At 36.2% G+C, this 236,861-nt stretch overlaps 4 protein-coding genes across 9 annotated transcripts; 1 reads left to right on the plus strand and 3 right to left on the minus strand.

The window, feature by feature from the left end:
• Positions 1–54,652: 54,652 nt before the first annotated feature.
• Positions 54,653–72,121, minus strand: LOC129268434 (uncharacterized). Of its 2 annotated transcripts, none has more exons than XM_054905985.2 (6): positions 71,945–72,121; positions 66,137–68,313; positions 64,838–64,888; positions 63,357–63,404; positions 62,275–62,327; positions 54,653–58,038 (listed from the first exon to the last, which is right to left on the minus strand). In XM_054905985.2, exons 1-6 carry the CDS (start codon positions 71,955–71,957, stop codon positions 56,916–56,918), a joined length of 3,465 nt encoding a protein of 1,154 aa, XP_054761960.2. In that variant the 5' UTR covers positions 71,958–72,121; the 3' UTR covers positions 54,653–56,915. The 2 variants fall into 2 exon arrangements, with proteins under 2 accessions (XP_054761960.2, XP_063960549.1); XM_064104479.1 differs by having other exon boundaries at positions 71,955–72,085.
• A 39,746-nt stretch (positions 72,122–111,867) lies between these two features.
• LOC129267997 (mucin-4-like) lies at positions 111,868–191,552 on the plus strand. Of its 3 annotated transcripts, XM_064104480.1 has the most exons (49): positions 111,868–111,967; positions 118,842–118,962; positions 121,428–121,532; positions 125,275–125,448; positions 126,844–127,014; positions 127,429–127,602; positions 128,607–128,780; positions 129,147–129,320; positions 129,694–129,867; positions 130,239–130,418; positions 132,475–132,648; positions 135,637–135,813; positions 136,860–136,964; positions 138,192–138,365; positions 139,656–139,757; positions 140,360–140,533; positions 142,023–142,772; positions 144,301–144,432; positions 147,299–147,432; positions 149,607–149,783; positions 151,066–151,251; positions 152,507–152,731; positions 153,872–154,121; positions 155,301–155,513; positions 156,981–157,097; positions 157,500–157,705; positions 158,502–158,586; positions 160,371–160,586; positions 163,035–163,148; positions 163,407–163,655; positions 164,713–164,904; positions 165,725–165,909; positions 166,442–166,628; positions 168,095–168,220; positions 170,814–170,909; positions 171,349–171,477; positions 173,780–173,908; positions 174,738–174,850; positions 175,737–175,956; positions 177,010–177,135; positions 177,965–178,078; positions 179,239–179,325; positions 180,024–180,157; positions 182,109–182,322; positions 182,705–182,818; positions 185,099–185,246; positions 185,993–186,107; positions 187,041–187,096; positions 187,923–191,552. In XM_064104480.1, the coding sequence occupies exons 2-48, from the start codon at positions 118,890–118,892 to the stop codon at positions 187,092–187,094; spliced, it is 7,842 nt and encodes a 2,613-aa protein (XP_063960550.1). In that variant the 5' UTR covers positions 111,868–111,967; positions 118,842–118,889; the 3' UTR covers positions 187,095–187,096; positions 187,923–191,552. The 3 variants fall into 3 exon arrangements, with proteins under 3 accessions (XP_063960550.1, XP_063960551.1, XP_063960552.1); XM_064104481.1 differs by lacking the exon at positions 132,475–132,648 and having other exon boundaries at positions 111,873–111,967; XM_064104482.1 differs by lacking the exons at positions 139,656–139,757; positions 140,360–140,533 and having other exon boundaries at positions 111,873–111,967.
• A 2,512-nt stretch (positions 191,553–194,064) lies between these two features.
• LOC129268433 (ethanolamine kinase 1-like) lies at positions 194,065–211,764 on the minus strand. Of its 2 annotated transcripts, XM_064104483.1 has the most exons (9): positions 211,633–211,764; positions 208,951–209,090; positions 206,080–206,339; positions 204,956–205,096; positions 204,059–204,201; positions 202,565–202,648; positions 200,023–200,183; positions 198,084–198,157; positions 194,065–197,424 (listed from the first exon to the last, which is right to left on the minus strand). In XM_064104483.1, exons 2-9 carry the CDS (start codon positions 209,074–209,076, stop codon positions 197,352–197,354), a joined length of 1,062 nt encoding a protein of 353 aa, XP_063960553.1. In that variant the 5' UTR covers positions 209,077–209,090; positions 211,633–211,764; the 3' UTR covers positions 194,065–197,351. The 2 variants fall into 2 exon arrangements, 1 of the variants encoding a protein (XP_063960553.1); XR_010294622.1 differs by lacking the exon at positions 194,065–197,424 and having other exon boundaries at positions 198,084–198,572; positions 198,798–200,183.
• Positions 211,765–217,142: 5,378 nt separating this feature from the next.
• Positions 217,143–232,615, minus strand: LOC129267994 (O-methyltransferase MdmC-like). 2 transcript variants are annotated; one of them, XR_010294623.1, is made up of 8 exons: positions 232,133–232,615; positions 226,870–227,033; positions 226,104–226,209; positions 224,293–224,502; positions 222,938–223,038; positions 222,064–222,234; positions 219,286–219,835; positions 217,144–219,023 (listed from the first exon to the last, which is right to left on the minus strand). XR_010294623.1 is itself a non-coding variant. In XM_064104484.1 (7 exons), exons 1-7 carry the CDS (start codon positions 232,191–232,193, stop codon positions 219,782–219,784), a joined length of 867 nt encoding a protein of 288 aa, XP_063960554.1. In that variant the 5' UTR covers positions 232,194–232,615; the 3' UTR covers positions 217,143–219,781. The 2 variants fall into 2 exon arrangements, 1 of the variants encoding a protein (XP_063960554.1); XM_064104484.1 differs by having other exon boundaries at positions 217,143–219,835.
• Between the last annotated feature and the right edge of the window lie 4,246 nt (positions 232,616–236,861).

The following is a 236,861-nucleotide window of genomic DNA, read 5'->3' on the forward strand; positions in this document are numbered from 1 at the left end:
TGCCCGTGAACAAGGCATATAATCGGTAATGTTCTTTTATCCTGCATTTTGATACACGCATTCTTGTTAGCTACGTTTGCACTTAATAAGATTAAGAATGATAAGATTTTGACCATCCTATAGACGTCCTTACCGCAGGTTGGGCCGTAGAATTCTGATGTGCAGGTACATTCAAATCCGGTAAGTGTCTCCATACAGATCGCTCCATTTAGGCAGGGGTAGGATAAACAGGCTAAATTAACACACATAAGTTAAACAGAGAAAAAAGACGCAAAGGTCTATTAAAAATGAGATTGCAATATCTATTCTAATATGCTGAATTGTCAGGTAACATTGGTTAGTTTATAAAATTTTAAATCACTTATCCAAATTCTTGTCTATGTCATGATGGTACCTAGTATTACTCTATTCTTTCCAAACATGCCAAAAGAACGAAATTTTACTTGTCTTAACTGCAAGTAATATGCTTATAACATTTTCGAGCATAGGATGTTCTATATGTTTAAATGTTTAAATACAATGTTAAAGAGTTTTTTTTAAGCACAAAAATGATTTAAGTAATCTATCAGAGATTCCAGCTGAAGTAGGTATCCATTACTGTTCAAGCATATTTTCAATAAGTTATTTCAATGTAAATTAAATCCTCCCGAACTCCACGCAAATATGTTATGTAAAAAGATTACAAAAATAGTCTAAATTCATTAAGCACGATCTTACAATACCAGGTATTTCGCAGATATATCTTTCATCAACATTTTCCAATCCAGGAACTGTTTTCATCCACTTTGCGTCATAAGTTTTCATCAATTTGGGCACCATTTTGACGATTTCTCCATTTGAGAGTGTCACATCTCCACATGAGAAAGAGCCGAGACTACAAGGTGATGACACGCATTCAACGGTCCCTCCTTGTCTACCCAATAAGCCTTTGAAGTAGCGAGTTGAGTGACGACAAATAAGAGAAAGGGGGAGATAGAGAGAGAGAGAGAAAGTTGGGGAGGCAGGGGGAGAGAGAGAGAAAAAAAAAGAAGAAGAAATGGGAAATGAAAATTGATAAATGTGTTATTCAACTACAAAGTGTTTTCAGATAAATGGAAAGGTGAACATTTGTCCAATGTTTAATAAAGGGCATGTTAGTTTGTTATGCAGTTGTCGACCAGTTGTGATTTGGCCGGTTGTAAGTTAAAGATTGTTCACAAACAATATATTTGTTTTTAACCACACTTGATATCTGCAAGTCACAGTTCGGCTTTGTTATCACATATATCAAGTTAATGGTCGTGCGTGTAAACTGCTCCTTGATAATCCAGCTAGACTTGCCGCCCTTTCACACGGTAAAAAAATCGTAATTTGGATGATTCCGGTGAAAAATAAGGCAAATGACGACTTTTAGCACGTGTGAAACCAAACTAGAATCACGAACGATAATAACAATCACGAAGTCATATTCTACTCCGGAGGTGAATTCCAGTTAAGTTTCAAGAATTTTGCGTGTGAAAGGCTTGACCTCTAAAAGATCTGTTGGGGGCGGAGCTTACGTGACCTTTCAAGCACTTTCGTAGATAATACAATTGTCATGCACTTATGGTAGTTTGTATTTGCGATGCAGTGCTTTGATTGACAAGTCACCAAGGACACATACCGCCTTCGCTCGGGAATTCGAATTCAAATCACAGTTTTCGAGTGAGCGTGTGAAAGGTTCGAAGATTCTAAAGACGAATTGCAATAATCATCATGCCCATTACAATGATGATTCAAGATTTACTCGTGAAAAGGGGCCCTTAGTGCCCTTGTTACGCTTGATTGACATTGATGAAGTAGTAGATGCCATTTGATTTGACACTGTCGACTCTCAAGGTCATCAAATTACGACGTATTGGATGTATTTTGATATTCAACACTTTGTAATCATGAACAGAATGCGAATCTTGCTGAACAAAATAAACAAAACTCTGAACGCTAGCAGAATAATTTATACGAATTGTCTTAAACTGAACGGAATATTTTAAGCGCCGTGATTGTTCCAGTCATTTCAACAAAGCCTATTTGTGATTGAGCTAATCACTAAACCATGCCAATGAAGGACATGTGTAATAATGGGCGGAAATCCCAGGGAGGACAGGGGGACGCGTCCACCTATCCAAAATAGTAGGGGGACACAATATCAAATGTCCCCCTTCTATTTACTATTTTTGGTATTTTATGATGGAAAGAAATACATCATTTAACATTTGAAATAAAACATGTATCTTGGACGAGATGACCTAACTTTTTGGGTGATCATCTTTCTTTCTTGTTTTTGCTTGTCAAATTTATTTTGGTCGAAATGACCTTATATTACATTTGGGGTGATAATTTTTTTTGGTCAAGTTTTTCAGCCTCTGGTCCTCCCTTCCTTCCTGTGTGTAATAAACAGGGAAGTTTGTTTAATCCCATTTTAGTTTCATTGGTCTTTCTTTTTGCCATTTTGTGACTTTGGATTCTAAAATCAATTGATGTGAGGGCTATTGCCTTTCTGTGATTGAACAATATCTAAGTTATTAACATGCGCCTAGCAAAGATTTTTGATTGTTTGATTGTTCTTATTACTGCATTCAAAATAATACATGATTATACAATATACAAAAAATAATCTATATTAATATCAACATCATACATAAAAAATCCAAAATAATGATGTAAGCATAAACTTCACTTTTAAAAAAAATTTGAAAAGAATTATAAATGCAGGAGACCGCCACCGTGAACAATTAAGCTTTAAATTGATGGCGGCCTCATAAAAAGATTTGTGACTGAGATTGATATTCACTAATCAAGTGGGTGCAATGCAGGTGCGGTTGCGGTGCATGCTGTAGATATCAGTAGAGTTTAAAAAATATATATGTTCAGCGGCGAAAGTGGATATGTGTTGTTATCTTAGTTTGGAGAATGGGATAAATAAGATTGAATGATATTTCTTTAAAGAGTGGATTTTAAGGAGTATAAGGTGGAACATGATTTAATATTGTCTGAAAGATTATTCCAATGAATGTCTGGACTATGATGACGAATTGACTAAGATGTAATAATTAGTCTGGGTTTTGAGATGAAAATTTCCAGATGTACAAGTTGGGTAGTTATGGACAGAGCTTGTGAACATAAACATGTCATTAAAAGGAGGAGGGAGTATTATTGATATTATTTAATATAATGATAGCTACTTGAATAGTATGCAAATCTTTTTTTTATAAATAAAGGATCGGTCTGGGCCAAGTATGCGATCCCTGTACAAATGCGAATAACTCTTATTGAAGCTAGCCTGAGTAAAGAATATCATTTATTTTGACTGAGTGGGATTTTTGCAGTGCCAATGTAAAACTGGTCATTTTCTTTTTGAACCCGGTTTATATGAACCCCAAAATAACCCCAGTATTATTCTATGGTTTATAATATGCATGAAATAATTACGTGGAAAGCGTATGGGGGATTGGCTTCACTCATGCTTACAAGAACTATGTATTATTATAACATTAACGGCTCACGTTCATGGCGGTCTCCTGCTCTTGCGTTCATAATTAATTAATGTTTGTTTGGGGGGTTTTTTGTTATAAAACTGAAGTCTGTGCTCACATCGTTAATTTATTTTCATAATGTATTTTGACTATATTTTTGTATTCTATACTGCTTATATAAACCAATTTGACATTGTGTATTGTATTATTTCAATCGCAGTAATATAAGCAAACAAACAATAACTGTTACATTTGATTAATTAAAAAAAATCAGTGTAGTACTTGGAATGGACTTCTAACTTCACAGATATTATCTTTTTGCTTTTCACTTAGTGCTTAAATAGAGAGCTCGGTATTAAAGAGCACATCTCGTGGGCTAGTGGTTAGGAATCCCGTCTTTCAGTCAGAGGGACATGGGTTCAAATCCCAGTCATGGCGTGATTTCCTTCAGCAGGAAATTTACCCACTTTGTGCTGCCCTAAAGTACCGACGTGATGTGAACGGGTACCCGGTAAGAAGAAATTCCTAGCATGCACCAAGCGCCTTTAGCAACTGCAGCTATAACTGGGATAAATAATAAACTCCTCAAAATTAATTTGGAAATCTGGCTTTGATCGACAATCCCTCTTCTATTTTAGGGAATATTAATGTGTGATTGACACCAATGAATAGATCATTTAATTTTCTTTAAAATGATACTCTATACATGATATGATTATGGTTCATATGGAGATACAGTGCCTTGAATTGCGGGGCAAGGTCAAAATTCAAAGGTTGCAAAATGACACAATATTGAAAGCCACTGTTCTTTCTTTCTTTGGTGATGAGTGAGTTTCTCAGCGGTTTCCTTTGTTTTCATGCACCTTAACATCATCATTAACATGGAATCAAACACACCTCTGCACAATCAAACACAAAACAAACAAACAAACATGCATGGGTATTTCAAACCACGACTCAAACCATGTTATCTCACAGAACCATCAATACAGAAACCACAAGAAAACATCAAACGTAAAGAAGCAGGGGCTCGATTTGAATGGATTTTCATCTCTTTTTACACAGACAAAAAATCATGTTCTTCATTGACCCTTCATGACTATTTCTGCTCATTTTGCAGCTTTTCAATTTGGACCTCATCCGACACTTTTGAATCCTGCTCTTTTCATGATGGCATTATCATAACAAGCATGGTATCATTTTAAATATAATCAAATGATCTTTTGAATAATATCAAATATGCATAGTGTCAAATTGGGAGTTGGGGGGAAATTAATGGCCAAACTCAGATTTCCAAACTTTTTTGAGGGGGTTATATAGTGTGCCATTGAAAAGGCAAGTAGATAATCGGCGCCTCGTAAATTCTTTATATTATCATCGTATATATTAGGCCTAATCGGGTACCTGTAATTATACATGTTAGCTGTTTTAGATATAAAACAAAGTAAACATTCATATGTTAAACCACGGACCTACTACACATGGTTAAACTGTCTAAAGGTTATACAATGACTTAGTGGATAACAAGTTTATAAGCCAAATGTGGAACAATATTGGTCACTTTATTTCAAAGAAAATTTGATTTGGAACAATATCTGGAATGAAAAAATAATTTCATTGAAGAATTTCGTTTGGCTTAATTCAATTTTAATTTTTTGAATAAACTTTTGATGTCAAATAAATATCTGTCTCGGTTCAAATTGGCAGAATCTCCCCTCTGTTTTAGGTGAAAAACTATTGATAATTATTATCACGTATCTTATGGTTGTCATTATTCTCGACTCTTTTGGGTAAAAGTCAATATATTTTGTGTTGACATTAAGCTGAATATTAAAATTGTTGATTTAAAGGAGAATGAAACCCTTGAAACCAGCTGAATCCATATCAAAGAGAAAAATCAAAGAAACATATTGTTGGAAATTTTAGGAAGATTGAATGAATAATAAGAAAGTTATGAGCATTTGAATATTGAGATCACTAATGCCATGTAGATCCTCCCATTGGCAATGCGACCAAGATCTGTGATGTCACACACATACAACTCCCTCATTACTTTAGTACTTATTTCACTTATATTCTCACTTTTATAGAGTCTATCACATGGTGAGGTGTTCTCTTTATGAGAGGACAAGTACAGAGGTTTCACAACATTATATCATTGATGAATCATTTTGTCATATGATTAGAATGAGCAAAAAGAGATGTTTTGGGGTATATTTTCAGTGTCCAAAAGGGGAGAGTTGTTCATCTGTGACATCATAGATCTTGGTCGCATTGCCAAAAGGAGGATCTCCATAGCATTAGTGATCTCGACATTCAAATGCTCATAACTCTTCTATTGCTAGTCCTATTTTACTCAAACTTTTGTTGATCTTATTCTTTGATTTTTCTGCTTTCACAAAAGCTAACTTGCTCCAAGAGTTTCATTCTCCTTTAAGTTATAAAGATATTGTGGCTGGTAGAAATGGACACATTATATTTAAAAGAACATTGAAAAGTTGAATTAGGCATTATGTTTGCTTACTGTTAATATTTTCCTTTCTTATATCTATAAAATGTCGTAATTTTTATGTCAAAATTTGTGTATATCATGCTGTTCTTTGGTTCAATGTATAACGATGTGAATGACATAAAAATAAAAATATTTTTACAAATGTCTCTTACTTCTGGCCAAAGCTGCAATTGGCTCCAAAACTTCCCTTAAATTTCATCTCTGATAGAAAATTGTATTTTTCAAACATTTGAATGAGTCAAATTTCGTATTCTTTGTTATAGTGCTTGCTTATTCAACTGCATTCATAATGTACAGATTATGAATGTGAAGGAAATAAATTGTCAAGAATTATTAATATATATTTCACTTTTGTGTGAACACATTAGTGTAAATAATATATATATATATATATAGCATCTTGGTTTTCCACGTATTTGGTGATTGAGCTTTTGTGGTATGAATCTGGTGCGGAATTTGGTGCTGGTTTCACCAATGTAAGTGACCCCCAGGCATTTGGTACACATTATGCAATACAGGACATTCTGTGCGTCACATGTGTGGTTATAGGGGGTGGACATTAAGGGACTGAGAATTTTTTACACCAAATTCCGCACCAGATTCAATAACCACAAAAGCTCCATCACCAAAAACAAAAAGGACTTTCCTGTGGCCGACCACTTCAACCTCCCCAATCACTCTGTGAAAGATCTTCGGCGGAGGATACAGATCGGCAGAGGAACGGAAATGGGCTAAGCTGAGACATATCGTTAATAGCCGCACGTTTGAAAGCGGCCTCAACAAAGATCTGTCTTGGCTCAACGCGCATTCACATTCTATAGATATTCATATCTTTCTCCTCTTTGCCTTAATTTCCGTAATTCAGCTATCATGTTTATTAGATCTCTCTGTGCACTGTGCAGCGTGCGCGATCTCAGCTTGGCACTCTTTTTATTGTTACGAAACTTAAATCATACTCTTTTATTATTACCTAACTTACGTCATTTATGATCTTTTACCCAAAGCGCGCAATATACATTCATAACAGCATTTTGCGCACCTAGCAGCAGTTACCCTAGTCCCGCTGAGATCGCACACGCTTTAATAAAACAACTGTCATTTAAACTTATTTATTCATATATATATATATATTTATTCATTTATTAATTTTTTGTCTCGCCTGCGAAGCAGAGACGGCTGCGGCGGCGTCAACACCAAATCTTAACCGAAGGATCAGTTTTTGAAATGACAGTATAACTTAGAAAATATATGGACATAGTTCATGAAACTTGGACATAAGGTTAATCAAGTATTACTAAACATCCTGCTCGAGTTTCACGTCAAATGACCAAGGTCAAAGGTCATTTAGGGTCAATGAACTTTTGCTAAATTGGGGGTATGTGTTGATTTACCATCATAACTTTAAAAGTTTATGGATCTTATTCATGAAACTTGGACATAAGGTTGATCAAGTATTACTTAACATCCTGCTTGAGTTTCAGGTCACATGACCAAGGTCAAAGGTCATTTAAGGTCAATGTACTTTGGCCATGTTGGGGGTATTTGTTGAATTACAATCATAACTCTGTAAGTATATTCATTTTGGTCTACTTCATAAATCATGGACATAAGAGTCATCGAGTATCACTGCAGCATCTCATGCGAGTTTCAGGTCACATGACGAAAGTCAATGGTCATTTAAGGTTATTGAACTTTGGCCATTTTAGAAGTAATTATTAGATTGCTGTCATAACTTTCAAAGTCTATAGATATAGTGTATAAACTGTGGATATAGGGGTAACAAGTATCACTGACAAGTTTTAGGTCACATGATCAAGGTCAAATATCAATGAATGTAGTATTGTACATATATGAATGGTGTTTTTTGTGAATAACTATTTTATAGTAGTTTTCAAAGTCAGCACTGCTGCTATATTGAATCTCGTGATGCAGGTGAGACCGCCAGAGGCATTCCACTTGTTTAATTAATTAAGTTATGTATTGCTTGTCATTTTTGTGACCAAAATCGCATTTATTTGGATTTTTTCTTTTGGAGGAGGGGTTATCAAAACACCTGTCCTTTTAAAACGGTTCCCAAACCACTGCCTAGTGTATACCACAGTAACACAGTCAAACATACAAACATACACACTAACTGATCCTTATCCTCACACACATGAAGACAATCATAACATGTCTGATTCTAAAATGCATTATACATCGATCATGAATGAAAACTGGCTTACAGCTAACCCATCATTATTCTCTGTGAAAAAAGAGCTCTTTTCAATTCAATTCAATTCATTCATTTCCCTCTGTCAATCTTTTCATATTTACAACGATAGTCGGCAATTTAGATGTATACAACATAGATCATTTTAATCAATTTATAGCAGCACGAGATCGAAAGGGAACTTAGGGAAGGAGACTGACTAAATAGCAGAGCATGTAGGGTGAAGGCCATCTTTTTAAGAAAATATAAATTATGGTAAAAAATACAATTGAAAATAGATGGTCAATTCAATTCATTCATTTCCCTCTTTCAATCTTTTCATATTTACAACGATAGTCGGCAATTTAGATGTATACAACATAGATCATTTTAATCAATTTATAGCAGCACGAGATCGAAAGGGAACTTAGGGAAGGAGACTGACTAAATAGCAGAGCATGTAGGGTGAAGGCCATCTTTTTAAGAAAATATAAATTATGGTAAAAAATACAATTGAAAACAGATGGACCAAAAAAAAATAAATGCAAAAAAAAACATAGCCCTACGTCCATCCAAAGCTTTATATATACAATAATATTGACTGAATCGATTAGGCCTATAATAATATGTGTAAAAATGCAATACGATTGAAATATCACGATTCAAATATTGGCCCTAAAACATTAGATTGTTTTGATTGATTCCTTACATTAACATCCGACACAAAGAATGACTTGTTGATGTGTTTCCTACTAATTTTAAAGGGGGTGTGGATTAGTGAGTCCACTGTGCAAACAGTGGACTCATGAATAAAATGGCATAATTAACCTTGACAACGCGGCCCCTGTCGTCAATTTGGCGCAATGTACGTGGCAGAAGCGCGCATCAGCATTGGACACTATACAGTGCGTATCCAAAAAATAAGTTTACACTTTGAAAAAGCCCTGGGAATTAAAAAGTATACAACATGTGGGTTATTTTTTCACATATAATCTGGGGTTTGGGTCTCGTCTATCTAATGAAAGTAAAAGTTTTGACAGAATGTTACACTTGAGTGAGCACTGTCTATTTTTGTAAAGCTCGCATAAATTTGTTTGCGAAGAAATGCTCATTTTCACGCTGTGTAAAGGGGAAAGGGCGAAATCAAACTTACCCTTCGAAACATCTCTCCTCCATTTCCCTTGCACTTTTAGTCAATTGAAATAAGACGGATACATTCAAGCATTTTGTAACAATTTTGCCACCCAAATTTAAATTTCAACACTTAGTAAGCACAACCTTTACCCTTTTTTGTGCCATCTGGATCTGAGGACATAACTGAATCTGAACAAAAGTTTTTATCATTTAAAGTAGGTTTACATTTCATTTATCATTTAATACTTGTTTCTCCACACTTTTCCCAAGCTTGACAATGATTAACAAAATGAAAATGAAGCCTAAGCCATTTCATGTAAATCACAGCTCAGTGTAAAGCAAATATCGCCACGATGGCATCGGTGTGTGGGGGAGTAGGGTGGGGCTCAATGCACTCTTCGAAGTGTTTTTGGCAAGGAAACAACTAATAAAAGGTAAAAGATATCATCAAATCAATTTTACTAGCTAAATTCCACGTGTTCATGATGAAGGTCTACTTTTATTCGCATAACTATTTCAAAGTTCTGCGCAAATCATTTTTCACTAACTTTTCAAATGTAAGTAGTGCTCACTCAAGCGTAAATATTTTTCGACAGTTATATCGTCATTTGCTTAAATGGATCCGTACCAATGTTAAAATGTGGAAAAATCTTCAGGATATTACAAATATATAATTTTACAGGATTTTTTCTAAGTGTAAACTTTTTTTTTGATACGCACTGTATATATCAGGCTTTGAGAAAGTATAGCGGGAATTATTCATCCAAGGTTGGACTGGCAATCACTATGATTTTCTTCGAGGGGCGAAGCCCCGAGGAAAAATAGTTATTGCCAGTCCAACCGAGGAGTAATAATTCCAACTATGCTTTCGAAAGAAACACATGATATATTTGTTTTATACCCCTCTTTGAATTGTAGACCTCGTCCTTGCTGATGTGTACATAATCTAGACCAATTCTATCGTCGCCGGACCTAGTCCTACAATGTAGACCTGACGAGCTAATGCTAACCAGTTCCTAGGTGTAGGCTGCGCGCGGCATCCACCCGACTGCAGTTAATGATATGTCCGCTGCGCTGCGCCACAGCTGCAGTTGCACTCAAATTATAAACGTGCAGGCTAACTTATTCGGATCCCGACTGACCTTGTTAGGTATTATTTGAATAATCCTGTATGAAAGGCAGTCATGGAAATAGATTTTCTGCATGAAGGTCTAGACCCGATTTTTTATTTATTTTTTATTTATTGTTGCAGATATCGGGTGAGGGAACATGCGCAGTTCGACGTTGAGGGAACATATCGAGCATGAGCATGCGCAGTTCTCCCCATGAAAGTAAATCGACAAAATATACGTAGCTAGAAGAAAACTATACACAGCTACTTGCAGCGATGTGCTTTCCTATTGAAATTATACTTTGTCATATGATCGCGAATTGACCAATCGTTTATCTTGAATACTCATGAATATTCATAAGAGGGATATATTTTTTTTTATATATATACGCGGTAATCTACACATGAAATCTGCATAAACCATGGGTTCAACCGATGGTTTTCAAAACCACCTTTGTGAATTCGGGCCGGTAAGTCTATTGAAAATGCCCGTCGAATCACAGCCTACAGGGCTTTGTCTAAAATTGTTAAATCGGGACAGCACTGATGGGGCCAAGACTGGGAGCTGACGAAAACATTGCAATTATGTCGTTTGCTTAGATTCCAGAGGAGCGTTTCACGAAAGGACTTGTCAGACATTTATCCGACAAGTACTATTTTATCCGACAAGTACTATGGTAACAGTATCTCTCAGCCGATCAAAATCAAGAAAAGTTGTCAGAGCTGACAACTTGTCGGACGAAAATGTTGATGAAACGCTCCCCTGGGGAGCGTTTTCTGGATTCTGATTGGCTGAGAGGTACTGTTACTATGGTAATTGTCGGATAAAACAGGACTTGTCGGATAAATTCCTTCATGAAACGCTCCTCAGAACTATGACACTCCTGTTTTGATTCACCGATTTTTAACAAATGCCGCTTTTTCATGAAGTGGTTTTGACAAATTTTCTCAACGTTCCAGAAAGCGTCTATGTAGTGTTACGAACAATCCCTATTTTTAAGAGGTGAAGTCCACCCCAGAAAAATGTTGAATTGAATGAAATTAATGGAGAAAAATCAAAATAGCACAATGTTGAAAATTTAATCAAAATTGGAAGTAAAATGAGGAAGTTATGACATTTTAAAGTTTCGCTTATTTTTTCACAAAACAGTGATATGCACAACTCATTGGCATGCAAATGAGACAGTCGATGATGTCCCTCACTCACTATTTATTTTTTGTTCATTGTTTGAATTACACAATAATATTTTTTTTACAGATTTGACCAAAAAAAAACTTGACTGAACCGAGTATTAAACAAATGGTGATTCCATGTACTCAGGAAGGAATTTCTCGTTGTTACACTTGATAGTGAGGGGGAAATACAAAAAGAAATAGTGAATGGATGACGTCATCAGTCTCCTCATTTGCATACCAACCAGGATGTGCATATAACTGTTTTATGTCATAACTTTCTTATTTTACATCCGAATTTGATGAAATTTTCAGTGTTGTGCTTGTTGGATTTTTTTCTTTTTTATTCAAATCAATTCTTTGTTGGAGTGGAATTTTCCTTTAAAAATAAACCCACTAACCAGACACACTAATCCCATACCAATGTATCGTGATAAAGATTAATGAGTAGAGTGAGCGGCCGTGAGCTAATAGAAAAGCTCCATGCATAATCGATGGGCATTATTGTTAGTCATGTATCTCGCTTCACCCGTTAAGTACAGGACGCAGCAATTTCTTGATCAATCAGTATGTTAAAGGGAGACTGAAGATATTTATAACTCTATAAAGTAAAATGTACAAAGCAAAATGCTGAAAATTTGATCAAAGCGGATAACAAATAACAATAATGGAGTTATTGGATTTTAAAGATTTGCATTAATATTCCGATCAAACAAATCTAGGCATGTCTTTATGAATATTCATTATGGGCTGATGATGTCATATCCGCACTTGTTCTTTTGTATGTTGTTATATGAAATTAGGTTTATTCAAAAATTTTCTACCAAGACCTAAAACAATTTGACTGACAACTGATTAAGTGCATTAGTTATTTATTGCTGCACCTTATTTCATCAAAATGGCAAAAACATCAGTTACAATCTTATGAAAAAATGAAACAATTATGATTTCATGAAACAAGATAAGAAAAGGGAAGTGGGGATGTGACATTATCAGCCCATCTAATGAATATTCATGAAGACGTGCATATATCTGTTTTCACAGGATATTGCTATTACAGTTTTAAACTTTTTTATTTGTTATTCGATTTTGATATTTTTTCAAGTTTTGCAATTTGCTCTGTGGATTTTACTTTATTTATTTAGATATAAACATTCTAGGCCTGGAGTATCCCTTTAAAGTATAATCTGTTATTGTCTACACGTGACATAGGCGAGGTTAAAAGGACCTGTTACATTCACTTTTTTTAATCAACCAAAATTACAAATAAGAATGAACGAATCGATAGTCGTTGTTTTGGTACTCATGTTTCGTTTTCATTTACATTTTGTTTTTCCTCTCCTCCACTTGAATACTCTCCTTCCTCCCCTTTTTCTCTTCTCGTCGTCTTCTCCTTTACCTTCTTCTTTTCCTTCTTCTTATTCTTCTTCTTCTAATTCTTCTTCTTCTTCTTCTTCTTCTTCTCATTCTTCGTCTTCTTGTCTCCTTTTCTTTCCCTTCTTCTTCTGACCATGGAGAAAAACACAATCAGATGGTCATTTTTTTTAATATAGGCTTGTACACGTTTATTGAAAATACGAGCTCCGGCCCGGCTCCTACCCTACCATGCAGGTCCCTGAAACGGGGAAAGGCACATACCCCAGCCTTTGGCCCCCCCCCCCCAATTTTTTTTATTTGAATATATTAGGGTAATTCAATTGCAAAAAATTAATTACCCTCAAGGACACACTGGATACAACGGATGAAATTGTTCATACGGGCACATAGGCAAAGCTTAGTACGAGATGATAATTGTGACAACCAAAAGACGATGAGCCTCATGTAAAGAATGATACAAAATAATTGTAGATCCACTGGAGTTAACCAAGAAACGACAATTTTAATAAATTCAACAATGACAACAGTGGGAGTTATGGCTGTAAAGAGGGCAGGGTTACGCTTCAGTGACCATGCTAACCATTATTTTTCCCCATTTGGGGGGGGGGGGCTGACCAACGGAAAACGTATTCGATATTAGATAACTATTACTTTAAACAAAGGGATCCAGACCTGAAAAATATCAGAGAGTAAGAGAGTGTTGGGCTACCCTTGGTTCTTGATCATAGTGATAGCTCAGCTGTGACTAATTACAACTTAATTAACCTTCCAAAGGTTTGATGGGGATTTGCAAGGGCATTATGATGTCATTTTTAATTTAAAAAATAATTCACAAAATCTTTTTAAATTATTCATCCAATTTGCACTTCATTCTTGCGTTGATGACATTACATCTTAATTATCCTGATTAGTTATAAATGATTGACTACAAATAGAAACGGAAAAAGTCAATCATTATGACGCCGGTAAGTGCAGTTTTGATAACTTTTAACGCCTAATAAAAAAATATAATAAAAGTAATCAGGAGCAGGGGAAGGCTCATTGATAAAACCCAATAATTATGACGATCCTCGCTATTTTTCTCCTTTCCGACGAAAATACTTCTACTACTACTACTACTACTACTACTACTACTACTACTACTACTACTACTACTACCACTACTACTACTACTACTACTACCACTACTACTACTACTACTACTACTACTACTACTACTACTACTACTACTACTACCACTACTACTACTACTACTACTACCACTACTACTACTACTACTACTACTACTACTACTACTACTACAACTACTATACTACTACTACTACTACTACTACTACTACTACTACTACTACTACTACTACTACCACTACTACTACTACTACTACTACTAATATAGTGCTACACCCTTTTATTTTACTTGATCGATAGACAGATAGATTTATTTTCCGTCAAATATAATTGAAACATAAATCTTTAGCAAAACATGATACTCAGTAAGAAATTCTGAGACTAATTTTTCTTTAAAAAAGTACTACTACTACCACCACCACTACTGGTAATACTACTAGTATTAATACTGCTGCCATGGGCGCAAATCTCTCCTTGAAGGTAGGGGGAACACATTTGAGTTTTCCGTTTTTATGTTCTACAGAATTACTAACTCAAACACACACACACACACATATATATATATATATATATATATATATATATATATATATATATATATATATATATATATGTATATATATATAATGAGATGAGGCGAGGCCAACTCAACAGATGACGCAGGACACCATTATTTGCTTTAGCTTTCGTCTTTTAATTGAGACTTCGTCAGAAGCGTCTGAAAAATATAAAGAGATACAACATCCAAGTTTGTTTTGCCCATCAATGAATTATCACCAAGTTGAATATATTCCAGAATGACAAATTAATGAATGAACAGATAAATAAATTAATGAATAATAAATAATTCATTCAATTAAAATAATAATGATATAAATGAAGAAGACATACCTGTAATTACAGACTATTGTGATAGTTAAGTATGACCGTAGCAATTAAAAGACGAAAGCTAAAGCAAATAATGGTGTCCTGCGTCATCTGTTGGGTTGGCTTCGCCTCATCTCATTATGTTTAATATTCACAACTCAACAGCGATTGGTAGAAGTAAACGTATCATCACACTATATATATATATATATATATATATATATATATATATATATATATATTGTGAAAAAATTGGATGAGGAGAACAATGGTAGGCGTAGCTTAAATCAAGGTTCCCCAGAGCTATCTGCCCTTTTGGAAAAATTGGTTATGCCAAAATGTATCTGCCGGGAATCGAACCCGGTCCCCCAGCTTTGAACGCCGGTGCCCGGCTGGGGGCCCGGGTTCGATTCCCGGCAGAGACATTTTTTCGGCATTACAAATTTTTCCCCCAAAGTCGGGCAGATAGCTCTTGATTTAAGCTACGCCTACCATTGTTCTCTTCATCCATTTGTTTCACAAATATTTAAATAAAAGAGTTGCCAAAGCTGTTGTACATGTATAATTTCACACATTTATATATATATATATATAAATATATATATATATATATATATATATATATATATATATATATATATATATATATATATATATATATATATATATATATATATGTGCTCGCGAAGCGCGAGCACAAATATGTTGATATTTCAAAAATTGTGACCTGGAAATTGAATATTTTGAACATTTTTTGTAATCATAAACTAGTGTCGAAAATTTGTCTATCTGACGGTCAATCGGATCGGGGTCGCCCTAGCCACTAACCCGTCTCTGTGGTCTAGTGGTTAAGGCACCGGCGTTCAAAGCTGGGGGCCCGGGTTCGATTCCCGGCAGAGACATTTTTTCGGCATTACCAATTTTTCCAAAGGGTAGATAGCTCTGGGGAACCTTGATTTAAGCTACGCCTACCATTGTTCTCTTCATCCATTTCTTTACAATATATATATATATATATATATATACATATTTTGAAGAGGGGAGGTATTCCTAACTAAAGATGAAAGGCCACAATAAATAATGCGAGCGCGAAGCGCGAGCACAAATATGTTGATATTTCAAAAATTGTGACCTGGAAATTGAATATTTTGAACATTTTTTGTAATCATAAACTAGATTCGAACCTACCTAAACCATTAATGCGAGCGCAAAGCGCGAGCTGAAAGTATTTTTATTTTCCAACCTAAAAACTAGACATTCGTAACACTTTTTCAGATCATGAACAGAATAGGAATTCAACTAAATAATAGATGTAAGCTGAATGTTTTTCAACCTAAAACTTTGAACTGGACATTCTAAGCACTTAATAATGAACGGAATAGGAATTTAAAACATTGAATGCGAGCGCGAAGCGCGAGCTATAAGCTTTTATTTCCAACCTAAAAACTGGAGATTCATAGCACCTTAAAAAGGATATGAACAGAATAGGAATCTAATCAGTTAATGCGAGCGCGAGCTGAAAGTTTTTGATTTTCCAACCTAATTAGACATTCTTAGTAGAGTTTAAAAAAAATTATGAACAGGATAGGAATCTAAACAATTAATGCGAGCGCTAAGCAAGAGGTGAAAGTTTTTGATTTTCCAACCTTAATACTGGACATTCTTAGTACTTAAAAATAAATTATGAACAGGATAGGAATCTAAACAATTAATGCAGGCGTGAAGCGCGAGATGACAGTTTGTATTTTTTTACCTAAAAGCTGGACAATCGTAACACTTTTTCAAATCATAGAGCTCCATGTTCAAATCATGAACAGGATAGGAATTTTACTGAACAATATTAGATTCGAGCGCAAAATGTGTGCTGATGATATGTCATTTCCGGCCTAAAAATTGGTATTATTAACATATTTTGAAATCATGGACAGAGTAGCTATCTAACTAATTTTAATTAATGTGAGCGCGAAGCGTATCCTGATTTTTTTTCCCGACCAAAAAAGTCATCTTCTTTTCACCTTATAGCAATAAACAGGATAGTATCTGACTAAACCAAATTACTGATGCGAACGCGAAGCACGAAATGATTTTTTTAATATTCAGATCTGAAAACTGGATCTTTCAAGCACTTTTGAAATAAGGAACAAGCAGTTTATATCAATAAGCAATGCGAGCACAAAGCGAGAGCTAATTTTTTTAACATTTAAACCTACAAATTATGAAAAAAGATGGATGTCTTCCTTTATAAATGATTTGATTTTATATGTTTTTATCTAAAAAGTGAAAAAAAAAATTAAGCATTTTTTTAAATAAAGAGAAAGAGAAAATATTATTATATTCCAAGTAAATTTGGAATAAAGGGAAAATGAATTGGTTTAACAAAGGTATGTTTACGGGGTATGGAACATTCTTGTCTACCATCTATGCACTAAATTTACTTATAAGTATCCATAGGCGATTTTCTTTTTTCGTCATTTTTATTAGTTATGAAATTGACAATGGCCATCGATGTCACCAATGTCATCACTCTTTGGCGGCATATAGGGCTACTAGGCTAGATGCGAGTTCGAGAATAGTCGGGCCGGTATGCCTTTTCTTTTCCTATCCAAGTTCTTAACAAAAATTATCTGTTTATATATATTTTTAAATTCGAGGATACATTAGTATAATTTCGATTTTAATCATGATTTTTTTTTGCATAATAAAAGACCACAAATAGTAGGGGGGCATTTGATATTATGTCCCCCCAGCAAAGTTAAATCGTTCTTTTCTTCAAAGATCGATGCCTGTGATTAACAAAAAGAAAACATAATAAGCAATATATGACATCCACAAACTATATACTCACCTGACAAAACAGAGATGACGAAGAAGAGTCCGTTTGGGTTTCTTTGCATGGCCATGGTCCAAATGCAAAATTCTGCCTTCGAAAAAAAAAATGTTCTCTCCTAAGAGCGGATATCTATATGAGATGTGATCAGCGGTCTGGCTTTCACCAAGAAGCCATGGAGATCCATTCTGCGCATGATCAGAATAAGGTCACCAGAACTCTAATATGGCATGGTGGTTTAATATTATTTAATGAGATAAGCAACAACTCTGATGTCTTGATTATTCATGTATTCCTTTCAAATGTGTTTTCATTAGATCCACTGGTAAGCAATCATGCTTTCGGTAACAACTGGTACATAACAGTCGGCCAAGTACATAAGTAATAGCAAATCACAAATGCAACAGATCAACAAATACAAGGTCAGTACCATGGACCTACTACTAGGTCCATGATTGTACAAACTTGCCCATGAGGTAACTCCGAACTGGTATACGTAGCTCCAAGATTTATACGAACACTTTACCCCACTTTACCCATTAACTCGCTTTACTGACGGACCTCTATCTATCTATCTATCCATTTGACATATAACTGTTATCACTCATTTCAATTTCATACCGTTCAGCTCTTTGCTTTTTTTTAACCTATCTAAGCCGGGGCATTTTGGGAGATCATCTTCCCCTTGAGATCTCGGCCGTCGATGGCGCGATCGCGCCAAAAAAATTGGCACGTAGGTTGCCTGGGACATAATCTACAAAATTCTGTATTAATTCATCTCATGCAACTCGTTATTAATTGATTATTCTAATTTATGCGTAATTCGTATGCAAAATCATTCTTTTTCCTCTAATTCCCTAAATAAAGCTCCAAATGTTCTAATTTTTGGTGTAGAAACTCTGTGTGGTGCTCTTAGCAAATGAACGTGAAAAAAATGCGAAAGCAGATCAAGTTCTTATGTATTATATTGTTTTTGCAATTTATTATATATTTCTTTGTTTTTTTTAACCTTTTGTTTTTCATAGTTTTTTTTTATGAACTTTGTCGGGGACTCTTTTGAGATCATAAACAGCAGTAAATAAATCCATTTACTCCAGAAAAAACTAGAAATAATCATTCATTTATGATTTTTGGTTGAAAACACAATTTGTATTTATTTTGTTCACCAACTCACGTTTTTGAGCATTTTTTGGTACATGCACTTACAAAATATTGCGTAATTTTGGAACCGCGTATCCGGGCGTCGCAAATTTGGTCTCAAAAGATGCGCAATACTTGAAAGTAAAAGGTCAGCTATAGCGGTGTGGTCAGAAAAATATCGCGTAGCGAAAATATTTAGCGAATCGTTGAGGCCCCCCGTGCCCCCCCCCCCCCCCCCCCCGCCCTAGATAGGGTTAAGAGCAGGTTAAGTGTCACGTTTGTGCACGTAAATAGGCGCCGCGCTGCGCCGCTTTTAGCCGGCGGATGGAGTCGAGGTTATTTTTTTTTGTAATGTCATATGTATGGCCCTGGAAAGCGGGGGTGCTGAAGCTGCGCACCACAAATATTTTTTTTTCGGGGGGGGGGGGGCCCGGGGGGGGGGCACTCGACCAAAAAAGTGGTAGGGGTGTGCCGCGGGCGAGGCAAAAAATGGGGGCCTTGGAGCGGGCTTATTGTAAAAAGGAGGGTCCTCGGAACGGGCTTCGGAACTACAAATGTTTGTGAAACGGGGGTCCTCGGAACGGATCTCCGTATCTCTGTGAGTGCGTATGCATCCCTATGGAACGGGCAATCGTGCATGACGCAGCTATAGCGCGGCCTCCGCCGGGTGCGCTCGCGCTAAGGCGATGGTCGAAAAGCGCTCTACGGCCGCTTTTCACCAAAATTGTAGCAAATCAACGCGACCGGAACGGCGTAACGAAAAATATGCGAAGCTTTGGAGCGGATTTCTTTCTTCTTTTTTCTCGATAAGAAGGAAATGCTATGCCTTGTAGCGGCTTTCTTTGTTCTTTTTCTCAATAAGACAAAAATGCTATGCATTGGAACGGAAATTTGAGTGTAAAAATGGGGGTCCCCTCCGCGGCACATACCCACTATGCATTATATACTGAGTGCCCCCCCCCCCGGGGGGGGAGGGGGAATGCGTGTATTTTCCGCCATAGGCAGCAACCCATGGAAATTTAATCAAGCTTTAGGTTTGTAATCTTTATTTCTTTTCCTGGAACACATTCACTTTTATTTTGTAGCACCCCCCCCCCCCCCCCGCCTTGTCAAATTTTTCGTGGTCAAAGTGGCCTTCATTCTGTAGTATAAACCTTTAAAATCGTTGTCAAGGTTAAGTGTATGAATCTTACTAATTTAGAGCTTTTCTTAAAGACTGGACATTACGTCTAGGCGAAGCGCATACGTACATGCAAATTACTTGTAAAACTTTTGTTAGGCAAATGAACTACGCCCTAAAACCCGATCCGACGGCGTCGTGTACTGTAGGCCTATTAATTTTGGTCATTACGTTTTATTGGTTTGGATGGAGCTGACATGATTTGTCTCGATTTGTTTTTGCCTTGGGGCAATATAAACTTCATCATTTTGCTATAGTTCTAGCAGACACATAATATGGATTTGTTTTATCGACGAGCTAATCATATTTTATGCTGCTATGTCAGGAAGGAGTTTTAGATGATTTCTATGATGTATTTCTTAACCCACATACGTGGTAAGTCAAAATTACTTCCTACTAGGATATTTCAATAATCTTTAAAACTAAGACGGAAATTTGCACGAAATAAGGTTTTAAGTTAATTGCAGAATATGTGAAAGTTATTTAATGGATTGTTGACATTACGTCCGTTTAATGGGTTTGTTTACATACTATGCCTGAACATGGTTGTGTGTTTATCTATAAGGGATTGGCATAAATAATTTGTAATGTATTTGTAAGATTGAACGTATTTTGAAAGATTACTTTATGGATAATTTTGAAATGAATTTCCATCAATCAAACATGGACACTTATTGACAACTAGTTATGCAAAACTAATTAATGAATCAATTGCGTGATTAGATCAATGTATTAGAAGTGTGGTTCCATGTTTACTATTTATTGTAGGGTTTTTAGTATCGAGGTTCTAAAGGCAGAGCAGTATCAACAGTGAGTACTGAGGGTGCTTACGGGAACTCCGGACGGGACAGAAGTCTCGGGAATCGCCCTCCAGTGTGACGTCATAGCGATGAGTCATCGATGTTCGGATTCGCCATTGATCGCGATAAACTCGTCAGTTCTCTTCAATGGGCCCCAACGAAATGATAACAGCTAAGGACTTTATATTATTCGAAGTGAAATTTCATTATGAATTTATTCTTTGATGCTACGCCATATTATTCACAGAAGTGAACGTATTGAATTTAATTATGATTAAAGATATTTCATTTGATTTGTAATTCCAATCCATTTTCTTTTTCGTGATTTGTTGTGTAAACAGTACATAGGCAATTATCTTTTCTCTAGAGTATTTTTGTCCTTTGCTTTTGCACTGGGCCTGTGACAATCGTGATCTCTGGGCATCTATTTCACGAAACTTGGACATAGACGAGTAATCAAGTACCACTGTATCCGGCATGATCGAGTTGCACGTCACATGATCAAGCTGCAAAATTATGATATTCACACCTTAAAAACAGACATTTTACAGAGCACTTAAAAAAAATAATTGTTAATTCAAACAAAATAATGGAAGCTCGATGTCCAAGCTGAAATATGTTTTGTATATTGACTTCAAAACTTGATATTTTATGCTACATATCAGTCAATTGAGCAAGATATGTATCCCATCGAACAGGCAATGCGAGCGCGAAGCGTAAGCAAAAAATTGATAAAGTGACATGAAATATTTAACAAATATATTTTCCAAGCCATCCGCTGACCTTATTTTATTCACTCGTCTTCCTCCTCTTATTTTTTCCTCCTTTCTTTCCCCTTCTTTTTCTTTTTTTTTGCTTTCTTTCCCCCTTTTACTAATTGTTTTGACATGATGTGATGATCTCCTTGAAGAAACTGCCAGCTTATATATATAAATTTCCACTATTCTGGAAGATTCTACTATTGTCTACAAAAAGAACATTATCCTTCTTTCTAGAATAGTCCACTTCTAGAAGACTCTTGAATGACCTCAGTCAAATTAACAATGTAAGCAACATAGCTAATCCTATTTTTCTTTTCACTGCCACTGGGAATCTATTGTCAAGCAATCTCTATTCAGAAATAACAAAGATTACTCAGCCTATTAAAGAACATGCCTAACAAAGCTTTACTGAGACATTCTTGAATATTTCTAATCATTCTATGCTATGAATTTCCTTAAAGAGAAAATAACTAAACTTATATAAAACACCAGCACATTGATCCAAGCAGAACAACCAAAACTAGGGAAAGGGGCAAAACGTTGGGAATTTCCAGAAACCATGCGATCCAAATCCAATCCATAAACCGACGATATTGATCTCCGGGACACTTTGGTGGTTGCATTCTACGACGTAATCATTATTTCCATCACGTGATAAGGTGACGCGGCCATTCACAAAGGAGATATGGAAATGATCGTACGTTGATATCCCTGACAGAGACCAGTTAGGGTTATAGAGGGTAGAATGAGTGCCGCCACTACAATTGACCCGGCCAGCAGTATTGCCAAAGGCTCCCAATGCTGTGAAATTAATTGATAATAATGATTATGATAATCAAACTATGACGGCATACATACCAAGGGTAGCCACTAGCGTTTAAAAGCTGTTCTCCCTGGGGACCATGCTTTTATTAAAGTATATATAGTGTAGTCATAATATTGTACGGTAATTCTCTCATTACAAATGATAGTGACAATAACTGTCACAATCATCTTTATCCTTATCATCGATATCTTCATTACTGATAGGCCTATTATGCACTGGTGTGTTTCATTAAAAATACACCCATTCTGCATTATAGTAATCAAGTTAACGAGTTTGAATCTGTGGTTGCCATTCTTTTTAGCAATCTGCTTATACGTCGACAATCCTTCACCTGCATTTTATTTTATTGTTTATTATTTTTTATTTGATAAGGGATAGCCCATTCAACAATAATTGATCTCCCATGGGGCCCCTATACACAAGATTGCAATGACAAATAATATTAACATGTTAAATAAAAACATTCAAAATATCATGTGCAAACGATTGCGAAGACAGCAATAATAAATATTGCAAAATTAGAACGATTATTTCAACGGTATTAAAACATTCAAATACATATTAAATTGAACATAGTAGAAAGTGCCAGCGTTAAATTGCGAATGTTGTCATGGTTTGGCAGTAGATAATTTTTGTTTGGAATGGTATTCGTTTTTAGTAAATTTTATCCATGATTCATGCAAAAAAAAATCAACATACGCTTTTATGTTATGAAAAAAGTATTATAATAATATAAATACAGAAGAAAATATCAAATCATATTATATCATCATCATCATCACCATCTATACAATCATCATCTTCACCATCGCCACCACTGACGTAGAATCAAGCAGCTGGAGAGATCAATAATAACTTTGGGTCATTCCCAAACTTTTTACATGATATCCCAAATTATTACACCCATAATCATCAATATAATTATCATCATTATCAGCGGCCAGCAGCAACACTACCACTACCACCACGTACCGCCTCCATTACCATAATATCATTTTCAAGTTAACATTATCCATTATTATTATCATCATCTAGAATATATATACGTCAGTAATGGCGATTCTATAGCTGATGATGGTGATAGTGATGATGACAATGGTGGTGGTGATGATGATGATGATAATGATGGCAATGATGGTGGTGATGATGACGACGACGACGTCGGCTATGTAGATTGTAAGACTTACGGGGTATGATCGATAGATTATGCCTGGAGTCACAAAACCTATGCCCATAACCATCACAGAAATATCAGCACCACCACCATCATCATTTTAATCAGCAATATCATCATCATCATCATCATCGCTATCTTCCTCACCAATATCGTCATCAGCATCACTACCATGATGGGTATTGATGCAGAGGTTCGACGTTCTAGCTGCACGTCGCTCGAATGGTGACGCTGAATAAAGTTCGTAAATAATCATTATCTGATTGATACACGTCTATAAAAGCTCAATCACACACGCACACACCCCGGGGGGAGGGGGGAGGGCAGTCAAATGTATTACTGTACACATGCGTGACAAAAAACCGCGTTTAAAGGGGTTTTTTAAAGTTTTGGACGAGGGCCTCGTGTGCACTCGTTAAGGGTATCCAACACACCGATTTTCAAAGAAAGAGTGGATTTGAAAGACTGGTCAATGGTCTATCGCGGGATCAAACGTATTTTGGGTATGTTTTTTTTTCCAAAGCTTTTTTTTAAAGACTAGCCAACAGTGTTTAGGATATGTTTTTCCCCAAGCTTTTTCCCGGGGTCATATTCCGGTGACAACTTGTTTAGGGACCAAAATGTGTAAATAACGCCCGCGAAAACTTGTTTAGGGGGTAATTTTGCACTCTGAGAAAAAAAAAATCGTTTAGGGGGTGTTTGGAAATAATTGGTCACACATACATACAGCAATACACTTGACTGCCCCCCCCCCCCGGGGCACACACATCAATATAGGGCCCGCGATTTCGCCCTATCTGACGAAATCGCATAATTCTAACTTGCCTATTTCACAAGTAAATGGCTCGCCAATACTCCTGAACATACGAATGAACGACTCGCCGCCTGATGATCTGATTTCAAATTCAAATGACGTCATACCTTGGGTGATAATCAAGTCGTGGAAGGAGAAATTTTTTGTTTCCCCGCCATCAGGAGTGTAAATTATTGGGCAAGCTGGCGGAGAGAATAATAAAAGATAAAAACGGCAACATACAAGGTATTAATTCACAGTTAGTCCTAAAAATGAATGTTTGGATGGGGGAATGAAGGACACTGTTTGTGATAATTTAGAATATATAAGATTGGGAGGAGGCGGGGGGGGGGGGCTTAAGCTCTGCTCGTCGCCTGTTTTCAACAAATATTTCAAAAAGCATTGAAATAGTCAACGGATTCTGATTTTATGTATGTGCAACCCCCCTTCCTAACATCGAAGTTCCATAACAATACACAAAAATGATGATGATAAAAGAAATTATATTATTATTATTATTGATGATAATAATGATAAATGATAATAGGCCTAATAATGATAATAATAATAGCAATTATAGTGATAATTTATAGTGATATTTTGGATGTACCATCAATATGTCTGCGTGATTTCATTACATCCGAGTAAATTATTTGTTTGTTTCTTTATTTTGTTTTGTTCCTGATGTTAGTCTATTATGTTACTATATGCTTGTAGAAAACATATTTCTTCTTGTTATGCTGCAAAGACGAAATAAGCAATCTTGTATCTTATATTTGGTATCTTTTCGCCGCCAGTTGGTGTTAATTCAAAGCGAAAAAGTGGTTCATAACAGAGAACAGGACTAAGATTGGATATGGTGATTAGGGGAAGAGTAGATGAGTTGAAGATTCACGGCAAGAAAAGAATAGATGAGAACAGATATCCATTCAAGTTGCTTGTTCCCTAAATCACAAGACCTAATCATTACAATCGTCATCACTACCATTAATATTTATCATCATTAATATTATTATCACTATTATTGTCATTATCATTATATTTGTTACTATTATCAGCATTATAATTATTATTATTTTATCATCATTGTAATTATCATCATCCTTTAAAATCTTAATCATCCTCATTATTATTAATAGTAAGGACTTTCGTGCTGCGACGCAAAACTGATTCAAGAACACAGTAAATGTATTAAAAATACCCGTCAAGTGACAATGAACCAATGGGAGGCCTTTGTCGAAAATTGGCGAACAGGGGAGCTTTTTCGTCCAATGAAAATTCCGGAGGTGACGAAAAATTTCAAATATGTCGTTTGTCCAGAGTCCAGGGCTCCGGAACACAAAGATTAGCTATCAATCGCTAAATGAACTGACCAATCAGTATCAATGTTACACGCGCATTTGGCGCAAAATACTGACTAGGAACCAATCAGAAGTATTCTTTTTTATTTGCAATTGCATTTTAATTAACCCATTTTCGACAAAGACCACTTGGTCGCTCTTTGTTACGAAGGCCATTCGACAATAGATTTTCTATATTCTTAGATCCATTCTGGATCGAAGTGCGAAAACTCCGTATTATCGTGAATCAAGAAATAACACAGGTGCCGTGGCCAAGTTGTCTAAGGCGCCTGACTTTACATGGAAAGTCCGGGGTTCGATCCCCGTCCGCGGCACCTATGCCCGTGAACAAGGCATTTAATAGGTCATGCTCTTTTATCCTGCATTCTAATAAATTAAAATGATACACGCATTCTTGGTAGCTACGTTTGCACTTGTTTAAAAAGGTAATAATGGAATAATTGATCGATTGATTGAATTTATTCTTCTTCATTTCAAACAAATTTACAAAGTAAGTAAGAACAAATCAGAATATGAATAACAGAAATGAAGAATAAGAATTGTACCATCCTATAGACGTCCTTACCGCAGGTTGGGCCGTAGAATTCGGATGTGCAGTTACATTCAAATCCGGTAAGTGTCTCCATACATATCGCTCCATTGAGGCAGGGGTAGGACGAACAGGCTAGATTTTACACACGTAAGTTAATGCAAAGAAAAAACACGAAGGTATATTATAAATGAGATTACAAATTATGATTGTAGTGCTGAATTGTCAAGGAACATTGGTTTGCTTATAAAACTTTAAATCAATCATCCGTATTCATGTCTATATCCTGATTGGGAACCTAGCATTAATTTATTTTTTTCCAAAAGAACGAAATTTAACTTGTCTTACCTGCAAGTAATATGCTTAAACCACTTTCCAGCATAGCATGTTCTATTTTCAAATACAATGTTAAATTATCTTTTTAAATCACAAGAAATGATTTAAGTAATCTATCAGAAATTCCAACTCAATTAATAGGTATCTATTAATGTCCAAGCATATTTTCAAAAATGTTGTTTCAATGTAAATTAAATCCTCCCGAACTCCACGCAAATATGTTATTTAAAAAGATTACAAAAATAGTCTAAATTCATTAAGCATGATGTTATATTACCAGGTATTTCGCAGATATACATTTCATCAACATTTTCCAATCCAGGAACTGTTTTCATCCACTTGGCGTAATCAGTTTTCATCAATTTGGGCACCATTCTTACGATTTCTCCATTTGAGAGTATCACATTTCCACACGAGAAAGAGCCGAGACCACAAGATGAGGACACGCATTCAACGGTCCCTCCTTGTCTTCCCAATAAGCCTTTAAAGTAGCGAGTTGAGTGACGACAAATGAGAGAAAGAGGGAGATAGAGATAGAGGAGGGAGGGGAGAGAAAGAAAAAAAGAAGAAGAAGAAATGGAAAAATGAAAATTGATGAATATGTTTTTCAACTACAGAGTGTATCCAGATAAATGGAAAGGTGAACATTTGTCCAATGTTTAATAAAAGGCAAATTAGTTTGATGTGCAGTTGTCGACCCGTTGTAACTTGGCTTGTTGTAAGTAAACTGAGATAAAAGGTTGTTCACAAACAATATATTCGTTTTTAACCACAGTTGATATCTGCAAGTCATAGTTCGGTTTCGCTATCACATAGATCAAGTCAGTGGTCGTGCATGTAAGCTGCTCCTTGATAATCCAGCTAGACTTGCCGCCTTTTCACACGGTAAAAAAAAATCGTAATTTGAATGATGATTCCGGTGAATAATAAGGCCAATGACGACTTTTAGCACGTGTGAAACCATACTAGAATCACAAACGCTAATCACAATCATGAAGTCATATTCTACTCCGGAGGTGAATTCCAGTTAAATTTCATTTAAATTTCGGTACGAATTGTGCGTGTGAAAGGCTTGACCTCCAAAACATCTTTTTGGGGCTGAGCTTACGTGACCTTTCAAGCACTTTCGTAGATAATACAATTGTCATGCACTCATCGTAGTTTGTATTTGGGATGCAGTTCTTTGATTGACAAGTCACCAAGGACACATACCGCCTTCGCTCGGGAATTCGAATTCAAAATCACAGTTTTCGAGTGAGCGTGTGAAAGGTTCGAAGATTCTAAATACAAATTGCAACCATCATTACAATGATGATTCAAGATTCACTCGTGAAAAAGTGGCCCTTCGTGCCCTTGTTACGCTTGATTGAAATTGAGGAAATAGTAGAAGCCATTTGATTTGACCTTGTCGATTCTTAAGGTAATCAAATTACGACGTATTGGATGCTCAGATCAAATGGTTACATGATTTAATTCTTATCTGAAAATATTTGGTTAAGGCATACTGTCCCCAAAAGGGAATATTTTAAGGATTGTTTGTGGAAAATTATGAATAGTGATACCTAGCTAATGAAATATTGCGAGCTGGTAAATTTTGATATTCAACACTTTGTAATCATGAACAGGATGCGAATCTTGCTTAGCAAAACAGGACATTTTGTGCGTCACATGTGTGGTTACGGGGGTGGACAGTAAGGGACTGAGAAATTTGTACTGTGCCGTCGGTGGTTATGTGAGTGCATACTTGGCATCGTGGCTTGCCACATCTTTTGTTGCCTTTTGCAAAACCTGAGAAGGCTACTATAGTAAGCAGCGAACTGCCCAAGCATTCGCCCCCATGGGCGAAGGCTTGGGCAGTTCGCTGCTTACTAGTAGCCTTCTCAGGTTTGGGGGCTGGCGTTGTGAGTGAAGGGGAGGATCGCCCATAGCGGTTGAATGTCCTGTATTGCATAATGTGTACCTAATGCCCGCGGGTCGCTTACATTGGTGAAACCAGCACCAAATTCCGCACCAGATTCAATGACCACAAAAGCTCCATCCTCAAAAACAAAAAGGACTTTCCTGTGGCCGACCACTTCAACCTCCCCAATCACTCTGTCAAAGATATAAAAGTCTGCATCTTCGGCGGAGGATACAGATCGGCAGAGGAACGGAAATGGGCTAAGCTGTGACATATCGTCAAAAGCCGCACGTTTGAAAGCGGCCTCAACAAAAATCTGTCTTGGCTCAACGCATTCACATTCTATAGATAATCATATCTTTCTCCTCTTTGCCTTAATTTCCGTAATTCAGCTATCATGTTTATTATGATCTCTCTGTGCACTGTGCAGCGTGCGCGATCTCAGCTTGGCACTCTTTTTATTACGAAATCTTTTTATTGTTACGAAACTTAAATCATACTTTTTTATTACGTAACTTCCGTCATTAATGGTCTATTACCCAAAAGCGCGCACTATACATTCATAACAGCATTTTGCGCACCTAGCAGCAGTTACCCTAGTCCCGCTGAGATCACGCACGCTTTAATAAAAACAACTGTCATTTAAACTTGTCACAATTCACGAATCTTCCCCGAAGAAGATAGATGACTACCGAAAATTTGGAAAGTAAATAAAAGAACTTGTCGGCATTGCGAAATTGCATTACTCGTGAATTTGTTTCGCATTTCTGATATATATATATATATATATATATATATATATATATATATATATATATATATATATATATATAGCGCCATTGAAAAGGCAACTAGATAATGGGCGCCTCATAAATGCTCGGATACCTTCAATTCAAATACTCTTATCGCAATTGAATTAGAGTCCCAGGGCATCCCTTAAGATTTTAATTAATTCCAACGTGTCTGATCCATTATTGTTTGAATGAATTCATTTTCATTAGGTTATTGAATAATGTGTATATACTGCACAATGGCTACGCTATATGGTTTTGGCCTGAACATACTGGAAAGTTCATCTTGTAATAAAGGCTGCTGTGTAAAGTTGAAAATGTTGAGGTAGTTTTTTTCAGTGTGACGAAATCATAATTGGAAATTTTTACTATCTTATATTACAAAGTTAATGACGCACCTTACATTAATTACTAAAATAGGCCTAAATCAACTCAAGTCTCAATTTTTTTCATACAAGATATTCATTCATTTATTCATTTTTTGTCTCACGTGCGAAGCAGAGTGAGACTATAGGCGGCGGCGGCGTCAACACCAAATCTTAACCGAAGGTTAAGTTTTTGAAATGACAGTATAACTTAGAAAGTATAATGACCTAGTTCATGAAACTCTGCCATAAAGTTAATAAAGTATTACTGAACATCCTGCTTAAAGTTGAATTAAGAAGGGGGTGAGTTTCCATAAATATAGGTTCTACATACAATATATAGTATATATAAGTTGTTCAAACAGATAGCATGTCACAAAAATCCTCTGCCTTCTCGATATTTTGCTTTGAAAGTCTATGAAATTAGCCACCTGTCAGAGCCCGAGAGACGAGTGTACAGAAAAGTCACTCGGAGTGTGACGTCACCGGGGGGAATTTAGTATAAGAGGTGCCTGAATGTCATACAGAAATGCTATGCAGAGAGAGAAAGATATTTTACAATTTTTTTTCAAAGCAACTCAAATCAAACAAATAGGACTGATATGTACAAATCTTTACTTTCCCTGTATAAAAAACAGTATGAATAACCACCATGAACTCTTCAATCATGATGTAAGATAGCAAACAGTGAGTTATTGAATGATATTTTAACTATTTCTCATTTATTTTATCACGATGTTCAATCAAGTGAGTAGCTGGAAAGTAATTCCGGCGGCTAGCTCAGCGCGCGCTGAACGCATAATACTCAGATAATACTAGTACACACAACACCCGGGCATTGTTATGGTCTGGTATGTCGACTTAGTTCATGGCCGTGCAGCGATCCCCTGGCGTTTTTTCTTCTTTTCTTTTGTCTTTGACTCCACTTTTATATCCTCTGGATCATTTCCACTCATAGCTCATTCCACAGAACAATCTTGAACCAAACGTATAGTATTCTTTCTCGGCCTTCTGAGTTGTTTTCTAGATTTAATTACGCTAGGGGTCACCGTCACACATACAAACACAATTCGCAAGTGAGTTGAAGACAGAAAGATATATAGTAATTAGTATACATCTCTATGGTTGAAGACAACAAGAACGGTACGGTAGCTCGACAGCTAGCTGCGCCGGAGCGGGCGGCCGGTCGGCACAAAGCAATTCCGCAACCAACTGTGTTTTTTTGCAAGAGCCGCGTCACACGCGGATAAATATGTCATAATAACACGTCTGCTACGTTATCGACTGGTGAGAAGATCTCGATCAAATTTCATATTATTCATCTTGAAATTATTCCTTTAGGGTCTATGGTATCATTCTGAGGGAATTCACATATTTGGAATAATAGTACGGCCACAAATATTTTAATCATTTCCTCTTTGCAAGTTCTATGGCTCGCAGATACAACTTCAACTGCAGTTATTCCATATGAAGGAGTACGTGCATAGTACACAAAACGGCACTGCCTTGTTTACTACACCGGGACCGAATACCCCCCGGTGACGTCACACTCAAAGAACACCCGTCTCGGTAGGCTTGCAGGAGCGAACTCAGGGAAAATGGGTAGGGATAAATCGTTCAAATTCACTATTTTGAAAAAAGAAAATGGGGGGTCGAATCACCTATTAGTGTTTGGGGGGGTTGTAAGGTTGCTATTAATGTAAATATCTCAATATTTGGAATCGTCTTCTTAATTCAACTTTAAGTTTCAGGTCACATGACCAAGGTCAAAGGTCAAAGGTCATTTAGGGTCAATGAACTTAGACCATGTTGGGGGAATCAACATCAAAATCTTAACCTAAGGTTAAGTTTTTGATATGTCATCATAACTTAGAAAATATATAGACGTAGTTCATGAAACTTGGACATAAGGTTGATCAAGTATTACTGAACATCCTGCTCGAGTTTCACGTCACGTGTCAAAGGTCATTTAGGGTCAATGAACTTTGGCCAAGTTGGGGGTATTTGTTGAATTACCGCAATAGCTTTGAAAGTTTATTGGTCTAGTTCATAAAAATTGGACATAAGAGTAATCAAGTATCACTGATCATTCTGTGTGAATTTCAGGTCACATGACCAACGTCAAAGGTCAATGAACTTTGGCCATAATAGGGGATATGTTGTATTACCATCATAACTTCGGAAGTTTATGGATCTGATTCATGAAACTTGGCCATAAGAGTAATCACGTATTATCGAACATCCCGTCCAAGTTTCAGGTCACATGATCAAGATCATAGGTCATTTAAGGTCAATGAAATTTGGCCATGTTGGGGGTATTTGTTGAATTACCATCATATCCGTTTAAGTGTATTGGTCAAGTTAATAAAACGTGGACATAAGAGTAACCAAGTATCACTGAACATCTTGTGTGAGTTTCAGTTCACATGACCAAGGTCAAAGGTCAATGCACTTTGGCCATGTTGGGGGTATTTGTTGAATTACCATCATAACTCTGTAAGTATATTGGTCTACTTCATAAATCATGGACATAAGAGTCATCAAGTATCACTGAACATCTCATGCGAGTTTCAGGTCACATGACGAAAGTCAAAGGTCATTTAAGGTTATTGAACTTTGGCCATTTTAGAGGTAATTATTAGATTGCTGTTATAACTTTCAAAGACTAGATATAGTGTATAAAATGTGGATATAGGGGTAACAAGTATCACTGACAAGTTCTAGGTCACATGATCAAGGTCAAATATCAATGAATGTAGTATTGTATCATTATATTAATGGTGTTTTGTGTGAATAATTATTTTATAGTAGTTTTCAAAGTCAGCACTGCTGCTATATTGAATTTCGTGATGCAGGTGAGACCGCCAGAGGCATTCCACTTGTTTAATTAATTAATTTATTTATTGCCTGGCATTTATTTGGATTTTTTATTTTGGAGGAGGGGGTATAAAAACACCTGTCCTTTTAAAACGGTTCCCAAACCACTGCCTAGTGTATACCACAGTGACACAGTCAAACATACAAACATACACACTAACTGATCCTTATCCTCACACATATGCAGATAATCATGACATGTCTGATTCTAAAATGCATTATACATCGATCATGATTGAAAACTGGCTTACAGCTAACCCATCATTATTCTTTGTGAAAAAAGAACTCTTTTCAATTCAATTCAATTCATTCATTTCCCTCTTTCAATCTTTTTATATTTACAACGATAGTCGGCAATTTAGATGTATACAACATAGATCATTTTAATCAATTTATAGCAGCACGAGATCGAAAGGGAACTTAGGAAAGGAGACTGACTAAATAGCAGAGCATGTAGGGTGAAGGCCATCTTTTTAAGAAAATATAAATTATGGAAAAAAATACAATTGAAAATAGATGGACGAAAAAGAAATAAATGCAAAAAAAAAAAACCCAGAGCCCTACGTCCATCCAAAGCTTTATACACACAATAAAATTGACTGAATCGATTAGGCCTATAATAATATGTGTAAAAATGCAATACGAATTGTAAGGGGTATATCGAATATCACGATTCAAATATTGGCCCTAAAACATTAGATTTTTTTGATTGATTCCTTATATTAACATCCGACACAAAGAATGACTTGTTGATGTGTTTCCTCCTAATTTTAAAGGGGATGTGGATTAGTGAGTCCACTCTGCAAACAGTAGACTCATGAATAAAATGGCGTAATTAACTTTGACAACACAGCCCCTGGCGTCAATTTGGCGCACTGTACGTGGCAGAAGCGCGCATCAACATTGGACATTATATATATCAGGCTTTGAGAAAGTATAGTGGGAATTATTTGTCCAAGGTTGGACTGGCAATCACTATGATTTTCTCCGAGGGGCGAAGCCCCGAGGAAAAATAGTTATTACCAGTCTAACCGAGGGGTAATAATTCCAACTATGCTTTCGAAAGAAACGCATGATATGTTTGTTTTATACCCCTCTTTGACTTGTAGACCTCGTCCTTGCTGATGTGTACATAATCTAGACCAATTATATCGTTGCCGGACCTAGTCCTACAATGTAGGCCTGACGAGCTAATGCTAACCAGTTCCTAGGTAGGCCTATAGGCTGCGCGCGGTATCCACCCCACTGCAGTTAATGAGAGGTCCACTGCGCTGCGCCGCAGCTGCAGTTGCACTCAAATTATGTTATACCGAGGTTGATTTACCTGACTGCTAAGAAAGCACGAATGCCTGTGAGCAAGCAACCAGGGGACCAACGGCTTAAGGTCCTCTCCGAGGGACCTGGTAATGAGGATAAATGCCTTACCAAAGGGCACTAGCGCACCACTTGGGAATCGAACCCGGGTCACCGGAATCCGAAACCCCCGCTCTACCGACTGAGCTATCGCGCCCTTGCAGGCTAACCTAATCGGATCCTGACTGACCTTGTTAGGTATTATTTGAATAATCCTGTATGAAATGCAGTCATGGAAATAAATTTTCTGCAAGATGATCTAGACCTGATTTTTTTGTTTTTTGTTTATTTTATTTATTGTTGCAGATATCGGGTGAGGGAACATGCGCAGTTCGACGTTAAGGGAACATATCGAGCATGAGCATGCGCAGTTCTCCCCATGAAAGTATATCGAAAAAAATATACGGAGCTAGAAGAAAACTATATACAGCTACTTGCAGCGATGTGCTTTCCTATTGAAATTATACTTTGTCACATGATCGCGAATTGACCAATCGTTTATCTTGAATACTCATGAATATTCATAAGAGGGAAATATATTGTTTTATATATACACGCGGTAAATTAAGCGTAATCTACACATGAAATCTGCATAAACCATGGGTTCAACCGATGGTTTTCAAAACCACCTTTGTGAATTCGGGCCGGTAAGTCTATTGAAAATGCCCGTCGAATCACAGCCTACAGGGCTTTGTCGAAAATTGTCAAATCGGGACAGCACTGATGATGGGGCCAAGACTGGGAGCTGACGAAGACATTGCAATTATGTCGTTTGCTTAGATTCCAGAGGAGCGATTCATGAAAGGACTTGTCAGACATTTATCCGACAAGTACTATTTTATCCGACAAGAACTATTTTATCCGACAAGTACTATTTTATCCGACAGTTACTATAGTAACAGTGCTTCTCAACCAATCAGAATCCAGGAAAGTTGTCAGATCTGACAACTTGTCGACGAAAATATTGATGAAACGCCCCCAGAGGAGCGTTTCATGAAAGGACTTGTCAGACATTTATCCGACAAGTACTATGGTAACAGTATCTCTCAGCCGATCAAAATCAAGAAAAGTTGTCAGAGCTGACAACTTGTCGGACGAAAATGTTGATGAAAAGCTCCCGTGGGGAGCGTTTCCTGGATTCTGATTGGCTGAGAGGTGCTGTTACTATGGTAATTGTCGGATAAAACAAGACTTGTCAGATAAATTCATTTCATGAAACGCTCCTCAGGACTATGACACTCCTGTTTTTATTCACCGATTTTTAGCAAATGCCGCTTTTTCACGAAGTGGTTTTGACAAAATTTTCTCAACGTTCCAGAAAGCGTCTATGTAGTGTCGCAAACAATCCCTATTTTTAAGAGGTGAAGTCCACCCCAGAAAAATGTTGAATTGAATAAAATTAATGGAGAAAAATCAAAATAGCATAACGTTGAAAATTTATTCAAAATTGGATGTAAAATGAGGAAGTTATGACATTTTAAAGTTCGCTTATTTTTCACAAAACAGTAATATGCACAACTCAGTGGCATGCAAATGAGACAGTCGATGATGTCACTCACTCACTATTTTTTTTTTCTATTAATATTTTTTTACAGATTTGACCCAAAAAAAATTGACTGAACTGAGTATTAAACAATATGGTGATTTTATGTACTCAGGAAGGAATTTATCGTTGTTACACTTGACAGTGAGGGGAAAATACAAAAAGAAATAGTGAGTGGATGACGTCATCAGTCTCCTCATTTGCATACCAACCAGGATGTGCATATAACTGTTTCATGTCATAACTTTCTTATTTTACATCCGAATTTGATGAAATTTTCAGTGTTGTGCTTGTTGGATTTTTATCTTTTTTATTCAAATCAATTCTTAGTTGGAGTGGAATTGTCCTTTAAAAATAAACCCATTAACCAGATACACATTAATCCCATACCAACGTATCGTGATAAAGATTAATGAGTATAGTGAGCGGCCGTGAACTAATAGAAAAGCTCCATGCATAATCGATGGGCATTATTGTTAGTCATGTATCTCGCTTCAACCGTTAAGTACAGGACTCAGCAATTTCTTGATCAATCAGTCTGTTAAAGGGAGGCTGAATATTTTTATAACTCAATTAATAAAATAAAATTTACAAAGCAAAATGCTGAAAATTTGATCAAAGTGGATAACAAATAACAATAATGGAGTTATTGAATTTTAAAGATTTGCATTAATATCCCGATCAAACAAATCTAGGCATGTCTTTATGAATATTCATTATGGGCTGATGATGTCATATCCGCACTTGTTCATTTGTATGTTGTTATATGAAATTAGGTTTATTCAAAAAATTTCTACCAAGAACTAAAACAATTTGACTGACAACTGATTAATTGCATTAGTTATTTATTGCTGCAACTTATTTCATCAAAATGGCAAAAACATCATTTACAATCTTATGAAAAAATTTAACAATTATGATTTCATGAAACAACATAAGAAAAGGGAAGTGGGGATGTGACATTATCAGCCCATCTAATGAATATTCATGAAGACGTGCATATATCTGTTTTCACAAGATATTACTAAGTTTTAAACTTTTTTATTTGTTATCTGATTTTGATATTTTTTTGCAATTTGCTCTGTGGATTTTACTTTATTTATTTAGATATAAATATTCTAAGCCTGGAGTATCCCTTTAAAGTATAATCTGTTATTTTCTACACGTGACATAGGCGAGGTTAAAAGGACCTGTTACATTCATTTTTTTAATAAAAAAAAAAAACAAATAAAAATGAACGAATTGATAGTCGTTGTTATGGTACTCATGTTTCGTTTTCATTTACATTTTGTTTTTCCTCTCCTCCACTTGAATACTCTCCTTCCTCCCCTTTTTCTCTTCTCCTCGTCTTCTCCTTTTCCTTCTTCTTTTTTCTTCTTCTTATTCTTCTTCTTCTAATTCTTCTAATTCTTCTTTCTTCTTCTTCTTCTTCTTCGTCTTCTTGTCTCCTTTTTCTTTCTCTTCTTCTTCTGACCATGGAGAAAAACACAATCAGATGGTCATTTTTTTTTAAATATATTTTTGTACACGTTTATTGAAAATACGAGCTCCGGCCCGGCTCCTACCCCACCCTGCAGGTCCCTGACTGGGGAGAGGCACATACCCCATCCTTTGACCCCCCCCCCCCCCATTTTTTTAATTTGAATATATTAGGGTAATTCAATTGCACAAAATTAATTACCCTCAAGGACACACTGGATACAACGGATGAAATTGTTCATACGGGCACATAGGCAAAGCTTAGTACGATATGATAATAATTATGACAACTATCCTAAGCGGGCATCGACCAAAAGACGATGAGCCACATGTCAAGACTGATACGAAATAATTGTAGATCCACTGGAGTTAACCAAGAAACGACAATTTTAATCAATTCAATAATGACAACAGTGTGAGTTATGGCTATAAAGAGGGCAGGGTTACGCTTCAGTGACCATGCTAACCATTATTTTTCCCCATGGGGGGGGGGGGGGGGCTGACCAACGGAAAACGTATTCGATATTAGATAAATTTAAACAAAGGGATCCAGACCTGAAGAATATCAGGGAGTAAGAGAGTGTTGGGCTACCCTTGGTTCTTGATCATAGTGATAGCTCAGCTGTGACTAATTACAACTTAATTAACCTTCCATAGGTTTGATGGGGATTGGCAAGGGCATTACGATGTCATTTTTAATTTTAAAAATAATTCACAAAATCTTTTTTAATTATTCATCCAAGTTGCACTTCATTCTTGCGTTGATGACATTACATCTCAATTATCCTGATTAGTTGTAAGTGATTGACTACAAATAGAAACGGAAAAGTCAACCATTATGACGCTGGTAAGTGCAGTTTTGATAACTTTTAACGCCTAATAAAAAAAATGTAATAAAAGTAACCAGGGGAAGGGGAAGGCTCATTGAAGATACTAATAATTATGACGATCCTCGCTATTTTTCTCCTTTCCGACGAAACTACTTCTTCTACTACTAGTAGTAGAAGAAGTACTACTACTACTACTACTACTACTACTACTACTACTACTACTACTACTACTACTACTACTACTACTACTACTACTACTACTACTATACTACTACTACTACTACTACCACTACTACTACTACTACTACTACTACTACTACTACTACTACTACTATACCACTACTACTACTACTACTACTACTACTACTACTAATACTACTACTACTACTACTACTACTACTACTACTACTACTACTACTACTACTACTACTACTACTATACACAACAAAAAAAGTAAGTCCCCCCTTAAACAAACATCAATAATTTCCGAACCAATGCGAGTTTTTAATATATTTTTACATGAGCGTGCAGATAATTTTATAAGCTACCCTCTGAGTAAATATTATGGACGTAGTTTACGTCATGCTTCAGTGAGCACCGTCATAAGGCAAAAATGTCACTTTTCAAAAGTCACAAGCCAAATATCATGATTTTGATTCCATTTTATTGGAACTAATTCCACATTTTCATCATGAAAAATAGTCAGAAGGCTTGTAAAAGGTACTTTCTAAAAGACGATACGATTTTTTTGGATAAATTTCACGGTTGAATAAACACAAGTCCAAATTTGCAATAATTGGATTTTTTAAACATTTCTATCAATAAAAATGACAGAATATGATGACAGTTATTTTGGGGAAGAGTATCTTCAACAATATTCATCGCTTCACGGGTCAATGAACATTTATTGAAAACAAAAAATACGATTTTCAAATATCATAGGCATGTATTGTTTCAGTTTGGTAACTGAAAATGATCTTTTCTCAACTTTTTCCGTTATGTTCATGACCAATTAACATGCTTCAATGATTCAAAGGCGTTTAACTAAACATTCACGCTTGAATGAACATGTGGAATGTGATTAGATCTTTTTTACGTTTTTCGAAAAAATGCAATTTGTAACTATGGATATCTGTCACAAACCTCCTTGCATAGTTCATTTGATTTGATTTTATGAAAATCCCGATGTTTAATGCATCAGTGAGCACACAATATTCGAAAATTATGCAAATGAGAAGAAAGTTCAAGGCCTTGGCCCCACATTGTGCCGTATCAAATGGTCATTTTGGCGTGCGCGCCTTTTGGATAGTGTTACTCTGAAGCCATGTGCGAAGTTTCATGAAATAACTGTTGGCAGAAGTAACAAAAAACGTCCATGAAACAAACCCTCATTTCACATTTGTTAAAATTTTGACCTCCTCTCTCATAGACTTGTGTACATTATGAGTGCATATGTTTAAAAATAAATAACCCCTTATTCAATATGGTGGAACTTTTTTTCAAGGCTGTCTTTAGCAATGTCGTTTGGCAGTAATGTTTATCAACCTATGGGCAGAATTCTGTGCAAAAATGAAATCGATTTGTTTATTTATGGATGAGTGAGCACGCATCAAAGTGGGAAAATTTGTATTTTCAATGTCACAGACTCATTTAAAATGGTAATAAAGTGAATATTAGGGGCAAATTCGGTTTCAAATGTGACTTTAATTGCTTTTGTTTTAATCATCCATCATTTCTATCAACACACACTTTCCGAACTTTAAACATTTTCATGGTTGAGCGAGCACATTCGAAAACTTAGGAATGAATACTCTTTATACTTCATAAATGTATTCTTTTCCTAACAATTTCTCAGGATCAGTTGAATGTATGGACAAATCAGTGGTGGATCCAGAATTTTAAAATGGGGGAGGGGCCTATAATCGGGGGAGCCACCAACATTTCAAATTTGAACATGATCTAACAAGTTGTAGAGGATACTACCATAAACCCCTATGATGATACGTCACAATACATGGGCCGTGGAACAGTTTTCAAAGGGGGGGGGGGGGGGGGAACTGAGTCAAAAGTGGGGGGGGGGGCTGACCATGTAAAAAATCACAATCGTATGGTTATTTTTACATTTTTGTACATGCTTTTAGAAAAAAAGTGGGGATGAAGCCCCCCCCCCCCCCGTTTCGCGGCCCCTGCGATACATTGTGCTCACTCAACCATGAACATACGATATCAAAATTTGGTCTGAAGTGGTTAAATGATGGATAGCAAAACAGCATAACACCATAAAATTCACCTAAAAACAACTTTTGCCCAACTTTGTATTTGCACAATCTGAAAAACGACTCTTGTGACTTTCGAAAATGGTCATTTTTAATTCAATCTTTAATTACTCATGCATGACTCAACCGATCAATCTCATTTTCCCCCAGAAGTTGCTTAATGAATGTAGAAAACCACCTATGAAATATCATATCTCAAAATAACTCGGTTCACAAGTTACAACAATTTGATTTAGGGGGGACTTACTTTTTTGTTGTGTATAGTACTAGTACTACTATACTACTACTACAGTGCGTCCCCCAAAAAACTGTACACTTTTGAAATGGCTGCCAAATTGAAAAAAATATATAGAAAGCAAATAAAGTCAACTTTCGAATGACACCAAAAAGTTGGAAAACTTTTCATGCTTGAGCGAGCACTGCCCACTGAAACAAAGGGTATGAAAATTAGGCTGGGCTGGAATTAGCCTTCCAATTTCTTTCAGGTTTTTTTGTTTGGAACTTTGGTTTTGTGATGAATTAATGATCAATTATGATCAGTTTGTTGTTTGATGCGTTTAATTTAATTTAATTGAATGCGTTATTAAATTGAAATTTAATGCATGAGTGATCATGAATTGCAATTTTTATTGCAGGATTTTGACTTTATCATGTGGATCTCAGCAATGTGTTCATGAGAGTCAGGAGAATAGGGGGTAAGATAGCTTTGAACTCCGGTGCCCGGCTGGGGGCCCGGGTTCGATTCCCGGCAGAGACATTTTTCGGCATTACCAATTTTTCCAAAAGGGCAGATAGCTCTGGGGAACCTTGATTTAAGCTACGCCTACCATTGTTCTCTTCATCCATTTCTTCCACAATATATATATATATATATATATATATATATATATATATATATATATATATATATATATATGTATGTATGTGTGTGTGTGTGTGTGTGTGTGTGTGTTTGAACATAAAAACGGAAAACTCAACGCCTACCATTGTTCTCTTCATCCATTCTTTTCACAAAATATTTAAATAAAAGAGTTGCCAAAGCTGTTGTACATGTATAATTTCACACACATATATATATATATATATATATATATATATATATATATATATACTTATTTTGAAGAGGGGATGTATTCCTAACTAAAGATGAAAGGCCTCAATAAATAATGCGAGCGCGAAGCGCGAGCACAAATATGTCGATATTTCATAAATTGTGACCTGGAAATTGAATATTTTGAACATTTTTTGTGATCATGAACTTGATTCGAACCTACCTAGACCATTAATGCGAGCGCGAAGCGCGAGCTGAAAGTTTTTTATTTTCCAACGTAAAAACTAGACATTCGTATTAAAACACTTTTTAAAAAATGAACAGGATAGGAATTACCTAAAAACTGGACATTCGTGACACTTTTTCATATCATGAACAGAATAGGAATTCAAATAAATAATAGATGCAAGCTGAAAGTTTTTTGATTTTCCAACCTAAAACTTTGGACCGGACATTCTTAGCACTTAATAATGAACGGAATAGGAATCTAAACAATGAATGCGAGCGCGAAGCGCGAGCTGAAAGTTTTTTATTTCCAACCTAAATACTGGACATTCATAGCACATTAAAAATGATATGAACAGGAAAGGAATCTAATCAGTCAATGCGAGCGAGAACTGAAAGTTTTTGATTTTCCAACCTAACTATTAGACATTCTTAGTAGAGTTAAAAATAAATTATGAACAGGATAGGAATCTAAACAATTAATGTGAGCGCAAAGCAAGAGGTGAAAGTTTTTTATTTTCCAACCTAAATACTGGACATTCTTAGTACTTTAAAAAAATATGAACAGGATAGGAATCTAAACAATTAATGCGGGCGTGAAATGCGAGATGAAAGTTTGTATTTTCTTACCTAAAAACTTGACAATCGTAACACTTTTTCAAATCATGAAAAGGATAGGAATTTTACTAAACAATATTAGATTCGAGCGCAAAATATGTGCTGAAGATATATCATTTCCGGCCTTAAAAAATTGGTATTATTAGCATATTTTAAAATCAAGGACAGGGTAGCTATCTTACTAAATTTTAATTAATGTGAGCGCGAAGCGTATCCTGATTTTTTTTATTTTACGACCAAAAAATTCATCTTCTTTTCACCTTATAGCAATAAACAGGATAGTATCTGACTCAACTAAATTACTGATGCGAGTGCGAAGCGCGAAATGATTTTTTTTTATATTCAGATCTAAAAAATTGATCTTTCAAGCACTTTTGAAATAAGGAACAAGCAGTTTATCTCAATAATCAATGCGAGCGCAAAGCGCGAGCTAATTTTTTTTTAACATTTAAACCTACAAATTATGAAAAAAAGATGGATGTCTTTCTAAATAAATGATTTGATTTGATATATTTTGATCTAAAAAGTGATAAAAAACTAAGCATTTTTTTTTAATAAAGAGATGGCTGTGTATTAATGCAAAGCGCGAGCGATTTTTTTATTTTTATACTATGACCTGAAAGTTTTATTTTTTCCAATTATTCCCCTCCCCTTCCATCATTTAATTGTATTCCTTGTCTTATCTTTCTAGATAAATGATTTGATTTTATATATTTTTATCTAAAAAGTGAAAAAAAAATTAGCATTTTTTAAAATAAAGAGATGGCTGTGTATTAATGCAAAGTGCGAGCGATTTTTTTATTTTTATACTATGACCTGAAAGTTTTCTATTTTCCAATTATTCCCCTCCCCTTCCATCATTTAATTTTATTCCTTGTCCTATCTTTCTTCTTATTTTTCTCCTCATCTTCCTATTTTGCTACGCCAATAGGGTGCGGGCCGCCGCTTCGCCCCCTTGATCTACCTATGATGACCCCTCCCACGGTAGGATTTTTGTGTAAAAATGGAATATAAAATTCTCGTTAATAAAGTATTTAAAAACAAATTTTGGAGGATTAAACTTAGTTAAAACTCACTGCGAAGGATTATTCATAACTCATGAAAACTATTCTTTTTTATATACTGAGTACGCGAACAATGAAAATGTTATATTCCAAGTAAATTTTGAATAAAGGGAAAATGAATTGGTTTAACAAAGGTATTTTATGGGGTATGGAACATTCTCGTCTACCATCTATGCACTGAATTTACTTATAAGTATCCAGAGTCGATTTTCTTTTTTTCGTCATTTTTATTAGTTATGAAATTGACAATGGCCATCGATGTCATCAATGTCATCACTCTTTGGCTGGCATATAGGGCTACTGGGCTAGATGCGAGTTCGAGAATAGTCGGGCCGCTATGCCTTTTCTTTTCCTATCCAAGCTCTTAACAATAACTATCTGTTTGTATATATTTTGAAATTCGAGGATACATTTGTATAATTTCGATTTTTAATCATGTATTTTTTTGCATAATAAAATACCACAAATAATAGGGGGACATTTGATATGTACATCAGATATTGGTCGGTTCGCGTCATTATGCGTTTTTTTTTTTATAGAGAGAGGTAAACATCGTCGGTATGGGGAGGAAGATAGAAAGTGAGACCAAATATATACTAGAAGAGAGAAATAGATAAATCGAGAGAGAGAGACAGAGAGAAGAGAAAAAATATATAATAGATAGATAGAGAAAAGAGAGAAATATAGAAAGAGGGGGAGATCGAGATAAAGAGAGAGAGGTAGATAGAAAGTGATGGAGAGAGAGAATATACATTATAGAGAGTGTGTCAGCAAAGTTAAATCGTTCTTTTCTTCAAAGATCGATGCTTGTGATTAGCAAAAAGAAAACATAATATGCAATATATGACATCCACAAACTATATACTCACATGACAAAACAGAGATGACGAAGAAGAGTCCGTTTGGGTTTCTTTGCAAGGCCATGGTCCAAATGCAAAATTATGCCTTCGAAAAAAAATAATTGTTCTCTCCTAAGAGTGGATATCTATTTGAGATGTGATCAGCGGTCTGGCTTTCACCAAGAAGCCATGGAGTTCCATTCTGCGCATGATCAGAATAAGGTCACCAGAACTCTTATGTGGCATGGTGGTTTAATATTATATAATGAGATAAGCAACAACTCTGATGTCTTGATTATTCATGTATTCCTTTCAAATGTGTTTTCATTACACAGTACACACGCGTGACCAAGAAATTTCCAAACACCCCCTAAACGAGTTTTTCTCTGTGTGCAAAATAACCCCCTAAACAAGTTTTTCGCGGGCTTTATTTACACATTTTGGCCCCTAAACAAGATGTCGCCAAAATATGACCTCGGGGGGAAAAGGTTGGGACAAAAACATACCCTAAACACGTTTGGCTAGTCTTTAAAAAAAATCTTTGGGGAAAAAAACATACCCTAATTACGTTTCACCCCGCGATTGACCATTGACCAGTCTGTCAAAACCACCCTTTTTCTTGAAAATCGTAGCTTCAAGACTTATACGAACACTTTACCCCACTTTACCCATTAACTCGCTTTACTGACGGACCTCTATCTATCTATCCATTGAAATTGAAATGAGTGATAACAGTTATAGGTACGTATAACTGTTAGCACTCATTTCAATTTCATACCGTTCAGCTCTTTGCTTTTTTTTAAACCTATCTAAGCCGGGGCATTTTGGGAGATCATCTTCCCCTTGAGATCTCGGCCGTCGATGGCGCGATCGCGCCAAAAAAATTGGCACGTAGGTTGCCTGGAACATAATCTACAAAATTCTGGATTAATTTATTTCATGCAACTCGTTATTAATTGATTATGCTAATTTATGCGTAATTCGTATGCAAAATCATTCTTTTTCCTCTAATTCCCTAAATAAAGCTCCAAATGTTCTACTTTTTGGTGTAGAAACTCTGTGTGGTGCTCTTAGCAAATGAACGTGAAAAAGAATGCGAAAGTAGATCAATTAAGTTCTTATGTATTATATTGCTTTTGCAATTTATTATATATTTCTTTGGTTTTTTTGTTACCTTTTGTTTTTCATAGTTTTTTCGATGAACTTTGTTGGGGACTCTTTTGAGATCATAAACAGCAGTAAAATAAATCAATTTACACCAGAAAAACTAAAAATAATCATTCATTTATGATTTTTGGTTGAAAACGCAATTTGCATAGATTTTGTTCACCAAATCACGTTTTTGAGCATTTTTTGGTCTAACATATGCACTTACAAAATATTGCGTAATTTCGGATCCGCGTATCCGGGCGTCGCAAATTTGGTCTCAAAAGATGCTCAATACTTGAAAGTAAAAGGTCAGCTATAGCGGTGTGGTCAGAAAAATATCGCGTAGCGAAAATATTGAGCGAATCGTTGAGGCCCCCCGAGCCCTCCCCCCCCCCCCCCGGCCTAGATAGGGTTAAGAGCAGGTTAAGTGTCAGGTTTGTGCGCGTAAATAGGCGCCGCGCTGCGCCGCTTTTAGCAGGCGGATGGAGTCGAGGTTAATTTTTTTTAAATGTCATTATGTATGGCCCTGGGAAGCGGGGGTGCTGAAGCTGCGCACCACAAAGATTTTTTTTCGGGGGGGGGATTAATGCGTGTATTTTCCGCCATAGGCAGCAACCCATGGAAATTTAATCAAGCTTTAGGTTTGTGATCTTTATTTTTTTTCCTGGAACATTATTTTGTAGCCCCCCCCCCCCCCGCCTTGGCTTATTAAATTTTTCGTGGCCAAAGTGGCCTCCATTTTGTAGTATAAACCTTTCAAATCGTGATCCCTGGGCACAGATTTATATCCATCTATTTCACGAAACTTGGACATAGACGAGTAATCAAGTACCACTAGCTATATCCGGCATGATCGAGTTGCACGTCACATGATCAACCAGGACCAAAATCCAATTGAAACCAGTTGGATTTCCAACTGGTTTCAATTGGTTTCAACTGGTTTCAATTGGTTTTAACTGGAATATAACAATTTCCAGTTGAAACCAGTTGGGCAACTGGAAATCCTAACTGGAACCCGTTTGGGCAACTGGAAATCCTAACTGGAACCAGTTGGGTAACTGGAAATGACTTCCAACTGGAAATGATTTCTATCTGGAACCAGTTGGGTAACTGGAAATCCTATCTGGAACCAGTTGGGTAACTGGAAATCCTAACTGGAACCAGTTGGGTAACTGGAAATGACTTCCAACTGGAAATGATTTCTAACTGGAACCAGTTGGGAAATCCTAACTGGAACCAGTTGGGTAACTGGAAATCCTAACTGGAACCAGTTGGGTAACTGGAAATGACTTCCAATTGGTTTCCAATTGGAAATTTTCCAGTTACCCAACTGGATCCAATTGAAACCAGTTAATTTGCATATTACCTGCCAGTGTGCACAGATTAATGTTTTATGTGATTCATCATCATTTAAAATGTATCTATTTAATTATTTTCTATTTCAAGTACCATACTTGTTTCAGATAAGTGTTTAGAATGCTTAGCAGTGAAAACCATGTTATAAATGTTATAGATTATAATTAAAACAGATTATAAGATAATTAGTACACCACTAACTGTTACCAAATTACATCAAATACAAATACATATATTTGAAGATCTTTCATGTAAATATTTATACATTATGAAAATCTATTTTATCAATGCACTTTACAATGGTACTATAGACATATAGCGCTGCTTCTTTGTTGGCATGAGCAATACTTAGTGCAAAATCTAATTAATTTGTAACTAATTAAATCATTCCAACTGGAAGTTCCAATTGGATCCAGTTGGAAACCAATTAGTTTCAACTGGTTCCAGTTGAAACCAGTTGCCTCCAATTGGTTCCAACTGGAACCAATTGAAACCAGTTACCTCCAATTGGATTCAACTGGTTTTAATAGGGAAATTGGAACAACTGGAACCAATTGAAACCAGTTGCCAACTGGTTGCTTAATTGGTTTCAACTGGAACCAATTGAAACCAATTGCCAACTGGTTCCAGTTGCCCAATTGGTTTTAACTGGAACCAGTTGGCAACTGGTTTCAATTGGTTCCAGTTGTTCCAATTTCCCTATTGAAACCAGTTGGCCAACTGGTTTCAATTGGTTTTGCTCTAATTGGTTTCAACTGGATTTTGGTCCTGGGATGCAAGCTCAAGGGTCAATTCAGGGTTAATGAAATTTTGCTATTTTGTGGTATCAGTACCAAAAACTTTAACCAAGGTTAAGATTGTGGATTTTCAAGATAATTTTTAATGTCCCTATTCCATCAAGCTTCCAAACAGTGGTTATCAAGTATCTGCAAATAAATCGAAGTAATTTCTGGTGACAAGACGAAGGTCAAAGTTCTGGGGTCAATAAATTGGTATCGACTTTAAGAACATTCCCACCCCCGAGAAACAGTTGATTTGAATAATAATCCAATAACACTGCAAATGTCATGAAAATTTGATTACTAAAAGAAGAAAGTTATGACATTTTAAAGTTTCGCTTCAATTCACCAAACGGGTGAACATCCTGATCGGTATGCTAATGCAGGGGCTGATGACATCGACCACTTACTATTAAATTTGTATTTCATTACATGACTTGTGAAATATTTTGATATTTTTCCTCATTAACATGTAAAAAAACCTTTAATTTCTCCCCTAAACATGTGAAATTACTATTGTTTAACATGTTGTGGCTCAGTCAAGTTAGTCTTTATTGCCATATCGGTAAAAATTGAAATATTGTATAATTGAAACAATAAAAAATAAATAGTGATTGAGGGACATCATCGACTCTCTCATTTGCATATTACCAAGTTGTGCATGTATAAATGTTATGTGAAAACTCAGCGAAACTTTAAAATGTCATAAGTTTCTTATTTTACATCTGATTTTGATGAAGTTTACTGCGTTACACTCGTTTGATTTTTCTTTGATTCACATTTTACAGGTTTAGGCTTGACCTATAAAAAAAAAATCAACCAAGGTTATGGTTTCAAATTTTTTCGGGATTATTCCATTACGAGGCCGCAAAACCTCTATAAAGCCTGTACATGTGACTTGGGCCTGGACCCGGGACCAAGGCCGGCAAACTATGTGGCCTCGACTTACATCCCTGAACAATTTCTGACACATGCGACAAATTATTCTTGCACATATTTACCCCAAGAATTCCAGATGAAATGGTTAAATCTGAGGAAGTAGTTTGAACTAGATGTAGAAGATTAATTTGCAATGGAACGATCGACCCCCACCCCCGACCGTAAGCAGATTGGTATATATATATATACCACCTTTAAATTTCGTTTGGCGGGGGTACATTAAAAAGGTTAGCATAAAAATAACAAACATCTCTTGGATTCAATACAAATATATAAATCAAATAAATAAATAAATCAAATCAAATATTTTCTTTAAGTGAAAATTATTCTTTATTCATTTTTTTATCATACCATACAGTATTCAATCATAACATTGCTTCTACATGCATTTCATGAAGGTGTGCGTATACCAACATATTTTTTTTTTCTACTACCAAAAAAAAAAAAAGAGAGAAAAAAAAAAAAAAACCTCCCCACAGGAGTTGAATTGAAGAGCCTACTGCATATACTATTGCTGGTGACAAGAAAATACATTTTGCATAATAAATATTTACTCATTCTAAAATGAATAGAAACTAAAGCGCAGAATTGCTTGGCAATCTCATATAAAGAGGCATGCACTTATCTACAGTGGATTTCTACTCACGATGACATACTGTATATCATCAATACAGAATTACAGTTCTTTCTATATCATATATGCACCATGCAATACAACAATGCTAATAACAATCGTCATACAATTCATTTTGTCAATTGTAATGTATACATAAAGTTGATGATTCACTCATCATTCTGAGCTGCGGTTGTATTTATTTACAACAATCCTATTTTAATATCTATGGATTGCAAGTCATGCATGTGAATATAGAATAGCGACCTATGCAGACCTGCCAACCTCTGGGAATGAAAAACTGTATTCTGTGATACAAAAAACTGCATTTTCCCCCCAAAAAGTGTATTTCATAATAAAATGCTTGGCGCACTCGCCCATCACGGCGCTCAAGCTGCATGCAAGCTAAAATGCGCACTGCTCTTGCAGATGAAAAAAAAACATTGAAACTTGTGTATATCTCACCCTGGTTTTTACAAAATGATTGAAAAAAAAACAAGTTACCTGAAATTACATTGATCTAGTAACCATATTTGTGTACGTTTTATGAAATAGAGACATATAGAGATGATTTTTTTTTTTTTACTTTTTTTTCTTTTCACAAAAAACGTACTGCCGTATTTTGGTTGCAAAAACGTACTAAATACGGCTAAAACGTACTGGCTGGCAGGTCTGCCTATGTAAAGTTATTGAATTAATGTAATGTTTACGATACACCAGGGAGTACGCCCTATTTTTACAGTGAATATACCCTTAACATAGAAGAGGATGCTAAATGTGAAAAACCATGAGCTATTATTATTACTTCAAAGTTTAATTCAACATGTATATACCTGTGTGAAATGATATGTACTACATGAGAATAATCAATCCCATTTTGGGGATGAATCGGAAAACTTATGATGCAAATTCATGCGGCATGTTGCCATGGTTCTGACATACTATTGTCTTTCACCATATTTTTAGTGTACATTGGTATTTCACTAAAATCTGAGTCTGCATTAAATGTTTTAACATTGAAATATTTGTGATCATTTGTATGTAATTTTGTACAATGAGGTTTTTGAAAGTTAAAATCCCGATGCGTGATGAGTCTGCATTAAATGTTTTAACATTGAAATATTTGTGATCATTTGTATGTAATTTTGTACAATGAGGTTTTTGAAAGTTAAAATCCCGATGCGTGATGAAAATAGGGGGGGGGGGGGTGAGCAGGTCAGAGAGAGAGAGAGAGAGAAAAAAGAAGAATTGCATTAAAAAGATGTAGGATAATCAGGATAGATATAAAGATAGATAGATAAGATCAAAGTTCAGATAGATAGAATGACATAATGATAGATAAAACCACAGGTTTGTAAATATATAAAGAGAGAGGGATATAGATAGATAGAAAGAGAGAATAGAAAGAGAGACAAATAGAGATAGATAGATAAATAGATAGATATAAAAGGATAAAAGATATATAGAAAGAAAGATACGTAGATGAAAAGATTGATAGTTGGATGAAGAAAAGGGGCTTCCATCTTATATCCTCCTTCCTGAGAGATAAAGAGAAAGAAAAAAAGAACAAAGTGAAACCGAAAAATCAAGAGAAGGAAAGCATAGAGGAGTCATAAAACTATTTTCATATGGCAAGACAAAAAAATTGTTATTCAAAACTCTCAAAATACTTGTCACATACATGTATAGTATATACAAGTCATGCACATCCTAATAGCTCAAAGACCATAATTTTGCTTCCAACATTTTCGCATTTACTACTTCCCTTAAGAGTTCTTACAGACTCTTTCCATTGTTTGTTTGCCAACGGACCACAAACGATATCACATCTGGGTCTTACAGATTCATTGTACAAGTCAAGAAAATACCAGGGGCATGATTCAAATCCAATTAGTTGAAAATCTTTCCTTTTTGCAAAAGAGCCCCCAAAAATATTACTTGGGCTCAACACAGCATTGTAGTTTGGAAATCTTTAAAAATAAATTCAACAATGGCATCAAATGTATGTACATGTACAATTACTACTCAAGCAAAACAAAACAGATTATACCATGACATATCATAGACACCGTGTTTACACAGTGAATCGGCTTGAGGTTCGACACGCGAGCCGTGCTCAACACAGCAATTATATGCTGTGTAAATGCGATCAGTGGGATCTGCGAGCCGTGTCAAACACAGCTTTTTTGATCGGCCAAAATTATAGGTTTTAACCCGCGAGCCGTGCCGAACTCGCCTTTTTTGTATCAGTATAAACGCGATCACATTGCCGTGACAAAGCTCGGCATGAGTTGCGTGACGAGCCCCCGAGCCGAGTCACTGTGTAACACAGTAATATTGTACAGGGTCCTGTTTCATAAAGACTTGTTATAATAACAAATGCACAATTTCTATAACAAGTTTACTATGAACAAATCAAATTGAATGAGTAGCTTTTAATCTATTATTGCAAATTTGTCATTATAACAAGTTTAGTGAGACAAGCCCCAGATCATTGCATTTGAGGTTCATGATTTTTAAACGTTTGAGACTTAGCCTGCATTTATGCGGGCTAGAGTATCATGGAAAACATGTGTTATAGCACAATCATTCAGTCTATAACAGGCTAAATGTATTGACAACCCCCTAGCGAGCCTGAATATATTGCCGATAAGTGTTACAATACAATCGCTACCTACAAAATGAATAAGCCTAGCTAGAGCACTTTACAAAGCATTAGAGTAACCCAAAGTCACTTTCCTAAATATATTACTTCAAAGTACAAATTGTATAATACAGATATTGATAAATAGACAACTATGATCTATAGGTTTTCTGTTATCTAGCACCGTTTAGACAAGATATAGCAAATTTTTCTCCCTACACACCAAATACATTGATAGACAAAAGTAAAACTGCAACATATAATAAATAAAGGATGAAAATAGATTCAAGCAAATGAACAACTTATTCTTGAAATGCGAGCTGTTTTGATGGTTTCAATTAAAATTCCAAGATGAGCTGCGTTAAAAGGGAATCTATAAGTGGTAATAGAATGATTTGTGTTAAAGGAGAAAAAAAAATTGTTAAAGCATGGCAGAAATCAGACAAGGAATAAGAAACTTATTAACGATAACGTAAAATCAATTTTAGAATAGCTCATAAACACTGATTTGCACTTAAACATGTTCTTAGAGAGGCCTTAACTGGGTCACAGCCAGAGAAGAATTTTAGAAAGTGTTTTAGTAACGTTGGGCTCACATAACAAGAGGGTAGGCAACAAATAATCAAATTTATGATCTTATCATAGATAAATTTAAACATAATCAAGCAGAAAAATGTGCCTTTTTACTTTTTTCGAGGAGTTTTCAGAAAGTGCATCACATTTCAGAGCAAACGGCAAAATGTCTCATTTTTTTATAATTTTTTCTTGGGGGGGGGTTCACAATTTAAAACAATCTTTGAGGGAGACTCAAACCTAATATTCCCTTTTTCAACATTATTTTCAAGAATTTGGGGGGTCACAATTGAACACATAATCCTAAGGGAGACTCAAACCTCATTTCATTATTATTTTTGGTCACCTGTGCAAGGATTTAAAAATAAGTATCTTTTCATGTTTACAAGACTACCTAATATCATCACAAAAAAAACTCTCCAAAAGATCTCCAAAACATGAGCAGCCTATCGCTTTCCAAGTTACATTGTCCTACTCTTTGATATGTATAGTTCAGCAATGAAATGTTAACATCAATACAGACTTTCGAATCTGCACAGGTTGTATTTTCTTTAAAAAGAATACCAGTTACTGGCACTCAGACCTTTATAAAAAATCCTTTTCCTTTTGGTCACCTTGGGTAGAATATCCCCAAATACATTCGCCATGTAACTAGTAATTGTTATACACTCACAGTTGTTAATAATCAATTATAATTTTGCTACCATGTAAATTTGTGGATTGAATTGCACTCATGAGTAACTAGAAGTGGGATGGAAATTCAGTCGCTGTGGTCATGATTTAGGCGAGTCACATTGGAAATGAATTCTACTTGCAACATAATGCACTTTTTGTCAGAACTCGTGATATTCTAGTTGGTCAACTTTCTTGCAACACTGGCCAGGCCAATCAGCCACCTTGTCACAGTCTTCTGCTACAGAGCCAATTAAAGGACAAGTCCACCCCAACAAACAGTTGATTTGAAAAAAAGAAGAAAAATCCAACGAGCAAAACACTGAAAATTTCATCAATATCGGATGTAAAATACGAAAGTTATGACATTTTAAAGTTTCGCTTAATTTCACAAAACAGTTATTATGCACATCCTGGTCGGTATGCAAATTGGCAGACTGATGACGTCACCCACTCACTATTTCTTTTGCATTTTATTATATGAAATATTCTAATTTTCTCCTCCTTGTCAAGTGAAACAAAGTTTTATTTCTCCCTGAACATGTGGAATTACCATTATTTTAACAGTTTATGGTTAAGTTAAGTTGGTCCTTATTGTCAAATTTGTAAAAATTGAAATATTGTATTATTCAAACAATAAAAAAACAAAAGAAATAGTGAGTGATGGACATCATCGACTCTCTCATTTGCATATCGCTGAGTTGTGCATTTAACTGTTTTGTGAAAAATAAGCGAAACTTTAAAATGCCATAAATTTCTTAATTTACATCCGATTTCGATGAAATTTGCAGCATTATGATTGTTTGATTTTTCTCTATCGATTCAAATCAACAATTTTCTGGGGTGGACTTTACCTTTAAAAATACACTCTAGGTTGGCATAAATATGAAAAAAAAGCACTGAGCTCAAAGCTCACTTTCAAGATACCTGAAAACACACTGTAGCAGAAATTTAAAATTACTACAACAGCACACAAAGGGATATGCAATACACTTTTACAGATAATTGCAATTTTGGAAGACCCTTATCGCTAAAATCAACATTTTTAGTATGTAAAATTGCATCAATCAAGTGTGCTTTGCCGCAGTTTTTAAAAAACACTTTAAAATCTTAATGTCATATATTCCTTCTAAGATATTCTAGCATCTGATTTCCTTAGCCATTACCCCCCCCCCTCCCCAGGAAAAAAAAATCAATCGATAAAAAAATGATAAAAAAAACTGACATACTGTCAAAATTTAAAACTGTATAGTGAAATAAAAAGATAAGGTACACAAGTTTTGACATTGCTTTTTCCAGGTTGATTTCAAGTTTCACAGAGATTGCAGTGTTCATACAAATACAGTATCTGATGCCTGAATGAACCCAAATCATCATCATCATGTGGAAGAGCCGTGGTGTAGTGGTTCTGACTCTCGCCTTGTAAACAGGGGTCGTGTGTTCGAATCCCACCGCGGTCTAGCGTCCTTTGGCAAGGCGTTAATCCACACTTTGCCACTCTCGACCCAGGTGCTAAATGGGTACCCGGTAGGATGCGAAAGATATTGTATGTTTGATTTTGCCAGCGCCATAATGAGGCTGCGATGAATGCAAGGAATGCTCCCCAGGGAGTGGAAATTGTGCACTTTTCGTGCGGGATTGAAATGAATCCAATGACCGGGGTAATAATATGGTGTAACGCGCTTTGAGCCATTCTGGGAAAAGCGCTTTATAAAAATTGGCTATTATTATTATTATTATTATCATCATCAAATCACCGTCACCCTCACCTTTATCATCTTCATCTTCATATTAAAAATATTGCATGAATTGATGATTCGTATTTAAAATTATATGCCCATTCTGCTTTATAAACGTATTAATTAATTTAATTAGATTTAGTTTGGGATTGTCATTTTTCTTCAAGCAATCTGCTTATGATGACAATCCTTCTCCTGCAAATTGTGAATATCATATAATAATTTGGTAGTTAATCATTTTTGTCTGGAATTATTTTTATTTTTTTAGTACACTTTATTTATGATTCATGCCAAAAATGTTAACATATTATGTTTATTATGTTATGGAAAATGTATTATACGAATGTTCCATGGATGCAGAAGGAAACAATAAATCAAATCAAATCAAAATTTCAAATCATGTTTACTCCTTGTACTTAAATGTTCCACTGATTTTCTTCTAAATTCAATCAAATACTTGTGTGGGTTATACTTCATTAATTTTGACAAATTACACAATTGTAAAGCTTAGGATTTGCTTTTTCAATCTTAATAAAAATCCCAGAATTAATTTTGGGCAAATTATTGTTGGTTTGGGAGTGGCAGGTAGTGGGCACAAAGAGAATTTAAAAAAATTATGTGAAAATAAAGAACACTGATGATTTTTTTTTTTTTTTGATTTACCTATACTAGTATGTATGTTCAATGAGTGTTCTCACGACAGCCCGGCACAGTAGATTATTACACAGAATCAGTTGATTAAAAAAACTAATCAACTAAATTCATACACAGTTTCAAGCATTAAAATTGAATAGACATTTTCTTCTTACAAGACCCATGCTACAAATACAAGTGAAAATTGAAATACTTTCATGAAAAGAAATCACGACAAGAAAAGATTTGTAAAAAAGCAAACAATGATACGATATCATAGTACACTATTACATTGATGATTATTGCATATGAACATCGATTCAATTTTCAAGTTTCTTCATCAACATATTTTTTTGGCAAGGAAAAAAAGAGTATTTAAGTGAGAAAGAGAATTTAAATGGCCAAAAGGTTAAACAGATAAGACCATTACATAAAATCTAACTTTCTGGTACTTTCTATATATTTCTAAAAAACAGAAATGTTTTAATAATGCTGCCCATTGCTTTGCTCATAGTAAAAATTCTACTACTGCTTTGGTTTATACTACTACATTATAGCTGTTTAATACTACTACTCCTCCTACTTCAACTATTACTACTACTACTACTACTACTACTACTACTACTACTACTACTACTACTATTGCATCTGGAAGTATTACATTTTTTTCTTCTTTACTTTAAATATGATCCCAAATTTTAGTGACGTTATCGACGCTGTTCTACAAGGCTTGAAGCATATTCTGATTTTACTATTTCTAGTATTACTGCAAACTTTAAATAAAATATTTTACTTTGTGGAACTTTCATATTTAATGCAAAATGTGATTTTTTGCAAAATCGTATCGCAGTTGGATCGTTTCATGTGTGCCAGCTTTACACTTTTTGTCCGGCAACAAAGTACAATCCCGTCCTCAAAAAAAAAAAAAAATCCAACCATTTTGCCTACAAAGGTATGCTAAACAGGGCTACTGTTGTCAATGTTTTACTTGCAAAAATTAAGTGGTCCAATAAGAAAATAAATGGCAAGTTAATTGGGCAGCAAAAAAAAATCTCCATACTTTCACAATAAAAAGATGTTCATTAATTGCCAGATAGACAGAACTTCCACATCAGAACAAGCTCACATTAAGCCCCTACGTTTCTCACAACTAGACCACATCTATACTCTCTGTGTGGAATTCTTATTGTACTAGTGGCTTAGTTGATCCCAGGGTTAAGGGACCACACTTTTATGGAGTATCATTTGCACCTCATCCATCGAAAGTGAATTATTTGAATCATATGGTCAATAATTGTTCAAACTATAATTTCTTATGATATCAGAAGTTAGGGACTAAACAGGATATAAAGACTAAGGACTGACCGAGTGATTATGAAAGGAGAATAAAATGTGAGAATACAATAAATATGAATGCATTATTTGGTATATTATGTTCTTATGAATATATAGATGGACATAAAGGAAAGCTGGCATTCTATGCAAGTTTGAACCAAAATTTTGCTGAGTCTGGGGTTTAACTTGGATTTTATTATGAGAAATGACCCTACGGATAAAAACCCCCATAGCTTTTAGTGTCCTCATAACCTTTTAAGTATGGAACTACTTGATATTGACATCAACTGTACACGTACCACACAATGCACTAGATGCGAGGTGGCTCGGCTCATCATGACTGAACACTTCAACAAATGTACTTGGGCTTAGTCACGTCATATCTGAATGAGACTTACCAAGCTTTACATTAACAAGTTTTTAAGTTGATCAGATTAATGTGGTCTCAAATGATTCGGGTTAGGTAATGATACATGTAGGTACAGCAAGAGTTACGCTCTCAACACCAATGTCAACACCAACACTGACACTAACACCATACTTCAAATCAACCAGTGTGTTTTAGACAATGGGTTTGATGTCTTCCATAGGGTGTGGCCTGGTGTCAGGGTGCATCGCACTCAAAGAGTTGAGGGGGGTAAAGTGCGGCAGGTGCATGGGGGCATGGTCATTGTTACCCTCACTCACCTGGCTGTGGTTAATAGGGGTGAAATGATTGATGGTGTTCAACGGATTGATGGGATTAATAGGGTGGAGGGGATTTATAGGGTTAGGAGTGGGATTAGGATTGGGGTTGGGATTAGGCGGAGGGGCAGGTGGATCCCACTTTGGGCCGTTCCCACCACCAGTATTGCCAAAATAGTCCAGGCATGCGTTCATGATGGCCATTTTCTCCATCTTCTCATCCGGCTCCTCCTTCTTGCCGTTCTCCTTCCACCAATCAATGCCATGAGTGTTCTTCTTGTGAGTCTTGAGACTGACATTGTGGGTGAAGGACGCGCTACAAAGGTCACACCGGAACGGCTTGTCGCCGGAATGCTGTCTCATGTGAGCTTTCATGTTGGACTTTTGCCCAAACCGACGCTTGCACACCGGGCAGGAGTGCGGCTTCGTGTGGACCAGTTTATGCTTCTCAAGATCCTTGGTGGTCTTGAATGCCTTACCACAAACATCGCAGACACACGCCCTCTCCGAGAGGTGGCGCTTAGAGTGTTGATTCAGTCCCGTCTGGAAGAAGAAGTCGGCTCCACAATCCTTGCAGACGAACTCCTTCTTCCCCGCAGCGACGACCTTGTGGCGTTTCTCATGCGCTACCAGACTCTCTTTGTTGCGGAGCACGTGTCCGCATATGCTGCAGAGGTGCTCCTCGGCTTCGGAATGAACTCTACGGATGTGTGCTTTCAGGTCCATGAACAGCTGCTTGCAGAATTGGCATTGGTCGAAGCGCACCATCCGCTTCTCCCGATCTGGCGACAGGGCCAGCTGCATCTGGATGGTTCCTTGGTCGTTTTGCTCCAAGACTTCCTTGGGGATGTGCGTCTGCATGTGCTTGTTAAGCCGGAAGCCACACTTGAACTCCTTACCACAGAATGGGCATCCAAAGTCCTTTCCTCCATGCCCAACGTTGCTTGATTTCTTCTCCTCAGAATCCTTCTCGCTCGTGATCTTCTCAGGGGCAGGAATGCTATATTGACACAAGAGACATGAAAAACAGCTCTTGAAAATAAAAATTTAGTACAAAATGCAATTACAGTGAGTACTTAAGGCCAATGCACTCGACTGGACCACGATCTGATTTTGGAACAAATCGCATTTTGCTCACTTTCTGAAAATATGAATGATAAGTATTCTTTTTATTTGAAGCTCAAATTAACTGAAAGAACACAAATATAACAATTTTGGATCATTGCAAGCCTTTATTTTGGAGAAAAGGTCAATTTCAAATCATAGCCAATCGTACGATCGCCATGACGTCATTACGACTAATATCAAATGCGCTTTCATTCTAATATTATGGGAAGCTTAGTCACAGATTTGATATAGGTATTCATACGATGATTTCAAACATTGCACAGTAAGATAGTCTCAATATTAGCATCAAATTCTATTATGTTTTTCAAAATCCGGTCTCAGACCAATCCTGGGGTGTGCGGTGGCCTTTATTAATTTTCTACTTAACCCTTTGAACCCGATAGCCCAGAATACGGGCCTACCAGTGAACGCCCATACCCGATAGGACTGGCCTGAAGCCATGTTGTACAAAGCCAAATTGTACAAAGTTGCCAATAATTTGCTTAACAGGAAACAAAAATCTCCTTTACCAGAACATCTCACTCATGGTGATCAGGCTGAGCTTGCAAATTGCTTCGATCAGTATTTTGTAGATAAGATTCTAACGATCCGGCAGTGCCTTCTAACTCCTGCCTTACACTCAAATGACACTGTTAGCGAAATTAAGTCAGAATTGAGGGAATTTCAACCTGTCACTATCAGTGAGATGGAAGTATTTATTAAAAATTCTCCAAACAAATCATGTGAACTTGACCCAATCCCAACAGATTTGGTTAAGAAATGTTCCACAGTTCTGTTACCTGTCATTACTAGAATAGTAAATACAAGTCTTAGTTCGGGAGTCGTACCACAGGTCTGTAAAAAAGCTGTCATCTATCCGACGCTGAAAAAGTCAGGCTTAGATCAAGAGTGTTTGAAAAATTACCGCCCGATATCAAACCTGTCTTTTTTAGGTAAACTACTGGAAAGAGTTGTTTTCTCACGTCTAACATCATATTTACAAGATAATGAGTTACTTGACCCACATCAATCCGCATACAAGCCTGGTCATAGTGTAGAAACACTACTAGTTAACTTAACAGATACTATTTATAGAGAAATGGATAATGGCAACATTACGGCACTCATTATGCTAGATATGAGTTCAGCATTTGACACAGTAGATCACACTATCCTGATTGAAAGGCTTAACTCATTAGGTATCAAGGGGACTGCCCTTGCTTGGTTCATATCCTATCTATCAGAACGATCTCAATATGTTAGAATCGGTAGTTCTATCTCAGGTTTAACTACTCTGAAGTTTGGGGTACCCCAGGGCTCTGTAGGAGGTCCACTGCTCTATTCTCTCTATATGCAACCAATCAGCAAGATATTTCTTAAACATGGCATAAAATACCATTGTTATGCCGATGACATACAACTCTATTTGTCTTTTCAACCTTCAATGTCGTCACTGAACTCTGCTATCACAAAACTTGAAGCATGTCTACAAGACCTTAAGACATGGCTTGTATCTAATTGCCTGAAACTGAATGATGATAAATCAGAATTCTTAATACTTGGATCGAAGTTTATGCTTAGTAAAATTGACTTTCAGTCATGTCGTGTCCATCTTGGTAGCTCTTGTATCACTCCGTCTAAAACAGCCCGTAATCTTGGGGTTATATTTGATCAGGAAATGACTTTTCGCAACCATATCACTCAAGTCCAACAAAATGTCAGATATCAACTACGTAATTTGAGTTTCATCAGAAAGTCACTGTCTAAACCTGCAGCCGAGATACTTATCCATGCTTTAACTTCCTCCCGTTTAGATTTTTCAAACTCATTGTTCTGTAACCTCCCACAAAAAGATTTGACAAAACTTCAACGTCTACAAAACTCTGCTGCCCGTCTCCTAACCTACACTAAAAAGTATGACTCCATCTCGCCAATCCTCCAGTCCTTACATTGGCTGCCTGTTGGTAAAAGAATCACCTTCAAAATTCTTTTACTAATACATCATTCAATTTATTCTCTCTTCCCCACATATCTCAACAGCTCTATCTCAAAATATCAGCCTTCACGTAGTCTTCGCTCATCATCTGATTCTCTATTGCTCCAGACACCCAGAACAAAACACAAATGGGGGGACCATGCATTCTCTGTTATAGGACCAAAGCTATGGAATCAACTGCCTATCCAATTACGCCAAATTTCATCAACAGAAGCATTCAAGTCCCGATTGAAAACCTATTTAATCTCCCATTAGCAGTTTAATATTGTGTTTATTCAGGAGAATTCAAATTCAATTCAAATTCTATTCTTTTTTGTTTTCTATTGTTGTGTTTTGTGTTTTTTTTCCTTGAAGCGCCATGAGCACCGAAAGGTGGACCTGTGCGCTATATAAGTAGCCACCATTATTATTATTATTATGTGACTTAAAAAACATGGGTTCTATACATGTATGTCAAGTGATCTTTTTAAAATGACGTTATCTTTCTAGTACGTGTAGGGATATTTGGTCAATAATGTCAGTCAAGATTGGTATTGATTTCGGAAAGTTTTAGCATAAAAAATGGCCAAAATATGCCACTCTACTGGCTGTGGTAGCTCGTGTGGCATATGCGGTTAATACACGGTGTAATACGCGGCGAGTCACGTGCTGACAATGGGGAAGCTATTGATAAATCTGACTTTAGTCAAAACAGTGATTTTGAGCCCAGAACAGACACTAAAGTTGATATTTCTGTCCGTAGACTAGGTCTACGAGAAGCTAAACAACTTCAGCCAGGCCGGTCCGGGTACTAGCTGGGGGAAGATGCCGTTGGGTCTCGAATTATGGGAGTTTGTGAATGTGGTCGACCCGATACGTGCAAATAATTCAGGGTATGGGTCACGGCCGCCCCTAAAATTTAGGGTTCAAAGGGTTAAATTACACGTTGACCTTAACCCTAAATCTCCCGGGGTATTTTGATTCTTGTCATTCCCGGGGGGGGGGGGGGGGCCATTATGGCCCCCCCTTAAGATCTCGGCCGCGGATCGTGCTAGCGACGCAAAAATTTGCACGCTGGTAGTGTGCGATGTAATCTACAAGGCTGTATGGTGAAATTTTCCAAAATAATGAGATTTTATTTTATATGAATTAATTATGCTAATTTATGCATAAATTAGGGTTAAAGCCAATGCAAAGCTTCGACATAGGGTCAATAATATGAATTATAACCAAGTATCATCAAATATTCCAAACTTACAAGTGTGTAGAGTCCATTGAGTCTTTTGCAGTCCTTGGTTTTTGGGGGTGAAAATTCTAAATATCATTTTTCAGGTATCAGTACTCTCTGTTGGTAATGAGTTAATTTTTTTCTTCATGATGTACCTCGAGGAATAATCTTACAAACTTGGTGACTGGATATACATCCAAAGATTTATCCTGAATTTCTTAGATTCTCCCGTAGATTGAAAAAAATAATAATAAATAAATAAATCACGATATTAATTTGATTGGGTATCTGATCAAAATAAATTTTCATGGAAAATCACAAAATTACAAGACACAAGGTTTTAAAACACAATCTCCCAATAGATGATTAATTCTTTCATAGACGAACTGCAAAATCATATTTTTGTGTATGTGTATTCTAACTCTAATACACACTTGAACTCATACTCGGTCTCGATCTCTACTCAATAACTAGGCATGTCTGCTTGGCTTGGAGTTACATTCACAACTGACTTTATTCTCTATACTAAACTACAATATATAATTCACTGTACATTGTTACATAATATTCGGAGGAAGGCAAAGTGATAAGGAAAGTATAAACAGATGGAGTTGAACAAGGGGTTGTTCATGGTGGGGGTAATACAGCATGGTCAATATTTACACAACTGGTCCGGGGGAGGAAACATGATGATAGTGAGCTTGTGAACGGAGATGGAAACAGTAGTTGAGATAATGAGGCATGAATTAATAGCATGATAGAACGACAGAATGAAAGGATGGTTTGATGAAGAATGAAATGTGTTGTATGAACACAATACATATATAAATTCAAGGATAATTCTATCAGAATTTTTATATTGAAAATTGCAGAACAATTATTTTTTATCTGAATTAAAATTTTTGCGAGGTATACAAAATACTTGCCTGATGAGTTTAACATTCCTGGGTAATGCAGACTTGCTTCTAACCCTCTTAACCTATCAAAGTAAAAAGACAATTATTTCAGGGATTAACTTCTCACATTTCAATATTACTTTTAATCAGTGAGGAATCACCTGAAACATAGACCTGTACTGTAATATGTAAAAAGAGAGAAGAAAATATGCTATGTAAACCACACCATTTTCTTTATCTGTTATCAAAATTACAATGCAAATTGCGATTCAATTAACAGGAAAATATTCCCTGTACCGGTATTTTAAGGTTGCATATACTGGTGCAGCACTGGGTTGAGATATTTTATCATAAACGGTTGGGGAGTGAGTGTGCAATATGCTGAAAACTTAAGCCCTGAAAAATTGCACCTGAAATTCATTATCTAGTGCTTTTAAAAAGTGAAAAATAAAGTTATTATTACTTATCCCAGAACGGCTCAAAGCGCTTTACAGCATATTATTACCCCGGTCATTGGAATCATTTCAATCACGCACAAAAAGCGCACAATTTCCACTCCCAGGGGAGCATTCATCGCAGCCTCATAATGGCGCTGGCAATTGTGTTACAATTACTCTCTATGGGAGAAGAATCAAATGATGGTTTCTCAGTCACAGATAACTTGGAATCGTATATAGAAATATGATTTCTTTTTTCTTCCTGAAGTTTTTTTTTTTTTTTTTCCACAAGAACAATATTAAATACAATGCACTACAAAGTTCTGGATTTTAATTTTTGAATAAGCCCTTTGTAATGCTAGCCTGCATGTATGTCTTTAATTTTGGAATATAAAGGTGTTGATAAACTTTCTCATTATTACTCACATTTTCCATACAAAACCTAGATGTTACACAATCTAAAAATGATGTACCGGTAATGCAAGTTTTTTTTCATGATTTTAAAAATACTTATTCACTATCACCCTTATACAGAGATAAATCAACATCATCATCTTATCATTATTTCTCCCCAATATAAATGTAGACAATATAAATGTTTAATAAATGTGATTTTTTTCTTTGATCATACTTTCGTTCGGGAGGGGTGGAGTAAGTAACAAAGTAAAAACATACCTTTTTAACTGGCTCTTTTTCTGAAGGCTCTTTCCTTGGTCTTCCTCTCTGCGTAGAAAAATGAAATGGTTATTCACAGGGATTATTCATGATTTATCAAAATTAATGGTCTAACTATGGGAAGCCTGCTGTGACGACTTGAGCAGGGCTGTACAACAACTGAGTTTTTCTAAATATATTACCAAAAGCTGAAGAAAAAAAAAACAAAGATATAACATACCTCTATCATAACATACAGTACCCTAACAACGAAGTTTACACAAATTGTGCAGCATTCAACCCAGGTGGGTGCTTCATAAAGCTGTTCGTAATTTTTAAGAGTGACTTTAAAGGAGAATGAAACCAGCTGAATCCATATCAATTAGAAAAATCAAAGAAACATATTGTTGAAAGTTTGAGGAAGATTGAATGAATAATAAGAAAGTTATGAGCATTTGAATATTGAGATCACTAATGCCATGCAGATCCTCCCATTGGCAATGCGACCAAGATCTGTGATGTCACACACGTACAACTCCCTTATTACTTTAGTACTAATTTCACTTATATTCTCTTATAGTCTTTCACAAGGTGAGGTGTTCTCTTTATGAGAGGACAAGTACAGAGGTTTCACAACATTATATCATTGATGAATCGTTTGTCTTATGATTAGAATGAGCAAAAAGAGATGTTTTGGGGTATAATTTCAGTGTCCAAAAGGGGAGAGTTGTTCATCTGTGACATCATAGATCTTGGTCGCATTGCCAATGGGAGGATCTCCATAGCATTAGTGATCTCGACATTCAAATGCTCATACTGTAACTCTTCTATTGCTATTCCTATTTTACTCAAACTTTTGTTGATCTTATTCTTTGATTTTTTTGCTTTCACAAAAGCTAACTTGCTCCAAGAGTTTCATTCTCCTTTAAGAATGGCTGGTGATCCTTTCTTGTGGTAAATGATATTCACCATTAAAAGTCCATTGGTGATTTATTTAGCACGTAAGAATGGCTCACCAGTCATTCTTAAAGTCGCTCCGAAGTTACGAAAAGCTTTATGAAACACCCACCTGGTGAGGTAAATGGGTAATTTCTCAAAAAGTTGTGAGCATCGGAATTGGTAGACTAGCTTGGCCGCCAATAGCCGGGGTAATATAGGAGCACCTTGAGCACCTAACAAGGTGGATATGTACGCTATACAAATCCTATATTATTTATCTATTTATCAATGGCTGATAAAGATACATGATATGCTAACATACACTTATCATTCCCAATTAATAAATGTTCACATAGTCATACCACTGTTTTCAACTAATAGTCATACCATTGTTTTCAGCAAAGGCTAATAGAATGGAGACGAGGAGTAAAATATTGGTTAGGAATAATTTAAGACCCTGTCCCAGTGACTGGATTGGAGTAAAGGGAAAGTCTATGTTGAAATAGCATTTCAAGACAGATTTCTTGTCTGGGGGGGGGAGGGGGGGAGGGGAGTAAACATACCTTCTTTGGTGGACCAGAGTCTTCTGATTTGACTCTCTTCTGTCTCCCTCGCTGCAGGGGGGAAAATTGTAGATAAAAAAATTCATTAAAGCAGAAAATACAGGTTACTTTGCGTTTAGAAGTCAAATCTCTTGGGACCAAAGAAATCGGTTTGACTTGAGAAACTCAACTAGGAAATACATGTTTGCCGTTGAGGTGCCGTGGCCGAGTGGTCTAAGGCGCCTGGCTATACATGGAAAGTCCGGGGTTCGATCCCCGGCCGCGGCACCTATGCCCGTGAGCAAGGCATTTAATCTACAATGCTCTCTTATCCTGCTTTCAAATAAATGGAAATGCTATATGCATTATTGGAAACTAGATGCGCACTTATTTAAAAAAAAAAAAAACTAGGAAATACATGTTTGCCGTGATCTGGGAGTGTTTTTAACAGATTTAAGTGTGACTTTCAACTTCAGCTGTGTGGGGTACATAAAGCATCATCACACTGGCAGATCATGAGCATGAGATGCAATCAAGAGTGTATTTGTAATCAAATTACCATCAAATAATGTGTTTAATTTGTTTGGATGATAACAAAGAATTAATAAATAACCTACCTTCGGTCTAAATAGAGAAAGACTTTGCATTATACCGTGTGAGAAAAAAAATAACTTGACACCTCAAAAATCCCCAATTTAAGGAAAACTATGTCATGAGCACATAATTATTATATATGGCCAGAAAAAGTATCTTCTCCAAAATAAATTGATACTATATTTATGTGGCATGTTTTCACGCTTGGATAATCAGTAGGTATTCTTTGCGGTGATGGAACTTTGAATTTGTGCCAAAATAAGGCATGTATGCAATTAATAAATCCAGATGTCAGAAATGTCATAATGCTACAAGGGTTGCATTAAAATCCATTACAAAACCCTTTTTCAATAATTAGCATTAGAAAAGTAATGAACTCTATGAAGTATCAATTCTCAAGTTAATATCATTGAAAAGGGGTTTGCAAGTATGTTTTACATTAACACATTTAGGATTATGACATCATTGGCATCTGGATTCATTCATTTCAGCCATGCCTTACTTAGGCACAAATAAAAATTTACATCACAGTAAAAAATGCCTCCTGATTATCCAAGAATGAAGACATACCACACAATTACGGAATCAAATTATTTGGGAAAAGATACTATTTCAGGCCATATATAATTGTGGTCATGACATATTTTTCTCTTATATTGGGGATTTTGTTAGGTGTCAAAGTTTTTTTAAATGTAAATGTTATGCCACTTCATTTTGATAACCTACCTTATTAACCTTTCTAGGAAGTTCCCCTTCTGTCATGATCTTCCTGGGGCGCCCTCTCTTGTTGACCGTCATGATCTGTCCATCCATAACGACCATGTCCTCCATCACAACTTTCTGGAAGACCTTACCCCTCCTTTTGGAGGTGGGATGAGCACAGGGGACGGCAGTTGGAAAACTTTCTTTGGTGATTGGTACAGCGACTGCTTTTCTCCTGCCACGCTTCTTTGGCGGTTGTTTCCTCTTCACAAGACGGATAGTCAGATTACCCTTTTTGGCACTCTGCCTTGTAACGCGGGTACTTCTGCTCTGCTTGGGACCTATCCAACGCCACATTGGCATTCTAACAGACTTGATATCATGATTATCTGGGTGCGAGGATGCATCACTGTCAAGGCTATCATGCTGAGGGGTGCTTGGCAAGTTTTGTTGATGATTTGCAGGCTGTTTGGAGTTTAGTTCATCATCAGCACTCTCTTCTGCATCTTCCTCTCTGTCATGCTTCTCATCAGAGGAAACATCCGAATTCTGGTGGTTTTGGGAATCTGCAGAGATTGCTTCTTCCTTGAGGTCTTGGCGCACTGCAGCCATCAGCTTTGCTTTCATGCTTCTGATGGGGGCTGGCAAAGGGTACGCTGGTGATGGGATAGGGGATTCTGCTTCATCTTGGGAGCTTCCGGAAGATGGGTTCTTTTCGTGGTCATGAGCAACAGAAGATTCATCACTCTCACTCCCACTATCCTGGGAGTAGGAATCCTGAGGGAGCTTGACGTGCCGTTCAGGATGCAGGACTTTGGAAGTCTCGTCCACTTCACAAGGTGAAACTTGGGTTGGAATACTTTGGTGCTTCTGTTTGTTTCCGTCTGCATCCTCTGCCTCTGAGTCAGAATCTGACTGTTCCGAACTGCTACTTTCTTCTGAACCACTCATGTCTCGCATCTTTTCCCTATCCCTTCTCTCCATTTCCATCACCATTTCTGCCACTGTGTCTCTGACTCCCAGCGATCCCACACTGGGTAATGGAAGATTATTACTCACTGTACCTACAGTTTCTGGATTCCTTGGAACGCTTCTCTCGTTAACAATCGCTTCGCTTGTAAACGTGTGATTAGGTTGGATGAAGTTCATGTTTGGAGTACTGTCAGGGCTATGCTCCGCGGTGTGTGGCAAGGTTGGCCTATCTATAAAATGTTCCCTACTTGGTTCTGTCACATGCGATTCTACCTTCAGGTGACTCGTATCAATGGCATCCAGTGGTACCTCATGCCTAATATCCTCAGATTCACCGGATTCTACATTCTCTGCTGGGCCTCGCCACCCATCATGGCTCATGCCCATCATCATTCCTACCCTAGGATGTCCAAAGTCAACATGATTTCTGGAGTGAACGGTCTCTCGAGGGCTAGGATCAACCATTCCTCCCCGTCCTAGATAGAATTCCTGCATTCTGGAGTCTCCTATTCCCCGGGCAGCCATATCCATCATCATACCTCGTTGCTGCTGGAAGAGTTCTTCAAACCTTCCCTTCTCAAGTGCTGGTGGAGCCATACCAAACATCATAGCCTGGTTTTGTCTCATCATCTCTGTTTGATAGGGAAAACGCTCCTCAGTGCTCACCCTCGGAGGGGGAGCACCAAACAACATCCTACCTCCTGTCTGCAAAAAATCTGGATGATATCGACCTTGTCCCATTTGACTGGCCATCATCATCAAGTTACTGCTTCGCTGCTGAAGCATGTTCCCCTGGTGCATCTCGGCCATCATCTGCGCAACCGCTAGCTGCTTGTTGCTCTCTTCATACCCTGGCTCCTCTTCCCTACTCCATCTCATAGGCTCTACGGGCTGGTGGACATTCACCACTTCCCGCTGTTCGTACGGCCGGTGGATCACATTGCGAGGGTCTTCCCGCTGCGGCACTTCTTCACCTGGTCTGTACCCAAGCGGAATGCCCTGCGAATGCATGTTGACGCCGAATCCCCCGTAGCTCCTGCGAAGGAGGTTCTCATCCCCATGGTAAGGCTGGGTTTCATGAGCGAGTTGTCTTGGACCTCCATCCCTGTGCTCCATGCTGTCCTGGAGTCCACCCTCTACATGCAGCTCCTGCTCCTCGTCCTGCTGCTGTTGGTCATCAGCAAGACCCACTCCTATGAAATGCGGCAACTGTCTGGCATGTACCTGCCCTGAAAGATAAAAAATGAAAACAAAATACATAGAGTTAACAATATATTGATGGTGAGTGTCAAAGAAAAATGAACAGTGATGTATGCTTCAGAATCATTAACCATTTGAAGTTGAATTATTTAAAATATTTGTTCCATAAGCAACTATTTTTTAGACAACTCCAGAGATATATGGAAAAAGATTGTTTGTATTTCCATTAACTGCCACAGGCATACAGATTGGGGGGCTTGAGGGCATTGACCCCCAAAAGTATCATGACTAAGAGATAAAGGAGAAAAAGGAATAGGATTCAAGAATAAGGGATAATTTTCTCAATATTACTCGATTTGCTCTTTAGAAATAGACCCTCTATGCCTGTTCTGTTTTTTTTTTTTGGGGGGGGGGGGGGGTCATTACGCCTCTTATCTGCAATCCTGTTTGGTGCAAGTCACCATATTTATAAACAACCTCACAACTAACTCAAAGGGGTGAGACACAATTTTTTGTTCGCTCAATTTGCTCACTCGAAGCTCTTTAGAAATAGACCCTCTATGCCTGTTTTTTTTTTTGGGGGGGGGGGGGTCATTACGACCCTCTTGTCTACAATTCTGTTTGGTGCAAGTCAGCATAGTTGTAAACAACCTCATCCCTCACTTAAAGGGGTAAGACACAATTTTATTTTTTTTTACCTTTTTCATTTATTTCCTTTTTTGATAATACATCAGTCGGTGGATTGCACTTCATCATCAGAATAATTATTTTTTCGTTTTGAAAACCCACCTGTCCATTGAAAGAGCTTGAGATGGGAATACTCCGCACCCTGCCCCAAGTTGTCCTTCTAAATGCAGTCTATAATTTTATCATCATCATATCATTGACATGTCATTGATTCATGTCTTGAGATAGGCTAAGGCTTGGCCTTGGCTCCGTGATGACAAGACAAAGACAAATAATGATAGAAATATCATCACAAAGTCAGAGTCCTCTGCATGTATGTCACAACACCAACACTAACTCAGGGAGCTCAGGAGTCCACCATGCATTTAGACATAGACACGGGACTAGGGTAGATTGTGGTCTCAATAACTTGGAAAGAAAATTATGAAAACAGAAATTATGCACTTTCCATGATTATATGGATAAGGTCTATCGTGTGGCTGTATCCTGACATCGAGGCACAGACTGGAACCACAAAAAAACGAAAAGTTCTGTCGCGATACCTCTCCTAATTCTTTCAAAATTCATAACAAAATGGCCTAGATCGAGACTGGGGTAGGAGAGAACTTTTCGTTTTTTTGAGGTTCCAGTCTGTGCCACGATGTCAGGATTCTACCACTCGATAGACCTTCATCCATATAATCGTGGTAAGTGCATAATTTCTGTTTTCACAATTTTCTTTCCAAGTTATTGAGACCACAATCTACCCTAGTCCCGTCACCCGTGTCTATGTGTAAATGCACGGTGGACTCCTGGGCTCGGGCCGGAGCTCCCTGGGTTACACCAACACCAGATTTTAACACCGTCCGTAGGCATAACCTTTGATCTACTTGAATCATCCAACTGAACATCCACCTCCGATTCATTTTGGGTTTGGCTGCATTTTCATTTTTCACATCAGCAAGAGACAGATTAAAGCTAAATGACAGTCGTGAGAAAGTCTGTAAAACCAAGGTTAAGTATTACTATATCATCGTGGATCTAGATCTGGTACAGTTACATAAACTGAACTTTGTGAAATCATAATATCTAAGCTAAAAAATGATCACACTGAAGATCGCCAACACAGATAGGCACACGTGGGACAGTGTATTTTTATTGCTGGAATAAAGACCCGACGGAAGTGACAGAATCCGCGCTTATTTTGCTTATTTCTCAGCAATTACACAATTTCTTCCAGAATCCTTTGGCACATATGTTTTATTCATACAAACAGACACTTGGGTGGTCATTATATTAAATTATGTAAAGTCATTTTGAGATCGTCCCCACAACTTGAATTTATCTTTAATAGTACCGTACTAGTACAATGGGGTGTCCAAATTTTGCTGATTTTTCAAAAATATTCATCAGGCTGTAATTTGTTCACAAAATATTCACAATTTATACAAAACCAATTCAATTCAATAAATAGTTACCACATTGACGGCAAGATCCTTAACTATAAAATCATTGACGAAAATGTGAAGTAGGTCAAGGGGTTTCAGCGGTGTCGCGATCTCATATTCATAATTCTATTCCGATTGACGAATGTGCTCTGTGCTGGAAAACTGTTATGAAAAAGTGTGACCTAACTTCGCGGAGCAAAGTTTTTGTGGAGATTTAAACAAAAACTCAAGCTCAAAAGGTGAGATATTTATATCAGATTGACTACAAAATGCTAAAGAATCAGTCAGTACCACATTTAACTCACATTTTTTTGTGATATTTGCTTGCAAAATGCCCGGGGGGGCCACTTCCATTCACGAGTGGATACATGTACCATGCGCGACCTTGGTGTCTCGAAAAGCACCCTAAACACGTAATTTCCATATTCTGAAAATGCACCCCTTAACAAGTATTGGCGTGTGAAACCCTACCCTTAACAAGTATTGGAAACAAAACGATACTCTTGGCAAATGTTCCCTAAAATGAACCCCTAAACAAGTACAGGAATGTTTGATTGTTACGGGTCCTTCGGTCGTCGGTTTTACCTTATTGGTTTAGTACGACCCCACCTTCTACACCTCGCGCAAATCGGACTCTAAACACGAAGTGTTGGGGCAAAAAGGACATCCTTTATAAAACATTTTAATTTTGTTTTATCATCCCCGCGAATTCTACCCTAAACACGTAATTTTCATAGCGAAATAGATACCCTTTTTTCATTATTTTTGTGTTTTTGACACCCTTATCACGTTACGTACGTAACGTGCCCTGTCGTGAAAAAGACATCCTTTTTACGTGTTTTTTTGGTCGCGCATGGTATCCACTCGTCAATGTAAGTGGCCCCCCCGGGGCAAAATGCTGATATTGTGATGCTTGTTGAGAATATCAGATTTCTTCAGAACGGGCACTAGCGGTGTCGGTGACAAATTTGCTGATCTTTTCACAGTTTCACAATCACGTTTCATTTTGTCTAGATCCTATATCTTCATGAATACTGAACTCATCCTAAAGAAACTTACACCAAAGAGTAATTTTAGGTCGCTTTTCTCATTGATGTCAGATTTATTAAGGATATTGCCTTATTGGCTAGTTTTTTAGATAATGACCATCCGCAAAGTATGGACACACAAAAAGTTTCGACTCACTGCCGGCTGCCATACCTACTGTAGCACTGCATGAAAGAAAGATAAAATAAACCTTGATCTACTACTACTGCACCAATACCATTTCATTGAGTAGATTAACATTACGGGCCATTTGGACACGAGATCGTGACCGTACTGCAAAGTCTAACGTGACCGTACTGAAAAATCTAACACTCCCTTTAAAGTCTCGTTCACAATTTCGCACATGATACACACGGCTACGGGTGGGACTGTGGTATTCAAGGAATGTCCGTTCATGAATCGCACATCAGCTGCGCGTTTTTACCAGTTTCCGAAGGTCACACAACAAAAACATCCACACAAAAAAACCTCAATGAAAATAGAATACAGTTATTCTCACCTTTCCTCACCATTTGGTTAGCCCATTTGTCGTACAGAATTATATTTTAAGGTTGTAATTGATCTATTATTAGCATGATTGTTTCAGGTTACGAAAAATGGGCAGGGTACTCGATCCATTTTGTTGACCAAAAACAAAATCGTAATGAACGGAGGTGGCGCACTTCTACTGAATCAATCAACTTTGATTGACACCGTTGTCCATCGCCAGAATGAACAATGTTTTATTTTTTCAAGAATTGCATTAGAATCTTGAATCTTGTTTAAGCATAAGAAGTAGATGTCCTTGACCTTGACAGGTCAGTTGTGTGACTAAACAAATTGTGATTTCATTTGGTTTTAAGCAGTGGTAAGCCAGAGAGGAGAGGTGTGTGCCCCTAAAATTATTTTTACAGCCCTAAAGAGCTGAACCTAACTAGTATTGAAGGAAAAAAAAGGTAAAAAAATAGGACACGCCCAAGGAGGAAATAAAATTAAAGATTAGATAATTCAATAAATGCTTGAATCAAACTTGGATTGTCTTATTTTTGTTTGTTTATTCATTCTTTGTGTAGATACCAATCATGCTCACTAAGAAATTTTTTAACCCTAAATAAAATGCACACTTGTACCATTCTTTAGGGGGTGTAGTCTTGCGCCGTAAGTGGAAAAGGGTGCAAAAATCTACCTTTTTAAATCATTAACTGCATCTTGAAATGCTCGTTTGCACCCTAAGAGGTGCAATTTTCAACCTTTTAAGGGAATACTTGACATTAATAAAAAGGTTCAAATCAAACCCGTAATACACGGTTCATTTCTGCACCTTATAGGGTGTATAATATAGCTAAATTGCATTCTTAAAGGTGCATAAAATGAGCAAAATTGCATCCCTTGAGGTGCTGCAGCTGCTATTGTACCAACCCATTGGCGGCGGAAGCCAACAAATTTAGAGGAGGATCACCCAAATGTTTTGACCAGCAAAAAAAAAGAAGAAAAAAGAAAGGTTATCAGCTATAAATTTAGGGGGGGGATCGTCCCCCACCTCAAATTTAGGGGGGATAGGTCCCCCCCCCCCCCCCCCGTCCACCCCGCTTCCGCTGCCTATGTACCAACCCCGAGGGTTCAATTTCTAACCCTTATTTCTTAGTGTGTGAGGATATGCAGCCGCAGATCTAGACTTTTTTTTCTGAAAAGGGAGCTCATGATCCAAATCCCCCATAACTGTCACACAAAAGAAAATTAAGCGCGTTTGATCATGGCACAACAATTCAGGGCATTTGATCTCCATAAAAAACAATTGTCAAGCGAACAAAAAAAAATAGAAATTGAAAAAAGTCAAAGTGAGACGTTTTTTTACGGGATGTGTAGTCCCTCCCCGCCGCCCGCCCGCCCCCCTCTGCGCCAGATATGCCTACCGCCCTAAATCATACAAAGTATTTTTTAAAAGAAGGATGGATGTTTGCCCATTTTGCAGGTTATTCAAATTCAAAGTCCACCCAAAGTGAAGGTTAATTTATTAGAATGGAAAGAGATAATCAAACCAACTTAATCGGATCATTAAATGAAAATTATAAAGTTAAATAACAAAGTTTTGACATATGATGATAATTCACTTATCATGGAAAATCACATCAGTTATGTTTGTACTAAGGTATCAAGGAGTGTTGGTGTCATTTATAAGTCATGTTTCTCTCTACCTCAGCAGACCGTATAACTCTTTACAATGCTATTATTATGCCACACTTAAATTATTGTAATGTTGCATGGGGAAATACATATAGGAATCATGTAAACCAACTGCTAATTCTTCAAAAGAAAGTTATGCTTCTATGGGATTCTAAACCTATCATGTACCGTATTCTCATTTTTTGTTAAACTATGTAATATGTCTCTTGTTTTTATTGGTTTAGATAAACTTGAACTTGAACTTAATTTTTGACTTCACCAAACAATGATCCTGTTCGGTATCAAAATATTTCTCATTTTGTGTATGAAATAACATTTGTAATTCTCTCCTCTATATGAAACATTTTTTTACCACTGAATACACTGTCCTTGTTATAAATTATTATAATGTAATTCGATGAAGGGTTTCATATTGGCAAATCTGAAAAAAATTATATCTTACAATAAAAGAAATGGTGAGTGAGGGTTTATCATCGACGCTCTTAAAGGGATGGTCCAGGCTGGAGATAATAATATCATCTGAATAAATAGCGTAAAATTCACAAAGCAAAATGCTGAAAATTTGATCAAAATCGGATAACAAATTACAAACTTATTGAATTTTAAAGATTTGCATTTTTCCGGTGAAACAGTTCTAGGCATGACTTTATTAATATTCATTAGGTGGGCTGAGGAGGCAGTTTATAATCACTCGCGTCGCGTGCGGGTTCGTAATCACTCGCGTTTTGAATTTTTGGCGATTTTTTTTTATTTCGGTGCGATTTTTTTTTTAACGGTGTCTTAAATGGGACAGACATGCAGGGAAAATAAAATGAAATTGAAATTCGAGTTTCGTTTAAAGCCGGCAATTAAGTGCCTCAAAATAAAATGTACTCGACTACTGTTTTAACATAACAAACAAGCAAATCAGCCATGTGGCTCAACTAACTTAGAATAGATCCGGACTTCTACTGTGTCTTATACGAGGACTCCGAGTCGGAACTTGCCATATCTGCCACATCGATATTACATCGTATCATTCCCATATGCGGACATGCCTGCATGCAATGGCCCCAAGGCGGCCGGGCCCGGCCGCGGTCGGACACGACGTCCCACGACGTGCATCGGTAGCATGGAGCAAGCTAACGTGAGTCGAGCTGAGTTAGATCCCATGTTATATATGAGGCGCCGATTAGCTTGCTCCATGCTACCGATGCACGTCGTGTCCGACCGCGGCCGGGTCCGGCCGCCTTGGGGCCATTGCGTGCAGGCATGTCCGCATATGGGAATGATACGATGTAATATCGATGTGGCAGATATGGCAAGTTCCGACTCGGAGTCCTCGTATAAGACACAGTAGAAGTCCGGATCTATTCTAAGTTAGTTGAGCCACATGGCTGATTTGCTTGTTTGTTATGTTAAAACAGTAGTCGAGTACATCTTATTTAAGGCACTTGCCGGCTTAAAACGAAACTCGAATTTCAATTTCATTTTATTTTCCCAGCGTGTTTGTCCCATTGAAGAAACCGTTAGAAAAAAAAATCGCACCGAAATGAAAAAAAAATCGCCAAAAATAAAAAACGCGTGTGATTACCAACGCGACGCGAGTGATTACGAACGCGAGTGAATATAATAAGCCGCTGAGGATGTCATATCCCCACTTCTGTTGTTTTTTATTATATGAAATTAGGTTTATTAAAAACAATGTACCAAGAACTAAAACATTTCTTTGTTGCAGTCACTGAAGTGGCAATCAGTAGATCAGCGTATAACATATCAGTCTTGTGTTCTTGTATATAAAATAATGAATGATTTAGTTCCAAATTATTTAAAACCTTTAGTATGTAAACGGCCCGTGAAATACAGGACACGGTTTTCTTTACGATGCCCCCTGCAGCTTCCCAAAGCTAGAAACATAAAAGAAAATCTTTCGCATATGTCGGACCCAAATTATTTAATGCACTTCCTTCAAATTTACAAGTTTGTACCTCCTTGTTAGTTTTTAAAAAAATATGCAAAGCCTTTCATATATACGAATTGATAAAGAGCGAAATAATATTCCATTGATTTACAATACTATGTATGTTTAAATTGTCACTTCCCACTCTATATTTTGGTGTTAATTGTTTCTGATGTTAGATATTTTGTATTTTGTATTTTTGATGTTGTTTGTTGTTGTTGTTGTTGTTCATAGTTATCTTGACATGTATTTTAAACTGCAGGGCGCCTTTGTAAAGCAGTTTTAAGAACTGAACAGGCCTACCCTGCAGTATAAAATAAATAAAACAAAATAAATAAATAAATATAAATAAATTTGGATTGACAACTGAATAAGTGCGTTTATATTCATTGCCGCAACTTATTTCATCCTAAAGGAGACACATTCACACATGTGTGAAAAAAAATGAAACATTTATGATTTCATGTAATAACGTAAGAAAAAGGAAAGTGGGGGTGTGACATCATCAACTGACCTAATGAACATGCTTTATGATGTGCATATAACTGTTTTCACAAAAAATATTGATAAACTTAAAAATTCAATAACTTTGTTATTTGTTATCCAATTTTGATGGAATTTTCAGCATTTTGCTCTGTAAATTTTACTCTATTTATTTAAATATATATATTTTCAGCCCGGACCATCCCTTTAAAATATTTACGGTTGCGATGTGAACAAAAATATTCACTTGCGCATACTGTTTTGTGAAAAAAGCGAGCTATCAAATATTCTAACTTTCTTATTTTACTTTCAGTTTTGATAACATTTTCTGAGTATGTTTGTTTGATTTTCCTCTTTTGGCTCAAATCAAGTTTATGTTGGGGGGGGGGGGGGGAGCTTTCCCTTGGAAATTAAACTGAAATCCTATTTAGGCCTATTTCACAAAATTGTGCATATGTGATCTGAAGGGAACATACCCCCAAATAATGTCAATTCATCTGCTTAATTGATGGTGATGATGAATAAGAATATGATGAGACGATGATGTGATGATCATGATCATGATGCTGCTGCTGCTGATGATGATGATAATGATGATGATGGTGATGATGATGATGATGGTGATGATGATGATGTTGACTAGGCTTATAAACCTAATCATGGTGGTAATGAGGATGATGATAGTGGAGATGATAATGATGATGATGATGACGATGATGATGATGGTGATCATGATGACGGCGACGACGATGATGATGATGATATACGGCATCGATATTGCGCCATGTTTCTATTAAAACATTCAAAGACACAGACTCATCCAAATTGCATCTGCTGAAATGAAAATAATAATGTTCAAAATATGATGTTGACCTTTTACAAATTTAGCTAGAAAATATGCAATTTATTTAGATTTGGGCCTCTGTTGGATATCTAGGGGCCGCAACGTTTAATTTTTAAAAATCCCTATTGCTCCGTCAAAATCCGTGAAAATTTTAGCATAAGCCCAATGTTTCAGACTTTGGCTTAGAAAGTGTACCACAGAAAGCGAAAGCATTTATAGTGGGGCCAGAATAAGCATGACCAGTAGCATAATGAACAAAAAATAATTGAGGGGGGCAGACATGCATAGTTTATGAGGCAAAATTCTTACATTGAGTTGTGAGCGAGCGAGCAATGATTTTGACCGTTTTATATTACAAAAAATCGAATTTGGAAGAGATTTCGCTTAATATCCAGTGAGATATATCACATTTCACCTTTTTTTTTTTTTTTTGGGGGGGGGGCATGGCCCCAAACCCCCATCTGTACGACAAAGGCGCATACTGAATAGGGGTCATTTGACGTCGCATGAGCTTTCCTTGTTATTTTAGCTCAAGTCCAACTTCTGAAGGGGACCGGCGAGTATAAATCTGGAGAGATTGAAGAGCGCCATCATATTATGTAGGCCCATGGGCGTTGTGGCGTGCGCCTGTAATCCAAGCTATGTGGGGGAAGTTACAAATTGATGCAGAGGTTCGAGGTTCGAGCCCTGGTCACGTCTTTCGGATGGTGACATTAAAGGTCGGTCCCAGACGTAAATAATTATATCTGATTGATACACGTCTGACAAAACTCAAATGCACACGCACTCCAGGGGGGACGAGGGGCCCGCCCCCCCCCCCCTTTGGCGGAGCAAAAAAAATATTTAAAAAAGGGGGAAAAATAAAAAAAGGGGAAAGAAAGGAGGACAAAGAAAAGGAAAAATAAGAGGAGGAAGACGAATGAATAAAATAAGGTCAGGGGAAGACTTTTGAAAATGTTTTTTATTAATATTTTATGTCACTATATTAAATTGGCGCTCGCGCTCGTATTGCCTGTTCGATGAAATACATATCTTGCTCAATTGGCTGATATGTAGCTTAAAATATAAAGTTTTGAAGTCAATATACAAAACATATTTCAACTCGGACATCGAGCTTTCATTATTTTGTTTGGTTTACCAATTGATTTTTTAAGTGCTCTGTAAAATGTATGTTTTAAGGTGTGAATATAAACATTTTGCACCTTGCGCTCGCATTATTTGATTTGCCAAATATGCCTACCTATTGTCTTTGTGTATTCCATAAGATTCTCATCCATTTCAGGTGACTGATTGTAAAAAAATGAAGGCATCTGAGCTAGCGCTGTGCGCTCGCATTTAATTTGGTAAGTTATGTATACCTATATAACAAACCAATTAAAATCCCGCATTTATCACAGTTTATAAAAAAAAAAATCGCTCGTGATTTGCGCCCGCATTTTTGTTAAAAATATATCAACACATGAATCCTATTCATGATTACAAAAGTGCATAAAATATACAGTTTTCAGGCCTCAATGTCAACAATTTTCATGCACTCATTATGCTTATTAGATTAATGAATATGATAATAAAATTTTTAGGAATTCCTAATAACTAAATTGTCCCTTTTTCAGAAAGGAATATCGACAAGTATCGCTTATATATCGCTTAGGAAGAGGAATAGAAAGACAGTCATCATTTTCATATGATGAAAAAATGTCCTTAGGCCTAGAATGTCCCGATCCTAGGTCAAAATGATAAAATATCAGCTCGCGCTTCGCGCTCGCATCATTTGTTGAGTGCTATCCACCTCACAATCTCCATACACAGTGCTTTAAATAGTGCTTAAATCGACCCTTTTCATATCGGAATATCAAATATTTTCAGCTCCCACTACGCGCTCGCATTATTGGTTTTCATGATAAAAAAAGAAATGTATTCAGATTCTGTCTAACTCTTAAACATGCACATGCCTTTTTATTGAAATAGACAGCTTGATCTTTATTCAAAATGTGCTAGAACTATCCAGTTTTAGATCGGAATATGAGTAGAAAGTAATTTGACGAAATGATACACTAGTCTTGTCTCTGAATTTATCAAAGAATATTACACGTGTTTAATGTTCATGAACCGGCCGCAGAACAGTTTTGAAGGTGTTTGTGTGTGTAGGGGGGTGGGGGCTGAACATGGTTCCGCAATCCCTGTCAATGCTCTTTAATTCATACCTCAATCATTAAAAAATAACAAAAGAATAACATAGTACTGTTTCCTTTTTTCTATTTCTTTATTTTAATAAACAGAAGAGGGTCAAGAACAGTTCCTTGAAGAACTCCAGTATCACCATTCACACAATCAGATACAACAATGGATTTTCATTACATAAGTATACAGTAGTTTGGAAACTAAATTATTAGTACTTGTGAGTCATTGGAGAGCTGGAGCATTTCATAAACATTTTACGTCCGATGATTGGTTGAAAAGCACAGCTCCTATGATAACTGTCGGATAAAAAATACTTTGTCGGATTAAAAAACCGACAATTCCTTTCATGAAACGCTCTCCTAAAAAAGTTCGCGTCTTTGGCGCTCTACCAATTACTCTTGTCTTCATGGTCTTAGTTCGTTTTGGTTTTATGATATAAATCAAAGACTATATAATAATTTACTAAATACAATTATGATATAGAATTTTTGCGAATTTACCTTTTTTATTGGATGTTGAATAATTTCTTACGTCATTTTTTGTAAATGGTTTTGCGATTCGGCTTTCGGCCGCTACAGACAGTGGCGGACCGTGACCCAGAGGAGACAATAATTGGAGGGACACTGTATTGTTTGTGAACAATGCTGTGCCCCTCCAATGCTTTGTCTCTCCGGGTCACGGTCCGCCACTGGCTATAGATACCCTTGTTGATGAATTGTTTTCAATAAATAAATAAATATATGAATAAATAAATAAATAAACAGTTTCTGATGGCATTTTCCTTTAAAATTAACAAATAAACCAACAATTTCTGATGGCATTGTCAATTGAAATAAATAAATAGATAAATAAATGAGTATGAATAAATAAATAAATAGATGAATAAATAAATACATAAATAAATGAATAGATAAATAAATAAATAAATAAATGAATAAATAAATAAATAAATAAATAAATGAATAAATAAATAAATAAATAAATAAATAAATAGAAAAATAAATAAACCGTTTCTGACGGCAGTGTCTTTTACTCTGGACTTTCTATCGTTTACAGCATTGTTTCCATCTCGCGAATAGAGACTTAAATTCTTCTAACCGCCACCAGTACACAAGGGTGTTCAATACCATTGTAAGGTGATACGTCAGTTGCCCAACAACCCTAAAACAGTCAGATCCTCCATGCATGTAAATAAGAAACGCTGCAAGGTACATCGATTTGGGAACCAGCGTCGAAAGGTAAACGAGCACGATTGTGTGAAAAACCTTCTTATTTTCGCGCCTTCTCTCCTCCGAGATGGTCAGGATTGACTGATCGCTAGATATGGCTAGGTAGATGAGGGCGTAGCAGAGTCCCGTGAGGAGGAGGAAGCCGTATTCGGCACCAGCGAGTATCAGGAGCTGGTTGGTGGCTGAGGGGTTGATGAATGGGCAGATGATGACGGCTGGAAGGAACCAGAAGAGGATGCAGGCGACGACGATGCGGGGCGTGGTGATGAGATGACGGGTCCCGAAAGGGTCGAGCCTGATGGCGATGAAGGGGATGAGGGCAGCCAACAGGATGGATAGGGTTGATGTAAAGTCGAGGGGTGTTATTAGCATCGCCAGGAGTGTGAAGAACCAGTGGCCACTCTAAAAATACATGAAATAGGAAACATTATGTGTTGACGACAATATAAAACTTGGTTATACGTCTAGCAGTAGGTATTGATGGATCATCAGCATCATCATCACTATTATCATCACCATCGGCATCATCATCGTTATGATCATCATCATCATCATCATCTTCACCAACATCATCACCATCATAATCATGATCACCACCACCACCAACATCATCATCTTCATCATCATCCTTACCTTTACCATCATCGCCATCGCTACCACCACTACCACCACCATCATCATCTTCATCATCATTATCATCATCATCATCATTACCACCACCGCATACATTCGTAATTCCGAAGCTTCGTTATTCCGAAGGTTCGGTTATTCCGAAGGTTTGTATTTCCGAAGGTTCGTAATTCCGAAGGTTCGTAATTCCGAAGGTTCGTTAATCCGAAAACGAAATAAGGTTCGTAATTCCGAAGGTTTGTTAATCCGAAAACGAAATGAGGTTCGTAATTCCGGAGGTTCGTTAGTCCGAAAACGAAATGATTAACGAACCTTATTTCGTTTTCGGAGTAACGAACCTTCGGAACAACGAACCTTATTTCGTTTTCGGATTATCGAACCTTCGGAATAACGCCACAAATGTTCGGATTAACGGACCCTTTTACGTTTTCGGATTAACGAACATCGAGGTATAGGCAATTTACGTGTTTCGGAATTACGAACCTTCGGAATAAAGAACCTTCGGAATTACGAACCTTTGTAATTACGAAGTGTAACCCATCATCACCACCATCATCATCATCATCATCGCCCTCATCATCACCACTATCATCATCATCATCATCACCTTCACTATCATCGCCATCGTTACCACTACCACCACCATCATCATCGTCATTATCATCGTCGTCGTCGTCACAATCGTCATTATCCTTGCCAGAATTAACATAGAGGTGATTTTTGCATTGATCGTAATCCTTATCATCATCATAATAATCCTCCTCCTCCTCCTAGGCTCCTACTCATCATTATTATCATCATCACCATCACATTACCTGATCACTGGCTGCAAAAACGTATAAGTGGATAGCAACGAGGACTAAATCGCAGAGAATGATATTTATAGGCATGATAGTCTGCTGTTTTCTCAGTTCTTTGTTGAATATGATAAAAATGACGGTAAGCACTGGAGGGACACCGGCTATGGAAACTTGGATCAGAATGAGAAGATCGAAAACATCCGAGCTACAAGCCGATTGCGGGTTGTCCGTTCCTGAAATATTCCTACTCCTTTCCATCATTAGCCACTTATGAAAAATTAATCACGTAACTAATCTTTGGCAAACAAGTCAGTTAATAAAATGATATAGACTCTTCATTGGCTTTCAAACAGAGAATTATTGGTCCGAATCCCAGCCATGGCATGTTCCTCTGCAATACATTTATCCACATTGGGGTGCACCCAACCCAAGTGAGGTGAACTTGATGGTATTATGATGTATGTGTTCTGAAGGTTTTGTGTATGAATCCTCTGCCGGGTGGTCGCCAAGGTCTTTTTACCTACTAACTGACCATAGCAAATATCAACACAATCACGCACACACAATCCCCCTCACACGAACACCTTCCCTAACACAAATTAAAACACTCTCAAACCCAAATGCTTACTCCAACACGATTACTTAATTACTCAAACAAGCTTAAACCTGGAGACCTATAAACTAACCGTATTTCAATTAAATCGGTCTCAAGCATTTTGTCACATCAATTCGTCGATATCTGGTAATGGGCGAGCTCTCCATTAGAGATTCCAAATATTTACCTTAATAAAAGGCCAGAGTCACATTAGATACTATAATGTAATAATAATAATATAGAGTATTTCTAAAGCGCGAAATCCACATTGACTATGTGCTCAAGGCGCTGAAAATATACTTGGTATATTATTACCCCGGCTGTAGCTGAGCGGCCATATATAGGCGCTAAAGCATTCAAGGAATAAATCCTACCGGGTACCCATTCACCTCACCTGGGTCGAGTGCAGCACGATGTGGATAAATTTCTTGCCGAAGGAAATTACGCCATGGCTGGGATTCGAACCCACGACCCTCTGTTTCAAAGTCCGAAGACTAATACACTGGGCCACAACGCTCCACATAATGTAACATCTTGAGGATGGGTTGTGGGGGCGCAGGGGGGACAGTGTACCCCTTGAACCATTTTTGTTTGCTTGCCATTATTTTATAGATGGTTAGTTTCATTAGTTTCATTTGTTTCTGGAAATGACGTTGATATTTTACCCTTTTTTTTAGTTGTCGGTGTCTTCCCCTCCTGGTGCGATTGCCAGGTACGCGACTTATTTTGATCATGCAATATTGTGGTAATGGTATAACCAATGTATAAATGAAAACATAGTTGCGAATGTGGTAATAATAATAATAATATAGGTATATTTACCCAGGGTAGCCACTTCAGTTTCGAAAACTGTTCTACCAGCGGGCCCTGCTAGTATTATTACCCCAGCTTTAGCTGAGCTGCCTAGGCGCTCAAGCATTCAAGGAATTTCTTCCTACCGGGTACCCATTTACCTCACCTGGGTTGAGTGCAGCACAATGTGGATGAGTTTCTTGCTGAAGGAAATTACGCCATGGCTGGGATTAGAACCCACGATGGTAGATGTGAAATTTGAAATGATTTTTTTTTCAATCAATCAATCAATCAATAAATCCACCAGTCAATCATTCATTCATACAATCTATCAATCAGTCAGTCAATCTATCTATCAATCAATTGATCATTCAATCAATGTAAAAAAATATATATAAAATTATTTTATTTCACCAATAGGCGCATTATGTATGTTACTAAATAATTAAATGTCCATCGATACACTCTAAACTTCAATCCTTTAAAATATATCCAGGTCGACTGTGAAAAGTGACCAGTCGAATATTAGATTGATAGTTTATGGTTTTGTTTATGGTTTTATTAGAATATCCACATATCGCATCTAATATTAAGGCTGAATTGCATTGGATTTACAAAATTAGCAATACAACGATAACATGATATAGCAATCAAACATGTACTATTTACAAATAAAAAGACAAACACATTGGGTAACCTAGCAGATTAAAGAACAAGTCCACCCCAACAAAAAGGTGATTTATTTAAATAAAAAGAGAAAAATCCAACAAGCATAACACTGAAAATTTCATCAAAATCGGATGTAAAATAATTTTAAAGTTTCGCTTAATTTCACAAAACAGTTATATGCACATCCTAGTCGGTATGCAAATGAGGAGACCGATGACGTCATCCACTCACTGTTTCTTTTGTATTTTATTATATGAAGTATGAAATATTCTAATTTTCTTCTCATTGTCAAGGGAAACAACGATTAACTCCTACGTTAACATATGGAATTAGCATTGTTTAATAATATATGGTTTAGTCAAGTTGGTCCTTATTGTCAAATATGTAAAAAATGAAATATTGTATAATTCAAACAATAAAAAACAAAAGAAATAGTGAGTGATGGACATCATCGACTGACCCACTTACATGTCACTGAGTTGTGCATATCACTGTTTTGTGAAAAATAAGCGAAACTTCAAAACGCCATAACTATTTTATTTTACATCCGATTTTGATGAAATTTTCAGCGTTATGTTTCTTTGATTTATCTCTATTTATTCAAATCAACATTTTTTGGGGGTGGAAAGGAGATTCGACAGAGTAGGGGATGAGGTAGATAAGGGAGGGTGGGGAAGATAAGAATGACAGAATAGAGGGGAAGGAGAGAAGTAATACACAGCAGATATAATTCTGATTTAAACCAAGGGGAAACTGAAGAGCGAGAAACATAGGTCGTTTAATTAAGAAAGGTGTACAAAAGATAAACATGTTATAATGATATGTAAATCAATAGTGCCATCAATCTAGTTTAAAACGTTGTGGTAAATTTTGATGAACATGTAGCGGTGAGACATTTGAATTTGAAACTATTGAGATTTAAAACTTAATCCTTAAGATTGAGAATAAAATTTTTAAAAAATGGCTGAGCACTATTTACATCTCATCTGCATTTATTTAAATCCTTGAATTTTAGGGTGTATCCACCGAACATTATCACCTTCGAATATAAGTCAAGTGAAGATCATAATTTATACAAAATTTCACCATTTATTTTCATATTTGTATCAATTGATACCTTTTGAAATCTGAATGACCAGGTTTCTAGCATTAAACCCCCAACGCAATAATATGGCAACCGATGAAATCCAGCGACGTAAGAAAAGTATATAAAAGAACGTGTAAAAGAATATATATTACATGAGTTCAACGTTTAGTGATAAATCTTATACTCTGATAATTATAATGTTGATGAATTTTGCAAACATTGAATTATCATTAACAAGAATTCTTATTATAAAGATGACATTTAAACTTTAAGTTAATTAAAAGAAGGGGAATTTATTGAGACTCGATCTGTTCGGGGGGGGGGGGTGTCCAATTGTGGAATAGTTTACCAACACATCTTCAGTGCTGTAGGTCAGTGGAATCGTTGTTGAGAAGTAATAATTGGAGAGCTGTAAAGTACAAAGAGCGGTTTTGATTTATTATTAAGTATCAGTTTATTTCTATTTTGATTCTTCTCTTTTTCTTCTTATTCTTCTTATTGTTATTATTATCATTAGTAGTAGTACCATTATTAGTAGTAATATTATCATTATTATCATTTTTATTATCACTATCGTTATCATTGTTATTATTATTATTATTATTATTATTACTGTTGTTGTTGTTGCTGGTGTTTTCATCATCTTGTTATGTACTGGAGATCACGTTATTGTCGCTCGTAATATCGTGCGTATAGTCACGAACCTCGTATGTCGTAATGCAACATCAGTTTTTAGACAACGCATTCGATTCTTGCACGGACATAACCGTATTAATTGTGCAAATACAGCAAAGTAAAACCGCTAAGTAAAAAGTATTTTCATGTTAATTGCCTCTTTAAAAAATGACAGAGATCCGTCCAGCGGTTTTCAAATATTTACCTAGATGAAAGCAAATATATTAACCTCTAACTGAAAATGAAAGAATGTCTCAGAACACATTCCCCCCCCCCAAAAAAAAAAAAAAACATTTCAAGGATTTCATGATATGCAAATAAAAATCGTTTGCTTTGCTGATGTTTAAATAGCAATTTAAAGGGACTGGGCAGAGTGCACTTTGTTGGAAGATGCAAAGGCCAAAAACAAAATATGACAAGACAAATTGAACTAGAAGCCGAAAAACCTAGTTAAAGTGAACTTTTATCAGATGGAGTATGCGAATTTATGGAAAAATCTAACACATTTCTAATCGAGATCTGTGACTGTATGAGGTCATTGTATTTAGTATGGAAGCTTAAAAGTGCAACTCAGATTTTCATATAATCATCTCGTCATGTCTACATCTCTTAGGGAAAAGGATGAGATGACGAAATATTGGATCTCGTCATGTCTACATCCTGTGGGAGAGATGATGAGATGACGAGATCATGGATCTCGTCATGTCTGCATCCTGTGGGAGAGATGATGGGATGACAAGATTTCGGATCTCGTCATGTCTACATCTTTTAGAAAAGATGATAAGATGGCTAGATCTTGGATCTCGTCATGTCTACATCTTTTAGAAGAGATGATAAGATGGCCAGATCTTGGATCTCGTCGTGTGTACATCCCGTGGGAGAAAATATGATCAGATGGCAATATCTCGGATCTCGTCATGTCTACATCTTTTAGAAGAGATGATATGATGACGAGATCTTGGATCTCGTCGTGTGTACATCCCGTGGGAGAAATGACGAGATGACAAGATCTCGGATCTCGTCATGTCTACATCTTTTAGAAGATATGATATGATGACGAGATGTCGGATCTTGTCATGTCTACATCCCGTGGGAGAGATGATCAGATGACTAGATCTTAGATCTCGTCATGTCTATATCCTGTGGATAAGATGATAAGATGGCTAGATTTTGGATCTCGTCATGTCTACATCTTTTAGAAGAGATGATAAGATGGCCAGATCTTGGATCTCGTCGTGTGTACATCCCGTGGGAGAAAATATGATCAGATGGCAATATCTCGGATCTCGTCATGTCTGCATCTTTTAGAAGAGATGATAAGATGGCTAGATCTTGGATCTCGTCGTGTGTACATCCCGTGGGAGAAATGACGAGATGACAAGATCTCGGATCTCGTCATGTCTACATCTTTTAGAAGATATGATATGATGACGAGATGTCGGATCTTGTCATGTCTACATCCCGTGGGAGAGATGATCAGATGACTAGATCTTAGATCTCGTCATGTCTATATCCTGTGGATAAGATGATAAGATGGCTAGATTTTGGATCTCGTCATGTCTACATCTTTTAGAAGAGATGATAAGATGGCCAGATCTTGGATCTCGTCGTGTGTACATCCCGTGGGAGAAAATATGATCAGATGGCAATATCTCGGATCTCGTCATGTCTGCATCTTTTAGAAGAGATGATAAGATGGCTAGATCTTGGATCTCGTCGTGTGTACATCCCGTGGGAGAAATGACGAGATGACAAGATCTCGGATCTCGTCATGTCTACATCTTTTAGAAGATATGATATGATGACGAGATGTCGGATCTTGTCATGTCTACATCCCGTGGGAGAGATGATCAGATGACTAGATCTTAGATCTCGTCATGTCTACATCCTGTGAATGAGATGATCAGATGGTAAGATATTGGATCTCGTCATGTCTACATCTCGTGGGAGAGATGATGAGATGACAAGATCTCAGATCTCGTCATGTCTACATCTCCGGATACATTAATATAGAGATCATCCACATGGAATTAATATTTTGCACGAATGAATAATGTTAGTTTTATCATAATTGTAATTATTATCATTATTATTATCATTCCTCTAAACAGGATCAAGTCCGTATTTTTTCTTGAATAACTTTGCTCTATCAAAAAGCACCAAGTAATTTCAAGTGCAACTAAGAACTTTACACTACTAATGTCCGAGAGTCTTTCTTATTCAATCTGGTTGTACCCAAGAGAGCTGCCTTCTGAATGTCGTACATCCGAAGATGAGGAGAGATCTTGATCTTATTATTATTATTCATTATTATTATTATTATCATCATCATTATTATTATTATCATCATTATCATCATCATCATCGTTATAATTAGTATTACACCTGTATCATTATTTTTATAATGATCCTCTAAAAAGGCCATTGAGCAACAAATATGATGAGCATGGATGATGTAATTAGCTCTGACTTAATTTATCTCAGCCAGAAATGGTTCCTATAAAGAAGATTTATTGCATGTTGTGTATAAACCTCAATTATGGAGTGGTTAACTAACGAAATAGCGAGATTATTCTAGTTCAAGTGCGCGTTTCATGAAACTTGCCGGTTCTAAGAATTGAAGCGAAATCCTCGTTCTTTTAAAGGAGAATGAAACCCTTGAAACCAGCTGAATCCATATCAAAGAGAAAAATCAAAGAAACGTATTGTTGAAAGTTTGAGGAAGATTGAATGAATAATAAGAAAGTTATGAGCATTTAAATATTGAGATCACTAATGCCATGTAGATCCTCCCATTGGCAATGCGACCAAGATCTGTGATGTCACACACGTACAACTCCCTCATTACTTTAGTACATATTTCACTTATATTCTCACTTTTATATAGTCTATCACAAGGTGATGTGTTCTCTTTATGAGAGGACAAGTACAGAGGTTTCACAACATTATATAATTGATGAATCGTTTGTCATATGATTAGAATGAGCAAAAAGAGATGTTTTGGAGTATATTTTCAGCGTCCAAAAGGGGAGAGTTGTTCATCAGTGACATCATAGATCTTGGTCGCATTGCCAATGGGAGGATCTCCATAGCATTAGTGATCTCGACATTCAAATGCTCATAACTCTTCTATTGCTAGTCCTATTTTACTCAAACTTTTGTTGATCTTATTCTTTGATTTTTCTGCTTTCACAAAAGCTAACTTGCTCCAAGAGTTTCATTCTCCTTTAAGTTTTATTGAAAAAGGGGTGGGGAATTAAAGGAATGGGAACTTGTCAGTACTAACACGCTTCGTGAAAACGTATCCGAGTACTAATAATGTGTAATACCTGGTTGGCACTGTCATAATTCGCGCCACGAATTAAAGCGTCTAAATCGTGGAGTAGTCGTGGTGATTGTGTTGGATCTTATTGGATCTTGAGGTCAGTCTTGGCAATCCTTTTGAATATTTTTTTGAAGGCTCTACATTTGTTGCTATCAGCTAGGAAATGATAAATCGCATGTCAGTGTGAACGCGGTATTATGCATTTCCTAGAGATAGTAGGCTAGTTTGTCTATAAAACAACCTGATTATATTTGTTTATCTTGTTGCTGCTGTATTCTGCTTACCTTTCCTTTATAATTGCAATGCGCAGTTGAGTATATCCAAATAAGAATTGCGCAATTCACAATTATCACTATTATACTTGTTGCTATTTGAAAATGACAACATCCTTGTATGCGAACATTGCTTGTATTCGTGGGGGGTCTGTTATTGTCAAAATTCCATTTATCACATCAATAATTCGCCGTTTATCACTTTATAACCTACTTACCAGCACCCCAGATCCGCCATTAAACATTATGCTTTCAATACTACGAAGATGACTAGACTAAACACATGGACAATAGAACTGAAACTACCGAACGGCACGTTCCATCTGTCGTCTACGGATGAGTTCGAAAAGAAAATAGAAAGCCAAGAGGCATTAATATCCTTAGGGGGTATCATTTCAGGCATCATCTTCCCTTTGCAAACTTTTTGCATTGCTCACCATTCATGCCATTCGAAACTACGCAGTAAAAACTTTGTTTATTTTATTTTATATACAACGCCATTTACTACATGAACATTGCAGTAGTTGTTTAAGCAGTTTAAATAAATGTTTGAAATCTTAAACAACAAAGTTCAATGTTAAATAGTTGATTCTCAATGAATTAGGCATGGTTGTTCAAATTGTTAAACAAGTACTGTAAAGCCCAGCGCACACTATGCGAATTTCAAAGAAATTGTAATAACATTTGATATGAGCATTCCATCGAATAAAATCTTAGCAATCAGAGTTCATAGAAGTGGTAAAACTACTGAAACCGAAGTTCAGTCTAGTTCGAGCCTCGGCTGTAGGAATAAAAGCTATTAAATTCAAATAAAAATCGCAATGACGTCATTATCGGCTACGACACGAAGCCGATTTGGACTTTACTCCGACCACAGGGCTTGCCGCAGAGCATAATTATGATTTTGATATTCCTAACATTATGCCGAACTTCAAATGAAATAAATTTACTTCTTGGAACGTTAACATTTAATGCAAAATGCGTTTTATTAAAAAAAATCGCGTCGCATCGGATCGCATAGTGTGCGGCGGTGTTTAGGTTCATATAGGCCAAGTAAATAGCGTTGTATAAATTTTTAAACAACGTTTTTACTTTGTAACTGCGCCATAAACACTAAAGCAATAACACCGAGTTGCCTCCTTGATCAGTAATAACTTTATTTTTGTTTTTGTTTGTCATTTTTCTCCTTCAAAAAAGAGCCACCCCCTATAGCTCATGGACCAGCCCTTGAGTCATTCTTAACAATTTCCTCTTTTATATCTACACTATTACAAACTGGGGTGATAAAATTAACACCAGTTTAATTGGTGTCCTACAGAGAACCACATTCTGAGCTGTGAATTTTACACCTTAGAAATGAAACATAACACCATGAAAGAATGTAGAACTCATTAAACGACCGAATGTGTTGTACCATAGGTGTTAAACTATCATTTGTTTGTTTGTTTTTTATTTCCGTCATAAAAATACATAACAATAAATGTAAAGAGATACAAGGAGCTTACATACACATACATAATGAAATAAATTCTAAACAATGATTTAAAAAAAGAAAAAAAAATGATTGAAACATGTAAAGGAAGTTAAAAGATTTAAAAAAAGATCAAACTTAAGACAAAAGATGGTTGGATAACCCATATCCGGCTGCATCAATTATATGTGCAGCTGGTCTTCCATGGAGACCAAATAAAAGAGAGAGAGAGAGTCACAGGGAGAGGAACATGAGTGCAGAAAAGAAAAAAACAAAAAAAAGGAAAGGAAGTAAGAAAGAAAGAAAAGAAAAGGTAGAAACAAAAGAAAGAAAATAGGAAAGGAGAAAAAAAAATCACTATCAGTTTGCTTACTCCCACCCAACTACTCCCTCCCCCAGAAAAAAAATGATAACACCAGAGAAAAATGACCGGTATACTCTTTCGTGTACACTACACCACAACCGCGTAGCCAGGATTTCATTTTGGAGGGGGCGGTAATCGCACGCGAAGCGTGCCAACACTTACAGAGCGCGCGAAGCGCGCTCCCTAGGGGGTGGGTGCAGGGAGGGGGAGTTGCCCCCTCCCGCGCGAAGCGCGAAGCTTTTGGTGTTTCATAAATTAAAATGAAAAGGAGCCGTCTCTCTTGTCTCTAGTACCTATATCACCTCCAATTCAGTTGACAATGTTGTGATTTTGAACCTTTTTTTCATGAACATTGTTTTCAAAAGTGATTGTGAGCGAACGCATAAAAAGGGAATACAATGGAGGAAATTAAAATAATAACCCCGCGCAAAGCGCGGAAGCTAAAGCGTTTTTTCAATTTTTTTTCTGCCATGAAAAGGGTCCCGATAAAACGGTATTTTCAAAGATATATTGAATACTTCCCTTGGAAAGATCAGATTTGATTACAAACAATTTAGCGACAGTGCATAACTCGCAAAACAGAGGAGAAGAAGTGTATATGCCGGGAGGAAGATATTCCTCCCCGCGCAGAGCAATGAAACTCTGAAGTTTCAAAGGGCGGACGTTTCATCAAATGCAGATATCTCTAATACCCCATCGGGTTTAATTCGATTGATTGTCTAAGATTATTGAACTTCATTACAAGAAAAATAGTGCGCAAAAAGTTGAAACTTCTGTGATTCATTGAAATTATATAAAAAAAGGATGCCTAATTTCTTTGACTTATCCTGAAGCGCTTCATTTTGAATTATAAAGAACCCTAAGTGTCATTCAAAATTTCAAACTGAGTGCGCAAAACAGGACAGGAGATGAATGTGCAGGGAAATGACATGAAGTTTAATAGAATTTGATCTAATACGACACGAATTTTATACCTTCCTCTTTTTAAATTAGGAACCTGTTTGCCCCAAAATTATGGTTGTTTAGTAATGAGCTGAAAAGCAGGAGAAGTTGACTTTATGGAGGTGACGGCAGAAATTGATATAAAGATTTTACCCGCCCAGGGCCGACCCGTCCAGAAGTTGCGCAATCAATTAAAAAAAAAGATAACTTCATATACTTCGGCCTAACCTTACTCTAATTATATGTCCTAATGTATACATTTGAACTTTAACTGGCAAGAAACACATATAGCTGAGGTGGAAAAACAGGGTTAGAGAAAGGGTGGGGGAAACAATGGAGAACTTCAATATTATCATTTAACCGCGCGCCGCGCGGAAGCAAAATTCATATATAAATTTAGAGCAAGAGAAAAGGAGTTTCTCTTTTGAGAAAAAAAAAAAAACACACACACACACACAAAGCTACCTTTCTTCCCTTTCCTCCCTTCCCTTTTCCTTTTCTCCCCTCTTTTTTCCCTTCTTTTTTTTTCTTTTTGGGGACGTTTTGGGGGGGGGGCGACCGCCCCCACCGCCCCCCCTGGCTACGCGCCTGCTACACCAATCAGTACAGTAATTGCTGTGTATCTGTTTTCTTCTTTTTCCATCCTTGTGTAGCTTTCGCTACTGGATAGAACACAGTGTCCCACGGTGTGTTCACAGTGTGGAACACAATCACATTCACACTGTTAAATCGGAGCATTCCAACAGTGTGAATCACATGTAATTCACATAGTCGACCGTGTGAACACGCTGTGAACAGTCACACTGTCGAGGTGTCCAGAATAAAAATATATTTACACTGTTGAATCTGAGCATTTTATCAGTGTGAATAATATTTTCACATAGTCAACTTTGTGAACACAGTGTGATCACACCGTGTGACACTGTGCTTTCCAGCAGGGCTTGCGTGGAAGACACAGACTTTCATCGGATTCCAATTTCCATGCTATAATAATAATAATAATAACTAGCATTTAGTACGCTCTCCATAGTTAAAGGGGAATCCAGCCTTGGCCATAAAATGTTGTGTTGGGAAGGAGAAAAATAAATTAAACATAATGGTGAAAGTTTGAAAGAAATCGGACAAGCAATAAGAAAGTTATAGCTGCTTTAAAATTGAGATCACTAATAGTATGTAGATTTCAAATTGGCAACTGGGTAAGTAAATTATGACAAGGGGCAAGGACAACTTTTCCATAGGCCATGTACTTTATTATCAGGGATTTGTGGTTTTCTCCTAAGTACCCATTCCCCTGGGGTAGCAATCTAAATATAACCCAGGTAGTATATTGTTTTATGTCCTCATGAAAGAAAAATATAATTTGAAATAAAACTTTTGGGAAAAATGACATTTTAGCCATAATATGTATTGGAGTACATAGAAGAGTAGTCCTTGCCTTACATCACTATGACATCCCATATGCGGCCAATTTGAAGTCTCCATGGGTATAGTGATTACCAATATTTACAACTTTTAAAAGTTCATAACTTTCTTGTTATTTGTCCAATATTGTTCAAACTTTCACCTATCAACTTGTCTGATTTTTCTCTTTCTTATTAAAATAAGTTTTTGTTTGGGTTGGATTCCCCTTTAACTATATCACAGCGTTTACAAACGATTTAAAACAAAATTACATAATAATTACAATACAAATACACGCAAAAGAAATTAATCAGAAAAGAGGTATGTTTTTAGAAGTTTCTTAAATTGATCTGAAGAGCTATAGGGCTTAAATTTCACCAACTGATACATAAATGTATAAATGCATGATGAGGAAGTGCAAAAACCTGCAATAGATTGGAAGTTAGATAAAGATTTTAAGTAGAGAAAGATTACAAAATCCTTGAATATTTCAGATCTTGTACGACTCGAGATTTTACTCAAAATAAGATTGAATAGATAAAGAAAAATCAGACAAACAAAACAAATTAAAATGTCATCGAATTCGGACACGGAATAACAAAGTTATGAAATTTAAGGTTTGGCATTGTTTCGGTGAAACAGTCCCTATGCATGTCTTCATGAATATGCAATGAGCAAGCTGATGATGTCATACCCTCACTTATTCGTTGGTATTTTATTGTATGATATCAAATTATATTTATTAACATTCTGTTCACCAAGAATGAAAAAAGAATGGATTGACAACTGGTTTAATGTAAAAGATGATAATTGCTCCAACTCATTTTGAGTCAATTGAGACTTATCCTACACACACGTACATGTACATGTATATGAAAATATGTCATAATCATGATTTCATGTAATAAAGATAACATAACAAGAAAGAAAATGAAGACATGGCATCATCAGCCAACGTAATGAATATTCATGACGGCGTGCATATAACTTTTTTTCACAAAATATTGCTAAATTTTATAATTCAATAAGGTTATTTGATTTTGATGAAATTTTCGGCATTCTGCATTCTCCTCGTGAAATGTGTTTCTCTAGCAGGTAAAAATCCTAGTATGAAATCAATATATTGCAGAGTACCCCAAGGATCACTATTTGGTCCTCTACTTTTTATTCTTTGCATTAATGATTTTGGACATTCTCCAAATATTTTGTCATTTATTTTGTCATTTTATTCTGTGTCATCGTGATCCACATACATGATCTTTTGAACACAGAACTTCAATCAGTTCAGTCTTGGATAAGAGCTTCAAGTTATCACCTTCATATGTTAAGAAAACTGTTTTATGATTTCTAGCAATTCTATTGAAAATTTACATTGTCAAGTATATAATAGTATATGGATAATGTCATTTGATTACATATTGAGTCTCCAAAATGTCTTGGAATCTATATCGATCACGATTTGTCTTAGAAGTGTCATATTAATTATTTATGTACGTTGATTTCTAGAGATATCGGCATTCTAATACAAACTAAAATTCTCTTATTTCCTGATTATATTCTGGTAAACTTACCTATGAATCTCATTTCATCACGATTAAATTATGGTATATTGGCTTGGGGCAGTACAACAAGACTTTATTAGACATGTTATTTAAATTGCAAAAGTGAGATTTGGGGTTGATTAACCCACAAAAATCCATTATTTCTATAAAAATATAAACTCCTGAAAACCCATGGTCTATACGAATTTCACTTGGGTATATTTATGTTTCAACTCTTTGAAAACGATCTACCGGGAATATTTTTCATCCTTTTTTTTTCAAAGCAACAACATCATCCATTCTTATCCTACCCGCCAAACGGACTCATACCACCTTCCACGTACTCGTACACTGTTAAAAAACCCCGTGATTTTACAGAAAAAAAAGAAGATTTTGCAGAAAGCAATAACATAATCATTCTGTAAATTCATAAAACAGGAATTTTTCTGCAATTTAACAGAACAGGTCTGTTTAAAAAGGGGAAAATTTTGTTTTTTAAAGAAAATTTGTAAGATTACATACACCAAATACCAATTTTCTGTAAGATTACGCAATCTGGTAAGATTACAGGTGTTCTCGAGACTCTGCTGCAGGAACTTCTTTTATTTTAAGGATAAATTTTCTAACAGTGTACGTTATTTGTTCAAAGAACAATTGTATTTAAAGGACCCACTAAGGTTTGGGAATCATCTTCCAAACAAAATAATTAGCTTTTTATCCTTAAACACGTTTAAATCTAAATTAAAATCCTTTCTTTTGTCCAGCTATGGACTCATATAAGACGCACTGAGGGAACAAATATAAATTATTTATTTGCCTTTTTTAATGGTACGTTACTTCGTTGGTTTTTTAATTCATTATCTCTCTTTTCTTGAACAATTTCCCCCTCTCTCATTCTTATTAATTTTCTCCACGTTCCCTCTCACTCTATACTTCGCAATTTCTATTCACTTATTGCCCTTCCAATTTAGTCTTATTTGTGTGGATGGTTGGGAATGTGTGTGTGTCCCATCAACGGATATCCACCTAACCAACCCCAGAATGTTGCTCACTCACAAGACAACACGCCACCATGGTTCAGCTATTTGGAATGCCTTGCCACATAATATCAAAAATAGTCTGCGTCTCTTATCTCTTAAAAGCTTCATTGAAAAAAAGTTTCTTATTTCTAAGTAGGCCTATACATAAATGTAATGTATCACCTGCACTCACCCACTTGCACTCACTCGCACGTATTTTCCTTTCTTTTAGCCATAATTACTTTATCTTATCTTTCCCCACCAAGTTTCTAAATTGTAATACTTTTTATTATACATTTATTTTCATTACGGTTCCCACGTAGCCCTCCCTCTTGGCTGCTATTGTTTCAAGCAGTTTCCTGCTTATTATAGCTGGCCCCTGCATTTTTACCCAATTTACTATTTTATATGCTTTATTTATAATACAGTTTTTCAGTCTTATACATTATTTATCGTTTCGATTGTCACACAAAAATTTATTAATTTCTAATATTGTTATTGAATGAATTTGTTAATTTTTTATTGATTTATAAATAAGATGCAGCAAACCCCTCCTTGATTGCTTATTTCAAAATTTTTTAAAGGAACATGCAGACTTTATATTTTTTGTTTTTTATGCAGGTTCTTCCATGTTTCACACCCATTTATTGTTATAATCTACTGTCATTCTTTATCATAGTGAATTGCTTTGCCCCACAATCTGTTGATAAAATTAAAACAAATGACACCATAATCTCAAATAAAGATTTTTCGAATCATTTTAATGATTACTTTGTCAATATTGGTATGAATTTAATAAACAGTGTGCAATATTACTACTACTACTACTAATAATAATAATAATAAGAGTCGTAATTTATTTGTTAATGGTGAATCAGCATATTTTACTCCTATATCATGAAAATAAATTATTGATATTGTCCGATGTTTAAAGAATGGTACCAGTGCTACCTATGACGGTGTTAATATTACTGTTGTATAAAAAATTATACATTTGATTTGTGAACCTCTTTGCTCTTTTTTAAATTCGTGTTTGACAGCAGGTATCTTTCCTGACCAGATGAAAATAGCCAAGGTGATTCCTGTTTTTAAAAATGGCGAGCCACCCAATGTGTAATTTTTCGGCCTATTTCTATTCTTCCTATTTTTTCCAAAATTTTTGAAAAGTGTTTATATAAGCGATTACATTTCTTCTTAACTTCGTGCAATATTTTGTAATTGCCAACATGGTTTTCGAATGGGAGACTCCACATCGTCTGCTCTTCTTAATTTTATTCATTTAGATTCTCATGCAATTGATGCTAAGCAATTTACTATTTGTTTATTCCTTGATTTAGGTAAATAATTCGATACACTAGATCACACAATTTTGTTTCATAAGCTATAGGCTTATGGTATTCGCGGAATTTTGTTACAATTATTTAAAGATTATTTATCAAATCGTAAACAATTTGTTTATATTCAAAATCAACAATCGTCATATTTGCCAATTCGATGTGGAGTGCCCAGGGTTCAATCATTGGCCCTTTACTTTCTCTAATTTATATTAATGACATTACAAGTTCATCTGATTTGCTCCAATTTATATTGTTTGCTGATGACACCAGCGTGTTTATGTCTCATCATAATCTCTGTACATTAATTGACTTCTTCAATTCTGAATAAAATAAATTGAGTGATTGGTTAATTAAGAATAAGTTAATTTTGAACATTGCTAAAACCCAATATATTTTATTCACTAAACGTCAATTTGAAGACAACTTTGTAATTTTAGTGGTCACCAAATAATACTAAAAAATGTCTAGGTGTTCATATCGATGAATCCTTAACATGGCATGAACATGCTGGTGTCATATGTAATCGTGTTGCCAAGTCTGCGGGTGTTATTTACCGTTTGAGACACTTTCCAAGATACATTTTGATTATGTTATATTATGCTTTGATTTACTCCCATATAAATTATTGTAATATTGCTTGGTCAAATAGTCGTGATTATTTTATTACTAAATTATTTGTTTTGCAAAAAAAAGCTGTACGAATTTTATCTAATACACCAAATAATGCCCACTCCTTGCCAATATTTTCAATGTTGAACGTGGTAAACATATATGACATCAATAATTTGAATGTTGCCATATTTATGTTTATGTTGTCTAAAGGCCTTTTACCTACCGCTCTAATAGCATCTAAATTTGTCCTTAATTGTAATGTACATAATTATAATACACGCAATTCTGTTGAATACCATCCTCCTAAAGTCAGAACTAATTTTTCAAAGAATACTGTATTTTATAGAGGTCCTCATCTTTGGAGTACTATTCCAAACCATCTTAAGAATCAACTTTCTGTTACTAGCTTTAAATGTTCCTTTCGATTATTTTTATTAAGCTTGTACTCAGTAACTTAATGTTATACATGTATGTTCACCACGACTTTAACTTTATCGGTTTTGTCCCCCCCCCCTTCTTACTATGAAGTATTTATTTTGGGGTCAACGCTCAATAAGGCAAATTGCTCTTTTTTATGACCCCGCATTCGAAATTAATTGTTTTTTCTCTTATGTTAAGTTATTATCTTTAATGCTATTTTCTATAACCATGTATTTATATGTTAATTTTTTACTGCTATGTATTGACTTGTATATGTGTTTTCATGAAGAATGAAATAAAATCAATTCAATTCACTATATGCGGTATTATTAGAGTCAAATGTATTGTGTTGATATTTTGTTAGTCAATTAGTGAAATATGAAAATAAATTCAAATCAAATCAATAAGAATAAAACACATAGGTTAGGACATCAATATTTCCCGCACTTTGATGAGTTTTTTTTTCAATCTATATAAGACTTAAAACGACAAAGGGAAATTACAAGTAATTCAAATGTGAATGAACTTTTCTTTAGAATGATGAATGTTACATCATCTCTTAATAAAATTTTGAAGAAAAAAATCTAAAATATTTCCTTCTTGCAACATTTTCATTTTAATATGCATCATTGTGCTCGTTCCAAGATTTTTGAGGTTCACATAGACGTCTTGGATGCCATACAATTAATTTCATAAGGAACCCTTTAATATTTCTGATAATTATGATCCCATTGTTTTTCCATTCTCATCCACTCTAAAAACACTGAATAATATTTTACCCAATATTGGGTAGAAAGGGAACCTGCATGTTTGCTGAGTATTTTGTTTACCCCATATTGAGCAAAATGCATGTTAAAGGGTATATTTCAGCGCAACATTGCGTAAAATTTACAAAATATTTAGTATCTTTTTACCCAACCAGCATGCGTGTTTTAGAATGTCTCAAGTCTAACCAATGAGTAAATTAGCTTTCATTGAGCAAATCTCGAATGTTTAATCCTCTTTTCAACGCTTTGATATATAAACTTTCTTTTTCAATTTTCTTTTCTTCCGAAGTTTCATTTTGTTATTGATAAAAGACCCTCTTTCTCTTTCTATTATTTGCACATTTGAAACGACGCTCTTAAGGAGTATGACATTAATATTTGAAGGATTTATGTCAATAAAACAAAATAATGAAAGCTCGATGTTCGACCTGAAGTTTATTTTGTATATTAACTTTAAAACCGAATATTTTAAGCTTGCTTTCAGGCTATTGAGCAAGATCTGTATCTCCTCGAGCAGGCAAAATTGTATATAGCGACGTGAAAGATTTTTTTTTTATATATAGTTTTCCAAGTCTAGCCCTCATCTTTTTTCACTCGGTTTCCTCCTCTTTTTTCCCCTTTTCTTTTCTCCTCTCCTTTCCCTTCTTTTTCCTTGTTTCCTTCTCCCTCCTTCTTTTTTACCCTGTAACACCTGGACCCGCCTATGCTCAGCAATATTCATTGGAGACAGTTTTATCTCCCATGCTATGAGCAAACAATAGATGGGCTGATGATATTATGCACCAACTTTTAATTTTTAAATCTTATTAAGTGAAATAATTTAATGTTTTCATACAAGTTTTATGATTATGTCTACCTTGCTCTAAAATCAGTTATCTCACACATCAGGAATCAATCATTTCTTCTTTTTTCATTCTTGGAAGACGTCTTTCGTAAATTGTTAATCCAAATCCTATAATTTGATGTGGGAATAGTTTGTTATTAAAGATCAAGTCCACCCTAACAAATGTTGATTTTAATCAATATAGAAAATCCTATAAGTGTAACGCTGAAAATTTCATCAAAATCGGAAGTAAAATAAGAAAGTTATGACATTTTAAAGTTTCGCTTATTTTTCCACAAAGTAGTTATACGAACATGTCACTGACATGCAAATTAGAGAGTCGATGTCCCTCACTCACTATTTCTTTTGTCTTTTATTGTTTGAATATACAATACTTAAATTTCTACAAATTTAGGGACCAACTTGACAAAACCATAAAATGTTTTAAAGATGGTAATTTCACATGTTCAGAGGGGAATAAGACTTTCTTTTACATGACAATGAGGGGAAAATTTGAATATGTTTCATAAATAAAATACAAAAGGAATAGTGAGTGGATGAAATCATCAGTCCCTCATTTGCATACAGACTAGGATGTGCATGCTACTGTTTAGTGAAATTAAGCGAAACTTGAAAATGTCATAACTTTCTTAATGTACATCCAATTTTGATGAATTTTTCAGTGTTGTGCTTGTTGGATTTTTCTTCATTTATGCATTAAATTTTTATTGGGGTGGACTTGTCCTTCAACTTTTATTATTTAATTAAATGACAACGGACCTTAAAACAGTGAAAACACCCTAATGGAAAGAACACAGTGTACCAATGTGCAATCACCTCCACACTCTAAAAAATATTGGGTAAAAATGCTCCATGAGGGTAATTATATGTCCAATCAACATTGGCATTTCTTTTAGGCATTTTTATTTATCCAATGTGATGAAAGGTTTGCCCATTCTAAAGTAATTGCTGCTTATTTTTTTTACCTTACAGGACAATATGCTTACCGCATAGGATAAAATTCGTCCCCAAATTGGTTGGACACATAATTACCCTCGTGCTGGTTAAAGAGGTAGCCACAGTGTGAAATTCCTTTTACACTGACCTCCCTCTGTTTTTTTTATATTCTTCTTCTTTCTCTCGTTATTTTAGGAAATATTTTTTATCTTTCTTCTTCTTTTCTTGTAACATATTGATATTAAAACAAGTTGACAATTACTTATAATTTTATTAATAGGGAAACTATAAATTACAAGCTCTGCTTTTTGATATTTTGCCCTTCATATCCTCATCTTATTAATAAATCTGTCTCCAATCTGAACGTTCAATTGCATAACATTTGTCTTATTTATTATGAATAATGGTGATGTATTGTATTATTTTATTATTAATGATCTACTGTCTGTTGTATTTGATATTTTGTGAGATATGAAAATAAACCAAACTGAAACTGAAATTGATAATTTGAGCATTCTAACAGTGTGAATAATATGTTCACACAGCCCACTGTGTAAACACACTGTGATCACACTTTGTAACACTGTGTTCTTTCCTACAGGACAGCGTCAACCGTCGTATTTCTTTTGAATTTAATATATAGAAACCCGCCGACCCTGAACTGGGAATTGCACTGACAAAACCCGATTTAAAAGTTCAAATAGTTTTTTAGCACGACACTTTTGTGTCAGCAAAGTTAAATGGATTACCCAAGGCAACTATCACAATAGAGATGACCCCCTGCGATGAAGTATACAACAAACTGAATATACAACAAACTTGCCCTAATTTGTTTGGAATGACTTGGCAAGATATATTTCTCGGCCCCCGTCTTTTAATATGCCTTGCCTATTTTCATTATCATTTTTTTTTTGCATCTTGTACCTATTTTCAGTCATTCAAATGTTGTGAATTTGTAGTTGTGTTGATTCATTTAGCGAAACATACACAAAAAAGTTAGGATTGATCCGTTTGACCTAAACAATATTTGGAATTCCCCAATGTCATGATTTTTTTTCTTTAAGAATTTTGTACGGTTTCCTATGTAGACAAAATAATAGATGCACGCTGAATTTTTAGGAAATGTATGATTGTACATGAATGTATGATAATGCATCATATCTTTTACCAGCAAAACGCTGTCCCGCCGATTTCCTACGGGAGTTACTACCATAAACAGAACAGAACAGATATCTAGAAAATATTACATAAAACTTGCATTTTAGATGTTGGCGTTGCTGGAATTCCGTAATTGCGGTTGGTCGAATCAATCGTAACTGATATAAAATTTAAAATTAAGCAACAAGACACATGGCTTGTGTTTCTTAAGACTAATTGTAAATCATGAGAGCCTGGACGCAAACATGGTGACCAATTCTTGCGGGATAACCCAATCAATCTATTCTTAAAACCTACTTATTTTCAAAATAATGTTTATAATGTTCAATATAGTTTGTTGATGTTAACTCAGTTTTTATGAATTATTTAACTTTTATGTATTGATGTAATTTGGTCTTATTTGTATGACATATTTTAGGTTTTAAGTTTATGTTTTAATGGATAATTTAAAATACGTTTAATGTATAATTCAGTATTTATATTTGTACTGCGCATAGGGAGTCTTTTACTATTATGCGCTAAATAAATTTTCAAATATTATTGCTAAGAATAATTATAAAATTTTATTCCCGTGAGGTGACGTTGATAGCCGTCAATTGAGATCATAGTTGATAACAAATATCTGGACATTTATAAAAAAAATTTACTAAATCTATGGGAAATGTTATCCCATTATGAAAAAAATGAAAAATGTTGGTGTGTCAATTAGCAACGATCACCATGCGCGCCCCAAACCTTGACCCCCCGAACGAAGATTGTGAAAGGAGAACGAAACAATAATTGTTGAGGAACAGAAAAAAAACGAAGAAAGTAACTTATTGAATAACTTTCATTTATCTATTATTCATTAATATTATTGTATATCAAGACAGTCATACAGACAGTCACAATGTATGAAAATCAAACTCATTTACGATTAATCTAAAAAACTGAAATTTGGGATTGCTTTGAATCACTCACTATTCATTGTAAGGAGGGGTCCTGAGACCTGACAAATGTTACGTCATCGTTTCGCCTTCATAGAGGAAGAAAACATTAATAATGATAATATTTCATGTTTTGATATTTAATTCATTTCATTTTCAACAAAATCTAAAACGAGTAAATACAATCATAACAATGTCATAAACAATATCCCAAGTCATTAAATTGGCCAAAACAGAGGTGTTATCAGAAAATTACGCACAAAATATATGTAAAGGGTTATCGTTTATATCCTTGTGGAAATGGAGGATCTCGCTAGAAAGCAACCCTTGTTAATTGTGGGATCCGCAAAGTATGACATTTAAAAAAAGTTGTAAACATTATTTTAATATTAATCTTTATATTTAACATATGTAATTTTTTAAACATGAAATAACAAGAGGGAATATGACTTCATCAGCTTCCTCATTGCATATTCGTGAACACATGCATCGAACTATTTTAACGAATGATGCAATATCATAACTTTTGTATTCCTTATTAAGTTGCCCGATTTTCAAGAAATTGTCAGTGTTGTGTTTGTCTTATTTTACTTTATATATTTAGATAATATTATCTTTAACCTGAAGTACCCCTTTAAGATAGGAATATGTGTAGATGCAATAAAAAAGCCATGACCACACATGGAGTAATATCCTTTTCAATGATACAATTCTGTTCATCCAAGTCCTGGTTCAGTAGTGATCAAATTGTTACCATGATACAAAGAAACGCAATGCGGTTTATACAACAAACGACCCCCTGCTCGGCCCTCCGATAAACACGTCATTGGTTCCATGCGCTTGGTGTTGCTATGGTAACAGTATTTTACATGAACCCAAATTCAAAACACGAGTATTGTTACCAAGAGGCCAGGTGAGAGCAGTTGTATGAATATGGTTAAGAGCGCTCCTCGAGCTTGAAGGTTCAATAGTTGCGGATCCGATAGATCGGCATCCAACAGCTAGACCGATCGACATGCATTAAGGTGTCTTTAGTCACACCAACAAAAACGATACCAGATCGATCGAAGATAACGTGTTATATTGAAGAGCGTACAATCGATCGCTTTTTTGTGGGTTCAGTAGTGTGACTCGGTATGAATGATGCTTTTTGGTCTCATTTGAATAGCGCAATAATGAGTAACACATATTACTTTTTTCCCCGATATCAAAGCGAATTAAAACATCAATACTGCCATGAAGCATATCAATATTCCCGTTAATATACCCTCTTTAATGTCGAATGCTGACATTGTATATTATTTGCTGCTATCCATGACAAAACAGACAGATATCAACGCATATCCAAATCTTTGACCAACAGCTTTCAAATCTGGAAATAAATTAGTACTATTTAGAAGACCACCCGTACTATCCGGTTAACGTTGGCAATTACCTCCTACTATCAGAGCATATTCATATATCCCCTTTGATTGAGTAAAAATATGGAAATAGTTGTTTTTAATGGATAATTCCACGGAGGAAGTCAAATTTCCCACGGGAGACGAATTGGCAAAGAGAACATTACAATTCATCAACAACAGTACACGGGAAATACAAAAAAGGTTGTCTAACCCTAACCCAATGGTGCACGGGAACTCCAATTTCTAACTATGTCGAAAGTGTTTATCTACGATCGTTTTATAGTCAACCCGCGGCCGTTTAAAACGTGATTTTACAACTTTTTTTAGAGTTCAACATTTCCTTTGTTGTTAATTTCATCAGAAATGAAATGATCAAGTTAATTACGCGTTCAAATTCTCCTTAACCTATCAAATTAACCTATGTGAGGATATGTGTCAATATGTTTGAGAAATCGTGATTGTGAATATTGCTAGTTTTTGCCTTGGCAGCTGCAGTTATATATAAATATACACTCTGAAAAGATTGAGTAAAAAATTACCCACTATTTTGTGAAAAGGGGGCATACATGATTGTTGTGTAAAAAAGATGTTGTCACGCTTAGGCAAAGTGCGTGTTTGGTAAATTTCGACGCAATAATGGGTAAAATTTACACAATATTCCGTATTATAGAAGAAACGTGCATAAATGTTTCCTTTACATGTTAATGGGTAAACTGTTTTTTTTTACGAGTGAAGAACATGCAGGAATAAAATTCAGTTCTTCGTTCAACCACAAACAGAATAACAATTTTTCATTTTTATTTTATTTGTTTAGTGGGGAGAGCCCCAAACTAGGCCCCCTCACCCGTGGTTACCACGGTAACATAACATAACAACAAAATCTTTTATTGTGGTATAATTCCTTGCGGCTATTGATGAAACTATACTGATTTTAGTGAATAGGGAAGAATTTCACTCAAGTATGAAACGCAATCTGAGAGCAAGGCCCCCTTTTGTAAATGAATGAATGAATGAATAAATGCCTATGATATTATGATTGAACGTATGTTGCCATGGGTGACGTTCGGTGTTCATGGCTGGGGGTAACTGGCACAAATATTGTTCTCCGTGAGGGATTTTTTTTTTTTTTTTTTTTTTTTTAGTTTATGACCGAGGGGGAAGGGGAAGTCGGTGGCTTTACGAGACAGTCAAAGTTTTTAGGAAGCCAGCCATGACGCAAAGTGCAAATTTAATTCTTAATAAAGAAAGAAAATGCGATCGAGCGAGGCTAGAGAGTAAACTTTTTGACCTTTTTATACAAAATCAGGTTTTGTGATAGATTTTTACATATTTTGAAATATATATCATAATCCCACATTTTTCTTCTCCATTTTTTTCTTTTTTTCCTTTCTTGGTCGTGTTGCTCTTTGGGGCCTATGGCCAAAAGCCCCAGGTCTGTATGCCAGTGGGGGGATTCTTTAAGACTTAAGTATAGTTCTAGATGTTATTTCTACAAACCCAGATAGATAGATAGACTATATCAATAACGCGAGCGAGAAGCGAGAGCTGACATTTTTGAAAAATTGACCAGATTATTAGCAATTTTTCATGGTGTTTTTCTTTTTATACATCTTTTTTTAGTTTCATTTCTCAATTCCTGTCTTTCATCCATTTATTTTTGGACCATGAACAAAAATTAAGTGATATTCAAAGCAATGGTAAAAACGGGTAACATCCCATGCGGTTGGTTGGGGGAGGGGTTCAATGATTAAAATAGAGATGTCAATACTGCTCTCCTTCAAATAAAGTACACATAACCACTATTTGTGTTTGGCAGGGAGGGATGACAGGTGCATTGTGGACAGCAAAAAGACTAACCAAAAATTACCTGAAAGTACTAAAAAGTCACTCAAAAATCGAAATTATAGGCAACCTTCTCCCAATGCTTATCAAGTCTTTCTTATTTGCATTCGCTGAGCAACTAACTCTTCTGGGGGACTGTTCCACGCACCTATCACTCGGTTAGCAACGAAAAACTTACGCAAATCAATGCGTGAAGATCTTATTCTCAGGCTTTAAGGAATGACACGTGCAAATTGGGTTAGACCCACTTTTGACCGTTCCGGGAAAATACACTAATACACTGCAACATGTGAATTAAAAACCGAGCCCTAACAAAATCTGCCGGTCTTTATAATTCAGAAATAATTTCCCCAGACTTTACCTTCGTAAATAGAACCCCTTTTACTGACCATATCGATCTAAATGAATCATTTTAAAACAAAGCAGAGTGAAAAGAAACATTTTAGTTATGTGGAATTCAACTACTTGTAACTGACACGGGATGAACGAACTCCTTCAAATCTGACTTTGTTTACAAAAAGGGAAAGATCCACAAAGTTTTTAAAAGATTCAGTTTTGCGTTCACGTGGTAGGGTTTCGTATCATTTTAGTTATGTGCAACCCAAATACTTGTGACAAGGGACGCACTAACTCCTTCAAATCTGACTTTGTTTGCAAAAGGGGCAAGATCCACAAAGTTTTTAAAAGATTCAGTTTTGCATTCACGTGCTGGTGAGGGTTTCTTATCAGGGCAAATTAGTTTGCATGGCTGTATTGGGAAAAATAAAACGTGATTCTGTCGGAATTGATTAATCTTGATCTAAACTCTCTGCAAGCAAACTCTTCATTTTTTTTCCAAGTTACGTATCGTTATGAATCTATTGTAAATAATTATGTTCAATTTTTATACGTATATTCATTATTGTAAATATGTTCATTTTTATACGCATGCATTTTCATAATTGCAAATATGTTCGTTTTTACTCTCAAATCCATTGAAAATGTGTTCTTGTTGAGACTATAAACTCGACATCGGGGTCGATAGAGTTTAATAAAATATTATCTTATCTACATGTGCGAAGCCCAAATTTTGAGGATGCCAGATATGTCTTGAGACAATTCTTGTACAGAAAAAAATTGCTGGCAAGCGAGCAAAACAAAAAAAGTAAAGAAGAATTAAAGAAGAAGGATTGAACCTTTTCATACAAAATACGCGCAGCGCACTTTACAGATGCTCTGTTAAAGCCAGTGTAATAATGTTGCATTTGTGATTGATTGATTGATTGATTGATTGATTGATTGATTGATTGATTGATTGATTGATTGATTGATTGATTAATAACGAATTTATTTAATCTCAAAATTTCAACAAATATACAAAGTAAAGCAAATTATAATATAACGTAATGAAATGAAATAAAACCTTCTGAAAGAAAAAGCTTGTTAATGAAGGTCTCCTTCATTAAATAAGACATATTGATGCAAGATACAAAGTTCAAAATATATATAATATAAAAATCATCATATCTTTCTTGTAGGTGTAGAGCGCCTATAGAGACTTCTGATAGAGTAGGCATAAGTATTAATAGCTATGTAAGCAAGCATTATTATTATAAACAATTGATATATTTTGACGTGATATACACATTTTTTTTAGTCCTCTTCTCCCTTTTTTTCTTGGTTGTGAAAATATGGGGGGGGGGTCCATGGCTTCCAAGCGCCCCAATCTGTTTACCAACACTCTATGTACTGAAGGCCTCTAATGATGTGCATTAGATTGACTTTACTGAGCCTTAAACATTACCCCCTTCATGCCCTTTTCAGCAAAAGTTATGAATGACCAAACCTATGTAAAATTTATGTAAAAACAAAGATATGGCAATTATTTTAAGGTAAAACAATACCTCGCAGGTTGACCAATGAATTACAGCTTTTTTTAAAATTCTCATTCGTAGAAAATAAACTGGCCAAAATACGGTAGACATGATAGAGCCAGATAATCGGCAAGCACAGATTGTTTACATAATTACGCCTATTCAATTTTTATTGGTGGAATTAAGCTTCTTTTAATGAATAATAAGGAAGAATAATATAAAAATAAGAATAATTAAGAATAAATATAATGAAAATAATAAATATAATGATAATAATGATAATAACAAAATTAATGCTAATGATAATAATGACAATAATAATAATTTTTCCGTTTTTGTGTAGCAAAAAATCTCGCCAATGTTCGAAGTCTACTATAAGTGACTCTCTATATGCGCTTTCAAAGGACTTTGGATATCATTACCCTAAACTTAGCACGCCAGCATTTAACATCAAACAAATTTTTTTCACATGAGTAATGGACTTCTTTGTCTGTATTTTACTTTTATGTAAAATAGTTTTTAATGGACATATTTATGTCATTAAAAATGCTAATCATATAGAAACGACCCCATGGATTGTATAACAACAGCTCGTTCACAAATAAACATTGATCCCCCCAAAAAAAAGTTGAAATAAACGTTGAGAATAAAGAAATAATAATGTGAAGGAATTCTTTATTGCTAATAGATTGTTGAAACGCTCCTTTATCTATCATACGCCATAAAATTACAATTTCGATTTATGATTGAGCAAATGAAGAGTTTGATTTCAAAAGGGTATAGGTCCACATTTGACCGTTCCGAGAAAAACCATGTTTTTTATTCTCACCTTTTGCAATATTCTTATGAGCAACTAAATTGTCATGATGTAGTACCATATCATGTAAACATAAAATTCTGTATAACAGAAATCTACCTGTTTTCAATTTTTTCTATATATATATTTTTTTAATTATCATTTTGGACCTAACCCCTTTGCAAGCAAAATGAAATGAATCCAATCTCTTTTGATTAAAAGAGTGATTTTTGTTTGCCCCCTTTTTTCACGTTTTGATGTGAAAATTTCAAATTGTTTTTGGTATCATAAGAGCGACTAAAAATAAAGAGGTTTTGAGACAGAAAACAATAAAATTTATTTTAAAAAAATGGACCAACCCCTTTTGAAAAAATGAGCTCTTAAGAAGAGTTTGGTTGCAAAAGGGGTTAGGTCCACTACAAGAAAATCATTTGTTTATTCTCCCATATTGCAATATTCTTATGCGACAATAAATTTCCATGATAGCCTACCATGGAAACATAAAATTGGATATAAAAAGAAAGCTACCTGTCTTTATATTTTTAAAAATATCATTTTCCAAAAGAATTATGTGTGGACCAATTCCCTTTTGTAACCAAGCTGAAATAGACCTAACCCCTTTTGAAAAGAAATGATTTTCTTTGCCATTTCAATTCACTTTTTAATGGGAATTTCAACTTTTCTTTGGTATCATCTTATAGAGCTACCAAAATTCTATACAGTGAGACAAAAAAAAAATCGAATTTGATGAAAAATGGACCTATGCCCTTTTGCAAATGAGCTCTTCAAATATAGGCTAATTATGGAGAGAAAAAACATCCGCTATAACTACAGTGCGTGTAAAAAAAGGGATACATTGCACTCAATGCCAGTAGCTTACGCTGAATGAAATGTTGACAACCCCCCCCCCCAAAAAAAAAAGTTCTTCACCACTAATTTTAGGTAGTTTCCGACCCCCCCCAAAAAAAAAAGCAAAAATGACAAGAAAAAAAATGAAATAAAAAAAGGTCTTCACCACAAATTTTACGTCGTTTCGTAACTCAAAAAAATTGAAAGTAAAAAGAAACAAAGGTATTCAAATTTTTTTAGAGCCCCTATACCCCCCCCCTGCGCTCGCCACTGGCCAATACTGTAGTAGGTCCATGGTAAATGTAATCAATATGTGTCTGAATAAAAACGGTCAATAACAACCAAAATTTTAATAGATTCTAAGCAATAAATTGTTTCATTTTGAACTCTGTTTGTGTGACGTATACATATAATAAAAATAATAATAATGGTGGATTCTTCTAAAGCGCACACATCCATCACACTAATAGAAAAAAACCCAGAAGATTTAGTTATAGACGAAAACAAAACAAAACAGATTTTACAAAAAAAAATGACCAAATCATTCTGTAAATTGTTTATATTTTTAAAAGGAAATATTTGTTTATACAATCTTTCTAAAATTTTACAGAGCAGGTCTGTTTTTAAAAAAGAGGAAAACAGCTTTATTAAAATAAATGTGTAAGGTTACATACACCAAATACCAGTTTTCTGTAATTTTCGACAAATGCATGCAAGATTACACAGTGCAGTAAAGATTACAGTTGTTTTCGAGACTCGGATGCAGATTTTTTTTTATAACAGAAATTTAAAAAATTTCCAACAGTGCAGGCATGACGCTCATGCCGCTATGTATGATCATAAAAACTTCATAAGGACATAGTACAAATTGTATTACATTCTATAGTAGTAAATTACAAACTTTCAAACTAATGATACAGAGCCAAGAACAGGAGGATATTTGAGACAGATATGACCTAGTTTGATTTACAGACAGATTTGTCAAATATTCACCAACATATTGTTTACTCTGACCAATTCCTTTCAAGAGTGTGTAAAGAAATCTGTTGAAGTTAAGTGGCCACTAGAAAGGATGAAATCTTTGTTTACGGTCTCAAACAAGTTAAAAGGATAGGGGATAAATCAGGGAGTGAATTATGAAAAGTGCTTCTGTCCCAACAAATCGCACTCAGCATAAACGTCGTACAATAACTTTAATAAAAAATTATCTTAGTTTGCCTTATACATGACTTAATACCATTGTCTAGCGACTTCATTTGTTTAATGCCAGAGTAAAAAGATGATCAAGTTCCGAGATTTCAAAACTTTTATTCTATATCCATACCAACAAAATAAACAAATCCAAATAAATATTGTACATAATCATACATTAACATAATATAGGCCTACTATGGGGACTGGCATAGTAGAACGTTTAGGCATTCACAGCAAAACCGCTGTTTAAAATTTTAGGCATGTTGTTTAAATCGAGCACTCTAAAGGCCACCGCGCATGCACCTTACGATTGGTCTGCGATCAGATTTTGGAATGAAACGTGATGCTAATATTGAAACATGGAATATCTTCCTGTGTGATGTTTTAAATAATCATACGAATAGGCAAATCTTTGACTATGCTATGATCCTTATTAGAATAAAAACGAAATTTAATTATCTAGTCGTAATGACGTCATAGCTACCGTAACTAATTTGAACTTTACTCCAAAATAAAGGCTTGCAATCATAAAAAATTGTTATATTAGCATGTTTTCCGTTAATTTGACCCTCAAATTAAAAAGATAATTTTCATTCACGTTTTCAAAAGATGAGCGAAATGCGATTTGTTTCCAAAATCGTGGATCATCAGTCGTAAAGGATGCAGTGGCCTTTACTCTTAAAATTTCAAACAAGTTAATTAAAAAGTTGAAACAATTTTTTGAAATGTCTACGCATGTTCTTTAATAGTTTAAACAACTTGTTGATGAATGACGAGCTTAACACTTAAAACAGTGTTTTACAGTGTATATCAATATTAAATAATCTCTTAAATATCTCTTAAAACATATCATAACAGATATTTTCCCCAAAGTATACATTTTGCGCACTGTATACTAATAATGATATTGATATACTCCTGGAGCTGTTCCGATCTATCACGTCAGACACGCACTGCTTGCTCTTCTATGGAAACCTTTTGTTCAAATAGGACCTTTAGACGTTTCCTATTGGTCGGCTCAACCGCAAAGTTAAGCAAGTTTTTTGACTGGGGCTTGAGGAGCGATCCGTGTCAGATCTTTTGAGCCGTTCACTGGGGTAACGACGCACAGCCTAAATTTCTAAGTTGGAAAACTATATTGGTAATACTTTAACAAAGTATCGGTGAGTATATTTTTCATCATTACTCAAACATTTCAAATAGGGTAGCTGGAATAGCTTCTGAATACTTATGCATCAGTAGTGAGAAATCGTGTTTTTTTGTACTACAGATAAAAGGGCACGATGGTTAAGTTTGCAAAGTACTTCAGATTCAGTTACATTTATTGGTCCATTAAGACAGTTGTTTACTGGTTGCCATGGTGACCTGATCCTTGTTACGTGACGGTTAGAACTATCCAAAGCTTTATAGCAGTTACTATAGAAACAGTAAACAGTGCTTCACAGCTAACTGTAAGAAAAAAATGCATATTATAACAATATTGTTATTATTGGGAATATTATATTATGATTTTCACAAAATGTAATTTTTATACCCCGGTCAAAGAAAATTCGAAGGGGGCATATAGGAATCAGTGAAGGCCTCCGGGCGGGCGATCAGTCTTTCCGTTGCAAATCTTGTGGGTCGAGCTACTTTTCTAGTTTTTGACCAATTATCATGAAATTTGAAATACCCATTGGGCTTGGGGTAAAGATGTGCAAGACCCACTTTTATGCGTGTTTGAAATTATGCTGCCGTGGTAACGGTATGGCAAAAATAGGTAAAGATATTGCGGTTCGAACTACTTCGTTAGTTTTTTTTTTTACTAATTCTTGTGAAATTTGGCACACTCATAGATCTGGAAGTAAAGATGTGCAACACGTGTTTTTGCGTTTTTTGGTGTGTTTCAGAGATTATGTTGCCATGGTAACAACATTTCATATGCCAAAACGTAGGTAAAAAATTTGCGGTTTGAACTACTTCATTAATTTTCAACTAATTCTCATGAAATTTAGTTTATGCCTTGGTATAGGTAAAGATGAGCTAGATAATTTTGCCCGTGTTCGAAATTGAATTGCTATGGAAACTGCACATTTCTACTCCATTTTATGACCTATGTCCATTACTTCGGCATGTACATAGGTCTGGATTTAAAGATTTGCAAGACACATTTTTCGCATTTGTAAGAAATCCTGCTGCCATGGTAGCCATACATTATGACCAAATATCAAGGAAAAATAAACATTGTAGGTTAAACTACTTCCCCAGATTTTTAGCCAGTGCTTATGGTAGTTGGCACAATTACGCATCTTTATAGAGACATGCCGTTCATTTTCTAACCGCGCTGGAAACGGTATTACTGATGCCGTTCTCTCGCACATGGCGAGAGTATTCCTCCCTTGTTTGTTAAAAGTAAGATATCTCTCGAGAGAGTATGGGATCTTGTTTGACGAAAACGTACTGAAAAATAACGGGAAAGGTGGTGCACTGATGTAGGGAATACAAACATCAAAGATTAAAAAGGATTTATTGACAAATCAATTTTGATAAAGTACACGATATTTACTTGCAGTGAAAAGAGTAACAAAACATTATCAAACGAGTGAAAGAAAGCGGAATTCGAGAAAGGAAAACAGCTGAACAAAAAGGAACATTACAAATGCATTATAAGAAATGGGCAGAAAATGCAGTAATTGACCACTCTACATTGCAATTTAACACCAGCCTGGTATCTATATATTTCGGTCCACGCCAGAGAGGTGTTGAAACAACACCAGTTAAGAATCAAACCGATATTGGTTTAACACTAATATGTGTTGCTTGAATGCCAAATTAGTGTTAGCCTAACGCCAAATCGGTGTTGTTTCAACACCTCTCTGGTGTAGACCGATATAGATACCAGGCTGGTGCTAATTAACACCGGCGTTTTTGCAGTGTAGCCCAAATAACAACGGTCTTGGGTAAGGTAACGTGGCGGGGGAAGGGGGCGCTTGAGATGGGAGGAAAGAGGTCATCCTCATAATTTTTGTATATTTTTTCGTTTTGTTTTATTTTCATTTTATACTCTTTTATTTTTGTTTTGTTTCTATTCACTGAATTGATGTTCTATTCTTCAGGTTCTGTATAGGTGATTTGATTTTTACATTACGGTATGTTGTATTTTTTCTAAATAAGATAATACGAAATAATACAATTATAATGGATGAAATGTTGTTTGTTATGTTATTCTCTTATTTGAATGGAAAATATAAACCCCCCCCCCCCCCGCCAAAAAAAATGTTTGAAAGAATTCAATTACACTGTAACCGTATGTATGTTAATTTATTTCGAACATTTTTTTAGGAACATGTGCTTGACAAGACCTATTTCGTTTTTATTGAAAGACTTCATCGCGGGTATAAGGCCACAGCATACATTGCGATTGGACTGCGTCCCGATTTTCGAATAAGACGTAGTAAGATTTAAGAATTTGTACCGATAGGATGGGTGACGTCACATCGCGTGAGATGGCGTCGCGTTAAGGGGAAAACCACACCCTTTGTACAAAGCCTTCCCCTGGTTTTGCCGAAAGGGTGCGTTGGGAGCGACGGTTGAATGCAACCCCACACAATTCGTGCAAAGCACCTCCACCTCTCCCCCCCCCCCCGGATTTGCAGAACAGGTGCATTGGGACTTTATCTTTAAAATACGCCATCTGATCGGGGTTTTTTTTTTAACCACTTTGGTATACAGCCAGCTGCTCTAATAGACAATTGGTCTAACACCAGTCGATCTAATTGGTCTAATAAGCATGCACTTCATCTTATCAGTACCACTTTGTCTAAAGCCAATTCGTCTATAGCCCTTTGGTCTAATACCCTGCTCATTAATTTGGTCCGAGCGGGGGGGGGGTGATGATAGCAATAAATTGACAATTAAAATTGAAAAAAAATGCGGGACATCCACAACACAGGGTATACAACCGCGTACATAATATTACAAACTTTCCCTTAAACGATTTTATTTCCATGACTTAATTGTAATGCTCTATTTGTTGTACAAATTACTGAATTACAAATAACATCACTATGCGAGGAGGCAAGGCAAGCAAGCAAGCAAAATTTCAGTAGTTGGAAGACAGAATGGTGCCCAAAGACATCCCGTATATCACATCAAGGGCTATGTATTCGGGGGTATAACCGTTTACATAATACTACCATCTATCACTTTTAGACAGTTAAAGGCCTAGCTATCACATTTCTTTGTTTTGTTTTGATAAAAAAAACTGCTAAATTTCAGTTAATATCGTAATGCGAGCGAGTGTAACTAAGGAGCAAATTTTCCGCACTTAGAAGACATAATGATGTCCAAAAGCGTTTTTCAACATGTTCAAAGGATGTGTAATTATGGGAGGAAATGTGGCGAGCGAGCGTAGTTAGCGAGCCTTAATTGAGATAGTTGCTACAGTCGTTTAAAATAATATTATATATCACAGAACGTGATAAGGGTAAGATAAAAAAAAAACTGTATAAAAAAGGGAAATAAAAATATAAAGTTATTATATCTAAAAGAGCATAAATAAAGGGGGGTTAAATAGTCGAGATTTGCAAAAATGAAAACATTTGCTCACTAGATCGAGGTGAGATGAAAATGAAATATAAACTGAATCATAATTATCGGGAATTAGACTGCCTTAATATGAAAAGATTAGAATCATGATGCAGATGAAAAGGAAAAGATCGCAGAAAGGAAAGATTTTGAATAACCTGTAAGATAATATATTGGGAGAGGGTGTAACGTTCAAACTTTTGAGAAAAAATCATGTCTATATTAATCAATATTTATCAGAGTGTTGCGTTAATTAATGTAATTTAAAGTCTCCTATAATATTGGTAAAATTGTAAAGATATTTGGGTTTGATTTGATCAATGTCATCAGTAATTCATCTTGCACCTAACTTGAAAAATACGGCAGGCCTATATTTTTTGTACCAATTTCTCCCCGCTTTTACAGAGATAACAGGATTACGACCCCCCTCCCATATTCACGAAAGTTTATTTAAATAATGTTTTGATTTGTTTAGAATCAAAGTTATAATCGTGTCAAAAATTCATTTTAATCACGTATTCAATAGTACTCCCATGATGCAGCGGATATTTTCTTTGCGATTACCTAAATATATAGGGTTTTGTCACAACCGCGTAGCCAGGATTTAATTTTGGAGGGGGCGGTAAGTGCACGCGAAGCGTGCCAACACTTACAGAGCGCGCTCTCTATGGGGATGGTGCAAGGAGGGGGGAGTTCCCCCTCCCGCGCGGAGCTCGAAGTTTTTGATATCTCATATAATTCAAATCAGAAGAAGGCATCTCTTACGTCTCTAGTACCCTTATCAACTCGAATATTGACTTGCTGTGATTAAAAAAAAATTGTTTTCCAAAGAAATTTTGAACGCCCTAAAATGGAAAAAGACTAAATGATTTGCAACAATTCCTCTTACCGGGCGAAGCGCGGAGGCTTAAGACGTTTTATAAAAATAGAAAACAGAAATGATACAATTATGCCGACCTTGGTCACATCAGATTTGATTGTAAAAAGTTTATCCACATTAAATTTCGTTAACTCGATCAAGTCGCCAAACAGAGTAGAAGACGGGTATATACCAGAATGAGGCCGTTCTCATTACGCTTTCTAAAACTAGTTTACTGGAAACCGATTCAGGAAACCACTTTGGAAGATCGCTTTGCTAGCGTTCTCACTTGATCACACGAAAGTGGTTTTCAAAATCACTTCACGTAAAGCGCTCTTGTTGCTATGGAAACGCTCTCAGTGGGGTGACACGTTTCGCGCAAAATTCGAAACCGCAGCATAGGCATTCTACACCTGTCGTGTGGAGTAGCGCGCTCAAAATGTGCGAAGATCGCTTCCCGAAGAACGGTTGTGTCCTCACTTACGCTAAAACCAGTTTAACGAGGCAAAGCGATCTTGAAAACTACATCGCGAGGTGGTTTTCCAAACTGGTTTGGAAGATCGCTTCCAAGACCGCTTTGACCGTTCTCACTACGCGTTAAACTAGTTTCCACTAAACTAGTTTTAGGAACGTAGTGAGAACAGCCTCAAAGAAATAGTCCCTATTCCTTCCCGCGAGTGGCGTTGAAGCTCTGAATTTTTAAAAATTTCTCCGAAACTTTAACTTGTTTTAATTTTGATATTTCTTAGAGTATATATAACTCGATTAAGAAGAGAAACGAGTTAAAAATGTGAAAGGGGTGATGCAAGCTAAAAGAAGGACTTTTCCTTTCCAATGCTCGCGAAGCAGGGAAACCTCTGTGATTTATCTTTGAAGAAAAAAAAAGTGTAATTTCGCTCATATTAAACGCTCTCTTTCGTTTGATTAAGAAACTTCAACGGCGATATTCAAAGTTTCAAATCAATGGCGCAAAACATGACAGGAGATGGATGTGCAGCGAATAGAATAACGTTAATATCGTACATAATTTTGCATAAAGCACGGAATGCATTGAATGCCTCCCCATTTGGGTAAATAAAATAATTTGCTGAAAAGCGGAAGAAATAGCATTTGGGGACTCGGGGAGTGACGGTAATGTTTACCCGCTCCGAACGGAAGAGCCCAAATTTTGTGTCCATGCAATGAGAAAAAAAAAAATACTTTTCATACTCTTTACGCCCATGTATACTTTATAATTTCTGGCAGGAATATGCGATTCCCACAGCCGGGAAGGGGAAAATGGAGTAGAAAAAAGGTGTGGGAAACAAAAGGGAATGGCAATTTTGGCATTTTTCCTGCGCGGAGCGCGGAAGCAAAATTTTGTGTAAAGAGAGAAACTGTCTTGTTAAGGTTTTTATTCTTTTGACCAAAAAAGAAGGACTAAAAAAAACAAAGCTATACCTTTCGCTTGTTCTCCCCCCCCTTTTTTTTCTTCTTGGGAGCGTTGGGGGGGGGGCGACCGCCCCCTTGCTACGCACCTGTTTTGTCACGACAAAATTTTTTAATAGAGTGAGCGCGGGAGTGGAGCGAACGCGCGAAAAATTAGGCCAATCTAAACACTTTGACTGCATTTAAGATGAATCCACACATTAACAGTAGGATTAACCTGTTTTTATTTATTCAGTTTTGGGTGGGGGGGGGGGGGCAATAGGAAGCTCTTTGAGTAAGTATTATTGAACTTGAGTATCTTAAATGCAGAACGAAGAAATTAAATTGAGAATTTGTGGTGGCGATACGCGGATTAGTGCCAGTGCCGTCATGATCTGTGACGTAATTAATGGAATAGTGCATTTTTCTATAATCATGATAATTGACGTCAAGGAATAGTAAATTTTTGAGAGATATCAAATGAAATTTTTTCCCGTAAAACCTTCGTTAGAAAGGTGATACCTATGAAAAAAAAAATCCTTATTGTTTCGCGCATAGAAACATTTGTATTATCATTATTATCATTATTATTATCATTTATGGACTGTGCTTTTTCAAAATGGCCCAAAGCGCTTATAACAAGAATAAAAGAGATTACATTAAAGTATATAATGAAATCGCAATCCTAAAACTCTGAACTTTAAAAATGAAATGTCCGAAGTCCCCTTTTTTAATAAAGAGAGAGATCGTGATTGTTTCATTAAAATAGGTAACTTATTCCAATATTTTGAAGCAGTTACAGTAAATGTCCTATCCCCAGCCAGTTTCCGTGCAATTTTGTACATGAGCCGTAATACCTTGGTCACTGCGGCCGTACGGCGAGTCGAGCAGTCTTTTATTCATTTCTACTCAAACCACCTATATGGGCTGGTACAAAAATGTTAAAACTGCTGTTTTCGACTTGCCGTACGGCCGCCGAAGAGCAAATGTAAACCGAGGTATTAGTGCTATATAAATGTTGCATATTAATATTATTATCATTTATTAATACTATCGCTTTTAACTATTTACATATATTTTTTTTTGAAAGTTATATAAAGTTATTTAAAGTCTAGAAACTTTGGTGGACAGGGGATTACGAAATTTGCGCAATGCTTTATAATTCATGTTTCGATTTTATTTTCATTTTACCCTTTTTTCCACAGGATCGGAGACTGCTTCTGGTTGAGACATTTTAGAAGGGCGCCCTCACTATGGGGTCCGTGAATCTCTTTGCGGCATTCGCTGTGATGGTGTTTCTTGTTCATAATGCACAAACAGTATCAGGTACATTTGTTATTTTTTATTTATAGACTTAGTCAGCAAGAATATTGTGATTATAATTGAAATTTATGATTATAATTAATAAAATTCCCATGATAAATGCACATTGACCAAATTCGAGGAATTCAGGTCTCATAAAATCAAGAAAACTACAGATTTCAAAGTCTGTGAAAGACATTTTTTTTTTGGAGGGGGGGGGGGGTGAAGGGCAAATAAACTAATTGTCTAAATTCCATTACAACTACTAAACAAAACAAATTCCAGTAATGCTGAAAATTGTGATTAGAGTTTAGTGTGTGTTCGTGAAACGACAGTAATGTCTGCATAATGATAAATCAACTGCATATTGACCATCCTACTCATAAATCCATTAACACTAAACACAAAACATTGTTTGCATATCATAACTAAACACAAAATGTGTCAAGCTATATATGATCTGATTATCTAAAAGCTTCGTCAATGATCGTCTTCAACGTAGCTGCATATCTGTATATATCACGGTACGGCACCAAACGAAAATACAAGGCCTACTCATGAATATTAAACAAGACTTGACAATACGGCCATTAGACCTCAAGGGCTTAGAAATAATAAAATATCAATTATAACAAATGGAAGTTTGACCAAATCACCAAAATGGACTACGGACCAACTTGTCAGTGGATTTAATGGATTGACTGGATATTAGACAGGATGTTATTTTTGCCTTAAGACGTAAACTCCATGTAGATGAACTAGTATTTTGTATATTATGCAAATATAAGCCAAAGTTGACAAAGCCCCAAATAGTAAATACAGATAATTGAAACAAAAAAATAATAATAATAATAACTGAATATACTGCATTCCTGGAAGAATCAGAATGTTTTAAGTTTCGCTTATGATTCCGACCAAGTGGAGTGACGTGTGATTTGCCGTAAAATACAGGAGTGAAATGTACAGATGTGTCTAGTACCGAAAGATGGCGCTATTTGGTTATACTCAAATGTGATATTCAGGTTTGCACATACAATTATGGGGACAGACAGAGGAACTATGGAAATCGTCATTGCCAATTGCTTGACATCACAACACAAACATTATTGTTTGTGTTGTGATGTCAAGCAATTGGCAATGATGATTTCCTGTTACAAGTATAAACAAGTTAAATAGATGACAAGGATTATAAAAAAATATCAACGGTAGTATAAACCTGGGTAAACTTACACCACACTTTTTTAGGGAGTGTCATCATCATTAAATATTATTCTCCTCTTGCAAGAAGTTTTTGAGAAACTGACACATGAAATGGGAACAAAAAAAATATAAATGAATTGATTGACATATCATAATTCACCTGAATATAATGCAGCCCAACATCACCGGTGTGTTGGCTCAGTTGGTAGAGCGTCCGCCTCTCAACCGGGAGGTCGGGAGTTCAAAACCGGTCGCGTCGTTAATAGATGGGAGTTGCTGCTTCCCTGTTTGGTGTTCAACGATTCAAGGGATAGAGCTACGTTCTGGCCGGACCCACGATCAATATTAGGCAAAAAGATTTTTTGTAATATTTATATTTCTATTTCGAACAATAAATTAACGATTTTTTGTAATATATACATTTCTATTTCGAACAATAAATGAAGCAGTGTCGTGGCCGAGTGGTCTGTGGCGCCTGGCTATACATGGAAAGTCCGGGGTTCGATCCCCGGCCGCGGCACCTATGCCCGTGAGCAAGGCAATCACTTTACAATGCTCTTTTAAATGCTTTCAAATAAATGGAAATGCTATATGCATTATTGGTAACTAGGTGTGAACTTAAAAAAACAAATGATGGATTTTAATCTTTCCATAGAAGTGTGTTTTTGAATTCTAATCCTAGGATTTGTATTGTATTGTATTTATTTTCCATTCATAAAACCTGCAAAATACAAACAAAATACATCAGCTATAATTTAAAAATGAAATATAATATGAATACATATGAATGGCCGGATTGCCCGCTCAGAGTGGTAATTATTGCCACTCTGTTCTGCCTAGGGGTCCAGAACGTAATAAATGATAGATCAAACTGTATTATAAACATCTTTAACAAGCAGAAAAGAACGACATTAAGCAAAATATAAAGTAACGAAAACTAGACAATAGACATAAAACAAAATTTAAAGTTATGAGTTTAAGCAAGTACACCCAGCCCCCCTCCCCCTTCCCAGGAAAAAACAACGCGTTGCTCAGATATCAATGTAATTTGAAATCTAAGAGCTCAAAGAAGTAATAAATGTAATGTTTTGAATAATTTTCATATACAAAGGTAGGTCATTATATAGGCGTGAACCTCTATAGATAAACATTCTACGGCAATTTCCTGTATGTATTGATCAGAATAACACCCTAAAGTCCAGATGTCTAGACTTTTATAACGAACAATAATTGACTATCTTCCTTGATAAATAAGACTCTCTGCCATTTAATATCTTGTGTATTTATAGCGACGTGTTCTATGGACAGCGATTGCTTGAATGGAGGGACCTGTGACGCTATGCTATCAACCTGCAACTGCACATCAGACTTCACAGGCTTAAACTGCGAAAATGGTAAGTTATTGATCCTTCTACTTTGATGGCATTTACATATTTGATGCACATTTGAATAGAAATTATTAAGGTGACTTAATTTCAACTTGATTTTCCTATTGTGCATTTCCAATTGAATTCAAAATCTCTCGAAGAAGATGATGAGTTGTCGCAAAGCAGCGCGGAATGAATCCTATAGCCAGTTCGTAGTTCCTTTCTGCGCATGATCAAAAGATTCTACGCATGATCAGAGGAAGGTCATTTGTACTATAGTGACATGTGGTTTAAAATCTAATGAGATAAGCACCAACTTTGATGTCTTGATTATTCATATATTCTTTTGAATTGTGGTTTTCATTTACATCCACAAATAACAACAATGCGCCCACGAACGACTGGTATTTCACAGTTTGCCAAGTACATTGTGCAACATGCTATGATATGCATTCAAAGTAGGAATGCAGCAAATACCTTCATGAAAGTGTTCATTTGTGTGCTATTCTAGTCACCTGGTCTATTCAATTTCTTCATCCTGCTATGTAAGGCAAGATTACGTAATATCTCCTCAGGCTTGACTATCTGATAATAACATAACGTTGTTTATTTAAATACATTAACACTTCATATTGACTGGATATTATAATTGCACATGGAAACGAACACTCTTTATTATTAAGTTCTTTGTTTTAATAAGTAATGCATCTAAACATATATATTGCCATTTTATCTGATTTTATTTTTGAATATTTGTAAACCCCGACTAGTGAGGAGAGCTTCATAACCGAAACTAGTTTTTCTTTTAGTCATCCTCAGGCACTAGTCGGTGGTAATTCATTCCTATTGTATATATTCTTATTGTCTTTTGCCTGGAAAAATAAAAAAAATAAAAAATAAATATCTTGCTTTGAAATCTGCCTATCATAATGAAAGAAATGAAAGGTCATTTGACCAAAATTTTCATGAAGTAACTACAAACTGGTCTATTGCGCAGCAAATGCATTGGAAATGCAAGTCAAGTCACATGAAGTCTTTGTCGAGGGTCATGGCCCTGGGACGGTGGGGTGGGGGGGCTGAGGTTGGCATGGTAAAATATAGAAATTGGACAAAATTATTTTAATTTCGGAGCAATTTTTTTCCCAGACCAGCACCCCCTCTTCAAAAAAGTCAGGCCCCTGTCGAGGGTGGGTGAATCGGAACACCAGTTTCAATCGACGCGTCGTTTCAGAGCTTCAATTAGACATATATATTATGTATGTGTATAAATGTAAGAGAAAAGAATATAGAAAAAAAATTATATCAGATATTTTGAGAACAAATTGAATTGATTTAGAATTCATTCATGATATTGTTTTACTTCATTTTCGTTAAGAATTGTCAAATGTATGGATGTGTTGATCACAATGATTGTACGTTCAAAACCAAGCTTTGTAATTATGGTTTAATTTGATTTGATATCGTTTTTTTAATTTATGATCATGAATGTAATGTTTTACTATGTTCAATTTTGTTTGATGAGAGAAGAGAATTAAAAAAAAAAGAGCTGCCGAAAATCGCAAATGCGTCGTTTGTTCAGAGTCACGGACGAAACTGCTGTTTCGCCGACCCTCGTCAAAGTCTTCTTCCTGATTTGACTGGCAGTTTGAATGCATTTACTGCGTTGTAGGATTTATTCCGCGTCTCTGAGAGAAAACTCGCTAGATATCGAAATCTCGGTGAACTGCCAATTTGTCCACTGCCAAGTGCCAACTCTTCCTCTCGCCACATGGTCTACCTTCATTTAGTCTCAAGCCATTCCGTCCATCAACACTTGGTCTAACCACCATTTGGTCCAATAATCACTTCGTCTTATCACCAGTTCGTCTATGACCATTTCGTCTAATATCCAGTTGGTCTACTACCCATTTTCTTTTCATTCATTTCGCCCAATTAACACTTTTCCAATAAGACCAAAATGGTTTATGGACTAAATGGCTATCGGACCAACTGGTTATTAGACGAAATGGTGAGTGGACGAAATGGCTATTAGACCATGTGGATAGTGGACGAATTGATGATAGACCAATGACAGTAGACGAGTTAGTAATTAGACGATTGGCATTAGACCAATACTATTGGAAATAAATATAAATCTGTAACTTAATTGCAAATGTATGAGGTAGCTCTACCTGTTGGTTTCAAAATATAAATTAGTTAGATACCCAACCGTCCTAGAGTAGATAATGGACACACTAGCTATATGGCAACATCGCGATGCCACTGAGATATGGGACATCATCTTCAACAAAGATAAAACAAATCACAACCAAAGGAAACTTTGAATTTATGCATTCTGAAAAAAGAACCCCCCCCTTCCAAAGTTTAATAGTTCAAGATCATTGCAAATTTGCAGAGTGCAAATCATCATTGCAAAGTAAGAACAGTCTAAATGTTTTGAAATCCATTGAGATCGAATGAAATAAACAATGTTTGACTTAATGGAAACCGATTCATTGAAATGAATGTTAATTAGATATAACGTACATTTGAATAAAATAAATGTAGATAAATCCGTTTTGAAACACACGCACTTCCCTCTGTTTGAAAGACGGAAGTCAGATACAGCAAACCAAAGCAACCATTTCAAGTTTGAAATCAGTTACACCGTAGAGTTCTAGTTATCCATCGTTAAATAAACCCAATACAAACATTGAAAACCATTGGTAGAAATGAGCTGTTCAATGTTTAAGGACAACTCCACCTCAACACAAAGCTGACTTGAATAAAAGGAGAAAAATCCAACAAAAATTAAACCGAAAGTGTCATCAAAACCAGATGTAAAAAAAAGAGAAAGTTAAGACATATTAAAGTTTCGTTTAAATACACAATGGCTTGCACATCCTGGTCAGTATGCAAATGAGGGAACTGATCACGTCACCCACTCAGTATTTTTTTTGTATTTCATTATATGATTATTATATTAAATTTCATAATTTTCTCCTCATTGTCATGTGAAACAAAGTTTTATTCCTCCCTGAAAATGTTTAATTACCATTGTTTTAGGATTTTGTGGTTCTGTCAAATTTCTCATTTGCAAAACTTTAAATTGTCTTTAACTTTCTTATTTCACATCCGATTTTGATGAAATTTTCGGTTTTATGCTTGTTGGATTTTTCTCTATTGATTCAAATCAACGTTTTCTGGGGTAGACTTGACCTTTTATCGTAGTACCTTTGTTATTGTATAGCTTGTTTCAGAATAATGATATTATAATCTATAGAAAATAGGTGACTTGATGGGGAAATAATGTTACCAATTACATTTTGTTAGAAAAGAAAAATGTACACCACTAAAAGAACCTTTTTCATAATTACCGATTCCTTGTTCCCAACTTTAATATTCATGCCCCTTTCTGAAATTGCAATGCACTTAAACATATTATTGCTTTAGAGTTAGACAATAAAAAGTAGGTAATATGTAGATTCCTCCATTTTCATCATTTAGTCATGAAATAACTTTGATATAAAACTTATTGCTATATACGAAACTTTTGTTTGTTTATTTTTTCTCATGACATTATTTATATGATGAATATGTTGCTGTATTGTATGTGTTATAGAAATCAAAACGAATAACATGCTTGTAAAAGTTCCAAAACCCCTTTCTCTCAGTATTTTTTTCTATTTTCTATTCATTGTAAAAATATTATGCTATAATCAGTAGAATATAAGTGGATGTATTTGAAATATAGTTACCAAGGTATCTTTCTTTTTCTCCATTGATACAGAAAACTGTGACATAGATGCAATTCCTTTCTCAAATCAAACAACGGCTGATTCTTTGGACCATGATACAAGTATCGTTATAGCCTGTAACATTGGCTACTCTACCGGTATTGACGTTCTAACAGAGCTTATGTGTGATAACGGGACCCTTTCTGCACCTCCTCCTGTCTGTTATGGTAAGATCTTTTTAATCTTGAATAAGGTCAAAAATAAAGAGAACTTTTTTTATTTTCATATTGCCAATCTCTAAAATATTTTGTTTGTTGAATGTGCTACTTTGTCTTTGTGGGTTCTGATCGTATTAGCTGACTGGAGAATTGAGCAATTGTTAATATATCTAGTTCTTAAAAATTATTCCTTAAAGGCTTTGCTCCTTTTGTTGGCGTTTCATTGTCATAAATATTTCTTGAATTTTGTGACAATGTTTTCTTTACAAATATTCCCAAGCAAGTGGTGTTTTGGCGCTGATTCAATGATAATTCAGCTACCATTGTTGGTAATTATGGGCTTTTTCACACATGAATCTTGAATCATCATTGTAATGATGATTGCAATTCGTCTTTATATTACTAAGACCTTTCACACGCTCACTCGAAAACTGTGATTTGATTTCGAATTCCCGAGCGAAGGCGGTATGTGTCCTTGGTATTAAAGTTTCGTTTAAATACACAATGGCTTGCACATCCTGGTCAGTATGCAAATGAGGGAACTGATCACGTCACCCACTCAGTATTTTTTTTTTGTATTTCATTATATGATTATTATATTAAATTTCATAATTTGTCCTCATTGTCATGTGAAACTAAGTTTTATTCCTCCCTGAAAATGTTTAATTACCATTGTTTTAGGATTTTGTGGTTCTGTCAAATTTCTCATTTGCAAAACTTTAAATTGTCTTTAACTTTCTTATTTTACATCCGATTTTGATGACATTTTCGGTTTTATGCTTGTTGGATTTTTCTCTATTGATTCAAATCAACGTTTTCTGGGGTAGACTTGACCTTTTATCGTAGTACCTTTGTTATTGTATAGCTTGTTTCAGAATAATGATATTATAATCTATAGAAAATAGGTGACTTGATGGGGAAATAATGTTACCAATTTCATTTTGTTAGAAAAGAAAAATGTACACCACTAAAATAACCTTTTTCATAATTACCGATTCCTTGTTCCCAACTTTAATATCCTATGCCCCTTTCTGAAATTGCAATGCACTTAAACATATTATTGCTTTAGAGTTAGACAATACATGTAGGTAATATGTAGATTCCTCCATTTTCATCATTTAGTCATGAAATAACTTTGATATAAAACTTATTGCTATATACGAAACTTTTGTTTGTTTATTTTTTCTCATGACATTATTTATATGATGAATCTGTTGCTGTATTGTATGTGTTATAGAAATCAAAACGAATAACATGCTTGTACAAGTTCCAAAACCCCTTTCTCTCAGTTTTTTTATTTATTTTCTATTCATCGTTAAATATCATACTATAATCAGTAGAATATAAGTGGGTTTATTTGAAATATAGTTATCAATGTATCTTTCTTTTTCTCCATCGATACAGAAAACTGTGACATACTAGAAATTCCTTTCTCAAATCACACAACGAATGATACGTTGGAGCATGATGCAAGTATCGCTGTAGCTTGTAACATGGGGTACTCTACCGGTATAGGCACTGTAACAGAGCTCACGTGCGATAATGGGACTCTCACCGAAGCTCCTACCTGCTATGGTAAGATCCTTTCAATCTTAACAGGGGTGAAAAATAAAGAGAACTTATTTCATTTTCAAAGTGCCAATCTCCAAACTGTTTTTTATTTCTTGTGAATGTTTCCACATTGTCTTTATTGGGTTTTGATAACATCAGCTGACTGCACAACTGTGCAATTGTTTATTTCTAGTACTTTAAGGCTTAATTCCTGAGGTGGTTGCTCCTTTTGTTGGTATTTCATTCTTAAATATTGCTTGTAATTTGTGACAATGTTTTCTTTAAAAATATTCCCCAAGCAAATGGCGTTTTGGCGCAAACTGATTCAATGATAATTCAGCTATCATTGATGGTAAATATGGACCTTTTCACACCTGAATCTTGAATCATCATTGTTCATAATATTGCTAAACCGATATAATTTCTTCCTTCATACAGAAAACTGTGACATACTAGACATTCCTTTCTCAAATCACACAATAAATGATATGTTGGACCATGATGCAAGCATCACTGTAGCCTGTAACATGGGCTACTCTACCGGTATGGGCATTCTAACAGAGCTCATGTGTAATGATGGGATCCTTTCTTCACCTCCTCCTGTCTGTTATGGTAAGATCCTTTCAATCTTGAATAAGGTAACAAATAAAGAGAACTTATTTTATTTTCAAATTGCCAATCTCTAAAATATTTTGTTTGTTGAAAGTGCTACTTTGTCTTTGTTGGTTCTGATCGTATTAGCTGACTGGAGAATTGAGCAATTGTTTATATCTAGTACTTAAAAATTATTCCTTAAAGGCTTTGCTCCTTTTGTTGGCGTTTCATTGTCATAAATATTTCTTGAATTTTGTGACAATATTTTCTTTACAAATATTCCCAAGCAAGTGGTGTTTTGGCGCTGATTCAATGATAATTCAGCTACCATTGTTGGTAATTATGGACCTTTTCACACATGAATCTTGAATCATCATTGTAATGATGATTGCAATTCTCTTTATATTACTAAGACCTTTGATTTGATTTCGAATTCCTGAGCGAAGGCGGTATGTGTCCTTGGTTACTTGTCAATCAAAGCACTGCATCGATCGCAAATACAAACTATCTTTGAAGTTTGATGTATAATTTGTATAATTATATTTGTTATGGATTTATTGTATAATTTATAATCATGTTTCAAATAGTTTGTACAGTACAACTTGCTTATGGAATGTGAATGTTTATTTTGATTTGAGAGAATACAATAAATCATCCTTAAAAAAAACTACAATGAGCGCATGACAATTGTATTAACTACGGAAGTGCTTAAAAGGTCACGTAAGCTCCGCCCCCCCCCCCCACAAAAAAAAAAAAAGATGTGTTGGAGGTCAAGCCTTTCACACGAAATTTCGTATAGTAATTTTAGTGAAACTTAACTGGAATTCCCCTCCGGAGTAGAATTTGAATTCGTGATTGTGATTAGCGTTCGTAATTCCTATCATGTTCTAGTTTAGTTTCACACGTGCTAAAAATTCGTCATTAGCCTTATTTTTCACTGGAGTCATCATTTAAATTACGAATTTTTTTTACCGCGTTAAAGGGCGGACCGTTACCCAGGTATCCTTTTACATTTTATTCAGAAAACTGTGATGTAGATGGAATTCTTTTCTCAAATCACACAATGAATGATGAGTTGGACCATGATGCAAGTATCGTTGTAGCTTGTGACACTGGCTTCTCCACCGGCATGGGCATGCTTACAGAGCTCATGTGTGATAACGGAACACTTTCTGCATCTCTTCCAATCTGTTATGGTAAGATCTTTTCAATCTTGAATAAGGTGAAAAATAAAATTAACTTAATTTTTTCAAATTGCCAATTCCCAAACTATTTTTTCGTTGAATGCGCCACTTTGTCTTTATGGGGTTCTAATGAGAACCTGAGAACTCGGAGCAATTGTTTATTTCTAGTATTTTAAGGATTAATTCCTAAAAGTGTTTTGACTCTTTTTGTTGGGCATTTAATTCTTAAATATATTTCTTGTATTTTGTGGCAATGTTTTTTTTAAGTATTCCCCAAGCAAGTGTGTTTTTTGCGCTAAGTGATTCAATGATAATTCAGAATGGAATCATTGTTCATAATATTGCTAAACCGATATCCCTTTTTTTTTCTTCATACAGAAAACTGTGACATAGATGGAATTCCTTTGTCAAATCACACAATGAATGATGAGTTGGACCATGATGCAAGTATCGTTATAGCTTGTGACACTGGCTTCTCCACCGGCATGGGCATACTAACAGAGCTCATGTGTGATAACGGGACACTTTCTGCATCTCTTCCAATCTGTTATGGTAAGATCTTTTCAATCTTGAATTAGGTGAAAAATGAAAATAACTTAATTTTCTCAAAGTGCCAATCCCCAAACTATTTTATTTCGTTGAATGCGCCACTTTGTCTTTATGGGGTTCTCATGAGAACCTGAGAACTGAGCAATTGTTTATTTCTAGTACTTTAGGGATTAATTCCTAAAAGTGTTTCGACTCTTTCTGTTGGCATTTCATTCTTAAAGATATTTCTTGTATTTTGTGACAATGTTTTCGTTAAAATTATTCCTCCAGCAAGTGTTTTTTATTTTTGCGCGCGAACTGATTCAATGGTAATTCAGCTTGGAATCATTGGTCATAAATTTGCTAAACCAATATCCTCTTTTTTTTCTTCATACAGAAAACTGTGACATAGATGGAATTCCTTTCTCAAATCACACAATGAATGATGAGTTGGACCATGATGCAAGTATCACTGTACTTTGTGACACTGGCTTCTCCACCGGCATGGGCACACTAACAGAGCTCATGTGTGATAACGGGACACTTTCTGCATCTCTTCCAATCTGTTATGGTAAGATCTTTTCAATCTTGAATTAGGTGAATAATAAAAATAACTTTTTCTCAAATTGCCAATCCCCAAACTATTTTGTTTCGTTGAATGCACCACTTTGTCTTTATGGGGTTCTAATGAGAACCTGAGAACTGAGCAATTGTTTATTTCTAGTACTTTAGGGATTAATTCCTAAAAGTGTTTCGACTCTTTCTGTTGGCATTTCATTCTTAAAGATATTTCTTGTATTTTGTGACAATGTTTTCTTTAAAATTATTCCTCCAGCAAGTGTTTTTTATTTTTGCGCGCGAACTGATTCAATGGTAATTCAGCTTGGAATCATTGGTCATAAATTTGCTAAACCAATATCCTTTTTTTTTCTCTTCATACAGAAAACTGTGACATAGATGGAATTCCTTTCTCAAATCAAACAATAGATGATACGATATTGGAGCATGATGCAAGTATCGTTGTAGCTTGTGACACTGGCTACTCCACCGGCACGGACACTTTAACAACAGAGCTCATGTGTGATAACGGGACACTTTCTGCATCTCTTCCAATCTGTTATGGTAAGAACCTTTCAATCTTGAATAAGGTGAAAAAATAAAAAGTGCCGATCCCCAAACTATTTTTGTTGTTGGATGCCAGCTGGTCTTAGCTGGCGGCTAGTACATCGGGTTATCGCGTCACCCAACCAATCGGGAAAAGGGCCACTCCACAAGGTCGGGTCCAGTGTAACCAAGGAGATATCACTCTAACTCCTTGGTGTAACCCGACGCTTTTGTGAGAATATCATCAGTCAAATATACGACTGGCCCACTCCAATTCACCTCATATTTTGTGAAAATTAGAAGCCAAATATACAAAAGGTGGGTAAACTGGACCCCATATAATTTCTAGGATTGATGGAGATCCTGGTTTCCTTTTTTCCTGAACTGTTCTAGTTCTGACTCCTTTCTCAAGTCAACAAATCAATCATTTATAGGAACACAACGCAACGATCGTTGTAGCTTGTAACTTTGGTCTAGCAAGTGCTCCCTGACAAAGAGTGCATTGATTTAGAAATAGAACATTCAAACGAGCTTAATACTTATTGTTGATAATCAAAATGGATGAATTAAAAAAAAATGTTAGAATAAGAATGCCATGACATCTTCAATTGTTTACCTTATTCTACAAAACAGTATTCATAATGTCGGAATGCAAATGGGGAAACCGATGACGTCACCAGCTCAATAATTCTTTTGGATTTTTATGATGGAAGAGGCCTTTGGAATGTTTTATTTTTTTTTCAATATGCAACAAACATGTATAGAATACCGAAATGAGAGGTCGTCAGATTATTTTTTGTGCATTTTAGCATTTTCATGATTTCGGTAGGGTGCGATGAAAGACATCAAAACACCGAATTCAATATTAACATGTTAATATGGTGGTCCAAGGTATGGTCAATGGATACCTAATAGTCCCCACAGAAAGCATTGCCAATTGGCCTGGTTCATAAGTCATGACTTTGATTTCAAATGCAAAATTAAGTATTTATTTTCATTATTGAAATATTTCCTCCAGCGTTGGACTGTAGCTGTTTTTTCAACAGCAGGGGCGTCGATCCATTTTTCAGATTGGGGGGGGGGCAAAATCATGAATCAACGTCCCAAAGGCGCTCGATCACACAAAACGAACAAACTCACGCACACACACCACCCCCTAAATAGGCCTACACACACACAGGCATATATATATATATATATATATATGACTCATGAAAAAGAGACACTTATCTCACAAACAATGCGAGCGCGAAGCGCGTGCTGAAATTTTTTAGTATACTGACCTGAAAACAGGAAAAGGATACCTGTTTAGGACCGTTTGTAGTGACTCATGAGGAGGGTACATATCTCACCAAACAGACAATGCGAGTGCGGAGAGCGAGGTGAAATTTCTTTATATTCTGACCTGAAAGTTTGATATTCTAAGCATGTTTTGGTACATATGATTTAGATGGGTATCTAAAAGAACAATGAATGCGAGCGAGAAGCGCGCGAGATGAAATTTTTGATAATTCGATCTGAAAAAAATGACAGTTTAATGGACGTCTTTGATAAAGAACAATATAGACATCCAATTAACAATGATTGCAAATCGAAGCGGGAGTTCTTTTGAGGCTTAGAACTAAAAACGGGACATTTTATTCACCTATATGTAATAATGAAAAGTATGGGTTCTTGCTAAAGAAATGATGCGAGCGCGAAGCGCGTGCTGAAAATTGTTATATTCCAATCTTAAAAGCAGACATTTTGAGCACGATTTTAGATAAAGAACGAGTTGTGTATCACAATCTCGCTTGCCGATTTCTGTGTAAGATTACAATATTATTTTATTTTCATACATCCAGAATTATTGGGGGGGGCAAAACTGTTTGCCCCCCAAAAAAAATTCATTGGTGGGGCGATCGCCCCCCCCCCTGCCCCCAAGGATCGACGCATCTATTCAACAGATATATAACAAACGTTGAAATAAAGAAAGGCTTAGTAACGTCATCAAGCGTGCATCGTGGATATAAATTTACACGACTTGATGGCACGCATTGCTACCATGATTCTCCTCCTTCTTCTATCCATGCAGAAAATTGTGATCTTGAAGCGGTACCGAATTCAAATCAGACAATGAATGTTACCGTCGACCACGATGCTACTGTCATCGTAGAATGTGACTCTGGCTACACTTCTGAGTCGGGCATTGCTACAGAACTCACTTGCAATAATGGGAACTTCTCTGCTTCACCTCCTACATGTTCCGGTAAGATCCTGCCATTCATGAATCAAAGCTAATATGTGGAGGGAATGATGTACATACACATAAAGGCCACCGCACACCTTAGGACTATTCGCGATCCGATTTGGGAATAATCGCATTTTGCTCATTTTCTGAAAATGTGAATGGAGCATATCATTTTATTTGAGGCTAGAATTAATTGAAAGAATACTAATATAACCATTTTGAAAGATTGCAAGCGTTTATTTTGGAGTAAAGGCCAAATTAGTTTCAAATCGTAGCCAATCGTACGACTGCTATGACGTCATTACGACTAGATATCAAATTTGCTTTTATTCTGAGAAGGGTGATAGCATAGTCACAAATTTGAACATAGGTATTTGTACGATGATTTCGAACATTAAACAGTAAAATATTCCAAGTCTCAATATTAGCATCAAATTCTACTACGTTTTATTCTAAAATTGAGTCGCAGACCAATCGTAAGGTGTGCCGTCGCCTTAATACACACATTCGAATGATTACACACACCCGGTAGGTGTGTCATAAAACTGTACATACTTCAGGTGCGTGCCGCGGAACGGTTCTGAAGGGGGGGGGGGCTGAGCCGAAAGTGGGCAGGGGGCTGACCGTGCAAAAATCGTAATCAGATGGTCATGTTTACGTTTTTGTACACGGTTTGGGAAAATGTGCAGGGGCTGAAACCCCCGTACCCCCCCCCCCCCCGTATCCGCGGCCCCTGGACTTTACGACTTAACGAATTTACTACTTTCACGGAGGAACCAGAATATATGTCATTGAATATATGTCGGGCTCACACTACTAGTATGCGATTCGTTGCGATCCGAATTTCAAAGAAATTGTGACAACATTTGATATGGACATTCTAACTGATAAAATCTTACGGATCAGAGTTCACAATAGTCCAGATCGAGCCTCCCTGAATGAATAAAAAACAAATTCAATTCCACTTAATATGGCGTCATCATCGGCTGCGACTTAAAGCCGATTTGGACTTTACTCCGACCACAGGGCTTGTCGCAAACTAAATATATGATTTCAGCAGTGGCGTAACTACGGGGGAGCATGGGGGGGCACGTGCCCCCCCAATCGGCTGGCCAAAAAAAAAAAAAAACGGAAGGAAAGGAAAGGAGAAAAAGAGGGAGAAGAAAGAAACGTAGTGGGATAGAAGAAATTATTGTACATTATAATGTTATATTATATTTGTTATGTTATATTACAGTAAATATTTTTCATAACTTTATAAAACATAATTAGCTCAGGGCCTATTTGTTCATTATTCCTGGTACTCGCATTGTCTGTTTAACGAGATATATAAACATGTTGTACTAAAACGTCCTGTTTTCAAGTCAATATGCACCAAATATATTTCATCGCACTTCGAGTTATTATTGTTTTATGTAGTGACATTATGACATATGCTTCTTTTTCATGACTACTTAAAGTGATTGCCCCATTTTAAGGTCTGCATATAAAACATTTCATGTCCGTGCTTACGTTCGAATTAGTGGATTGATGAGATATGCCTACTCTTCATGAATTCCTAAAATCAGTCCTTAAAATGTCTCTTTTTCTAATCTCAATATCAACAATTTTCAGCTCGCGCTTCGCGCTCGCATCATTTGGTTAGTGAAATACGTATGGTCTTAGTAGATTCCTACAAACGAGCCTTAAAATGCCCCTCTTCAGATCTGAATTTCCTATATTTTTAGCTCGCACTTTGCGCTAGTGAGATGCGTATGATAATCATGATTACTATGACTTCAATAAGCTCTTCATGTGTTTGGATGTGATCAAAATCAGCAATCGCTCGGTACTCGCATTTGATGACTATGGTGAGATATGTATACTCTTAATGGATTCCAAAAAAAGAAATAGTCATTAAAATGTCCCTGTTTGGGGTCAATATACACAAAATTTTCAGCTCGCGCTTCGCGCTCGCATCATTTTGTTAGTGAAATACGTATGGTCTTCGTAAATTCCTACAAACAAGCCTTAAAATGCTTCTCTTCAGGTCTCAATTTCCTAAATTTTCAGCTCGCGCTTCGCGCTTGCAATATTTGATTAGTGAGATGCGTATTTTAATCATGATTACAATGACTACAAAAAGTGTTTCATGTTTTCTAACAAAATCAGCAAGCGATTGGCACTCAAATTAGATGAGTATGGTGAGATATGTATTCTCTTATTTGATTCCTAAAAATATTCCTTAAACTGTCTCTGTTTGGGGTTAATAAATCCAAAAATTTTAGCTCGCGCTTCGCGCTCGCATTGTTTGTTTAGCGAGATAGATACGTATTTTTATTTTTTTTAATTGCTTATTATGTCCCTTTTTAGGTCTGAATATCGAAAATTTTCAGCTCGCACTTCGCGCTCGCATCATTTGATCAGTGAGATACATTACATATCCGTTTAATGGAACAGTCCTTAAAAATGTCTCTATAAGGTCAATGCCTATACCTGGCAATTGAGCGCGCTTTGCGCGCTCACCGAGTGACTCAAAATTTTTGCTGGTGCCCCCCCCCCCCAATGCCGTGACCCACGGTACGCCACTGGATTTCAGTATTCCTAACATCATGCCAAACTTTACATAAAATAATATTTCTTCTTGGAACTTTTATAGATAATGCAAAATGCGATAAAAAAACATCAAGTCGCATCGGATCGTATAGTGTCAGCCGGGTTTTAGTAAAGCAGCGTCTATTGGTCTGCTTTACGACATTGATTTCACCATACCAATTTAGTATTTGCACGGCCAGATTTTTGGTCTAATGGAACAAGTACTTTGGTATAAAAATAACGTGGAACATGGTCTTTGTGACGTCATCATTTCCGAGTTAAATAAAGTGAGAGAGAGAGAGAGAGAGAGAACAATTGACATTACTTCCAAACCCCTCTTCATGTACAAAAGCCTGCATCGTCCAGCTAAATTTACACGACTTGATGGCCCACATTTTTACCCTGATTGTCCTCCTTCTTCTATCCATGCAGAAAATTGTGATCTTGACGCGGTACCTAATTCAAATCAGACAACGAATGTTACCGTCGAACACGATGCCACAGTCGTTGTAGCATGTGACTCGGGCTACACTTCTGAGTCGGACATTACTACTACAGAACTTACTTGTGATAATGGGAACTTCTCCCCTTCACCTCCTACATGTTCCGGTAAGATCCTGCCATTCTTGAATTAAGCTAAAATGCGGAGAAAAAGATGTTAAGACATACAAAATAATACACACAATTGAATAATTACACACATCCGATGGATGTTTCATATAGCTGTACGGGCGACTTAACGACTTAAAGGGATGCTCCGGGCTGAATATATTTTTATTTTGATAAATAGAGCAAAATGCTGAAAATATGATCAAAATAACGAAGTTAATGAATTTGGGATTTATTAGCAAATAAATTCAAAATTCAATAACTTCGTTATTTCGTTATCCGATCTATTGAATTTATTTTTTTTATTTTAAAGATTTCCATTATTCTGGTGAAACAGGCATGTCTTCATGAACATTCATTAGGTGGGCTGATGATGTCATGTCCAATCACGTTCTTTTGTATTGTATTACATGAAGTTCATGAATTTTAATGAATTAATTGAAAAATTATGATTAACCTAAATATAGGAGAAATATTGGAGCCCAACAGTCCATAGCGTATGGTTTGTTAGAATTCCAGTTTAGATTAAGATTAAAGTGATTGGTTAACATTGATTTGAATTTTAACAAATCTGAGCTAGAAGGTTACACTTGTCACCTGTGTCTGTGATATGTTACAAAAAAGAAGCCCATAAAAAATTGCGTTCGAAAATAATAATTAAGTGCTTCAAAAGTGAAATATAAAGTGACCGGAAACACCACCTTAATTTCATCCCATACACTTATGTGTACTATTTAGGCGTCTATTAGACGCCTATTTACAAAATCAGGGTTTGCCTTGTAGTTTTAGCTTTTCATTCTCAATAATGGTTGTTTTCAGGGTTTATTAGTTCTAATACATGCACTTGTACACATGTTTCATCTTGGTTTAAGAATTTTTTAAATCGGCTGCTCACAAAGTTAAACAATACCTTTAAACCTTGGTTTAATTTTCAGAATGCCACCCTAAACTTCTGATGTATAGATGTTTTAACGAACCATAATTTAGCAGTAATCTCCCCGGAAGAATCAGAATATACGCCATTTTATATCTTGTATATTTTATAGCTATATGTACTGTGGACAGCGATTGCTTAAATGGAGGAACATGTAACGCCATGGATTCAACTTGCAACTGTACATCCGACTTCACAGGCTTAAACTGTGAGACTGGTAGGTTATCATCATTCCTTCTGGTTTGATAGCATTTAGTAAATTATTTGTCGCACATTTAAATACAATTTACTTCTTAAAGGTCAAGTCCGCCCCAGAAAAAATGTTGATTTGAATAAAAAGAGAAAAAGTTAACTACCAAAACGCTGAAAATTCCACCAAAATCGGATGTAAAATAAGAAAGTTATGACATTTGAAAATTTTGCTTATTTTTCACATAACAGTGATTATATGCACACCTCAAATGAGACAGTCAATGGTGTCCCTCGCTCACTTTTTCTTTTGTTTTTTATTGTTTGAAATATACAATATTTCATTTTTTATAGATTTGACAATAAGGACCAACTTCAATGAATCATATAGTATTAAACAATGCTCATTCCACATGTTCAGGAAGGAATTAATCGTTGTTTCACTTGACAATGAGGAGAAAAATAGAATATTCCATATTTCATATAATAAAATAAAAAAGAAATAGTGAGTGGATGACGTCATCAGTCTGCCAATTTGCATACCGACCAGGATGTGCATATAACTGTTTTGTGAAATTAAGCAAAACTTTAAAATGTCATAACTTTCTTATTTTACATCCGATTTTGATGAAATTTTCAGTGTTATGCTTATTGGATTTTTCTCTTTTTATTCAAATAACTTTTTGTTTGGGTGAACTTGTCCTTTAATCAATTATTTAGATGAAATATGTCAGGTTTATCCAAACTGCAACATGTCTAGAGTACCGAAATAAGACATCATCAATTTACTTTTTGTGCATTTCAGCATTTTCATGATTTCGGTAGGGCGTGACGAAAGACCCCGAGACACCGATTTCAATATTAATCGGTTTATGATAGCCTGGTCAATAAATACTTGAAAGACAATACTGAACTTAGTGTCAATTTGTCTGTTTCACGATATTGATTTCAAAGACCCAATTCAGTATTTACATGGCCAGACCTTGGGCCTAATGAAACAATTGACTCCAACTTTGGGTTGATGCTCCACGAGATATGGTAAAAAACCACGTTGAAATAAATTAAAAAGAAGCTTTGTGACGTCATCATTTCGGTATATTTATAGAGGTAGAGAGGAAAACAGGCATAACACAAATCATCTCCAAAAACCCATACCTCTTCCTGTACAAATTAAAGCCTGCATCGTCGAGATCAACTTACATAACTTGATGGTGCACATTTCATCCCTCCTTTTACTCATTTTCTATCCATACAGAAAATTGTGTTCTTGAAGCGGTACCTAATACAAATCAGACAACGAATGTTATTGTCGAACACGATGCCACAGTCACTGTAGCCTGTGACTCGGGCTACACTTCTGAGTCGGGCATTACTACAGAACTTACTTGTGATAATGGGACCTTCTCCTCTTCACCTCCTACATGTTCCGGTAAGATCCTGGCATTCTGATTCATGAAACAATTAAGTTAAATGTGAAGGGAATGATGTACAGTCATACACATAATACACACATTCGATGAATTACACACACCCGGGGGCCGTTTCATAAAGCTGTTCGTAAGCATGGTAAGTTAAGATGACTTTATACGACTGGTGATCCTTTCTTGTGGTAAATGATATTCACCATTAAATGTTCATTGGTGATTATCTAGCGCATACGTTTCACCAGTCATTCTTAAGGTCCCTCTTAACTTACGAACAGCTTTATGAAACACCCACCAAGTAGGTGTTTCATAAAGCTGTACGTAATAATAATAATAATAATAGTCATTTATATAGCGCCATCTATCTAGAAATATTCTATTTCGAGGCGCATTGTTTATAATTGTTATTACCCCGGCTTTAGCTCGAGCTGCTATTCAGCGCTCAGTGCATTCAAGGTATTAATCCTGACGGATACCCATTCACCTCACCTGGGTTGAGTGCAGCACAATGTGGATAAATTTCTTGCTGAAGGATATTACGCCATGGCTGGGATTCGAACCCAGGACCCTCTGTTTCAAAGTCAGAAGACTAATCCACTGGGCCACAAAGCTCCACATACTTGCGGGCGACTTTACGACTTCACGAATTGACTACTTTCTTTTAGGATTCAAAATATATTCCATTATTAGTTTCGCCTGTTTACGTGGTTTAACCCACCGAATGTGTCTAAATGGAGGGACACGTAATTTGCTAACAACTACCTCCATAACAGTTTGTTTGAATTGGTATTATTCACGATCCAAAATACAGAAATATATTAACAGAATATACATTGCGTGATCAAAACGATTATTTATAACAAAACTCCTAGACCCTTTCCTCATGTTCATTTTAATCAATTAATACAATCCAAACAGTATCGAATTTGTAACAATGTTCTTGTAGGATAAATATTTACTTACTGATATTCATTTGTAGCTATAATTTGAGAAGGCCAATATTTATAGTAGTATCGAATCGGGAATCGATTTGATTTGCAATCGGGTCTGAGTACATAATATACACCAGCGTCGTCTGCTACGTAAACTAAATGAGCGAATATGACCAAAATTAACCATTATGTTTATGCATATTAGAACACTTTTCCCCTATCAGCCTATTCGGATTTCTGGGGACTGTTTGTATTTCTTCTATGTACCTTAAAGAAATGTTCTGCATTTCAATAAATTATGTTGCAATTTGTTCCAAGTGAAAATTTAAAATGACTGGACTATATATCTTGTATATTTGATAGCTATCTGTACTGTGGACAGCGATTGCTTGAATGGAGGGACCTGTGACATGCTATCAACCTGTAACTGTACATCAGACTTCACAGGCTTAAACTGCGAAAATGGTAAGTTATCATCATTCCTTCTGGTTTGATGGCATTAACATATTTTCCCGCACATTTAAATACAAATTATTAATCAATTGATTATTCAAATGGAATATCTTAGGTTTCTCCAAACTTCAACAAATATGTACAGAGCACCAAACTAAGATTTCATCAATTTACTTTGTGTGTATTTATTTTAAGCATTTTCATGACTTCGGTATAGGGCAGGACGAAAACTCCCCACACACCAATTTCAATATTAATTGGTTTATGGTAGGCCAAGGTCTGCTCAATGAATTCCTTAAAGACCCTACTAAAATCAGTGTCTATTGGCCTGGTTCATTGATTTCACCATATCCCAATTAAGTATTTACACCGCCAGATTTTGGGTCGAATGGAACAAGTACCTCGGTATAAAAAAGCGTTGAAAAAAAAGGCTTTGTGACGTCATAATTTTGGAGTTAATAATAGAGAGAGACCTGTGGGCATTGCGCGATAATCATCCCCAAACCCCATTCCTCTTCATGTGCAAAAGCCTGCGTCGTCGAGATAAATTTACACGTCGACTTGATGGCACGCATTGCTACCCTGATTTTCCTTCCTTTTTCTAATCCATGCAGAAAATTGTGATATTGAAGCGGTACCCAATTCAAATCAGACAATGAATGTTACCGTCGAACACGATGCCACAGTCGTTGTAGCTTGTGACTCGGGCTACACTTCTGAGTCGGGCATTACTACAGAACTCACTTGTGATAATGGGACCTTCTCCTCTTCACCTCCTACATGTTCCGGTAAGATCCTGGTATTCTGATTCATGAAACAATTAAGTTAACTGTGAAGGAAATGATGTACAGTCATACACATAATACACACATTCGATGAATTACACACACCCGGGGGCCGTTTCATAAAGCTGTTCGTAAGCATGGTAAGTTAAGATGACTTTATACGACTGGTGATCCTTTCTTGTGGTAAATGATATTCACCATTAAATGTTCATTGGTGATTATCTAGCGCATACGTTTCACCAGTCATTCTTAAGGTCCCTCTTAACTTACGAACAGCTTTCGGTAAGATCCTGGCATTCTTGAATCAAGCTGACAAAGTGAGAGAGAATGATGTTAAGACAAAGACATACATGTACACTAGTAATACACACAATAATATATATATATATGTATGTATATATATATATATATATATATATATATAAAGGAAGAGGGCCCTTTGCACAACGTGTATTGCAACGCGTCATGTTCTACGTATAGGCGTAAATAATTCAAGCATTAACGCTAGACGTAGCTTCCAAGTATCTCTTTTATTGCGAGCTTTCGGCCAGTAGGGCCTTCATCAGGCCTATAATGCATTGAAACAAACAAAATAGAACAAAACCATACAAATAAAATCGTAATAACAACAAATTAAATAATGTGTAACAATCTTAATGTAACCCTTCTGTTCTGTACTCAACCCCCTCTGTTGTTATTTTTTGTTATCTTAGTGTAATCCTTCTGTTCTGTACCCTTTGTTACACATTATTTACTTTGTTGTTATTACGATTTTATTTGTATGGTTTTGTTCTGTTTTGTTTGTTTCAATGCCTTAAAGGCCTGATGAAGGCCCTACTGGCCGAAAGCTCGCAATAAAAGAGATACTTGGAAGCTACGTCTAGCGTTAATGCTTGAATTATTTACGCCTATATATATATATATATATATATATATATATGTATATATAATACACACACCCGATGGGTGTTTCATAAAACTGTACGTGCGACTTTATACGAACATGGACCTACTACTCTGTCAGAGTAGTAGGTCCATGATACGAACGATTGGTGATCCCTGCTAAGGAACTACGTCAACACAGACAACACCAATGAGAATCTATAGTGTGTATCATTTACAGCAAGAAAGGATCACCAGTCGTTAAGGTCCCCATTCCACAGAGGGGATACCTTTGAGGGACCTTTGAGGGACCTTTGAAAGACCAAAAATGGGCAAGGTATTACAGCTGTCTCCAGGATCCCTGAAATTTTTCATATCTGTGGAATGGCTCAGAAAGACCCCTCAAAGAACTATGAACGACGGATTGATACTTCTTGTCTTACTGGACTTGGGCTACTACCTTTTGATTCTTCATGGCCTTTAAAATGTTGAGGGTTCCCTATTAGATAATGTCAAAGACCTAAGGGTAACTTTTTTTCATCCTGCATTGTCGACATCGAACGCATCAATGCACATTTAATCACAACACTTTTATTTGCATTATCTACAGCTGAGGAGCAACAGAACGCAACTGCAACAACAATGGAAGAGGAAACAACCGCAACCACTTCAGACGCCGTGCAACAAAACACGACCACAACAGATACCGTTCAACAAAACACAACTTCAACAACGCCAATGCAAGAGAACACAACTGCAACTTCAACGCCACAAGATACAGCTTCAACAACACCAATGCAAGAAAACGCAACTCCAACTTCAACGCCACAAAATACAACTTCAACAACACCAATGCAAGATAACACAACTCCAACTTCAACGCAACAGAATACAACTTCATTAACACCAATGCAAGATAACACAACTCCAACTTCAACGCCACAGAATACAACTTCAACTGCACCAATGCAAGATAACACAACTGTAACTTCAACGCCACAGAATACAGCTTCAACAACACCAATGCAAGATAACACAGCTGCAACTTCAACGCCACAGAATACAACTTCAACAACACCAATTCAAGAAAACACAACTGCAACTTCAACGCCACAAAGCACCACAGACCAACAAAACACAACTACACAAAACACAACTACGACAGCTGATACCACAACAGGTTCGCCCACGACAGACGTTTCGCAGGAGACCACTTCTGAGGGGGGTACAACGTCAGAGGCAGCGACAACAGGAGACACCGTTCCAGAAACAACAAGTGTTATGACCACGACGACACCTGCCGCAACAACTGTTACAACCACCACGACACCTGCCACAACAACTGAACTGTCAACCACTGGTACGTTGGTCAGGAATTGCCATGAGGGGGGGGGGGGTGGCCTACTGACAGGTGGACACCGGCCGTCCAGAAAAAAAGCTAGATTTGGTCTTTATCACGGCCGGACAATGAATGCACGTATAATGAAAAGGGTAGCAAATTGCCAATACCAGACAAAAAATGGTAATCGTGTCACTACTTCATGCTTGAAAGTTGTATATTTGTACTCCGTCATACTAATACAATATTTTGGGCATTACCAAGGGTAAGGGGAATGCTCGTTAAGGTTACTCTGATGACCTCAGAATGGAAAGATGCTTATTTGTGAAGGGGTATACTTTGAAAGTCCGGGGCGAGCAGGGTGTCCATTTTCTAATTACAGTGACCTCCCAGCGCGGGGGAATCACACATACCTGTTGCCTGAAAGTCGATATTCCATTACCACTACAACTCTGGTGCGTCTCTTGTAAATGACGGTTCTCTGAAATTGAGCATAAGTAGTTCGGAAGCATGGTTGACTCCCTGTTCTTCCCCGGCTGGAAAGAACATGTTGCGCAAATTTCTCATAGTATATTCCCAGAGTGGACTACCTGAGAAGGTGGTTCACACGGTTAAACTGCTCTATTCCATCGTATACACTCTTAAAACTGTTGGGCAACATACTGTCCACACAACGATTGGTTTAATAAAAATTTATATTCTGGGTATTTGTAAACCAATAATGTGTACTTTGGGTGAGAACTACACAGTATTGGTTGACAACTACCCAGAGTTGGATACATTTTTCAACCAATTGTTGTATGGACAGTATGTTATTTTAAAAGTGTATGTTAGTACCAATGCTATGGGTGTCATCAGTGATAACCCTGGATGCTTTCAAACAACTATTTTCTGCTTCTTTACTTCTATGGTTGATAAATACTAACCTCTTCAATGTAGACCCCGTAACATACGAGTGGGATTTGATTTAATTTGATTGATTTGATCTATTGATTTCCGTTTCACAATTGTACATGATATGACAAACATAGTGTAACAAGGTCGGAAATACTGCAAGACATAATATAATATATATAACATAATCTTAGATTTAAGGAACACAATTCAGTAAAAAAAAGTTACCTCAGATGACATTTGTATTTAAAAGTAAAACGGAGGGTCTTGCCGGAAAAAAAAAACAAAGCTTGTACAAAAGGCAAGCCCCTAACTTAATTTCATTACAAAATTACAACAAAGAAATATTGGGTCGTAATAATATAAAGAACTATTGTTTAAAATGAATACAAACAATTTGTGTTCACTTTACAAAACACGTAACTGATGGATCGTGTGGGCAACAATTGAAAATATCACTAACTTGACTGTGGAACTATATACTTTTCTTAGATTAAAAAGAATTTGCGTCATCAAACACTAGTGTTTCATGACGCATATTCTTTTTTTGTATATCCATGTTGGTAAGAACACTTGGTGTATTGTATTTCATGTGATCTTTATGAAACTTAAAAACACTTTTTTTTTTTTACATTGACATTATTCTAAATGCCAGCAACTCCGGACCTCGATGAGTGTTTAACCGGGATACATGGCTGCGACACCAACGCACTGTGTATAAACACGGTGGGAAGTTACAGATGTGAATGTCGAAATGGGTTTGAAGGCGACGGATTCTCCTGTTACGGTAAGCACCAGCAATAATGGAATCGTAGAAGTGTCACCCACATGTTGAGATAATTACTTTGGAGTTTGGACAATCGACATCTTTAATCAGCTATCTTTGATCTCGTCATGTCTGCATCCTAAGAAAGGATGATCTGATTCTATTCATTTCAATTAAACATTTTTTTTCGATTGTCATTGCACAGGTTACAACAAATTTCATATAAATTAACAAAATAAATATATCGTAATTTATCAATGCATGTAAATACAATGTGCAATGTATGTACATTGGAGGTACAGGTGCTTGTGTCGGGGTACGCCTGTAAGAGTATAAAACTTAACAACAAATACCAAAGAAAGGGAAGAAAAGGAAAGGGAATACTAAAGAAGGGAAAGAAATAGAAGAAAGGAGAAGAAAAGAGGTAATGAGATGTTATGATGACAAATGTAGCATCTCGTCATGTCTGCATGCTTTAGAAGAGATGATGTGATGACAAGACATCGGATCTCGCCATGTCTACATCCTTTAAAATAGAATATCTGATGACCTCACGTCTGGGGATAGAGTTTCATGAAAGGGCGTTTTATCCGACGGTTGCCATGGTAACAATGCATCTCGGCCAAAACAAAGGAAAGGTGTCAGATCCGGCAACATGTCGGATGAAAAATGTTGAGGAAATGCTCCCCAGATCTTATCATGTTGACTACCTTTAGAAGAAATCATTGGAAAGCAAGATGCGTGTCCATGTGTAGCGAGGCACGCGCACATAGGAACATAATGCGGTAGGAAATAATTTGCGAGTGATATCAAGGATCTCGTCATTTGATCATCTCTTCTAAAGATGTGAAGATGACGAGATATCTGTTCTTGGCATCAGGCGAGCATTTCAGGAAAGGACATTTCGGACGCTTTATCCAACAGTTACGATAGTAACAGTGCCTCTCGGCCAATCAATGATTAGGAAAAGTTGTCAGATCTGACAGAATTGCTGATCATCTCTTCTAAAGATGTAGAGATGACGAGATTCAAGATCTTGGCATCTGTTCATCCCTTCTATGTAGAGATGGCGAGATCCAAGATCATGGCATCTGATCATCTCTTCTGAAGATGTAGAGGTGAAGAGATCAAAGATTTTGGCATCTGATCACTTCGAAATGACGAGATCCAAGATCGTGTTGTCTGATCATCTCTTCTAAAGATGATACGATGACAACACCCACGATCGAGTCACTCGACTGCTATAAAAGACTATAGGACACGACGAAATCCGAGATTCTATTATCAAATAATTCTTCAGCAGGATGCTTGAGATGTACACCAAGGAGGCACTTTTAAGCTTCCATAATCATCGGAACTAATGTATCCATTCATTTTTCTCTCCCTCTTTTTTTTTTTGGGGGGGGGGAGGGTGGGTATAAAATATTCGGGCAATGAAATATATCACATTTTCACTTTTTAATATCAATACATTGGTTGACATTACAACGGTCGTTTTTAGAGAAATCCAGCGTTTTGATGTATGTTGAGTTTAATATTTGTCATATTGGATGAAAAACACACACACAAAAATCAAATTCATGAAGAAACTTTCGAGGTATCTTTGAGTGAAAATGATCAATCATCATTTAATATTACGGGAATATTAATGTAGCAAATGTTGTACATGAAATAATTTGGACTGTAATCCAGTCACTCTATTTCAGATTTTAGAAGTGTTAAATAATTATTTCGGGTGGAATTTTCCTAAGGATTCAATCATACAACATATCACAGACAAATAGGCCTTGCAACTCCGTTTTTTTTAATCAAATCATAACGGAGTTCTTTTTCAGGCGCTGCGACATACGGAGGGTTTCAGAACACAGTAAATGTATTGAAAATGTTTGTCAAATAACAATGAACAGCTTTGTCGAAAATTGATGACCCAGAACAGCAGTTTCGTCCTGAATTCGGGAGCAGATGAAAAAGTCAAAATTTATCTTTTATCCAGATTTAAGGACGAAACAGCTGCTTCGGTTTATCCGTTTTCGTCAAGGTCTTGTTTTGTAGTTCTTTGGTATGGCGAGCATTTTACTCTAGATTTTTTCTGTTCTTGAGTCCTCCGTTCACACATGAGCGAAAAACTCCCTGATATTAACCAATGCCTTCAACTTAAAGGACAAGTCCACCCCAACGAAAAGTTTATTCAAATAAAAAATGAAAAATCCAACAGGCATAACACTGAAAATTTCATCAAAATCGGATGTAAACTAAGAAAGTTATGACATTTTAAAGTTTGCTTAATTTCACAAAACAGTTATATGCTCATCCTTGTTGGTATGCAAATGAGGAGACTGATGACGTCATCCACTCACTATTTCTTTTGTATTTTCTTATATGACATATTCTATTTTTCTCCTCATTGTCAAGTGAAACAACGATTAATTCCTCTTGAACATGTGGAATGAGCATAATATGGTTCAGTCAAGTTGGTCCTGAATGTCAATCTGTAACTAACGAAATATTATATAATTCAAACAATAAAAAACAAAAGATATAGTGAGTGATGGACATCATCGACTGTCTCATTTGCATGTCACTGAGATGTGCATAACATTTTTTTGTGAAAAGTAAGCGAAACTTTAAAATGCCATAACTTTTTTATTTTACATCTGATTTTGATGAAATTTTCAAAATTATGCTAGTTTAATTTTTCTCTATTTATTCAAATCAACATTTTTTGGGGGTGGATTTGACCTTTAACAACCTAACCACCGTTAACACTGGACAAAATTATCACCCCTTAGACCTCGATGTCGAGAGATAGCTCTACCATTTTAATAGAAAATCATATTTTAACGTGTAATATAAATGATCTAGATGTTTTATCTAATGCACTGTTTAGAACGCATCTACATCGCCTATGATCCTGGTTTCGATGATATGCGATACTATGGAAGAGGATTGCTTGCTTGGTATACGATCCGACTTGAAACAGGTTTCCCTGTCGGGCGTTCTACGCTGTATTCCTACATTACGGTGAGTGTTAAGGCCACCGCACACCTTACGACTGTTCGCGATCCGATTTTGGAACAAATCGCATTTTGCTCATTTTCTGAACACGTGAATGCAACATATAATTTTATTTGGGGTTAAAATCAATTTAAAGAATACTAATATAACCATTTTGAAAGATTGTAAGCTTTTATTTTGGAGTAAAGGCCAAATTAGTTTCAAATCGTAGCCAATCGTACGACTGCCATGACGTCATTACGACTATACATGTATATTAAATTTGCTTTTATTCTAAGAAGGATGATAGCATAGTCACAGAGTTGAACATAGGTATTCGTACGATGATTTAGAACATTACACAGTAAGATATTCCTCAATATTAACATCAAATTCTACTACATTTTATTCAGAAATCGGGTCGCAGACCAATCGTAAGGTGTGCGGTCGCCTTTACAATACGGCGACAGCGGCCTGGGTACATTTTTTAAAGGGGATACGGGTTCTGAAAACAAACAAAAATGCAAGAAAAAAAAGGGCTTTCACTCCAAAATGAAGCTGATTTAATGTCAAATTTCTACATTGATTTTCAGCATACCATTTCGAGGGGTTACTGCCTGTATATTCCAAGTATATATAAGCATACTTATATTCTAAAGAAATTATTCACTATGCAATTCTTATTTTTAGACCTGACCTTGTCAATTTATCAATTTTCAGCGGTCTTGTGAGCAATCGAAATGCAGTGAAAATGTAAATTTGTATGTAGAAATTCGAATCATTGGTAATGAAAATCATTGGTATCAGTGTTGACTGGTAATAATTCTTTCGCTTTTGATATTCGGTAATTTCTTTTTCGTTCTAATTCAATGTCATTTAATTCTCTAGCTTCAAAATCTAAATTCACAAATTTGATTCAAATTATCAAAGTTGATTATCAAGTGAACATAATTCCCAAGGATACCAATAATTTTTCTGATAACATGTTTACATACATTTTGTTTATTACTGTATTTGCTTACCTATTATTTTCAATATTGATATTATTTGTTGTTCTCTTTGTTAACAGGGCCACATAGAAGACCGCCAAATTGGTGATATGTGCGACCCTGTATAAATATCATAAATTAATAAGTGAATAAATAAATATCACAGTACCCCTAGAAAAAAATACCTGGGGGAAGCCTTAGTACCCCATCCCCCTTCCGAGTGCCATGTATAGGGATGTGTGCGGGGGGGGGGGGCATTGCCATTAAGAGGTTGACACCATGCTCGGTTACACAAGTACGTAATTTTTGTTTGCGGTATACGCGCGTACAGTGAAAGTTATTTTTTTTTAAATCAAAATGATATAAAAAGGTATATATTTGTATTCCCTTTCATGAAAATGATGAATTTGAAGCATTATATGGTAAGAAAGTATGACAAAATGCTTCTTTATGGTCTTCTAATATCGGAGGATAATTTCTCGTTTATCGTCCATGTACGATTATGTTATCACATAATAATAATAATAAAATTTTGCATTTTCGAATTTCATCCGCTCATTCTTTTCGCTCTCTCACATTTTGGGAGGTAATGATAATTCTCATTTACCAAGGGTAGAAACTTATGAACTGCATAACATGATATTACCCTTTTCCATTCAAGCAAATGTTGAGTGCCCCACAAGAAGGCAAAAAGTCGCATATTCTTAGTGCTGATTTTGTACGACTCGATTGGGGACCGCGAACCCACGACCCCCAGTTCATGAGGCAGACACTCTACCACTGAGCCAACCAATTTGCCATTTTCTTTTCAATCTTCATCTATTTTGAGTACACACGTTCATGAAGGTCATATTTCTTCATCATTATGCCACCATCGGAGTGGAGCGTTGTGGCCCAGTGGATTAGTCTTCTGACTTTGAAACAGAGGGTCGTGGGTTCGAATCCCAGCCATGGCGTAATTTCCTTCAGCAAGAAATTTATCCACATTGTGCTGCTCTCAACCCAGGTGAGGGGAATGGGTACTCGGTTGAAAGATATTCCTTGAATGCTTGAGCGCCTATAGGTAGCCCAGCTAACGCCGGGGTAATAATATCCAAGTCCTTTGGAAGCGCATAGAGACGTAATTCATAATGTACTATGCGCTATACATGAACTGACTATTATTATTATTATTATCTCTGACACAATACTTTGTTCTGTTTCATTTTACAGTTTACATCAACAGGAATGATCCACTTTTCAAACTACTATCCTCGTTCCTATCATCTAACAAAGTACATCCACCCATCTCCGTTTACATTCTGGGATCAGTTCTACTTTGACCCCGCCATTGCGGTCTTCGGTGCATCGGTCGATCTCTACCGCGGTAACCCAAGCATCTACCATCAGGTGACTTTTTAGGTTTATTTGATTTGGGGGTCATCCCATGAGGCAGAGGGGGTCATGGGGCCGATGATCACGTGAAAAAAGAAACACGGACTTGTGGACACGAGCACTCAATCTGCTTCTCATGTTATCTGAGAAATTTCATACCAATACTTTTCACTGATGGATGTGTTCATAATAGAATTGACAAAATCCAGTGAAATGGTAAACATTGAACTTACAAAAGTGACTGCATGAATGCCAAAAATCCATTATGTTGTATTATTTGTTGTTTGTGTCCGATCTCATTGGATGCTAATTCAATAATCAACCTGCAGACTTTACAAGATCTGCCTTTTATGCAAGTTCCTTCATATTTCACTTTTATTTATTGCCATTGTCATATCTTCTGTATTCTGTTTTATAATCAGATGTATTTATTGTATTGTGTTGATATTTTGTTATATATTTAGTGAATTATGAAAATAGACTCAAATCAAATCAAATGCTTTAAATGTAGGATCATGACAAGCTATTTAAACAAGACCAATATGTTACCAGACAATATACAAATAGCGAATAGGCATGAGTGCGATGGTGTGAGATTTCGCATGAGGTGAAAGAAAGATTCTCTATTCAACGAGGCGGTAGCCGAGTTGAATAGAGTGTTTCTTTCTTTCACCGAATGCGAAATCTCGCACCATTGCACGAATAAGAATATTCGCTATTTGTGTTGTACAACGCCTCGGAGTTTAGCGAATTTATGAAAAAACAAAGAGTTTTTCCTGCAGTAATCTATGAAAAGGGAGCCAAAATATGGAAAGCGAAAAGCAAAATCCCACAAGCGAACACCTCGGGCAGCATTGCGCATTTAGCCAGCAGGCTATACGCGTATTGCACCTGCATTTTTACCGAGCGCAATGAATTGAATCGTATTGTGACGTCATCTCCTAAAGCTGTGCAACGGTACATTTTGGACGGTACATTTTGGATGGTACGTCTTTTGTGCAACGGTACGAATGTTTGACATTCAGCCTCCCATTTGCTCGCGTACAACAAGCTAAGTAGGCGTTGTACAATATTATTTCAACGAGGTTCCTTGAAATGTTTCGGTAACAATAATTTGGAAGTAATACTATTAATACACGATTATCATAAAAACCCAAACGATTCTATAATAAAAAATAAGAGATACAAGAAATACTAAGAGTTATATAATTTTTGAATACATAAGGCTCAATAAATGACTGATGAAAAGCAATTATTGAAAAAAAAATTGCATGATTGTCTTTATCTAAATGTATAGGTATACGACATTAACAGGTCTTATGGAAACTCTGAGTCCCAGCTCTCAGCGCTTAAACAAAGAATTTATGAGGCCTTGTCACTCCCATCAGGAATCAATTCTCAACAGTTCATTGAAGGGATCAACTTCTTTTTGAAGATTACCTGGAATAGGGTCCAACCTCCAGGATCTATTTCAGGAGAGGAGGTAAGTTTTACAAGAACTATATTGATTATTAAGAGTAGGTATATTACGCGCATATCTACACAGCAAAAACTGTGGCGTTAACCGGTGTACATTGAGGACCACACCAGTTATTTTACACCAGTGTTAAATTGACAGTGTTAGTTGAACACCTATAGGCGTTATACAACACCTTTAGTTGTTACATTTACACTCTTTGGTGTTATGTTCAATCTCTAGTGTGTAATTTTAACACCTCAGGGTGTGGTCCTCTATTAACACCAACTGGTGTCAGTTTTAACACCACAGTTTTTACAGTGTACCTTGTAGGTGCTCACAGCTTTTCAAGGAATTGAATCCTATACTGGTGCCCATGCATTTACCTCACCAGGTAATAGTGGATCACGCAGTGATTGTGATTTGAACTCATGCCCCTCGGCTTCCATATGGTTTCAACCACTAGACCACAGTGGTCCAAATGTGGGTGCACTGTAAAAACTGTGGTGTTAAAATTGACACTAGTTGGTGTTAATAGAGGACCACACCCTGTGGTGTTAAAATTACACCCTCGAGATTTACCATAAAACCAAGTAGTGTACAATTAACAACCAATGGTGTTGCAATAACACCTATAGGTGTTAAATAACACTGTCAATTTAACACCGGTGTAAAATAACTGGTGTGGTCCTCTATGTACACCGGTTAGCACCACATATTTTGCTGTGTGGCATCGTTTAGAGTACCATCATTCTCTTCAATTCCTAAATGTTTTGTTCCAGGACGAAGTGACTCCCCAAAACACGTAGAAGAACAAGCAGATAATTAAGGATACCATGGTGGTTGATGTCCTTATACGTTGACCCAGACGCAAAAAAAAATATATCCTGTCATTGAGGCATTGATGCAAATTGGATTTATACATATTCAGTTAAATTGACCATCAATTTTAATACATGTATAATTCATGCATAAACAATTGACATTGGTAAACATTTCAGATTATTACCCGAGGGACCGTGGCCAATACCTTGTAAAGTATTAGCATCTTGGCTCCTACCGTGATACATTGCTGGATTCTTACAAACTGTTTAAAAAGGGGGGGGGGGTGGTTTCTATGGAAAGCAAAAGTAAAATCGGTAGGTAGTCAAAACAGGCGTTAGAGAGTGTGATGGAATTCTGAATTGGGGGAGGGGGGTATTTCGAGATTCTGCCAAATCGTAAAACAATGGATGATCTGTTGCAACTCGGGTATTCTTTCGAACGCTCTTTCTTCCCACAGACGAATACCTATCAAGCCGTTCTCTTCACTGACGGCAGGAGAAGTGGTATCTTGAATATGTATCAGGAAGGCAGTTTCCGGTGGGACCCATTCTCCAAGCCGGTACCGGCTAGAATCGGATGGAACATCAAGAGTAATAGATATAATAGATACCAAGGCTATCGCCAAACTGAACGGATCGAAAGCTACCGCCCCGATATAAGAATTGGCAACACCCGTCTACAGGTAAGGACCACTGTACCAACGAACGTAGAGGGTGTCCTGGAGGTGAAATAGATATCCTCTACGTCCGGTGCATTATACAAGACCCTATGGTAAAACCTGTCTTATGACCACCTGGCAATCGTAAAAGTCTGTCTTAGGTACTTCTAAAGTGGAAGAAATGCATGTTTCAAGCATAAATGTCTCTCTTTGAAAGGAATATAATTTCATTTAAATTTCAATAAATGTAACTTTTCCCTTGATGACCTTAGTAAACAGGTTTGACTGACCTTGGACTTTGATAGCGCCTAAAGATTTGAATACAAGAGCCTCTGATAACAAGATGGGAGCCAGTGCAATACCCTGACTCACTGGTAGTGATTTCATGTAACGATAAATGGGGGGGGGTGGTGGTGGTGGTCACCTAATACATGTGTATTCCTTCTGAGCGCGTAGGAATCAACAAATATTACATGACGTCGCAGAGCTTCTTCTTGATGTTAGTCCGATGATTGACGGGTAGCTCAGTAAATCAATTTCTTTCTTTAAAAAGCGGAGCTGCATGATAGTTGATTTCCATCACTACTGTATTTTGGGCAGGGGGCAAATGAAAAATACTAAACAGAGTGTTCTAGAAAATCGAGAAAAAATGTCATGCCTTAAAACTCGAGTCGGACATCCACCAAACCGTTCTTCCCTATTCCCCTGGCCTGGTATTCAGTCGCCTTTGGACCTATACCTTTAAACCCAATTCCTTTTTACCACAGGGTAGAGACATTTATCATTTTTTATGACAACCCTGACTATTATCTAAACCCACGTCCTTTTACCACATGATAGATACATTTATCATCTTGATGACAACCTTGACTATATCTAAACCTGTGTCCTTTTTCCACAGGGTAGAGACATTTACCATCTTGATGGCAACCCTGACTATATCTAAACCTTTGTCATTTTCCACAGGCTAGAGACGTTTACCGTCTTGATGAAAACCTTTACTATATCTAAACCTATGTCCTTTTACCACAGGGTAGAGACATTTATCATCTTGATGACAACCTTGACTATATCTAAACCTGTGTTCTTTTTCCACAGTGTAGAGACATTTACCGTCTTGACGACAACCTTGACTATATCTAAACATGTGTTCTTTTTCCACAGGGTAGAGACATTTACCGTCTTGACGACAACCCTGACTGGTATATAAACGCACGCCGATACTGTCAAGACTGGTATGATAATGATCGGTCTTATTGGTCATGGTCGTGGCTTGCAGAGCCATGCCCCTGCACCCTGTGGCAGGCCCGGATAGATCGAAGGTTCACCCGCTGCAACTACCCGTACTACGGTTATGGCCCCGATTACGATTACAGATTTGGTTACAATACCGGACCTCCCCTCTACTATTATGGTGAGTATAAAAGACTTCCTCACCTTCTCCATCCTTGCTCTCGTCATTAGAGACTTTTTGCAATTCAAGATCACAGTTGAATGTATTGAACGGCTGGGAGGTACCTGTCGAAATTATCGGTGACCCGGAACAGCAGTTTCGTCCGAAATTTCGAAGCTGACGAAAAATTGCAAAAGTGTCCGTTAATTGTTCAGAGTCCAGGACGAAACTGCTTCTTTGATTTATTTTATTTATCATTCATTTGGCACTTCAAACATTTTCAAAGTTACAAAAGCAATATCAATCATTACATAAAATGACATAAAATATTATACAGGCACGTGCAAGATTTGATAGCAGTTTGCCCGGTGCGTCAGTTGGTGGCCAGGGAAGAGGAGAGCAAACTTAATCACTGTGACCTGATGGTCCCTCCGCCCAACCAACCGATGCATTGGGAATACTGGTAAAATACAGCATGAAGAAATATACAATCGCGGGGATTATGATACATATTAAAACGCAAAAAAAAAATGTTACGCCCTTTAAAAAAATATATATTCAAGATAGAAAATCATAAATTAGAAATATAATGTTATTAAAACAAAATGTGAAATCGTGCGAGGTATGCACTGAACTTAGATAAACAGTGTCAAGAGGAATCCAAATAAGAGCAGCCGGATTTATACTAATTTTTGTCAAGTTCTTCTTGGTTATACATTGTCATGAAGGGCATTCAACAGTAGCTTTTATATGTTCTTGAACCTGTCCTCAGTGCGTCGTTAAAGCGGAAACTCTCTACTACGACTGTAATCGACAGTTTAACTAGTAAGAACCACAAACCTTTGTTCTGCAACAATCCCCTTGCTCCAATATGGAATTTCGTTGTTACACTGATATTTGAATAATACCTAGAATCTAGCAAGAGCAATATATATACTTTTATAACTTACTCTGTTTACAGGGCGTAGCTAATACTTTCGCAATTTAAGCAGCGTATTGCTGAATTAGAGCTGGGGAAAGCATACCCCTTCAAAAAATGAACAAATAAGTATGTGTTTTTCTTTCCTCGTTCTGAAGCGAATCATACCCCACACAGTGTATATAGGATTAGAGATATGCAAAGGATGTTTATTATGAGTATTACTACAAGCAATTTTAGCATATTATTGTGATTTTTTTTTTGTTCTTTGATATCAACAGATCGATGGGGGACTACCTGTTACCAACCTCGATGGCCCCGCTTTGGAGGAGGATTTAGATGTACCTATTATTCATATTTTTGGTGGTCCTCGTCTTTGATCCGAGGTTATAGAAGTCTGTGGAGATCCAGCCACTACCAAGCCGTCATGCCGTCGAACGCAAGATTCTTCACGTTTTACTATTATTCCCTGAACTACTATTACGCTTGGATCGGTGAGTAGATCTGTCTTATGGAGATATATGGTTATTGTGGAGGCAGGAGAGCTCAGTCGGTTAGAGCGCATGTTTCGGATGAGATCGTAGATCTCAACGTGAGGGGTTCGAGTCCCGCTCATGCCGAAACGCGTCTAACAAAAAATCTGATGCAATAGCGTTGTGTGTAAGCGTGCCTCACCACTGTATTCATCATGTTCAGTGCAGGTATGAATGCAGTTGGAAAACACTCCGTCCATCAGAAAGGACGCAGATGTTGGTCCCGTGTATAGGAGTGTCACAACCTATCCACGTTAAAACCAATACACTATTCGTCAAAGAGTAGGGTGTTCACCCGGTGTATTGCACCTGCCGGTCCCTGCAAAATTCAGGTCAAGTCAATCTTGACGTTCAAATGCCATAATAATCAATATAATGATTGTGGGCATTAACGGAAAGACAAGACAAGATCTTTTCATTGGCAGTACTATGGTGGTATCTGCTTTTTTAATCACACATTAGAGAGCTCTATAGGCTGTATAATCCAGCTTGTGATGCTTTTTTTTGTCACTAAATGCTGCGCTCCCATCCTTTTTCATGCGCAGTAAGGCTAAAATCAGATTATTCTGCGTGATGGCTAAAAGTTCTAAAGCTAAAGATAACATATTGTATTGAGAAGGGGAGAGAGAGTGTGGTGGGGGTGGGAGATAGAGAGAGGAAAAGGGGAAGAGAGGGAGAGAAGGGTTATTGTCATCAAAGACTATTGTTGGTTAGTATCCAACCATCCAACCATCCTTGATGCCCCTTCATTGGCGGCCTTCAGGGGGGCGCTTCCAACCAATATCTAAACCAAGGAACTAGATTTTTACTTGCACAACAGCACAATGTTTTAAAAGCACCAACAAGTATGCACTGCAGATGAGCACCCAAGATATTTCCTTAGCACTACATCCTGACTTATGGATCCTGCTGAGTATCGTCGTAGAAGTAGAAGTAAAAAGTGAAAAGTTATCGCAAAATATGTGCTACACACTTGTAGCCAGATTCCGGTCGAAAATTTAGAGTAACGAGGAGAATGTCATTACAGAAAAACAATGTAAGTTCTAGCATTATTTCAACATCGTAAAAAATATGCATGAGGCGCAAATATGGTAAGACGTATTAGATTGCCATTTATGACATACAAATATTATACATGGTGTTCTAACGTCACAATGCGTTGGCATCGTGTATTCTATCTCAAACTTCAGTCAGGCATAATTTTTCATATGTCAGAATTCAGAATAGACATTTTCTGATACTGCTTTTTATGATAACACGTTAATCCGTGATTGCGCTAATTTGAAATACCCCAATCATTTACGTGTGATATTTATCGAAAGAACGATGTTGCGTTTCTTAAATGAAAGCTGTAATAACTCTTATTCTCTGAATGTATCCAAACACACGGAATTTATGTTTATTATACCTTCTTTCTATCTTATACAGAACGTGATGTCCTTCCCCGCTTTTACTGCTGCGGACAAGCCGGAGGAAGATACTGCAACCTTTATGAGAGACGTCGTCCTAGGGCTCACTGCTGGGGATACAGACCTCCGAGATTTGGTAAGAAGTACTGACTTACAAATGGAAGGCTTGGGGCCATTTCACCCCCCCCCCAAAAAAAAAAAAATTGATTGATTGGTTGGTTGGGTGGTTGGTTGGTTGGTTGGTTGGTTGGTTGGTTGGTTGGTTGGTTGGGTGCTTGGTTGGTTGGTTGGTTGATTGATTGGTTATATTGTTGGTTTATCCGTTGATTGGTTGGTTGGTTGATTGATTGGTTATATTGTTGGTTTATTCGTTGATTGGTTGGTTGGTTGATTGATTGATTGGTTGGTTGGGTGGTTGATTGGTTAGTTGATGTTTGTTTGATTGATTGATTGGTTGGTTGGTTTTCGGGTCTTATACCATCACTATATTCTGACCAAAGTCTTATAAATCTCGCTTTCTTGGTTTGCATACTTGCAGGATGGTTCTGGGGCGATCCCCACATCAATACCATCGATGGTAAGAAGTACACCTTTAATGGTCTTGGTGAGTACACGTTGATGTCTTACAGCCATGGAGATGGGTTTAATTTACAATCAAGAACTGGCAAGGCTTTTAACGGCACCGAACCTGTGGAACATGGAACAGTATTCACAGGGTTCGCTGCAACACAAGGTATCACCACGGTAGGTTGCTTTTCAAGTTGTTAATTTTCAGTAATAAGGAGTTACCACTTCTACGACGCGCGAAGATTCAAGAACAAAGTATTGAAAATACCCGTCAAATGGCAATGAACAGCTAGGAGGTCCTTGTTGTAAATTGGTGAGCCGGAAAAGTAGTTTCGTCCCATGTTTGTTTAGCTGATTGACGCGAAATTGCAAACATGTGATTTGTCCAGAGACCGGGACGACACCGGTGTTTTGATTCACCAAATTTCTACAAAGATGTCTTGGTTGTTCATTGTCTCTCTTTCTCAGTACATCATATGCCACGAACCGTAAGATTATTCTTTCTGTGGCAAAATCGTCCTCAAATATAACACATAAATTGAATGACAGCCCCTTCCTTTCTTCTCAAAACCATACCCAAGTTCACGGATAAATATCCGACTTCGCGTTATAATTGATTGTATGATCAATTTTACCCTGATGGAAAGTAAAAGCCACCCCTTTTCTAGTCACTTTCTCCCTTCTCCAAAGGATATTCATGAACCTGAAAATTAACATTTTTTTTTTCTCTCAGTCAGTTGTCCGCTTAGTTTAATTTGCAGACAAAATTGAACACATTTCTGATCCTCTTCTATCTCAGTATGTATTCCTCCCTATCTGCATCTACATGTACTCGTATCTCATTAATCAACTTATAAGCAGAACATACACTATTCTCCATCATTCATGATATGTTCATTGAAAACTTGCTGTGAAATGATTTAATTGAGCTGGTACACAACTTAAACATAAGACTTTTTTTCTATTCGTTTAGGTTGAATTTCAGCTGAATGACAACAGGACTGAAATGAATACTCTTGTCAATGGTTCCTCCATTAACATGACGGCCTTTTTGGAAGGTGAGAATGTGTGTGTGTAGGTGGGTGTTCGTCTTTGTGTGTTTATTGCAGGGAGTGTGTGTGTTTGTCATGTACTGTTTATTGGAGGAATTGTGTGGGTGTGTGTGTGTGCTTATAGGTGAGTATTTCGGCGAGTGTCCCGGGGCGGATGTGTTTATGGGTGGGTGGTTTTGTGTGTATGGGTGGTTGTGTTCATGGGTGAGTGTGTGGGTAAGTGGTTGTGTAGTTATGAGTGATTGTGTGATCACTTATGTCTTGACCACAACCTTAACGTCACCATCCAATAGATCCCAGAACTGCTTCAGTTTATGAATTAGATTGTCGGCTCTCGGGCGCCACAATGCCCAGTCACCGTAGTACAATCAAAAGATATCCAACCTTCGTCATTGTCGATCGAAATGGATGTGAAATACAAGATTCGATTTTCACTTTATCCTGAGTATTAGGCCATGACTGAAGAAGAAGGCATCACACAGAACCAATTACCAAATAATGATAATATATTTATGAAGTTCAGTATGTATGTATGTATGTGTATATATATATCTATATATTTGAGATCAAGAGTATGGAGAGGGCCGTAGCAAGGTCAATACCAGTCTTCATCAAGCTTTCGGGCACATGCCCTTCATCAGGATCGTAAGGTCCGTAAGTATAGTGTATTGTTGACAGTAAAGTTAAGTGATGAAGACTGGTATTGACCTTGCTACGGCCCTCTCCATACTCTTGATCTCAAATATAATTAAGAAGTAGACCCATACACGTACATCGCCAAGATTGATCACACTTATATATATATATATATATTTATATATATATACACATACATACATACATACATACATACATACTGAACTTCATAAATATATTATCATTATTTGGTAATTGGTTCTGTGTGATGCCTTCTTCTTCAGTAATGGCCTAATACTCATGATAAAGTGAAAATGAATCTTGTATTTCACATCCATTTCGATCGACAATGACGAAGGTTGGATATCTTTTGATTGTACTACGGTGACTGGGCATTGTGGCGCCCGAGAGTCGGCAATCAATGTCCTTTTCCATTGCAATCGTCTAAAATTCCTTATTTCATGGGTTGGTTTGTTCCATACCAGCGGGGCTGTTATAAGAAATTACAAATTCCCTCGTTGTTTTAGTTCGGTATTAAGTTACGTGCATTGTGAGGGTATCTTGTGTGCTACGTAGGTGATGATCATGAGCATGGTATTTCAATTTTAGGATTTCTGAGGCAAAACTTGGGGCCTGACCCTTAAGACCTTTAAAGCAGATACGGACCAAAGCCATCTCAAGTCCTTAACTACCCAAATCTGGTCTGGTTGCCAACCCATAGTGCAACATTCTAAGCAGACCCACTTGGTAACACAATTATTGCGGTATAAATGTTTTGACATGTTTGAGAAGTGAATTATTCTCATGATTGTGTTATCACTCCAATGAATAGAGTGATAACGCAATAGCTCATTTCTCAAAATAATAATAATAATAATTGTTTTACCAAGTAATAATCAAGTACTTTCCTCTCAAAACAATTTAGTTTCTCTATATACAAGTAATATTGTAGGCTAATTAATTCTCTGCATCATTGATAGTTACATATGTGTCTCAAAAAGTATATTTCAAAAATAAGTATTATTTTATAACATACAATGAATGAGCTCTAGACCACATACAGTTCAATCCTCTAAAGAAAATCACCAGGATCTTAAATGTGATTTTATCTAAGCCATCAGAAACACTTTAAACCTTTCTTTTCTCATATCTAGATGGATACGATTCCCTGGATGAGACGTTTATCTTATCCTCGGATACCTCGGATAATGAGACCGAACCCGCAAATGAGACCAAAGTCACAGCTCTCTTTCAAGCAGACGGTTATCCGAGTACATCCTTCACCGTGACCTTCAAGAATGGTATCCTAGATATAGGCGTTATGGTGCCACCTGAGTATGCTGAGAATGGAACCGGAAGGGGTCTTCTTGGTATGGCATTAATCGTTATGATACAGTCTTGCAAACCGAACCGACTCCTATTAAACCGGCCATGACCATTCGAAATAACGTGAAAGCTTTGATCAGTGTGGAGTTTGTTAGGTTTGTTTAACTGTAGCATTAAAAACGACCTAGTACTTTGCCTCTCTCAAGGTATAATAAATAATAATGATAATAATAATGATAATGATAGTAATAATAATAATAGACATTTGCATTGCGCCATCTATGTAGAAACAATCTATTCCGAGGTGCATTATTTTTATTATTATTACCCCGGCTTTAGCTCGAGTTGCCTTTCAGCAATCGTGCATTCAAGGAATTAATCCTTTCGGGCACTCATTCATTACACATGGGTCGAGTGCAGCACAGTGTGGATAAATTTCTTACCGAAGGAAAACACACCATGACTAGGATTCGAACCCACGACCCTCTGTTTGAAAGGCGAGGATCAGAACCACTAGACCACGACGCGCATGCAACAAGGAAGGAGTGATCAGTTCTCACAGTGTCACACAGTGCGTTCGTAGTAGTATGTTTACTTTGTGGACTATGGGGCAATGCGAATCACACTATTTAAATGCTCAAATTTAACAGCGAGGAGATATCTCAGTGTTCACACGTCTAACAGTGTGAGTGACCGAGTGTTTTCACATCGTGAACTAAATGAAGATGTGACTGAAACATGTCAAACTGCTTTAATGTTCATATTTGAAAGTGTGAACACACTTTCACAGTGTACACACCTAAACAGTGTGAGTGTTTGTAGTGCGCTCACGTAACATGCAAAATGGAGTATGAAAAGTGTAAAACGTGGCTCACACTCTTAAAATGCTAAAATCAAAACAGTGTGATAATGATTTTAAAGATATATGTTCACAGTGTGTTCGGTTAGTGGATTATGATAAAGGCGACTCATACTGTTGAAAAAAATTAAAATTGAAACAATGTTTCGTTTCCGGAATGTGTCGACAATGTGTACACGTAGTGGAATGTGTGAATATACTGCGTATTAAAAAGCTCAAATTAATAGTGTGGCGATGATCCGATACCTTGTTCACAGTGTGTCCACATAGTGGATTGTGACTCACACTGTTCAAACAAGATTTTAAAAAGGAGACGATGATTCCACATTTTGCATGTTTTGCACACAATGAATTATGAAAACTTGAATTTACGCTGTTAGTGTGATCTGAAAATGACTTTCAGATTGTGTTGACAGAGTGTTCACTGTATAGTGAAGAAGTGACTAAAACTGTCAAACACTTGGATTTTGAAAAAGGTGGCAATGACTGCAAAGTGTTCTGACTGTGTGTTATTCACGTAGTGGAATATGAAAGATGTAATTGTGATTCACACCGGGGATTCACAAAACGCTCAAATTAAAACAGTGTGCCGGTGCTTTCATAGTGTGCAACGCACTGTTAAGTATGGCACACACTGTGAAATATTGTTTTTTTTTCTGCAAGAATACATTACCCGTTAGATAAAGATATAAATATTTCAATTGCGATTAACAATCGCAAAGCAGGATTAAGAAAAGAGGAATAAGTACATGAAACCATTTTCTGTCACTGAATATGGCACTGGGGGTTGCTCAGATGCCAGAAATAACGCAAGTTACCCGTGCACTATTTTGAATTATCCTCCATTTTCACATTCGGGGATTGGGGTCAAACCTTGTAGCATGCAGAAACATAAAAGAACATTACATTCCTACAGTCGAAAGACAAGTCCACACTTACAGAAAGTTGATTTGAACAAAAAGAGAAAAATCCAACAAGCATAAAACTGAAAATTTCATTAAAATCGGATGTAAAATAAAAAAGTTATGACATCTTAAAGTTTTGCTTAATTTCACAAGACTGTTATATGCACATCCTGGTCGGTATGCAAATAAGACTGATGACGTCATCCACTCACTATTCTTTTGTATTTTATTATATAAAATATGAAATATTCTAGTTTTCTCCTCATTGGCAAGTGAAACAACGATTGATTCCTCTATGAACATGTGGAATTAGCATTGTTTATGGTTTTGTCAAGTTGGTCATTATTGTCAAATATGTAAATAATGAAATATTGTATAGTTCAAACAATTCAAACAAAAGAAATAGTGAGTGATGGACATCATCGACTGCCTCATTTGCATGTCTCTGAGTTGTGCATATTACTGTTTTGTGAAAAATAAGCGAAACCTTAAAATGTTATAGCTTTCTTATTTTACATCCGATTTTGATGAAATTTTCAGCGTTATGCTACAGTTTGATTTTTCTTTATTTATTCAAATCAACATTTTTTTCAGGGCTGGACTTGACCTTTTAAGATTTTTCTTTATATTCATAATTTTTTCCTGATTGGCCGAGTTGTTTGAAGTATTGGATGTATTGGATACAAGCTTGTGACTTGTTAAGTTTCCTATTTTGTGTTAATATCCAGGAAATGTAAATGGGAACAAATCAGACGATTTTCTGCTCAAGAATGGAACGATATTGACGGATCCGCCTGGAAGGAATTTGACAGACAGTGAGATATTCCAATTTGGACAGACATGTAAGTTTCTCCACGCACTGCCGTAAAAGAAAAGATTGATGCTAAGCCAATGGTCTCCATTACCTGGGTCGTTTATTCTTTTCTTTGTTCTAAATATCAATTCCTAAATGTTTTTAGACTAGTCGCTTAGCCAGTCTTCTTCTTCCCCTTTTTACATATAGGCCTACATATTAAGAAAAATTGAAATGTTTACCTTTTCTCCATATACTTTCATTTCCAAATTCTACCTGCTTTCATTATATTTTGTTTTATTACAAGGGCAAATTAGTGAAGAGGAATCGCTCTTTGAGTATGGCGACAGCGATTGGAGTTCCTACAATCCCAGCAACTACACACCAATCTTCCTCGACGAGCTGCTCGATCTCGATCCCGTCCGAACCGCCGCGGCCCGGGCAGCTTGCCAGGAGAACGAAGCTTGCCTCTTCGACTACCTCGCTGTAAACCCTGAAATGGGTGAACAGACAATGAGCACGGGAGACCAACTCGACAACGACCTCCTAAGCCTTGGTAAGATTATCCCTTGTAAAGCACTGTTGTCTTGTCTTGGTTTTAAGTAGATACGCCAGACATGTAAAAAGGTAAATTCAATTATGTTAAATTGTTAAATCGTTGCCATGCTCGCTGACCTGATTCTGTGGTCGTCTTCTGTTGTCCATGTTCCTCACTTCTGATTTGGCACTGGTCTTAATATCTCAGAAGGCAAAGGGTCAAGAGTTACTTAGGATTGTTTAGGCGGATCTTAATAATGTAAAGATAATGATGAGGGTTTATTTAGTTTTGGAGGCTACAATCTATGTTTGGCTTAACGTGCATTTTTTCCATCGGAGCAATTGTCAGGGAACCTCTAAACTTTGCTGTCCCTTCAGGGATGTTTGTTCTGCTGCCAGGTTATCTACCTGGCATGTGATGCGATTTGCTGAGTTATATATATATCAGGAAGGAAAGGGGCAGACGACCCTCTCCCATAGGTCCCTGTACAAAATTGAAGATGGGGGTGGGGTCACAATCCCGGCACCAGGGCAGCCTTCTTGGCCTAAGCTTTGGCTTTATCCTTCATGTCGCTATTGAACCCTATCCTAATAACTGCTTAATGCAATTCATTTTTTCGTCTGCTCTGATTAGTTGCAATTCTTTTATTTAGGGGTGTAATGGGGGCGTTTGGTTTGGTTCTGCAGCCGCCCCTGATCTCTGTCCCCAGCAGTGCAATTGAAGTGTGACATTTCAGTGCAGACTAGTCTCTTTGTAGTTGTTTTTTGTAATGTGTATTGCCTTTTTCACGTAGACCAAATCACCTTTGTGGCAATTTTATTTTCATTCCTGCAATTCTTATATTCACATTTTTACTATTTCTGATATTTGAAGTTACAGACCGATGTGGTGTCTTAATAATATAAAATGTTTTCGAATAAGCACAGAAATCGTTGACATGAGTGCCAATAAAAAGTTGCATTAGAAAATGTTCATAATGAAAATAATGGATGTTTTACATGTGACTGATGTAATTCCTTACAACATATCTTTTGCAATTATTTCTTTTCGTGTTTTGGGGTTGTGAATATCACAGATAACTACCCTCCAAACATTACCGATGTGACAGAGATTACCGGCACCAACGCTTTACAAGACGATGATGTTCTCTTTGTGGAAGTGGGCATGAATGTTACCTTGAAGATCAGTGCAGAGGACCCTAACGAAGGAGACGAAGTAACTTTTAGTTTCAATAGTACAATACTGGATGGCGCCACTATCAGCTCAGGTATGAAGACAATATATTATTTTTTTTACGAATTTACGATACTCTTTGAAATGAAAATTGCAAATGTTGTATACCAATCTCATTGTGTTTAATGTCGATGTTCTATCTTTGATGCATTTTTTTTACAACGTTTAAGGAAAATGTACTCTTATTATGACGTAGTCCTAAATATTGTTGATGTTTAAACCACTCTTTATATGGGCAAATTCTAATTCTTCTGTTAGTTTTATTTATCTCGTAATGCTCCTCTTTTCTTTCTGTTTTTATTTTTCTATCTACCTGTTTGTATCATTTTCGGTTTCTCTGATACGTTTCCTCTTCATACACATACACACACACACCCAACACACTCTATATCTGTCTCTTCTTTTTCTCCCACTCCCTCGCTTAATTCTCTCTCCCTTTCGTTCTGTCTTTCTCCCTTTCTTTCTGTCTTTCTCCCTTTCTTTTTGTCTTTCTCCATTTCTTTCTGCCTGTCTCCCTTTCTTTCTGTCTTTCTCCCTTTCTTTCTGTCTTTCCCCCTTTCTGTCTTTCTCCCTTTCTTTCTTTTTTCTCCCTTTCTTTCTGTCTCTCTCCCTTTCCTTCTGTCTCTCCCCCTTTCTTTCTGTCTTTCTTCCTTTCTTTCTGTCTTTCTTCCTTTCTTTCTGTCTCTCTCCCTTTCTTTTTGTCTTTCTCCCTTTCTTTCTGTCTTTCCCCTTTCTTTCTGTCATTCTCCCTTTCTTTCTGTCATTCTCCCTTTCTTTCCGTCTTTCTCTTCCCTTTCCCCTTCCCCTCCCCCTCCTTTTGCTCTCGCTCTCTCCTCACGATTTCGATCCTGAAGATGGTATTTTCACATGGATACCCCCTGACCTGAACGCGACCTCCATTGAGATCATCGCGGCGGATAACCGGAACGCACAGACGTCTATAGCGTACAAGGTTCTCATCTGTGAATGCCAGAACAGTGGTGTGTGCGACTTCGAAGACCAAGCCGAGGGCCAGGACCTCAATGCCAATGGTTTCGCGGTGAGTAGGTCAATGGTACTTTGAACCAAGGATAGCGCCTCTGGAGGAGGGGTGGGGGCTCTGGGAAGCATTTCATGAAAGGGCTTCTTTGGACGTCTTATCCGACAAGTCTTGTTTTATCTGACAGTTACTATAGTAACAATTCTTTTCAACCAATCGAAATCAAGGAACACTGTCAATTTCAACGACCTGTCAGACAAAAATGCTGATGCAATACCCTCTAAAGCTGCTTATTTTTATAGGAAACATGGGAGGAAATATAAGGTCAGAACCTAATTCCAAATGAAATTACAATACAAAGGCGTTGTCTGTGTTAACAATTTTTATGTGAAATAGTGACCAGGGGGTTGTTTCATGAAAGTTGTCTGCACTTACTAAATTGTCAGTGCTGACTATTTCAGTGAAATCCTTGCTTTTGATTGGCTGAGAAGCTCTGGCCTCTGACTGTGACTATGGTAACTGTCGGAGAAAGACATCTTGTCAGTGCTGAAAAGCTTCATGAAATGGTCCCCCGGTTTATATTACATTACAGGTGGTCACATGCAACTGCACTGATGGGTGGTCAGGTGACCATTGTGACGTAGACTTCAATGCATGTGAGGGCAGCGGACCCTGTTATCCGGGGGTTATCTGCGAGGACTTGACTCCATCTGATGATGAAGAATACAATTGCGGACCATGCCCGTCCCACTTGTCAGGCAACGGAAGCAACTGCTTTGGTGAGAATCTTTAAACCCTATCTTCAACAATACGGCTCGTCCAAGAATAACCAATCATTATAAATCTCATTGTAACAAAATCTCAAATGATTTTTATACAGATATTATGCGTTAATCATTTTTGGACGTTTAAATAGGACATGAACTCAGTGTCACAATTTTATTGTTACTAAGTTATGGTAAAAAATCAATAACTGTCGGGTTTAGTTTATTTTCTGTGACGCACACAGCAGTACGTCTGCCAATCCATTGGCAGTAGTACCTGCAGAAAAGATATGGGCAATTCAATAAAGTCAGTGGCGTAACTACAGGAAGGACACATGTATACATACATTTCAGCTCGCTCTTCGCGCTCGCATTGATTGTTAAATGAGAGAGGTGGTTATCATGATTTGAAAAATTTGCTCATAATTTCAATTGCTCCATTTTAGGTCTGAATATCAAAAAATCTCAGCTTACGCTTTGCACTCGCATTTTTTGATGAGTGAGATATACATATCCGTTGAATAACACAGTCCTTAAAATGTCTATATTAGGTCAATATACCTGGAAATTGAGCGCGCTTACTAAGTGATCGATTTTTTATTTTTGTATTTTTTTATACTTTTTTTTGCTAAATAAAGTAATCAACCTTTTTTACACCTAAGCCAAATTTTCCACTTTTTTGTCACTTAGACAGACATGCTTTAAAATATTGTTTGTATGGCAAAAATACATTTTCCAATAATGATTGGTACTACTCTCAAGAGCATTTTGAACTCAAACAAATACCTCATTACATGCTAATCCAGGAAATAAACACTTAATAGATTTTAAATTATTAATAAACGAGACATTTGTATATCCATAGATTGATTTTTTTTAATTGTAATATCAATTTCAAAATGAATTTGCACAAAACATTAAAGTCACATAATTTATATAGTTTTCTGTATATAGTTATTGTCGAAGTGCCTTCGTTCATTGTAAACGTGTTCACTTTGTGCATTTTGTTATGTACAGTATGTTCAAAATACAATGATAAATGCAAATATACATTTATTGCTTTCCTAGAACAATAGATACGACATTATAAACCATGTGTCGCATATGCAGAAATTATTACTATAATCACATGACTACCGCTATAATCACATGACTGGGTACTATGATTGCACATGGAAACAAACACTCTTTATTATTAAGTTCTTTATTTTATCTAAACATATATTGTCATATCATACCGATTTTATAGTTGCATACTTGTAAACCCTGACTAGTGAGGAGAGCTTCATAACAGAAACTAGTTTTTCTTTTAGTCATCCTCAGGCACAAGTCGGTGGTAATTTCTCCATCTTGTACATAATATATTCTTGTTGTCTTTTGCCTGGAAATGAAGTAAATAAATAACAATAAAAAAGATAGTGTCATTTTGGACGTTAATTAAGACATATCATTTGTGTTTTTGCTTACCTTTTTTTCTTCAGACTTTAATGAGTGCGGCGATAATAATACAAATGAATGTGACCAAATTTGTACAAACACTCTGGGATCGTACACCTGTTCTTGCAACGCTGGATTTGTTCTAAGCCTTGATCAGAAATCGTGTAACGGTGAGTTAATTCAATCATTCATTCATTCATTTATTTATTCATTTTTCCAACAAATTTTACAATGCAATAATAACAATATATATAACATAACATTAGACAATATAAATGACATAAATATTCAAATAAACCAAATATAAAAAATATACACTTGATACAAATCGTCATCGAAGGCCATGATCGCAGATGTCCATTTGATTAGCCTTATCTGCCCCACACATTTCCCTTCCCCTTTATTCATCTTGGAGTTTTCTTGTACACCCTTTTTTCATTTTGATGCAGTGTAAAAATGTGCCACGGCTTGCCCTAAGATATTTGAAATTTGAAACACTTAATTTTAAATTTAATTTTAATTTAAACACTTGGATATCTGTAAATACACGAAATATAAAAAACAAAAGTTGACACGTGTTTTAATCAATGTGGGTGTTTATCAGAGGTTGGTTAATGGTATATTCTTGTGAGGGTGTGTTTATATGCAGAGGCGTCGATCCTGGGGGGCAGGGGGGCGATTGCCCCACCAATGAAAATATTGGGGGGGGCAAACAAATCGTTTTGCCCCCCCACAATAATTCCGCATGTGCAAAAATAAAATAATGAGATTATAATGTTACACAGAAATCAGCAAGCGAGATTGAAATACACAACTCGTTCTTTATCTAAAATCGTGCTCAAAATGTCTGCTTTTTAAATTGGAATATTAAATTTTTCAGCTCGCGCTTCGCGCTCGCATCATCTTTGTAGCAAAAACCCATACTTTTCGTTATTAAACAGGTGAAATTGTCCCTTTTTCAGTTCGAAACCTCAAAAGAACTCCTGTTTCGATTTGCAACAATCTTTTGTTGGATATATATCTTGTTCTTTATTAAAAACGTCCATTAAACTTCAAACACTAACCCTATGGTTTTCATTTAGAAATGTCAAAATTTTCAGCTCGCGCTTCGCGCTCGCATCTATATACCCATCTTAATTATTGGTACTCAAAACGCTTAGAATATCAAGCTTTCAGGTCAGAATATAAATAAATTTCAGCTCGCTCTCGGCACTCTCATTATCTGTTAGTGAGACATACATGTCGTCCTCATGAGTTACTACAAAAAGTACCTTACTACTAAAGAGGTACCTTTTCCCGTTTCCAGGTCAATATACTAAAAAATTTCAGCTCGCGCTTCGCGCTCGCATATTATTTGATCGGTGAAATATGTGTCTCTTTCTCATGAATCATATACATATATATATATATATGTGTGTGTGTGCGTGTGTGTGTGTGTGGGGTGGTTTGTTCATTTTGTTTGATCGGGCGCCTTTGGAACGTTGATTTATGATTTTGCCCCGGCAATCTGAAAAATGGATCGACGCCCCTGTTTATATGAGTATGGGTGGGTGAACGAGGAGTGTTTGGGTGGAGAGAAGGAAGAAAGACGAGGGGTGTGGTGTTTTACGGGAGATGCGTTAGGGAAAGGGATGCGGGCTTTGTGTGTGGAGTATGTGAGGATTGCGGGGGTGGGGGAGGGATCAAGAATGGACTAGGCCTAGTGAGGTTGTGTGTGTGTGTGTGTGTGTGCGTGTGTGTGTGTGTGTGTGTGTGTGTGTGTGTGTGGGTGGGCATGCATAGGAAGGGGACATATATGTGCTGCTAATGAAGGGATTATGTGGGTGTGTGTAGGGATGGGGTGGGTGTGTGTGTGTGTGGGTGAGTGTGTGTGTGTGTGTGTAGAATGCGTGAGTGTTCCTATGGATGTGGTCTGTGTTAAGGTGAGAGAGAGAGGGAGATCGGGTTGTGATACAATGTGGCTGTTTTGTGTGGATGCATGTTTATAAAGCGGCTGTACACGTGTGTTCAAATGTATGTTAACGGAAAATTCTACCCCATGGAAAAGTTGAGTTGAATAAAAAGAGAAAAAACGAACGAGCATAACACTCAAAATTTAATCAAAATCGGATGTAAAATAAGAAAGTTATGACCTTTTAAACTTTCGCTTAATTTCACAAAAACAGTTCTATGCACATCCTGGTCGGTATGCAAATGAGGGGACTGATGACATCACTCACTCACTATTTCTTTTGTATTTCATTATATGAAATATGATTTATTCACATGTTCTCCTCATTGTCCTTCAAACAAAGTTCCATCCCTCCCTGAACACGTGTGACTACCATCGCCTCAACATTTTATGGTTCAGTCAAGTTGGTCCTTATTGTCAAATCTGTAAAAATTGAAATAATCTATATTTCAAACAATAAAAAAAAATAGTGAGTGATGGACATCATCGACTCTCTCATTTGCATGTCAATGAGTTATGCTTATAACCGTTTTGTGAAAAATAAGCGAAACTTTAAAATATCAATCCTTCCTTATTTAACATCCGATTTTGATGAAATTTTCAGCATTATGCTAGTTTAATTTTTTTTCTATTTATTAAAATCAACATTTCTCTGAGGTGGACTTGACCTTAAGTCCTATTTCTTTTCATGTAATATAATATTAGCCTATATAATGTGTACAGGAATATCATAAGTGGCATTAACTGATAAAGACGGTAAAATAATTAGTTTGAATACAAATCAACAAGACATTATTTTTTTTTCTTTACAGAAATAAGTGATTGCGACGAAGCTCTGATGAATTCTACTGGCTCTGTAAACTGCACCTGTGATCCTGGCTTCGAACTTGAAAATGGAACTTGTTTAGGTACATATATGTTTAAATTAGCAAGAAAGGTTTTACAGTGCCGGCTCCAAAGGGTTAATGGGGGCATATGCACCCGCCCCGAGTAATTTTGAAAAAAAAAATGTAGAGTAATATGTTAAAAGTAATCGTATGCTGTCACAAGCACAATATTCAAGCTTTTAATGCTCTAAAATACAATCACTCACTGTTGAAAAGTAGAAATAAAAACATCATATTTATTTGGAAATTGACCCAATCTACCCTTATGAAGAAAGGGAGAACTGTGAGTAAATTTTATCATTAACAAAGATGACAGATATTCCTGGTTTGGAAATGAAGAACACTAAAGGTGGTAATACAGATTTATTGAAAGTTTTTGGATTTTGATGTTACAAATGGAAATCGTCATGGAAAGTAGCCTCCTTTTTTATCAACATTACTTCTTAATCGTTGTTCACAGATTTCGATGAATGTGGGGCGAATGTCGACGAGTGTCCATCGGGCATATCCACGTGCAACAATCTCCCTGGAGATTATAACTGCACCTGCCTTCCAGGATATGAAAACTCATCACCGAAAGAGTGTCAAGGTATGAACTGTGTGGGTAGGGTTCTTGCTTTGTTAATGGTGTATATGAAGAGCTCACTTGCAAAAGGGGTTAGGTCAATTTTTCATCAAATTTGATTTTTATGTCTCAATGTAAAGATTTTTAATAGCTCTATAAGATGATACCAAAGAAATGTTGAAATTCCCTTAAAAAAATAACTAAAATGGCAAAGAATCAATCACTTTTTTTCAAAAGGGATTAGGTCCATTTCAGTTTAGTTGCAAAAGGGAATAGGTCACACAGGATCTTTTTGAAAAAAAAATAACTTTGAAAATATGAAGACAAGTAGATTTCGTTTATATCCAATTATATGTTCTCATGGTAGGGTATCATAAAAATTCAGTTTCGAATAAGAATATTTCAAAATGGGAGAATCAAAAATATTATTTTCTGGGAGTGGACCTAACCCATTTTGCAACCAAACTCTTCTGAAGAGCTCATTTGTCAAAATGGTTTAGGTCCATTTCTCATAGATTTGACAGTTTTCTGTCTCTAAACCTCTAAATTTTTAGTCGCTCTGATGATACCAAAGAAAATTTGAAATTCAAATGAAAACGTGAATGAAAGAGAAATCACTTTTTTAATCAAAAGAGATTAGATTAATTTCAGTATGCTTGCAAAAGCGGTTATGTCCACAATGATATTTAAAAAATATATATTTAGAAAAAATTGAAAACGGGGAAATTTCTTTTATACCCAATTTTAAGTTTACATGATAGCGTAGTACATCGTGACAATTTAGTTTCTCATAAGAATATTGCAATAAGTGAGAATAAAAAAAAAGTTTTTTTCTCGGAATGGTCCAAAGTGGACCTAACCCCTTTTGCAACTGAATACTTCATATGTGCGTGTGTGTGTTGTGTGTATAGTGAGAGAAATGAAAATGAGTTAATAATATATGCGTAGCTTCACTCAAGGTCCCTAAGAGCTGTCATCCAGTCTGAATCAAAGGTTGAAAAAATGGTATCGAACCCGGGTTCCTTGCCCTGAACGCCAATGTCTTAACCACTAGACCACGGAGGCGGTCCAGCAGTTAGACGAGACCGAGTTCAATCATAATATACATGTATATATGAGATGTTTAATTGGAGTAGGGGTTGGAAAAGACAAGACGAAGGAAAAGATAAGACAGATAAAAAAGAAGTGCGAGTATCAAGAAAGAAAACAATGAGCAGGAGAAGATGGAGAAAACAGTGAACAAAAAAAAATAGAAAATGCTTCACCTTATCAGCAACCATAATAAGGGGAAAATAAAGAAAGAGGAAGAGAAAAAAAAAAAGTAATAAGGGGAAAAGAAGATAAAAAGACCTACATGTACATGAATATTACAAAAAAGAAGAAGAAATAAGTGAGGGGGAGAAAAGGGGTTAAGAGGGAGAACAAGGAGAATGTCATAGGACGAATAAAAAGGAAAAGGAATGGAAATATGATTTGAGGAAAAATTGGAATATTAAGAGACAGACGACAAAGTAAACAAGGAAGAAAAAGCAGTAATTACTACTATGATAACAACTGAACTCGGTTCCAAAAGAAACTTATTAAACTTCACAAGCACACTTCACAAATTCTACTCGGTCAAAATGAACAAATTTTTGACACAGGCTAGCTTCAATAATTTTTACTAAGCACATAATTAAGAGATTGTTTTAATAACAAAGAGGCTGTAGCCCCTCAATCAAATGGTTCCGAAATCCAAAGTCACAAAATGGCAAAACAAAGACCAATGAAAATGAGATGGATTAAACTAAATGGTCATTCTTTGCTTGACTGCTAATGAGTCCATTCATGCATTATGTTGTTTGACCTTAATAGGTGTGTTTGAATTGTTAATTTTAATTTCCTGTTACTTCTTAGTTATTGAGGCAATCAACTAAACATGCCGATGGTCATACTGTAAACTTTAATAAACTGTTAAATTTGTGTTAATCCCATTTTATTTTGCAATTTTGTGACTTTAGATTCCAGAACCAATTGAATTTAGGGGCTACAGCCTCTTTGTGATTAGAACAATCTCTTAATTATCAACATGGGCCTGATAAAGATTTTCGAAGCTAGCCTGTATCAAAATGTTGTTCATATTTTGAGTGGAATTTGTGCGGTGCTTTGATAAGTTTGATAAGTTCCTTTGAGAACCGAGTTTAAAATAACTAATAACTTCTATGTTGAAGTTAGCCTTCAATGTTTCTCAATCAATGCTTATTGACTGTATTATTATGTCATTTCACTGATTATAATTCTAACTTAATATTTTGTTTTATTTTTCTCCCGGACCGACTTCTTAAAGATATTGACGAATGTTCCACAATGTCGCATGACTGCAACGCAACAAACCATTTTGTCTGTATGAATACCCAGGGTAGCTTTGCATGTGTCTGCACGGAGAATAAATTCGATATCGGTGGGACTTGCGAAGGTAAGAATCTTTTTGTTATGAACTTATCCATCAGGGCCCCGGGAACGATATCCTGCACTGTAAAAACTGTGGTGTTAAAACTAACACCAATTGGTGTTAATAGTGGACCACATCCCGAGGTGTTAAAAAAACACCCTAGAGATTGAACATAACACCAAAGAGTGTAAATGTAACAACCATAGGTGTTGTAACACCTATAGGTGTTGTAACACCTATAGGTGTAAAACTAACACTACCAATTTAACACCGGTGTAAAATAACTGGTGTGGTCCTCTATGTACACCAGTTAACACCACAGTTTTTGCTGTGTGGATGGGGATGCTGAAGTTGATTAACCAATTACCTAGGAAACGCGTCTATGTTAATCATTCACATTGTCCGACCTTATAGACGACAGATATCACTCCCTTGCCTTTTTATCAAAGTGGAGACAATGGCAGATTGGGATTCGAACTCGCAACCTTGCGATTATGAGTCCAATGGTCTAACCACTGGACCACAATACCTTATATGAGGGCCATTCCAATATTGGATTTAAAATCACAATCTAATAGATTCAGAACTCAGTTTTACTCGTAATCAGAGATAGATTGATTTTTAATTTGAGAAATATAGAATTCACCAGCTGGAGCTATATCCGGGGTAAGGCATACATGTTATTATGATAGTGCGTCGTTAAATAAGCAATTAGAAAATCGTCTCGTCGTAAATGCTATGTATAATTATTATCGATCAGAGAGAAACCTTTTCATAAGGTCGTGCCATGTCGAATTAACTTGTTTTAATGCATTTAGTATTTATGTTTGATTTTTTTTTTTGTATTGAATAGATGCGTTGACGTTATCTCTCGGCGTTGGTTTTACTTTCATCAGCAATTTTGGAATCGAATCATACCCGGAAGTAATTGAATCAGAGCAGACCCAGAATGATCTGGCCCAAGATGTAAGTTAAAGGGGTGGTCCAGGCCAGCTCCAAAAAATATTTAGCCCGTAGTAAATAATTACAGGAGCCATTTCAAAAAGTATTATCTCCTTACTCGACTTTGGAGATTTTTAAGAGCATTTCTTGTAACGGTTATTTGGGGCAAAAAGAATTAAATTTCGCGCACATGTAGCGAGATCGGTCACGTGACTGTGACGTACCATCTCCACTTTGGTTTCGCAACAATCCAGCGCGCGACGTCTCACAGCTGCAATATGCCTATGTGTCAGGCATACGGCTGCTCGGTTCGGCCGGGAGAAAATAACCATAAAAGTGCGTTTTCCATACCAAATCCAATCCGAGATCGAAAGATAAACATACACACACGTGCGCATCCACACCTAATACACATATATACCTACTCACCAAACACTCTCCCTCACCCACATACAGGCTGTCATCACCAACAAAATGACTTGGATTCCAAGCCATCTTTATAAAGCAGCCAACGGTATGGAAAGGCTTAAAATTATGAACTTATTTTGTTGTAAAAAAATACAGCTTAAAGTTTGTAATTTCTACCTATTTCTAATCCACCTAGTGGACTGTTTACCATGAATTTGAACTAGGTTGCAGTTTGAGCATGAATATTACACAATTGAACGACACAAGTTCACTGAAAGCGGTAGCATTTTCAGACGAAGAAATAACGGTGAAATTGGATGTCTTTAATTAGAAGTCGTATTATTGTTAGAAGTCGTATTGCCCTCTCATGCAATAAATGGTCTGATGTTTGTCATGATGATTTTGCACATTTGGAACATCGGCATCTTCTTTGATTTTATTTATTTGAATCTGAGTTCAATTATTATTTTCTCTCAATCTTATTTTTCAATCTTTTCTGAAGGTATTGGAATACCTCAACGCATCATCAAGTCTCAGTGATGACTCACTGCTGGCTGTGTCTGTCCAGAACTATAGTTTACACGGAAGTTATGCCCTGGTCTTCTTCCGGGTTGATCTAAGAGATGACACTTCCTTGAATAGTTCCGGTCTGGAGGGGATTTTCATGGAACTACTTCCGGATTCACGACGTATTGAACCATCTCATATTGTCAGACCAGAAGGTAATATAGGCTTAAACGACAGGTCGACTCCAACATAGAGTTGATTTGAATAAAAAGAGTAAAATCCTAAAAGCAGAACACTGAAAATTTCATCAAAATCGGATGTAAAACAAGAAAGTTATGACATTTTAAAGTTTTGCTTAATTTCACAAAACAGTTATATGCACATCCCGGTCGGTATGCAAATGAGGAAAATGATGACATCACTCACTCACTATTTCCTTTGGATTTTATTATATGAAGTATGAAATATTATAATTTTCTCCCCATTGTCCTGTGAAACAAAGTTTCATTTCCCCTGAACATGGTAAACTTCATGTAATTCAGCCCTTGGGCTGCCATGTGATGTTTTTAATAAATACCTTGTGGAATTACCATTGTTTAACATTTTATGGATCAGTCAAGTTGGTCCTTATTGTCAAATCTGTAAAAATTGAAATATTGTATAATTCAAACAATAAAAAACAAAGGAAATAGTGAGTGAGGAACATCATCGATTCTCTCATTTCCATGTCACTAAATTGTGCACATTACTAGTTTTTGAAAAATAAGCGAAACTTTAAAGTGTCATAAGTTTCTTATTTTACATCCGATTTTGATGAAATTTCCAGCATTATGCCTGTCTGATTTTTCTCTACTGATTCAAATCAGCATTTTTCTCCTATCAATCACATAAATCTTCTGTATGATCAAACACAAAGCTTTGTTACAGGTCCTAAGCTAGTGCAAGTATATCCATATTGACTTTCATCCGCTCCTTGCCTTTGTGAACTTAATGCTATAATCATAATCATTTCGAAAATATTCATGATTTTCATATTTATTTTCCTAACCTTAAATTGGAAACCAATATTATTCATAACATCCTAAAATTATACAAGTACCCCTCTCCTAATCATCATCTATATAATAATTATAGTATTTCTTTTTCTTTCTTTCTTTCTTTCTTTCTTTCTTTCTTTCTTTCTTTCTTTCTTTCTTTCTTTCTTTCTTTCTCCCTCTTTTTCTTTCTTTCTTTCTTTTTTCTTTCTTTCTTTCTTTCTTTCTTTCTAGATATCAACGAATGTGAATTGTCCGAAGATGCCTGTCGTAATGGGGAGTGTACGGATACTGATGGGGGCTTCTATTGTAACTGTAACGAAGGCTTCGAGCTTGGATTGGGAAACGACTCTTGCCTAGGTATGAAAAGTGATGATGATGATGATGATGATGATGCACAGCATTTGTATAGCGCCATATTATCTGTCAAAGACATTCAAAGGCGCCTTTTTTGAGGAGCCAGCCAATCTGGGTCGCCTAGAAGGGCGCGCACACAGAACTGTGACCTGCGAATCTCTCCTCCCGATATAAGGGGGATGCAGGTGGACCACTATATCGGGGTTTTTCCCTACTCTCATTCGAATAGTACAGCAAGTTCTTAACGTGTGCGACTCTTTCTGTGTCTGTTGTTGAAGTAACCCTCGGCTCGGCAAAAACAGCTTTTTGCCGCATACGTCACGTTAGTACACTCAATTACATGGTAACGTTTTACGTCTAAGTTAATATGTCATAGTGGCTGACCTTATACACGACAGAAATTGTTCTCAAGTCCGGTTTCAGTTAAGGTGGAGGTAATGAACCCACAACCCACAATATTAAAAGGGAGCTAGACTTACAAAAAAAGAAAATTTTGACAGAGATACTCTTCGGCAGTCACTCTCGGAGGAGTAAAGTTGCAAAATCAACTTGTTTGCATCCGTAAATATATGTGTGCACGATAATTTCTATACACGATAATTCTTATAAAATTGTTTTTGCCCTGGCAATGCACACTTGTGCTTTTGTAGTCATTTAGGATTAGAGAGATGGTACATAATGGTACACAATTCAAATTTACTATTTCTATCACCCCCCCCCCTCTTTCTTACCTGCTTTCTTATATTGCGCCCATGGCCCTTCCTCTTTGCCTCGAATGTCCATTTCGTAACTCTCACCATGTCTAATCCACTTTCCATCTCTGTGCATGTAGAAATCGATGAATGCGCATCTGATCCTTGTCAAAACGGAGCGACCTGCACGGATGAGATCAATAGCTATAACTGTATCTGTGCTCCCGGTTACAATGGAACCAACTGCGATACAGGTATTTTTACAAAATTCTTTTGATACACACAACAGTTTGTTGAAACCCACGAGCTGTTGGTTACGAAAAGGTCACCGGCATGAAGTAATTCCTCAATAAGCTGTGTGCACCTGAATGTGAAGCCTCGCTTAGCCGGGTAATAATAATAGCAGGGCCCGCTGTGCGCACAGTTTTCGAAACTGAAGTGGCTACCCTGGGAAATTAATATAATTATTATCAGTATTAGTAGTAGTAGTAGTAGTAGTAGTAACGGTAGTAGTAGTAGTAGTAGTAGTAGTAGTAGTAGTAGTAGTAGTAGTAGTAGTAGTAGTAGTAATAGTAGTATCAATTTGACTCATTCAGAAATCTAAAAACAGATGGGATTGCACCCTTACCAACATTGTTGTGTCTCAGTAAGTTTTCTGATCCGAGAATAAGGAGATAAATCTTTTATTTACAATAAATAACTTTAATAACCACCTTACAAATAAATAAGTAACAAGTCATAAGAAAACTAAAATGGCCTTCAGTGATCACGTTAATCATTTTCTTTTTCAAACACATTCAATGTAGGCATCAGAAAATCCAGCTGTATTTTGGTACACCTGACTAGTAATATATTTTTGGTACACAGCTATGAATCAGACATGCCAACCGTTCCCTTTTTAGAGTATTTGTTCCACTTTCTGCTAGGAATACACCACTACTTTTTTGTATGATTTGTTACTTGTTTTTACGTTTCCGATCATGGAGGATATACATGTACCATATACAGTGCGTTAAACGAGCACCGGTCCGACAGTCCCAGACCGGTAAAAATCACTTTTGGGCCAGTAACTAGTTGCATGAAAAGAACAAGTAAAATTCTTGCCTACGAGCACATGTTTAAAAGGGTGAATTATCAAGTTTGCAGGTAAAGTCATTTCACCGATCCTTACGACAGGCTGGGAATTGTTACTTCGAGACCATTTTTTAGATACTATTTTTGGCAAAAATACCTTTTTCCTCCTAAAAATCCTTTTTTTTAGAATGTTGGCAGGTCTGATGAATTCTAGAAACAAAATTTATTTCGAAGCCAAGTTTTACCATTTTCTCCCACTATTTGTCTTTTTGGAAATATATTGGCCAATCTTTTATCACCATCAACTGAACTTCAACAACCCAATGAACTACCGCAACAGAAGACGGCTCAACTACCACAGAATCTTTAGTAAATCTACTAACAACGACAATGGGAGCGGAAACTACAACACGTGTTATCCCTGGTGGTAAGTACAATCTGAAACAAATGATATGCTACAATTGTTTTTTGTCGAGTCTGATATTTTCGCATCAGCACTGGGTTTCATTTCAATTCTGTGTCCTTCTCTTTCCCTGGTGTTTTATCTTTAGGAAGGATGCAAATTTTCAATGTATATAGCTAATTCAGTAACCTAGGTAAATTTTGATTTTTATCAACTTTAATTATACATAACAAACCCCAATCGGAAAGTGTAAAAAGATATCCAAAGTATTAAACCTATCTCCGTCTCTATGCCCTACTTGATATTCGTTTATACTATTATTGAAATTTGTTTTGTTGAAATGAAACGTCTTGTATATTTGCATCTTGTATTTTTTGTAGGATTGGGGTCAAATTTATTAGCCAAAATATGATAAAATCATACAAGCAAATCAAAAATGTACCAGTACGTACATAATCAATCGTGAGGGATTTCATGACAGGTATAAGAGCCTTCAGGTTGGAACGTCCATTACAAATTCAAGCTTTTAGACACACACACACACACACACACCCACTCCCTCACAATCTCACACACACCTAAATTTCAAAGTAATAGAGGAAAGATAAGGTTAAACATTATCACTATTCATTTGTCATACGCATGAACACGGGCATACCCATAGTTTCCAGTGGTAATGATTTCAATATTCTATATTTTTTCTGTAAAAATAACATAAACAGAAATATTCCGGAGCATTGTAAGAATGGAACTGACAGTAAGCAGTGTGAACGATGTTGCTATAGAGTTCACAGCCGAGCTAGAAGATAACACATCTCCTGCTTTTAGTGATATGGAAGGAGTATTTTGTGGAGAGGTAAGAGAGACTCAGTAATTGTTTTGCTAGTAGTAGTAGTAGTAGTAGTAGTAGTAGCAGCAGCAAATATAATAGTAGTTATAGGAGTAGTGGTAGTAGTAGTAGTAGTAATATATAGTAGTCGATGTAGCAGTAGTAGTAGTGTGTTTGACATCAGATGAATTCTTAGAAAGAAAACGTAAATTTAAATTGACACCTGGCGGCCCGTTTCATGAAGGACTAACAACTGTTCTAACTTTTCCATTATGGCAACTACCATGAAAACCTTGATTCTGATTGGCTACTGAGCCCCAACCGCGTAGCCAGGATTTCTTTTTGGAGGGGGCGGTAAATGCACGCGAAGCGTGCCAACACTTACAGAGCGCGCGAAGCGCGCTCTCTAGGGGGTGGGTGCAGGGAGGGGGAGTTTCCCCCTCCCGCGCGAAGCTTTTGGTGTTTCATAAATTAAAATGAAAAGGAGTTGTACGTCTCTCCTGTCTCTAGTACCAATATCATCTCCAATTCAGTTGACTATATTGTGATTTTGAACTTTGTTTTCAAAAGTGATTGTGAACGCTCAAAAAGGGAATACAATGGAGGAAATTAAAATAATAATAACCCCGCGCGAAGCGGGGAAGCTAAAGCGTTTTATCATTTTTCCTTGCCATGAAAAGGGTCCCGAGAAAAGGGTATTCTCAAAGATATATTGAATACTTTCCTTGGAAAGATCAGATTTTATTACAAACAATTTATCGACAGTGCATATCTTTAACTCACAAAACAGAGGAGAAGTGTATATTCCGGGAGGAAGATATTCCTCCCCGCGCAGAGCAATGAAACTCTGAAATTGGTAACACCTTTAACGGTGCTAAATCTTCTATTCCTCCCCGCGCAGAGCAATGAAATCTCTGAAATTTCAAAGGGTGGACGTTTCATCAAATGCAGATATCTCTAATACCCCAACGGTTCTTAATTCAATTGATTTTCTATGATTACTAAACTTCATTACAAGAAAAAATAGTGCGCAAAAAGTTGAAAATTATGTGATTTATTGGAATTATATAAGAAATGATGCCGAATTTCTTTGACTTATCATGAAGCGCTTCATTTTAAATTATAAAGAAACTTAAGTGTCATTCAAAATTTCAAACTGAGGGCGCAAAACAGGACATGAGATGAATGTGCAGCGAAATGAAATGAAGTTTAATAGAATTCGATAAAAAAAATATTGTACTTTTTTATTTGATACGACACTAATTCCATACCTTCCTATTTTTAAATCAGGATCCTGTTTGCCCCAAAATTATGGTTGTTTAGTAATGAGCAGGAAATATAAAGATTTTACCCGCAGGAGCCTACCCGACCAGAAGTTGCGCGATCAATTAAAAAATAGATAACTTCATATACTTCGGCCTAACCTTACTCTAATTCCATGCCCTAATGTATACATTTTAACTTTAATTGGCGAGAAACACATATAGCCGAGGTGGAAAAACAGGGTTAGAGAAAAGGTGGGGGAAGCAATTGAGAACTTCAATAATGTCATTTAACCGCGCGCAGCGCGGAAGCAAAATTCATATATAAATTTGGAGAAAGAGTGAAGAAGTTTCTCTTTTGATAAAAAAATAAATAAATAAATAAAAAGGGGAAAAACACAAAGCTACCTTTCTTTCCTTTTCTCTCTTCCTTTTTCCTTTTCTCCTCTCTTTTTTCCCTTCTTTTTTTTTCTTTTTGGGGACGTTTGTGGGGGGCGACCGCCCCCCTGGCTACGCGCCTGCTGAGCCCTGTTACCATGGAAGTTGCCATAATGGCAAAGTTACAACAGTTGTAAGTCCTTTATGAAACGTGCCCGACATTTCAAATTATCTAATTAACAAAATTGCTCACATCATATCATTACAGTGTCAGCCATAACTCCAACTAACATCGTCACTTTATTTTTTTTTTTTGTCCTGAATATCATTTTGCACAGACTACGAACTTTTTGACGTCAAACTTGAGTTCGGCTGAAAACGTAACATGTGTTGCAGTATCTTTCCGGAGCGGTAGCGTCATCGGCGATCTAGAGATCACTCTCCTGGCGACATCACAGGCATTGGCTGATAGTCTAAGCGATTCGGTCGCGAGGCTGGATCTTGAAAACGCAAACTTGGGATCCCTTTTTGTCGTATCTATCAGTGTTGATAGTGAGTAGTGATTCGTTCTCCTCGATTTGTTTAATAGTTTTTCTTTGCTAGCTGCCTCAAAACCAACAATAAATCACCCAAATCAACTTCTGATATTTCCATGAAGCTTAAAAAAGCCCATCCTAAGCCCTTAAATGATATATAACTTGGCAAAATTGTTTAGCATTAATATTTGTATTACTTGTATCATATATTCCGGTTTAATTATGGGTAGCCAATTCGGATGTCAATTATTTCAAAAGGTACCAATAACATAAATAAAGAGACAAGTCTTTGATTTATCGTTCATGTAATGTTTGTGTTTTTCTAGATATCGATAGCTAAGATGGCGGTCCTTGTGTCATCACTCATATTTATGTTTTCACTTTGTTTTTTTTTCTAGATATCGATAACTGTCAGAGCGATACTTGCAGAAATGGAGGAACATGTACGGACGGATTCAACTCTTTCTCCTGCGCATGCGCAACAGATTACAGCGGGAATGACTGCTCGACATGTAAGCCTGGATAAAAAATAACTAAATTTAATTAAAAGAATTCCGTCACAAACTAAATTAGGCCTAAAAAAGTATATAGGTAGATATAGAGAGCAGGAATGATGAAGGAATGGAAGCGAACGATTCCCCCAGAGAGAGCCCAATTTGCAGCTCCAGGGTCCTTTTTTAAATATAATTAAAGAACAAACAAAATGCAAAGTCAGTTATATGGTACCAGTCTTTGTGAAAGCGTGACCCAAGATGACGTGGGATCTGCAAAGAACTCGTGTGGACTTTTGCTGTTTTTCTCACATGTTTATGTTTTGAAAAAAGAAATTTCTATTTATTTTTAATTTTTTTGCTACATTATTCTAGTTAGTGTTGTAAACTGCCACTTTTTATCGCAACACTCCTAACGTTTGTTTTTATTCGACAGAGAGACGAGAGGTGGAAACAAACTGCATTCTTTGCGTAATCAATTCATTTCAATACCAAATTATTTTTTTTCTCATAAAACATGCTCGTAGTTCCTTGAATTCGGTCGTAAATCTCAGAAAAAAGAGTCACAAATCACTGTCCCAACCATTGTTATCCATGTGGCCTCGCGACCTTACATGATTGATTTTTTAATAGATTATTTCAATGATAACATGCGTAAATAAACAATGCGCCACATGTGCTTGTCAGGCGGTGATACTTAATTAATATTATTATTATTACTACATGTTTGGCGTCACCTGTGCCTGGGAGGCGAAAAGCTAACTGAATCACTATGACCCGCAGCATGGAGCTATTACTTGTTAATAGCTCTATGCCCGCAGGTCTCTCCTCCCGATATAGCTGATTGGGGGAGTGCAGGTGGACCACTATCCCGGGGTTTCCCCCTACGAATAGTGCAGTTGGTTCTTAACGTGCAAACTGAAGGTGTTGACTCGCATCTACACGGGGCATCCATTTAACGTCCTATCAATTCAATTCAATTCATTCAAATCAATTCCTTTATTTAATTTCCATTCAAAACATAATACAAAGTAATATAAAGTAATACAAATCAAGTACAATTTTACAGAAGGGAATTCTTACTCTAAAAACAAAACATTATAATATAGAGCATCCGAGGGACGGATTTAGCAAAATTTAGAAAATGTAAGCAGCAATGTTAAGCACCCATAATACTAACGTCTGTAACAAAACCATTTAATTTGCATTTACATTGGGATATAATCATGTTACATGGTTGGATAGTGTTTTAGTAATACCGTTGATGGATGACAATTATTGCGACATTATGTGCTTGGTGGCAAGCGATGATTCCGCTTAAAAAATGCGAAGAAGTTTACATCCATAACACAATTATTTGTAATCTGTATTTATACTCTGATCTGGGATTCGATGGTCGCTGAATACATGTAGTGTACAGCAGCTTCCAGGGAGCTTTCACAGCCAATACGCACACTGCAAAAACTCCGGTGTTGATTTAACACCAGCCTGGAATCAATTTACATGTATGTCCACACAAGAGAAGTATTGAAACAACGCCAGTTTGGAATCAAACCGATGCTGTATTAATACCAATTGGTGTTGTATAAACACCTATCTGGTGTTAGACCAAAACGAAACTGGTGTTGCTTAACACTTCACTGGTGTGGACATATATAGATTCCGGGCTGGGGTTAAATCAACACCAGAGTTTTTGCAGTACAGACGCTTTCTGGGACGTAGAAAATCTACTGACAAAAACCCCTTCATGACAAAGCAACCTTGGTCGAAAATTGGTGAATCAAAACGGCATTATCGCCCTTTGGCCTGTTGCATGAAAACAAAACTCTGGCAATTATTGTGCCAGAGTTTTGTTAATATGATAGTGTCAATGAGATTTCGCATATCTGCCAGATTTTTTTCAAGGCAAAATCTGTATGCAACATCCACTGGACGCTGGACAAATGGCATATTTGCATACTTTTGTCAGCTCCGAATCTTAGGACAATCGGCTGTCCCGGTTTACTAATCTCGACAAAGACCTCTCAGTTGTTCATTGTGATTTGACTGGCATTTTCAAAAGATTTACTATGTTATAGAATCTGTCCCCTTTGTAATTGCGAAAACCCACTATCATTTTCTGTTCTTTGACATGTTATTTTATTATAAATCAACAAAAATTACAATATTTTCAAGAGATTGGCTTAAAAAATCCTCACCATTATTAAAACATGTCCATTCTTGCGTGGGTGTGGTCCGGAAGGTTGAATCCTTAATTTCATGAACTATGACATTTTCCTTCTATCTCATTTGATCTAACAGACACTGGTAGTGGAGGCCTTTCAACGGGTGCTATAGTAGGCATCGCTCTTGGGTCTGTGGCTGGAGTCCTTTTGATAGTGGTTCTGATTGTTTGTGTAGTCATGGCGAAGAAGAAGAAGAGTGGCAAGGAACATAAGGCTTTGGTGACGTAAGTATTTTCATTTATAATGATAATGAAAATAGTAATAATCGTCATAATAATAATAACAATAATAATAGTAATACACTGTAAAAAATGAAGTGCTAGTTTAGCACTTACAGTGTTTGTACAGTGACTGCACTACGAGTGCTGATTATCTAGTTCAAATTAAAATTAGAAAATCAGCCCTCGTAGTGCAGTCACTATACAAGCACTGTAAGTGCTAATTTAGCACTTCATTTTTTACAGTGTAATAACCACAATCATAATAATAATAACAATATTATAATTATAATGATAATATTAAAGTGATGATAATGATTATAGTAATAATGATAAAAATACTACTATATACTAAAACTGATAATAATAATGATGATAATAATAACAATGACAACAATAATAATACTAATAATAATAATTAAAATAATGATAAAAATAATAATAATGGTAATTATAATGATAATGATGATAATAATAAAAGCCCTCAGCCACTCGTTGAGATGATTTCAAATGTTATTAACCCCTCGGGTAAATGACAACCAGTGACGAGATGCTTCGCTAATTAGCAAATTTGGGCTGATGTTGTCTTTGTTCAATAATATGCAATTGCCGTACAATATTTTTCTATCTAAAAATTGTTCTATTGCCTATAAGCAGGATGTAACCAGGATGCAATAAGTGAAATGAAATAAACGGTGCCCATTAATTGCACAGTCTTGGTAATGATAATGGTTTTGTGTCTTTGCTTGAAGTGGAAGTAGAAATCGGGTGAGCCCAATGTTGAGACAATCTGAGGAATGGCAAACAGAAGATCAAGCTATGCTGGCCATGGAAGACAGACGATACCAAGGAAAAGGGGGATCATCGGTAAGATGATTACAGACCATGATCAGAAATGTACTGTAGTTTTCATCCTAATAATATTGATGACGATGATAGGCATTAATACATAGCGCCATCTATCAAGGAATAATTTGTTTCGAGGCGCATTGTTATCATTATTACCCCGGCTTTAGCTTGAGCTGCCTTTCAGCGCTCAGCGCATTCAAGGAATTAATCCTGCCGGGTACCCCTTTACCTTACCTAGGTTGAGAGCACTTGACTAAACCCAGGTATGGTAAAAGGGTTCCCGGTGGGATTCACTTCTTGAATGCACCAAGCGCCTTCAGCAGTTGAAACTATAAAGCTGGCTTGATAATGTATGGTAGTTACTAAGCTATTAGACAATCGACGCCTCATAAATGCTTTATGTTGTTATTTCAATTCGTTAAAATGAGAAAAATCGATTGTTTTATGATTAGTTAAAACACGAACCGAGCCTTGTAATTCTAAAAAATAATAATTGTAATTGTAATTATTGTTTTTTTTTTAACAAACAAGTGCACACCTAGTTACCAATAATGCATATAGCATTTCCATTTATTTGAAAGCAGAATAAAAGAGCATTGTAGGTTAAATGCCTTGCTCACGGTCATAGGTGCCGCGGCCGGGGATCGAACCCCGGACTTTCCATGTATAGCCAGGCGCCTTAGACCACTCGGCCACGGCACCTCCACTATTATGCACATGTTATCAATAACGATAATTAAAGTGGGAATTTATTTAGGCGAATGTCAGAGGGGCATTTTTATTTTGTTATGCATGTTTTGTTTAATTTTATATTTATTATTATCATTTGGGGGCCATTGATTGGTTTCTCTGAAATCGAGCACCTTAAAAGATATTATTACATAATTAATATTTATCAATACTGATTTTGATGATTTGTTTGTTTCATTGATATTTTTCCAATACGAACAGGAACATGCTGGAGTGAATAACTCCGCGATTGAAGTTGAAGAAACCAAGCAGTAGAGGTACGAAAAACCACTTTTTGAATCAAAAGATATTGTATTAATTTCAGTTTGCTTGCAAAAGGGGTTAGGTCCACAATGATAATTTTTTAAAGATATATAGAAAAAACATTAAGACGGGTAGATTTCTTTTATACCCAATTTTATGCTCACATGATAGGGTAGAACATCATGACAATTTAGTTTCTCATAAGAATATTGCAATAATTAGGAATAAAAAACATGATTTTTCACGATGGGAATGGTCCAAAGTGGACCTAACCCCTTTTGCAACCAAACTCTTCAATTACTAATAACATTTTTGTCTAATATAATACATATATTTTATTTCAAAGATAAATACTGCAACCAATTCATTCAAATAAATTTGAATATAGATGAACAAATAAATATATTAATATCACATTAATCAGATATATTCAATCTGCCACAGAGTTAACTTTTAACTCGTATTTCATTGTTTGATGTACAGTGTTTTCCCCTGTTCAATTTGCTCTTGTGTATTGTTCAAGTAAATTGACATATCAATTATATTCATTTCAAAACTTTATTCAAGACTCCAGCGCACCAAGCAGAGGTCCATATCAAGTTTACAGAACACATGTAACATTCATCTAGTACAAAATAAAATAGAGAAACTATGTTAAACTACTAGAAAAAAAATGACGTGGACTTGAATTAAAGTAAAAAGGGCGGCCAGCATGGTCCCGTTGTATAAATGTTATATCGCATGATGGTAACTTTGCCATCTAATGGCAACTTCCCTGTCATCCATGATTTTGCCATTCACAAATGTAATACCTGAAACTTGTATTCTCTTAAATTACAGCACAATCTCAAAATGGATCCCGATACACCAAACTGCCATGAGGAGGCCTTCTAGGTCGGAGCTTCCTTTACTTTTCTATGTTTATTGAAACATGTGATTCCGTCCATCAAATTCAAATTTGCATTCATATGCTAAGGACAGCATTTTCTATGTTTATTGAAACATGTGATTCCGTCCATCAAATTCAAATTTGCATTCATATACTGAGGACAGCATTTTTTTATTATTCCATCCAATGTATAAATGGAGCTTCTCCGTGAAAATATGAAATGAATTATTATTAAAAATTTTAAGTATTATAGCACTTTTGTATTGGTATATAGGCCCAATAATGTGACTAATGCAATGAACATTTTTTTTATGTTACACACGGAATAGGACGGAATAAAATATTGTCTGGAGTAATTTTTTCAAAATAATTTAAGTTGAAATAACATGATATTGTTTCATCATTATTTAGATTTCGTAAAGTTAGTAGATATTTCAATTAAGTTTATCTGAAACAATATATAGTTGTTTCATCAGTGTTTTATATCGTATCAGTCTATCTTTTGGGATAGTTTTTTGTTTTGAATTAGTATATCTTTAAAGGTAGTTTTTCTTTTTACCTGCAAAAATATGTTGTTGTTTCATCGTTGTTTTTTAAGCTACAGGTATATTCTGTACTAGGTTCTTTTGGGGTTTTTTTTATGTGAAAACAATGTTCGTGAAAAAAACTTTTAAAATGTGGTTTTATTTTTTTCAATCAGAGACAGTCATAGTTTAAGGATATTTAAGATATCTGCTAAGTGAATCAATTCAAAATCTAAAAAGGGACGAGATTTGCTGCTGGAAACTAAAGAAGATTTGCAGGTGACAACTTGTGGCTGAAAAAAGATTATTTTCTTTTTTATTAATCAGATTTAGTTGTAAGAAATGAGTTTATGCAGTTGTGCTCATCAGTTAGTGAACCCCACCACAAAATGCACTAATTCATGCTTACTGTTAAATGTAGATAGCAACACTACAGTGCTTAAATTCAACAGTGTAAATATATGTTCACACTGTGGACACCTCGACAGTGTGACTGTTCGCAGCGTGTTCACACGGTTGACAATGTGAATATGTCATTCACACAGTTCATATACTCAAGTTAAACAGTGTGAATGTGATTTTACATTGTGTCCCACACTGTGAACACACTGTGGCACACACTGTAGGACACTGTGTTCTATCCAGTAGGGATATGCTCAATTAGCTTATATTTCATATTGACCTTAAATTCAACAAAAGTAGATTTGCGGCCTTATGTCATGTTTATCATCTATTTCTTGCAAGTGTTTATTCCTGTATTCCCGAATTCATATTGAGGAGCAAAGTTGTAATACATCGTTCCTACTGGCCAATCCAGGGGGTTGGGGAGCCGGCCCGTGCCACCCCCCCCCCCCTCCTTCGAGAGACACAATTAAAATTTGTAATGTAAAAATGCCGTTGGAACAGAAGTGTGCCCCCCCCCCCTTTTGAAAGTGAAGGCTCCTTTTTTGGCATGTCAATTTTTTTCTCGGAAAAATGTTCCCCCCCCCCCCCCTTGGAAACTCCTGGATCCGCCCCTACTCTTTCCCATTGTCGTACGATCCTTTACGAGAGCAACAATTGGCCTTTCGTAACCGATCGCGAAAACGTTTGAACCATTCAATATTTTTCTACGATCAATACGATTGCCACGACTAATCTGATACGATCAGATAAGATCAATACGATTACTCAACGATTTAGTACGACGTTTGGATCGTGGCGCAAATCATGACAGTGGGAACTAGGTATTAGCTCCATAACGTAGCTGTACATTATTTTGTTTTGATTTGTTTTTTGTTCCTTTTTTTTTGTTTTCAAAGTTTTGCTGTGAGCTATGAATCTTGTAAACTAAATATGCAGCGCAGTTGAAACGGAAAGTTCGCTGGCTGAATAGGTAGAAATATATTAAAAGAATAGGCAAGACATGGAATATTAGACCTCCTAGATGAGAGCGGTTTTTGTTTATTAATGTTTATTTTGTATTTCGATTATTTTTGGCGTGTTAAAACAATACATATTGATGGAATAAGATGATTTAAGTCCGCCAAAACTATGTTTACAACAATGATTGATTCCAAGACTTGTGTGCATGCTGTCTTCTCCTTCACATTTAGGAAAGTTAAAGAGAGAGGGGATTATTCTTGTGACATGAATAGAAAAGTCAAGTGTTTGTAGAGTTGATTATTTATTGAAAGAATTAAAATTCCTTTGATTTTGCCATTTAGTTATTCATTCAAGGAAATATCAAGAATAATTTTGCAATATCTTTAAATATCTTTTTTGTAAAGTTGGCCTGGGTCTATATGTAAAATTGATTATTTAAATTGGATATTGTTGCAATATCTTTAAATATCTTTTTTGTAAAGTTGGCCTGGGTCTATATGTAAAATTGATTATTTAAATTGGATATTGTTGCAAAATCATAATTTGATATTTGATTGTTACTTGGTTGATATACGGATATTTTGTTGTTTATTGCAGGAACGGCGGAACGGGGGAGGGCAGGGTGCACTTGTCCCTCCCCCCCCCCCCCCCCAATAAAAACAATCCACGTAGGAAAAATAAATCCTCTTTCAAAATGGAAAATGCCCTTTTATCAATATGAAATGTACCTTTTTTGTCAAAATAAAATACGCTTCTTGAAGTAAAACACATACATTCTAGGTGGGATGATCACATGCCCTTTTAACAGTAGGCCTAATTAGCGCCATAATTGACCAAAAAGGGAGTTTTACAACGATAAATTTGATTTTTTTTTCAAAACCGCTTGCTCGCTGCCCTCTCTCTCACAGAAAAAAAAGCTTAAATATATATTTCTTATCAAACAGAAGTCACTTCAAGAAGGCTTTGTCCAACTTAACTACTGCAGTGTACACAAATACGCAGATGATTATCATGGTGAAAATATCCTTTTGCACCGAAATGTCCGTTTTGACATACAGTGCCCTTTTTTGGCTTTGCCCCCCCCCCCCCCCCCCACCAAAAATACGTTCCGCCGCCCCAGGTTTATTGTGTGATTAAAATTCTTCTGTAAATTATTTTTCAATTTTCAACTGTTAGCTTTACATGTATATATTAATAATTTTTGGCTGAAATTCTCGTTCTTTTTGTTAAACGCTTAACGTCATTCCTTGTGATAATCGCTATATATATATAATATCACTGTTGATGATTATTATTAAGTTATTTTAAGTCAATGACGTGGTGTATGGTTTTATTTTTTTACTAAGATCACAATCTTCAAAATATATTTTAATTTAAATAAAAAAAACATGTTTGTATACAGTTTTATTTCTTCTAATACAGACAAAATGATTAAACGTAAAGGACAGATATGTGCACAGACTTAATTTTTACCAGAGCAATTATCAAAAGATATCTAAATTCAAAGTAAGACATGTTTATTTTTTTTACTCATAGAGCACTTATCAAAATAGTTATTAAATATAAAGTCAATGATGTGAATGTGTACAGTAGAGACAGCAATAATTAAAAAATAAAAAATTCCAATTGAATGACGTGGCTATGCACATTTTACTCAGAGTACAATTTTAATAACAATAAACGAAACATTCTTGCAAACTTCTTTGTTTATTTCGTTTGTTTACGTGATTTTTCATATTTCCTATTTCCAGCTTAAGTTTGAAAGTATTGAATTTATACGGCATTGCATTATAGGGATGCTCCGGGCTGAAAATGTTTATATCTTAAAGGACAAGTCCACCCCAACAAAGAGCTAATTTGAATAGAAAGAGAAAAATCAAACAAGCATACACTGAAAATTTCATAAAATCGGATGTAAAATAAAAAAGTTATAACATTTTTAAGTTTCGCCTAATTTCTCAAAAGAGTTATATGCACATTCTGTTCGGTATGCAAATGAGGGTACAGATGACATCACCCACTCACTATTTCTTTTGTATTTTATTCTATAAAATATGAAATATTTTGATTTTCTCGTCGTTGTCATGTGAAACAAAGTTTCATTCCTCCATGAACAGGTGGAATTCCATTATTTTAACATTTTGTGGATCAAGCAAGGGGGTCCTAATTGTCAAATTCGTAAAAATTGAAATATTGTATAATTCAAACAATAAAAAAACAAAAGAAATAGTGAGTGACATCATCAACTCTCTCATTTGCATATCACCGAGTTGAGCATAGAACTGTTTTGTGAAAAATAAGCGAAACTTTAAAATGTCATAACTTTCTTATTTTACATCCGATTTTTATGAAGTTTTCAGCATTATTCATGTTTGATTTTTCTCTATTTATTTAAATCAACTTTTTTCTGGGGTGGACTTGACCTTTAATAAATAGGTAAAATTCACAAAGAAAAATTCTGAAAATTTCATCTATTTATTAAGCTGATAACCATTTAGCAAAGTTATTGAATTCTGAGTTTTAGCATTATATTATGAGTTAAGTCGACCGCACACCTTACGACTGGTCGGCGACTCGATTTCAGAATAAGATGTAGTAGAATTTGATGCTAATATTGAGACTTGGAATATCTTACTGTGTAATGTTCTAAAATCTAAATCATCGTACGAATACCTATGTTCAAATCTGTGACTATGCTATCATCCTCCTTAGAATAAAAGCGAATTCAATATCTAGTCGTAATGACGTCATAGCAGTCGTGCGGTTGACTACGATTTGAAACTAATCTGGCCTTTACTCAAAAATAAAAGCTTGCAATCTTTCAAAATGGTTATATTAGTATTCTTCCAATTAATTTTCACCTCAAATAAAATGATATGTTCCATTCACATTTTCAGAAAATAAGCAAAATGCGATTTGTTCCAAAATCGGATCGCGAACAGTCGTAAGGTGTGCGGTGGCCTTTATATGCACGTCGTCATGGATATTCATTAGGTGGGCTGATAATGTCACATCCCGCTTTCATTTTTCTTACGTTATTAGGCCTACATAAAATCATAATTGTTATTTTTTCATACATGTGTGAATGAAATGACCATGCCCAACCGGGCATGGTGGCGATGGCATGGTGGCTCAAAGGTAGAGCGTCCGCCGCATGAATGTGAGGTCGTGGGGTTGATCCCTGGCCGAGTCATACCAAAGACTTTAAGTATAAAAATGGAACCTTCCGCCTTCTTGCTAGGCGCTCAGCATTTAGATTGGAGAAGGGTAATAATATCATACTATGTTATGCAGGGCCCGCTTGTAGAGCAGTTTCCTAACTTCAGTGAAGTGGCTACCCTGGGTAAATAAAACGTTATTAGGATTATTATAATTTATTTTGTGTCTCCCTTGTAATGAAACAAGTTGCAGCATTGAATATCTAATGTAATTCAGTTTTTATTCCAATATTTGTGGTTCTTGAAGGAAAAAAAATGAATAAACCTAATTTCATATTATAATAAAATACAAATTAAAGGACAAGTGGGGATATGAAATCATCAGTTTTGCTCATTGAATATTCATGAAGACAGGCCAAGAACTGTTTCACCGGAATAATGCAATTTAATCTTTAAACTGCCATAATTTTGTTATTCTTTGTCCGATTTTAATGAAATTTTAAGCATTTTGTTTGAATTTTCGTAATCTGTTTAAATTATAATTTTCAGCCTGGAGTTCCCCTTTAACATATTGATTGTGATGACTGTGAACGTGCTCATCATCTCAACACTTCCATCATATTTTCCTGACACTGCTATCATCATTGCTGTCTTCGGTAGCATCGTCATTATCATCATCACCCTTACCATCAATATTGGTATAATCATCATCACCACTACCACCACCATCATCATCACCATTTCATTATCAACACTATCATCACCACTACCACCTCCATCATCACCACCATCACCACCATTATCATCACCATCATCACCATCATCATCACCACCATCATCATCATCATCACCACCATCATCATCATCATCACCATCATCATCACCACCATCATCATCATCACCACCATCATCATCATCACCACCACCATCATCATCACTACCATCATCAATATCACCACAAGCATCAGAATCAAAGTTGAAGTCCACCCCAGAAAAATGTTGATTTGAGTCAATAAAGAAAATTCAAACAAGCATAACACTCAAAATTTATAAAAATTGAATGAATAATAAGAATGAATTATACAATACTACAGATTTGACGATAAGGACCAACTGAACAATGGTAATACTACACGTTCAGAGAGGAATAAAAGTTTATTCACATGACAATGATAAAATTGAAATATTATATATCATAAGATAAACAAGACCAAGTGAGTGGGTGACGTCACCGGTCCCCTTATTTGCATACCGACCAGGATGAGCATATAACTGTTTTGTGACATAAAAAAATCATTAATTTTTTATTTATATCTGATTTAGATGAGATTTTCAGCATTATGCTTGTTTGATTTTTTTCTCTCTCTAATCAAGTCTAGTTTTTGTTTGGGTGGACTTGTCCTTTAAAGAAACAAAATTAAACCAACACCAATACTCTGAAAAAAATATTCATTTTTCTAGTCTTATCAATTTTCATGATTTAATCTGAGCGGAATAGGTTCAATCCCAAGCCATGGCGTGTTTTCCTTCAGCAAGAAATTTACCCACACTGTGCTGCACTCAACCCAGATGAGGTGAATGGGCACCTGGTAGCAAAAAATTCCTTGAATGCCCGAGCGCCCAATCAAGGTAGCTGTGCTAAAGCCGGGGTAATAACATCGTGTTAAACGGACCGCTGGGAGAAAAGTTTTCAGAACTGAAGTGGCAACCCTGGGTAAATATGACATAATTATTATCATTTTCATTATACATACATGTCTTACAAAGAATTATGATTGAACAATTACAACTATGGAAAGCCAGCAACGTCAACATCTAAATGTTTATTCATAATATTTTCTAAATACGATGTAGACTCCTACATTCATCGTTGTCTTGAAATGCAGTGTTCTTTTCTTTGTTTACAAAGGACATTGTGCAAATTTCCTGTAGAAAATGTTATGACATTGTGAGATTTCCATACAGTTAAGGTTGATCGCATCAATCGCAACTCTATGTAAGATGGGACCCAAGTACCTATACGTATACCATAACAGATAACTTGAGTCATAACTGTATGGTACATGTACCCGTTTCACATAGCAGCAGTTCTTTACAATCCCGGTTCAATTTTCCAGGACAAGTCGGTTTTACCTTTCAAGAAACACTAAGTTTATAAATGCTTCCACTCTCTATATAATAACATGTCATTCCAATATGAAATGCACATTAATATATTAATAAAAAAATCAATTCAGATAAGAATATTGGAAACTGGAATACATAATATTGGAATTATACCCTGTTTATAATTTTTAATACAAATGTACACTTTTTAAGTTTAAAATCATTTTTAATGATTCTTAATACAAACATATTTCATTGACACATACATACATGTATATAAAGAGGTAAAAACTAAATATTCGAATTCAAACTACCATACAAAAATAGAAATTTGCTTCAATGTTAGGCTGTGTTATTGTTTTATTCTGATATCACTGATAACACAATATATTGCCGAGTCTAAAATCCAATAGAGTACCGAAGTGTGACATCATCAATTTTCACTTTTTGCATTCCAGCTTTATTCTATACCATATTTTGGTAGAGCAAGATGAAAAAACCCATGCGACCCACATTTGGTGAGAATCGGTCCATGGGGCCCCAAGATATGACCTCATGAATACATAATTAGCCCCATTGAAGTCGATGTATTATTGGTCTGGTTCCTAACATTTAGAACCAGGCCAATAATACACTGACTTCAGTGGGGTTAATTATGTATTCATGTAGTCATATCGAAGGCCCCAATGACCGATTCCCACCCAATTTGGGTTGTGGGGATTTTTCATCATGCTCTACCAAAATATGGTATCAAAAACGCTCAAATGCTAAAATAGTTTTTTGTGACGTCATCTTTTCGGTACTCTATATGACCTGTACTTCAAGGAGAAGGGAAGGGGAAATGGAAGAAAGGCTTGCATCGGTACTTGTCCATGAAAGGCGGAGATTCAGGTACCAACTTACTACGTTCTGAGTTGGTTTGAAGTAAATACAGAGCAGCCTTTGTGGTCAATGAATACATGTAGTAATGAACTTTTCTAAAGGCTTGGGCCCACTGCACTTACAGATGCAGAGACGAAAAAGAATCTTGCCATCCATTGGAAAACGTAATGTATCCGTTGTGTACTTTTTGCATATGTGTTTCCTACGCTCTATATCCCTCGAGTATCCATCCACTGTGATTTCATTGTTCGCCCATTTTGTCCATTGTCTGGAGCAAATGAAAACAAATGGAGCCACCCCGAAATATGCTTGTCCGCTGAATCCGTTATGAATACGTTTTGTGTTCGTCAGCCAGTGGGACCAGGCTTTAACCGACAATGTTCTGGGTCCCGTAACACAAAGATTAGCGATGAATAGCAAATATGAGAGAACACTTCTGATTGGTTCCTGGTCAGTATTTTTAGCTAAATGCGTGTGTAATATTGATCTTGATTGGTCAGTTCATTTAGCGATTGATCGCTAATCTTTGTGTTACGGAGCCCTGGTCATATCGTGGTATTGCTATACATCAGTGTTATTGCAATATATCAACATAATCGTGATCGTAAAACAATAATGGAATATTCAATATTTTTTCAATAATATTGAAATTTCGCCCAGCACTATGGCAGAACCCCATTTCTTTTTCTTTTCACACCGGTAATAGTGTTCCCTGCATTGGGCTTATGGGAAATGGAAAGTTCATTGATTGACTTTATAACATGCATAGATTAGTGTATAGTGAAAGGAAATGGCAAGTTTAAGTAACACATCGTCTTCAAGAGCATAATTGAATAATACGTGATCTAAAAATTTCAGAGACATACCTAGCTTCATAAAAGTTTAAGATATTTACAACATCAAATTAAAATATTATTAATATCCATGAATGTTAGTGATAGTAAAGCACCAATCAATATGTTTGTGCTAGTTTAGAATAGTCACTAGTTCATTATAAAGAGAACTTGGAATCTATCAATCTAGTTCAATCCAGTTTATGCTTGTTCGGTATCGTTGAACGCAGAGATGCACTGTTTCATTCTGGGAAAGATGAGCTTGAAACTGGATCAAACTAGTTTAATCCAGCTTGTACTGGTTTGGTCTGGACTGATGCAGTGATACGCTGGTTCATTCTGGGATAGGTAGAGCTTGGAACTCAAACTAGTTTAATCCAGCTTGTACTGGTTTGGTCTGGATTGATGCAGTGATACGCTGGTTCATTCTGGGATAGGTAGAGCTTGGAACTCAAAATAGTTTAATCCAGCTTGTACTGGTTTGGTCTGGACTGATGCAGTGATACGCTGGTTTATTCTGGGATGGGTAGAGCAAGGAACGCAGGTTTCCGTCTCTTGTATTCATCTAACCGTGTAATGGCATAACTGAGGACAGAAATAGATCATATAAATAATAATGCATTATACATCAATTCCACCATCTTGCCTTCCATATCTTACCTTATTTAAAGATAAATTCAACTGAAAACCAGAAAAAAGATTGAACAAAATATGACAAAATCACGAATTTGTCTGTTTAAAATTAAAACTATGGTCCATACATGTACAACGTGATAATGGTGGAAAATTAGTAACAGCTCAGAAAAATGGAAGGCAGACATTGGAAATGATAACTTTTTTTCTTCTTCTTCTTGTGTTTTCTGCCAACGAAACATCATTCATTTGGGAGTGATGGCCTTTCTTTTTTCTTCCTTTTTTTGCTTCTCAAATTATTCTAAAGACCAAACATCCTTCATTTTGGAGTGATTACCTTTTTCGTTTTTTTCTCTTTTTTTGGGGGGGAGGTTCTCAAATTTTTAGGAAGAAGTGCACCCTCTTAAAAAAACCGGGATCCCTGGCTACCCATTGCAATATTTCTAAAGGAATTTCATGCTTACATTTTCAATCTGCTGATATTATTAAAACTTAGGTAACTTCAACACACAAATTCAAAAGACAAACTGACAGATTCATGACTTCATAGAATATACTTGAAGGAAACTGAAAGGACAGAGAATATGAAAAGAGAAATAATTCTGACTTACTCTAAGAAGTCGAAGTCTATAGTTGAGTGGCAAGCCTGTACAATGGACCATACACCCCAGAAAAAATTAGACACCTAAGAGAAGTTTCAAAGAAAAAAAAAAACATACTTTGCAATAAAAACTATTGGGTGAGTCATGATGCAGTGGTTCAGGCTCTCTCGCCTTTTAATCAGAGGGCCATGGGTTCAAATCCAAGTCATGGCATCATTTCTTTTTCAACGAAAAATTTATGAGCATTATGCTGCTGCCAACCCAAGTATAATGAATAGGTACCTAGCAGGAATATCAATTCCTTGGAATGCTATAAAGCACCTGAAAATTAGACTGTTACAACCAGTACTGGCTGCACAGAAACGTTAGTGTTTATAATGCACTAACAAAGGTCATGTTACAACCTAAAATGTTGAAGGGACTCCTAATGTCACAACAACACGTTACTCACTTCTTGGATCAACGTTTCACAATACAATCCAAAAGATGTGACTAGGCCTATTCGTACTTAGTCCAGATTGGACCTTGTTGTTTGGAAGTGCCCTTTCCCAAAGCTAACATAGAGGGCACATGTCTCCCAATCTCTAATCAGCGCCAATCCACTCATCTTCCCTCCCCAACAAGAAGATGAGTGGATTGGCGCTGATTAGAGATTGGGAGACATGTGCCCTCTATGTTAGCTTTGGGAAAGGGCACTTCCAAACAACAAGGTCCAATCTGGACTTGTTCGTACTCTGTTAGCGCTTACAACATTTCTGTATGGCCAGTGCAGGGTGATTATGACGATTAGAACCTTGGGCAATCTGCAGTTCAAAGTTGATATGAGTGTTTTACAAGTTGTCTCAGAATTCTAACATTCTCAAGCAAAGGCCTTTTTGCACTGCATTACGCTGCCCCGATCAGAAAAGGGGAGCATTTACTGAAACCGTTATTTCCACTGAGTATTGTTATAAGCTACTGCAAATCCACAAATCCGATTGGCTGAGAGAGCCCGGGGGGGGGGGAATTCCATTGACAAGTGGATTTCATGTGTGGTAAAAAAAATATGTAAAAAGGGTATTTATTTCGAGATACTGCATGGTACGTCTGTAACGTGGTAAGGGTTACAAAAACATCAAGATGCTGAAAAAAGGGTATATTTTTTGCACTACCATTACGTGTTTATGATGCAATTTAGCCCCGATCCGATTTACTTTTGATGTATCTCCTATACTCCTTGCATGTGAAATGCACAGGATGACTGAAATTGTAAAATTATGTAAAAAAATCTTGTTAAGGGTTACATTTTATACTCAATACTTAAGGGTGAGGTCCTGTAGCTAATTCTTGTTAAGGGCGGAATTTCGTACACAATGACTGTTAAGGGTAGGGTTCCTCACTAATATACTTAAAGGTATTGTTTAACTTTGTGAGCAGCCGATTTAAAAAATTCTCAAACCAAGATGAAACATGTGTACAAGTGCATGTATTTGAACTAATAAACCCTGAAAACAACCATTATTGAGAAAGAAAAGCTAAAACTACAAGGCAAACCCCGATTTTGTAAATAGGCGTCTAATAGACGCCTAAATAGTACACATAAGTGTATGGGATGAAATTAAGATGGTGTTTTCGGTCACTTTATATTTCAATTTTTGAAGCACTAAATAATTATTTTCGAACACAATTTTTTCTGGGCTTCATTTTTGTAACAGACACAGGTGACAAGTGTGACCTTCTAGCTCAGATTTTTTTAAAAGTCAAACCAATGTTAACCAATCACTTTAGGGGATGCGTACTCAGATCATTGAAATTACATATTAAGGGTACTTTTTGAAAACCCATGGACATGCATGATATCCACTGGTCAATGGAAGATGTCCGTCTCCTACGCTGAGTGCACAAAGACCAATTCGATCCACGAAAATCACTGATTAATCAAGTCATAATATGCTCCTTAGGTTCTCACCAATGCAAACTTGTTTACAATGGCATACATCCTCTCAACTTCATTATCAGTAACTGCTTTATTCTCTCCTTGCAAAGAATAATGAGCCTTCAGGTATTCACGAATCCATTTCAACTGAAATTCCCTTTCAGGATAGAGGTCATAGTTGACTTCCTCAATACCTAAGAGAGATAATGAGGGAGAAAGTTGAAATACAGTCAGCATACTAAAATAAACCATAAAATCGTGATATGGAACCTGAAACCTGAAACATCTCATGTGACCAATCATTTACTTTAGCAAACATAAATTTGCTAATGATTGGTACTACATATGGCTCGTTTTATTGACTGGTCATAAAATCTAATATGAGCATGGTTTATCAAATAGCAATGATTCCCATCACTGTTTTAGAAAAGATTCATGTATAATACACATCATTTTACTCTGGCATTAAAATATTTACACACATTTGTTACATTTGAAATAGTCTACACATTACAACTATTCCAAAGGTTGATGATGCATTATTTGTATGTTGATTGTGTTAAAGGGGAAGTTCACCCTGACAAAAAGTTTATTGTAAAAATAGCAGAAAAAATGATAAAAAATATTGCCGAAGGTTTGAGAAAAATTCATCAAATAATTAAAAAGTTATTAGAATTTCAATTATTTGATTTGTGACGTCATATGCGAGCAGCATTCCTACATACATGTAGCGAATGGTAAAAAATCAGTGAAATGTCATTTTCTCAGAAAATTGAAAATGGTTTTCACTGTACCTTTTGTATATCAATAGACAAATCATTTCACACCCGATCATGAATAGAAAACAAAATTAAGTCATCAGGAACCATACAAAATTTGAAATTCATGCATTTTATATTACATAACACATGAGGCAGCTGCTCGTTTATGACGTCACAAATCCAAAATTTTGAACTCTAATAACTTTCTTACTCTTTAACAGATTTTCTTCAAACCTTCACCAATATTTTTTACTAATTTTTCTGCTATTTTTACAACAAAGTTTTCTTTAGGGTGAACTTCCCCTTTAATGTTCCATGGAGAGTGCCTGTGAGGTCAACTTGAGGTAATGGTAAAAACTATGCATCTCATAGCAGTCAATATGAATATGATGAGAATCTCCTCCAACACAATTAAAGACCCTGACTGGGGTAAAAACAACCATGCATCAACAGAAAGGTAATGATTCGTAGAATAGAAATATACCAAAAATATTACATATATCTCCTTCCATTAGATAAAAAATTTGAATAGAAATCAAAGAAATCGCTCCTGAACTTGTTTCGATTGAGCAACCCCACGTCGCATGAAAATGATGACGTCATGTTGTGTATGAAGGGTCGTGATTCCATAGGTTCGTGTACAAAAAACTGGGTGATTTTACTTATTTCCAGATTATGAATTCAATTTTTTTTTTCATTTTCAGATGAAAATGGCAGTCACAATTATTCAGTGTTCAAATGGAGGGAAACTTACAACTATTCACTACTTTTTTGTGATTTTTTGTTTGGCTCTTATTGGGCCTAAATTGCTATGTCAGGAAAAGTTGTTACACATAATCTGAATGCAGATAGAATTGAAATCTGCGCCATATACAGTGTAAGCAGGAAATAAAATATGGCAAAAACTAGTCCAAAACTGTAGATTTCATTAATTCAAGCGTGCAGGAAAAAATATATGTGAATAATGTGATATCACTCTGTGATAGAAGTGAAGAAAATGAAATGCGTAATCTGGAAAGCAAAAAATTCACCCAGTTTTGCTGTGTACAAACCTATGGAATCATGACGCTTCTCACACAACGGTCTCGAGGCCGGTGAAAAGCACAATGAAGCCTATCTTCTAAGCCTGATAATTGGAGCTGTTCTTAAGCAAAATACTCCGCTGTTAAGCGGTGAAAATGCATAAAGCTTACATTGCTGTATTTAGCAGTCTATAAACTTTCGATAGGTATATGATTTGTCATTTTCATTTTTGGGTCCGGCCTGGGTCTTTAAGATCTATGAATCAGCTTTGTGAGTTTATGTTCATTTCTTTTTTGTGGAAAATAAAAGAGAGCTACAGAAATCCTCTATTGACACCAAATCTTATCAATATCAAAGATTTAGGCAGTTGACTGTGAAAAGTTGCCCACAGAAAAATTAAAAACTATTGTCTAGTGAAGGATAACAAATTAGGCAACTTTGGGTTTTAAAAATCTATGATGACGCTTTGAGGGTACAATAATAAAGTTAATTGAACTTTTTTTTCAAGAAAATGTATAATGACAGAGTAATGAGCAAATGAAGATCAGAAAAATTAAAATTTAATAATGGAAAATGCCCATCTGTTTCTGATGTGGTCCCACATGTTGTTTCCTGTCAGCTTACACCAAGAAAAGTCTGTGGTAATAAAATGAATATTATTTCAAGCAAGCCTGAATACACTTTGCTGTTCTTAATAAGCATTCTGGCATATGATAAACACTTTTTACTATCAAAATTTAGCTACAACTAAATTCAGAAATAGGTTGAGCAATCAAAGGCTTTACACTCACCTGGAAATTCACAGAAATGGTTTGCTATGTCATAGGGGAGGTAGTTGAACATCGCATACTCGTAGTCTATAAAACTAACTTTACCTGCAAATTGGAAACCAAATGTAATACAAGAGATTTGATCAGCAACGCTAACCAACGTAGAGGACGTCAACACTTTGCAGTGTTGCTATCAGGAAGGTCCACCAGACTTTGTGACAATCGTTCTCTCAGAGCACATTTTTTGGTAGATTGTAAAGTTGATTAATATTTTGGTTAACTTTCAACATTTTTATGGATAACAAGGATCAAAAAGAGAAGCAGGGTTGGCATTTTTTTTTTTGATTAAAAAATTAATGAAAAACAAGATTTATTTTATTCAAATCATATTTTTAAATCTCAATCTTTTTTTTTTTTAGTTTTCTATTTTCTTACAAAGTGAAAAAAACCCATAAAAACCACACTGTCATAATTACCAAAAATCACAAAAATTCACTACTAAACTTATTCTCAACTATTCAATTTATAATTAAATCTAGTAAAAATAGAATTTATTCAAAATATCTACGTCGTGAAGATGCTGTTTTCTGCTGTGTCTGCCTCCTCTGGAGTAAAAAGGGTAATCATATAGTGCCTACGAACTGGTTCAGTCCAAGTTTAGGAACCGTTTTGGTACAGCTGGTAATAATAATATATCTATTTATATAGCGCAGTTACTATGTGCATATACTCAACTACGCTTTGATACTTGGTATCATATTATTACCCCGGCTGTAGCTGAGCCGCCATATTAATAGGCACTTAAGCGTTCAAGGAATAAATCCTACCGGGTACCCATTCACCTCACCTGGGTCGGGTGCTGCACAACGTGGATAAATTTCTTGGCGTTCAGAGAAATTACGCCATGGCTGGGATTCGGACCCACGACCCTCTGTTTCAAAGTCCGGAGACTAATCCACTGGGCCACAACGCTCCTATCCAAAACTCTTAATATGAAATGATGATCAGTTAGTATGTAAGAATTCCATGATGCATAGTCTCACATTCAAACACAATCATACAGATAATTTTCAAAGGGCCTTGATTCAAATCCATCCTGGCTAAAATCTCTGTGGGAATTCAGGCCTGTACATTTAAGTTCATGCAGGTTCAGGGTTTCCTTTCTTATCATTTCTTTTGGTCATATTTTATTGTTCTGAAGTGCAATTGCTATGGATGAACAAATTGTTTATGTTGAAGAGCAACATACAAGAGACATAACTGAGTGTGTGCAGTTTTTGTATTTTTTTTCCCAATCAAACAACAATTTATTTCTATTCACATGTTCTAAAGTGTGATACATGATACTGGGGTGCCTCGTCTTGACAATACAGACATTTTTAGTATGGTGTACTTAATTTTCTCTGTATTAAATATAATGTTTCCTACATGAAGTAATATTAAAGTCATTGGGTGAAAAGACTACTGGGGTGCCTAGTCTTGGCAATACAGACATTTTCAGTATGGTGTACTTACTTTTCTCTGTATTAAGTATAATGTTTCCTAGGAGTAAGTCATTGTGTGAAAAGACTACCGGGAGGCCTAGATTTGACACGAGAGACATCAACATGTTGGCTTCCGTAATAAGCTCCGATCGTGGCATAATCCGCCTTTCAAATCTGAAAAAAAGTATGGAAATAAAGAATATTAAGCTAACTCACATCTTCACCATAAAAGAGATCAATTACTAAATATTTAAAGTACAAGCACAATCCTTTCCGCAAAATGTGTCGCAGTTCAGGGCAGTTTCTTGTCCAGAACAGATAAAACTGCATTATGGTCTCTTCAATTAAGTTTCAGTGTGCCAAAATATTATTAATTGTCGGCTTATGCAGCCCACAATCATTTTTTTAAAGTATTATAACGATAAAACCTGGGCCCCGTTTCTTAAAGACTTGTATTAATAACAAATGTGCAATTTCTTTAACAAATGTACAATCAGCCAATCAGATTGAAGGATTTCAGTAGCTTTTGACTGTTATTGCACATATGTTATTATAACAAGTTTGGTGAAACAGGCCCCAGGCCAGTGAAACCCCTAATTACATTTCCAAGTGGTCTTTATACACAGATTACACAGTACAGTTTGATATCTTAAGGCCTGTCACATCGTTCCGTGCAAGCCTTGCGTGTGACTTGCGTATATAAAAACTATGTTTGCTACCAGCAGGTTGCCCGCATTGACAGTATATCGCATGTTTCTAACATGCAGTAGCCTGCAGAAGATTTGAGCATGATTAAAACTTAATTAGAACATGCAGGTGAGTTGTGGGCAATCACACGCAACTCACCGGCAAGGCTTGCACGAACCAATGTGACAAGGCCTTTAGACCAATAATAGTGAAAAGAATAAATGGTCACCACTATACTCACATTTCTTGTTTCTTGGGGTCCTCAAAGCGGTCAGGGGTGAGGGAGATAAAATGATTGAGTTTATTAAATAGCTCTGAAGAGGGCGCTTTTCCTCTGTTGGCCTCTATTAGATGCATCCGAGCCATCTCATGAGCAACCAACCTAGATAGGATGAAGAAACGAATCAGAAAGAGAAGAGAACAATTAGGAGATGGGAAGAGATGAGACAAAATGAGATGAGGAGAAGAGAAGAGAAGGAAAGAGAGGAGAGGAGAGAAGAATAGAAAAGAGAGGACAGGAGAGCAGAGAAGAATAGAAAAGAGAAGAAAAGAGAGATGAGAGAAGAAAAGAGGAGAGAAGAGGAGAGGAGAGGAGCACAGAGAAGAGAGGAGAAAAAAGAAGGGGATAAAATAGAGGAGAAGAGAGGAAATGAAACAAAAGAAGAGAAGAGAAGAGGAAAGAAGAGAAGAGAAGAGGAGAAAGAGGGGAGAGAAGAGAAGAGGAGATGAAAGATAGAAGAAAAAAAAGAGAAGAGAATGGAAAGGAAGGTATGACAAGAGAAGAGACAAGATGAGACAAGAGAAGAGAAGAGAAGAAAGAATACACAAAAAGAAAACAAAAATTGGTAAGACATACAATGTACATACGGTATGTACTGATAATCTAGATAAAATTTTGTGTCACTTTCTTTGTCATTGGGAAGTAAGTGCATGGCAGGCAGGTGTGTAGAGAATCAAATACTGGGAGGATATTTTGAGTGGTGGAAAGGTTTCGACCGGTGTTGATCATCATAACGACAACTGGCGCTGATTTACTAGGGCTCCAGTGAAAACTGAGCTGGTTGGACTTGTCCCTTTAATAATTTGTCGGTGAACATAGCAGCAAGGCACCAGGCCCCATCAGGATGTAGGTATGAATTACAATGAATGATGCAAAGTTACAAGCAAATGTTTGTAACTTTTGCACAGTGCAATTATTAGACGTTAGGGTATCTATAGCTTTGTTCTATTTATAGCTTGTTCCTATAGTAGAGAACTGTTGGACAGTATGTGCACACTCTACAAATCTACACTATATCATTATTATTATTATAATAATTATTATCATAATCATTATTAACTCTAATCTCTAATTATGACACTTACTTGTATATCCTCTCCTCCCGGACAGTCTTTTCATCCAGAATCACGCCAGGCACAAAGTCATAGCATATACCGTTCTCAAACGAAGCATGGAGCTTTGGTCCGCACCCTGCTTTGTGGAGGATCTGAAACGTTTCCTTCTCCCTCTTCCGATCAACCAGGAGCTCGGTTTTCTTGCCATAGATCCTCATGAGCAGGATCTCTTCCTTGTTGGGTGGGACGTAGCAGCCGACCAGTTTGTTGGAAATGCCTCCAGAAAATACCTAGAGAGAGAAAGAGGGCAAAATTATATGCAGGGGCCCGTAGCAATTTCGCCCCTGAAACTCAAGAGGAGCCCTAGAAAGTCCCCATTCATTGCAAGGTTAGAGCACATCCAACGTTGCAGATTTTTAGAGAAAAAGTTCTGAAAAGAAGCCCTCCCCACAGAAAATATGAAAAAAATAATAAAGAAGAAATTTGCTTCATTCACCAATATCCCTGCCTACAACAGCTTTATGCTGTTACCATGGAAATGAAGCAAGGAAACATTACACGGGGGCTCGAGCCGATTCATCATCAAAGGACATGCCCTCAAGAGTCCCTGAAATTTCAGTAAGGCCCAATGCAAACTGTAATACAATGTCAAAAAATGTGGCTGGTGAGCGCAGGCTGCCATGCAGTACCCGACACATTTGAATGTCTTTACTCTAAAGACCAATGTGTGTGCCAAGCGGTGACAAGACATTTGCTCCTGCAACAATTGCTCCTGGCCTAATTTTGTCTAAGATGTATTGTTAAGGTAAGGGTTGCAATATGCTTTTTTGTTTAGTTTAGGGTAGGGTACAGTGTTAAACCCAAGGTTGACGTTGGCCATTCGATGAGTGTGTGGAATTTAGAGCAGAGCAATTGTCGCTGGAGCAAATGTCATGGGACCGTGCCAAGCAGGGGAGGGTACAATATGTACATTGTCCTCTGAATAAGATTTTGGCTGCTCGAATATATATCTAGTATGTCCATGGTGCCATTTCTCAATGAGCATTGGGCAAAAACTGAGGAAGATATTCAATCTGCACAATTTGCCTTGGACCAACCGACCCTCGACTGTATACGAATCCATGTACAACCTTCAACTTCCCTTTGGCTTCAATTATACCAAACAGGGAAACAAACTGCGTCCAATATTCCATAAGATCCCATTAGATAACTATGAAAGCAAAATTAGTATGTAGCAGCCTGTTACGAAAACAGTTGCAATCAATTGGCTCATTTCTTACAATTACAAATACGGTTTTAATCAATAGTGGAATGAAATGGATGTAACTAAAAATTTATTTAAATAACACAGTGCACAAAAAAACTGCACACGTATGCACACAGCTGCAGCTCCCCAAACGGAACAAGGAACAATGTCCATACAGTGTACATGTATGTACACATTGAAAAGGTCATCACTAATCAAAAGAATTGACCTTTCAGTCCATATCTGTTGTTATTTTATTGACTAAAGCAGTGATACCACTGACAAAAAAAGAGCTCAACACTCACAACTATTACTATATGATGCAGGACAGTGTAAATAATTGTAGGATACTATACAAACAGCATATTGTAGATTTAAGCCAAAAAGAAAATTGAAGGAAAATGGGGGATGAGAGATATGGGGCAATTTCTAAAAGGACAGTGGTCAGGGTCCTTTGGCCAAGACTTAAAGGACAAGTCCACCCCAACAAAATGTTGATTTGAATAAAAAGAGTAAAATCCAACAAGCATAACACTGAAAATTTCATCAAAATCAGGTGTAAAATAAGAAAGTTATGACATTTTAAAGTTTCGCTTAATTTCACAAAACAGTTATATGCACATCCTGGCTGGTATGCAAATGGGGAGACTATGATGTCATCCACTCACTAGTTCTTTTGTATTTTGTTACATGAAATATGAAATATTCTCATTTTCTCCTTATTGTCAAGTGATACAACGATTAATTCCTCATTGACATGTGGAATTAGCATTGTTTAATACTATATGGTTCAGTCAAGTTGGTCACAGAGAGCTGTAGCCAAAAGGTTACTAGAACCAAAAACTGACCACCTGTTAATGCCCTACTTTTAAAAGAGGAAAAAAAAGGAGTGCCACTTCCTATAAACAACAAAATGGGTCTGTTAATGCCATCGATCCTAATGTTATCAAAACTAGGTGATATCAGGATGAGTGCCTTAACCCAAAAAGGACTGGGCTATTTGAGATGTATTGAGGACTTTAATATACTTTGTATACAAAGTTAAGAATGAGCTATTCCCGACATGACATTGTCTCGTAAAAAGTCACGTGGCGTCGCGATGCTATACCCGTATGTCGCGAATTTGATCTCACAAGTTGCGCGAGACTTTAAAGAAAAAAGTCATAACTTTTTGCAGTGCTATCTATTTGCGTTTCGGAAATATCCCGCGAAGCGTCGAGGTGGGTGCCATCATGGCCCCCCAGTCCTTTTAGGGTTGACCCCATTGATTCAGCTTTCCTCAGAGAACTCTCAAGTCTCTAAGTTGAACCGTGGTACAAACCATGGTTTAAGCAGATTTCTTGTACATGTATATCGCACTTCCTTTTTCATGCCCTTTGCCAAACGCATGCATTAAATTGGATTTTGAATCCATGCATTTGTACCATGGTACAATTGAAACCCCTTTCAAGAACACGGGCCATTCTGTTTATAAATCAATTCCTGAAGATGGTCTTGAATACAGAGTGAAAATATGAAAATCAATCATCAGCATCAGCATCAGCAATATATGGAAGAGAAGGTAGTCCTGTAAGTCTTCCGGTCGCTTCTTCTTAGGGAAATACATGACTCTTGTCTGAATTTCTTCCTCACTTTCTCTATTTAAAATAACTCACCTTAACCTTGATGTCTTTGTCATTCCATTCCGGGCGTACCGTCCTCGCAATAGTTATAACGCTCTCTTCGGCATTCTTCTCATCCACGAACATATCAAGATGCGGCAAGTTGGAATCCCCACTCATGTTTATTGTAATTTCTGCAGGTCAAATGAAATCAAATTAAATCTGAATATGTGAGAGTCTTAATCTAAAATGACTGGAGGTGAAGTCTTCGCGTCACTGACATTGTTTCCAGAGCAAGCAAAAATGCTCAGCCTTTCTAGAAATAACCCGATATTGAACGATTCTATTTTGTATACTATGACTCATACTTGAGTATAGTGAGGAATTGTATTACCAACCAGCCTTGTATTACCGAACGCCACATATACGCTTCAGAAAGTAACTCCAATACTCAATCTTAAAACTTTGCAACATACATCCAAAGGGAATTTGAAAAGAAAGATGATGAAACAAGGCAAAAAACGATGTCGTGGCTCGCCCACTTGTGAAAATGACCAGAAATATCGCGAATTGCAAGGACAAGCAATAGAATTGTATCAAAAGTTCATTGTGAAATAACTGAGATGGAGTAACATTTGCTGTAAGAGTCTTGCATGTAAACTTTAATGTTGACCTCAAAATGACGTATGACCTTACCATGTGACCTCCGAACACAACGCAGGTCTCCTAAATACAGCAACAACACAAGTTTGATTTAAAATTGACATCCCGTTCTTTATCTTAATTGTTTTTGCTTAGGAAATATGAATAATCATGGTGACACTAAATCAGCTCATATTCTTCTACTATAGGCCTACCATTAAAGAATTGACGCAGAAAATTAAATTTTGTGACAGATTTTGTCATAACATCCCAATAAAAGTTACTATAGGCCTTTATCATGCACATTTTCCTTTTTTTTTCTATAACAAGTGCGTAGCAAGGAGTCGGTGGGGTGATCCCCCCCCCCCCAAAAAAAAGGTCTTTAACACAAAAATGGAGGTCATTTCTTGGCAATTTTTTTTAGGGGGGCCGGGGGGTGAGGGGTTGGTTAAAAAAATTAAAGGGGGGTTGAACCACCTGTAACCCCCCCCCCTTCCTGCCTGGGTACGATACTGCCATGCGGTGAATTAAACAACAAATGGCGATTGGAGCTTATCGAAGCGGCAGATAAAATAATCGCCCGGCATTCACCGCATGACAGAAAGCTTCTTTTTTTAATTAGAATTATTTATTCTTGAAATTATCTTGATATTTCTTTTTAAAGCAGGCTAAATTATTTTAAGTATTTCTTTTTGTTTTAAAATCATATTGATTCCTTCCTCATTGAAAAAGATGAATAACATGACATCATTTACATTATATTGAATTAATAATAAAACAATCGTAAATTGATCATTCTAAATGAAAAATTAGAATCCATCTGTAAATATTTCTCTGATAATTCATAATCACAAAGGGAATAATAATAGACTAAAATTTGCTAGATCTTCATGTTCTAGAAATCTCTGAATGGATATAATTATAAAACACAAGCATACGAAATACTTATAATCTGTTGATAAAAATGATTTTTTCATTTTTAGTATCATTAAATCAAAATAATTTGAGGAAGTTATATAAAAAAAACACTAAGAGAACACACTCTCAGACATGCTTTACCTCCCCCCCCCCCTCTTCCCATAAACAAAGCATAAGAAGAATGAAAAGAAGGAGAAAGAGAGAATATAACACATGACAAAATAAAAAAAAACATAGCATAAAAAACACAAAATGTAACAAAATAAAAATATGTATGAAATAAATATTTTTTTTCATAAAATTTAGATCTATTTTTTTTCCAAATTAAAATGAAAAAAGGGTATCGAATTATATGCCTAATTCACGATTTAATTGAATCGAGATCGAGGTGACTTGCCAAAATTTTCATCTCTTCTTGCTATGCATATTCATTAAAACCTGTGTTGAAAAGGCTGGCAATGATGACATCATATAAATTATATTCATATGCACAGAATCTTCTTTCAAGTTACCTCATACATGGCAATCTCGCGATTGGAACAAAAGTCTGAAAATCGATACTCTTTTGAAGGATTCCATGGAATTCTCTTCATTTCAAAGATAACCTGGTTTAGGGACAGTTTGTTTAGGTAAGATCAATCCTTATCATTAGAATCAGATTTTTAGTTGATTATGACCATCAGTTTTTATATCATATAATGCCAAACATCGCGAATTTTCGTACTCTGGTGATAATGAGTGTATTGAGTGGTTGCATTCAGGACCTCGACACTGTCTGAAGTGAAGTCTTTTTACTTGCTCTATAAAAGTTTAGTTTTGTGATCAACTGCACCAAATCAAATGTCATGTGTTTTTGTGATTGCGGCATCAGCCAAGTACGACTATACTCTGTAAAGAGGACTGTACTCAACGGAAGAAGAAGAAGCGAAGACGTGTATTGTCGAGATCCCCGGGGCAATTGCAAGAGCCTCTTGAGTCTTGAAGAAGCACGCGCACCCCTACTTTCTACATGTGGCTAGCCCGAGTCTGACCGACCGTGGCGGCCCAGCTCAGGTCTAGTGTTCCGTTGGTGGTCACGTCAGTGAAAAATATGCCACACCTACAAACAAATTTTATGAAAATACAGCTTAATCTAAAACTCCTTACGTAATTATTTAAAATAAAGTCCTCACGAACCTAAGTTTATTTCACTGGAAATTCAAAAACTTGGTCTGACAGCTTTGGTTGGCCTCATTTGATGAAAAATAGAAATAAATTAGCAGAACATCCCCGTCTCTTCAGCTACAATACTGTCGCAGAGTGGTCAACAGATGGCGCCCCTGCACCAGCACACTTTTTGTCAATATTATTTTGCAAAAAGAAGCTGCTGAAAACTGCTTATCTAATAAAAGAGAGCCAATGGAGTAAATTAGAAAGTCAAAAAGGGGCCTAAGCTTTCGATCCTAGCAGAATCTTCGTCGGAGGCAAAATTACCATTTTGCCTCCGACGAAGATCTGCTAAGATCGAAAGCTTAGGCCCCTTTTTGACTTTCTAATATTATTTTGCGAATAGGCCTGTTACTTTCATTTAAAAAAAAAATGGCGAAATAACAAAGAAAAACAAAAGGTCGGAAAACAAGGAAATACAAAAGGAATTCAGTTTCAAACCAGGATTTTTTTCATTATTAATTGGTAACAATGGTATGAATAATAGTTTTCACCGAAATGAGCACTAGCTCTTTCAGCTTTTTATAGTGAATTAGAGCAAAAAGTATGATTTACGCATAAATTAGCATATTTAATGCATATTTTTAAAAATCTGATGATTTCGGAAAAATTTACCATTCAGCCTTGCATTAATAAGTGCATGGCCTTTGTACGAGACATATTGCTGGCCAGATCAGATCTCCATATATTTTTTCACAACATTAATGTTTTCTGCACAAAGCTGCCTAATAATTATTAAAAACGTTTTTCTATTAATTTTTTTCGGTTTACATCTTAATTTTTGCATTTTTTCTCTGAGTTTGATACAGCGCGGCTATATGCAGCGTGGGCAGGGGGCAGTTTCCCCATCCCCAGAAATGTTGAAAATTGCCGTGTATCTTTTCATGAAAGTATAGGCATATTCACAAATTTAACAACCCAGAAAAAAAAACCAGTAAGACCAGTAAGAATTTTTACTGGTTTCCAGTAGAATTTTACTGGTTTCCAGTATATGTTTACTGGACCAGTTGATTTTTAACTGGACCAGTAAAAATCAACTGGAGACCAGTTCAAACAATTTTATTCCAGTTGAAGCAAAGTAGTAATACCAGTTAAATTGTTTTTCATCAAACCGGTGTTACTGGTCCAATAAATAATGACTTTATTTCAAGTCAGATCATTTTGACGAATTATGGAAAATGAATCTTGCAATTTAGAGAAAGTTATTATCGTTATCAATGTTATCATTCTTCTTATAATTATCATAATAATTATTATTATGATTATTATGATCATTGTTGTTATCATTCTTATTACTGTTATCATTGTTATTGATATCATTATTAATATTATCATAACTATCAAGTATTATCATTATCATTAAAATAATTATTTCCTTTAATGATTAAGATCAAAGCAAGAAATATTCCTCTGATATAGTCAACTGGTCAAAAGTAATTCCACATATTGTCTGAAATTGAATTACTGGTTAAGACCAGTAATACCAGTAATTCTGATGATGCTGATCACATGGTTTACTTCATTTGCATATTTCCTATTTTAAAAAGAAAAATCAGGATTTAGAATGGAATATCCTTGCAATTGCACTCATTGTTGTTTAAAAACTTTCCAAATAAGTGTGTGAACTAATTCACAATGAAATGTGTAATTTCATATATCACATTTAAAATAACAGCAGAAAGATTTATTTACTAACCATCTTTTCCATCACATTTCACTGACCATGGTATATAACAAACCAAATGCATGTAATAAATTGATCCGGTAAGACCAGTACGAGGACCAGCTCGACCAGTTCGAGGACCAGTCAGACCAGTAGAAAATACCAGTAGAGACCAGCTTGAATTGGACACCAGTATGAAGACCTGCAGTGAGACCAGTAACAACCACCAGAAACAAGACCAGTATAAAATTCCAGTAATTCTAGACCAGTTTAATTTTTAACTGGACCAGTAAAATTTTAACTGGACAAATATGACCAGTTAGACCAGTAAACCGATATTCCAATTTCCAGAGTTACCAGTTAAAATTCTACTGGTCTAACTGGTCCAGTGGAACTGGTTTTTCCTTCTGGGAAAAGTGTGCTCTAGAATGCCATTTTTCAGCGCGCCCCAATGAAAAGCTTGGTTGTTTCGCTGCTCCGTAAGGGTGAGCTTCTTTTTAAAAAAATATGGGTACCCCCTCCCCCACCCCGGAAAAAATCTGCATACGGCCATGTTGGAGTATGCCCTTCAGTTCCCGTTTAGCCCCTTATAGCATACATTTTTCTCAGCTGGTTATTGTTGTTGAATAGGCCTATATTGAATAACGTCGTGTTTAAATGTTATGGTATCTTGTTTTTATCAATCAACTTTTATTGATAAAAAAGAAACAATTATTACAATAATTATTTTTGAATTATTGTATTGTCTTTGAAATGAAAATTTAAGCTTTTGAGCTAGTGTAGGCCTATATTAGTTTAAACGAACCTAGAATTGAATGGACTCGAATGACGCCTATATCCTGTCACGAGTGCCTGAGAAGTGGTGGTGATCTTAATTGCCCTCTTGCTTTCCCTTCAGAAAAATTTGGCCCTCCTGAGATAGTTTGCCAGGGGACCCGTTTCATGAAACTTGATATAATTACAAATTTGCAATAGCAGGCTACTGAAATCATTCAATACGATTGCAAATTTGTTATAGCAATGACGAATTTGTTATTATAAGCATGGGCGGAAATCTCTCCCCAAAGGTAGGGAGGACGAGGGGCGGATCAAGGATTTTTGACAAGCAAATAAAAAAAATAATAAAAAAAGGTTATCACTTTCGATTTTGAATGATGTATTTTTTCCATCATAAAAGACCACAAATATGGCTTATACTAGGGGGACATTGGATTTTAATTTTGATTTGATTTATTGTTTTCTTCTGCATCCATAACATTCGTATAATACATTTTTCATAACATAATAAACATAATATGCTGGCATTTTTGGCATGAATCATAAATAAAGAGTATTAAAAAGATAATTTCAGACAAAAATGATTAACTATATGATATTCACAATTTGCAGGAGAAGGATTGTCATCATAAGCAGATTGCTTTTTGACACTGTGTCCCCCTTTCCAAATGGTAGGGGGGACGCGTTCCCCCTGGGATATCCGCCCATGATTACAAGTCTTTATGAAACGGAGCACAGGTATAGGCCGATGATAATATTAAAAAAAAATATTCAATTCAGTGCCTTTGGGTCAGGCCCCTCTAATAACTTTCACTAAAAAAAATGAGAAAGTGCAAGAAAAGGCAGGGGAAAGGGTTTTCGAAAAATATCTATATTACGAAATTTGTTTTTTGTATAAAGAGGGCCCAAAGAATTTTGTTAACCATGCCTGGCCCCTCTTTTTAAGTCATTACTTTAATGAGGTAAATCAACAGAATAGTTATAAAAGACAAGCTTGACTTTAACAAAATTTAATTCTGCACTAAGAACATAAAATACATTTTACAGGCTATTTCTTCAAATTATCACACTTTCAAGTAAAAATATCCGCAATATTTAGGCCTATAAATTAAGCTGCGTTATTAAATACCTGGGCCCCGTTGTACAAAGAGTTACGATTGATCCGATCAATCGTAACTCTATGGAAATCCATCAGTGTCATAATTTTTTTCTACAGGAAATTTGCAAAATGTCCTTTGTAATCAAAGGAGAACACCCCAAATTGTCAAGAAGTCAATGAATTTATGGATATGCATTCATATCTGGATTTTTGTTTAACAAACATGCATTTCATATGTTGACTTTGCTGGCTTTCCATAGTTGTGATTGATCAGATCAATCGTAACTCTTTGTACAACAGGGCCCGGGTGGGTGTTTCATAAACCTGTTTGTAACTTATGACCATATATATCACTAGTTTGCTACCTCTATATGCTTATGACTGACTTTTACGCACTACTGGTAACCCTTTCTTATGGTAAATGATATACCCTATGTAGCTGACGTAGCACCCAAGAACATGTTCTTGGGCGCAACCTAATTTTATGAACAACTTTTCTACACACCCACCCAATCACCATGCAGGGCCCCGTAACACGTAGGTTAACGATCGATCGCTAATTTGAAAGAACAATATTTTGATTGGTTCCTAGTCAGCCTATTGAATAAAATGCGCATGCAACTACGATCTTGATAGGCCATTTCCAGGGGCCGCGGAAGCGGGGGGGGGGGGGTCTTCAGCCCCCCCCCCCACTTTTTCTCCAAAACCATGTACAAACACGTAAAAATGACCATACGATTGTGATTTTTTGCATGGTCAGCCCCCCACTTTTGGCTCAGCACCCCCCCCCCCCCACTTTGAAAACCGTTCCGCGGCCCCTGATTTCGATTAATCGCTAAACTTTGTGTTATATATACGGAGCCGATGTAAGAGTTAATATAACACTAGTATTATGACGTCACTTCATTGATTCCAAACTGGTAGCTTCATCACGTTTTAGCGTGGAAATAAGGGGGAGGGGATCAGATGCGTTAATACCTCGTTTCCAACTGGATCTGTTACGAACGCCACGATTGCATTTTCTTATACCTGATCGCGAAAATAATAAGAAACATTCAAAAATTTTCTACGATTGACAATATCCAACAAACAACAACAAAACTGAATTGATACGATCTGATACGATCACTGAATCGTGACAGTGGGAAATTTGTATTGTATGCCTATTGGCACTGGCGTACCTAGGATTTTCCAGAAGGGGCGCAAATTTTTTGGAGGATATTTCGTCCGCGAAAAAATTTGACAAGCAAAAAAAAAAAAAAAAGGTCTTCAACCACAAAAAAGGATTTCTTACCAGAAAAAAAATTGACAAAAAAAAAAAAGGTCTTCAACCATAAAAAAAAGGATTTCTTACCACAAAAAAAAATTAACAAGAAAAAAAAGGTCTTCAGGTTCAAAAGAGGGGGCACAAGTCTGTTTTCATTGCATGTGACTCGTCAGGGGGCAGGGATACGTCCCCTGCAGGAGTTGTGACTCGTCAGGGGGGCAGTCTGCCCCCCCCCCCTGCCCCCGGTGTACGCTAGTGCCTATTGGTCAAATTATACCAATGTCGATATTTTATGTACTTTAGATGCTTCAAAATCTCATGGGTATGATAATTTGCCAGTTAGATTGATCAAGGATGCAGCACCTTTCATTGCTTCTCCGTTGACTTATATTTTCAATTTATCATTAGAATTGGGCAAATTCCCAGATGCCCTAAAGGTAGCAAAAGTCACCCCCCCTGTATAAAAAGGGTTCGAAGGATGACCCAGGCAATTATAGACCCATTTCAGTTTTACCAGTTATTGCAAAAATCTTTGAAAAATTAGTTAATATGCGTCTCATGGCCTTTCTAGAGTCCAGTGATATTTTGTATAGACATCAGTATGGCTTTCGTAAGAGATATAGTACGAAATTATCAGTAATAAATTTGGTAAACACATTATTGAAGGCGATTGATAAAGGTGAAATAACCATAGGTATATTTATAGATTTCAAAAAGGCGTTTGACACAATCAATCATAACATACTCTACGAAAAATTAAAGCATTATGGAATAAGAGGTATTGTATTGCAGTGGTTCCAGAATTACTTAATGGACCGATCGCAGGTTTTATGTTACAAAGATGAAATGTCCAGTAGTAGAAGGATAACATGTGGTGTTCCCCAAGGATCAGTCCTGGGGCCAACACTCTTTTTATTATATATTAATGACTTACCAAGATCAACTGATTTTTTCCAGTTTAGACTTTTTGCAGATGATTCAAATATTTTCCATACTTTCCCCAAATGTCAAAAAGATATTGATATGAACTATGTAAGTAAGAAATTAAAAGAGGTGTATAGTTGGTGTATACTTAATAAATTAACCATAAATTTGAAGAAAACTAATTATATGATAATAAAAGGACAAAGACGATCTATTGAAATTGAAGGTGTATTAACTTTATGTGAAAACAGTTATAGAAAAAGTACATGTGGCATCTTTTGTAGGAATTCAAATCGATGAATCTTTGTTGTGGAAAAACCAGATCCAATGTATTGATAAATGCATTAGGCGGAAAATTGGTTTGCTTTTTAAATTACGTTACTATGTACCACGGCATGTTCTAATGCTTTTGTATAAATGTTTTATACAACCACACATCTTTTGGAATTGAAGTTTGGGGAAGTAGCTACAGGAGCCACCTAAATCGTATATATTTGGCGCAGAAAATGGCTATGAGAGCAATTACATTTTCTCCACTTAGAACAAGCTCTACGCCACTATTCGTCAGTCTGGGGGTATTAGGTGTTTATGACTTGCATAAACTTGCAGTATCAACATTTGTTTATGATTTACACAAGGAACATTTACCACATTCTGTAAAGCAATACTTTGAGATGTTAAATCATAGTTACAAAACCAGAGGCAGAGAACATTCCATGCTAAGACTCCCCAAATGTAACACTACACATGGCACTTTTTCTATATCTTTTCTTGGAGCAAAGTTTTGGAATAGTTTGCCCCAGAGTATACGAGAGAAAAGAACACGGTTTTCATTTCGTAAAAATCTGAAAAATTACTTGATTAATGAAGTTTGATGATTGATATGAGTTTGGAAAAAAATTAAATAAAACAAAGTTGTTTTAGAAGTAGATACATTGAACTTTGATCCTTTTGGGAAACCATTCTCGACTAGCACTTGTGCTAACTTTTGGTTCTCCCTTTAACAGCATTTCATTTGGTACAAAATCACCCATACCATTTATAATTTATGTTCATGCATACAATCAATTTTTATGGTGATTTGCTTCTTGTCAGGTGAAACTGCATCAAGACAAAACACATGATGTTACTCTTTTGTATTATATGCTGATATCACATGCGGTATTATATTGTGTTTTTATTTAGACTATGATTATGTTATGTTATGAATTGCATTTATATGATTCATGTTATATAACACATTCTTGTAAATATGTATTACACATATATTCATTCATGTAAATATGTTAATGTTGTTAATAAATTCAACTCAACTCAAATTCAACTCAACTCATATTCTCGAATTGCCACAGTCTGATACCCTAAATGATTAGTCTGCAGGCACAGACCCTTGGTTTTCGCAATTTCGCATAGTGCATATGCGTAGAGTCTGAAGTAGTGAGACTAGAATCACTATGTGCGGTAGCTGGCTCTTATTCGACACAGACAGAGTCTTTGGAGTCTAGTCTTCACTCTATAGACCTGTTATTGGGCTGAGAGTCAAATATGAGTATGTGCTTGCAGACTACACTAAATTAGGGCGGTGTGACAAATTTAGAAAGTACGTAAGGAAGCTTTTAAAGTGCCATCGACTTGACGACATGGCGAGATACCTAAGCTTTCCATGTCAACTTTAAAGTCCTATTATGTCGACATTCTATCTTGCCAAGCTAGTCGACCTTCAAACAAAATGTTGACAAGGTGAGATACTTTGCCAAGTTGACTTATAAAAAACCTGCACGGTGACGTGGAGAGATATTTCATCTCGCTATGTCAACAAAATAGGGCTATTAAGGCAACATGATAGGATTAAGTATCTCCCCATGTCGTCAAGTCGATGGCACTAATATTCACTCGCATTTAGTAGGTGAGTACGCTCTCCATGTAGTTCAATGGCGTTTACAAACGATAAACAACAAAATAATTTAAAAATGTATAAAAGATTTAAAGTAAAAGGAAATAACTAATAGGAAAAGGGGGAAAATTTTTGATTTTTTTTAGTTGATCTGAATGGGGGAGGGGGTGGGGAGTTCTTCCATTCGTTATTGCAGTTAAAGTGGATATGCGAAGCCCCAGTTTTTGAAGAGTATTTGGAATGGCAAGTCTTTAACTGATCCCTTTGTCACAATGTCTTGTTAACGCGTTACATCGGAGAGGGCGGGAACTGAACGATGAAGAGGAAAATGCATAACACGGAGAAGCTTCCTAGTGAAGACAAAGAAAATAAAAACGGTGCGAAATTGCGAATGACAAGACTGTATAACATCACAACCGATCTTTATAGCATTTCGTTCCATCATTGGTTCCTTCAGTCCTGCCACGGGGTATACCAGACTGCTTGTTGTCTGCGTTATTCTCCTATTCGGCGTACAATCGTAACCCCATCGCTTATTGGTAAAACGACCTAAAGAAAGGAAGGAGATAAAGGGGGATAGTTAGAGAGAATTAGGAAGGATAAATTATGGCCCCTCGGTCAGGACTTCAAGCCCTAAACTGTTACCAGTTCTTTAAAGAAAATGAGTACAATATCACTCAACAGTAAAAAAAAACAAAAACAAGTGGAATGCCTCTGGCCGTCTCACCTGCATCACGCGATTCAATATAGCTGCTGCAGCAGTGCTGATTTTGAAAACTACTATAACTCGCACAAGATGTTCAGTGATACTTGGTTACTCTTATTTCCACGTTTTATGAACTAGACCAATACACTTATAGAGATATGATGGCAATTCAACAAATACCCCCAACGTGGCCAAAGTTCTTTGACCTTACATGACCTTTGACCTTGATCATGTGACCTGAAACTCGCACAGGATGTTCAGTGATACTTGATTACTATTATGTCCAAGTTTTATGAACTAGACCAACACACTTTCAAATTTATGGCTGTAATTCAACAAATACCCCAATTTGGCCAAAGTTCATTGACCCTAAATGACCTTTGACCTTGATCATATGACCTGAAACTTGCACATGATCTTCAGTAATACTTGATTACTATTATGTCCAAGTTTCATGAATCAGATCCATAAACTTTCAAAGTTATGATGGTAACTCAACAGATACCCCCAATTCGGCCAAAGTTCATTGACCCTAAATGACCTTTGACCTTAGTTATGTGATGTGAAACTCATGCAGGATGTTCAGTGATACTTGATTAACCTTATGTATAAGTTTCATGAACTAGGTCCATATATTTTCTAAGTTATGATGACATTTCAAAAACTTAACCTTAGGTTAAGATTTTGATGTTGATTCCCCCAACATGGTCTAAGTTCATTGACCCTAAATGACCTTTGACCTTGGTCATGTGACATGAAACTCAGGCAGGATGTTCAGTAATACTTGATTAACCTTATGGCCAAGTTTCATGAACTAGGTCTATATACTTTCTAAGTTATGCTGTCATTTCAAAAACTTAACCTCAGGTTAAGATTTGGTGTTGACGCCGCCGCCGCCGCCGTCGGAAAAGCGGCGCCTATAGTCTCACTCTGCTATGCAGGTGAGACAAAAAAGTAGATGGTGTTAAATGTATGCATCAAATATCATTTCTAACTCTTAAGGAGAAATGAGACAATACGATGAACGAACGCATGATGGGAAAGTTCTTGTAACGTTGATTAAATTATTCAATGAATACAAAGAAAAGCAAAGAATATTTGATCAAAAACATGTTTTCCAACTCTTTTTAATGCATCTTCTTTATTAGTTTGGGGGAGAGGGAAACTGGTGCTGGAGCTACATGCCAATGATCCTTGTCAGAAAAAACACACATTTTCCAAAATGGCTTTGCAGCCATTGCAGCCAATATCTCACCAAAGTGACGTGTTAAAAGAGATCAGCTGCATGGTGTCATAATCAACTCACCCCCATTCGATCGAACATGTCTGACATTTTTTTATTTTGACGGGGAAATCGCTGAAGTCGGTCGCCCCCCCCCCCTCCCCCTCCCTCACCACAACATCATACTTGTTTATTTACCATCTATTTTCTGATATTTTCTTCCTTTTTGCGCCCCTGGAATTGTTTCTTGTGGCACCCTGTTGGGAAAGAACGCAGTGTTCTGTGTGCGCATCCCGCATTGTGTTTCAATACAGCTAGTGTGAATCAATAACATGTTCACAGTGTGGAACACATTAATTGTGTTATCATGTTCACACTGTTAAATTTGAGCATTCCAACAGTGTGAGTCAAATATTCACATAATCAACCATGTGAACACACTGTGAACGGTCACACTGTCGAGGTGATCACAGTGTGAAAATATATTCACACTGTTAAATTTGAGCATTTCAACAGTGTGAATCACATAGTCAACCATGTGAACACACTGTGAACGGTCACACTGTCGAGGTGTCCACAGTGTGAAAATATCTTCGCACTGTTAAATTTGAGCAATTCAATATCACATAATCAACCATGTGAACAGTCACACTGTCGAGGTGTCCAGATTGTGAACACATCTTTACACTGTTCAGTTTGAGCATTTTAACAAGGTGAATACAATTTTAACATAGTCCACGTACTATGTGAACACACCGTGATCACACTGTCTGAAACTGTGTTCTTTCCAACAGAATTATACATCCCTCAGACCCCCCCCCCCCCCCCACTCCTCGGATATCATCCTACCTGCTCAACACGTGTTTCATTTTGTAATATCTTGTTGAAATTGTGGACGGCGGGCCCGCCCCTTGCAAAAGCAGCATTTGGGAAATTTTCCATGAATGTCGCCCCTTTGAAGATCGTGTTGTCAAACAACATCGTCCCGCCTGGAGCGAGTATATTGCTATCAAGAATGACCTATTAACAAATAAGAGAAATAAACATAGGGGCATAAGGTATCCATTTCATTCAAAGTAATTTTTTGTCTTTTTTTACAATAGTTCTTTTTCAACACTGTAAGAAATAAAACTGTGAAAACAAACCAGTAGTTATTAAAGTTAGCTGGGACTCACAAACAGTATGAACTGCTAAATTACGATGGGCGGTAAAAATGCAAAAATACTGGATTCATTTACATTCATTTAACATTCATTTAATCTGACAATCGCCGTTAATTTACAAATACGAACACTATTTATGCGATAGACGCATTGCATTCAACGTAAAAACCCGATAGTTCGTTGGTATTTTTCAAAGATTATTATATTTGAATTTTTACATTTAACTTGCAATTCTACGTTACATATCACTGCATAAATACGTTTGGTTTGTTCAATCATTGTGTCGTCTGCTTTTCAAAGGTAAACATCCTGTAAATTTACGATTTTTCTTTGTAAAATTACTAGTATTTTTAACAGTGAACTCATTCTATCATCGCGATGCATAATGAGGCAGAGATCATCTTTGAAACGATAATCGGCCTACTCCAAACACTTTATTTTTTTAATTCTATTTCTTTAAAACCACCGTTTGATGCATAATAATCAGCGATGATGACGAAACCCTCCAAAATCTGTGGTTTGATTGGTCCGTTTCGGCGACAAACATAATAACTACAAACCTGAAGATAATCTTTGTATTCTTTTTTAGCTGCGTCAATGAAGATCAGATCAAAAGATTCACGTTTCTCAGCTAAGTTTTTCAGCAGATCAATTGCAGAGCCTGTAGAAAAAAAGGAAAGGAAAGATAATTTGAATCTGCGGATTTGAAACTGCATATATATACCAAATATGCAAACAAGGTAAACGAAACAGAAAAGTATTTTTGAAAAGTGAAATAAAAAAATAGATGGGTTGTGTACGTGACCCTATGTTAACCATGTTACTCAGATTTCACGCGCCTCATTACAAGGTTAAAGATATTCATTCTACCCATCCCATTCACAAGATAGCTGATTGACCAAAGTCTCTGCACATAATGATTCACCATTTACACCATTTAGTGGAGCGTTGTGGCCCAGTGGATTAGTCTTCGGACTTTGAAACAGAGGGTCGTGGGTTCCAATCCCAGCCATGGCGTAATTTCCTTCAGCAAGAAATTTATCCACACTGTGCTGCACTCAACCCAGGTGAGATGAATGGGTACCCGGTAGGAAGAAATTCCTTCAATGCTTTGAGCGCCTAGGTAGCCCAGCTAAAGCCGGGGTAATAATAATAGCAGGGCCCGCTGGGAGAACAGTTTTCGGAACTGAAGCGGCTTCCCTGGGTAAATATACCTGTATTATTATTATTATTATTATTACTACACTGATTACACATGTTATAGGAAGGGCAATCAATAAACTTCCTTTGTCAAAATTATGACGAAATATTTCTTTACCTTCGTAACTACGCAGGCCTATATAGTATACTGCCGGAAGAATAATGTTTTTTTTTACTGTTGCAGAAGATGAATGAGACCTCTTCCCGAGATGTTTCCATTAAAAAAATGTAGGCAATCAATAGGAGGCAGTCAATATATTACGATCAAATACGAAATATACTCAGATCTGTCTACTGGTAGGGCAATACACATTTAGTCCCCCTATCTTTTCTTATCCGAATTTCTGTTTAGCGATATATTAAATTAACACGTGCGACTTTGCGGAAATATTCATAGGTTTTGACCTAGATATTTATAAAGCAACCTTCAAAATATACTTTTTCACTTATTTATCTTGTAGAGGCAAATAGAAAATACAAAAACACTGTTTACAATTTTATACGAAGCTGTTTGGGCTACTGTGTGATCTACTTTTTTTTTTTTTTTAAGCAACCATGATCACGTTTAAATGTAAAGCGTTTTTTTTTTTAAAGATTTTAAAAACTGTTAAACCAGTACTCTATAAAGTTCAAATAGTAGCCTATTAAAGGAGCGTTGTATAAGATTTTAAAACGGTCTTTTTACTCTGCAGGATTTATATTTCCTAAAACAAACCTTCTTGGACAGTTATCTTTGACCCAGTCGCTGTACGAGAGAAGAAATCTCTTGCAAACTGAGCAAAGAATGGGAGTAGTTCCATTGTAACAAGTTTACCGTCGCTAGGCAACCCCTCCGCCATGTTGAGAGCTGCAAAACCAGTGAATGTACCGATTTCTAGAACTTTCTTTGCTCCGGTCATACGAACCATCATCTTTAAAATCTGACCTGAATACAATGAGAAAGAATAAACCTATCTACATTAAAATGCGCAATATTCAGAAAGTTCGCTATACCGAAGGATCAAATATTCCGAAGTTTCATTAGTCTAAAGTAAAGGTTCACTAGTCTGAAGATTTGATGGTCCGGAGGTTCGATGGTCCTAAGGGCTGATAGTCCGAAGATTTGATAGTCCGAATGTTCGATAGCCCGGAGGTTCTACAGTCCGAGGGTTTGAGAGTCCGAAGGTTCGAGAGTCCGAAGATTTGAGAGTCCGAATGTTCGATAGCCCGGGTTCATTCAAATCAATGTTTCTTATTATTTTGAAAATGAAAAAAAAAGGTTCGGTTGGTTGGTAAATCCGAACATAAAATCAGAATCGTAAGTATGTAAACAAAATGAGGTATTTTCCAAAGGGGCGATAGTCCATATAATGATCAATATTTTATATTGGATTTTTGTACTAACTAACCTGATTTCAAGTTCGGGCTTAAAAACCGTTGAATAAACGCACTTCGGAAAAAGCACCCTTATACGTTTAGATTAACCAACCCTTTATTCATTTTCGGAATAACGAACATCTCATTGGTCAATGCAATTTGAGCGTTTAGGAATAACAAACCTCCAGAATAATATTGAAGGCTTCGGAAATCAAGAGTATATCAAATACATAGGGAAGGGGTCAAAACAAATGCAAATTAATTCTCTCTTCAGCTATTAATTTTTTTAAATACATTTAAAAAGATACGATTGGTAAGACTAATTAAGAGGATTTTCAGGTCAAGCTCTAAAAATCAGATAGACGGAGAAAACGTATAACAATGCATTCTGTTAAGAATGCCCCATTGTTCAGAGTGGACCCCCATGCTGTATTTAAATGAAGGTGTCCAGTGTTAATATTTTGTAGGTCGGATTAATACTGGTCGGCTGTTTCATTTATTCATAGTTGAGGAAATTTGCGATAAATGTGACTCTGATCATAAAATTGCATTTTTAAACAAGTGGTAATGAGTCTTGTTTACATGTTTTATGCATCATCAAATATAATGAGAAAATAATACGGAGTAATTTTTAGCCTTGGGTCACACCAGCAGAATAATGGTCTAATATTGTACATATAGCACATGACGTGGGCGCATCGTGGTCTAGTGGTTCTGACTCTCGCCTTTCAGAGGGTTGTGGGTTCAAATCCTAGCCATGGCGTGTTTTCCTTCAGCAAGAAATTTATCCACACCATGCTGCATTCGACGCAGGTGAGATAAATGGGTACCGGCAGGAATTCCTCAAAAAGCTGTGCGCACCAGAATCGGTAGATTAGCTTAGCCGGGGTAATATAGGAGAGCCTCGAGCACCTAGCAAGGTGGATACGTGCGCTATACACATCCTATATTATTTATTTATAATAAGATTCCAGACAATTATCAAATTGCAACAAGTGAAAACATGAATTCAATTGAATCAAGTTACACTGATTAATAAACTTTTACTGTGTAATCTAGGAAATTTTTGCAAAATCGGTAAAAAATAATAATGGATTCTCGTTCTATTTGTCAAACTCTGAGAATTGATTCTATTAAAAAAAATAAGAAATAGGAGATGTAAGATATTACCTTGTAAAAGATTTGATGACATTTCTTTGAAGAACTTAAATGATCCCGTTTTGCCTTCATTGTAAAGTACTTCGAAATCGATTGCCTTGGTCTCATTGGCAAGCAGCTATGATATTGATGATAATGATACATGTGAAATAAGATTTGTTAATCTGGTGAGAGTCATTTGGTAATACTGTTAATAGTAATAAAATCAATGGCTATATTGATGATGACGATGATGATGTTGATGATGATGATGATAATAATGATGATAATAATAACAATAGTAATATATAATATACAATGTGTTGCCCAAATTGTCTAAGTGTTTTTTCACAACATGTTATGTATCATTAATTTTTTTTTTGCAACGGATACAAATATTTATGTTTATATATGGTATACAATTTGTTTTTGTTTGATGGAAGTGAAATAAATAAATTTGAATTTGAATTTGAATTTGAATAATAAAAACAACAACAATAATGTCTATTTCGAAAAAAATAATTTATGGATTAATGATGATGATAGAGATAATATTAAGAAGCCATTATAATTATGATTACAATATTAACTAATGATACAAATTCTTATGAAAATAATAATCATAATCATCATTATCACATTCGCTGGCAAAATCAATTATCCTGTAAAAAGACCTGTAGGCGTGAATGGTCTAGGCCTACTTTTCCTTTTTGGTTCAAGGTATAAACGTACGTGTCACGGAAGAAATTGTGACAATAAATGTGTCTCAATACACGTATCCCAATAATTACATTATTACCTGGGCATCTCTGCTGACACCACTGCTCATTGTTAGAGGATATGTCAGTAAACCTGAGGCAAGCTCTAGGGACTGATTAACTAGGGTACGTGTGGCCTCGGGCGCATTTTCTGAGGTTGCCTTCAGTTGAGTGAGAAATTCGATAAGGAACTCAATCGGTGTGTCTGAAAAAAATACAGAACAAAAATCCATCTTTGGGGTTAAATGCCGTATTTTATAGTCGATCCCCCAACAACCTTAGCATCGAGAGCGTACTGAGCCTAACAATTGTAAAGGCACAACAGGGTTCTCGTGGGGGGGGGGGTGATAATAATCCCGAGCGAACGAAGTGAATGAGCAAATATATGTACCTTTTTAAAACGAAAATCTTATTTTGTGATAGATTGACATAATATTCAGAAAATATGTCTTACCCCCATTCCTTTCGGTTTCCCTCTCCTTTTTTTCTTAGTAGTGGAACTTTTTGGGGCCTCCTCTTCGGCTCCACCATCTGTACGCCAGTGCCTTACATTGAATAATCTATTTATTTTCTATCTATCCTTCCATCTTTCTATCGATCTATCTATCTATCTATCAATCTATCTATCTACTTTGTTTCTTTCTATTGAGGAAACATGAATGTTACCTATACAGTGACCTTCCATTCAGTGGCACGTATGGATTAAGGCTTTTAGGGATCCGATTGAAATTATATATCTAAAACGGATTACTGAAATTTACAATTTCATTGTATACATATGTATATAAAGAAGATATTACATCGAATGTTCACTTCATCAACCAACACTAGATGCAGGCTATGTTACAATGGAAAACGTTGTGGTGTGGAAGCGCTGTGGTGTAGCGGTTCTGACTCTCGCCTTGTAATCAGAGGGTCGTGTGTTCGAATCCCACCATGGTCTAGCGTCCTTTGGCAAGGCGTCAATCCACAATTTGCCACTCTCCACCCAGGTGTTAAATGGGTACCCGGTAGAATGCGAAAGCCTATGTAGTATGCCTAGCAATTGAGTCTTGGCACTCTTGTTGGAATGCTCCCCAGGGAGTGGAGAAGGTGCATACATTGTATGCGGGCATGCAAGGATCCGATGACCGGGGTAATAATATATCTGTAAAGCGCTTAGAGACGTCGTTCCGATGTGTTAAGCGCTATATAAATGCGGAATATTATTATCATTAAAACACCCCGTCCTTCGGATAGGACGTTAAATGGAGGCCCCGTGTAGAGGAGAGTCACCACCTTTGCACGTTAAAAACCCACTGCACTATTCGTATAAGAGTAGGGGGAAACCCCGGTGTAGTGGTCCACCTGCATTCCCCCCCCCCCCCCCCCAATCAGTTATATCGGGAGGAGAGACCTGCGGGTCATAGTGATTCAGTTCGCTTTTCGCCTCCCAGGCACAGGTGACGCCAAACAAATAATAATAATAATAACACTCATTTTTTTTCTTAGATGAAACGAATCAATATAACTCCCTTTTGGGGGAGGGGGGTATCTATGGGCCCAAGTGCATGTCAGTGATTCCACTCTTAATTGTTTACTCTCAAAATCAGTAAAATCTTAATCAAATTAAATTAAATGATAAACTTACTTAATCTATGACATTATTGTTACGATAATACAGATGAACAACCGACTCGTTAATGAATTGGACGGGGAATTCCCTTCCCCCAGCAAGAAGAAACATATTGCCAAGTGAGCTAGTCCCCGTGACTTCCGAAACATCACCAATCAATAATAATAATAATAATAACATTAAAAATAATAATGATAATAATAATGATGATGATAATAATAATAATAACAATAATAATAATAATAATGATAATAATAATAATGATGATGATGATGATAATAGTAATAAAGATAATAACAATAATAATAATAATATATACTATACTAATAATAATAACTCTCAGCTGATTTTTAAGCTGGCTGTATTATATTCATAATGTTACCCTTCTCCTTTCATAATAAAAGTCGAGCGCTAGACAAGTTTTTATGTCTCGGCCGGGATTTCGAACCCATGCATCGACGTCCCGTTCATGCATGCATGAGGCGGACGCTCTTCCACTGAGCCACCATGTCTGGTTCTTTTGTAAACAGTGTCTCGTTGTCATGGTAGTAGCCGCATGAAGACATGGCATTCGTTAAAAAGCAAATAAAGCTTGAACAATCATGTGATTTTTGCTTGTTTGTACACTTGAAGAGCTCACTTGCAAAAGGGGTTAGGTCCATTTTTCATCAAATTTGATTTTTTGGTCTCAATGTATAGATTTTTAGTAGCTCTATAAGATGATACCAAAGAAAAGTAGAAATTCCTATTCAAAAGTGATAAAAAATGGGAAAGAAAAATCCCTTTTTTTTCAAAAGGGGTTAGGTCCATTTCAGTTTAGTTGCAAAAGGGATTAGGTCCACACCGAATTTTTTTTTGGAAAAGAATATTTAAAAAAATATGAATAAAGGTAGATTTCTTTTATACCCAATTTTATGTTGTCATGGTAGGGAATCTTGAAAATTTAGTTTCGCATAAAAATATGCAATATAGGAGAATTAAAAAAAATGATTTTCTTGGAATGGACCTAACCCCTTTTGCAAACAAACTCTTCTAAAGAGCTCATTTGTCAAAAGGGGTTAGGTCCATTGTTCATAAATTTTATTGTTTTCTGTCTCAAAACCTCTAAATTTTTAGTCGCTTTGATGAAAACAAAGAAAATTTGAAATTTACATGAAAACGTGAAAAAAGTGGCAAAGAAAAATCACTTTTTTTTCAAAAGGGGTTAGGTCCATTTCAGTTTAGTTGCAAAAGGGATTAGGTCCACACCGAATTTTTTTTTTGGAAAAGAATATTTAAAAAAATATGAATAAAGGTAGATTTCTTTTATACCCAATTTTATGTTGTCATGGTAGGGAATCTTGAAAATTTAGTTTCGCATAAAAATATGCAATATAGGAGAATTAAAAAAAATGATTTTCTTGGAATGGACCTAACCCCTTTTGCAAACAAACTCTTCTAAAGAGCTCATTTGTCAAAAGGGGTTAGGTCCATTGTTCATAAATTTTATTGTTTTCTGTCTCAAAACCTCTAAATTTTTAGTCGCTTTGATGAAAACAAAGAAAATTTGAAATTTACATGAAAACGTGAAAAAAGTGGCAAAGAAAAATCACTTTTTTTAATCAAAATAGATTGGATTCATTTCAGTTTACTTGCAAAATGGCTTAGGTCCACAATGATAATTTTTTAAAGAATTTATAGAAAAAAATTGAAGACATGTAGATTTCTATTATACCCAATTTTATGTTCACATGAGAGGGTAGTACATCATGACAATTTAGTTTCTCATAAGAATATTGCAGTAAATGAGAATAAAAAGCATGGATTTTCTCAGAATGGTCCAAAGTGGACCTAAGCCCTTTTGCAACTAATAAACTCTTCACTTATAGGTCGGGTGAACATGTTGAATAGGTATACATGTTTCATGGTGAATTGACCTACTCGGGTTAAGCAGTTTTAATTTGTAAGAGAAATATGGGACAGCTCGAGCTAATAGGCTATTATTAGTCAATGGATAAGCCGTACAGCTCGACATGATCATTATAGCTGCTATCAAATTGAAAACTGCATGGCAAAAAGGAATATCATCAATGGCGGTGAATATCCATCCCAATATTTTGCCGTTAAGCCACTTACAGCAAAGAAAAACATAAAGACATGTAACCTAAATAATATTTACATATTCATGATGTATAAGCCGAAAATAGGATTAACAATCATACTAACCATTATACATGAACTGTACAACGATTGACACGTGTTAACCCTAATTCTCCCGGGGGGGGGGGCCATAATGGCCCCCCCTTGACAATTTTCGCGATATATCTGCTGCGCAAATTTTTTTGACCTCGCCGCTCACTGACTTTTTACTTTCAAGTCTCGCGCAAATTTTGAGACCAAATTTGTGACGCCCGGGTACACGGTTACGACATTACGCAACATTATGTAAGTGCATGTCAGACCCAAAATTGCTCATAAACGTGATTTCATGTACAAATCCAATGCAAATTGTGTATTTAGCCAAAATTCATAAATGTATCATTATTTCTACTTTTACTGATTAAACTGAATTAATTTTGCCTTGTTTATGATCAGAACTAAGTCTGGAATGATTTCCATTGAAAAAACAATAAAAAACAAAAAGTAAAAAAACAAAGAAATACATAAGAAATTCATAAAACAATAAAATACATAAGAAATTGATTTCCGAACCGAAGTTTTTTTAATTGCGATTGTTAAGATTGCTACAAAGAATTTTTTTACCAAAAATTAGCATTCTAGGAGCTTTATTTAGTGAATTATAGCAAAAAGTATGATTTATGCATAAATTAGCATAATTAATTCATATAAAATAAAATCTCATTATTTTGGAAAATTTTACCATACAGCCTTGTAGATTACATCGCACACTACCAGTGTGCAAATTTTTGCGTCGCTCGCGCAATCGGCGGCCGAGATCTTAAGGGGGGGCCATAATGGCCCCCCCCCCCCGGGATTGACAAGAATCAAAATACCCCGGGAGATTGAGGGTTAAAGGAGAATGAAACTCTTGGAGCAAGTTAGCTTTTGTGAAAGCAGAAAAATCAAAGAATAAGATCAACAAAACTTTGAGAAAAATAGGACTAGCAATAAAAGAGTTATGAGCATTTGAATGTCGAGATCACTAATGCTATGGAGATCCTCCCATTGGCAATGCGACCAAGATCTGTGATGTCACACACGTACAACTCTCCCATTTGGACACTGAAAATATACCCCAAAACATCTCTTTTTGCTCATTCTAATCATATGACAAACGATTCATCAATGATATAATGTTGTGAAACCTCTGTACTTGTCATCTCATAAAGAGAACACCTCACCTTGTAGACTCTATAAAAGTGAGAATATAAGTGAAATAAGTACTAAAGTAATGAGGGAGTTGTACGTGTGTGATATCACAGATCTTGGTCGCATTGCCGTTGGGAGGATCTACATGGCACTAGTGATCTCAATATTCGAATGCTCATAACTTTCTTATTATTCATTCAATCTTCCTCAAACTTTCAACAATATGTTTCTTTGATTTTTCTCTTTGATATGGATTCAGCTGGTTTCAAGGGTTTCATTCTCCTTTAATATATATAGTTCAAACATTCATATCAATGCCATACGCTTATTATATACATTTATATTTTCTGTTGACAAAGAATGATCGTGTGAACTCTTACCAGCAATATCCTCATTTCCCTTGGTTGCCTTAGGCGGGAGAGCTCCTGTATCCACACTCATAATCAATTGGTGTATTCAGACCGCCTCGATCTCCAAAATAGCCTTATAATAATTTTCGCATTCACATGCACCGACTCCAAGCAGACACTTTCGGGCTTATTTCTCGAAGTATTACGAGCACCGGTCGGCACTTGGAATTCAACTGCAAAATTACACTGCCTGGCCTCGACAGCATGTGACGATATTGCACCAATATAAACATCAACCGTAGTTGTAATTCTTTATGCCATGCATCGATACATATGTACACACTGATGACATCACTCAGCGGGCCGAGGTCAATATAAAAAGGAAATGGTCATGCAAATGCAATTCAATTCAATTCATTTCGAGAGTAGAGAAGTTGCTATAACAAATTGAGAATTATTTTTTTTAAGATAGATTTGAGCATGGCTGAGGGATTATATAAACTGATACAATGTGTCATACCGCTTACATTGCAAAGCTAGATTTGCTGGTATACTCGTATTACGCATACATGTTAGGTTTATTACAACTTTTTTCACGTGAACTCATTTGATTCTAGCGGATTCTGCATGCAATTAAGCTCCATTAGGGCCTCTCGAATTCTAATCATCTAGTATATATATCCGCCACCTTCGCGAGGAGATCAGAGGAACCTAGAAATTAGCCAGCATTTGAACTCTCTGTATATGTCACGCTCATATGGCATTTGCTCTTGCGTATGCATGAATGGGAACACCTTGGGGGCTCTAGTTTGCCCCTCCCCCCCTCCCCACAACTTACGGTTCCAAGAGAGAGAGAGAGAGAGAGAGAGCGCGCGAAAAGGAGGATAAAGAGACAAGAAACATAGGAGAATTGGGCATGCATGTCCATATCTATCGCAAAATTAGAGTTCCTATAGTCTCTAAATAAAATTACATATGTCTCCTAAAAATATTGCTAGGATCCTAGCTTATTGAGAGAGAACCTATTTATTTATTTATTTATTTGGTCATGCTTCTCTTTTTTATGTCTCCATAAAAATAGTGGGTCTGTACGTGTGTGAACGAAAAGCTGGGACTTCTTTTGCAGTAATAACAGTTTATGGTTGCTTCCCTAAAGCAGGTATCCCCTTATTTAAATAGAAGGTAATATCAGAGACGAATATAGCACTAATAGTGATGACGAAAATAAATGATATTTCAATTTATTGAAAATGCCAATATTTCGCGAAATAATCTTACAGGTACTCAGGAAAGTCCTTGATGTTATCAACGGTAACACCGAGAATTTAATGAGTGCGGCTTTTTCTACATTAGTATCATAGCTAAAACGCAATGTTCTTATGGGAAGTGTATCAATGGAATAATTGTTAAAAACATATTGCGTGACTTTTAAAAGTTTCTTTTGTACTAAGGTTTTTTTATGGGAATAACAAATATTAGAATAGTCTGCAAAAAGTATGAACGAAAGGACATTAAATGATTTAGGCTATAGAAGTGGACTTAAATTTATCAGTAAAACCGGAAACGATTTACGTAATGCTGCCATGGCAACGCGTCACCATGTCAGACGCTGTCGGAAACCAGTAGATTATGACCTCCAATGCACCTCCTTCTCTTGTCTTTATTTATTGAAATAAAATGTGATCTTCCAGCAATGATCGACTACGCTAATTTGAATACCAAATGGTGAAAATAAGCATGCATGCGCATATTGATGTAAATCAACTTGAAAACAAGTGGGCCTATACCTTATATACTATACTTATGTGAACTACATGATGATGTCTATCAATTCTGGTAATTTTACATTATTCTCTTATATTCGACCTTTAATTCGAATACATCAAACATACACATATGTTTCATCTTGGTTGATTTTGAGATTTCTTTTTTAAATCGGCTGTTCGCAAAGCTAGCCAATCCATTTATAACTTCAGAATGAAACTAGCATCTAACTGATTTGACTTTGTTCTAATTTCTTGCGTTTTGTTTACAGCATGATGATGAAAGCGGGGAGGAAACAAAGGATATTCCAAGATTACGTGTATCTTTAAGCATAATTTTGCTCTCATGTAGTTATTAGTTTCCTTCACAAAGTTTTCAGAGATTGATCGCTAACTTATTGGACATTTTATTCCCTTTTTTCTCAGAACAATCGAGAGTGAAATTTAATTAATAAAATCATATACGAGTCCTTGCGTCCTGCCTCTATGCCGAATTACCCCCCCCCCGTTCCTCCTAGCTCCCTCTATCTCACCCCTCTCTCATACACACACACACACACCCTCACACACACACACACACACACACTTTTTGTTTTTTACTGTTTCACTTTATTCATTAAATCGAGTTAAAATATAGTGTGTAATCTTTTTCAAATCATTGTGGGATTTAGTTGAAATCGCACTGCATTCTTACAGGACAACTCCACCCCCAACAAAAAGTTGATTCAAATAAAAAGAGAAAAATCAAACAAGCACAACAATGAAAATTTTCATCCAAATCGGATGTAAAATAAGAAAGTTATGACATTTTAAAGTTTCGCTTAATTTCACAAAACAGTTATATTCACATCGTTGTTGGTATGCAAATGAGGAGACGGATGACATCACTCACTCAATATTTCTTTTTGAAATATGAAATATTCCATTTTTCTCCCTGTTGTCGTGTAAAACAACAATTAATTCCTCCCTGAACATGTGTAATTTATAGTAGCATTGTTTAATACTATATGGTTCAATCAAGTTGGTCCTTACTGTCAAATCTGTAATAAATTAAATATTGCATTATTCAAACAATAAAAACAAAAGAAATAGTGAGTGATGGACATCATCGACTGTCTCATTTGCATGTCACTGAGTTGTGCTTATCACTGCTTTGTGAAAAATAAGCGAAACTTAAAAAGTCATAACTTTCTTATTTTACATCCGATTTTGACGGAATTTTCAGTGTTATGCTTGTTGGATTTTTCTCTTTTTATTTAAATCAACATTTTTCTGGAGTGGACTTGACCTTTAAGGGTACAATGACAAGACGAAACCTCTAAGACAATGTTGGTTTCAGCGATTAGTATGGCAAATTCTGCATGTTCTGTACCTTTAACCGTTATACCTTATAAGTGTGTCATCGATAGCTGGATTCTATTTGAAAATTGAACTGAATTCTTTTCTGTTTGATAGTAACCAAAAAGATCTTTCTCATAGCCATGCAGAGGATAGTCAGTCGATCTTATCCTGGTTTCGTCCATCGATTCAGATGGGAGTCACATTATCAAATGAGTTTGATTTGATTGATTTTGATTGATTGATATTCATATATCTATATATATACATCATTTTCAACATTACATAATATTCATATTAGTATAATCATTCATATACATAAGTGGAGCATCATAAGCTTTATGAGCGTGAGAACGATGTTCCAAGAAAAATATATACATAGATACATAATTATACATTTGCTAAAAGAATACATTCAATGATGCGAACATCAAATAAAAAGGTAAAAGAAGAGCAAGAGAGATAGAGGGGTGAAAAACAGAGTGGGAAAGAGAGAACTGGATAGAAAGAGAGAAACATGAAGAGAGTACTAACAATATATAAAATACAAGACATCATATTTTGATAACGAAGTTCGGCATCTTCTCTCGTTATTTCGAATTCGAATTTATTAATTTCCAACAGAAATACATAATCATGTCGTTTACAATCGGTAAGCTGAAAACAGATGAACAAAGTGGACAAAGATTATTATTTGTTTTTTCACTAATACACATTTCAAAATGGGATCTGTATTTCAAACAGTAAATCGTTTTCCTTTTGTAGAATGATAAGAAGAAGTGTCGACACTAACCCTGCGTACACTTTATGACCCACTCCTAACAACCCTCCTAGCCTATATCCACACACAAACACACACACTCACATACAACCCACCCTCCCAGCCTTGCACAGCATACACACCAACAAACACACCCATACTCACATACAACCCACCCTTTCATCTTTGCACACATGCAGCATCCACAAACCAAAACACACCCCCACCCACACACCAATTAACCCACCCTTTCAACCATACAGCATCCACACCACAACACAAACTCTCACCCACACTCACATCCACACACCAACCCATCCTTTCAGCCTTGCATACAGCATATACATCAACAAAAACTCCCAACCAACCTCCCACACCAACCCATTGCTTCCAGCCTTGCACACAGCATCCACACACAAACAATTAACACGTACTCCTACCCACAAACCCTCCCACGTACACTCACATCACACACCATGCCCACCCTTTCAGCCTTGCATACAGAATCCATACACCAACAAACAATTCCCCCACACTCACACTCCCACACCAACCCACCCTTTCAGCCTTGCGAACAGCATCCAGCACACACCAACAAACATTCCCACCCACATCCACACACCAACACACACTTCCACCCTTGCGCACAACATTATCCACACACCAACAAACACATCCACACACCACCTCACACTTCCAGCCTTGCACACAGCATCCACACACCAACAAACACTTCCACACTCACGTCTGGACACCAACCCACCCTTCCACATCATCCACACTCCAACAAGCACACACACCAACACTCACATCCACACACCAACCAATCCTTCCAGCCTTGCACAGCATCACACACCAACAAACACTACCACATGCCCATCCTCAGTCCTATCAATGA

Source organism: Lytechinus pictus, chromosome 9 (genome assembly GCF_037042905.1).
Source record: "Lytechinus pictus isolate F3 Inbred chromosome 9, Lp3.0, whole genome shotgun sequence".
Lineage (NCBI taxonomy): Eukaryota > Metazoa > Echinodermata > Echinoidea > Temnopleuroida > Toxopneustidae > Lytechinus > Lytechinus pictus.

Coding starts and splice junctions, on each gene's coding strand:
- LOC129268434 (XM_054905985.2), bottom strand. Junction 64,889..66,136: donor TTCCTAGAAAGGTTAATAAG/GTAGGTTATCAA, acceptor TCCCCCCTGCAG/CGAGGGAGACAGAAGAGAGT. Junction 63,405..64,837: donor ACTCTGGTCCACCAAAGAAG/GTATGTTTACTC, acceptor TTTTCTACGCAG/AGAGGAAGACCAAGGAAAGA.
- LOC129267997 (XM_064104480.1), top strand. CDS start 118,890: ATGGGGTCCGTGAATCTCTTTGCGGCATTCGCTGTGATGGTGTTTCTT. Junction 165,910..166,441: donor TCAATGCCAATGGTTTCGCG/GTGAGTAGGTCA, acceptor ATTACATTACAG/GTGGTCACATGCAACTGCAC. Junction 174,851..175,736: donor AGAATGATCTGGCCCAAGAT/GTAAGTTAAAGG, acceptor TCTTTTCTGAAG/GTATTGGAATACCTCAACGC.
- LOC129267994 (XM_064104484.1), bottom strand. CDS start 232,193: ATGAGTGTGGATACAGGAGCTCTCCCGCCTAAGGCAACCAAGGGAAAT. Junction 227,034..232,132: donor GGGAAATGAGGATATTGCTG/GTAAGAGTTCAC, acceptor TATTTTTTTCAG/ACACACCGATTGAGTTCCTT. Junction 226,210..226,869: donor GTGTCAGCAGAGATGCCCAG/GTAATAATGTAA, acceptor TCAATATCATAG/CTGCTTGCCAATGAGACCAA.
- LOC129268433 (XM_064104483.1), bottom strand. CDS start 209,076: ATGAGTGGGGATTCCAACTTGCCGCATCTTGATATGTTCGTGGATGAG. Junction 204,202..204,955: donor GACCCCAAGAAACAAGAAAT/GTGAGTATAGTG, acceptor ACTTTTTTTCAG/ATTTGAAAGGCGGATTATGC. Junction 197,425..198,083: donor ATAGACTTCGACTTCTTAGA/GTAAGTCAGAAT, acceptor TTCTGTCCTCAG/TTATGCCATTACACGGTTAG.